The following is a 260893-nucleotide window of genomic DNA, read 5'->3' on the forward strand; positions in this document are numbered from 1 at the left end:
TTATTCAACAACTATATGTGGATGCCGACTCAGCGTCAGGCACTTACGACCACATATCTCAGTCTCATGGACGATAAGAAACACTGGCTGTTATTTGCCCATTACTGTACCAGGCCCTGTGCTTTACCTGCATAATATAATTCAGTTCCTACAGCTACTCTGAAGTAAGCTCACTTGTTACCTCCCTGTTACACAGAAGGAAGGTGGAGGAAGACCAAGGAGCTTGGCCAAGGTCCCACCACTGAGTAAGCAGCTAAGGAGTGTTGAAGGACAATCATTCACCCTCAGTTTTTCTCTCGAAAGCCTCTCATGTATTTCCTTCTCTACACTCTTTTATTATTGTGTTCCTCACTCTGGGCTGTCACTTGACTGCTTTCCCACTGGTTTTCCTACCCAGACAGTGAGCTCGATAAGGGCAAGAAGCAGATCTCTCTTGTTCATCGAGTTCTCCCCTCTTCCAGGAAGCCTTCACTCACCACCTCAGCCTATGCTGGGTACCTCCTCTGGGCCGTCAGAGCCTGTTGTGCTTCCCGCATCCCAGCCCCGACCCCCGTGCCTGTACTTCCCAGGCTAGCCCACTCTGGGCTGCCACTGTCTGGTCATTGGTCTGTCTCCCCCACTTCCCTAGGGACCCAGTGAGGGTAGAATCCGAGGCTCTCTCAGTCCCTGCTATGTCCCAGCATCACCCAGCCCCAGAGTTGGGCACAGAAAGATATCAGTGAATATTTGTTTGTTGCATAGATAAATGAATGGGTTCCAAAGTTGCTATCATAGTCCCATGTTACTGATGAGGATACAGAGTTCCAGGTAATTCAGGTGATTTATCTAAGTCATACAACTAGTGAGAAAATAAGCAGGTATTTGAATCTGGGCAGCTTGCATCCATAGCCTGTGTTCTTATCCAATATGCCAAATGCCTAGCGGTCTGAAAACCATCCTTCCACGAGGTTGTTATCTTCCTGCTCTTTCTCCCAGACTTGTTCTTTCCTTCTAGAAAGGTTTAGGAGCTTTGGGCATGGGAGAGGAGAGCAAGCAGGAGGATTGGGAGGGTAAGGGGAGTGCGAAGAAGGGATTTGAAGGAGACAGTGGGGAAGTCTTGAGGGGTTTCTCTAGACCCATAGGGGGCAGCCGGAGTCGGCTACCGGAGGTGCGGGGGCGGAGAAAGAATGGGGACCAGCCCCGCGGGGGGGCGATGCGGTAGCTGCAGCGGCGGCCGCAGGAGTTTCCCACAATGCAGCGCGGCGCGCTGTCCCCGGTGCTGATGCTCAGCGCTGCCCCGGAGCCTCCGCCGTGCCCGCCTCCCGCCCTTTCCCCGCCGGGCCCCAGCCCCCGCCATGGGTCGGCTCGGTCCAGTCCTGCCCCAGAGCCGTCGGGGGGCCTGGGTGCGGCTCTCGACAGCAGCCTGCGGGCCGCCGTGGCGTTTAAGGCGGAGGGTCAGCGCTGCTACCGAGAGAAGAAGTTCCGGGAAGCCATCGGCAAGTATCATCGGGCACTGCTGCAACTGAAGGCGGCGCAGGGGGCCCGCCCTGGAGGCCTGCCCGCTCCCGCCCCCGCCCCCGGGCCCGCCACCAGCCAAGGGCCAGCCCGCCTCAGCGAGGAGCAGCGGCGCCTGGTGGAGAACACGGAGGTGGAATGTTATGACTCTCTCACTGGTACGGGGCCGTCGGGGAGCGCAGAGGGTGCATATGTGAGAGGGGTGGGACGTGAGAGGCACTAGTCAAGCCTTGGGGGGGGGCGGCTGGAGGCTTCAAGGGGCTAGGGCTGGGGTCTGTGGCGGGAGACCTCAGAACTTGATCAGGAAGAGGGGTTGGGAGTCTAGGGGACCACAGGGAATGGAAGGAGCTGGGATGCAGGAAATGGGCTTTGGGCTGCGACCTGCGAACCTCAGGTGAGAAAAACCTACCTTGGATGAGCCATTCAAGGACCCGTCCCTCACCTCTGAGATCACCCTTAGTACTCTCCCCTACAGACACCTCCCAGCTAAGCACCTGTGAGCCCCTGTCTGTGTTTTTCGCGCCTTCTAGCGGCGGTGCAGATTGATTCTGTCTTGATTGGTCAGAAGCTTGGCGGCCCCCGGTGGCCTAAGCAATTCCTTAGGCCGGGTTCAGCCGTGGGAAAGGGAAGGGGTCCTCCGCAGCCTGAAGGCCAGGCTCCTCGCGGTCAGGTGAGGCCTGGGGTGTCGACAGGCTCTGCGAGTGTCGGTCGTGGTGCCCCTGCAGCCTGCCTGCTGCAGTCGGAGCTGGTGAACTACGAGCGGGTGCGCGAGTACTGTCTCAAGGTGCTGGAGAAGCAGCAGGGCAACTTCAAGGCGACCTACCGCGCCGGCATTGCCTTCTACCACCTGGGCGACTATGCACGTGCTTTGCGCTACCTGCAGGAGGCCCGCAGCCGCGAACCCACAGGTGAGGGGGCGGGGAGGGAGCAGGGAAAGGGGCTAGAGAGGAGGAAACAAGGGCAGGAGGATCAGGGCAGAGCTGCTTCAATGAATGCTGTACCCCTCACCCCACGTCCGGCCTCCACCCATCTACTCCTTGCACACCCACTCCTCCACTCACCTGCCATTCGTTCGCGCCCACTCACCCCTCGTTCCTCTGGCGTTCACCCAACCACCTCTCATCTGTTTCGTCCTGAGCCCGTCCTGCTGCTTCCCATTTACCTACTCAGCCACTTCCCTGGCCACTCACAACCCCCTCCCCCATCGCCATTTTCCCCTCCCCCTGAATTAATTCATCTGCTCACTAACCTGTTCACACACTCACCTATTCTTTCACCTGTTTCCCGGCAGTGCCAGGAGGTTGGCAGGGGGCGGGGTTGGCAGAGCTGGAGGCTTGTTCCTTGCCCTGTGGGAGGTCATAGGGTGTGTGTGCGGTGGGGTGGCGGCAGACACAATACTCAGTTCTGTCTTAGGAGCCACTGCAGAGGGAGCACAGCAGGTGCATGACACAGGGTGTGGGAGCAGGGGCAAGATGAGTTTTCCTGTTAGCAGTTTGGAGGGAACAGGCTTCTTACAGTTATCACTGGAGGGTAAGAAGTGTGACAGGAGTCTCTGAGAAGAGGCATTCCTGGCAGAGGGCACAGCAGATGCAGAAGTGTGGACGTGTGACACGCCCTGCTCTGCTTGCTCGGTTGGGGCTTTGGGAGAAGGGCTCTGGCTCTACCAGCCGTGGCGGGGTGGGCCGCCGAAGGCCGGGGACCATGAAGTGTGAGCCGAGGTGGTGCAGATGTCACCTGCTGCCCCGGGACATGCAGATAATGCCCTGCCCACCTCCCCTGCAGACACCAACGTCCTGCGCTACATCCAGCTGACTCAGCTGAAGATGAACCGTTGCAGCCTCCAGCGGGAAGACAGTGGGGCTGGGGCCGCGTCCCGGGGTGTCACTGGCTGAGGCCAACTTGGGGGGACCGTCCCTACCCCCACTGCCCCCCACCTCACCATGTAACTTCCCCTGACTCATGTGTTTGCTGGTAAAGCACTTGTCGCTGGTGACCATAACCTCTCCGTGTGGTGTTCTTGCGGGGTCCCGGGTGGGGACATGGGCCTGGACCTCGGAGATCCAGCGAGGCCTGGGAGCATGGGGGGGGCGGGTGTCCCACTGGGCACGATCTAGGATCAGGGCCCGGCACAGGGAAGGACACACAGCCAAGCGTGGTAGGGGGCAGGGGTTACCTTTAATGTTGCATTTTGTGCCGAATCCCCCATGATGCCCTGTCCCTGAGTATCCCTGCCCACCCTCCCCCCCACCGCAGGGCAGGCACAGGGCCCCCCCACCCCCGGGTACAAAGGAATAAATTAATTGCCCTCCCTCCCCCCCTTCCCCAATAAATAGAGTGAGTATCCTGCCCAGGGCCTCCCCTGCCTTGTGGCACGGTGGGCTGGGGCGGGGCCTGGGGCGCTACATTCATGGCTGCCCAGGCGGGCGGTGGCGGGCAGGCCTCAGAAGGAGCCGTGGGCCCCACACAGGGGCACTGTGCTGTCCTGGCTCTGCCCCTCCATGTCCATGTCAAGCAGCGTGGGCTGCATGCTGGGGGGCCCGGGGCTCTCCGGAGTGTCCGGCCTGCTGGGAGGAGAGATGCTGAGTGTCTGGCCAAAGGAGACCAGTTTCCAGGGGTCCAGGCGGGGACGGCTGGCAGCTGGCCGGGGTCGTGGGGCGAAGGTCAGGGTGGTGGGACGGCCAGGGAACTCGGGGGGCCGACGGCGGGTGGGGAACAGGCCCTGGGGGTCGGGCAGGCGGGGGAAGTCCAGAGGATCTCGAGGGCCTGGTAAGAGAGGATCAGATGAGGTGAGTGGCGTGGGCCACAGGGTGGTGTTTAAAAGCCAGGAGCGTTTGCATGAAATTGGAATTTGACTTCTCTTGAAAAATCTGCTGATTTTGTTGGGCCCACTTTCCAGCAGGGTTTGGACCTTTACCTAGCCACCCCCCCCGCAACTGCTCAATCATCTGGGTGCAACTCTGGGCACAGTCCTTTATCTTTCAGAGCCCATTTCCTTGCTGCTACTCTAGACAAAGCCCTCATCCCTTGCACCTCTCTGACACTGGGCCAGGTTCACAAAGACCCACAGACTCCTCAGGCATGTTGCTGTCTGTGAATGGGGATGACAGCACCTTGCTCCATATGTGAGGATTAAATAAAATGGTAACAGTAATTGTAGAACAACTAGCACAGTGCCTGATAGGAAGCCCTTAGCTCCTATCCGTTCTAATCATTGTGAGTTAGTAAACTATACAGAACAGGGCATAGCACATGGGTATTAGCTCTAGTAATTGTTGTTGCCATTAATGTCACCCGCCTGGCCCCTGTAGGCATTAAGAGTTTGCCAGCCCTACTGCACCCTGCGTCTCAATTACCCAGGGACTCACAATGCCTCACAAAGCAGTGGGGGCCATGGGGACACAGGCCCCCCCTCCCCTTGCTAAGCAGGGGAGGATGCCTTAGCATCCAGGGGGTCGTCGCTGGGCTGGGACACAGGGCTTTGGCGGGGGGCACGGGAGATGGGCCTTTTTCTGCGCCGTGGGCGCGTGGAGCCTCACTCACCAAGGCCAGGGCCGGTGGGCTCGGGCGCCCCCCGCTGCCCCAGCGCCCCGTCTGACGGCGTCCTCCGGTGCCCGCGGCTCACAGCGCGCGCGGCCGTGACGTGGGTGGGTGTGAGTGACTGGCGGGGGTCCTTCTTGAAGCTCTCCAGCTCCAGGTCCACCAGGGGGTTGGTGCTGGGCGCGGGTGCGGGTGGGGAGGGCGGCGGGGAGGGCGCGGCCGGCGCGGCCTCGTCGCTGTCGGAGCGCAGCAGCGAACGCGTGGAGTTGCAGTCGGACACCGACGACAGCGACACGAGGGTGGCCGAGGGCGCCAGGCCCGGGCCGGGGGCCGCGTCATCGCGGCGGCTCGGGGAGCGCCCGGGTGGGCTGAGGCCCCGCGGGAAGCGGCCGCCGCGGGGGAAGAAGAGGCCATCGAGCCAGCTCCGCGGCTCCTCGCCGTTGACCGAGCGCACCTCGGCCACGTCGGCGCCCAGGCCCACGGCGCCCAGCAGCGTGGCGCAGCCCAGCAGCGCGAGCTCGCAGCGCCGCCGGGAGCCGTGCCCGGGCCGGGCAGGCGGCGTTGGCTCCCACGGCGCCCGCGCCCCGGGGGAGGGCTGGCTGGGCAGCGGCACCGTGAGGTAGGACGGGGTGGTGTAGGGCGAGGGGGGCACGCTGCTGCCTCCGTCCGCCTCCGCGAACTCCTCTGCAACCGGGAGAGGGCCGTCACTGGACTCGACTCACTTAACTCTAGGCGCTTGGCCCCTCGGCCCACCCCCCTCGGATCTGGAGGCAAGGGGTTGCCCCAATGAAATGACCCCTCCAACAAGAGCACCAAGGCCCACTAAGCGGGGTTCTCGACTATTTCTCCCCTCAAACCCCCTCCTCCGGGGAACGATCCCCACACCCCAGGGACCGGCTGCTCCCATTCCAGGTATGTGTCCTACCCTCTGGCCCAGTGAAATCCGGCTCCCTCCTTGCAGCCCTGGGGAATGGTCACCCCTTGGTCTTGGGTTACGGTCCCCTTTGCCAGGGAATATTCCTTCCCCCTCCCTTTTAAAGGCACCCTCACCCTCTTACCCATCTCATTGAGGCTAGCAAAGCCTGGGGTGATGGGAGTGTGTTTGGGGGATTTGCCCAGGTTGGGGGCACTTGATGACCACTGTTTGCTTCCTTCTCCCAGGGCCTTCAGCCTGCAGGGGTCACCAAAGATGGGGGGTTATAGGCCTCCTGGCTGCCAAGGGCCTGGGGAAGAGGCACAGGGTGTGGGATGGGCTCCATGTAGCCAATACCTCTCCTCTCCTCCAGCCCGCTCCTTCTGCAGCGTGGAGCTGGGCCCCCAGGTCCGGCCCTTCTTCTTGCCCCCAACCAGTTCTTCCTTCTTTGGGGGTCCACTGTTGCGGCCCCATGTCCCACTGCCACCACTGCTGCTGCCACTGCTGCTACCTCCACCACCATCCACAGGAGTCACTGGGCCGAGAGAAGCCACTTGGTTAGTGGGTCTTAGTCTGTCCCCGCTGAGCTCCCAGCCTTACTCTTCTCCCCTTGGTCCTACCCTCCACCTGGAAGCCCAGGGGAGCTTGGACTCCAACTCCAATCGTGACCCTCCCCTGCTCTACATCCTTCCATAGCTCCCCACTGCTGTCAGGACGACGTCCAGCTTCCTCAGTTTCATCACCCGTCACTTCTCACAGCCTATACCTTTCAGCCATCCATTCATTCCCAAAGGTTTACTAGCACGTGCTATGTGCCAAGCCCGTGGCAGGTCCTGAGAAGACAGCAGTGGTCAAAGCAGACAAAAGTCCCTGCCCTGGGGACTTCCCTGGTAGTCCAGTGGCTAAGACTCTGCACTCCCACTGCAGGGGGCCCGGGTTCAATCCCTTGTCAGGGAACTAGAGCCCACATGCTGCAACTAAAGATCCCACACGGGGCAACGAAGATCCTGCAAACCACAACTAAGACCTGGTGCAGTCAAATAAATAAATAAATAGTAAAAAAAAAAAAAAAAGTCCCTGCCCTGAGGAGTTTGCGTTTTAGTGGGTGAAGACAGACGATCAACAAGAGTCACACTAGGTACATCACCTGGGTAGGGGGCTAGGAGGTGATAAGCGCTGTGGGAAATACAAAGCAGGTAAGGGGTTTGGGGAGTGAGGGAAGGTCTCATGTGTGAGGAGGAGAAATACGAGCAAAGACTTGAAGGAGGTGAGGGAGCGAGTCAGGCTGATACAAGGGAGAGGAGCCTTTCAGGCAGAGGGAACAGCAGAGGCTGAGGCCCTGTGGAGTGTTCTGGAGCAGACTTGTTCCCTGCAGCGTCAGTTGCTCTCTCTCCTCTGTTCCTATCACATGTTGAACGTACCCCGATGCTAGTCCTGACTCACTGTTTGGTCATTATTTGTCTTTGCCTCCCCCCAGGAGAATGACCTCTGGGGCCTGGTACAAAGCAGGTGCCCAAACAGAAGTGTGTGTAGGGGGTGGTGTGTGGGGCGAGGCCAGGGGTGAATGATGGGGCAGAACAGACTGGGGAGCCGGCCGGGTACCCTTCAACTCATCAGCAAACCCTGACAGCTGTACCTCTGCCATGTAGCTGACTCACCCTCTCCCCTCTTCAAGGCCCCCGCCCTGGCCCAGCCCCCTCGTCTCACCTGTCTCCCACCTTGACTCCTGCTGTCCTCCAATCCCTACTCCTCACGGTGGCCAGAGGGAAAAGGTTAACTTTACCACATCAGTGCCTTGCTCACAGCCCTCCAGAGACTCCCCCGTCTCATTTAAAATAAAATCCAGATTCCTTATCCCAGCTCTTAAGGCCCAGTGTGATCCTCCCCTGCTGAACCCTTGACCATAAGCCTAGTGCTGTCTCTCCCATTCATCCTACTCCAGCCAAGTTGGCCTTCCCAGCTGATAAACACACCATGCTTGTTCCTGCCTCTGGGCCTTCGTCTTTGCTGTTCCCTCTGCCAGAGATGCTGTTCCTTCAGATCTCTGCATGTGTCACTCCTCCTTACCATTGCAGGTCCCTGCTCAAACCTCAGCTTCTCTGACAGGCCTTCCTTGTGATTTCAACACAGCAACTCTTCTGTTTTATCCCCTTCCCTGATTTCCTTTATAGCGCTTATCACTACAGGAAATTATCCTGCTCACCAGCTTGTTTACTTGTTGTCTGTTTCCCCTCATGAGAATGAGGGAGGGGACCCTGCCCACCTGGTCCCCTGGTGTTGCTCTGGCCTGGTACAAGGTATGTGCTCAGAGAAGTCTGTTCACTGACTGACTGGTCAGGGCCTTGGGAGATACTCACGGCGAATGGCCCTCAGCCGGGGGATGATGCTGGGGCTTGCGGGTGGGCTGACCCCATCGGATCCTTTCCGTTTGTCCAGGGTTGGAGAGGCCTGGACTGTGATCTTATGTTCAAAGCCTGCGAAAAGAAAGACTTCCCTAAGCACACGGTTCCATGGGTAGCCAAAGAGCGGTTCCCTTTGTAGAAGGATAGAAGGAATGCTACCATTTTGTATTCCTTCATGCGGTGGTTCTCAAAGTGTGTTCCCAGACCAGCAGCATCAACGTCAAGTGGAAACCTCTTGGAAATGCAGATTCTTGGGCCCTCCCTTAATCAGGAACTGTGGGGGGGAGGTGCAGCAATCTAGCTGCGGTGTAAAGGCCCCCCCGTTACCTCTGATGCACACTCGGGTCTGAGAGCTGCTGCCCTGAGGATCTAGGCCTGAGTGTCCAATACGGTGGTCATTAGCCACACACGGCAAGTGAGCGCTTGAAATGTGCTTGTGCAGCTGAGGAACTGGAGAGTTCTACCTTTATGTCATTGTAAGTAATTCAAGTTTACCTTTCAAAACAGACCCTCAGTTCAGTCATCGGAAACATTTAGGCATGTTTGGAACAACTTTGGTATGTGGATCTGCCTTTTCAACTGTACATTTTATGAAATCTAAATACAGCTCAAGATTTTTTGATGAAAATTTAGAGCCCAGATTGAGATGCACTGTAAATATAAAATACACCCTGGATTTCAAAGATTTAGTGTGAAAAAAAGAAGCTAAAATATCTCATTAACAACTTTTCTCGTACTGACTACATGTGAAACTACAACATTTTGGGTATATTTGGCTAAACAAAATATACTAAAGTTAATTTCACCTGTTTTTTCCCCTTTTTCATATGGCTACTAGAAAACGTAAAATTACACATGTGGCTTGCATTGTACTTCTGTTGGCTGGTGCTATTCTAGGCACTGCTTTAGGGCTTGTAACATCTCTTGTAACAAAGAGAGAAAAATCAGTATGATGTGCCTTCTGATGTTACCTAGGAAGCAATGTTTAAAAAAAAAAAAATCAAACCTGAACTTGAAACTGATTAAGCCCTGAGATCCAACTATTAGGTTGAGCCATGTGAAACTTCTGTTTCCGTAGGTCAAGAATGGCTGAATGTCAGCAGTTTCACATGGTTTAACCTAATACCAGTTTATAGGAAATTCGGGGGACAGAGCGACATGTTAAAAGATACCAGGGAGATGCAAGCAGCAAAATCAGACTGTGGGAAATGCTACAGGATAAATGATGCAGTTCCTCAACCAATTATTGGCAAGGAGGAAAAAAAGGTATCAAACAAATATTAAAAGATATTAAACAAATTGCTGGGAGATAAAACTATAAGGAAAAGTAAGGAAGTGATTGCCCTAAAAGTCAAGACAGGGGTTACTCTTAGGGAGTGGCAGGGGGACGTGTTTGGACAGGGCGTGTGGAGGCATATGGGGTGGCTGTAGGTTCTCCCTGCTTTCATGGGAGAGATTCTACTAATGTGTGATATATTTAGCAATAAAAAAGTTTAAAAATAAATAAATAAAAGGAAGAGATAAGCCCCGGGTCAGGGATACTCTCAGAGGCCTCTCGGGGATGCTCAGGGGACGTGGGCGGGTACCGGAGGGCAGGCTGATGTGGCTGCTGCCTTCTCGCAGCTTGAGCAGGCGGCTGCGCTTGAAGTTGCCCCTGCGTCTGCGGACCCTGGGCTTCTCCTGGCTCAGCTGGCACATGAGCAGGTGCAGCTCCCGCTCCACGATGTCCATCTCGCGCTCGGCCAGCTCCTGCTCGCGCCGCCGCAGCTGCTCTTCCTGGAACCGCTGCTCCTGCGCCGCCCGCAGCAGCTCCTCCTCGCGGCTACGGAGCTCCTGGAGAGGAGATGAGGGGCTTGGGGCTAGGAGCTTAGCTACTCTGCCCCTGGGGATGGCTCCAGGGCTGCTGGGTCTGGTTGGTGTCCTGCTCAGGGCTGTCCTGCTGTGGGGCAAACGGGGGGCACAATCCAGCTTACACTTCACTAGCCAGGCTGGGTGCCAGGGCAGGGGACTGTCTTAGCTCAAAGAAAGGGGTGGCTTTTCTTTTTTCCTTCCTCTTTGATTTTTAATTTTTTAAGTCTTCAATTTGGAAAACATCCACAAAAGGAGAGAAAAGTGTGCCCCATGTACCCATTATCCAACTTCAATAATTTTCTATACTTTGCAAATCTTTTTCATGTATCACCTTCCTTCTCTCCTCTCTCCCCATTTTTGCTGTAGGATTTTAAAGCCAGTCCCAGACCTCATGCAGTGTCACTTGTAAGTACTTCAGTGCACGGTGCCTTTTTTTTTTTTTTTTTTTGCGGCATGCGGGCCTCTCACTGTTGTGGTCTCTCTCGTTGCGGAGCACAGGCTCCAGACACGCAGGCTCAGTGGCCATGGCTCACGGGCCCAGCCGCTCCGCGGCATGTGGGATCTTCCCAGACTGGGGCACGAACCTGTGTCCCCTGCGTCGGCAGGCGGACTCTCAACCACTGCGCCACCAGGGAAGCCCCTGAGGGTGCCTTTTTTTAATCAACCTTCCAACAGGAGGCTGTCTTTTCTTAATATGCAAGAAAGGCTCCCTTGGCCCTGCATGGACCCAAAGACCCCTGGGCTCAGGGGAAGGGACTCTGCCCCATCCAAGGCATCAGAACTCAGGGATCTTGCTCCATCCCTCCCACCTTGCCTCCTGCCTTCACCTTCTCCTTGGTCCGGAGGTCATCGAACATGTGTTGAATCTCCAGCTTCCAGTCTTCCTGCAGTGAGTGGAAAGACTCCAGCGGCATCTGGAACAGGGCTGACTGTTCGATGACTTCAAGTTGCTTCAAGATGCTGCCAAAATCTGGCCGCCCGTGGGGGTCTGGGTCCCAGCATTCTGGGGTGGCGGTGGAGAGGACAGCAGTGGGAGTGGAAATGTCAGTGGCCATGCTCTGGGGCATCGGCCTGCTCAGTGGAGGCAGGACTTTAAGGGGCTGTGGACAAACAGCTCCCATGGAGCCGAGGGGAAGGAATTCAAAGCCAAATTCCTGGCAGTGTTTCACTTGGTGAAACTCTGGGGACAGAAACTCAGGGACCTGTTCCCTGACTGGTGGTAGAATCGAGGATCAGGGAGGAATCCCAGGGCCAGTGAGTCCTAACAGGTTGCCCTCAAGAGCTGTGGGCCCAGCCAGAACACAGGTCTGGAGGCCACGGAGCCAACTGTGGGGGAGACTGTTCATGGTCCCATGGTTCCAGCCCCTTGTCCCTCACTCCTGGGCCCAAAGGTATGGATGGGTGTGAAAGAGTGAGGTCTGGGCCTGAGGGCCCCTGCCACCCCTAGCTGAGCCTACCCTCTCCACGGGGCCCTGGCTCACCCTCCAGTAGGCGGGCAAAGGGCTCGGGGCATGTGGAGGGAATGGGCAGAGTCAGCTTGTTCATAGCCACACCATATGCCACGGCCAAGGCGTCGATTTCACGGTAGGGGACCTCACCCGTCAGCAGCTCCCAGAGCAGTACTCCGAAGCTGCAGGTGGGGGAGAGGGAGGGGTGATGCCATAGCCCACCCTAATCCCCACCTACACCCCAGCCCTGCCTCCAGTCCCATGGTGGGCCTCCCTCCCCCCAGCAGCCAGCCCTGGCAATGAGGCTGCAAGAACCTGATTTGACCTCTATCGGCCTGATCTGGTGGGGTTGGTTCTCTGATGTCTCTCCTTTGCCCTGCCTCTCTTCTGCCTGAAAACCTTCAGTGGGTTCCCCATGCCCACTGAGCAAACCCACCCTTCTTAGCTCTGATCTTGATGACCCCTGCAGCCTCGCCTCTAAACACTCTCAGCCCCGTACCACCCCCAGCTTCATCTTGCAGCCATGCTAAACAGTTGAACAAACGCTGTTCTTCCTAACCTCTGGCCTTTGCACATGCTGTTCCCTTGGTCGAGAACACCCTTTCCTTTGCCTAACGGTCCTTTAAGTCACAACTCAGGTGCCCCCTCTACCTGGAAGCCTTCCTTGATTCCACAGCCTCCAAAGCAGGGTTGGAAGCCCCTTCACTATGTTTCCATAGAACCCTCTGCACTTACCTCTAAAAACAAGTTAACACTATTTAATATTTATAAAGCACTTACTCCAGGCCAGCACTGCTCGAGGCCTCACAACAGTCCTGTAAGGCAGAAGGCACTGGAATGACCCTCATTTTATCCAATGAGCAGGTGCAGGCAGAGAGAGGTTAAGCTGTTTGCTTAAAGTCACACTGCTCATAAGTGATGGAGCCACACTGAGACTTAGGTCTGTCTGACGCCCACGACAGCGTCCTTAATGGCTACGTAATTCCAGAGCATGCATCACTGTGCTACGATCACCTACGTGTCCATCTTCTCCAGTAAACTGTTCTCCTTCTGGATCCTGATCCCTGTTTCATGCAGTGCCCAACACGTAGTAGATCCCCGTGCTCCCCCGTTCCATGCATTCATTCAACATACACTTATTAAATGTCTGCTGTGTGCCAGGCATTGTTCCAGGTACTGGAATAAGTTAGACACCACCCCTGCCCTCATGCAGCTGACAGCGTCCCCTCCTCTCAGTGACAGCACTGGTAAATCTGAGCTGGGCAAATGCTGCCTGAAATAATTTTCCATCCTCCTTTGCATCTAAGTGTGCCCATATGGCAACGGTTCTGGCCAGTGGGATATAGAAGAGTGTGTAGTGTGCAACTAACTTCCAGGAAGTGTCCTTAAAGGGAAGGGGTCCCCTTTCCTCTTTTCTCCTTCCTCCTGGTTGGAATATAGACATAAAATCTGGAGCTCAAGCAGCCATTCTGGACCATGAAGTGGACTTGGGAATGGAGGCTACACAAGGTGGAGAAAAGTAACAGTGGCTTGTAACTGGAGGGGGCCAGACCCTCCCCTCACAGCCTCTCCCACGTCTCTGGAAACCTGTGGGGATGTTTTGATTGTCACAGTGACTGGGGAGTGCTACTGACATTTGGTGGCTGGGAATCATGGATACTTAACATCCTGAAAGGTACAGGACAGTACCACACAAGGAAGAATTATCCTGCCCAGTGTCAATGACACCACAGTAAAAAACCCTAATTTAGGACTCAATCCCTAATGCTGGGGGTACTAGATCGTGTAAAAGCCATGGGCTTTTACATGACAGCAAAAACATCAGTCTTGTTTTTATTTTGGGTTTTCTGTTCCTTGCCACTGAAATATGGCTCCTATAAATGTTTGGGACCATAAATGAATGCCTTATGTGAAGCAAGACTAAACTTCCCCCCAAAGGGCTGCGCTGCTCTAGTTGAGAATTCCTGTCCTATTTGTTTGCCCCAATACCATGACTTTGCAGCTTGGTCCACCTGGAGCCTCAGCCGGGGAATGATCTTGGTTTGGCTGCCCACCGCAAGGAGAAGGTTAAGTTTCTGCTGTCACCAGGTCTCGCAGGCAATGAACAGCCTCCTCATTGGCCTCCTGCCCCAACTCCTGTCCCCTACAATCCATCAGGCGAGGGAGCCTTTGCGATGTTAAATCAGATCGTGTCGTTCACAAAGGCCTCTAATGGCTTTCCAGTGCACTTAGAATCAACCTGGATCTACTCCCTCACCTGCAAGGCCCTCCGGCTCTCCCTCCCCCATCATTTCCTACTACTTTCCTCCTTGCCTGCTCTGCTCCAGCCACATGTTCCTTTCTGGAACACACCATGCTCGTTCTCACCTCAGTTCCTCCTTTGTGGAAGCTGTTTCCTCTTCCTGGAAAGCCTCTTCTCCTAAACTTTGCACGATCGGCTCCTTGTCATTCAGAACTCAGCTCAAGTACCACTTCTCAGAAAAGCCTTTCCCAAAGTCACCTCCAGCCCTCAGAGTGCCTTTCAATCAACCTCCTAGCTCGTAACACTGTCTAGTACTTTTCTGGTGGATTAACTTACTACCTTTTAAAAATTATTTTTATAATTTCAACTTAAAAACAGGCTTTTTTAGCTTCTGAGGTATGTATTATTCCCGTGGGCAGGAAATGGGTCTGTTTTTATATACTGCTGTATCCCTAGCTCCCAGTGCAGTTGGATGGATGAATGAATGAATGAATGGTTACCTTCAAAGGTCTCAATTTCCTGTTTGATGAGCGGGGGCAGAGTAATGGATGGTGTTTGAGGGGTCTTTGGTGCTGACCACCTATCTTTATACTCCTGGAATTTTCAAACGTAATCCAAGTCCTCCTCAGCTGCCACTTCTGCTGGCAGAGCAGCCGCCTGCTTTTGTGCTTGTCTGATGGTCTGACCTTGCTGGCGGGCCCCTTTGCCAGACTCGGATCCCCGCTGCAGTGGCAGACCGTCCCTCCCACTCTGCCGTTTCCCCCTTCCTCCCTCCTCCCTTCCCAGGAGGCCTCCCCTGTCCCACCGTCAGCACCTCCAGACGTCACTGCTTTTGGAGAACAGGGAGAGACGGATAACCTCCGGAGCCATCCAGGCGTAAGTCCCCGCAGCGCTCATTTTGGTGGTCTTGTGCCACTCACGGGCGAGGCCGAAGTCTGTGATTTTGAGCACCGTATCTGCGAGGTTGTGGTTCTCGATGGCCTCCAGAATAAGGACTGTGGGTAGGAAGAAAGGTGGGTCACCCCAGACCTGCTGGCTGCAGCCCCGTGTGTCCTGCCCCCGCCTCAACTGGAATCTCCTACTTGTTGTCTCCCTGTCACCTGGGGTCGCCCCCCTCTGCAGCAGCTCCTTTCCTGGCCTCGAAGACCATGAACGCTTTCCTGATGGTCTAATCCCTGCCTCAGGCTCCCATGAGGCGTTGGGGAGCTTCTCCTGAGTTCACTGGCCTCCTGACTCCAACTTGGGCTCAGGGGAGCTCAGTGAAATGTCGATCGCCGTGGCCTTGGTTCTCCTTGGTCCAGGCCTTGAATTCCCAACCACCGCAGAAGTGACAACTACAAACCATAAGCAGAAGGGGATGGTTTTCCTTTCTTTTTTATCACCTGCTGTGGGTAGCTGCATTCATGGCCCCAATTCTGCTCCTTTCTGTGTCACACTCTTTGTATCTCCACATCCTTTACTCTGGGTTGGCCGTATGACTTGCTTTGTCTGATAAAATGAGGCAGAAGGGACAGAATGCTAGTTCCAAGCCCAGGCCTCTCATGTCTGCTTGCCCTCTTGCCCTTCTGCCATCACTATGAGAACATGCCTCGGCTAGCCTGCTGGTCCAAGGAACATGAGAGGTACTCGGAGCAAAGCCTTTCCAGCTGAGCCCTGCCTAAATCAGTTTACCCTCCATCAGGCCTGCAAATGTATAAGCAGTAATAAAGGACACTGAGTTTTAAGACACCAAGTTCAGGGAGGGTGGGAGGGTTGTTACACAGCATTATTATGACAAAAATCTGACTGATATATCCCTCAAGCATACTGAATGGTTCCAACTTACTTGCTGTCTAGGGTTATTACTAACAACAATAACAACCATGGCTAGTGTTTATTAGGAGCCTATTATATGACAGGCACTGTGCTAAGCCCTTTATACAAATTAACTAGCAAGCAACCCACTTTATTGACTAGCAAACTGAGGCTCAGAGAGATGAAGTCACTTGGCCGAGATCACACAGCTAGAAAATGGTGGGGGGAGTTCGCGGGTGGCCTAGCGGTTAGGATTCCGGGCTTTCACTGTTGTGGGCCGGGTTCAATCCCGGGTTGGGGAACTGAGATCGCGCAAGGCGCACAGTGTGGCTAAAAAAAAGAGAAAATGGTGGGGCAAAGACCCAAACTAGATCTGTCATCAGAGTCCAATCTCTTAACTGCCGTGATATTCTGCTACCTTCTGTCACAGAAGGTAGTGTACAGTAGTATCCTGCCTGGGTTTGAATCCCAGCTCTGCCACTTATTCGTTGCATAATCTTATTTACTTTATTTTTAACACTATGATTTCTCCTCTGTTAAATGGAGATGATAATGGCATTGACCTTCTAGGGTTGTAGTAAAGAATTATTTCCTGAAGCAATAGTAGGCCCTCTAAAAGCATCAGCTCTCTTTATTAGTGTGTGATGTTGCCATAACTGTTCCTTATGTCTCCACCTTTATCTTTGGCCATTCCTGGCTACTTCTCCAATCATCATAACAATGAGGCAATTCTGCTGTCATACCTATTTGGCAGATGAAGAGACTAAGTTTTAGAGAGCTCAGACCACTGCCCAAGGTAACACTGTTGGTAATCTTGTCCCTGCTTTAAAACCCAACTCAAATGTCACCTCCTCCTGGAAGCCTCTCGAGACTCTCTAGCATGTGACTCTACCTCCCAGAAGTTCTCCCTTCTCGAGTCACCAACTTTCCTGTTTGTGGAGTGACCCTGTGACAGAGGGAACACCCCATGGTCTTACACTTTATTTCTGCATCTCCCAGGCTGGGCCTAAATCAATTCACTTTAAAAAGTATTTATCTGATTATGCTACCCCTGCTTAAGGCCCTCTAATGGCTTCTACTACATTGAATAAAATATCCAAAGCACTCACAGTGGCCCCCAAGGTTAATGGGATCTGGCCCATCTACTTTTATGACCTCACTTCCTTCCACCTCTGCCTCCCTCCTGCTCTTCCGACCTCTTCGGTCTCCTTGCTGTTTCTGCAACAAGGCAGCTTCATCCCCACCTCAGGACCTTTGCCATGCCTAGATCTTTGTAAAGCTGGGTCCTCTGGGTTCAGGTCTCTGCTCAAGTGTTGCCTTCCTGGAGCTCTGATCTAAAGAGCTCCCTCTGCCTCATCCTTAATCCGCTTTGTTTCCTTCAGAGTCCTTGAAACTCTCTGAAATTTTGTTATCTATTTAAATATCAACCATCTATTTTTGTTCACTAGACTATAACTTCTATGGGGGGGGTCTTGCCTCATTCACATCTGTCTTGTCTTGTTCACATCTGTAATCCCACAGCCCAGGATAGTGCCTAGTACACTTAATTCTGCTTCAGAATTATTAGTTGAATAAAACAATGAATGAATGGCATCAGATGAGGATCTCCTCAGGGGAGGCTGAATGGGGGAAGCTGTACTGTGGAGGCCCTGTTTCCTCTGTCTCAGGCATGGAGCAGTTCCATTGCCCAAGCAGGAAGCCCTGGCCTAAGAGCCCCACCGACCCTTTGTCCAAGTGGCATTGGCTACAGAAAAACTTGGGGGCGTGGGAGCATGTCCTGATACCCCACCTGCAGGCTGTGAATCAGCAGGGGTGAGGCAGGGCTGAGAAGGGACCCCAGCCTTCAAGAGGAGTGTGTTGGCAGTCCTGCCTCCATTTACCCAGCATTTCAGGAGTCAGAGCACCAGCATCAATGGAGATGGGGACCATCAGTCTGTCTTGCTCAATTCTCTGGGGCTGGTGCAGGGCTTGGCGCACCCCGGGCACTTGGTAGCTATCTATCTGTTGAGTGTATGAATGCCAGGCCTGTCAGGTAAGGAAGACTCTGTCCCTCTATTCTAGGGGCTTGCAGTTGGTGGTGGTGAGGCCTAGCAACGAACATGAAACAGGGGGATGGGGGACAAACAAACTTCAAGATGTAGAACTGACAGGAGTCAGAAATAGATGAGATGTGAGGGCTGAGGACAAAGAGAAAACCCTCACATATCACGTGAGGGCAGGGAACACGCTGGCGCCACTCACTACTGATCTCTCTTGCTTAGTATATGATTTGGCCCAGTAAATACCAAACGAAAGAATAAATTGAACAAATAAATGCAGAAATGAAAGGGAGTGACATGAGGCAGAGGAAGGACGGGACAGCCAGGAAGGTAGGATTTTTTTCCCTGCTGTATCGTAAGGGTCAGGACAGGGCCTAATACACAACAGGTGCTCGGGAAATATCCGGGAAATGAATGAATATCTGGGGAATGACTGTGAGTGCTGTAAGGGCAGAAACCACGGCTGTTTTGGTCCCTGCTGGGCTTCTACTTGATAGGTGCTCAATTAATATTTGACATCATGAGAAGCTCCTTGAACTAGATGTAGGTTCTGGGGAACCTTGCCTTCCATCTGGCCCCAGACCTCATTCAACCAACCAATCAACTTCTGAAAGTCTATGACAGGCCAGACAGCTTGGATGTTTTTACATAAGCCGCATCCCTTTTCCTCCTCCCTCATCCTTCCCAGTGTGTCTTGGCTAGCTGGGGCAGAGGCCTAGGAGGACACCAGGAAGTGGTTCTCAACTGAGGGCTAGTCTGCCCTCCAGAGGACATTCGGCAATGTCTGGAGACATTTTTGGTTGTCATGACTGGGGGATGGGGGGTGGAGAATGCTAATGGCATCTAGTGGGTAGAGGCCAAGGATGCTACTAAGTAACCTACATCACACAGGACAGCCCCCTGCAATCATCTGGCCCCAAATGTCAATGGCGCTGCGACTGAGCAACCCCGACTCCAGGCCAGGTTCCATCTGTCTCTGCCTGGTGGACTCTGGCAGCGTGGCTGGACAGTGCGTGCCATGAGGGCAGGCACTGTACCTGTCCTGTTTACAGCAGGGAGCACAGGGCCTGTCACACTGTTCATTTATACATGTTTATTGGGCTACTGTGACTGTAGCCTAGGAGGCAGGTATTCCTTCAACCTTTCTGGGCCTCCTTTTCCTCTCTTAATGGGGCAAGGACTGCCTCACCTGGCCCTGAAGGTATACTGCTGCCCCTTCTTGCCCCAGGCAGTGTCTTCTGGCGTCCCCATCCCGCCACCTAGGCTTGTCCTCACAAGGTTCTACGGAAGCAAGTTTTTTGGGGAGGACACCACTTACTGTTGATGGACTTGAGGTCCCGGTGGATGATGGGCACAGGGGCATCATTGTGTAGGTAGTTCATGCCCCGGGCCACCTGCACAGCCCAGTTGACCAGCACGTGAGGGGGCACCCTGCGCCCTGCCAGCACCCTGCTCAGTGCGCCCCCTCTGGCATACTCCATCACCAGGCAGAGGTGTGGGGGGCTGAGGCAGGCGCCCCTGAGGGCAATGATGTTGGGGTGCTGCAGGGCTCCGAAGAGCCGGGCCTCCTGGCGCACCTGCTCTGCTGTCACTGCTGGGTCCCGTTCAGGGTCCAGCCGGGCGGCCTTGACCGCCACCTCCTCGCCATGCCACAGGGCCCGATAGACCTTGCCAAAGCCCCCTACACCGATGATCTCCTCCAGCTGCAGCTCGTGGAAGGGGATCTCCTGGGGCAGCTGGAGGTCCGCGGGCGCGGCGGGGGTGCCAGGGGCCACGTAGTTGCTGGGGAAGACGCCCACACGGCCGCTGGGTAGCCGCCCGGTCCACCAGCCCTCGTCGCCCGACACGGCACAGTCCTGGGAAAGCACCTGGACGCGGTCACCCCTCCGCAGGGTCAGCTCCTCCTCGCCCGCCGCCTCGTAGTCGAACACTGCGGTCCAGACGGGCCCCGCGGGGGTCGTGCCCCACTCCTTGGCCGCCCCCAACTCCTCCTCCTCCATGGGGGTGGGGCCAGGGGCTGCGGGAGGCCGCTTCACACAGGCTGCCCGCGGGATGCAGAGGGCGGGCCCCGGCGGCCAGGATGGGGGGCAGTCCCTGCGGGTTCTAGGGGGCTCCTGGGGGCCATGGCTGGGGGGCCCTCCGCAGGAGCAAGAAAAAGCCTCTTTAAAAGGGCAGGGTTGTCCCCTCTGATTCAGCTGTCCAGGCAGGGTGGGGTGGGGGAAGGGCGGCGGGTTCACCTCTCCCCCCTAAACGTCAGGGCGCTAAGAAGGCCTGGCCGCGCGGCTGCCGAATTCCTGCCGGGGTCCGCCGGTGGGGGACGAGGGTGAGGGAAGCAGGCAGCCCCCTTCCCCGCGCCTCTCACCCCGCGCAGCTCCACCGGCGGCCCCCGGCTCCGCATCCCGGGCCACGATCGCCGGGCGGGCGGGGCTGGCGGAGCCCCCCCCCCCCAGGACGGGGTGGCGCGCCCCTCGGCCTCCTCACGCTCGGGTCGGCCGGGCGGCCCCCATCCTCAGCATCGGGCTCCCGGTCGGCCCCAGCCCCTGCCCCCGCCCGCGCCGCTTCCCGGGGCCGCAGGCAGTGCCTGAGTGACGTGCACGCTGCCGCCGCGCCGCGGTGCCGCCTGGGAGTTGTAGTCTCCGGCAGCGCGACTTCCTGGTCGGTTCCCAGTCCCCCAGCTTCCAGAGTCCGGCTGCGGGCCTCGGGCCGAAGTGAGGAGTGCGCGTGGGCGAAGGAATTCTCCCGGGGAGATAAGCCTGGCCTCAGGCCCTCCCTGGGACGCCGTGGGCCGGACGCCTGGAGGAGGAGAGGAGGAGAGGAGGAGAGAGCCGAGCGCTCCTCACAGGCCCTGCGGGGGCCGCGGCCCAAGGTGGGGTTGACGGTGACTGACGCTCTTCACAAAGCGAAAAGTAGCAGCTGCGTGAGTGGTGGTTACTGTCCGGAGCCACTAACGCAGGCCAGGACTAGGTCCCCTCAGTTGGACTGCCCCTCGGGGCCCCGACCCGAGGTGCACGCCGGGAAGTGTAGTCCGTTCGCGAACCGGCGCCGTGGGGCAGTCCCCCAACCGCGGGCAAGGGAGAGCTGCTTGGTGGCTCCAGGAAGCTGGCGGGGGGGCGGGGGTCAGGCTGATGGTGAGGCCTCTGGGGGAAGACAGGGCTGGGAGGATGTTTGTAGAGTCCCTGGGGAAATCACAACCACGTCTGCTTTCCCCTGGGTTCCTCTGCCTCTGCAGTCAGAACTCGAGAATCCCCGCCTTCCATAATGGGAATTTCAATTTTGTGGGGCTTAACGGTCATCTTATGCTGAGTGCTTTGCATACATGGTAGCGTTAAATCCTCGCAAAGCCCCTAGTTTACAGATGACGCATAGAGAAATAAAGTCACTTGTCCAAGGTCACAACTATAAATGGCAAAGCAACAATCAAAGGCATATATTTCTCTCTCTCTTTTTCTTTTTTCTTTGGCCGCACCGTGCGGCAGATCTTAGTTCCCCAACCAGGGATGGAACCGGTGTCCCCTGCAGTGGAAACTCGGAGTCTTAACCACTCGACCGCCAGGAAAGCCCCTCAAAAGCATATTTTAAAATTAAAAACAACTACCACCACGACAATCATGATTTTTAAAAACACTGCCTTCCCATTTAAAGAGTGAGGAAACTGAGTCCTGCAGAGGTTCGATGACTTGCTCAAGATCTGTAAGCTTGTAAGCAGCAAAATTCTGCGTCTTTTCACTTAGCCTCTCCTTAGTGGTCTGGGGGTCTGGCGGGAGGAGAGAAGAGGGGAACTTTGATGGGCTCTGGTGCCCAAATTCCAGAGAACTGCCCCACAGTATCCTGGGAAATTGTTCCACGCTCAGAGGGAAGTGGGTACCTGCTCTCCTGTGAGGGAAGCTCTGGACCTCTCAAGAATGCTTGTTGGAAGAGAGGCCCCGCTTCATTCTGAGTACAGGCGTTTCTGCTATAACCTGATACATGCTTTCCTGAAAAACCTGTAGTTCTGCAAAACAGTGCACTAAAAATGACAAGGCTTTATGGGAAAAATAGAATTAGGGACAGATTGCTCAAAACGTATGCAACTTAGTAATCAGAGTGCTACAAAACCAATAACGTTTACTTATTTATTTATTTTTTAATATTTGTTTAGTTGCACCCGGTCTTAGTTGCCACACGTGGGCTCCTTAGTTAAGGCATGCATGTGAGATCTAGTTCCCTGACCAGGAATGGAACCGAGGCCCCCAGCACTGGGAGCACAGAGTCTTATCCACAGCACCACCAAGGAAGTCCCAATAAGAATTCTAATAGAAATACTAGTACAGTTAAATATACACGGGGTATTTGTGCTTAGCAATCAATACTTTAAGTGCCTTCTTTGCAGTCTTAAAGGCTGGGGCTTGTACTTCCTTCACAGAGATGCCGGCTGGAGATACTAACTTCTAATGGAGACCATTTTCTTCAGAATTAAAAATCTGATCCAAGGTGTAGTCTTCCTCATTAATCTGTTATTTTAATGTGGGAAAATATCATTGCAGTTTCTTCATCTGCTTTCACAGCTTTGCCACATACCATACCATTCTAGCAAGCAATGGGTCTTTGAAATCACTAAACGATCCACGGTGGATCTAAAGGAAGACATTTCTATAGAGTTGCAGCTTTTCCCCTTAAGATCTTCTTTTATCACTAAGGCTTCCTCTTTGCCTGTGAGAAACCTTGCCCTTGATTGCTTCAAAACGTTAACTTCCTAGAGAAAATTGCATATTAACCAACATGGCTGTGGTATGCTGACATCCTTACTCTGTTTACCAATTGTTTATGGGGTGATTCAAGTCAAAGAAGGTGGGCAGCAGAACAGGTGGTCTCCAAGCAGATGCCTAGACTTAGGTGAGGAGAGGGTCCCGGCTTGGTTCTAAACCTGGTAGGCTCTATAATGGAAATGGAGAGTGGAATAGCATTTGTCAAATCCATAAAAAAGTCCTTCGGATTTTGATTGGGATTATAATGAATAAATTATTAATTTGGGGAGAATATGACTTTGTAATATTGAGTCTTCTATTCTTGGACAGGTATAATTTTTTTCCTGGGATATCTTATATGGCTTTCTTTGGTTCACTCACTGGATTTTACTGTTTTTACTTATTTACTTGTGGCCGGGATTTTGTTATTTTTTCCTAATCAGTTACTGCTGTTTTTAATGCTGAACTTGGATGTGGCTACCTTGTTGAGCTCACTCTTATTTGTTCTAGAATAGCTTGACAGATAATTCTCTATACTGTTCCAGTTAGATGACCCTGGTGTCCAGGGAAAAAAAGACAGTTTAGTTTTTCCAATCTTTATAACTCATTTCTCACCCCTCGCCCTTTGGCTGAGGGTTCCAATACAATGTTGAATGACAGTGGTGATAATGGACAATGCTTGTCTTGTTCTAGACATTTTAAAGGAATGCCCCTAAGGTTTCATCATTAAGTATGATGTTTTCAGTAGATTTCTAAATTTTATTCCTAATTTGCTGAGAAGTTTATTTTTTTTTAAAAGCAGGCATTGACTTTTATCAGATGCTTTCTATGCATTTGTTGATATGATCAGATGACTTTTCTGCCTTAATCTGTTAATGATGAACCATCCTCTGTTTCACTATTGCTGGATTTGATTTAATAACATGTTCTTTAGGGCTGTTGTGCATTTGTTTTCATGAATGGAATTGACTGACTCATGGTTTTCTTTCTCGCGCTGTCCTTGCCCAGTTATGACATAAGGGAAATGCTAGCTCTGTTCTACGATTTGGGGGAACCACCTACCTTTTCCTGCAGTCTGGAATGGTTTGTGATATATTGGAGTTATCTGTTCTTTGAACATTTGGTGGAATTTGACTGTAAGATCATCCATGCTTGGTGCCTTTTTGGTAGGTCTTTGGTTGTAATTTCAACCTCTTCTGTGGATATTGGTTTATTCAGATTTCTTACTTTCTCCTGAGATAAATTTTTGTAATTTATATTTGCCTAGAACAATATTTTATCTAGGATTTCAGATTCATTGGTACAACTTTATGCATTTTATTTCTTATGAATCCTATGGATCTGAAGTTATAGTTCTTTTGACTTTCCTGATACTTATTTGTTCCTTCTCTTATTTTTCTGGATCAAATTTGCCAAAAATTTAAATAGAAAAACATTTCTGTTTTTACATTTTTTGCTCAATATTGTTTTATTGGTGTTTAAAAAACTCCCAGCTTTTTGTTCTATTGATGATCTCTTCTACTTATTTGTTTTGAGGGGGGGTATTTTATTTCATTAATTTCTTCCTCAATTGTTGACTCATTTTTTTGCATTTTAGTATTTATTTTGTTGTTATGTATACCCAGGTTTTGATTTGTAGCGCTTTCATTGTCATTCAGTTCCAAAAAAAAGTGTAATTTCAATTCCCCTTAACCCCCAAATTATTTAGAAATGTGGTTTTTAATATCTAGGTATATGGATTTTTCCTTGATTATCTTTTGTAGTTGATTTCTAATTTTATTTAATGAATGTATTTCAAATGACATAAATTCTTAGGAATTTGTTGAGATTTCCTTTATGACCTAGTATGTGGCATTTTTTTGTTTTGTTTTGGAAGTGTCCTGTTTTTTTGTTTTTTTTTTTTTGCGGTACACGGGCCTCTCACTGTTGTGGCCTCTCCCGTTGTGGAGCACAGGCTCCGGACGCGCAGGCTCAGCGGCCATGGCTCACGGGCCCAGCCGCTCCGCGGCACGTGGGATCCTCCCGGACCGGGGCACGAACTCGTGTCCCCTGCATCGGCCCGCGGACTCTCAACCACTGCGCCACCAGGGAAGCCCGGAAGTGTCCTGTTTTTAAAGGATGTACATTCTAGTTGTTGGGATAAGAGGTCTGACTATACAAGTTTATTAATGATCTAATTCTTAACTATTATATCCTTACCTTTTTTTTAATCTTGTTTTTTTTTTTTTTTTTGCGGTCGCGGGCCTCTCACCGCTGTGGCCTCTCCCGTTGCGGAGCACAGGCTCCGGACGCGCAGGCTCAGCGGCCATGGCTCACGGGCCCAGCTGCTCCGCGGCATGTGGGATCCTCCCGGACGGGGGAACGAACCCGCGTCCCCTGCATCGGCAGGCAGATTCTCAACCACTGCGCCACCAGGGAAGCCCCTTTTTTTCCTGTTTGATCTGTTGGCTTCTGGAAGGTGTAATAAAGTCTCCCATTATGAGTGAGGATATGTTCATTTCTCATTTTAGCTCTATCAGTTTTTACTTTATATATTTTGAAGTTATGTTGTTAGGTGCATAAGGGTTTATGATATTAATATGACACAGTGAATTATTCCTTTTATCAATATGAAATATCCTTTGCTGTCCTTCGTAATGATTTTTGCTTTTAATGTGTCTTTTTTCGTAACATTTCCTTGGTACTTCTGTTCTCTTTCATTCATTCTTCTTTTTTTTTTCTTTTTCTGTGGGTTGATTTTATCATACTGCTTCATTTCTGACACACTATAGCAATAGTTTGTGTAAAGCTATCCTCTTATTTTTTCTCCATATCCCCATTCCCACTTTTATTTCTTCCTCCACCTCAAAGACACACTTTCTGATTTATGTTTAATTTATGGTTCTTGGATATGTCTATATTTCTAAAACATGTATAGTGCTTTCTATTTGTATATGTTTTTAATTTACAAAAATTATACTAAGTACATTTCTATTTTTACATTTTTTTGCTCAATATTGTTTTAAGAGCAGTCCGTGTTGTTTGTGTATCTAGTTAATTGTGTCTGTTTGCTGCACAGCACTCCAATTTATTAGTTCACCATCCTTAATTATTCACCTACTAATGAAGAAGACCTACATTGCCTTGAATTCTTTGCTACTACAAACAATACTTCAATCAACAATCTTGTACTTATATCCTTTGGGACTTGTGTGAGAGTTTCTCTGGATTATATACCAAGATTGGGATTGCTGGATCATAAGATATACATACTGCATTATGCTAACCAAAGGTGCATGATAGTTCCAAATTCTATATGTCTTTACTAATACTAGCTCCTCTCTGACCTTTTAATTTTGACCACTCTGATGAATTTAAAATATGTTGTAATTTTCTAACTGATTTTGAGGGAGGTTGAGCATCTCTTCAGACTTGTTAGCTAGATAGATTTCCTTTTATGTTAATTGCCTATTCATATCTTTTGCCCCGCCCCACACGGCATGTGGGATCTTCCCCAACCAGGGATCGAACCTGTGTCCCCTGCATTGGGAGCATGGAGTCTTAACCACTGGACTGTCAGGGAAGTCCCTCCATTTTTTTTTTTTTTTTTTTTGCGGTACGCGGGCCTCTCACTGTCGTGGCCTCTCCCGTTGCGGAGCACAGGCTCCGGGCACGCGGGCTCAGCGGCCATGGTTCACGGGCCCAGCCACTCCGCGGCACGTGGGATCCTCCCGGACCGGGGCACGAACCCGTGTCCCCTGCATCGGCAGGCGGACCCTCAAGCACTGCGCCACCAGGGAAGACCCGTCCCTCCATTTTTATATTGGGATTCCTACTCCTAAATATTTGCAGGATTTTATTGTATATTCTGGATATTAATCACATTTTTTTTTTGAAGCTGAAAATATCTTCTCCCGGTTTGTCACTTATTAGTTAACTTTTTCAATCATGTCTTTGGAAGAAATCTTTAATCTTAATATAGTCAAATTCATCTCATATAGTTTATATTTTCTTGGTTTAAACAACTTTATTCACTCCAAAGTCATAAAAATATTCTATATTTTTCTACTAGCTGTTCTGGGTTGAACTGTTTCTCTTAAAAACAGATATGTTGGGCTTCCCTGGTGGCGCAGTGGTGGACAGTCTGCCTGCCGATGCAGGGGACACGGGTTCGTGCCCCGGTCTGGGAAGATCCCGCATGTCGCGGAGCGGCTGGGCCCGTGAGCCATGGCCGCTGAGCCTGTGCGTCCGGAGCCTGTGCTCCGCAATGGGAGGCCGCAACGGTGAGAGGCCCGCGTACCACACACACACAAAAAAACCAAAAAACAGATATGTTGAAATCCTAACCGCCCCCCGCCCCCATACTCCAGAATGTGCTCTCATTTGGAAGCAGAGTAGTTGCAGATGTAATTAGTTAAATTAAGATGAGGTCATACTGTCATAGGATGGGCCCCTAATCCGATATGACTGACGTCCTTATAAGAAGACAGTCACTTGAAGACAAACACAGAGAGGGAGAATACCATGTGATGAGGAAGGCTGAGATTGGAGTTATGCAATGCAGCTGCAAGCTGAGGAACTCCAAAGATTACCAGTAAACCACCAAAAGCTGAGAAGAGGCAAGGAAGGATTCCCCTACAGCTTCCAGAGGGAGCATGGCCCCACTGACACCTTGATTTTGTACTGGTAGCCTCCAGAACTGTGAGACAATACGTTTCTGTCGTGTTAAGCCACGCAGTTTGTGGTACCTTGTTCTGGCAGCCCTATGAAGTGAATATACTAGCTTTATAGATTTATCTTTCATATTTAGGTCTCTAATCCATTTATTTGACCTTCATATTTTGGTGAGAGGTAGGGAACCAACTTTTCTCCTTATAAGGAACCAGTTTTCCCAATACCATCCTTTAACAATCCATCTTTTCCTTTCTGATTAGGATGCTTATTCTGAAATATCTCAAGGTTTTTTATGTACACGTGTCTCTTTCTTTCCTCTCTGTTCTGTTGCTTTGATCAGTTTGTCTGCTTATGTGCCATTCCACTTTTGTCTTTTTTTTTTTACTCTGGCTTTTGGGTATATCTTATCTGATACAGAAAATTCCTCTTTTTTGGGATCAAACTCTGGGCCTTAGCAGTGAAAGTTCGGAGTCTTAACCACTGGACCGCCAGGGAATTCCCTAAACTTTTTTTCTTCATAAACATCTTGTGGATTGACAGGTGAATTCCTAGATTACTTTTAAACTTTTGTTACTATTCTGAATGGAATCTTATTTTTTGTTAGAGTTTCTGGTTGTTTACTATTATGTAGAGGAATGTTATTCATTTTTCCAGTTTGATATTTTATTTGGCCAATTTGCTGACTTACAGTTTTAATGGTTTTGAGTTTCTGTATGGAATACCAAATCACATCCAAATAATGACAGTTTTGTCATTCTCCCTCCCATTCCGTATATACATATTTATAATGTCTTATTGCAATGGTCAGGACCCCTAGGAGTGAACAGTAGTAGTGATTGTGTTCTTCCTGATCTTAAAGGGAATGAGCTTAAGGTTCCGTCTTTTTTTAAAAAATTTATTTAATTTATTTATTTTTGGCTGCGTTGGGTCTTTGTTGCTGTGCATGGGCTTCTCTCTAGTTGCGGTGAGTGGGGGTTACTCTTCCTTGCCGTGCACGGGCTTCTCATTGTGGTGGCTTCTCTTGTTGTGGAGCACGGGCTCTAGGCGCACGGACTTCAGTAGTTGTGGCATGCGGGCTCAACAGTTGTGGCGCATGGGCTCAGTAGTTGTGGCTCGCGGACTCTAGAGCGCAGGCTCAGTAGTTGTGGCACATGGGCTTAGTTGCTCCGCGGCATGTGGGATCTTCCCGGACCAGGGCTCGAACCTGGGTCCCCTGCATTGGCAGGCGGATTCTTAACCATTGCGCCACCAGGGAAGCCCAAAATTCTGTCTTAATTGTGTGGTGTGTGGTAGATTTTTAGTAGATAGTCCTTATCAAATTATGGAAGTTCCTTTCTATCCCTAGTTTTCTGAGAGCTTTTATCATAAATAGATGTTGAAGTTTATTAAATGTTTTTTTCAATCCATGGAGGTGACCATATGACTTTCCTCCTTTATTCCATAATGTAGTGCATTACATTGTTAACTTTCTGATGTTTATTAAAACCTACTCAATTATGTTTTATTTTTCATACATTATTGTATTTGCTTATCTAATATTTTATTTAGGAATTGTATTTACACTTAGAAAGTAAAATGGGCCTCTAATATTCTTTTCCTAAATTGTTCCTATTCACTTTAGGAATCAAGGATATACCAGCTTTGTAAAATGAATTTCTCTTCTTCTCCCTGTAATAATTTGTATACAGCAGGTATTACTTGTTCCTTGAAAGCTTGGTAGAATTCCCCTGTTAAACCTTCTGGGACTTCTTTTAACTAAAATTTCAGGTTCTTTAATTGTTGTTGGTCTTTTCAAAGTTTACTGTTTCTTGTTTCAGTATTGGCATTTTCTATTCTTGTGGAAATTTGTCCATTTTGTCAGTTTTCAAGTGTATTGGTTTATGTAGTTCAAAAATTTACTTTATCATTTAAGAATATCTATATCTATAGTTTCCCCCCTTTTTAGTTATGCATTTTGTTTTTTATTTGTATGTTTCTTTTTTTCTATCAGTCTTGCCTGAAGCATTTCTATCTTATTAGAATTTCAAGTTGCCAAGTTTCGGTTTTTGTTGATCTTCTCTATTTTTCTACTTTGTCAATTTCTGCCTTTAAATTTTTTTCTTCTTGTTTTTTTTTTTTTTGGATTTTTCTCTGTTGTTTCATATTTAAGTTCCTAAAATGAGGCTTCCTTCATTTGTTTTCAATCTTTTGATAAGAAATATTCAAAGCAATAGATTACCGTTGAATCATTGCTTTGGTAGTGCTTTTGTTGCCATTCAGTTATAAGGATTTATTTCTTTTATGTTTTATTTTTTAACTCAATAGTTATTCATATTATATTATTTAAGTTTCCAGGCTTCTGTATTTTTGTTTTTTAGAGTCATCTACACTGATATGGATAACTATGGTATAATGAAGAGAGTCCAGAATGCAGTGCCTCAGAAGACATTTATTTATTTCACAAAACATCCCAGAGAAGGTAGGTGGCCTCGCCCCAAGAGGTCATCAGGTCCCACCTTTCTTATTGCCCTGCTTTGAGCATCATCCTGACTCATACGGTTGAAGCCATCTTAGGGTCACCAAATCTGTGTTCCCCTCTGTGAGAAGACAGAATGAAGACGTATGGAACAATTAGCTTCATTTTAAGGACATGACACAGAAGTTGCCCACCTTACTTCTGCTTATATCCCACTGGCCAAAAATTAGTCATATGGCTACAGGAGACAGAGTACTAAAAACAGAAAGTGAACCAGTTACGTTAGCAGAGAGAATTTAATAAAAGGAATTGGTTGAGTTAGTGAAATAGATGTTGAGATGACAAAATGGGGATATTGTATTAATCAGAGATAATAGATGCAGAAATTAGCTTTCACCCCCTAGGACTGGGGCAACAAAGGGAATAGGTTTCTAGTTGTTTACTATTATGTAAACATAATAGAGTTATTAAAATCATGGTAGGGTTATTAGAATCTAGAAGTTTGAAGGAATACTCCAGTAGAGCTGGAACCCAGGCCTCTGACAAGGGGACAGCTGGTCTTTGTATGTCAGAGAGAGAAAAATGAGACTAAGAGTATGGAAAAGACAGGAGTCAGCTGCTGCCATCAGGGGGAAGAACCACTGCCGGGGTGATGCTAACAGGAAAGGGAAGCAAAACACGAAGAAGCACGTACTTTCCCCTTCCAGCCTTTTGTCTTTCTTTCTTGTGCTTCCTCTGAAAAGAACCAAGTAGGGAGCTGGCGGCCTCAGAGCCGCAAAGCAGAGTGCAAAAGGGTGGGTTTGGGTTAAGAAACAATGGACTAGTCACCAACACAGTTCACCCACCCGACCACTCAGCATCCATACATATCTTTCTACACATATTTGAACTTCCATTTAAGAACCATAAAACATCATGTTTCACCTAATCTTGAACAAAGATGCTCTCATCTGCTCTCCAAACAGGGGAGATACAGAATTCCTCCAGTCATATTATCCATTCCTGTTTTGCTTTCTTCTGTTATTCTCCTTATGGCATTCATTTGGACTGAGTCTCCTCCCAACATTTCCATTTTCCCCTCTATGCTAGTTAGTTTTACACTTACTTGCTGTTCTTTTAGTGTTTACTCTAAAAATATCTTCATGTGTATTCAACAAAATCCTCTCCATTTATAAGTTTTTCAAGATGTTAGTTCTTTTTTAAACACCTAAATTTGACATTGTTACTGTACTTTTGATAGAGTTTTGATATGTTTACCTTTTTTTGTTTATTTTTCCTTTTCTTATCATTCCTTCTTGTATTTCAGACCTTCATTCTAGGATTAGTTTTATTCTTCCTGAAGTATATCTCTTAGAAGTTCTTTTGAAGAGGGTGTCCTGGGAATCAATTCCTAGTTTTTGGTTTGTCTAAACAATAATTTTATTTTTGTTCTTGAAAGATTCTGCTGGACAAACAATTCTAGTGTGACAGTTATTTTATTTTGGCACTTTGAGGGTCTCATTCCACTATCTTCTGGCTTCCATTATTGCTGTTGAAAAATAAAAAGTAATGCTTTGGCTTTGTCTAATGATTTTCTCTTTAGTGTGCTAAAGTTTACTATATATCTAGCATGGATGTTTTAAAATATGTTCTGCCTGGGATTCATTGGGTTTCCTGAATTTGAGGAAGAATCTTTCATCAATTCTGAAAAATTCCCAGATATGATCTTTTCATATATGCCTCTCTCCCTTCTATTATCTTTTTTGTTCTTAAACCATGAATTAGGGACTTCCCTGGTGGCACCGTTGTTAAGACTCTGTGCTCCCAATGCGGGGGCCTGGATTCGATCCCTGGTCAGGGAACTAGATCCCACATGTGTGCCGCAACTAAGAGTTCGCATGCCACAACTAAGGAGCCAGCGAGCTGCAACTTAGGAGCTGGCGAGCCGCAACTAAGACCCAGCGCAACCAAATAAATAAATAAATATTTAAAACCATGAATTAGATGTACGTTGGACCTTCCCACTCTGTCCCATATTTCTTAACCCATTGTTTATAATGTCCGTCTTTTTTCTCCCTGGGCTGTGCTCTGTGTAATTTCTTTCTTTTTTTAAATTAATTAATTAATTAATTTTTGGCTGCATTGGGTCTTCGTTGCTGCATGAGGGCTTTCTCTAGTTGTGGCAAGCAGGGGCTACTCTTCGTTGTGGTGCGCGGGCTTCTCATTGCGGTGGCTGTTCTTGTTGCGGAGCATGGGCTCTAGGTGCGTGGGCTTCAGTACCTGTGGCACGCGGGCTCAGTATTTATGGCGCATGGGCTTAGTTGCTCCGCGGCATGTGAGATCTTCCCGGACCAGGGCTTGAACCCATGTCCCTGCATTGGCAGGCGGATTCTTAACCACTGTGCCACCAGGGAAGTCCCTGTATAATTTCTTCAAGTACATATGTGTTCTAGTTTCTTCTCCTTTCAGCTGTGATATAATCTATTTAATATGTCCACTGGGTTTTAAATTTTTCATATATGTAATTTCTAGTTTTTCTTGTTCAAATCTTCCTTGCCAATCTTGATACTCTGTTTTTCCTTCAGTATTTTTTAAACGCCATCTTCAATCTCTTTAAACATTTATTTATTTTATATTCAGTACCTTATAATTTCAATATTTATACCAACTCTGAGTATGGTTCTGAGGTTTATTGCTTCTGCTTGTGTGGTTTGTGGAACTCACGTTCCTTGGGATTTTATCTGTGGAAATTCTTTAAAGCCTGGGTTTAAAACGCATTTCCCTGGATAGAGTTAGTGTTTGCTTATGCCGTGTACCTATGGGAATAGCCAACTTGGGACCACTCTAAAATTTTGTCTTTCAGGTTACACAGATAGTACAAATTTAGGCTTTAAACCCACAGGAATATGGACTTACTGTTAGGAACTCTCAGGGGAAATCTTTTTCTCTTGATTTACTCATCATAAAGGCGGAGACAAACATATATTCCCACCATCTTTTTCAGATGGAGAGCTTTTTAAAAAAGTACGAACTGAAGGTTTGCCCTCAGGTTCTAGAATTTTTTATATAGGTCTCTGATCTTTCCTCTCACTCTGCTTAAGTCCCAGGACTTCTCTCCTGTGAACATGGTTCATTAACACCCAGGCTTCATGCAGTTAACCCCAGGAAAAGTGCTGAGTCTAGAGCTCTCTTTACTTCTCTGGATCCATGTTTCTTGGTTTTGGTCTGCAAGGATATACTTAAGGCACACTGTCTCTCCTTCAAGAATGGCCCAACCAAGAGGAAGTGTCTGGGCCCCCAGGCCTCACCTGCTCTCATTGAATCAGAGAGCTAGTTTACATACAATTAACTGTACCTATTCATTTTTAAATTAATTATATCCTGCCGCTAGCTTTCATGGACAGCAAATTCAATTACTCATTAATCTGATAGTTCTCTTATTCAGAGAACACTGAAGAACTGTTAATATCCTAAAACTAAGGAATGTTTCTTACGGGCTGAATTGTGTCTCCCCCCACCCCACCCCCAAAGTCATATGTTGAAGGCCTCATCCTCAGTACCTCAAAATGACTGTATTTGGAGCTAGGGCCTCTAAAGAGGTTAAGTGGACAACAAAACAATGGTAATTGTGTGAGGTGATAGAGGTGCTAACGAACCTGATTGTGGTAATCATTTCGTACTATATGCATGTATCGAATCGTTCCATCATATACCTTAAACTTATACAATTGTTCTATGTCAATTATATGTCAATAAAGCTAGGAAAAATAAAAATAGATGCAATGTGGCATCCTGCTTGGGATCCCGGAAAGGAAAAAGAACATTGGTGGAAAAACTAGGGAAATCCAGATAAAGTCTGAAGTTTCACTTAAAAAACATAAAAATAAAGTAGGATAAGTGCCATTAAAAATTTCCAAAATACAGCAAGAGGGAAGAGATATGGGAACATCTGTATAACTGATTCACTTTGTTATAAAGCAGAAACTAACACACCATTGTAAAGCAATTATACCCCAATAAAGATGTTAAAAAAAATTTTAAAAATAAATTTCCAAAATACAATGAGAGGACACACCAGGAGCAACTAATCAGGACACAAAGATTTCAAAGCAGAGTAAAAATCTGGATGTAATTTTTTCAGTGAAAAACCCAAGGTACCTGCCTCTAGAAACAGGCAATTATTCTAAAGGTTAACTGACTTGTTTTATGGTTGCTGTTGTTATTATTATTATCATTTATCATTTTTGTCTCTCCCTTGCTACACACACATACACACACACACACACGGACACTAAGCTTCATGATAAAGAGGTCAAATCTATATTATTCACTTCCTTACCCCCAGTATCTAGAACAATGCCTGGCATACAGTAAAACAATGCCTGCCTCGAAAAATATATATGGTGAGTGAATGAATGAGCCATAGAATCGGAAATACCATAATTTAGTCAGTCATTTCCCTGTTAACAGACGTTCAGATGGTCTCCAATTCAGATTGGTTTTGTTGTGATTGCCTTCTAGTGCTGTTATATACAACATATCTTTAGCTACTGAAGCATATCCTTAGCTACTAATCCCTTCGTTCCTGTAGTATGGATTCCTCAAGATAACACTTCTGTCACAGCTTTATGCCCCCTTTTAAAAAACTTTTAACAGGAAATGCCTTTCCTAAAAGGTTGTGATGATTTACTGTCACGTCAGCAGTGTATAAAACTTTATTTCTTTCCCCACTCTAGATAATGTCAGTTGTTTTAATATTTTCCAATTTGTTGAATGAATAATTGTATTTCATTTCAAATTAAATTTAAAAATCTTAAAACACTGAAAAAAAAAGAGGTTAAGTGGAAACGAGGCCATTAGGGTGGGTCCTAATCTAATCGTGACTGGTGTCCTTATAAGAAGAAGAAAATTGAACACACAAAGAGACACCAGAGGGAGTTCCCTCGTGGTCCAGTGGCTAAGACTCTGTGCTTCCAATGCAGGGGGCCTGGGTTCAATCCCTGGTCAGGGAGCTAGATCCCATATGTTGCAACTAAGGGTTTGCATGCCACAACTAAAGACCCTAAATGCCGCAACTAAAGATTCTGCATGCAGCAACTAAAAGATCCCACGTGCCCCAACTAAGATCAGGCGCAGCCAAATAAATAAATAAAATATTTAACGAAATAAAACAAAAAAACCCCAAAGAGACACCAGGGATGTGTGTGCACAGGGGAAAGAAGGCAGTCATCTGCAAGCCAAGGAGAGAGACCTCAGAAGAAGCCAAATCTGCCCACACCTTGATCTTGGGCATCTAGTCTCCAGAACTGTGAGAAATAAATTTCTGTTGTTGTTTAAGCCACCCAATCTGTGGTACTTTGTTATGGCAGCCCCAGCAGACTAATACTGTCTCCAATGCTATAATTTCAGACACCATCTTAGTAGCATAGAAGGAGGAACTATGATTTGACACTGGGGCCTTTCCAAAGCTGTTCCCATCACACCCATTGCACAGCCTGGTTTGGCAGACAGACTCAACAAGCCCAGGCCTAGGATGTGTCTCACTCATGTATCATGTTTCTTTTTTCAGGGTCCTTCTGCTCAGGAATGAATCTGAGGCCAGGCAACATCTTGGTGATGCTCCAGCCTTTCCAGCTGACTTGGTGTAGAGGACCTGTGGGATGTGCTGAGGAGGACTGAGGGAGAGGTGAGGACAGCAGGAGTTAGGGAGGGGGAAGGGGGGCAGAAGCACTCTCTCAGGCCCGAAACCAGATGCTCTGAATAGGTGTGGGTGCGGAAGGCATTTTATGACGTCTAGAAACACAGGGGGAAATGCAGGAAGGGAATGATGTCCAGTGAGTTTAGGACTAAGTGATTCAGCGGTGGCGCAAGCATCCCAGCCCTCTTTTGCCTCTCTTGATTACCTCGGGAGGCTCATTCAATCATAAATAATTGCATCTATTCACCTTTATTAATTCCCTCCCCCAGACTTCAAGTATGACAAATTCATTCTCTCACTGGAAAAATATTTCCTGAGCACAGTCAATGTATTGGGCATATAGCAGCTGAGCAGGCACTCTCTGCCTTCACACAGCTCCAAATCTGGGCGAGCAAGCTCTCACAGGAGTGAATGTTTCACAAAATGGTTTAAAGACTTAAACATAAGACATGACACCATAAAACTCCCAGAAGAGAGCATAGGCAAAACATTCTCTGACATAAATGTAATGTCCATCAACAGATGAATGGATAAAGAAGATGTGGTACATATACACAATGGAATATTACTCAGCCATAAAAAAGAATGGAATAATGGCATTTGCAGCAACCTGGATGCAGCGCAACTAGAGATCATCATACTCAGTGAAGTATGTCAGAAAGAGAAAGACAAATACCATATGATATCACTTCTATGTGGAATCTAAAATGTGGCACAAATGAACCTATCTATTGATCCAGAACAGAAGCAGACTCATAGACATAGACAACAGACTTGTGGTTGCCAAGGGGGATGGGGGTAGGGAGAGGGAGGGACTGGGAGTTTGGGGTTGGCAGGTGCAAACTATTACCTTTAGAATGGTTAAACAACAAAGTCCTACTGTATAGCACAGGGAACTCGATTCACTATCCTGTGATAAACCATAATGGAAAAGAATATAAAAAAGAATATATATAAGTGTATAAATGAGTCACTTTGCTGTACAGCAGTTATTGGCCCACATTGTAAGTCAACTATACTGCAATAAGAAAAAATTGAAGAAAAAAACATTAAATACATCTACAATATCATTAAAAAAAAAAAAGAATGAGTGTTTCAGAAGGGGCAGTAGGGGTGCTGCGGGAGCACAGGCACAGAAAGAACCAACTAGACCTGAAGGCCTCAGTGAGGAAGCTGAGACCTGAAAGATGAGGAGGGGTGGGAAGGGAGAGAGTTTCAGATTCAAGAGAACTGGGTTGTGAAAGCCCTAAAGTAATTAAAGTATCAGTTCATGACACTGAGGAAGCCCCCCGTGGCGGGACTGTGGAGTGACGGGGATGGTGGCCCAGGCTGAGGCAGCAAGCAGAAGCCTGCTGGGAAGAGGGATCTGGGAATGGGAAAGGGTAAGGATTTTAGACTCTCCCTGAAGGACAATGGTCTGGTCTCTGTGTGGGGTTCCAGTGGGGGACCTGATCTGACCGTGGAGTCCTGGTGGGGCCCTTGTCTGTCCATGGGGTCCTGGTGAGGCCCTGGTCTGTCCGTGGGGTCCCGGTGAGGGCCCTGGTCTGTCCGTGGGGTCCCAGTGGGGGCCCTGGAAGGGCCCACAGAAGGATTAAGCAGGGAAGTGACTACTAGATCATGCATGGATTGTAGAGCAAGATTTGGAAGGTTGCTGTTGTAGTAGTACAGGAGAGAGATGGTGATGGCTTGGAGGAGGGTAGCTTCTGTGGGGACCGAGAGAAGTGACAGATTTTGAATCTCTGGCACATGGGAAAGGATCTGATATGGAGTGAGGGAGCAGGTGGAGGTAAGTGTGACTCTCAGATTTCTAGGGAGACAGAAGAGCCAGGAGAGAAGAGAGAGGAGAGAAGAGGTCTAGCTGTTACTCTAGGAGGTCTGTTAAGGGGAAGAAGGATCTTTTTTTTTAAGAGTATGGAGAAGGAATAATAATATCTGGACACAGCTTTGGGACGCCAAGGAATGGCAGGGTGTATTACTGTCCACAGTGTTTGCTGTCTCTCCCGAAATATCCCCACTTGATATCAAGCTTGGCCATATGACTCGCTTTAGCCAATGAAATGTGAACACCGTGATGTACATCTCTTCCAAGCTGAAGCTTCAAGAGCCAGCTCACGGCTGTCCATGTCTCTTTTCCCTCTGCCAGGAGGGTGGCAGTGTTTCAGAGGCTGCCCCATCAGCCCAGGTTAATGAAGGAAGAAGTGGAGCAGAGCCCAGCCCACCCATGTTGGACATGGCACAAGTGTGAGTCTCTACCTTTATGTGAGTCACTGGGACTTGGGTTCATTTGTTTCCGCAGCATATCCTGATTACTTCTCTCCTCCTCCAGACCTTGAGGTGTTTGGCAAGCGGGGGGGGATGAAGAGCCTTCAGTTAGGATTGTGGGATTATCTTTGGAGAATGGTCCTGTTTTAGTTAAGATAAGAGTTGGAGGGAACATCGAGGGAAAGGTTTACAGGGGTTGCAGTGGAAGAGTTTGGGAAGGATGGAGTGAGGCAGGAGCCGGTAGAGCAAAAGACAACACAGAGAATGATGGAGATGCGAGAACCTGAGATGACGAGATGAGCTTGTGTTTGGGGGGATTACCAAGGGAAACAAAAGAGAGGAAACATGATGAATTTGGTCATGACACCCCTTGGAGGGCAGTGGGCTCTCAAGTTCAGAACCACATATTGCTTCAGAAGGTAGCCTCCTAGTCCCATCTACTCCCTCTCACTTTACTCTCTTAATGTTCCTCGTCATTCTCATCACAATCAGCTCACTTCTGAGTTGTTGGTGTCCTTCTGATAGAATGTGACTTCCATGCTGTAAGAGTCCGGCCTGAGTTGTTTATCACTGTACCCTGAATTCTAAGCACAGGGGCCCAGCCAGCTGTGAGATGAATGAATGAATGAATAAAACTTACGGATCCATCCTGTTCGTCATGGTCTCTCCCATCAGTAAGAAGGGTGGTTCTCAGCAGTCTGTAAACCTAGGTTTGACTCTTGGCTCATAGTTTTCTGTCTTAGTCATTGTGGGCAAGTTACCTAACCTCTCTGACCTTGGTTTCCTTAGCTTTAAAATGGGATACTCATAGATATCTAAGTCATAGGGCTCTTCTCAGAATTAAATGAGATGATTTATCTCATTTAAAGGACTCAGCGTGTTGAACAACTAGCCAATTCTTTGGGACTTCTTCTGTCCTAATTTTAGAAAGGCGTCTATGCTGATACCCAGTGCAGACAAATATGCCAGTCCTCTCCACTAGAACTCCACACAGTTTTCCCAATCTCCTTGCTCCTCAACAGAGGAAAAGAGATTTGTCCAGAGACCCACAGGGTATACTGAAGACCCAGCCAGGGCTGTCCCCACTACGCCTTAGAAGGAAGTGGCTCTCTCAGCTAGTGAGGAGTGTGACTCAAAAGAAATATCCAGGAAAAAAAAAGAGGGGGAGAGAAAAAGAAAGAAAGAAAGAAAGGAAGGGAGGGAGGGAGGGAGGGAGGAAGGAAGGAAGGAAGAAAGGAAGGAAAAAGACAGAAAGAAAGAAAGAAAGAAAGAAAGAAAGAAAGAAAGAAAGAAAGAAAGAAGAAAGAAGAAAGAAAGAAAGAAGAAAGAAAGAAAAAGAAAGAAAGGAAAAAGAAAGAAAGATCCAGCAGGCAAGTGAGTGGATTCGTTTCCTATAGCTCCTATAACAAATTACCAAAAACTTAGTGGCTTACAAGAACACGAATTTACTGTCTTACAATTCTGGAGGTTAGAAGTGTAAAATCCCTCTCACTGGGCTAAAATCAAAGTGTCATAGGGCTGCATTCCTTATGGAGGCTTGAGGGGAGAACCCATTTCCTTGCCTTTTCCAGCTTCTAGAGACCACCTGCACTCCTTGGCTCGTGGCCCCTTCCTTCATCTTCAGAGGCAGCGTGACATCACTCTGAGCTCTGCTTCCATCCTCACATCTTCTCTGACTCTCCTGCCTCCCTCTTTCACTTATAAGGACGCTTGTGATTACATTGGGTCTACCTGGATAATCTGGAATCCTCTCCCCATCTCAAAATCCTTAGCTTAATCATATTTGCAGCGTCTCCCTTTTGCCATGTAAGATAACATATGGACAGGTTCCAGGCATTAGCACATGGACATCTTTGGAGGGTCATTTTTCTGCCTACTACAGAGGGCAAGTTGGAAATGTGCTCTCAGGCCTCAGAGCACTCTTTGTCCCTCTCTGGTCTCTCCAGCTGTTGCTGATCTCATTTCTTTCCCCCCTTTTCCCATTTTTTTCCCCCATCCTCACAGCTTACTTTAAAACAGCTATCATCAGCTAGAGGCATTTGCTCCAAATTGCCTAATCCTTAAGAATGGTGGTCCAAGTTAAGGTCCCCTCTGATTATGTCCATTAGAAAGAGCTTGATCAGAGTCTCCAGGTGGAGCTTCTAGAACAGCACAGTCCAAGAGAAATAGAGTGTGAGCCACAAATGTGAGTCACATATATCATGTCAAATTTCCAGGAATCCTGTTTAAAAAAAATACGTTAAAAAGAAATAGATGGAATTAACTTTAATAATACATATTGTATTTAATACAATGTATTGGACATACGATTTTAGCATGCATTTAATAGAAAAATTATTAATGAGATATTTTATATTGTCTTTGAAATCTGGTGTGTAGTTTATACTTCAGGACATCTCAGTCCAGACTAGCCACATTCCAAGTGCTTAATATTGATAATATTATACTGGACGGTGCAGGCCTAGAACCTAAACTCTGCGAGAGCCCCAGGGCCTAGAACAGTCCCTGGAGCAGTGGGCACTCAGATTTGTGGAATGCAGGAATTAATGGACTGCTCTGTTCAGGTTTAGGCTCTTTTTCAAAAGCCCTGGGCCACTGACTCAAAGAAGGAAGCCTGGTACTTCCCTGGTGGCACAGTGGTTAGGAATCCGCCTGCCAGTGCAGGGGACATGGGTTTGAGCCCTGGTCCGGGAAGATCCCACATGCCATGGAGCAACTAAGCCCGTGTGCCACAACTACCGAGCCTGCTCTCTAGAGCCTGCGAGCCACAACTACCGAGCCTGCGAGCCACAACTACCGAAGCCCGCTCGCCCTAGAGCCCATGCACTGCAACCACTGAAGCCCGCGTGCCTAGAGCCGGTGCTCTGCAGCAAGAGAAGCCACCGCAGTGAGAAGCCCACATACCACAACAAAGAGTAACCCCCTCTCGATGAAACTAGAGAAAGCCCACGTGCAGCAACGAAGACCCAACACAGCCAAAAAAAAAAGGAAGCCTAACTGCGGGTGGGGGGAGGGGGGAATCCTGTACATCTAATTTGCATAATCCCTCCCGGGTGTGCTTGCTCTCCAGGCAACTTCCCTCTAGTGATTTCCACTGGGTCCGCTCTTACCCAGGCAACCCTTTTTAATTTATTTTTTGGCTGTGCCATGCACTTTACAGTATCTCAGTTCCCTGACCAGGGACTGAACCCAGGCCACGGCATTGGAAGCCCAGAATCCTAACCACTAGGCCATCAGGGAACTCCCTAATCCCAGGCAACCTTGAAAAATGCACCGTTGAGCTGTGCTTAGTCCTGTCTGGAAGGTAAAGGACAGAAAGAGACTCTCCATGGAGCCAATTCCCAGGAGACCAGGGGTGGGTGCGTGAAGAAGAAAGCCCCCAAGCCAGCCCTTTGTGATCTGGTTCTGGTCCCTACTCATCTCCTGCCTTATCACATTGTTCTGGACTGAATAATGCCCTCCCCCCTCAAATCTGTACATTGAAGCCCTGACCCCCAAGTGTGGCTGAGTTTGGAGATAGGGTTTTTAGGGAGGTAATTAAGGTTAAATGAGGTTATAAGGCTGGGGCCCTAATCCAATAGGACTGGTGTCCTTATTGGAAGAGGAAGAGACATGAAAGGCATGTGCACGAAGAGAAAAGGCCACGTGAGGACACAGTGAGAAGGTGGCTGTCTGCAAGCCAAGGAGAGAGGCCTCAAGAGAAACCAACCCTTCTGGCACCTTGATACTGGACTTCCAACCTCCAGAACTGTGAGAAAATAAATTTCTGTTGTTAAGCCACCCAGTCTATGCTATTCTGTTATAGCAGCCCCAGCAAACTAACACCTGCCTCATCTCTCACCAGTCTTCAATGCTGCCCTTCAACTCCACTCCATTAGTTCTGGCGTAAACCAGTGTTCCTTCTTTCGGAGAAGAACTTTTTCTCCCCCTGGGTGATACACAAGAAGTAGCAGAGCTAGCCACTCAGCTGGGTGCATTCTGGGGAGACAGAACTGCCCCAGAATAAGTAAAGGAGACAAGCAGGAGTGCCTGCTATATGTCAGATCACTGTCAGTCACTGACCACGTCACTCCATTTAGTCCTTAAAACAAAACACTATGAAGTGAGTACCACTGACCGCGTTTCAAAGAAAATAACTCCAACAGTGAATATTTACACTCAAAAGTGTCAAGCACTGTGCTCTGGACCTAACATGCATCACCTCATTTAATCCTCACTGCGACGGAGGAGGAGGTGGGAACCATCATTACCACCACTATTCTATAGGAAAGGCAGGCAGGCCCTGGGCAGTTCAATCACTTGCCCAAGTGCACGGAACGGGCAACTGCCAAGTAGAGCAGTCTGACTCCAGAGCGCTCACTCCTGCCCCCTGCACTCCGCCTTCTGTCCACGAGTCACCGGAGAGTCAGGCAACCATTGCCCAAGTCAAGCTTACCCAGGGTTAAATAACGATCATCTGCATTGGGCTGCATGGGAACTCGGTTTCATCAAAAGTGCTGTTACATTCACTCACAGGTGTCCACCCTACGAAAGATATTGTGCTACCAGTGTGGAGTCTGAAGACCAAAACCCACAGTTACTGGCTAAAAGGAGGATCAGTGTAGGGGAAGGATGGTCATGCAAATAGTTATAATCCAACTCACTGGAGGAAGATATTGAATCCAGTGGGGTCCTATAAACAGCTCAGTGTTTGCCTTGGAAGTCGTTTTTCACGGGGGAATTTATGCTGGAGAAAAACCAAACAAGACTGGTCATAAATCACTTAATCAAAAAAAAAAGTATTGCAGTAGAAACAGAAAAAAAGCAAAATCTCTCTCTTAACCACATAACCACATAAGGATCTTAATAGACTTTGAATTTAAGAACAAGCTTTGTAAATTATTACTGAATCTTTTTTTATCATCTTTATACGACTTTATAACCGACTCTAATTTTTACGACTTTATAAACCGTCTCTAATTTTTAAAGCAACCATTGCTTTTCACTTATGGATTTCATCTAAAAATATTTCAAGCCTTAAAAAAAATTCAAGTATAAATATCTTTAACAGGACAAAAAAACTAACAAGTTTCATTAACACTGGAAGTGTTCTTATCTTTTTTCTCCTTGGGTGTTAAAAACTTGAGAACAGTAACTACTGTGGAATTCAAAAAACTCATTTGCTTTGAGATTGTCTTTGGCCTTCAAATCCAGCTAACATTTTATGGATTGAAAACTAACTTCCAATCTTAAAGGGGAAGCACATATTCTGATCTTCTGTTTTCCTCTGAAAAAGGAATTTATGTGCTTTTCGACAGATGAGGCAATAGTATATTCAAAGCATAGCGACTTGAGAACACGATTTGCTTTAGGAAACTCAAAAATTTCTGTATTTCTGGAACATAAAGTTCAGGAAAGGAGATGAGACTGCGCTGAAGATAACCTTGAAGAGCCTTTTATGCTACATTAAAAAGTTGGGGGACTTCCCTGGTAGCGCAGTGGTTAAGAATCCACCTGCCAATGCAGGGGACACGGGTTTGAGCCCTGGTCCGGGAAGATCCCACATGCTGCAGAGCAGCTAAGCCCATGCCCCACAACTACTGAGCCTGTGCTCTAGAGCCTTCATGCCACAACTAATGAAGCCTGCGTGCCACAACAGCTGAAGCCGGCACCTAGAGCCCATGCTCGGCAACAAGAGAAGCCTGTGCACGGCAATGAAGAGTAGCCCCCGCTCTCCACAACTAGAGAAAGCCGGCGCACAGCAACGGAGACCCAATGCAGCCAAAAATAATAAATAAGTAAATAATTACATTTAAAAATAAAGTTGGAATTTCACCCTGATTGGCTGGCAGGCAGTGAAAAGGAAAAACGCTGTTTCCTCCTCTAGTCACCACTCAGCTCTCAGTACCAGTCAGCAAACCTGTGGAGGTTTTTCCCACACCAAGAAATTCTCCAATTCTCTGGGGACACCAACTGCATGTCTTAGAATTCAATTCAATTCTGACACCACCTACCTGGAGTTAGCTTGAGATCCCACCCAGGTTAAGGGCTCAGTCCCGCAAGCCTAACCCCCAACTCAGATACCTATGGCAAGCAGTGGGTCTTCAGGTTACCTGCAACCTCTGTCCCACTTGGCTACAAATCGGGGGTTCCCATCACCCCCTCCTCGGGTTCGATCATTTGCTAGAACAGCTCACAGAACTCAGGAAAACAGTTTACTTACCTGTAAAAAGGATGCACCTCTGGAATGGTTGAATGGAAGAGATGCACAGGGCGAAGTGTGGGACACAGTGAAAGTTGGCAACAGCCACTACATTACCATAAACTCGGGTGTGGTTGAAAGGGGCTTGTGAAGAATAAGACACTCTTTTCACTTTTATCGCTCTTATCACTTAAGAAATCCAAGGGTTTTAGGGACTCTGTGTCAGGAAAGGGGACAAAAACCAAACGTATCTTTCTTAATATGAATCACAATATCACAGGCAGCTATTGAAAAAACTTTGGCAAGAGTCTGAAGTGATCAGTTATACCTATTTATAAAGTTTCTCTTGACGGCGCCCCTGAGGATGGATTGCAGAGGACCGGGAAGACCACGTGTAGTCAGCGTCGATTATGAAGTTATTGTCTCTGAGCTCCCAACCCACCCTCCTATGTTTTGCTTTGTGATGCTGAGCTGGGAAACCACATTTCTGCTTTACCAGGTGGTTCTGTTTTAGACCCTGGCAATGGGCTTTACTAGGAGGTTGCAGAAGTGGGGTGATTAACTCATCCTGGTTTTCCCAGGACTTCTCCAGTTTTAGCACTGAAAGTTCTGCTTCCTGGGAAACTCTTCCCAGGGTGTTTGGTCACCTTATGCAGAAGGGACTGACTTGCCTGCTGTTCTTGTGAGTGTTACCCAGCAACACTTCACTCTGATGGTGGTGGCAGTGGCAGCAGCAGCAGCAGCAGTACTGTCTTCCTGTAGCAGCTGCTGAATCCAATTTGTAGTTTTCTAACTCTGGCAAAACCAGTCTCATCAGAAACAGCAGCGCCAGCTGGCTAGTGCCCCTTCTTTTGCATCTGTGTTTCCCCAGCTCTAGGTGTGGTCCCTGCTTCCTGCAGTTGCTACTTCTCTCCTATCTTAGAGCTGTAGTTCTCAGAGTGTGGTCCCCAGACCAGCAGCATCAGTATCGGCTGGGAACTTGGTGAGAATTGCAAAACTCCAAGCCCCATCCCAGACCCATCAGAGACTCTGGTAGCTGTCCTCAACAGTCTGCCTTTTAACAGGTCCTCCAGGTGATTTGGCTAAGGTTTAAAAACAGCTAAGCTGCCTTAGAATTCTTTTTTTTACCCTTTCAGTTATCTAGATAACAACTTTATACCAAGTTGGTCCTTGCATTATAGTCCATATGTTAAATTCCCTCTGTTAGAGTACCTGGTGTGGTTTCTCTCTCCTTACTGGACCCTGACTGACTGATCCAGAGCCTGCTGCAGTAATACAAGTTAAAGATGAAGACTGTCCAAACTAGAGTATAGTGGGAGTGGGGTGGAGAAGAGGGACACACAGAAGATATTTAAAAGGTCTTGATTACTATTTGAGTAGAGGGAGGAGTCTAGGACAGCTCCCACTTTCCTGGCCTGGGTCGCAGATGGACTGTGGTGCCCGTTCACACAATACAGGCAATGTAGGAAGAGGGATGGGGTGATGGTGGTGGAGATGATTGATGTGCTTTTGGATTTGATCAGGTTCCAATAGAGATACTCAGGTGCAGGCATCCCATCAGCAGATGGCCATAGGGTCTTGGTGTGTGTCTTTGCGTTAGAATCCGTGGGATTGTGGGGACAAAGGGTAAATCGCTAGATATTGCCAAATTCTCCTCCATGGAGGCTTTACTTTTTTGCGTTCCACTAGCAAGGTGTGAGAACCCCTGTGTCCCCATGGCATTGCCAACAGAGTGTTGTCAAACGCTTGGAGTTTTGCTAATCTGATAAGCGAGAAAAAGAATCTCCGTGTGGTTTGAATTTGTGGTTTTTAAAAATTATGAGTGGGGCTGAGCATATTTTTGTATATGTCGAGGACATTGGCATTTCTTTTTATGTGAACTTCTTCATGTATCTTGCCCACTTTCGATAGGTTTCTTGGTCTTTTTTGCCTCAATTTTTAGATGCTCTTTATATTTTAGGGATACTAACCCTTTGTGATATAAGTTGTAAATTTTTTTCCTTCATTTTGTCATCTGTAGTTTTTAGTTTGCACCTAGTGGGTTTATGGTTTGAACCTGCAAAAGGTTTTCATTTTTGCTTGGTCATTTGACAAAATTCTCTTTCATTGCTTCTGGATTTTTTTTTGCGGTACGCGGGCCTCTCACTGCCATGGCGTCTCCCGTTGCGGAGCACAGGCTCCGGACGCACAGGCTCAGCGGCCATGGCTCACGGGCCCAGACGCTCCGCGGCATGTGGGATCTTCCCGGACCGGGGCACGAACCCGTGTCACCTGCATCGGCAGGCGGACCCTCAACCACTGCGCCACCAGGGAAGCCCCATTGCTTCTGGATTTTGATGACCAGTTTGGCAAATTTACCCTGTTCCCACATTCGCAGGTCATTAGGAGACTCACCAGTGTTTTATTATTTATGAGGTTGTATTTTTCCACTTAGTTCTTTGATATACTTCGAATTTAATCTGGTATCCAGTGTGAGGAACAGACTCAAACTTTTCTTTTTGTTTATCTAGTTGCTCTAATACCACTAAATTAAAAACTTCCCTAAAGTTCCTTCCTAAATTAAAAAGTATTATATGATCATGTTAATTTCCGTAAGCAATTGTTTCTATTTCTCGATTGATCTGTTTACTTATTGATGCACCAATAACACATTGTTTTATACGGTTTTTTTTTTTTTTTTTTTTCGGTACGCGGTCCTCTCACTGCCGTGACCTCTCCCGTTGCGGAGCACAGGCTCCGGACGCGCAGGCTCAGCGGCCATGGCTCACGGGCCCAGCCGCTGCGCGGCATGCGGGATCCTCCCGGAACCGGGCACGAACCTGCACCGGCAGGCGGACTCTCAACCACTGCGCCACCAGGGAAGCCCTATATGGTTTTTAATATCTGTTTTCTCCTCCTCCTTCTTATTTTTCAGTTTTCCCCCCCATATTTGCCTGTTTTACTTTCAAATGAACCTTATAATCAAGTTGTCTAGCTCTAGGAAAAAACCCCAATGACATTTTTATTAGGCTTGTGATACATTTACAAATGAACTCAGGGGCAATGACCTCCTTATAATGTTGACAGTCATTTTTGTTTCCATCCTTGGAATCCGGGCGCCATCTGGTGACCACTGTTCACAACAGCAATTATTTTCTCTAAAAAAGCTGCTCAAAGCAATAAACACTTGTCACCTCACACACACTTTCTGTGAGTCAGGTTTTGGAGGGAGGCTTATCTGAATGTTCCTGGCTCGAAGCCCTGGCTCATCCTCACTGCCAGGGCCTCACTCATCAGAAGGCTTGAATGGAGCTGGGGGAATTCCCTCCCAAGGCGGCTCAATTCCACATCTGGAAGACCAGGCTGGCTTGGTCATGTCCCTCTGCATTTCGTTGTCTTTCATGACCTTGACACTTTTAAGGAGTATTTATCAGCTCTTTTATTAAATGTCCCTAAATTTGGGTTTGTCTGATGTTTTTCATGGTTGAAATGAAGTTATACATTTTTGCCAGGAACACCACACAGATGATGCTGTGTCTGTCTCAGTGCATCATATCAGACATGTCAGTATGTCTTGTTATGGGCGATGTTGACCGTCACTAGGTTAAGGCACAGTCTGCTGCACTTCTCCACTGTAAAGTTACTGTCTTTCCCTTTGCAATTAATAAGTATCTTGGGGGAGATACTTCATGACTATACAAGTCTTGATTCTCCTCAAACTCGCACCTGCTAATTTTAGCATCTGTTGGTGGATCTGGTCTGCGACAGTTGTTACTGGGGCATTTGCCTAATAGTGATTTTTCATGTCCCTTTCTCCTCTACGTCTATTAGTTGGAATTCCATTGAAAGAAAGAGCTGTTCCTTCTCCCCGTTACTTATTTGATTATTTACTTAGATCAACATGGACTCATGGATATCTGTTTTATTCTGTGGGTTAAAACCTCATATTGAGAGTCTTTTAAAGTTTTGACAGCCGGCTGGATATGAAACGGTATGCTATTATGGTTTTAATTAGAATCTTTCTGAATACTGAATTCTAATGAGGTTGGGCATCTTTGGCTCTTTCCCTTTGTGGCCTCTAGGAAATGCTTATAGCAGCTATTTTTTTTACACTTCTTATTATTAAAAAAAAAATTTCTTTTGGCCGTGCCGTGTGGCTTGTGGGATCTTAGTTCCGCGACCAAGGATTGAACCCAGACCCTCAGCAGTGAGAGCATGGAGTCCTAACCACTGGACTGCTAGGGAATTCCATACGCTTTTTTAAAGTTAAAAAAAAAATTTATTGAAGTGTAGTTGATTTACAATGTTTCAGGTGTAAAGCAAAGTACAGGAAAAAAAATATATATATATTCTTTTTCAGATTCTTTTCCATTATAGGCTATTACAAGGTATTGAATATAGTTCCCTGAGCTATACAGGTCCTTATTGTTTATCTGTTTTATGTATAGTAATGTGTATCTTTTAATCCCAAATTCCTAATTTACCAACCCCACCTTTCTCCTTTGGTAACCATAAGTTTGTTTTCTATGTCAGTGAGTCTATTTCTGTTTTGTAAACAAGTTCATTTGTATCATTTTTTAGATTCCACATATAAGTGATATCATATGATATTTGTCTTTCTCTGTCTGACTTACTTCACTTAGTATGACAATCTCTAGGTCCATTCATGTTGCTGCAAATGCAATTATTTCATTCTTTTTTACAGCTGAATAATATTCCATTGTATATATGTACCACATCTTTATCCATTCATCTGTCGATGGACATTTAGTTTTCTTCCATGTCTTGGCTATTGTAAATAGTGCTTCTAGCAGCTATTTTTTATTCTTCTCTTGTCTTTCAGGTCAGGATGTCAGGCTCACAGTACAGATATGAGTCTGTACTGAAATACAGGCCTGAAATACACTAGGGCTTGTCTATATGTTAAGTCCAACTTCTAGGCTTCATAGTCCATCCATATGCCGATAAATCCTGTTGCAGTTTGACACTGAAATGCAGTTTGAAGTGCAAGACACGTGTGGAAGGGAGAGGGAGGCACGAGGGTTGCGTGGATGGAGAATTTGAACTGTGATGCAGGTACAACATTGACCTTGGTTGACCCCACAAGGGGCTCTGGAGTATAGATAGCCCATTAGAATTGTTCCCTATTTGGCACTAATTCCTGGACCTTATATTTTTTCCCCTTTCACTTTCACTCTCCCACGAGGACTTACACTCTCCCATAAGGACTTAGTGGAGTTTTCCAGAGGTTACATGTATGGTGGTGTCATTACTCTGCCAGCTAATGGAATGTGTGCATAGTTTTTTTTTTTTTTTGGTGTGTGTATTATTTTCAATAACAGCTTTATTGAGATATAATTCACATACCATATAATTTGCCTATTTAAAGTACACTATCCAAAAGAAAAAAGTATACCATCCAGTGGTTATTAGTATGTCCTCAAAGGTATGCAACTATCAGCACAATCAATTTTAGAAACTTTTCACCTCCCCCCAAAGAAACCCCACACTCATTAGCAGTTACTCCCTGTTCCCCCGACCCCTAGCCCCTGGCAGTTACTAATCTACTTTCTTCTCTATAGATTTGCTTATTCTGAACATTTCACATAAAGTGGAATCATTCAATATGTGGTCTTTTGTGACTGACTTCTTTTACTTAGCATAATATTTTCAAGGTTCATCCACATTGTAGTCTGTATCAATACTTCATTCTTTTTTATTGCCAGATAATATTCCATTGTACGGACAGACCACATTATATTTATCTATTCATCAGCTGAGGGGAATTTGGATTGCTTCTACCCCTGAGCTATTATGAATAATGCTGCTGTGATCATTTGTGTACAAGTTTTTATGTGGCCATATGTTTTCATTTCTCTTGAAAAAAAAATATATACGTCTGAGAGGAATTGTTGGGAATTCCTTGAGAGGAATTGTTAACTCTATGTTTAACCTTTTGAAGAACTTCTCAACTATTTTCCAAAGTGGCTGTATCATTTTACATTCCCGCTAGTGGTGTATGAGGATTCTGATTTCTCCACATCTTCGCCAATAACTATTTTCTGTCTGTTTGATTATAGCCATCCTAGTAGGTGTGAAGTGGTACCCACTGTGGGTTTTGTTTGTTTGGTTGGTTTTGGTTTTGGTGGGGTTTTTTTGGCTGCACTGCGCAGCATATGGGATCTTAGTTCCCTGACCAGGGATGGAACCTGTGCCCCCTGCAGTGGAAGTTCAGAGCCTTAACCACTGAACCACCAGGGAATTCCCCTCACTGTGGTTTTGATTTGTATTTCTTTCATGGCTAATATTGAGTACTGTTCTTGTATTTTAAATATTTATCAGTTTTAATTTCTAATATAGTAAATATTGACAGACAGAACTCACATAAATAAAAGTGCATTGGGGTCCTCAATAATTTTTAAGAGTGTAAAGATAGCTTAAAGATTAGGCTATCTAATGGCACAAAGTTTAAGAACGAGGAATTGGGGTTTGGATTTACAAAACCCATTTGGTTCCTGACGGTGGTATCAGATATTGACTCAACCCTGTTTAATAATCTACCCACAAACTTCAGCGGCTTCACCAAACACTTAGCTTCCTGATCACTGGACTGAGGTCAGCTGCAGTGTGTCTGATCTAGAGCGGGCTTCAGTGGGTGACTCTGCACCAGCCCCCATGTTAGCTGGGCTTGGCCCTGAGCTGTTGGTTGGATTCAGGTTTATTCTGTATGTGTTTACTCTGCAGCTCAGGCTGAAGGGGGCATAATTTCCTCAAGAGCTAGAGTGTTTAACATCACTAGAGTGTTTAAACCTTTGTGCGCCTAGGTGTCTGCTAACATTCCTCCCTTGGCCAAAGCTAGTCATGCGGCCATGCCCACCATCAACTGGGAGGGAAACTAAATTCTGCCCACTGCAGAAGTGGGAGGAGCCAATGTATGCTGGTGCCTAATCCCAACCTCAGAGATAGGGGCTCTGCACTCCAGTGTATGCACAGCTGGTTTCCTTTTCCAGTCAGAGAGCTGACTTGCATCCCTCGCAGAGTGTGTCACCGTGTAGGACACCTCCCTGTGCCTGGTCCCTGTCCCTATATACCACATTCCTAGAGCTGGCTGAACCCAAAAGGTCACCTGCTGCCAAAGTTGTAAACTGGGGACCTGCAGGCCCACATTCTGTTTTTAAAAGCCTCACTTACTTGCCACATATCCAAATGGGTTGTTTTCACATGAAATCCCTATTTCTGTCTTAACTTGAGAAATTCTGAAATCTGACCCACATTCTCCCATGGTGACAATCGATTGAGCTGAGTAGTGATCACCAGCCTGACCTTTTCAGGGGTTGCCCCCGTCCCCTTCCCTCCTTATTGCCCTACACTTGCCTTTCTTCATCCATTTACCCTTTCTCTGTGTCCTTTGTGAGCATATTAAAAAAAAAAAAGGTAAAATACACATTACATACAATTTTACCAGTTGCCAGCTTAACCACTGTAAAGTGTACAACTCTGTGGCATTAAGTACATTTATAATATGGTGCAAGCATCACCACTATCTAGTTCTAGAACTTACTCATCACTCCAAATGGAAACCTGGTACCGATTAAGCATCCCTTCCCAATCCTCCTTCCTCCCAGCCCCTGGCAACCACCACTCTGCTTTCTGTCTCTATGGATTATGAACTACTATGAATTTTTTTTTTTTCGGTACGCGGACCTCTCACTGTTGTGGCCTCACCCGTTGCGGAGCACAGGCTTCGGACGCGCAGGCTCAGCGGCCATGGCTCACAGGCCCAGCCGCTCCGCGGCATGTGGGATCTTCCCGGACTGGGGCACGAACCCGTGTCCCCTGAATCGGCAGGCGGACTCTCAACCACTGCGCCACCAGGGAAGCCCTCCATATATGTTTTACAATCAACGTAGCACCTTCTACAAAAATGCCTGTTGGGATTTTGATTACCTTCCATTGAATGTACAGGTAAATTTGAGGAGAATTGCCTTTCATACATTTTTGGGTCTTCTCACCCATGATTATCGCATATCTTAGCATTTATTTAGGTATTCTCTAGCTTCTCTCAGCAAAACTGTATAATTTTTAAGCAGTAGTCCTGCATGCATTTTGTTAAACTTATTGCTATGTATTTTATGTTCTCTAAAAATGGAACTTTTCTCTTTTACAATTCATTTTCACTAGTTTGGTATAATATAAAAATTCAATTTGGGGGCATATATTGTCGTTGAAACTATAAATCTTTTCCACAAAGAAAACTCCAGGCTCAGATGGTTTCAATGGCAGTTTGACCCAGAATTTAAGAAAGAAATAATATGAATCTTACAATATTGCTTTCAGAATATAAAGAACACTTTCCATCTCATTCTATGACATCAACTTAACTGATAATAAAACCTGAAAAAGAGATCATAAGGAAAAAAAATTACAGATCAATATCAATAATAATCATACACACAGAAATCTCCAAAAAACAATCAGAAAATGGAATTCAGCAATATATATATATAAAGGATAATACATCATGACAAAATGGGGCATAAGCTAGGAACACAAGGCTGGTATGACATTCTAAAATTAATCAAAGCGATTCACCACATTAAAGATGGAGGGAAACCAAAAGATCGTGTCAGTAGGTGCTTTTTATGTATTTGACAAAATTCAACACTGTTCACGATAAAGCTCTCAGTAAGTTAGTAATGGAAAAATCTTTCACAATCGGATAAGGATATCTATGAAATGAACAGCTAACATAACACTTTATGATAAAATACTGAATGCTTTTTCCCTAAGGTCAGAAACAAGGTCCATTCTGAGTGCTTCTTCAACACTGTCCTTGCCTGTGCAATAAGGCAATTGAAGGACATAAAAGGAAATGAAAATGAAAAAGGAATTATCTTTATATTGATATGTGTCTTGATTGTGTTTATAGAAAACTCTAATTTATTAAAAAAAATAAACCCTTCTAGAACTAAGTGAATTTATAGCAAGGATATCAAATACATAGTCAATATATAAAAAATTCAACAGGGACTTCCCTGGCAGTCCAGTGATTAAGATGCTGCATTCCACTGCAGGGAGTGCAGGTTTGATCCCTGGTCAGGGAACTAAGATCCCGCATGCCAATTGGCATGGCCAAAAAATAGAAAACAAAATTCAGCATATTTTAGAGACAAGTTTTTTCTAATTTTTAAAGAACAGTTAATTTGAATTCTAAAATCTTATCAAAGAAAAAGGAAACTATAATACTGCCTCACATATGATTATAGATGGAAAAATTCTAAGTAAGATATTACCAAATGTACTTCAGCAGTATGACAAAAATCACAGTATATGACCAGAATTGTTTAAAATTCAATTTTAAATAAAAACAAATCAGTGCATCAATAAATTTATATCAAGGAACTAATAAAAACAAATCAATACATCAATAAATTTAAGGTGAGAAAACATAAGATTATACCAATAAATAACAAAATGGCCTTGGACAAAATTCAGCAATCACTACCAAACAAAGTAGATATCTTCTGGTCCCCTACAAATATTGAAGGAAATTATTTAGAGGCAACAAAGAGAATTTATCTCCAAATAGAGTGAACATTACGGTAAATGATTAAATGTTGGGAAATTTCCATTAAATTCAGAGAAATTGATGACGGCTATCACCATAATATTCAATTTTGTTCTGAAGAGTCTATCTCAAAAGAAAAGTAAATAAAGTAATAGACATAAATATTAGAAAATAAATAAAACTTATTATTACACAATGTATAACCTAGAAATCTGTCTCATAAAAATAGAATGAGTGTTCAGTAGATACATAACTAATGCTATATTTAAGGTAGGAGAAAATAATTGCAAATGAATTATCCAGAATGCCATTCCAGTCAATTAGAAAACAAACAAACAACAGAACAATAATAATGGAGAAAGTCAAGAATTGGAAATTCAAAGTAAAGGAATAATGATTGGCCAAGAAACACGTTTGAAAAAATGTGCAACTGAAATTGAAATTTGTGAAAATATTTATTAAAACTTATACCTAACATAAGGCTGTAGGAATACTCAATTTGATAGGAGTTTAAGAGAACAATTTGGCAATATCTAATAGAATTGGAAGTGTATGTGACCTATGATCAATGTAGCAATATCTAACATAACTGAAAGAATATATAACGTATGAGCAGTTCTACTTCCACATGTGTAAAGAAATTCCAGCTCACAGAAACGAACAGTCACAGACAAGGATATTCACTGAAGTATATCTGAAATAGTAAAAAATTGTTAAACACTAAAAAAGAAGAGAAGGTTTAAATATGTCATGCTATGTTCATATAAAAAACTAAACCAAATGGGTTTTTAATTTTGTAGAAAGTATCAGCCCTACATTCAGAGGGCAAGCAACTGACTGCAGAGGAAGAGATGTGAGCAGCAGAGAAATACATCACACATTTCCTTTCTCAACATAGCTAAGCATCTGCTATGGTTATCTGGAGTGTCTATCTTTAGGGTCACTGTTTTTCAGTTATGGCAGCCTTGTCAGTGTGGGTTCACATCCCAAAGAAATTAGGTATTGTGAATGGGACTTCCTTAGTAAAGTTTAAGATACAGTAAGATAAACTAAGTTAAGCAAATTTTCTTTATTGTAGGCCTCTTAAGTCCTTTGCTAGCGTGATAATCAACATTTTTTTCTTGGAAGGGATTTAGTATTTAGAAGTTCATAAGTATCTCTGACCACAGAACATTTTTCAAGTACCATTAAATACTACTGTTCCCAGAAACATTCTTTTAGATATGTTGGGTTAAGGCACTGCTTATCTATCTGTAATATTACAGATATGGTACTGCTGTTACTCTCCTTCGGTGTGAAGTTATATAGTGATTAAGTAGGAGGCAGCCTTTATTCTTAGGAGTTACATGATATATATAGAGAGAGGTGAAATGTTATAATGTCTATATTTATACTTAAATAACACAGCAAAAAATGTCAAAAATTATACAGAAGCAAACCAAATATGACAACGTTTTAACAATCACTGAATCTAGAGAGGGCATACAAGTGTTCCCTGCACTATTATTTTTTTCCAAATGGACAGTGGCCTTTTCATTGTTAGTTTCTCATTTATCATGAATTTGGGGCAGAAAAAGAAGACTGTAACACGTCTGCTTTGTGGATTATAAAAGAAAAAGCTTTACAGATCTCCCTGATTCTTCAAAAGCTTTCTCTCATAATCTCCATATCCATCAACTCTAGAGATTCCTTTCTCACGTTAGTTTTCAGAAATGACTTCTGAATTTTAGAAGTGAAAGTTTATTTTACTAAACTTTATCCATAATTAATTATTAATTTAAGTAAACAAAATGAAAGGTAGTGGACAGTTTTTACAAATTCTTTATATTCACAGGGTCTTCCTCTCACATGAACTTACTAATATCACTAATAATAAAATAATATTTATTGAACAGTGCTCTTCTAAAGGTTTTGTTTTTTATTAACATTTCATCCTTACAAAAGTACTATTAGGTAGGTACTATAATCACCACTTTAAAACTGAGGCACAAAAGAAATTAAGTAAAATAGATTAAAATAAAGCACAGAGGGGAGTAGTGTCTTGCCAATACCACACAGGCAGGGGTGGAATTATGAGAACTATAGTAAAGATTTGCTATGGCTGAAGTCTTTTCCCACATCTGTTACATTAACAGAATTATTTTCTGTTACAATGCTACATAAAGTGTGGTCCATGTACTGATGCTGGTCCACAGGTTGTTTGCTTCTGGTCTGCAATGATTTAAGGTACAGACACCGAGAGCAAACATTTAGAGACATTTACAGAAAAATGACAGAGCTAATTTATGTCTGTTAAGTCCAATAATAAAAAATTGGGGGTTTTCATTTTGTATGTTTGTTTTTCTTTCAGTTTCATGTATCTGGTAATCCAGTTTCATTGTATCTTGTAAAAGTATTGGTCAACAACAATTTTGAGGGGGGAAGGGGTACCCTTTATCTTGGTTTGAGATGTACTGCAGCAGTATCATTCTCTAAAGTTAACCAAGGCTGGGTGATGCTGTAATTTTTCAACTCTTTAAATCAATATATATAGTATAAAACTACTGCTGTTAAGTTTTGAGCACGAAGCAAAAGGGATTCCTATATGTTCCCTAACAAGTAAAAACTTTCTTAAATCAATTATGAATTCTGTTGTTATAAAAGGCATTTTCTAAAGGCCACTGTATCTTTACATTATGAATGGGGGTTCCTCACTAATATGATTTCTCTGATGTAAAGTGAGTTGATCACTACGAATAAAGGCTTTCCCACATTCTTTACATTTATAGGGTTTCTCACCAGTATGAATTCTGTGATGTCGTGTAAGTTCTGACTTAACACTAAAGGCCTTCCCACATTCTTTACATTTATAGGGTTTCTCGCCAGTATGAATTGTGTGATGTCGAGTAAGTTCTGCTTGAAGACGAAAGGCATCCCCACATTCTTTACACCCATAAGGCTTCTCACCTGTATGAAGTCTAAAATGTTGAGTAAGATGATATCGGCGACTAAAGGTCTTTCCACATTCCTTACATTCATACGGAATCTCACCAGTGTGAATTCTTTGATGTAAGGTAAGTTGATAACTACAAATAAAAGCATCCCCACATTCATTACATATGTAGGGTTTCTCACCAGTGTGGATTCTGTGATGTTGAGTAAGATGATAGTGCCGACTAAAGGTCTTTCCACATTCTTTACATTTGTAGGGTTTCTCACCAGTATGAATTCTGTGATGTTGAGTAAGATGATTGCTACGAATAAAGGCTTTCCCACATTCCTTACATTTATAGGGTTTTTCACCAGTATGAATTCTGTGATGCTGAGTAAGTTCTGTCTGAAAGCGAAAGGCCTTTCCACATTCTTTACATACATAGGGTTTTTCACCAGTATGAATTTTATAATGTTGAGTAAGATTGTAGCGACGACTAAAAATCTTCCCACATTCCTTGCACTCATAGGTGTTCTCATTGGTGTGAATTCGCTGGTGTGAAATAAGTTGATTGCTACGAATAAAGGCCTTCCCACATTCCTTACATTCATAGGGCTTTTCACAAGTATGAATTCTGTGATGTTTGGTAAGTTCTGCTTGAAGACGAAAGGCCTTCCCACATTCTTTACATCCATAGGGTTTCTCACCAGTATGAATTCTGTAATGTTGAGTAAGATGATAGCGACTACTGAAGGTTTTCCCACATTCCTTACATTCATAGGGAATCTCACCAGTATGAACCCTCAGATGTAAAGTAAGTTGATAGCCGCAAATAAAGGCCTTCCCACATTCTTTACATTCATAGGGTTTCTCTCCAGTATGAATTCTACAATGCCTAGTAAGTTCTGTTTGGAGACGAAAGGCTTTTCTACATTCTTTACATTCATAGGGTTTCTCACCAGTATGAATTCTATGATGTCGAGTAAGTTCTGCATGAAAACTAAAGGACTTACCACATTCTTTACATACATAGGGTTTGTCACCAGTGTGAATTTTCTGATGTTGAACTAGGTATGAGCCATGACTGAAGGCCTTCCCACAGTCATTACATTTATAGGGTTTTACACCAGTATGAATTTTCTGATGTTGACTAATATGTCGTTGTACCCTAAAGGTCTTTCCACAAATCTTACATTCATAAGGCCTCTCACCAGTATGAATTCTTTGATGTTCAGTGAGCTGATAGTGAAGTCTAAAGGCCTTCCCACATTCTTTACATTCATAAGGTCTCTCCCCAGCATGAATTGTCTGATGTACTCTAAGGTCTCGAACACGACTAAAGGCCTTCCCACATTCATTACACTCATAGGGTTTCACACCAGAATGTATTCTCTGATGTTCAGTAAGATGATAATGAAGCCTAAAGGTCTTTCCACAATTGTTACATTCATAGGGTCTCTCCCCACCATGAATTGTCTGATGTACTCTAAGGTCCCCTACACGACAAAAGGCTTTCCCACATTCCTTACATTTATAGGGTCTCTCACCAGTATGAATTCTCAGATGTTGAATAAGGTATGACTGTTGTCTAAAAGCCTTCTTACATTCCTTACATTCGTATGATTTCTCTCTAGCATGAATTTTCTGATGCAGAAGAAGAGGTATATGTTTTTGGATTATCACTTGACTACCACATCTCATTTGATGTCCTTCTTGTCTCTCAAATTCATGTTTATACTGCAAATCATTTCTGAAAATGGTATCCTCACAGATGTAAGTTTTACTTTTGTCCACTCTCTGCAACTGAAACAGATATATTTCACAAATATCCTTTTCCGGAAATAACTTCTTGGTGACATACTTAGACTCCAAATCTGGAAAAAAAACAAAAAAAAAAAACAAGAAAAAACCAAGAAGGAAACAAATGCTGTGATGTGATTTTTCTATGTTGGGATAGAATAAGGGATTGCATCTCATAGGCGAAATAAAAGACAAACTAAAAACAATACACATTAGATGAAAAGGTTTAGAGCAGGGGTCTGCAAACTTTTTCTGTAAAGAGCCAGAGAGTAAAAATTTTAGGCTTTGTAGGGTATGTGGTCTTTGTTGCAATTATTCAGCTCTGCTCTTATAGCTCAAAGGCAGCCATAGATAGTATGTAATTGAATAAGTGTAGGTGTACTATATTACCACTTTATTTATGGATACTGAAATTTGAATTTCAAAAATTTTTATGTTTCACAAAATATCCTTCTTCTGATTTTTTTCAACCACTAAAAATGTAAAAACCAGTTTTAGCCTGTGAGCCACACAAAAGCAGATGGTGAACTGTTTGGCCCTTGGGCCTAAGTTTGCTGGATCCTGATTTAGAGAACTCTAAATTGTAATGCAATTTGAAAGAAGGCAAAAGACTTAATGATGTGACTCTAAAAGAGGGTAAAATAAGTGATTAGAGGAACAAGTTAAGTCAGTGGTCCTCCTACTTAGGATGGATGTAGGGGAGTTCCTTACATATACTGCTCTTCAGGCACCGACCCAGACAAGCGGAATCAAAATCTATAGAAACAAGTCCTATATATGGGAGCTCATGTTGAGAGGATTTGAATGTTTTCCCAGATTTCAGGCCTTTTCCCCACAGGCCTTGGGCCTTCGAAAGGAGCTTTCCAAACAACATCTTAGGGCCATGCCTCTCCCCGACCCAAAGGGCTATAACTTGTGACAGCATCCCCCTCGCTTGATTTGTCATCACTGACCTGTGTACCAGCTTCTTGTTCCTTCTCTCATTACCGTCCAGGGCTCTTTCTCTTGCTCCAACAAAGTAATCACGTCTGGCTTAGGAGAGGAACATCCTGCTCACGGAAAAGAAATGCCACATGATTTAGAACAAACAAACAATAAACCTTAAGTTCTAGATGACTTAATTTAGACTTGGTTACATTTATATTAAATTGTAGGTCAAAATAGTATTTGATAAAATGAAAAAAGGCCATTGAAGAATACTGACATTTACATGGACTCATGGTCACAGGACTAAAGAGGCCAGATAGGGGAGGGAAAAGGTTTGCTCTGCTTTTAAAGGCAGTATAGAGAGGGGTTGAGGACACAGACTCTGGAGCCCTGTGGTCTGAGTTCAGATCCTCTGTCACCCACCAGCTGTTAATCCTTCTGTGTATTATGCTTTTATCAATGTCAATGGGCCTAATATTACCTACTTCATAGGGCTCTTGTAAGAATTAAATGAATTAATATATATGTAAGGGCTTGCAAGGATGCCTAACATGTAGTATTATTTTTGTTGTTGTTCTTATTATTTTTTTACATAAAAGAAAAATACTGTTTCCTAAAACACTTCCAAGTTCTTCCTCAGAATTCTTTCAATAGAAAATGCAAAATTCACAGACTAGAATTTTCAAGCACAAAGTAGGTTGAAGAGAATATGTCTTTTCTCTGATGGGATATGTTTGCTTGAATTTTAAATGGATATTGTTAACCCAGTTCACCACTATATAAAATGTAGAGATTGATCTGATCACAAAAACACAAAACCCTGAGACTAGCTAATCTCTTTTCAAGTGAGTCAGACATGAACACAGAGCAGCTACAGGAATTCTGAGCATACCCATTATATGACACCTGGCTTCTCTGATAATGTCTTGGGATTCAAATCTAGGACTAATTTAGAAAAACAGGCAATTATAGGAAGGGCCAGAGGGAAGAGAGAAGGTCACTGCAGGATGGAGAAGATGATGCTTAACCAAGTGCCTATTTCCAACCCAATAATGCTCAAACCATTTCTTTCAAAATAGGGGGCAGACATTCAGCTGGTGTCTTAAAACAGAGCTCTGAAATTCAACAATGGAGAAAACTGATATTCCAGAAAACAGATTGTCAGTTATTTGCACAGATATCCTTACCCAATGAGACCAAGTTGCTGTAGTTCTCCAACATCACATCCCTGTACAAGGCCCTCTGAACAGCGTCCAGGCACTCCCATTCCTCCTGGGAGAGGTCTATGGCCACGTCCCTGAATGACAAGGACATCTGAAATGACAGATCCATGTATCATAAACAACGTTTAAAATGTATTTTCAAGATGGAAAACTGCTTTGCAAGAAAGAGGCAATGATATAGCAAGCAGCAAACTGAGGTTCAAGCCCGTGATATGTAGGGAAGAATAAGAAAATCTGTGATTTCTAAAGTGGAGTGCCTATACGCTTTTAAAGAATACAGTAGGTACAAACAGAATGTCCTGTATACCATGGGATGAATGAATGAATAAAATAATCAAAGGTTCCCAATGAAATGAAATCCTATAAATAAGCACACTGCCTATCACGTGCCTGCCGTTTAAGTTCTGAATAAATGTGAGTTCCATTCTCTTTTCCCTTCAAGGAATTTTTTTTTTAAGGAATTAAAAAAAAATGAAGTAATGAATTGTTTTTTCCCAAAAGTACTCTAAAATCTCTATCTTAGAAAATAGGACGCGATTGACATTTGATTTCCTTAAAACTCAGGTTCATCATTATGCAAGAAAATGTCATAAGCATTTTTCCTTGTTATAACAAATGACAAACTCTTCAGTTAATTTATTTACCGGCTGGCTAATCGTCCATCGTGTGAATATATCAGACTAATCCTTCTGTCATATTTAGGCATTTATTTTGGACAAGATGTCTAAGGTCTTCCCCAGTCCCATTAGCCTTTCTTCATTCCCCATAAGGGATCTGGAGGGTCTTCCTACCTGCTCCCACCATCCCTCAGGAGCACTTGTCTTGATCCTGAGCTGGAGGATGCTGATGTAGGATGATCCACAATGACACTGATGTCACTAGAGACCAGCACATCCTCCTCAACCACAAAATTGACTTTTGCCCTGTTATTCATCCCTCTGGGGACCCCCTGGATAGATCCCTGATATCCCCACGTGCAGGCCTCAGTCACACTCCAATCTTGCCCTATAAGTTTCTCAGGGTATGGGATCTCATCACATGCAGAACACCCAACACTAAATTCCATCTTATCAACCTGTAAAACTCAGGTCTGTGGAGTCTAATGGACCATCATGTCTGTGTCATAGAATCATGACTCTAACAAGGGAAGTTCAGATATCTCCCTCAAGCAACTTCATCCATCACTGCTCCATCAGTGCTCCTGAGAGAGACTGGGCACTTGGAGAGGTGATGAATAGGTGAACACAGGTGAGAAAGAAGAGGGGCAAAGAGAGAAGAGGGGCAAAGGAGGAGGCCACTAGGCTGTATGACACCATCCTTCACTGTGATCAGAGCAACTGGGCGCAGCTTCAGCAATCAGGTTGTCTTAGGAAGGAAGTCTCAGGATAATAAAAATGATCCCAGGAATTCAAAACCACGACATCTCAAGGAGGATAAACATGAACTTACATGGGCCATGGTTGTAGAACTGCAAGAACTTGTTCTCCTCTTTGGGCTTCCTCCGCTCGAAAAGCACAGAGTCCAGAGAAGCCAGGACTGGGGGAGGAACAGGAAGCTTTGAGACCAGGTGTGTCTCAAAGAAATCCCCAAATGACTTAAGTTAACATGATCCTGTTTTGCCTTCTTTCTACTTCTACCCCACAGTGCCCCACATACAAATCAGGAGAGATAAGAGGGAGCTTGGATGAAGCCAAGCCCTTCCTATACCACAGGGAACCAGCTGCACAAGTGTAGATACAGAGCAGAGGCCTCCTGCATGAAGCCAGACCAGGCACTCTAGCACTCTAGCAGAAGGGTCTCCCAATTTCTGATGACGTTATCTGTAGCTGTTCCATTAGTCTCACTTTGAATCTAACATCATTACAAAAAAAACTGTAAGTTATGAAGTTGTGAGATCCAACATGACAGCCACATATGGCTATTTAAATCAAATCAAAAATTTAAATTAAGTAAAATTAAATAAAATTAAAAGTTCAGTGTCTTCAGTTGCACCAGCCACATTTCATGTGCTCGATAGCTTCATGTGGCTAGTAGCTACCATTTGGAGAATGTAAATACAGAAGATATCCATCACCACAGAAAGTTCTACTGGACAGAGCTGGTATGAATCATACAGCCTAAATTCCATTTTTTACCGTAGAGTTCCTCTGAACTCAGAATAATTTGGTCAAAACCTGACAGAGGTTGCTAGAGATATAATATCTCCTTCCATGAATCCCCAAGGCATGTGACCTGAATTTCTCTAGTGGCTTTATTACCTCCTATCTCATGCTTATTCTGTCTGCTCTGATTTTATATTATTTGCTGTATAACAAGAAACTTAAGGGATAGTAACTATGTTTCAGTGCTTGTATTCCTCTAACTACTATGATGAGATTCAGCATACTGTGAGCCCTTATGTCTGTTATTTGACCAAAATTCCATTTTTGGCAGTTTTTCTTAGCACACTAAGATACATGCACAAGATGTTTATCACATAACAACTTAGAGTAACCAACTGTTAGAAAAATAAATAGCTACAGGAGGCAACAGGTTGCATAACTTTGGGTCAGTTATGATGGCAAACTAGGCCTTATTAATGTTGGAGAAAGACATTCATGACGAATTACTGACTGATACAGGCAAATTAAAGAATTATAGGGAATTCCCTGGCGGTCCAGTGGTTGGGACTCTGAGCTTTCACTGCCGAGGGCCCAGGTTCAATCCCTGGTCAGGGAACTAAGATTCCGCAAGCAGCACAACGCGGCCAAAAAACAAAACAAAACAAAAAAGTATGTAAAATGAAGGGAGGGATTATAATGTCATTCATAAATACAGGCTCTGTTGTCAGACTTCCAGAATGTGAGTCCTAGTCTGACAACTACCAACTTTTCAGTTAGTTTATTGATAAACCAGGGATAAGAATAGCACCTACCTCCTAAAGTTATCATGAAGGTTGGGATATTACATAGACACCACTTAATGACATATAATTACTAAATAAAAGTTAGATAGTATTGTTATTAGATAAAATTATTTTCTACTTTCTTTTTTTATAGTAATATTTGAGTCTCATGCCCACTCTTTTCCTGCCGCTACAAAAGAGACACCATTCTTCAACATAAAGCTAAAGTAAAGAACCTAATAAGGTATTAAATGGAGAACGTTAATAAGAGGTTCAATCTTACTCTCCTGTCCTATGTAAAGATTTACATGAATATTTATAATTATTACCATCTTATTCTGTTTTCTACTATTATAAATCTGTCTTCTAAAATGTTACTTGCATTAAAAGATACTTGGACTAGAGAGGGTATTGCTATGTCCTGTGAAAGCAACTTTAAAAATCTAAAAAAAGTGTAATCTGAAGCTTATCTTATTTGATAAATTGTGCCATAATGATTACTCTGAATTGATTTATATAACCCTAAAAGGCATAAATCTGGAGATGTAAATACTTGGAAGGTTTGTCAAACTAGAGGGCTTCATTGGCACTTTCCTCTTCTTTCTGTATTCATGGAGGTATAAGAAACCTATGGTAGAATTACTTTTTCTAAATAGGAGTTGGGGAGTCTGTGTCCTTTGAATGTTCAATTAGAATAATTTCTGTTCTGTGCGCACACACACACACACACACACACACAGCTGGAGAGAAAAAAATTTTGCTAAAATAAACCTCCCCAAAAAGAATTTGAAAAAGAATAGATACATGTATATATATAACTGAATCACTTTGCTGTAAACCTGAAACTAACACATTGTTAATCAACTATACTCCAGTGTAAAATAAAAAGTTTAAAAAAAGAAATTATGAGTTTGGGTTCAAAACTTCAATTCTACTAGCTGGGATCTAAATATTTTGGAACTCACTACAATTGGCTAAGGGAGAACTAAGAATGTCATTACCTAAGAAAAGACTTCTAGTAGAATTCTAATAAATCTGGCTCAACAAATCACTCCTCATGGAATTTTTGTTGTTTATTACTACAAGTTTTGTTGTCACTTTGATCTGAATGAGATGTTCCAAAATAAAATTCAAACAGCATAGTATAAAAAAAAAAAACTTCCCAAAGTATTAATAGTGGTGCTGGGGCTATTTAACTTTCTTTTTTATAAGTCCCCCATGTAATATAATTGAATAACTGATTCTTTTTGCAAAAAATGAGCATTAATTCCATAATCTTAAGTATACAATAAATCTATATCCAATTTTAAAATATTTGAAAATTCTTGGAAGCAAATCTGTTTGACATGTGTGGGAATAGTAAGGGAATCAGTGTGACCATTATAATAAAGCCTACCAATTCCTGAACATTCTTCTTCAATACAATGAGAACTTTTTACTGACAAAATTCTCCTCTGAATGGACATGTCAGGTGAGGGGCATCTGCAGACTAAATAAGAAAATTTGGGCGAAGCAGACAGAACAGTGTTTGGTTCTTTTTCTCTTTCTCCACTGAATAATCAACTGAAATATCGCTTTGGATATAACCTTGTAAAATGTCTCTGAATTCCAATAATAGTAAATGACATTCATATAAAATTTAAAATTTGAGTATTATTGTTCATCACAATGAATATTACTTTACTCATATGTACATTTTTTTCTTTTGACAAACTCTTTATAAACATAAATCTCAACCCATTGATTCCTTGGAAGAAATCCTTGACCATGATGATACAGACTTCCACGCTCAGACTTCCATTCACATTCCTGCTCCTAAACACCTTAAAAAACAGACGCCTCTGATCTTGCCTTACTTTTAAACTTAGGTTCTGCAGAAGATCAATGATGTGATTCCACTTAAATATTAATCTCAATAAAACAAAGTTTTAACTTTAGACTCCAGGATATATATTTCTTACTATTATAAAAAGTGAGTGAGAGAGGGCCACCTGCACGGCCCCTCATTCATTGGGAAGGAAGGCCTAGAATAGGCCACTGGACATTTCATGAAAAGAAAAGCAAATGCTTCCATGTACTAAAAACAAAGATTCATTTATGAACAAAGAGGAAGTAGAAACTCACCTGATCTGTACTTTTAGATGTGCAACAACAATTTTCCCCTCCTGCTCAGGATACTTCTTGGGGGAGAAAGGCAGGACTGGGGAAGAAGGAAATCATGAGACCTTCTTCAGGCCTTTCTTAGAGCACAGAGAGACGGAGAAGTTCCCTCCAGGGCCACATCAGCTCCGACCTCACACATATGACCAGATGAGACAGGGAGGCTGGAACCTGTCTCTGAAATCACAGCCGATTCCTAGAATCAGAGATATGGGAAAGCTGTGGTTCTGAAAAATGTAGCAGCACCCACAGCGCCTCCAAGTAGGAACCCCTCCCACCATTTCGAGCCAGGAGTTTGTCTTGGAGACACTTTTAGCTCTAAAAGCCCCATACCAAGCCCAGGACTGTGTCTTCTTGCTTTCTGAGAATCTTCATTCTAGGGTTCAATATTTGACTTCCTCTTGGGAAAGTCTGCACAGACACCCGGGCTGTGAGGGAAGGAAGGGGAAAGCAGCAGGGGCGTGGGTCAGCCACACACACCGCTGAGCCAAGCACCAGCATCAGAATGACAACCGTGCCCACCGACAGGAGGCCCAACTTGGTTCTGGAAAGCGCGCGGGAGCGCGCGCGCGCACACACCACACACACACACACACACACACACACACACACACACACACACACAGCCTGTCACAATTAGTCACACAATCCCCCCTCTCTTCTCCTCATTCCAATACAGGCCTGAGGCTGCGGGCACGATGCGCCCTGGGCTCCTCACTCTGGGCTACAGCTCCATCCCTTTCCCTACCCCAGACGAGTCCTGCTCCGCCTCACCTAGCACCAACTTCTCCCCAGGTTTCGACTAACTCACCCGCGGTAGCTGAAACACCCAGTACGCACGGCTAGAGGCCCTCCAGGTGGAAGTTTACACCACCCCCCTGGGGCTTCTGGGAAATGTAGTCCACAGCCGGAAGCCGGTGGGCTGGGCTCTGAGTGCGCAGGCGCAGGCACGCTCGGGACAGAGCGACTCAAGTCCCAGAGCCGGGGACCCGCGCCCTCGCGAGGTAAGCTGAGAGAACTCACAGCGGGGACCTGTCCAGGCTGTGCGAGCCTCGACGGACCTCCAGAGTCTTGACCGCCCAGTGCGTCCGTGGGTGCCGTCCTGAAGCCGAGCACGTGCGAGGCGGATTCTGTCAGATTCTTCCCTCCGGGTAGTCCCCTCGCGTGTTTCACAGGCGTGTGGCCCTTTGTACCCGGCCTCATGAGCGTGTGTCTGTGTGTGCGCACCTGTCTGCACGCGCGCGACGCCGTGAGGGTTGCGGGGCTTCCCCGCCTCTGGCCGAGGGTGAGTTGTGTTTCTGCGTGTGTGTAATTCTTTGGGTGCGAGACGGTGTGTGCCTGCAGCGGCACCTGACAGGAGGGAGGCCACAGAAAGCAGCCTGGAGTGTGATTCGTGACCGAGCAGTGAGGCGAGAGGCGCGGTGGGAGACTGGCTGTGCCGGACTGTGACTGGGGTGGTGTGTGTGTGATGGGGTGGGTGTGCGGGGCGCTGTGTGACCGGGGCGGTTGGCGAGTGCAGCATAGCTGTGTGAACCTGAGTATCTGCGTGTAGAACGTCACGGGTGCCAGTGGCCTCGCGACTGGGTGTGTGTGATCGCGTGCAGCCACAGGCCTATTACAAAAAGGATATGGTGCATCTTCTTGCAGCATCGGCTGTGTATTTCAAGATCTGGACCGAAGATCTGTAATTTATCTGTCAAACAATTTTGTATAGAATCAAATGAATTTTTTCCTAGAGAAAAATGTAAATCATATTAATTTTTTTTTTAAATATGAAGGAATTCTTTCCACTCTTCTGTGCTGTGAGGGGTCTCGTGGCAGATACATTTGAGAATCTTGGGCTGAGGGGATAGCTTTCTGCTTGGAAAGGCAGCGTGCCATAGTATAGCGAGCCCACAATTAGTCAGACGCTAACACATTTTGCTCTTCCTCTTCCCTTCCCTTTCTGAGCAATTCAGTCCTAAAGCCAAAAGATGGGCTTAGAGCAGGGTCTTTGAGCCTGAGCAGGATGAGGAGGGTGTTTGTGCAGCTGGTGGCTTGGTGTAGGGTGACAGGGAGCATTCCAAGTGGTGGAATGGCTCAGCATGGGAGTGTCAACCTGAGCAGGATAAGGAGGGCGTCCACACAGGAGGAATGGCCTGTACGGGATTTCAGAGCCTGAACAGGGTGAAAAGGGCATGTGGGTATGGGTACTGCCCAGCATTGGGTGTTGGAGCCCAAATTGGGGTGTTGGAGACATTCATGTCGGTTGGATATAGGAGGTAGTGAGTCTCAGAACCCAAGTAGGGTGAGGAGAGCATCTGTATGGGGAAGGGCGCAACAGGGTGATAGGAGTTTGTTACATGCAGTGGCAGGCGGGGGTGGAGGTGGGGTTCTGATCAAGTAAGTAAATATATTATTGGGTTGGCCAAAAATTTCATTCGGGGTTCTCTGGAAGCTATTACAAACGAACTCTTTGGCCAACCCAATAAGTGCATTGAGAGCAGCCAAGCTTCTCCCTGTCAGCGGGGAACCTCAGATATGGAAAAGGAGAGATCTAGAATGAACCTTGTGATGGCACGTTGAAACTAGATGCAGTGGTATGAACTCACAATTATGTATATGGATCGATATAAAAATAAGCAGGTGCTGGGCCACTGAGGCCACCAGGCTCACTTTTGGGGAGAACCCTGCTCTCCCTTGCAGGACTCTGGGTTCAGCGTCTGCCTGGCCTGACGTGTCCCTGCTTTAGCAGGAGGAATCACCATGCTGAGCGTTCCACTGGAGCCTCCTATCCTATGACATAAGACAGTAAATATACCTTAAGATCCTGAAGAAGAAGCAAAATGTCCAAGTAATATTTTGGGATAATTTGTGAGGACAAGTAAAAAAAAATTATGTAGTCATTAGGACGCTGAGCACTGTCTTCTTGTGGCTCCTTCATCCTCCTCCCCTCCCTTTGAGACTGACATGGAAGACCACGTTTGAGTCATCTAGGTTGGCTTTGGTGTGACCTGTGCCATCATGACATGGCTTCTGGTCTGTGCAGACAGTGGTGACGTTTGTCACATTGCTGCATTGGTACAGAGTCATTTTTGATCAACAGAGTCCTTTTTAACTACTTAGCAGTACATGCACTGTAGTCTCATCTGAGATATGCTTACTGATGCTGGTCGTACTCAAAGGAAATGTTACCAAAGAATAGATGAAACCTGGGGAAATGATTGACATTTGTCCAAACTGGCTGTATCAACCCAGGGTGCCCTCTCCATTGCAGTAATTACAGATGTGTTCACAAAATGGATCATCACTGCCTATGGGCAGCTGTGTAGGAATTTCTTTTTCAGTGGAAACCTACAGCCTGGTCCTTGGATGATGGTTACGCAAGTGTTTTATTTATAATAAGTTGTTACATTATACACTTATATTTTGGGCTCCTTTATGTGTATTATTTTTACAGTTAAAAACAAATAAACAAAAAGGTTTACATATATTTAAGGGTTTTTTTTTTCCCTCTTGTCTTTGCAGAGCAGAACAGAGAAAAGCGATATGCGTTTCGCTTGGCAGGAAAACACTTGCTTTCAAGACTACACTTCCAAAATGCATGAGTGTCTGGGCTGTTCAGCAAGCCGGCCTTAGTTTTTCCCTCTTAACGCGGTAGCACGTACTTGAGAACAAAAAAAAGCAGCCCCTGACATCCAGGAACTGGCCTGACACTTACAGGTATGCCTCAGTGGTATTGAAAGCTGGCCTGGTGCTCACAGCTGGGCCTGTTATCCTGTTGCACATGAACAGTCTCACAGAACATCAATATCAAGGTCACTCTGAGACCATAATAATGGTAGGCCATTTCATAATTTTGCCTAAGCACAGACAGCAAGATTGCTGGGCAACCCACAAAATATACCAAATATCCCTTCTCCCAGCTAATGTGAGTGGCTACCACCTCTTACCAGTTATAGCTTTAGCCTCACACTGGTCTGCTGTCATTTCTTAGGTACATGGCTTTGTTCTTTTCCCAATCTCTTTGCCCTTTATCACTGATGTTTAGGATGTTTGTCACTTCAGCAATTTCCTTCCTTTACCGTCCCTCCAAGAGGACTTGTAAAATCCTTTTTTTCACGTGGTTTTGTCACTGTCGTTTTTTAAGTACCTATTTTAAAAGGTCAAATATATATAAAGTATATTAGAAACAAAAAGCATTCCCATGTCACCCTCACCCTGTACTTCCCTGTCTACTTCCAAGAGGCAAGGACTTCCCATCCTCATTTGTTTCTTTTGAAATTTACTTCCATATATCTAAGTTACATGCTTTTGTAAACTCATCAGTTTTAGATATTAGCTGCTGCTGAATGTGAATGATGAGGACTTTAGGTGTCTTAACAACCCACTTTCCTGTTTCTCTCATGCTGCTTGGTTTCCTCAGAAGGAATCCTTCAATTGCCTGCCCAGGGATCTCACTTAATCTCAATCTCATCTTCTGCACGGCCCAGCTCTCATCCTTGCTCCAGGCACACCAGCCCAGAGACTGCTGGTCCAGCCTTTCCAGAGTAAATCTGAGGTCTTCAGCCAGGCTGGGGAAGGGTCACAGGGCCTGGAGTAACAACAGCTCATTTGTTTCCTGCATAATCAGTGTATCAGTTCTGGTTTTTATACAGCCTTTCAGGTAGTCCTCCTGTTTCCAGGCCTCACCTTCAGAACCTGGCACCTCTGGTTTCTGAAAGGGGAAAATGACTGTTTCTGGGCTTCCCTTGAGTTCAGGTTCAAGTTTCCTCAGGTCTGCTACATCAATCAGCAGGTATCTGCCCCTTTCCAAAATTGCGTTGCTGCCATCTCCTCTCTCTTCCTGTGTCCATGTGAATTTACACCTTACTTTTGTTTTCGTGAGGTGCCAGGAGAGAGGAAGAATTAACTTCTCCGCTCAACATGCCATGCTTATCTAGCAGAATCACCCCTGTCTCTTCAAGGACCTGTGATTCCTCAACTATTTTTCCTTATATCTTCTTCCCATCTCACTCCCAAATATATAGTGACATTCATACTTTTGTTCAAGGAACATGAACTGAATGTCTACCATGTGTGGGTGCTGGGACTTGAATTGCGATCAAGCTACAATCCCTGACTACTCTACAAGAGGTTCCTGTCTGAAGGAGGCAAGCACTTGGAGATGTAAGGAGTGCAGAGCACAGCATGTGCACGACGCCAGGGCAGTGTAGGGGAAGGGTTACTTCCCTTCGTGGGGCATCAGAAGACTCCCCAGAGGGAGAGGTGTTTAAACAGATTTCAAGAGAAAGTGGGAATTGATCCTACCAAACACATCTGTGCCCCAACAAGATGGCATGAAGAGCCAGAGACATTCACAGAACCCAGGCATCCAACCTCCCCCCTACCCCCTCATCCCTGCTCTGGGGGACCCTAATGGGTGGTCTCTCTGACCTTGATTCTCCCTCTGAGTGTGAAGAAGGCAGGAATTGCCCAAGACTCGAATGGTAAATGTGAGTGGGGAGATGGATAGAGACTTTATTTTCTGGTCAGGGGCTGCAGTCTGCTCATTTTCCATCCTTTTCCCCAAATTTCTGGTCATTTAGTTTGAATTCTTTTTTTTTTGCGGTACGCAGGCCTCTCACTGTTGTGGCCTCTCCCGTTGCGGAGCACAGGCTCCGGACGCGCAGGCTCAGCAGCCATGGCTCATGGGCCCAGCCGCTCTGCGGCATGTGGGATCCTCCCGGACTGGGGCACGAACCCGTGTCCCCTGCATCGGCAGGCGGACTCTCAAGCACTGCGCCACCAGGGAAGCCCTAGTTTGAATTCTTTACTTCTCTCTCAAGCTGTAACCCAGACCATGTACCTGCTCATCTGTCAGGAGAGCAGGAGGGGCACAGAGGATCCTATTCAAGGCCCAGGTTCTCCAAAGGAGTTAAACTTGTAAGAAGAAATTAAACAGATTTGATCTTGTTAGTTTATTGAATAAATCAATTCTGGGTAAAGAAAAAACAGAACTAGCTTTGGGGACAGAGGCTGGGGAAGTAAGCGAACCCCCGGCCCCTGTGGTGCGGGCAGAGGGGTCACTTGTAAAACTCATGCTCCTGTTCGTCCTTCTTGATGACTGTCTTGTATGCTTTCTCGAAGTCCTTGGCCAGAACAATGTAGCGGTTCTCTCGGACAGCCAACATCCCGCTCTGTTGAGGGATGACAGTTAAAATCTACTCCCTGCACTCCCCGCCCCTAACGATGGTGCAGGAAGAGACAGACGCAGCGTAAGACCCAGGGAGGCAATGATGGACAGGACTGCAGCAGAGTGGAGGGTCTTCACACACCCGCTGCCTAATCTAGAGAGAAACCAGCACTCACCTCCTGACAGATGGAGTTGATATCAGCTCCTGAAATCTTATCTGGTCGGGCCACATCTATGGCAGGTGAGTTAAGGAAACCACTCCATGCATGACTGGGTGAATGCTTGGAGCCAGAAGTCGTTCTTGGGCTGTCTTTGTCACCACCCCCCTCCCCAGACCCTGGTCTCCCACCTGCACAGTCTGGGTGGTGGTGATGGCAGAGGTGGAGATCTAATCCCCATTCTCAGCGGTGACCCTCCCCTCGCTTCTAGAGCAGGATACAATCTTCCAAGTCAACCTCCTCAGAGAGGTTCATCTTGCTGGTGATAGTGGAGAAAATCAATCTCTTCTGGCGGCGGTCAGGGAGTGGAAATTCAATTTTACGGTCAAGGCGTCCCGGCCGCAGCAGAGCAGGATCCAGGGTGTCTGCTCTGTTTGTGGCCATGATCACCTGGCATCGGGGACAGGCCAGCTCAGACCTCTGTCCCCACTATACTCCATCCTGTCGCAATACCTATCTCCTCACATGCCAGCCTCCATCCTTCCCTGATTCCCACACCACACCTCCCCTCGCCCATCCTGAACCCCAAACCTTGACGTTGACGTTCTGGTCGAATCCATCCATTTGATTCAGTAGCTCCAGCAGGATTCTCTGAACCTCCCTGTCAGCTGGATAGTATATAACACGGTCAGTCCAGGGCATCCCGCATGACAAGCCTGCCCAAGACCCCAGGCCCTGGGACTTCCCTGGTGGCACACTGGTTAATAATCCGCCTGCCAGTGCAGAGGACACGGGTTCAAGCCCCGGTCCAGGGAGATCTCACATGCCGCGGAGCAACTAAGCCCGTGCGCCACAACTGAGCCTGTGCTCTAGGGCCTGCGAGTCACAACTACTGAGCCCACACGCTGCAACTACTGAAGCCTGTGCGCCTAGAACCAGTGCTCTGCAATGCAGCAAGAGAAGCCTCTGCAATGAGAAGCCTGGGCACCACAACGAAGAGTAGCCCCTGCTCGCTGCAGCTAGAGAAAGCCCACACGTAGCAACGAAGACCCAACACAGCCAAAAAAATAAAATAAATAAATTCATTTAAAAAAAAGACCCCAGGCTCTGTTTGGGCATCACTCACCCCCTGTCTGGGCATCGAATCTCTTGGTTGCGATGGCATCAATCTCATCTATGAAGATGATGGCAGGTGCGTTCTCCTTGGCCAGGCGGAACACGTCCCGGACCATGCGAGGGCCCTCACCCAGGTACTTCTGTACAAACTCTGAGCCCACGACTCGGATGAATGCAGCTGATGGCAGGATGACAGGGGTTAGACGAGAATGGAACACCTGTAGGGCCCCATAATACTTTAACTGAAACTGAGAATTCCTTGAGGACATCCTTTTCTTTGGATACCCACTCCAAGTAGCCAGGTCATTCTCTCATGACCTGGGCTGGGTTCCAGATCCAGCTAGGCGGACCAGCTTGTACCCCACAGAGACCCAGCAGCACAAATCATGAATCCTGCCTATGGATGTGTCATTTTTTTGGCCCAACATTTAGAAATCAGGGTATTAAAAAAAAATGTGTCTGTGCTTCGACATACCAACAAAGAAGAGCTAGAGACATTCATGGAATCCAGCATACCAAAAAATGTGAATTTCCGGAGTGCTTGAAAGATCAGTAAGAAAACAGGTTTTCCATACACAGGCATCATGCTGCCTTACCAAGAGCTCAAAGGACCCCTTTTGAATATCATGCAAGAGTCAAGAACCAGGAACACATATTCTGACACAATCAACAAGTGGCAATGGGGTTAAAGACAGGTTCTGGGCTTGCCTCTCCTTTCCATCTTTTCTTAGAGTTTAACTTGTTTGTTAGTGACTGGATGTGGCTTTGTGTTGCACGGAGCAACCTCCAGGACACTCCTTCCAGCCACCACAGAGAAAGGAGACACAAAGTCCATTATGTAGATCTGGTCATAAACTAGGAGTTGTGCAAGTTGCAGGCTGCCCCTGCTGTCCCTCTCTAATGTGGTGGCCACTGGCGGCAAGGGGCTACTGAGCAACCGCAATGTGGCTGGTCCCAAATGAGATGTGCTGTAAATGTGAAATACACACCAGACTTCAAAAGACAGTACAAAAAAGGTAAAATATCTCAATACATGTCCATCAACAAATGACAAATGACAAATGAATAGATAAAGGGTGCTATATACATACAATAGAATATTATTTGGCTTTCAAAAGGAAATAAGTTCTGGCACATGTTTCAACATGGGTAAGCCCCAAAGACATCATGCTCAGGGAAATAAGCCAGCCACAAAAAGACAAATACTCTATGATTCATCCATGTATATGAGGTGCCCAGAACAAGCAAATTCATAGAGACTGAAAGTAGAACAGAGGTTATCAGGGGCTGCGGGGAGGGAGAAATAGGGAGTGATTGTCTAATGGGTATGGAGTTACAGTCTGGATGATGAACAAGTCCCAGAAGTGGACAGTGGTGATGGCTGTACAACACTGTGAATCCACTTGATGCCACTTATAAACTGTATATTTATAAAGTGGTTAAAATGGTAAATTTTACGCTATATATTTTACTACAATAAAAAATTATTGTATTATATATTTTACTACAATAAAAAATTATAGAAAAAACTCAAGTTTTGTATCTGCTGCGTGTTAAAATAATAATATTTTTGAGTATACTGGTTAAATAAAAAAACATATTTTAGGGCTTCCCTGGTGGCGCAGTGCTTGAGAGTCCGCCTGCCGATGCAGGGGACATGGGTTCGTGGCCCGGTCCGGGAAGATCCCACATGCCGCGGAGCGGCTGGGCCCGTGAGCCATGGCCGCTGAGCCTGCGCGTCCGGAGCCTGTGCTCCGCAACGGGAGAGGCCACAATAGTGAGAGGCCCGCATACCGCAAAAAAAACAAAAACAAAAACAAAACAAAACCAAAAAAAAAACATATTTTAGACGAAGTTCACCTAGTTCTTTTGTTTAAAAAATGAGTACTTAAAAATTTAAATTATATATGTAGCTTCATTATACAGTTGACCCTTGAACAACACAGGGTTTAGGGGTGCTGACCCTCTGTGCATAAAATCTGTGTATAACTTTATAGCTGGCCCTCCAGATCTGCAGTTCTGCCTCTGCGGATTCATCCAACCATGCATCATGTGAAAAAAATCTGGGTGTTAAGTGGACCCTCGAAGTTCAAGCCTCTGTTGTTCGAGGGGCAACTGTATTTCTATTGAACCCTGCCTGTCTAAAACCACCCTGATCTCAGGACAACAGTCGAAACCTCTTAGGTTAGAACTAAGACTATTCATATTCACGCCCATTCTGATCCCTGGACCTGCACAGCTCCTCCTTCAGCCAGCCATTCAACAGTTATTTTCTGAGCACCTACCACAATTCAGCTACTGGGCGGGCACTGGAAACACAAAAAAGGACAAACGCACAAGTTCCCTGCCCTCGTCGAGTTTAGTCATGGTCTACTCACCACTACTCACAACTCCCTAAATGAGTTCTTTCCCACCCCCTGGCCTTCGCAAATGCTATTCCTTCTCCCAACTGTGTGCCTGACAGACTCCTCACACCTCTCTCTGGGAACCCCTACCTAAGAGCCTACGCAGAATGGATTGACAACCCTCCTTTAGGGCTATCCCACTACCTTCCTTGCTTCTTTGGAGCACGTGCTACTCTTTAGGCCGTTCCCACCCAAGCTCACCTCCAAGCATAACCCCCTTGCTCACTTGGCTTCAACTACTGGGGCCTCCTCACTGTTCCTAGAACACTAAGCACACACCTGTCTCAAGGCCTTTGCACCCGAGTCCCTCAGCCTGACACACTCCCTCCCCTAGAGGTCCACATGACTCACTCCCTCAAGGCTTCTTCTAGGTCTTCATGTAAATGTCACCTCAGAAAAGTCTTCCCTGACCACCTCCAGTCCCGGCACATAAAGCTGCTGCCCCTGTTATTCCCTATCCCCTACCCCTTAGTTGTTTTCTTCAGGCATTAGCACCACATGACATATAATCTCTTCATTCATCTGTTAGTGCTTCCTCAACTAAGACATCACCTTTACGGGGGGGACTTTGTTCTGTTCACTGCCATGCCTTCCGCACCTAGAACACAGCTTGGTACATATTAGGTGCTCAATAAATGTTAACTGACTGAGTTCTAAGTGTTTATTTTCCTGTTTTTCAGCCACACTGGGAGATTCTCCAATGGAGGGGACAGGTCTGACTCATCCCTATATCCCAGCACCTGGGAGAGCAGAAGTTCAATGAATGATCATGACGATGGCTAACATTTACTGTCCACTTACTACGTGCCAGGTATGGTTTTAGAAGCTTTATATTGATTTAATCCTCTGAATAATCCAGAAAATTAAGAAATGGAGGCACAGAGAGGTTAACTTGCCAAGTAGTTACATAAACTAACTTACGTAAGTAGTACTAACTTATATAAGTAGGTGTAGGGGGGCCAGATTTCAGACACAGGCAGTCTGGCCCAGAAAACACACTGCTTACCCACTGCCCTCTACTGCTCCTTGGCTTAGATATATTAAGATTTTAAGATGAGCTGAGTCCTGTCCTTAGGCTTTACAAACAGTAATACAGTGACTTTCAGACATCTTTGTTTAGAACCTACAAGAAGAAATACATCTGTCAACAACCACAGCACACCTGTGTACAATGTTTGTGTGTGTTCACAAACAATACAAGTTCTTACTATGTGGGGTGGACTCCAACGTTTTCTGTTCTGTTTCATTTTTTTAAATTTTTTTAGCTGGTTGCAACCCATGAATTTGAATTCATAATTACTAATGGGTCATTAGTAATGACCCATTAGTAGGAAAAACGTGGTATTATTTCATTAATTCCCCACAATCATGCTGTGAAATGAGTGTTCTATTAGATGAGGAAGTTGAGGCACGAGAGTAAAGTCACTTCCCCAGGACGGCACAGCCACTCAGTAAGACGCACACTGGGTCTTTGACCCTAGAGCCCATGTTCTTAATCGCTGTGCCACACTACTTCCTGGGGAGGATGAGAGAACTGAGGGCAAGGTCGGAAGAGCCCAGAAAGTCAGAGCTCGGGGGAGGGGCCAAGCGGCTCACCTGTCGTGTGATGAGCCACAGCCTTTGCCAACATGGTCTTCCCGCAGCCGGGCGGGCCATACATGAGGACGCCTCGGGGAGGGTCGATGCCGATCTGAAGCACAGAGGTGGAGAAGAGCATGAGCCGGGGAGTCCATCACCAACTGGAGACATGGTGGGGACGGCCTCTCCCTTCCCTGCCAGCTCCAGCTCCTCACCTGCTTGTAGAGCTCAAAGTGCGTAAGGGGGAGCTCCACGGCCTCCCGCACCTCCTGCTTCTGGATGTCCATGCCCCCGATGTCCGCGTACATCACGTCTGGCTTCTGATCTGGTGGAAGAGCAGAGCTGGGGCTCCCAGCCTGGCCCGCAGGGTCCCCTCAGGCCTCCCTGGCCCTGGGCTCCCCCTCACCTGAGGTGAGCATCATGATGCTGCTGTCGGCCTCAGGAGGCAGCACGTCCACCAGGGCGTTGCTGTGCTTGTGGAGGGCCACCGAGGCGTTGGGCTTGAGCAGCTCCCGGTCGATGGTGCTCAGGATGCGCACATAGTAGTTGGAGCCTTTGGGAAGAGGACAAGAAGGGAGAGGGGAAAATGAGAAGTGCCAGAACCTCAAAACTGCCGACCTCACAGCTGTACCTCCAGGCCGACAGTATCTCTCACTCAGACCCCAAATGGCCCTCCTGGCTTCTAGTCTTGCCTCCTCCAGTCCACCCTGGCATCCATCCACACTAACAACTTCCCTGTCTATCCCTGACTCTTGAGCTCCAGCTCCAGGTGACCAGCAGCCTCCTGGAATGCCTGCCCGTGGACATCCCCACGGCATGTCTCACTCACCATGTCTCAGTGTGTTCTCAGTATCTTCCCCCCATTTATGCTGCTCCTCCTGGGTCTCTGTCTCAGGGAGGCCCATGGTGCCGAGTCACTAGTGAGAGCTCTAAGCCTCATTCTGGACTTTTCTCTGCTTCTCTCCACAGCCTGTCAGTCACCATGGCGGTCCACCAGCCTCCTAAAATGTCTCTCTGACTAATCCCTTCCCTCCTGCCCAGGGACCCTGCCCTGATTCAGCACCATCCTCTCCCATCTAGGTCTCTGCAGCAGAATCCTTCTTGCTTGCCCAGCCTCCAGTCTCACATCCCCAGTCCACCTTCTACATTTATGGTAGTGATACACACATCTCTTTCTGGCCTCAGTCTCTCTCCTGACCTTCAGACCTGGCTGTCCAGTGACCTCCCAGACACTTCCCTGTGATGTCCCAGACTGCCCTCACTGTCTCCCTGCAAACCTGCTTTTCTGCCCATGTCTCCATCTCAGGGATAGCCACTGTCCCCCTAAGTCCTAAAGATCAAAGACACAGGCCTCATTGTGGATATCTCCCTCCCTTCACTACCTCACTACCAGCCCATCAGTCCAATTCCAGGCCCAGTCACACACCTTTCCCCGCAAACTTGATAAGAATATGGCTTGGTCCAGAGGAGCAGAGGCCAGAAGCACGAAAAGACAGATAAGATGCAGAGACAACACCCATCACGAAGGCAGAGCCTAGACCCACGGTAATAACAGCAGCTCCCGTATACTGGGTCCTTACCAGAGCCCAATCTCTTAACACTTCACCTGTGCTTTCAAATTGTAGGTCCCAACCCAGTAATAGTTGTGAAATCATTTGAGAGTCATGACCAGAACGTTGTTTAAAACAAAACAGACTAGAACAAAATGGGAAACTAGTTAGAGTATGTCACACATAGTGTGGCTAACTATCGTTTGGTCAAACTTTTACTACATGAGTTATATACACACACATAAAGAAAGAGAGAGAGAACGTAAAATATATTTCCACTTTTGCATCAGACTCAAAAATACGCTGAAAAACACCATTACACTGTCTTGCCTCGTTTGCCATTGTAAGTTCCTGGCACGTGGCAGGAAACAGTTAACAGCTGTTGAATGAACAGATGAGTAAACAACCCCCCACGCACCTGTGGTGGAGCCCACGATGGCTGTATTCTGATCCACAGCCTCCAGAAACTGCCCAATAACCAGTGGGATGCTCTGGATTCGCTTCACCTCCTCCTGGGCATGGAGGAATTCCTTCTTCAGGTTCTTTTGCTCATCCTTGATGTACTCCTCCTGCACCTCCAGGAACTCCAGCTCTTGCTGCAGCTTCTGTGAGCAGAGAGGGAAGAGGTAGGGGATGGCTCCAGGCCTTGCTGAGCCAAGGAGCAGTGGAAGGTGGGGGAAGTATGGGATGCTGGGCCCTGTGCAGGGTCCGGACTGGGTTTGAATGTACCTTGTAGCGGCTGTACAGGTCCTCAAGGTCCTCAGGCTCAGGCCCCAGGAAGGACAGGCCAGTCTGGGGCCGTGACACAGACAGGGCTGGGATCTCATCCTAGACCATGGAGGGAAACTCAGGTTGGAAGAAGAAGGTCCCCTTATGAAAGTATCTAGAGCCCCCCTCCCAATTCACCATGAAGTCGCTTGGCCCCTAACAGGCTCCTGACATCATTCAGCTCCCTAAATAGATCCTGGAAACCTCTCAGTCCCCTAAACAGGTTTCTGAAGTCACCCAACTCCTCACAGGCCCCTCGGTCAAACAGCCTTCCAAACAGATCTTCTGGTATCATATGGCACGTGTCACATGTCTGCAATGTCACCCAACTCCCATCTAGGGCCTAAATGTCTGATCAACTCCTTACTAGACCCCAATGCCCTCCAGGCCCCCTCAACAGGTTCCTAATATCACATGGCTCTCTCAATTGACAAAGTCACCATGCCTTCATACAGTCCGGGCGTTACTCAATTACCTCCCGAAGACGCCTCATGTCACAGAACTCCAGCTCACACTAGACCCTTATGTCATCCAGCTCCCAGGTAGTCCCCAAACATCACTCGGCCAGACCACATACATTACTCGGCCCTCCAACACCAGCTAAGACCCGAATGTCAGTCAGCTCCCCAGCCCAGCCGCAGATATCATTCGGCCCCACGGCCGAATCCCATACATCACTCACTACCGACCCATCCCCAGTGCCGCCGGGTCACCGATGTCACAGCATTCCCAGCTAAACCTCGAAATCATTCAGTCCCAAAGAACCTCTGATGTCACTCGTTTCCCCAGCCCAGCTTTCCGAGCCCTACTGCCCTCCCAGCATCACTCAGCCACAGCCCAGGCCTCGGGACGGCACGAAGCTCTCCACTGAGACCTCCGAAAACACTCAGACCCAGGCCTGGATCCCGAAGTCGCTCAACATCCCATTCAGGTCGGCTTCGCCCTCTCGGACCTGAGCTTTCTCCACCAGGATGCCTATCTCCTCCATAGCGACCAAGCCGGCCTCTGTGCAGCCCGGCCTAAGCCAGTCACCGCTTCCGCTGATGCCACCGGAAAGCCAGGGCCTGGATGGATTCTGGAAAACGTAGTTTAAGACACCAAGGAGAGACGGCCGGATGGCCCGGATAGGCCGGATAGGTAAAGGGCAGGGCGACCTAGTCCTGAGCTCCTCCCCCAAGATATGCTCATGCGCACTCCGTACCGCGCGAGCGCGCGGGCGGGCCCGGGGCGGTGCGCGTGTGCAATAGCGCGCCTTGGCGCAGTCTCGCACGGCGTTCTCGCTCTCGGGTTTTCTCGCCGGCGCGCTGCCCTCGTTGCTCTTTGACCAGAAGAGTTTCCCAGAGATCTGTCAGAGTCTGATGGCAAAGTGCTCTTTTATCTTTAGTGGCGGGGCTGGAGCTGCCTTTGGCCGGGTTTCGCAGAGGGGCTCTTTTAGGGGGTTTCCAAGTAGGCTGCAGCCGAGGATTGCCCCCCGCGCGGGGGCGGGAAGACGGGGGCTGCCCCTGAGAATGACACTTCTTACCGGGCTCCATCCCGGGGGTGAGGAGCCCCAAGCCTGCCATTACCAGTTACTTCATTACCGTGAATCAAGTAGAACCCACGCATTAGGGCTGGAGAAGGTGAGGCAGCGGTGCCAGGAGTTGGGTCACGCAGGAGAACTGCAGGCCTATATAGACCAGGCCCTGTGCTTAAGTCTTACATGCTCACCTCATCGAATCTTGACAGACATTATGTTCCCTCTTTTACAGGGAAAGAAACCAGAGCGCGGGGCCCCAGATCTGTCGGTCCTCAAAGCCTCTTCTTCTGGCCGCTGTTCATCACACCAGCTACAGTTTTGTCAAGTAAACGTTTTATTCAAGTATAAGTACAGAGAAGTATACATATCATTAGTGTGCAGTTCAACGAATTTACACAAAGTAAACACACCCATATAACCAATACTCAGATCAAAAAACCAAACAGAGAAGCCCCCAGAAGCTCTGCACATGCTCTTTCTGCCACCCTCATCCCCTCTGAAAGTTATCATTTACCTGATTTCTAACAGCATGGATTACTTTGTCTGTTTCAAACTCTCTAGGGACCCATACAGTGTGTACTGTGTTTTTACCTTCTTTTACTTAACATGTTTGTGAGATTCATATTGTGTGTAGGGATAGTTCTTTCATTTTCATTTGTGTATGGTTTCCATTGTGTGAATATGCCTAAAACTAGATATTTTCCTGTTTGGGGCTATACTGATGCTATGAATATTCTAATACATTTCTTTGGTAAACATGGGAATATACTCCAGGGCAGGTATGTGTTTAGCTTTAGCAGACACTGTCAAACTATAGTACTAACTTACACTCCCACCAGTGGAGCATACATTTGATACAGTCTGTCATAAAAATTTTTTTTTTGTGCAACGTCACTAATTATTAGAGAAATGCAAATCAAAACTACAATGAGCTACCACCTCACACCGGTCAGAATGGTCATCATTAAAAAGTCTACAAATAACAAATGCTGGAGAGGGTGTGGAGAAAAGGGAACCCTCCTGCACTGTTGGTGGGAATGTAAGTTGATGCATCCACTGTGGAAAACAGTATGGAGGTTCCTCAGAAAACTAAAAATAGAATTACCATATGATCCAGCGATCCCACTCCTGGGCATATAACCAGACAAAACTATAATTGTAAAAGATACATGTACCCCTATGTCATAGCAGCACTATTCACAATAGCCTAAACAACATAATGTCTATCGACAGATGAATGGATAAAGAAGGTGTGGTACATATATACAATGGAATACTACTCAGCCATAAAAAGAACAAAATAATGCCATTTGCAGCAACATGGATACAACTACAGACTATCATACTAAGTGAAGTCAGAAAGAGAAAGACAAATACCATATGATATCACTTATGAGTGGGATCTAAAATATGGCACAAATGAACCTATCTACAAAAGAGAAACAGACTCACAGACATAGAGAACAGACTTGTGGTTGCCAAGGGGGATGGGGGAAGGGAGGGGGATGGACTGGGAGTTTGGGGTTGGTAGATGCAAACTATTACATTTAGAATGGATAAACGACAAGGTCCTAATGTATAGCACAGAGAACTATATTCAGTATCCTGTGATAAACCATAATGGAAAAGAATATTAAAAAAGAATGCAAAAAAAATTTTTTTCCGCCATTCTCAGCGGTGTGTGGTGGGTTGTCACACTAGACACCGTTTTGTGTGAGTACTTTTAGCCAGGCGATATCCAAACCGTGATCTCTGAATCCTTACAACACTTTCAGGGGTAGGTTTGCGTTTCCTCATTTTACAGATGAGGACACTGAGGCTCAGACAAGAGAAAGTCACTTCCACTAAGTCAAAGAAAGTCAGTGGTTCCTGCTCAGTGTCAGCCCTACACAGGGGGAACCCAGAGATTAATCAGATCTGGTCCCTGTCTTCCTAGTTTAAGGTCCCAGTGTTTTTATTTCCACAAAAAAGGGAAAACAATGGCAACAAGTCCTTCCTTTTTTCTCTGCATTGACAACCCTCAGTTCCATCTTTCATATCTCTGTCTAACACCCAGAAGGCATCCCAGATTTCTACTTGAGTCTTAGAGTCTATGAGTTATTCCCCCAAGCCCAGTCAAATTGTCTCCAAGTTCTCTTTGCTACCTTTGGCAATGATAAATCAATGTATCCCTTTGGAATCTTTATGGAGAATAATCATAAGTAGCCATTTCCTGAACACTGACCATGTACCTGGTTCTTTGCTAAGCATTTTACCTCATTATCTCATTTAATCTTCACAACAATCTTAGGGGGTAGTAAAAGTAACCACTTATACAGAGTCCTTACCTTGTGCCAGGGACTCATGCGTGTCTTATATATATCATGATTTAATCTCAGATTCAAGTGGGATTTGAAATGGGAGCTGTTGTCTTCTTTCTTTTTCAGGTCCTACATGAGAAACCAGGCTCAGAGAGGTGAAGTCACTTGCCCAAGATTACACAGCAAGTAAATGGTAGACCTGGCATTCAAATCCAGAGCCTATCATTTGGATTTGCAGATGATCTTTGACAGGTAAGCCAGTTGTTTTCAAAAAGGAGGACATCAAATCATTTAGGGAGATTTTTCAAGCTAGACCCACCTTTCCTAGCACCCTATCATTATGACTCTCCCCTCCATCTCGCAGTTAAGAACCACACTTCTAGGTCATTTCACAGTGGGCATATTAAAGCCAGGACCAGCCCAGCTGACTAAAATTTAACTCCCCTGGTTTAAGGCCAGGGCTTTCTTCCTCTCGACTATACTGCCTTCTAACAGAAGTCCTGAGCAGCTCTTGTTTTGAGTGAGGGGGTTCATGAATCTGTGTCTTTAGAGCCCTGGGTGAGGCTAAGTGCATACAGGAGCCAGCAGACAGGTCTGTAAAGATAGCTGGGCTGGCAGAGAACCTATTCCTCATCTACAGAGAGTGGTTGAAACTCAACTCCAGCCACAATAGCCATGCCAGAGTGTTGGCCTATTGTTGCCAGATCTGGTGTTTCAACAGAAGTCAAGAATCTAGAGTTTCAAGTGAAGTCCTTTTTTTTTTGGCCGCACTGTGCAGCATGTGGGATCTTAGTTCCCGGACCAGGGATTGAACCCGCACACCCTGCAGTGGAAGCGCGAAGTCTTAACCACTGGACCTCCAGGGAAGTCCCTGTCAAGTAAAGTCTTCTAATTTTTAAATGTTGACAACAAATTCAAACACAAAAACACCATGCAAGCCAAATAAAACACATCTGGGGGCTTCGTATAGTAGATAGATGACACCTGGTCTAGGTTTATATCCTGTCCCCAGTATTACTATCAAAGACCCAGGAAGGAAGAGATTTACTTAGTCCCAGGGTAGAAGTGGAGGGAGGGGTCTGAACTATTCAGAAGGCAGCAAAAATATGGAGTAAAGGTTAGGTAAGTATTAAACTCTGGGAAGGAGCAAATGTAAATGTCTAACAATAAATGATTGGTTAAATAACCTTTAAACCATCCATCCATTATAGGCTATCACAATTTTAAAAAGTGGTATAGAATATTTAATGATATGCCATATGTTCACAAAATATGTAACACCTAAAAAAAATAGACAACAAAGCAATACAGTATAAACCCTTCTCAAAAGTCTTTTTATTTTGAAATTTCAGTTACAGAAACTTCTCAGACTGGTAAATACTCTTTACCCAGATTCCCCAAATGTTAATATTTGAACACATTTGCTTTATCATTCTCTTTTTCTCTATATGTTCATTCTTATATATGTGTGTATGTGTACACATACATATTACACATATAGCTTATGTATATTATACATATGTCTATATAATTTGTTTATTTTAACTGCTACTAGGATTTTTATTTGGATTGCATTAAATCGATAGATCAATTTGGAGAGAACTGACACCTTAACAATATTGTCTTCCCATTCATAATAGTGGTATGTCTCTCCATTTATTTAGTTCTTCTTTGATTTCCTTCTTTAGTGTTTGTCCCTTTCAGTATACAGACACGGCACATATTTTGCTAGACTTATACCTAATACAATTTTTCAAGCTATTTAAAATAGTGCTTTTTAAAAAAACAGGTATAATTGATATACCATAAACCGCACATATTCAAAGTATACAATTTGATAAGTTTTGGCATACATGTGCACGCAATACCATCACCAGAGTCAAGATAATGAACATATCTATTACCCTCAAAATTTTCTTCACGTCCCTTTGTACTGTCTCCCTCCTGCCCTCTCCTTGCCTCCATGTCCAAAAACTCTCATTCATTTGCACATTTTAGAATTTTATGTAAATGGAATCATATGGTGTGCACTCTTTCACTCGCATTATTCTCACATCCATGTTATTGTGTGTATCAAGAGTTCATTCCTTTTTATTGCTGAGTGTTCCATTGTATTGATTGACAGTCTTTGGCTATTACAAGTAAAGTTGTTATGAACATTTATATACAAGTTGGACGTGTGCTTTTATTTCTCTTGGGTAAATACCTAGGGGTGGAATGGCTAGGTCATATGGTAGGTGTACGTTTAACTTTTTAAGGAGCTGCCAAACTGATTCCCAAAGTGGTTGTACCATTTTACATTCCCATTAGCAGTGTGAGAGTTCTCATTGCTCCACATCCTCACCAAATACTCCCTGACTTTTGAATCAGTCTTTTCAATTTTAGACATTCTAACAGGTATAGTTTACATCTGAATTTACCTAGTGACTAACAGTGTTGAGCCATTTTTTTTCTTACCATCCATACATCTTTGGTGGAGTGCTTCTTCAAATCATTTGCCCTTTTTTTTTTTTTTTTTTTTTGCGGTACGCGGGCCTCCTCTCACTGTTGTGGCCTCTCCCATTGCGGAGCACAGGCTCCGGACGCGCAGGCCCAGCGGCCATGGCTCATGGGCCCAGCCGCTCCGCGGCATGTGGGATCTTCCCAGACCGGGGCACGAACCCGTGTCCCCTGCATCGGCAGGCGGACTCTCAACCACTGCGCCACCAGGGAAGCCCGATGTTCTTGATTTTTAAATCCACTTTATCAAATTTTTAATGGATCATGCTCTCAGTTTGCCTAAAAAATCTTTGCCTAATGGAAATTCACAAAGATTTTTCCTCTATGTTTTCTTCTAAAAGTTTTGTAGTTTCATATTTTACATTTAGATCTGTGATTCATTTTGAGTTGTTTTTTGTATATGGTGCAAAGTGTTGATCAAAGTTTATGTTTTTGCATATAGATACTCAGTTGTTCCAGCACCATTTGTTGAAAAAACTCTTCCCAGTGAATTACCTTGAAACTTTGTCAAAATTCAATTGACTATGCATGTGTGGATCTCTCTGTGGACTGTTTTTACTCCTGATCTATTTTTCTATCTTGACACCAATACCACATTGTCTTAAGCTTTATACTATAGCTTTATAAATCTTAAAGTTCAGTAGTGGAAGTCTTCCAACTTAATTCTTATTTTTCAAAGTTATTTTGTTTATTCTACATACATAGCATTTCTATAAGAATTTTGGAATCTGCTCTTCAATTTTTGTAAAAAATTCTTACAGGATTGGATTTGGGAACGTATTGGATCTATGGACTAATTTGGAGAAAACTGACATCTTAGCATTGTATTTTCCAATCTATGAGCTCAATATATTTCTCCACTTATTTAGGTATACCTTAATTTCTCCCAGCACTGTTTTTTAGTTTTTAGTGTACAGATCTTATACATGTTTGGTCAGAATTATCCCTATGTATTTCATATACTTAATGATCTTACAAATGGTATTTAAAATTTTTTTTATTTTTAATTTTTGGTTCCTAGTACATGGAAATATGATTTACTTTTGCACATTATCCTGTGACCTTGTCAAAATCATCTACACATCATGGGATCATGATCATGGGATCATCTACACATCATGCCATCAATGAATAGAGATTGTTTTCTTTCCTTTTTTTTATAAATTTATTTTTATTTTAGTTTTATTTATTTTTGGCTGTGTTGGGTCTTCGTTGCTGTGCTCAGGCCTTCTCTAGTTGCAGTGAGCGGGGGGCTACTCTTCGTTGTGGTGCGTGGGCTTCTCATTACAGTGGCTTCTCTTGTGGAGCACAGGCTCTAGGTGTGCGGGCTTCAGTAGTTGTGGGACATGGGCTTAGTCGCTCCACGGCATGTGGGATCTTCCCGGACCAGGGCTGGAACCCCGTGTCCCCTGCATTGGCAGGCGGATTCTTTTTTTGTTTTTTAATCATTACAATCGCTTTATTTTTTATTATATTAAATACAACATTTGCAGTATTAAATGCATTTTTTCCTCCTCAGGCTTGCTTTTGGAAGATAACCCTTCAATTCGTGCCATCACTTTGGGACATGGACATATCCTGGTGGGAACGAAAAATGGAGAGATCCTGGAAATTGATAAGAATGGCCCAATGACACTGCTCATTCAGGTACTGTGTTTGCACACATCCTAAACCACAATTCACACCAGAGCTGGAACCAGGGTGAGGCAACGGGGGGCACTTAGGGCGCAAAATTTAAGGAGACACTCACTATCAGGGTCAGGCAAATGCTGTATTAATCATCTATTGCTGTATAACAAATTGTCACAAACTTAGCAGCTTAAAACAAAAACATTCCTCATCTTATGGTTTCTGCAGGTCAGGAGCCTGAACACAGTTTAACTGGGTCCTCTGTTTAAGGTTTTCTAAGGCTGCAATAAGGGCCAGGGCTGTGGTCTCATCTGAGGCTTAACTGTGGATCTGCTCCAAGGTCACTTGAGTTGTTGGCAGAGTTCAGTTCGTTGGGGATGCAGGACTGAGGGCTTCCGTTTCTTGCTGGCTATTGGCCAGAGGCCACCCTCAGCTCTCAGAGGCTGCCTATAGTTCCTCATCACATGGGGTTCCCCAACATGGCTGCTTGCTTCCTCAAAGAGAGCAAGAGAAAGAGGAAGAACAGGTACTACTGTGCCTTTAAGTAACTTTAAATAACATAATCATATCATCACATATGTGTAATCATGAACATCCATCCCCTTTGCCATATTTTATTGGTTGGTAACAAGCCACAGGCTATACCACACTCAAAGGGAGGTGGTTACACAAGAGTGTGAAAACCAAGAGCATCATGAGGGTCACCTGTCCAGCACAGTCTGCCCTCTGGCCACCAATTATCATGTCTCTACCACATGCAAAATACATCCCCCCCCCAAGGTCCCCAAGAGCCTTATCCCATCATAGTATCTGTTCAAAGTCCATAATCTCATTGTCTAAATCAGGCCCAGGTGTGGGTGGGGCTGCTTGGGTGTATTTCCTCTTGATCTGTCAAAATCTGCAGGCGGATTCTTAACTACTGCACCACCAGGGAAGTCCCGAGATTGTTTTATTTCTTCCTTTTCCTTTTTAAAATATATTTTTATTGTGGTAAAAGTCACATAATATAAAACACTATTTTAGCCATATTTAACTGTACAGTTCAGTGGCACCAAGTACATTCACATTGTTGTGCAACTCTCATCATCATCCATCTCCCGAATTTCTCACCTTCCTAAACTGAAACTTTGTCCCCATTAAACACTAATTCCCCTGGACTTCCCAGGTGGCCCAGTGGTTAAGACTTCGCCTTCCAATGCAGGGGGTGTGGGTTTGATCCCTGGTCAGGGAGCTAAGATCCCACATGCCTCAGGGCTAAAAAACCAGAACATAAAACAGAAGCAATATTGTAACAAATTCAATAAAGACAAAAAAAAGTGGTCCACATCAAAAAAAAAAAAAAAAGGAGCACTAACTCCCCATTCCCCCTCCCCCTCGAGGGGGGTCCCTGACATACCAATGTACTTTCTGACTCTATGAATTTGACTATTCTAGGTACCTCGTATATATAAGTGGAATCAAACAGTATTTGTCTGCACCTACTGTATATTGGAATGCATTTTTAAGGTTAACTTAATATATGTCCTTCAAACAGATTGTACCTTCTTTTTTTCCCACTCTGCTATACAGTAGGTTCTCATTAGTTATCTATTTTATACATATTAGTGTATATATGTCAATCCCAGTCTCCCAGTTTATCCCACCCCGCCTCTTTCCCTTCTCGGTGTCCATACATTTGTTCTCTATGTCTGTGTCTCTATTTCTGCTTTGCAAATAGGTTCATCTGTACTATTTTTCTAGATTCCACATATATGCGTTAATATATGATATTTAGTTTTCTCTTTCTGACTTACTTCACTCTGTATGACAGTCTCTAGGTCCATCCACGTCTCGGCAAATGGCACAATTTTGTTCCTTTTAATGGCTGAGTAATATTATTTCTTCCTTTTCAATGTGTATATATATATTTTTTCCTGCCTTCTTGCACCAGCCAGGACTCTCAATACAGTATTGAATAAGAATGGTAAAGCAAACATTCTTTTCTTGTTCCCAAAATTACATGGAAAGCATTCTGACTTTCTAACATTAAATATCTGTCTAGATGTCCTTTAGTAGGTTAAGGACGTTTCTATTCCGAGTTTGCTGAAGTTTTTTGTTTGTTTTTTACCATGAATGGATGTTCAATTTTGTCAAATGTTTTTTCTGTATCTATTGAGATGACCATGCAGTGTTTATTCTCTAGCCTGTTAATATGATGAATTTCATTGATTGCTTTTTTTTTGTTTCTGTTTTTTTTGCATTACGCGGGCCTCTCACTGTTGTGGCCTCTCCCGTGCAGAGCACAGGCTCCGGACGCACAGGCTCAGCGGCCATAGCTCACGGGCCTAGCCGCTCCACGGCATGTGGGATCTTCCCAGACCGGGGCACGAACCCGTGTCCCCTGCATCAGCAGGCAGACTCTCAACCACTGCGCCACCAGGGAAGCCCCATTGATTGCTTTTTGAATGTTGAACAATCTTTGTATTTCTAGAATAAACCCTACTTGGCCTTTTTATGTGATATCCTTTTAAATTTATTCTTTTTGTATATATTGTTGGATTCGATTCACTAATATTTTGTTAGGGATTTTTGTGTCTAAGTTCATGGGGGATATTGATTTGTAATTTTCTTTCTTTGTAATGTCTTTTTCCGGTTTCTGGTATCAAGGTAATGCTGGTCTCATAAAATGAGTTGGAAAGCGTTTCTTCCTCTTCTATTTTCTAGAAGAGATTTTTTAGAATTCACGTTATTTCTTCTTTAAATATTTGATAGAATTCTCCAGTAAAACCATGGGCCTGGAGATTTATTTTTGAAAGATATTTAACTATAAATTCAATTTCTTTAATATTGATACTTATAGGAGCTCTCAGGTTATCATTTTCATCTTTGATGAGTTTTGGTAGTTAGCGTATTTCAAGGAATTGGTCCATTTCATGTCAGTTGTCAAATTTATGAGCATTGAGTTTTTTGCAGTATTATCTAATTATCCTTTTAATGCCTGTAGGTTCTGTAGTAACATCTCCTCTTTCATTCTTTTTTTTTTTTTTTTTTGCGGTACACGGGCCTCTCACTGTTGTGGCCTCTCCCGTTGTGGAGCACAGGCTCCGGATGTGCAGGCTCAGCGGCCATGGCTCACGGGCCCAGCTGCTCAGCAGCATGTGGGATCTTCCCGGCCCGGGGCACGAACCCGTGTCCCCTGCATCGGCAGGCGGACTCTCAACCACTGCACCACCAGGGAAGCCCTCATTCTTTTTTTTTTAAACTAGTTTTCATTTAATGGTGGCATACGTGTTATTTATTTATTTATTTTTGGCTGCACTGGGTCTTAGTTGCGGCATGTGGAATCTTTGTTGATGCATGTGGGATCTTTCGTTGTGGCATGCGGGTTTTCTCTTCTCTAGTTGTGGTGTGAAGGCTCCAGAGTGTATGGGCTCTGTAGTCTGTGACACATAGGCTCTAGTTGAGGCGCGCGAGCTCAGTAGCTGTGGCCCGCGGGCTTAGTTGCCCTGCGGCTTGTGGGATCTCAGTTCCCTGACCAGGGATTTACCTGCAATCCCCTGCATTGTAAGGCGGATTCTTTACCACTGGACCACCAGGGAAGTCCCTCCTCTTTCATTCTTAATATAGGTAATTTTTGTCCTCTCTCTCTTTCTCTCTCTCTCTCTCTGGTCAGTTTAGGTAGAGGTTTATCAATTGTATTAACCTATCAAAGTGCCACTTTTTAGTTTTATTGATTTTTCTCTACTATTTTTCCCTCTTCAATTTCATTGATTTCTGCTCTATTATTTTTTCCTTCAGTGCTTTGGGTTTCATTTACTCTTCTTTTTCTAGGATCTTTTTTTTTTTTTTTTTTTTTTCCTAGGATCTTAATGTAGAGAGTTCGATTTGAGAACTTCTTTTATAATATATGTGTTTACTGCTATAAATTTACCTCTAAAAACTTCTTTAATTGCACCCACAAATTTTTATATGTTTTCCTTTCCATTCAGTTAAAAATATTTTCTATTTCCTCTTAAGTCTTCCTCTTTGACTCAGGGATTGTTTAGAAGTGTGTGATTAATTTCTAAATATTTGAGAATATCCTAGATACCTTTCTAATATTGATTTCTGTTTCAGTTACACTGTGGTCAGAGGATATACTTTGATGTGTATAATTTGTGTGTATGTGTGATGTGTATACTTTCATGTGTATATAATTTTGCATAATTTGAATTATTTTATATTTGTTAAGGTGTTTTTTTTAATGACCCAGGATATGGTCTATCTTGGTGTGAATATTTTAAGTGCACTTGAAAAGAATGTGTTTTCTGCTATTCTTGGGTGTAATGTTTTGGAATATCAATTAGGTCAAGTTGCGTGACAGTATTGTTCAAATCCTCTCTATTCTTGCTTATCTCCTGTCTACTTATACTATTGATTGTTGAGACAAAGGTGTTGAAATTTCCAACTATAATTGTGGATTTGTCTAGTTCTTCTTTCAGTTCTATCAGTTTTTTGCTTGATATTTTGAAGCTCAGTTGTTAGGTGCATGCACATTTAGGATTATTAAATCTTCTTGGTGAATTTATTTTTGTATCATTATATGATGTCCGTGGTCATTTTTCTTGTTCTGAAATCTACTTTGTCTGATATTAATAGGATGACTCTTGCTTTCTTTTGATTAGAGTTAGAGTGGCATATCTTTTTCCATACTTTTACTTGTAGACAGCTTATAGTTTTTTAATTTAAAAATTTTAATATAGTTTATTGGTTTATATCATAAGTTTCATGTATACAATATAATATTTCAACTTTTGTATACACTACAACATGTTCACCACCAAAAATTTAGTTTCCATCTGTCGCCATACAGTTGACCCCCTTTACCCATTTAGCCCTCCCACCACCCTCTTTCCCCTCGGGTAACCACTACTCTGTTCTCTGTATCAATGTGTTTGTTTTGTTTGATTTGGTTTGTTCATGTATTTTTGTTTTGTTTTTATATTCCACAAGTGAAATCATACAGTATTTGTCTTTCTCCATCTGACTTATTTCACTGAGCATAATAACATCAGGGCCCATCCATGTTCTCACAAATGGTAAGATTTCATTTTTTTATGGCTGAGTAGTATTCTATTGTATATATATACCACATCTTCTTTATCCATTAATCCATCAATGTGCAGTTAGGTTTTTTATATATCTTGGCTACTGTACATAATGCTTTGATAAACATGGGGCACATATATCTTTTTGAATTAGTGTTTTCCTTTTCTTCAGATAAATACCCAGAAGTGGAATAGCTGGATCATATGGTAGTTCTATTCTTAATCTCTTGAGGAATCTCCATGCTGTTTTCCATAGGGGCCACCCCGATTTACATTCCCACCAACAGTGTGTGAGGATTCTCTTTTTTCTACATCCTCCCCAACACTTGTTATTTCTTGTCTTTTTGATAATAGCCAATCTAATGGGCATGAGGTGATATCTCATTGTGGTTTTGACTTACATTTTCCTAATAATTAGTGATGTTGAACATATTTTCATGTGCCTGCTGGCCATCTGTATGTCTTCTTTGGGAAAGTGTCTATTCAGCTTCTCTGTCTTATTTCTTTTTTTAAAAAAAAATTATTTATTTTTTAAACAACAGGTTCTTATTAGTTATCTATTTTATACATATTAGTGTATATATGTCAATCCCAATCTCCCAATTCATCCCCCCACCCACCCACCCCGCTTTCCCCGCTTGGTTTCCATACGTTTGTTCTCTATATCTGTGTCTCTATTTTTGCCTTGAAAACCAGTTCACCTGTACCATTTTTCTAGATTCCACATATATGCGTTAATATACGATATTTGTTTTTCTCTTTCTGACTTACTTCACTCTATATGACAGTCTCTAGGTCCAACCATGTCTCTACAAATGACCCAATTTCGTTCCTTTTTATGGCTGAGTAATATTCCATTGTATATATGTACCGCATCTTCTTTATCCATTTGTCTGTTGATGGGCATTTAGGTTGCTTCCACAACCTGGCTATTTTAAATAGTGCTGCAATGAACATTGGGATGCATGTGTCTTTTTGAATTATGGTTTTCTCAGGGCATATGCCCAGTAGTGGGATCACTGGGTCATATGGTAGTTCTATTTTTAGTTTTTTAAGGAACCTACATACTGTTCTCCATAGTGGCTGTATCTATTTACATTCCCACCAACAGTGCAAGAGGGTTCCCTTTTCTCTACACCCTCTCCAGCATTTGTTGTTTGTAAATTTTCTGATGATGCCCATTATAACCAGTGTGAGGTGATACCTCATTGTAGTTTTGATTAGCATTTCTCTAATAATTAGTGATGTTGAGCAGCTTTTCATGTGCCTCTTGGCCATCTGTATGTCTTGTTTGGAGAAATGTCTATTTAGGTCTTCTGCCCATTTTTTGATTGGGTTGTTTGTTTCTTTAATATTCTATTTCTTCTTTTTTTTTTTTTTTTTTTGCAGTACGTGGGCCTCTCACTGTTGTGGCCTCTCCCGTTGCGGAGCACAGGCTCCGGACGCGCAGGCTCAGAGGCCATGGCTTACGGGCCCAGCCGCTCCGTGGCATGCGGGATCTTCCCGGACCGGGACACGAACCCGTGTCCCCTGCATCAGCAGGCGGACTCTCAACAACTGCGCCACCAGGGAAGCCCTGTTTCTCTAATATTGAGCTGCATGAACTGTTTATATATTTTGGAGATTAATCCTTTGTCCGTTGATTCATTTGCAAATATTTTCTACCATTCTGAGGGTTGTCTTTTTGTCTTGTTTATAGTTTCCTTTGCCGTGCAAAAGCTTTTAAGTTTCATTAGGTCCCATTTGTTTATTTTTGTTTTTATTTCCATTACTGTAGGAGGTGGGTCAAAAAAGATCTTGCTGTGATTTATGTCTAAGAGTGTTCTTCCTATATTTTCCTCTAAGAGTTTTATAGTGTCCTGTCTTATATGTAGGTCTTCAATCCATTTTGAGTTTATTTTTGTGTGTGGTGTTAAGGAGTGTTCTAATTTCATTCTTTTACATGTAGCTGTCCCGTTTTCCCAGCACCACTTATTGAAGAGACTGTCTTTTCTCCATTGTATATCCTTATTTCCTTTGTCATAGATTAATTGACCATAGGTGTATGGGTTTATCTCTGGGATTTCTATCCTGTTCCATTGATCTATATTTCTGATTTTGTGCCACTACCATATTGTCTTGATTCCTGTAGCTTGGTAGTATAGTCTGAAGTCAGGGAGTCTTGATTCTTCCAGCTCTGTTTTTTTCCCTCAAGATAGCTTTGGCTATTCGGGGTCTTTTGTGTACCCATACAAATTTTAAGATTTTTTGTTCTAGTTCTGTAAAAAATGCCATTGGTAATTTGATAGGGATTGCATTGAATCTGTAGATTGCTTTGGGTAGTATAGTCATTTTTACAATATTGCTTCTTCCAGTCCAAGAATATGGTATATCTCTCCATCTGTTTGTGTCATCTTTGATTTCTTTCATCAGTGTCTTATAGTTTTCTGAGTACGGGTTTTTACCTCCTAGGTTTATTCCTAGGTATTTTATTCTTTTTGTTGCAGTGGTGAATGGAATTGTTTCCTTAATTTCTCTTTCTGATCTTTTGCTGTTAGTGTTTAAGAATGCCATGTATTTCTGTGCATTAATTTTGTATCCTGCAACTTTACCAGATTCATTGATTAGCTCTAGCAGTTTTCTGATGGCATCTTTAGGATTATCTATGTGTAGTATCATGTCATCTGCAAACAGTGACAGTTTTACTTCTTATTTTCCAGTTTGTATTCCTTTTATTTCTTTTTCTTCTTTGATTGCCATGGCTAGAACTTCCAAAACTATGTTGAATTATAGTGGTGAGAGTGGACATCCTTGTCTTGTTCCTGATCTTAGAGGAAATGCTTTCAGTTATTCACCATTGAGAATGATGTTTGCTGTGGGTTTGTCATATATGGCCTTTACTATGTTGAGGTAGTTCCCTCTATGCCCACTTTCTAGAGAGTTTTTTATCATAAATGGGTGTTGAATTTTGTCAAAAGCTTTTTCTGAGTCTATTGAGATGATCATATGGTTTTTATTATTCAGTTTGTTAATATGGTGTCTCACATTGATTGATTTGCGTGTATTAAAGAATCCTTGCACCCCTGGAATAAATCCCACTTGATCATGGTGTAAGAGCCTTTTAATGTGTTGTTGGATTCTGTTTGCTAGTATTTTATTGAGGATTTTTGAATCTATATTCATCAGTGATATTGGTCTGTAATTTTCTTTTTTTGTAGTATCTGTGTCTGGTTTTGGTATCAGGGTGATGGTGGCCTCGTACAATGAGTTTGGGAGTGTTCCTTCCTATGCAATTTTTTGGATGGGTTTAAGAAGGATGGGTGTTAACTCTTCTCTAAATGTTTGATAGAATTCATCTGTGAAGCCATCTGGTCCTGGATGTTTGTTTGCTGGAAGATTTTTAATCACAGTTTCAATTTCATTACTTGTGATTGGTCTGTTCATATTTTCTATTTCTTCCTGGTTCATTCTTGGAAGTTACACCTTTCTAAGAATTTGTCCATTTCTTCCAGATTGTCCATTTTATTGGCATAGAGTTGCTTGTAGTAGTCTCTTATGATGCTTTGTATTTCTGTCATGTCCATTGTAACTTCTTCTTTTTCATTTCTAATTTTATTGATTTGAGTCCTCTCCCTCTTTTTCTTGATGAGTCTAGCTAAAGGTTTATCAATTTTGTTTATCTTCTCGAAGAACCAACTTTTAGTTTTATTGCTCTTTGCTATTGTTTTCTTTGTTTCTATTTCATTTATTTCTGCTCTGATCTTTATGATTTCTTTCCTTCTACTAACTTTGGGTTTTGTTTGTTCTTCTTTCTCTAGTTCCTTTAGGTGTAAGGTTAGATTGTTTAGTTGAGATTTTTCTTGGTTCTTGAGGTAGGATTGTATTGCTATAAACTTCCCTCTTAGAACTGCTTTTGCTGCATCCCCTAGATTTTGGATCATTGCATTTTCGTTGTCATTTGTCTCTAGGTATTTTTTGACTTCCTCTTTGATTTGTTCTTTCTTGGTTATTTAATAATGTATTGTTTAGCCTCCATGTGTTTGTGTTTTTTACTTTTTTTGCCCTTTAATTTATTTCTAATCTCATAATGTTGTGGTCAGAAAAGATGCTTGTTATGATTTCAGTTGTCTTAAATTTACTGAGGCTTGATTTGTGACCCAAGATGTGATCTATCCTGGAGAATATTCCATGTGCACTTGAGAAGAAAGTGTAATCTGCTGTTTTCAGACGGAATGTCCTATAAATATCAATTAAATCTATCTGGTCTGTTGTGTCATTTAAAACTTGTGTTTCCTTGTTAATTTTCTGTCTGGATGATCTGTCCATTGGTGTAAGTGAGGTGTTAAAGTCCCCCACTATTATTGTGTTACTGTCGATTTCCTCTTTTATAGCTGTTAGCATTTGCCTTATGTATTGAAGTGCTCCTAGGTTGGGTGCATATATATTTATAATTGTTATATCATCTTCTTGGGTTGATCCCTTGATCATTATGTAGTGTCCTTCCTTCTCTCTTGTAACGTTCTTTATTTTAAAGTCTATTTTGTCTGATATGAGCATTGCTACTCCAGCTTTCTTTTGATTTCCATTTGCATGGAATATCTTTTTCCATCCCCTCACTTTCAGTCTGTATGTATCCCTAGGTCTGAAGTGGGTCTCTTGTAAACAGCATATAGATGGGTCTTGTTTTTGTATCCATTCAGCGAACCTGTGTCTTTTTGTTGGAGCATTTAATCCATTCACATTTACGGTAATTATCGATATGTATGTTCCTATTAGCATTTTCTTAACTGTTCTGGGGTTTTTTTTGTAGGTCCTTTCCTTCTCTTGTGTTTCCCACTTAGAGAAGTTCCTTTAGCATTTGTCGTAGGGCTGGTTTGGTGGTGCTGAATTCTCTTAGCTTTTGCTTATCTGTAAAGCTTTTGATTTCTCCGTCGAATCTGAATGAGATCCTTGCCGGGTAGAGTAATCCTGGTTGTAGTTTCTTCCCTTTCATCACTTTAAATGTATCGTGTCACTCCCTTCTGGCTTGTAGAGTTTCTGCTGAGAAATCAGCTGTTAACCTTATGGGAGTTCCCTTGTATGTTTTTTGTCTTTTTTTTTCAGTTGTTGCTTTTAATAATTTTTCTTTGTCTTTAATTTTTGTCAATTTGATTACTATGTGTCTTGTCATGTTTCTCCTTGGGTTTATTCTGCCTGGGTCTCTCTGCAATTCCTGGAGTTGGATGGCTATTTCCTTTCCCATGTTAGGGAAGTTTTCAACCATAATCTCTTCAAATATGTTCTCGGGTCCTTTCTCTCTCTCTTCTCCTTCTGGGACCCCTATAATGCGAATGTTGGTGCGTTTAATGTTATCCCAGAGGTCTCTTAGGCTGTCTTCATTTCTTTTCATTCTTTTTTCTTTATTCTGTTCCGTGTCAGTGAATTCCACCATTCTATTTTCCAGGTCACTTATCCATTCTTCTGCATCAGTTATTCTGCTATTGACTCCTTCTAGTGTGTTTTTCATTTCAGTTATTGTATTGTTCATCTCTGTTTGTTTGTTCTTTAATTATTCTAGGTGTTTGTTCTTCTCAGTCTTTGTTAAACATTTCTTACATCTTCTCAATCTTTGCCTCCTTTTTTTTCTGAGGCCCTGGATCATCTTCACTATCTTTATTCTGAATTCTTTTTCTGGAAGGTTGCCTATCTCCACTTCATTTAATTGTTTTTGTGGGGTTTTGTCTTGTTCTTTGATCTGGTACATAGTCCTCTGCCTTTTCATTTTGTCTTATCTTTCTGTGAATGTGGTTTTCGTTCCACAGCCTGCAGGGTTGTAGTTCTTCTTGCTTCTGCTGTCTGCCCTCTGGTGGATGAGGCTATGTTAGAGGCTTGTGCAGGCTTCCTGATGGGAGGGACTGGTGATGGGTAGAGCTGGTTGTTCCTCTGGTGGACAAATCTCAGTAAAACTTTAATCTACTTTTCTGCTGATGGGTGGGGCTGAGTTCCCTCCCTGTTGGTTGTTTGGCCTGAGATGACCCAGCACTGGAGGCTGCAGGCTCCTTGGTGGGGCTAATAGTGGATTCCAGGAGGGCTCATGCCAAGAAGTACTTCCCAGAACTTCTGCTGCTTGTGTCCTTGTCCCCACTCCGAGCCACCACCTCTGCAGGAGACCCTCCAACACTAGCAGATAGGTCTGGTTTGGTCTCTTGTGGGGCACTGCACTTTCCCCTGGGTCCTGATGTGCACACTACTTTGTGTGTGCCCTCCAAGAGTGGAGTCTCTGGTTCGCCCAGTCCTGTCGAAGTCCTGCAATCAAATCCCGCTAACCTTCAAAGTCTGATTCTCTGGGAATTCCTCCTCCCAATGCCGGACCCTCAGGTTGGGAAGCCTGATGTGGGGCTCAGAACCTTCACTCCAGTGGGTGGACTTCTGTGGTATAATTGTTCTCCAGTTTGTAAATCACCCACCCAGCGGTTATGGGATTTGATTTTATTGTGATTGCGCCCCTCCTACCATCTCATTGCGGCTTCTCCTTTGCCTTTGGATGTGGGGTATCTTTTTTGGTGAGTTCCAGTGTCTTCCTGTTGATGATTGTTCAGCAGTTAGTTGTGATTCCAGTGCTCTTGCAAGAGGGAGTGAGCACACGTCCTTCTACTCCAGCATCTTGAACCAATCTGTGTCCATTTCTTAATTGATTGTTTTTTTGTTTTTTGAGTTGTATGAGTTCTTTATATATTTTAGATATTAGCTGTCTGCTAGCTCACTGTTAATGTATAGAAATTAAACAGGTTTTTTGTATATCGATTTTGTACCCTGCAAGTTTACTATATTTGTTTATTATTTCTAATAGTTTTTTTGGGTGTATTTATGGTTTTCCATATGTAAAATCATGTCTTCCATGAGTAGTGACAGTTTTACTTCTTTCTTACCAATTTGGGTGCCTTTTATTTCTTTTTCTTGCCTAATTGCGTTGGTTAGACTTCCAGTACTGTGTTGAATAAGAGTGATGAGAGTGGGCATCCTTGTCTTGTTCCTGATCTTAGGAGGCATAGTTTTCAGTTTTACACCCTTGAGTATGATATTAGTTGTGAATTTGTCATATATGGCCTTTATTCTGTTGAGGTATGCTTTCTCTATACCCATTTTATTGATAGTTTTTATCATAAGTGGGTGAATTTTGTCAAATTTTTTTCTGTATCTACTGAGATGATCATATGATATTTATCTTTCATTTTGTTAATATGGTATATCACAATGATTGATTTGCTGATGTTGAACCATCCTTGCCTCCCTAAAATAAATCTCACTTGATCATGTTGTATGATCCTTTTAATGTATAATGTTGTATTCAGTTTGATAATATTTTGTTGGGAATTGTTGCATCCATGTTAATCAGAGATATTGGCCTATGATTTTCTTTTTTTTGTATTGTCCTTGTCTGTATTTGGTATCAGGGTGATGTTGACTCATAAAATGAGTTAGGAGGCATTCCCTTATCTTTGATTTTTTTGGAAGAGTTTGAGAAGGATAGGTATTAAATCTTCTTTAAATATTTGGTTGAATTCACCAGTGAAACCATCTGGTCCTGGACTTTTGTTTTGGGGAGGTTTTTGATTACTGTTTCATCTCCTTGCTAGTGATCAATCTATTCGTGTTTTCTATTTCTTCATGATTCAGTCTTGGAAGGTTGTATGATTCTAAGAATTTATCCATTTCTTCTAAGTAGTCCAATCTGTTGGTGTATAACTGTTCATGATATTTTCTTATAATCCTTTGTATTTCTGTGGTTTCCATTGTTATTTCTCCTTTTTTTCCTGTTTTTAGTGATCAGTCTTCTCTCTTTTTTTCTTAGTGAGTCTAACTAAAGGTTTGCCAATTTCTAACATCTTTTCAAAGAACCAGCAATTTCATTGATCTTTTCTATTGTCTTTTTGTCCTTATTTCATTTATTTTGGTCTGATTTTTATTATTTCCTTCCTTCTACTGACTTTAGGCTTTGTTTCTTCTTTTTCTAGTTCCTTTAGGTATAGAGTTAGATTGTTTATTTGAGGTTTTTCTTATTTCTTGAGATGGGCCTGTATTGCTATAAACTTTTCTCTTAGTACTGCTTTGCTGCATCCTGTAGATTTTGGTATCTCATATTTTCATTTTCATTTGTCTTCAGGTATTTCTCCATTTCTCCTTTGATGTCTCCATTGACCCCTTGTTCAGTATCGTGTTGTTTAGTCTCCACCTATTTGTGATTTTTCCAGCTTTCTTCTTGTAGTTGACCTCTAGTTTCATACCATTGTGGTTGGGAAAGATGCTTGATATGATTTCAATCTTCTTAAATTTACTGAGGCTTGTTTTGTGGCCCAACGTATGATCTATCCTTAAGAGTGTTCCATGTACACTTGAGAAAAATTAGTATCCTGCTGCATTTGGATGGAATGGTCTCTACAAATCTGTCAAATCCATCTGGCCTAATGTTTCATTTAAGGCCACTGTTTCCTTTTTGACTTTCTGTCTGAATGATCTATCCACTGATGTAAGTGGGCTGTTAAGTCCCCTACTATTATCACGTTGCTGTCAATTTCTCCCTTTAGATCTGTTAATAATTGCTTTATATATTTTGGTGCTCTTATGTTAGGTGCATATATATTAATAACTGTTAAGTCTTCTTGATGCTTTTTCCCCTTTATCAATATATAATATCCATCTTTTCTCTTGTTACCTTTTCTGGCTTGAAGTCTATTTTGTCTGATGAGTGTGGCTGTATCTGCTTTCTTTTGGCTTCCATTTACTTGGAGCATCATTTTCCATCCCTTCACTTTGAGCCTGTTTGTCTTTAGAACTGATGTGGGTCTCCTGGAGGCAACATATAGTTGTTTTAATTTTTAATCCATCCACCTATTCTGTGTCTTTTGATTCGTGAATTAAATCCATTTACATTTCGGGTGATTATTGATAAATGAGGACCTAGCACTGCCATTTTATTTTTTGTTTTCTTTGCACTTAAGAAATTCTTTAACTATGGCCCTCAGTTTGGCCTTTGACCTGAAGAAGATCACCTACAGCCTCAGGTGGTCCCATTTCTAAAGGTAACCTTTTTTTTTAGTAGTTCTTTTAAAATTGAAGTATAGTTGATTTACAGTATTGTGCCAATCTCTGCTGCACAGCAAAGTGACTCAGTTTTATCCATGTATGCATTCTTTTAAAAAATATTATTTTCTATTATGGTTTATCCCAGGAGGTTGGATATAGTTCCCTGTGCTATACAGTAGGACCTTGTTTATCCATTCTAAATATAATCGTTTGCATCTACCAACCCCAAATTCCCAGTCCATCCCTCTCCCTTCTCCCCCACCTTGGCAACCACAAATTAAAGGTAACCTTTTTAATAGTCTCTTCAATTCAGTCAGAGGTTTACTAGAATTAGTAGTCAAATAAAGGAGGATAGAGGGGAGCTATGTCAGTCTTACAGTCCTTTGTTTTAGGTACTATTTATATCTTTAATCATTCATTAGCCTTCTACAGCAAATCCTTCCATCAAGCTATTTTGGAATTTTGAAGCCTTGGGGCTTCTGCATACCAATTAAAATAGGTACAATTGTTGAGGATAAGAACTCTCTAAAACTTTACCAGTTTCGAAAATTTTCCAATTCAAATGGCCATCATTTGGCCATTGACGAGTAGGATCTTAATAGTAACTCAAACCAATAAAACACAAGAGACAGCCCCACAAGAGAGTTCAAAGGATGCAGCCCTCACAAGATCCAGAAAGTTCACTCCCCAAAATAGTCTAAGAACTCAAAGACCTTCATTGTACAAGTGGAAACAACAAAGGTTGAGATGACAAAGGCCCCTTATGGACTGAGACCCTCATGACAAACTCCTCTGAGAGCTGACCCAGTTGAACAAACACTCCAAACACTCAGCTTGGAATCCCAGTCTATTCAACTGACTGCCAAATATGTGTTGGTACGTGCACTTTCCAGATGGAGGAGATCAGAAAGAATATTCTCACTGGTCAATGAGTGAGGTTCTCAGGACATATAACAAAAAGAAAGGAAAACCTAATCTGGCCAGTGGTTTTCCTCCTTATGACAGAGGACACAAAAGACAGACAAAGAAAAACAATGACCATCTTTGGGAGGAAAAGGATCCACAAACCAGGAATATTCTACCAAACTTCAAACCAAGAGTCACGGAGTCCAAGGAGCTAGATCTACAAATATTTTCTCCTGTGAATCTAGTTTTTAAAAAAGAGGAAAATCCTCAAAAAAAAAAAAAAAAAAGAGGAAAATTCTCACGACTCTTGGTTTCTACAGATGCTGCAGGCAGAGATCTGGGAGACTGACTGACATGGTAAGAATTCTTACCTTTTGCCTGCTTTTGTCAGGTGTCCCAGGATCTCTTAACTGTAGTAGCCTTAGGGTGAGTAGTGTCCAGCCAGTAAAGTTTCATTCCATCCTTGTCATCAACTACTGGGGAGGAATTAATGTCCCTCTATCCTTCTAGGTTCTTCTGGCTGCTCTAAGAATTAAATTGACATGGGATAGATTAACAGGAGAAAATCAAATTTTAATAACATGTATACATGAGAGAGACCCAGAAAAACTGAGTAATCCGTTAAATATCTTAACTATCTCTCCTCTTCTACCTGTATCATTTCTAGATTTCTATCTTCGAGCTCTCTTCCATGTGGTCTGCCCTATTTCCAATGCTTTCTAAAGGTTCTTCATCTCATTTATCGAGTTCTTCAGGTCTAGTCTGTTTGGTTATTTTTTTTAAGTTTCAATCTCTTTAGTAAAGTATTCCTTCTGTTCATTATTTTTATTCCTGAGTTCATTGAGCTGCCTTTTTGAGTTTTCTTGCAGCTCACTGAGTTTCTTCATGACAGGTATTTTAAATTCTCTGTCAATTAGATCACAATATTCTGTGACTTTAAGTTTGGTTTCTGGAGAATTGCCATTGTCTTTTTGTGATACCGTGTTACCATGGTTCTTCAAGGTGCCTGATAAGTTGTTCCTTAGCTGGAGCATTTGGAGTAGTGAACAACCTTCTTCCTCAGGTAAAGCTTTTTTTTCCCCCTTGAACTTGAGGCTAAGGATTCATTAGCAATAAGAGGCCTTTCTTGTGTTTTCCAGTAGGTGGCGCTATAGCAAAGCTTTTGGGTTCTCTTACCAGAGCTACCCCCGGTTATACATGTTTGAGAAGGAGTACTTTCCGCTCTCCACTGCCTCTGTCAGAGGGGTCCCTTGGTGCCCTCAGTGTAGCTGCTTGGTGCCTTGATGCCGCCAATGTGGCATCACCACCTGGGGCACTGGGATGGTGCACGCCTCCACCATATCTGGGGTGTCCTGGTTCTGTCAAAGCGGGGAGCCAATGGGGAGCCAGGGTGGCAGGCATCTCTGTCATGACCAGGCTTTCAGGTTGGTGGGCTCTGCTGCTGCAGACAGGGCAGGGCTGGAGTTGTGGGTCCCTTTGTAGCTGGACCCTGATGGACAGGGTCACAGGCCCTGCTGCTGCTGCTGTGTGGTTCCCTGTGGCCAGCAGCATTGCTGCAGCCGGGAGGCTGGTGTCATGTACACTGTCTCCCTGATGCTACTGGGTTCTCTGCAAGATCAGCCACCATGGCCAGGTTCCAGGGGTCAGGTCACAAACCACCTCTGCTGTTCCCCCTGTTCTGCCTCCTCTATGTGTTCCAATCCACCCACCTTTAGATGTACAGATGTGAGGAATTCTCTGGCATCCTGATGTGTTGGGATGAGGCACCTTTGTTGAGTTATGGATGTTTCACTGGTTGTAGATTGAAGGGGAGACACAAAGGAGTGTCACGCTGCCATGATGCTGAAGTCACTCTAAAGTCAGACAGCATACAGGGTTTTTTTTAAGATTATTCTTTTTTTTTAAAAAAAGAGGTGCATTTCTTTTTTAAAATAATTAATTAAGGCTGCATTGGGTCTTCATTGCTACGTGCGGGCTTTCTCTAGTTGTGGCAAGCGGGGGTTACTCTTCATTGCGGTGCTTGGGCTTCTCATTGTGGTGGCTTCTTTTGTTGTGGAGCACAGGCTCTAGGTGCACAGGCTTCAGTAGTTGCAGCACACGGGCTCAGTAGTTGCGACACGTGGGCCCTAGAGCACGCGGGCTTCAGTAGTTGCGGCGTGTGGGCTCAGTAGTTGTGGCTCATAGGCTGTAGAGCGCAGGCTCAGTAGTTGTGGTGCACGGGCTTAGTTGCTCTGCAGCATGTGGGATCTTCTCAGACCAGGGATAGAACCTGTGTCCCCTGCATTGGCAAGAGGCTTCTTAACCAATGTGACACCAGGGAAGTCCCAGCATATAGTTTTAACCTAACCTGACAATCTCTGCCTTTTAATTGGTATGCTTAGTTCATTTAAGTGTAATGTATTTATTGATAAATTGGACTTAGGTCTATCATTTTATTATTTGTTTTCTGTTTGTTCCCTCTGTGTTTTGTTCTTATCTTTCCCCCTTTTTGTCTTCTTCTCAGTTTGAATTTTTAAAATTTAATTTCTCTGTTGGCTTCTCCAACATCTCCCTGCCCCCCACACATACACTTTCTGCTTATAGGTGATCCTTTCCTGTCCTCTGACTGAAAAGAGAATTTCTTAAAATTTTTCTGCCTTCGTTTGCCTCCCAGATCTGGGATTTGGATCACCATCTGGTTAAAGTAGGGAGATGTAGGAGGGGGAAAAAACCCACAGAAACTTCACTACCATATCAGTAATTTTTTGAATTTTGACTTCCCTCCCCAATATGCCTGCCCTCAATTACTTTTCAGGGTCCTCAGGTAGTTGCTTTTTCTATTCTGGCCAGAGCTTTTAGTTGTAATCAGTGAGAAATTATGTATAGTAGGCTTAATCAATCTTAATGAGAGCCATAAGCAAACACACACAAGAGAGTCTGTTGAGAAGACTGACATTGTTTTGAGTTTTTCAAATGTCTTTAATGTCCCACTTAATAGAAAACAACTGGATTCTGATAACTGCTTCTGCATTCAATGTGTTGTGAAATGTTGTTTTGGTTGAAGTATATGAGGAAAGTCTGGAGCAGTTACAATATAGGGGTATATTTCATAGTCTCTCTAGATAAACGTGGATCTTCTTTATTTTTAACACTACAGCAAAACTTTACAAATGGTAGTTTCTTAAAGGTTAGTTGCGATGTACAGTCTGAAACCATATCAACAAGCTTTTAAAAATCTGTTGGTCTGTCTTGCATTTTGAATAGCTCTTTTACCTATCTTGAACAGATCTTTTACCTATTCACTTTTTAATAACATCACGCATCACATATCTGGAAAATACTGGTTTACTGAGTTATTCAGATTTCCAAAAATGTTGAAACATTTCCATTATATAATATCAAAAATCATAGTCATAAGTATCCACAATGATCTCATCAGAAAATCTATAAATATTTAGAAAATTGTTAAGCACATGGTGGCAGATATGTTTTTCCCCTTTAAGGTTCAGATTTTATCATTTGTCACAAATTCTGTCAGTTATTCTCCTTAAAGGGAAAGCTCACTTTGTTCTTTGTGAGAAAATATCTGCCAGATACTTAAGTCTATAGTTTTTAAATTGTTCTTTCAATGTAAAAAAAAAATTACACTATGACAAAAGCTGCTAGTACAGTTCATAACTCAAATAAACAAAAACTTTTTCTTGAGACAGTCATCATATATCATTATGCAGCTTTATACATACCTCGCATTTTGTCACATAGGATATTAAAGTGTACAAGGGTAGAGGTTTAGTGGAATTAATAATTTTTACTGCTTCGTGAAGGATTTTAAGTGAAACTGGTTTTCGTTGTTTGTTTTTTGCTATGAGTGGTTGTATAGAATACAACAACTTCTAGGATGTTCGGTGCCACTGCCTTGATGCGGGACAAGGGCCAGGAGTTTTACCCACCATTGTTTTTGCACCATCAGTGCACATTTCAACATAATAAAAAACCTGAATAGCAACTTACTTTTATTATGAAAATAATTTTGACCTCAGGGACCCTCTGAAAGGGTTGGGGAGATGCAGGGGTCTGCAGATCCACTTTGAAAATCACTCTAGTAAGAGAAAAGATAAGGGAAGCATTGGGGTTCTCCTACAGGAATAAAAGTAGATGGCACTTAACCCAGGCAGGAGGTTATAGCCAAACAGACATGAAGAATAAGTAGGATTTAGAGCCGTGAGGGAGAAGGGCATTCCAGACTAAAAGAAGAAACAGCGCAAGTGAGAGTGTCTGTGTAGGAGACATAGGGGGGACCAGGAGTGATGAGCTGAGATAGGAAAGGAGAGCTGGAGGCATAATTTGCAGAGTCTTGAATGCCATCCAAGGAGTTTAAAATCTCTCCTAAGTGTAAGGGACAACCACTGAAGGGTTTTAAGCTGGGGGATAACTTGACAAGATTTTGTTTGTTTAGGACAATCACTCTTACTACAGTGTAGATATGGATGCAAAGGGAATAAGACTTTGAGCAAAAAAAAAAAAAAAAAAAAAAAAACCCAGAAAGCTATTGCAATAATCCAGCTGAGAGATGGCTACCTGAATCCCTTGGAAAAATGGCAGTTGACTTGGAAATAAATAGATGAATTTGAGAGATGTAAAGGAAGTATAAGTAATAAGACTAAGTGACTCATTAGAAGTGGGGATGAAAGGAAGGGAGAAGAACCAAGCTTGGGCTACTGGATGAGGGCGTATTGTTCACTGAGAAGATACAGGGGGAGAAGCAGATTTGGAAGGAGGGTTATGATGTTGGGTTAAGGTACCCATGAAACATTTAGGTGGGAATGTCCCAGAGTCAAATGGATATATGGAACTGGAAGTTACTTAATGTCTCATTCCATTTATAAGACATTCTTGAAAAAGAACTGTAGGAACAGAGAACATATTCAGTGGTTGCCAGGGGTTATGGGGAGAGCACGGGTGGGACTACAAAAGGACAGCATGGGGCTTCCCTGGTGGCGCAGTGGTTAAGAATCCGCCTGCCAATGCAGGGGACACGGGTTCAAGCCCCAGTCCGGGAAGATCCCACATGCTGCAGAGCAGCTAAGCCCGTGCGCCACAACTACCGAACCTGTGCTCTAGAGCCCACGAGCCACAACTACTGAAACCCGTGCGCCTAGAGCCCGTGCTCTGCAACAAGAGAAGCCACCTCAGTGAGAAGCCTGTGCACCGCAACGCAGAGTAGCCCCCGATTGCTGCAACTAGAGAAAGCCCACACGTGCGCAGCAATGAAGACCCAATGCAGCCAAAAATAAATAAATAAAATTAAAAAGAAGAAAAAGGACAGCATGAGGGAGGTTTGGGGAATGGTGAAACTGTTCTGTATCTTGATTGTGGTAGTGGTAACAGACATCCATATATGTCAATTCTACTGTATATTAATTTAAAAAATTAAACAGGAAAATTACTCTTGGGTTTCTGGCTTGTAGAACTGGTGCCAGTGGTGGCATCGTTCACTGAGATTCAGAATAAGAAAAGGACCTGGGTAGGTGGAGGGAGACAATGAGGTTTGGGATATACTAAGTTTGAGGTGCCTTTGAGACATCCAACAGGTATCAACTAGACAATTAGACACACCATCTGGAACTCAAAGGAGAACTGTTCTTAAAATTTTCAAAATCCTCACTCGGTGTAGAATCATGGATTTTTCTCCTGAACTTGTACCCGTGTTATCAAGAACTACTGTGCCATGTTTCTTATCACTGTACTTATATTGGCCTAGCACCATCAACTTAGTTTTTACATCTCAGCCATTATATGGTGGTAAATAATGAATATTGATAACTTCTGTGTGGGATCTTATTTACAACAAGAAATATAACAAAAGCAGAAGGTCATTAAAACCATTATAGGGTATGAGTCACCTTATGGTGGTATCTGAAGCCAGGAAAGGAGAGAAGGCTCCTCGAGACGGCTTAGGAAGAGTATGGAATGTAAGAAGAGGCAGCAATGACAGAGGCTCGAAGATGAGAAGTGACAAAGGATTAGGAGCTTGAAAGTTCCAGCCTGAGCGGTTAGATGCAAACCAGGTGTGTGTGTGTGTGTGTGTGTGTGTGTGTGTGTGTGTGTGTGTGTGTGTGTACATAAGTATGTGCTGTCAGAGAAGCCAACAGAAGGAGAAAATTCATAAAAGAGGTGCTTGTGAGAAATCACACCAGAGCAGGAAAATATTCTCTGGATATAATTACAATGATTATTGGTAACCTAGGCTGGCATAAACTCAGTGCAGTGGTAGGGGTGGAAACTAGACTGTAGGGGCTGAAGAATGTAGAAAGAATGAATGTAGAAAGTGGAAGAATATAGAAAGTTGAGCCAGAGAGTATACATAGCTCTTTCAAGAAACTTGACTCTGATGGAAAGGGGAGTAAGAGGGCTGTTGTTAGGGCAGAACGAGTTGTTAGAAAGGTGTGTGTGTGTGTGTGTGTGTGTGTGTGTGTGTGTGCATGTGCATATGTATTTTAAAGAAGTTTGATCATCATTATAAGATGATGTGCATAAGCAGAGATTTAGAGAATGGGGTTAATTGATAGAGCCAGTCTCCTGTCACAGAGGGAGGGAGATAGTATTCTGTTTAGGGTGCACTCTATCTTCAGTCCCTTTAACTTTATGCTGGAGCCATTAGCCAACACTAATTAGAGGCATAAGAACTGGAAACTATCTCTATTTGATGATTATATGGTTATAAAAGAATCAGCAAAGAGCAACCACAAATAGGAAAATTTAGTTAAGTAACATACTTAACTAAATGACATACAATTAATGTACAGAAATCAACGGCCTTCAGCAGTATCCAGTTAGAAGAGGTAATAGAAGAGCACACCCTATTCACAAGAGCAAATAGTAATGATAATAAAATACCCAGGCAGAAACTTAAGAAATGTGTAAAACTTATATGAGGAAAACTATAAATACTCATGAAGGACACAAAAGTAAACATGAACAAATGGAAGGGCAGTGTGTTTGGATAGAAGTCTCACATAATAAATATAGTAATTCTTTTTTAAAATTTTATTTATTTATTTGTGGGTGCATTTATTTATTTTTGGCTGCATCGTTGCTGCGCACGGGCTTTCTCTAGTTGCGGCGAGCAGGGGCTACCCTTTGTTGCGGTGCATGGGCTTCTCATTGTGGTGGCTTCTCTTGTTGCACGGGCTCTAGGCGCACGGGCTTCAGTAGTTGCAGCATGTGGGCTCAGTAGTTGTGGTGCACGGGCTTGGTTGCTCTGCAGCATGTGGGATCTTCCAGGACCAGGGGTTGAATCCGTGTTCCCTGCATTGGCAGGCGGATTCTTAACCACTGCACCACCAGCAAAATCCCAAAGACAATAATTCTTTCAAAGTTAATTTATAAATAGAATGCAGCTCCCTTAAAAATACCATCAGGTTTTAATCTAGAATTAGAAAAGTTGACTATAAAAACTTATTTGAAAGAATAAATAAGAACAGCTAGGAAAACTCTGAGAAAGAGGACCATGATAGAGAGGCACTACCAGAGAGTTATACATACTATAAAAATTCTGTAATTACAACAATGAGGTATTAGCATATGAATGGATAGACCAAAAAAACAGCCTAGAAAATTCAGAAATGGACCCACGTGCATATAGAAATTTAGTAGATGATAAAGGTTGCATCTCAAACCATTGGAGGGAAGAAGGATTTTTAAAATAAGTGGTACTGAGGTAAGTGGAGAATCATATGGAAAAAGATCAGATTAAATCTGCTCCTCACACCATACACTGGATAAATTTTAAAAGGGTTAGAGGTCAAAAAAAAAAAAAGGGTCAGAGATCTGTATTTAAAAAGACGAAACTATAAAAATACTAAAAGAAAACATAATGGATTCCTTTATAATCTTGAAGTGGGCAAAATTTTGCTAACCATGATTCAGAATGTAGAAGCAGTAAAAGAAAAGATTGATTACATTTGACTATATAATAATAAAGTTTTGCATGGCAGAAAACACAACAAGAAAAGTAAAGACAGAAGAACGGAATTCACAGAAAACACAAGTCCTTAAACAAATGAGCAGGTGGTTGACCTCATTTATAATACTTGAAATGCAAACTAAAACTACATTGAGATATAATTTCTCACCTACCGGATTGACATCATACTCTGTTGTCACGTTGTGGGGAAACTGGTATTGCTGGTAGGAATGAAAACTAGTACAAGCCACAGGAAGGAGGATCTGGCAATTTCCAGCAAAGTCACATACATGTGGCTTTTTACCTATCAATCTCACTTCTAACCAAATTATATATTCCCTTTGATCCAGAAGTTCTCATTTTAATATCATTTCTAGGGTTCTATGACAAAGATACAGTGGCAAAAATACAAAATAATGAATGCATAAAGTTATTGGTGATATCAGTTTTTGTAACAGAAAAATACTTGAAACCAAAATATCCATCAGTAGCGAACTGATTGAATAAGCCTAAGGTATATTTATAGAGTAGAACACTATGCAACTCTAAAAAAGAATGGAGATGATCTTTACATGTTGTTATGGTGTGATCTCCATGATGAAGTGTTACGCAAAAAAGTAAAGTGAAGGATGGTGTATAGGATATGCTACCTTTTGTGTAAGAAAGAAGGAAATGAAAATACACACATATATATTTTCAAAAAGAAACAATGGAAAGATGAATAAAAATGGTTTCATATAGGGCAAAAGAGGAAATATGGTAGAGGGCACAGAGATGACAGTGAGACCTCTGTGAAGATACCTCATTATAAAGTTTTGGCTTTGGAATCATACAAATGTTCTATAAAATTTTTTAAAATTTAAACAAAAAGACAGTTCCCCTGCTAGTGCCCAGATTATGGTCTCTAAATACAACTTGGTAAATTCCTGATAGGAATCAAAGCTCTCTGAGAAATGGCTGATTCCAGATTTGGTCAAGAAATGTACAAAGATGAGCCTGGAACATCTTGCCATACCGTAAATTAAGGAGGCTCCTACTGGTCTAGGGTGGAAATTGAAAGAGCAAATATGTTCAAAACCTATATATTCATAATAATATTAAACACAGACACACACGCACACACACACACACACACAATGTTTGTTTACCTTCAGAGAGAACTGTCTAAATCTGAAAATTGAAGCATTTAAGTTGTTTTTTTCTGTATTCACTGCAACTCAGGATAACCAAAGAATTAATGAGAGATGTTTCTCTGTATAGTAGTATATTAATATACAGATGTTTCTCTTTTAGTAGCTAATAAATGAAGAAAGAATGATAAATTAGAAATCCCCATTTTGTAAACCCCTAAAGAAATAATGAATCTAGGTAGGTTGCCAGATTTAGCATACAAATTTCATGGGACATACTTACAAAGTTATAGTAGCGTTATATGGAACATGCTTATACTGAAAATTAATTTTGTTTATCTGAATTTCAAATTTAACTGAATGTCCTGTGTTTGACCTGGCAACCCTAGATCTAGGTAATACTCAACAATGGATGTTAACATCACTGAGATAGATGCAGAAGAATCATTTAATAAACTAAACATTCATTTATGATTTAAAAACTAAAAATAGAAGGAACTTTTAAAATATAATGATGTGTACCCACAAAAATACTATGCAAGCATTATACTCAGTAGCAAAATGTTGAAAGTTTTTGGTTTCTGTTCAGGAGCAAGACTAGGATACCCCCAATATGCCCTTTTTTCTACTGTGTAATAGAGAGCCTAAAGAAAAGATATAAAGATGAGAAAGAAAGTATAAACTCATTATTCGTAAACAATATGATAGTGTACATAGCAAATCCAAAAAAAAAAAAACCCTACAAATAAATTATTAGAATAATAAGTGGAGACTTCTGGTTCCAGACAAGATGGCAGAGGCTCATTTCTCCCTACCCCTTCCTGATAAGTGCAATGAAAAACTCTGGAAATAATACAGCAGACATTCATAAGAGGTCTTTGAAAGGTAGAAAGTAGAAGGCTAGCTGGCTGGGGACCTTAGGACTTGAGGAACAACACAGTGAACCAGCATTTCTCAACTTCTGACCCAGTGACAGGAGGTGGCCCAGGCTCAGTGGCTCTCTAGCCTCCTTCCAGCAACAGAAGGCACCCAAGTATGTGCTTTTCTCTCCCATGGGCAATATCAGTAGTGATCAAGCAGGAGCCCCACTGGCACTGGGCAGTACAGGAAAGTGCTCTCCACCCCTTTATGCTAGCGTCTCCTACCCCTAATCTAGCAGCACCATCTGGACGCTAGGAAATGCTTTCAGTTTCCATTGGTGGTAACAACATGAATTGGATGCAAGTGCAACCAGAACTGGGAAAAGGAAAAAGAACAGAGTAACACTACAAGTCCTCTGAAAATTAAAGTGTCACACAAAACTAGGCCAGGACCTACCTGCTAAACCTAAACATGGTAACTGCCTGCTAAAATGGAAGAGTTAAATAAGATCCAGAGTTTTCTATCATAATATTTAAAATGTTCAAGACATAATAAATAATCACATATCATAACAAAAACCAGGAAAATCACAACTTGAATGAGAAAAGACAATCAACAGATGCCAACACTGAGATGAATTAGATGTTAGAATTATCTGACAAAGATCTAAATTAGCCATCATAAAAATGCTTCATCAAGCAATTACAAATACTCTTGAGACAAATGAAAACAATAGAAAATTTCACCAAAGATATAGAAAATGTAAAAGAGAATTAAATGGAAATGATAAAACTGAAAACTACCATAACTGATATTAAAGACTCACTGGCAAGACTCAAGAGCAGGATGAATATGATAGAGGAGAGCATACGTGATTCTGCAGATAGAACAATAGAAATTACCCAATCAATAAGAAAAAATCAGAGAGAAAATTGACAGGAAAAAAAAACCCCACCAAATCCTTAGATAACCTGCAGAACAATTACAAAAAATCTAACATTTGTATCACAGAGTATCAGAAGGAGAGAAGAAAGAGCAGGGCCAAAAAAGTATTTGAAGAAATAATGACTAAACCTTACCAAATTTGGCAAAAGACATAAACCTACAGATTCAAGAAGCTAAACAGAATAAATCCAAAGAAATACACACCAAGACAGACCATAATTACCTTATGAAAACTAAGGCAAGAAGAATATTGAAAGCACTAGAGAAAAATGATACATTATCTACAGGGAAACGCTGATCAAATTACAATGGATTTCTCATCTAAAACCATTGAGAAGAAAGCATGGCATAATATGTTTCAAGTGCCAGTAGAAAAGAACTGTCAACTGTGGATCCTATATCCAGCAAAACTACCCTTCAGAGGTTAAGGGGAAATAATGTTTTCATTTATTTATTTTATTTTTATTATTTTTATTTTTAATTTTTTTTGGCTGTGTTGGGTCTTCGTTGCTGCTCATGGGCTTTTGCTAGTTGTGGTGAGCAGGGGCTACTATTTGTTGTGGTGCACGGCCTTCTCATTGCAGTGGCTTCTTTTGTTGCAGAGCACAGGCTGTAGGCACGCGGGCTTCAGTAGTTGCAGCATGCAGGCCCTAGAGCACATGGGCTTCAGTAGTTGTGGCTCATGGGCTCAGTAGTTGTGGCTTGCAGGCTCTAGAGCGCAGGCTCAGTAGTTGTGGCACACGGGCTTAGTTGCTCCATGGCATGTGGGATCTTCCCAGGCCAGGGATCAAACCTGTGTCCCCTGCATTGGCAGGTGGATTCTTAACCACTGTGCCACCAGGGAAGTCCATCTAAGTTTTTAGATGAAGAAAAACTAGAGGCTTTGTCATCAGAAGAACCACCCTTAAAGAATGGGTAAAGGAAGTCCTTCAAACTCCAAATAATAAGAGAAGTCTCAGAACTTCAGAAAGGAAGGAAGAATAGCAGAATGGGTAAAAACAGGGGTAAATATAATAGGCTACCTTTCTCATGAGTTTTAAAAATCATATATATAATTTAAAATCAATTATAACATTGTTTGATGTGGTGCTTACTGTAGATGGAGGAAACACTTGAAACAATTATATTTTGGAAAGTGAGGAAGGTAAAAGAACCTACATGGAAGTAAAGTTTCAGCACTTCAATCAGAGTGGTAAAATATTGATGTTAGACTTAAGTGATAAGTTACATATTAATTTGTAATACCTAAAGCAAGTGGTAAGAAATTTATCCAAAATAATGTATTCAAAAATAATATAAATCAAAATGGAATTCTAAGACATGCTCAGATAACCCACAGGAATATTAGAAAAATGAGAAACAGAGAGGACAAACGGAAAATGAATAATAAAATGGCAATCTTAAGCCCAAACACATCAATAATTACTTTAGATGTAAATTTCTATCTAAATACACAAAATAAAAGAGTGAATTTAAAAAACATGATTCAACTATAAAGCTGTCTTCAAAAAAACTCACTTCAAATATAATAACATACGTAGGTTAAAAATAAAAGGATGGGAAGAAATATGCCATGCAAATATTGACTTTAAAAAGCCACAAGTTATTATATTAATATCAAATAAAGTAGACTTCAGAGCAAAGAAAATTGCTAAGAATAAAGAGGGACATTACATAATGACAAAAAATCATTCCACCAAGAAGACATTGCAATTCTACATGTATACTTACAATAGAGATTCAAACTACATGAAACAAAAACCAGTAGAGCTGAAAGATGAAATAGACAAATCCATAATTATAGTTAGGGAATTCAAAACCTCACTCTCACCATTCATAGAACATAGAGCGGAAATAAGCAAAGATATAGAAGAACTGAATAACACCACTGATCAACAGGATCTAATTGACATTCATAGAATACTCTATCCAACGACACCAGTATGCACATTATATATATTTATATACATCAAAATATGTGGATGTGCTACAGCAGTGCTGGAAGGGAAATTTTTTATTTTTTTTATTTTTATTTTTTTTTGCTGTACGTGGGCCTCTCACTGCTGTGGCCTGTCCCGCTGTGGAGCACAGGCTCCGGACGTGCAGGCTCAGCGGCCATGGCTCACGGGCCCAGCCGCTCCGCGCATGTGGGATCTTCCCAGACTGGGGCACAAACCCGTGTCCCCTGCATCGGCAGGCGGACTCTCAACCACTGCGCCACCAGGGAAGCCCTGGAAGGGAAATTTATAGCACTAAATGCTTACATTAGAAAAAAGGCAAGTCTCAAACCAATAATCTAAGCTCCTACCCAAGAAACTAGTAAAAGAAGACCAAAATAAACACAAAGCAATCAAAAGGAAGGAAAAAATAAACAGCAAAAATTAATAAGATTGAATAGAGGAACTTAATAGAGAAAATCAATGAAACAAAAAGCTGGTTCTTTGAAAAGATCAATAAAATTAATTAACATAGAGCAGAACTGACAAGGGTAAAAAAAGAGAAAACCCAAATTACCAATATCAAGAATAAAAGATGATATATCACTACAGACCCTGTAGCCATTACAATGGTAATAAGGGGATACTATGAACAACTCTACACTCACAAATTTTACAGCTTAGATGAAATAGATAAATTCTTCAAAAATCATAAACTATAAAAACTCAACCAATATAAAATAGATAACCTGAATAGGCATTAAAGAAATTGAACTTGTAATTAAAAGGCTCTAAAGAAAGAAATATCCAGGTACAGATGGTTCCACTAGAGAATTCTATCAAACATTTGAAGAAGAATTAGCATCACTTTTATGCAATCTCTTCCAGAAAATAGAAGAGGGAACACTCTCCAACTCATTCAATGAGGCCAGAATTACCTTGACACCAAAACCAGGCAAAGACATTACAAAAAGAAGAAAGAGGAAGAGGAAGAGAGAGAAAGAAAATTAGTATCCCTCGTGAACTTAGATTCAAAAACCCTTAAAAATATTAGCAAATCAAAGCCTTCAAAGTGTAAAAAGAATTCTATACCATAACCAAGTGGGATTTATTCCAGGTATGCAAGGCTGCTTCAATATTAAAAAATAAATCAATGTAATCCACCATGTCAACCAGGTAAAGAAGAAAAATTATATGATCATATCAATTGACATGGGAAAATAATTTGTCAATAACCAACACCATTTATGATAAAACCCCAACAAACTAGGAATAAAGGGGAACTGCTTCAACCTGATAAAACAGCATTTACCAAAAAACTACAACTAACAGGGACTTCCCTGGTGGTCCAGTGATTAAGACTTTGTGCTTCCACTGCGGGGGGAGTGGGTTTGATCCCTGGTTGGGGAGCTAAGATCTGCGTGGCACGGCCACAAAAAAAAAGAAACAAGAATATAAACACCTACAGATAACATATTTAATGCTGAAAGACTGAACGTTTTTCCCCTTATTAGGAACAAAGTAAGGATGTTCACCTCTTATGTGACACAGTACTAGAAGTTCTAGCCAGCTAAACAGAGCAAAACAAAGATTAAAAAAATACTGATTGGAAAGGAATAAAATTGTCCTTATTTTCAGATGACACGATTACATAGAAAATCTCAAGGATTCTAAAAAAAAAAAAAAACCAAATAATAAACACACAAAAATCAGATGCATTTCTATACACTAACAATGAAAATGTAGAATCCAAAATTGAAAACACAATGCTATTTACAATAGATCCAAAGAAAAATAAAGTATTTAAGTATAAATCTAACAAAACATGTTCAGGATCTGTGTGTTGACACACTTTTTGGGCTTAGAATAGAAATGCATTGTCTCACAGTTCTAGAGGTCAGAAAGTCAAGACCAAGATGTCAGAAGGGTTTGGAGAAAGGTTAGTTCCTTTGTGAGGAAGAATATGTTCCATGCCTTTCTGCCAGCTTCTTATGGTTTTACTGGTAATTTTCAGCATTTCTTGGCTTGTAGATGATGCATCACCTCAATCTCTCCCTTTATCTTCACGTGGTGTTTTCCCTGTGTGCATGTTTAACTCTGTGTCCAAATTGCCCTTTTTATCAGGACACTAGTCATATCGGATTAGGGGCCCACCCTACTCCAGTATGAGCTCATCTTTACTAATTATATCTGCAGCAAGCTTATTTCCAAATAAGCTCACATTCTATGGTATTGGAGATTAGGGGTTCAACATATGAATTTTGCAGGGACACAATTGAACCTATAACTGATCTCATTTTTCCTTATTAGAAGAGCTATGTATGTGTATATATGCATGTGTATATATAAGTATATATGAATATATAAAGGACTGAATGGTATACATCAAACTGCTAACTGGAGTTATCCTCTGGGAAATGATGGGGAATGAGGAGGGTAGGTGGGCAATACTTATACTTTTTATCTCCACACTTTGAATTGGTTGAAAAATGTTCAACAAGTATGTATAACTATTGCAAATTTAAGCAAACAACTTAAGAGCCTTTAAGGCACCTTATAGATGACCTTCAAGGTAGATACTGGGCTTCCTTGGAGAGAAGTGGGAACTACAACAATTAAGTGATCCAGAATTGTTCGACTACTTTTTCATGTGCAAAACAGTAATATTTTATATGTCCCCACCAAAAGGACTTGTGAGTCAGTGGCAGAGTGGAAATAGCACTGCACCTGGAGCCCAGAGAGCCAGATGGAATTCCATTTCTGGCACTAGCCGGCCAAGTGACTTTAGGTTCTTAACCACCAGGGCATTTGCATTTTTCTCTTTAAATATTTCTGTAAATTTCAGATATGTAGTCCTATGGTCTATATTTATTCAGATCTGGCTAATACATATATGTTGTGTGTCACAGCAATATTTGACTAAGCTTAAAAATAGCCAACATCACTTTTCCTAGAAAAAAAAATGAACACAGAGACCATTGATCTGAGCTGTGTACTTGAAGTACAGCGTATCCATGTTATATGACCAGGCAGCCTGATTCTCCCACTCTGCCTCTGCAAAGTGTCTATACCACCCTCCATTATCGCTATGGGAAGGACAACTTCCACCGAAGGGCCATACAACAGACAGAGCTGAACCCCACAAACCTGTGTCACCCCTCCAGAGCTTCTCTTCATTTCTCCATTCAATCAGGAAATAATTATTAACTACCCACTATGAGCCAGGACTATACCAGGCCCTGGGGATCCACTGATCAGCAAAATAAACACATCCTTATTCAGATTAAGGAAGTCAAGAAAACAATTACAAGACAATGTGAAATGTGTTTTGGTAAAGGAATTACAGGGTGCTGGGGGTGGAGAAGCCAGCTCTCTGAGTTAGGGTCCCCTAACTCAGTCTTAAAGGTTTTCCAAAAGCTTCTCTTCATAGAATTGTATCAACTCAGCTCTGAAATCTTGAGCTAGATAATTTTGCCCACTACCTGCTGCTTTTCCTTTTTCCTTTCAGTTCCATCTGTGGTTGCTGGAGAAGGGCATGGCTCAGGCAGGAAGCTGTCAAACCCCTGTAGTTCACCTATTCAAGGAAGAGAAAAATGGCATCTCTGACTGGGAGGCATTCTTTCAACTTCCTGGATGGTGTCATGTTTTCACTCTAGGTAGGAGGATCCACTCTGCGGAGTCCAGGTGTAAAAGGGTTTGATCACAAGTCCTGAGAATGATGAGAAATACCTATTCATTCCTCATCAGAGTCAATATCTACCAGAGCCCACTCACTCTCACTAACCATTACATCAGCACAAAGTGTCCCTTTGAAAGTCTTCAGAGTGCATGTTTATTAGTTTCTTCAGACAGAGCACATGCCAAGGTGGCAGGGTTCACATCACTTTTCTATTTTCTCTAAGTCTCCTCAGAATTCTTACTTCCTGTCCCCATAATATTTCTGAAAAAAATTTAAATACTGGTGAAATAAATCCAAGAAAATCTACATAAATAGGAAAAATAGAATGTTTCTGAATTAGAAGAATTCAACACAGAAAAAAAAAGGCCAGCCATGAAATGTTACAGATTGATTAAATGAACTACATTAAAATTAAGAATTTTTTCATCATTAAAAAAGTGAAAAGGGGAACTTCCCTCGTGGTCCAGGGGGCCGGGGTTCAATCCCTGTTCAGGGAACTAAGAGCCCACATGCTGCAACTAAAGATCCCACACACAGCAACAAAGATCCCACACGCTGCAACTAATACCTGGTGCAGCCAAATCAATATATTTTTAAGTGAAAAAAGGGAATTTCCTGATGGTCCAGTGGTTAGGACTTGGTGCACTTTCATTGCTGTGGGCCCAGGTTCGATCCCTAGTTAGGGAACTAAAATCCCACAAGCTACACAATGTGGGTCAAAAAAAAAAGTGAAAAGATAAGTCACGGAGTGGGAGAAAAAAAATTGCAAAACATTTAACAAAAAATGACTTGTATCCAGAATATATAAAGAATTTGTACAGATCAATAAGAAAAAAAACCAGACAACCCAATTGAAAAAATGGGCAAGAGGGCTTCCCTGGTGGTGCAGTGGTTGAGAGTCCTCCTGCCGATGCAGGGGACACGGGTTCGTGCCCCGGTCCGGGAAGATCCCACATGCCGCGGAGCGGCTGGACCCGTGAGCCATGGCCGCTGAGCCTGCGCGTCCGGAGCCTGTGCTCCGCAACGGGAGAGGCCACAACAGTGAGAGGCCCACATACCGAAAAAAAAAAAAAAAAAAAATTGGGCAAGAGACTTCAACAAATAGATTACTAAAGTGAACAAGTACATTCTTGATTTTTTCACTAAAAAATCAAGGAAATGCACATGAAAACCACAACCCAATACCACTACACCTCTAAAATGGCTAAAATTACAAAGTCTAACAAGGCCAAATATTGGTGGGGCTGTGGAGCAACCAGATTGGTCATACACTGATCGTGGGAGTTCAAACTGAAACATGTTTGGTAGCATCTACTAAAGCTGAGCCAAATGACCCAGACATGACCATTAGGGACTCCACAGCACATCCCAACAGAAACTGTGCACATGTGCGTCAGAACATAGTATTCATTAGCCCAAAGTGGAAACAGTAGAATGGGTAAATATGTAGTGATTTTTTTTTTTTGGCCGCGGCATGAGGGATCTTCGTTCCCTGACCAGGGATCAGACCCGTGACCCCTGCAGTGGAAGTACGGGGTCTTAACCACTGGACCACCAGGGAAGTCCCTGTAGTGATTTTTAAACAAGCAAGTACCATATGGCAACGAAAATGAACTATAGTTATGTACACAGGATAACACTGAGTGAAAGAAGCCAGTCACAAAACAACATAGACATATGATTCCATTTGTGTACAGTTCAAAAACAAGCTAAATAATCTGTGGTGTTAGAAGCCAAAATAGTGGCTCCTTATGGGAGGTAGGGAGTGGATAGTGATTAAGAAGGAGAATGAAGAGGGCTGCTGGAATGCTGGAAACATTCTCTTTCTTGACCTGGGTGTAGGTTACAAGGATGTATTCATTTTGAGATCATTCAATGAGCTACATACATTTATGATTTGTGCACTTACTAACATGTGTATTTTATTTCAAGAAGACATTAAAAATATTCTCATGAATCACATTAGAATGGTTGCCTACAAGGGGGCCAGGAATGTAAAAATGGGTATAAAAGAGAATAAATAGGTTGGTAGGTGGGTGACAGACATATAAGCAGCTGACTAGGTAGATGAAATGGAGCCTGGGCTAGCAACAATTCTAGAGTTTTGTCTTGTCTAATATGGACACAAGTTACAGGTGGTTACTTTAATTTTAAATGGGTTAATGAAATTAAATTAAAAATTCAGTTCCTCCATTACATTAGTCACATTTCAAGAGCTCAGTAGACACGTGGAGCCATTGCCTTCCACAGTGGACAGCACAAAACACAGAAAATTTTCATCATCACAGAAAGTTCTATTAGACAGCATAAATGGACATGGATAAGATCTCCTGGAGAAAAGAGGTAGTTAGAGAAAGAAGCAGAGAAAGAGAATCTAGGACCACCAGTTTTTTAAAATTGCAGTATAGTTGATTTACACTGTTAGGCCAATCTCTGCTGTACAGCAAAGTGACTCAGTTATACATATATATACATTCTTTTTTTATATTCTTTTCCATTATGGTTTATCACAGGATATTGAGTTCCCTGTGTTATACAGTAGGACCTTGTTGTTTATCCATTCTAAATGTAATAGTTTGCATCTACCAACCCCAAACTCCCAGTGCATCACTCTCCCTCCCCACCTCCCTCCTGGCAACCACAAGTCTGTCCTCTATGTCTATGAGTCTGTTCTGTTTTGTAAATAGGTTCATTTGTGCCATATTTTAGATTCCACATATAAGTGATATCATATGGTATTTGTCTTTCTCTTTCTGACATACTTCACTGAGTATGATGATCTCTAGTTGTATCCATGTTGCTGCAAATGGCATTATTTCTGAGGACCACCAATGTTAAAGGGGTTATTATAGGAAACAGACCAAAGTAACACAAGATCCAGAAGAAAGTGACATCATGGAAACCAAGACATTAGAAATTTTTGAGGAGGAAGCATTCATGTCAAATGTTAAAGAGGAGTTAGAATCAAGTGGGAAGTAAGAGGTGACTGGAGGATTTAGCAGGACAGTTTCGATGCACATGGAAGTCAGATTGTGGTGGGTCAAAGAGAGATGGGTGGGGAGGTGAAGAACAGGAACATAGCTGTAGCAGGTCTGAAGTTTCAAGAAGGTAAAACAAAGGGAATTTCCATAAAGCAAGGGAGCAGATGGCCAGTGCCGTATAGGAGGAATAAAAGAGATTAGCCTCAGCTCGGGTTCTCAGGAAATGACACATGCAGGAAATGATGTCTGGATTCCAGGCATGGAGTTAGCAGGTAGAATATGAAGAAGAGTGTTCCAAGTGGAAGGAACTGCACAGGCAATGACAAGGTGGAAGGTGCAGGAAATGGAGCGTTAGGGCTTGAGATAGTCCTGCCAAGAGTGTGAACTTGCTTTCACAGGGACAGGGAAGCATGGAATTTCCTTGAGCAGGGGAGGAACAAGATCAAGTTTGAACCTCAGGGAGGTTAGTGGCAACTTGTGCAAGATGAAGGAGCTCCCCAAGGGGGTCCAGAGACCCTTGTGGGATCCAGAGCATGAAAGAACGAAGTTCAAAATTGCCAGAAAATCTGAATTGAGCTGCAGAGTAAATTGTCTCCACCTGTACCCTGGATCTCTAAAACCCAGACAAGCCAGAGGGTCCCAGTGGTCTCAAGTCATATGACCAGTACAGACCTGTCCCCTACAGATCTTGTCAGCAGGGAGAGGATAGAGGGCTTGGACACACAAACGCCCCTTGTTTGGGCTCAGAGCAGGGCTGCCAGTGGCAGGATGGATGTGATTTCGCTGACCACAAAGAAGTGTCCCCACAGGTTATCTCGGCGGGTTCTCAGTGGGGTTTCTGAGAATCGATATGATATGGAGTAGGGTACAGGGTGCGTCATACCATACCCACCCACCACATTCACACCCCCTGGGCTCTGAAAGGAGGGAGAAGGTCCCAGGGGTGTCAAATATTAAATTGTAAGGTTTCCCACCACCGCCGCCCCACTTCTGGGGACTCTGGCCGCAGAATGCAACAATGGGTTTTGAGGAGCGGGAAGGCATCTCTCTGGGGTCAACCAGGGGAGACCTCAAGGCTCAGAGATTGGGGGGCAGAATCACCTCTCAGTCTTACTCTAATTTTCTGCTCCCTCATCCCTTGTTTCTCTGAGTGTCTCAGGCTAAACAAGGTGTATCCGACAGAAGATTTTGACATCTTGGTTTGCAATAGCTGTTTCCTCCTTAGGAATCTCAGCAGCCCCTCGTCCCGGTCCTTTTCCTCAGGTACTCAGGCACCACTCCCCACAAAGCTCTCACTCCCCATTGGTCCCCTCACCCCTGCCTGTTTCTTAATATGTCTGGCTCTTATCCAATCTCTTGTTTACTCACCTCATTTTCCTGGTTGACCTTGGGGCCCATTCAGCTCTGAGCCTTTCTCTCTCCCTCTGGGGACCTGCCCTGGGTGGGGCTCTAACAGCCCCCATCCACCCCGACCATGCAGAGGCCCAAGCCTTGTGATAAGAGAGGAGAAGTCCTGGGGGCAGCAGCTGCTGGGGTGTTGTCCAAGAGGACACCCAGGCTTTGCAGCTGCTATTTCCAGGGGAGACTCCCCAGGCAATGAGTCCTGGGACTGGGCGGAGGAGAGCAGGGCATGGGTTGGGTCAGCCCCTCAGGAGGAATGGACTCCACCTCAGAATGCCCACACCACCTCTCAGCTATCTCTGCTTCTGTGACCTACACCCCCAACTCCCATCCCAGGCAGATTTTGGGGTGATGGGGGCACAGAATCACCCAAAACTTGTTCAGCGAGTCCCGTCTCAGGAAAAAAAAAACACGTCCCAGAAAACAAATTCTCCAGAAAGTGAAGCCCAGTGTCTGCGTGGAACCAGGAAACAGGGTCCTGCATCATTCTTTACACACAGCTCCAGCCCCCAGGTGCCACCTGCTCCCCACCTCGAACCACACCAGAAGAGCCTGCCTCCCACCTACACTCCTTGAGAGTTTACAGAGTGCCCTCTGGGAGACAAGTAAGCCCAGTGAAGCTAGTTTTGATGTTCCTATTTTGCAGATTAGGTACCCAGGAGGCCCTGTTGGTCTAGGGGTGGAGGTATTGTGTCCCACAACAAAGTCCTGAGTCAGGTGCTCAGGTTCCTGCACACCTCAGACACCTGCCCCCCACCCTGAGTGGTTGGAAAGAGGATATGTGTGGCTAGGGACCAGGGAACAGCTTGTGGGGGGTGGGGACCCGGATGTGGGTCCTTCACTGTTGTTCCTGGCAGGAGACAAAGGAAAAAAATGTAGCCATTGAACCAGCAAACAAGACCAAATGCCACCTTCGACTCCTGCTCCCCACCCCCTGGGGACCCAGCTCCAGGCCCTCAGCACCCTGCTCCCCAGCTGTTTCTCTCAGGGACACCACCCTTCCAGGACTGACGTTTCCAGTAGGCTCCCCAGGCACAGCCACAAGCTGTTCTCACACCCCTCTCAGGACTCAGGCATTCAAGCTTGCCCTCCACCCTTCTCAGGCCCTCAGGGGCCCCATTCCAGCTGGCCCTGGGATCAGCAGCCTCCTCCGAGAAGTTGGCATCATCTGCCTGGCAGGTGGCCCAGGGCGTGGCCTGAGGAGTCCAGAAACTCCACTATATAGCCCGGCCCAGGGAACCTGGGGCTAGTCCTGCAGCTCCGGGAACCTGCAGGTGAGAGAGGCTGCATCCCCTTTGGAAGTGGGACATCAGGTCCCCTACCCTTGCCCCTGGCTCTAGGCCTCCCCATCCCACACCCCGCAGACCCACTGGACATCCAACTCCCTATCCTACCTCTCTCCTGCCCTCCCTGCCCAGCCCCCAGGCCCACCAGATGTCCAATTCCCCTTACACACACACTGGCCCTTGGATTCAGCCCACCTCAGCCTTCCTGGTGCCCAGGCAGCCCTTGTCCTGAGACTGGGCCCTTTTGTCCTCTGGCAGGAGGGGCAGACCGCCTTCTATGACCCCCTCTCTTTCTCCACTGCAGACATGGGTTCTCTGCGGAGCTGGTGGCTGCTCTGGGCCGGAGCAACCCTCCTGTGGGGTAAGTCAGACCAAAATCCCATCTATGTCCTGGTTCCAGTCTGAAGAACTCTACCTGCCTGGGTCAGCACCCTCCATTTGAGCCCCCTCCACAAACACATCTCCCAGTGTCACCCCAGGCTAGCTGAGATGGGAGAGAGACCCTTTAAGTCCTGCAGAGAAATGTGGTGGAATTCACCCATTCTCTCTCTGTTCCAGAGGGAAACAGGTAAAAACTTTAGTCCCCAAATTCAAGTAGGTAAGAACTACTACTTTCTTGATTTTCTGCAGCTCAACTAAAGTTTTGACTTAGAGCCTCATTCTGCTGAGGCGATGGAAAATTTCACTAAAGTCTTTCTTGGCGGGGGGCTGGGGGGATTTGGTGCCCAATTATCTAGGGTTATGTCCAGAACTAGAGTCTTAGGTAAAGCCAAAGTTTGGGGGGAGGGATGGGACGTGCCGGCCCTCTTTACCAGTGAACATCTATTTCGGTTACTTTAGAAACATTCATTGCCCCTGATCCCCTGGCCCCATGGGACACTGGGATGTCCTTCAAGGCTCCCCTTATTCAGCAGACAGTCCTATAACCACCACAACTCTCTCCAAGATCCTGTAAAGTGATCTCTCTCCCTCCCCCTCTCTCTTCTCAGCCCTGGAGAATCTTTTCCTAGATTGAGGTGTTGAAAAGTCCCCGCTCCTCTCTATTTCTAGGAGACATTTTGTCCATACTCCCATAATCCCCTTTTCCCCTTCACATACACCCCTAATCCTATGAAGACAGAAATCACAAACTGGCACCTGAATCCAGCCAGTTTGGGCCCCATAGTGCTTACTTAAAACAGTTCTGGATTGGAGATTTCACATGGAAATTCAGATATCCAGTTTCTCTTGAAAAAATGGTAAGATCTGACATTTTTAAGAAAGAGCCCATAAGCCATCATCATAACAACAGATTAAAGCTAATAGCAACACCCCACTTTCCATGGCATGTGAATGCTCTAGCTGTACAGTTCTGTTTCACACATTTATATCACTTGCCTGGCCCCGTCAGTGTTTGAATTTGAGATCCCTGTCTGAAGTGTTCAGGCTTTTGGAAGGCAAAAGCCAGAAAGGCTGGTAGGTGAACACTGCATGAATAAGGGGAAAGGAGAGAGAAGAGAGAATAGAAACCCACGTTAGTATTTCAACATGTGACCCAGGCACGGGGTATGAGGTTACTTCTCTGATGGGGAGGATTGGATAAAGCAGACCCACAGCTGCATTTTCTCACCCCAGGTTTGACCCAGGAGGCCTCAGTGGACCCCAAGAACAGCGGGGGGGAGGAATTCCTCACGGCCTTCCTGCAGAACTATAATCGCGGGTACAGCAAAGCCTACCTCTACCTCCTCCTCTCCAGTCTGTCGGACAACCTCACCTCAGTCTCCATCCTCAGCCAGGTAGACGGCACCTCACAGAAGGTCACTGTGAGGCCCGGGCAGTCAGTCATGGTCAACATCACTGCCAAGGCTGAGATGGTCGGCAGCAGTACCTTCCAGCGTGCGGTGGTGGTCCACTCTGACCGCACCATCTCTGTGCAGGCAATAAACGCTAAGCCCAACACAGCAGATGCGACACAGCTGTGGCCTGTCCGCGCCCTAGGCACTGAGTACTTTGTGTTCACACCCTCCAGCGCTTCGTCCCAGAATCTCAAGGAGTTTGCTGTGGTGGCGGGTGCAGCCGGTGCCTCTGTCAGTATACAGCTGAAGGGGTCAGTGACATTCCAGGGCAAGTCCTACTCAGCGGGCAATGTCCTGAGTGTGACTCTGGACCCCTACCAGGTGGCCCAGGTGCAGAGCACAGCTAACCTCTCAGGGTCAAAGGTCACCGCCAGTACCCCCGTGGCTGTCCTCTCTGGCCACAGCTGTGCCCAGAAAAACACGAACTGCAACCATGTGGTGGAGCAGCTGCTACCCACATCTGCCTGGGGCACCTACTATGTGGTGCCCCCTCTGTCCTTGCAGACCCGCTCCGACCTGGTCTATGTCGTGGCCAGCCAGGCCACGAAACTGACCTACAACCTTGGGGGCACCAAAGGCTCCCGTGAGCTCCAGGCAGGTAACGTGGCAGAGTTTGAGATCCAGCAGTCCCAGCCACTCTACCTGTCTGCAGATGTGGGCATCCAAGTCCTGCTGTTTGGCACGGGTACCACCAAAGATGGAGTGACCTATGACCCCCACCTGGTCCTGATCCCAGATGTGGCAGCCTACTGCCCTGCCTATGTGGTGAAGTGCATGCCAAACTGTAAGTGCGTGGCCCTGGTAGTGGCACCGACAAAGGCTGCTGGTGAGCTGACCATAGATGGGCAGAGGCTGGGGGCCAATCTCACCTGGGCCGTTGTGCCAGGCAGTGAGTTCTCATATGCTGAAGTGGACCTCGGCACTAAGGACAGTATCCATGTGGCTGAGGCTGCTACCAGCTTTGGGCTGCTCACCTTTGGGCTGAACCAGGACGTGAGCTTTGGGACAGCAGCTGCGTGCGGCCGGAGTAAGTGATCAGAAATGACCTCTGGCCCTGTCCACCTGGGGACCCCTTTGCCAGCTCGCTTGCCTTTTCCCCTTTCCCACCCTCTCTGTGCTCATCTGTGGCTTCCTGGCTCAGCTGGGCTGTCTCCCACTCACCTGCATCCTCCCTGCCATCCTTCTTTTCCTTAAGGCTTCCCAAGCCCTCCCTGTCCCCCCACCCGCCTGCACGAACAATACTCTAAGTGTTTAGCAACTGGTATGATCCAGGGTCCCAACCAGTCTGAAGAGATGCCAGTCAGAGCACTGCAGCAGGGTCCTAGAAGCCCCCAGGGTGTCTGGCATCAGCCCTTTGTCTGTTGCTTTTGTGGGGGGTGGCATTGCGGAAAGGTTCCCGCGGAGAGCCAAGGTGCCAAGAGGGAGGGATCTTTGTGGGGGGTCGGGTCAGGTCAGCAGCTTCTCACCAACCAGGTTGGGAATATTTTGTTATTTTAGCTACTGACACACAACCATACCAGTTGCTAACTACCACTCCCCCAACACCTCATATAGGAATGCCAAACTCAGGAGGTCTAGAAGTATAATAATGATGGCTACCATGTGGGGGGAGTATTTCTCAACATACCAGGGTCCACTCTAGGTGTCTTGTATGTGTTAACATAGTTAATTTCTAGGACCTGGCCCTGTGTGTACTTTTGGGCCCAGCCTGTCGAGGAGTTGCCTCCAAGCAGTGCCGCGTTTGAGGGCACAGATGCTAAAGCCAGACTTCCCAGGTTCAAATCCCACCTTTGCTTGTGTGACCTTGGGCATGTGACTTCACCTCTGTGGACCTGTTTCCACATCTGTAAAATGGGGATCATAACTGCACCCCTCACAGGGTTGTTAAGTGACAGTGCAGTGAGTTAACATTTGTAGCTCATTTAGAGGGTATCGGGCAAGTGAGTACGGCTACATAAGGGTGAGCTATTATTATGAGCAGACAGAAGGCAAGAGCTTCTGAAGACTAGGAGGCAGGGGAGGAAGAGCTGTCTCTTCCTACGTGGATCCCCTTCCCGAAGCAAGTATCCTAGACAGTAGGGTTCCCAGCCCTGGCAAAAATGCCCCTCCCATCCATCCTCCAGGGCATGGAAGCTACCCAACTTCAAAGGGCCACTTCAGGCTTGAATAGTAATGTGGAAGAGGTGGGTGATTGATTGTAATAGGTAATAATTAACCTAATTAACACCTGGGATCGGTTCCAAACCCTGCTTATATTTTAGCTTATTTGAGCCGGGCCACTCCCCCCTCCCCAACTATCCCTGTGAAGAAGGTATTATTATCACCCCCATGTCACAAGTGAGGAAACGGAGACATACAGAATTATAAATTACTTTCCAGTGTCACACAGCTAATTGACTGTGCCAGGATTCTAACCTAGGCGGCCTGACGCCACCGTTTCCATTCTATTGAACAGTCTCTGTCTTCCATTTTCTATCTTTAAAAAAGATCCCTTGGGGAATTCCCTGGCGGTCCAGTGGTTAGGACTCCACGCCTCCACTGCAGGGGGCGTGGGTTCCATCCCTGGTCAGGGAACTAAGATCCTGCATGCTGTGTGGTGCAGCCAAAAATTAAAAATAAATAAAAAATAAAAACGATCCCTTAGCCTTTTAGCCTGATTGGGAAGGTAGGGGCAAGGGGGAAACAGGGAGAGAAAAGCCACACGTTAACCTTTCCATGACTGTTCCTGCCTGGTGGTTCTTCACCACCTTCCAGTTCTTCTGGGCTGAGCTGTGTTTTCTGGGGAACCAGAAAACCTAAGAGAAGTCAGGCCTGAGCAGCTCTCTCCCTCTGAGATTCCAGACCTCAGTCCCCCCACTTCTAGAATGGGTAGTTGTGAGCTAACTGCCCAAACTCCCCCGGGTGGGAGAGCTCCAGGATTCCTGGTAGGGTGGACACTCCTGACTCTTTCTTTGTGGCCACCCCTCTTCCCTCCCCAGCCCTGCAGACCCAGGAGCCCTCCTGCGAAGGCAAGCAGTGCGGTCCCAAGCAGCTCTGCAGGGTGCTGGATGGGCAGGCCAGGTGCTTGGCAGACTCCGCGGCCACCTGCCGCGCCCAGGGTGACCCCCATTACACCACCTTCGATGGCCGCCGCTATGACATGATGGGCACGTGCTTGTACTCGATGGCGGAGCTGTGCAGCGACGACCAGACCCTGCCTGCCTTCAGTGTGGAGACCAAGAACGAGCACCGGGGCAGCCGCAGCGTCTCTTACGTGGGCTTGGTTACCGTGCGCGCCTACAACCACGCGGTGTCGCTGGCCCGCGGGGAAGTTGGCTTCGCTCGGGTAAGGACCCAGGGGAGGCTTCCGGGTTAAAAAGAAACCCATGAGCCACCCAACAAGCAGAAGGAGGAGGCAGTTCCTGGGTGTCAGGCCCCAGACCCCAGCCCTTTGCCAAGGGGTGGAGGGTGCAGAGAAGTGGGCCGAGGGCGTGGGGGCTCGGGAGGGGGGATTTGAGAATCAGTGGCAGAACCTTAAACCCCTTTTGTCCAGCAGTTCGATTTCTAAAAATTTTTAGAATGCTCAGAGATATGGTTAGGGGAAAAAAGTTTATGCCGATGTGTTTATAATAGCAAGAAGAGGGGGCGGGCAGAGAGAGAAAGAAGACAAAATGTCCCGCAGTGGGTAATTTCTTAAGTGACCAAACGCTAAAAATGTAGTGAGCACCTCTTATGTGCCGGGTTTGTCTCTTAGCACTTTCCATGTGTTAACGCATTTAATGCTCACAGCAATCTACGGGGGTAGGCGTTATTATTATTAACACTTTTGATGAGGAAACTGAGGTCCAGAGAGATGAATGACTTCCCAAGGGCTTAGGGCTAGTAAGAGATGGAGCTGGGAACGCCCCCAGGCTGGCTCCTGAGTCTCTGTCTTAACCTCTAGGCTATTCTGCCTCTGGTGAACGGATTACTACTCAGCCAATATAAATTACAGAAATATAAGAACAGCAAAATAAATAGAAACAATAATTTCCCTTTTTCCTACCGTATTATTATGAACATGTTCAAACACCCAGAAAAGCTGTACAGTGAACATTGTACAGTGAACACCATTTGCCAATCACCTGGATTCTAAACATTTTACTCTGCTTAGTTCATCACACATCTATCATCTGTCCATCCCTCTGGCCACTCAACAATCCCTCTTACTTTTTTTTTGCGGTACGTGGGCCTCTCACCGTCGTGGCCTCTCCCGTTGCGGAGCACAGGCTCCTGACGCGCAGCCTCAGCGGCCATATGGCTCACAGGCCCAGCTGCTCAGCGGCATGTGGGATCCTCCTGGACCGGGGCACGAACCCGCGTCCCCTTCATCGGCAGGCGGACTCCCAACCACTGCGCCACCAGGGAAGCCCACCCTCTTACTTTTTATGCACTTTAAAATAAGTCCTAGACATCAATACACTTCACCCCTAAAGATTTTAGCAAGCATACCGTTAACTAGAATACAATATTTTCACACTTCTTTTTGCTTACTTTTGAAACAAAATTTAAATGTAATCAAATCCACAAATCATAAATAAATCCACAAATCAAAATTTAAACATAATAAAATCCACAAATCACTGTTCACTGAGTTTTGACAAATGTGCAAACCAAACCTCTGTTAAGATATAGAAGGTTTGCATCCCTCTAGGAAATTCCCTCATGCCCCTTCCCAAACAATGGCCCACACACTCCTAGAGGCAATCACAGTTCTGATTTTTTTCCACCATAGATTAGTTTTGCTGGTTCAAGAACTTCATAGTAAAGGAATCATCCAGTGCAAGAATCTTTTGTGTAAGGCTTCTTTTGCTCAGCATGATACTTTCGAGTTTCTTCCATGTTGCTGCGATTAATTTTTTTAAATAGGAAAAGAATTTACAGCTCAAAACAAAAAGGCATGTTATGAAAGATCCTGCTTTTACGCCTATCTTTACCTGCTTTCCCTGCTCGCCACAGGTAATGGCTTTTACTAGTTTCCTGAGTATTCATCTAGGGTTTCTTTATGCCAACACAAGCAAACAGTCTCCCCTCTCTTAGCAAACGTCTCCCCTCTCTTAGCAAACAGTACCGTGCTTGTGCTCTGTTCTGAACTTGACTTTTTGCACTGAACAGTGCATTCTGAAGCTGTCTCCTTGTCAGTAGGAAGGGGGCCTCCTCTTTCCTTTCTACAGCTGCACAGTTTGTCATCGGCTGGATGCATCATAGTTCATTTAGCTCAGGCCCCTGTGGTTGGATGCCTTGTTCATGCTGGCAAGCAGTACTGCCATGAATATTCTTGTATCTCCCTCGTTTTGTGAGTGTGCAGGTGGATCTGTGAGATTAATAACCAAGTGGATTAAAGTAGTGTTCTCGAAGGCTAGAGAGGTTGAACACAAGCTCAGGGGGACCTCAAATCCCTTGAACTTTTGTGCAGAATCTTGCATATGCTGTGTAGTTTTTCAGGGAGAGGGTCCATTACTTTGTCAGATCCTTACAGAGGTCAGTGACCTGACAAAGGTTTAGAGTTCCTGGTAGGATCATGGTAGGATGTCCACAAGAGCTTCTTAGGAGAAAAGAGTTCATGAAATGGTGACTTCAGCATGGTCTCATTATTTTTTTTTAAGTATAAATATATTTAAAGGTAGAAAAAAACCTGGCATGATTCATAAATGTGAGTATTTTTTTAACATCTTTATTGGAGTGTAATTGCTATACAATGTTGTGCTAGTCTGCTGCACAACAAAGTGAATCAGCTATACGTATACATATATCCCCATATCCCCTCCCTCTTGCGTCTCCCTCCCACCCTCCCTATCCCACCCCTCTAGGTGGTCACAAAGCACCGAGCTGACCTCCCTGTGCTATGTGGCTGCTTCCCACTAGCTATCTATTTTACATTTGGTAGGGTATATATGTCCATGCCACTCTCTCAGTTTGTCCCAGCTTACCCTTCCCCCTCCCCGTGTGTATGTGTACAGCAGTATGGGTGATTTTCTCTTTTCTCATTTTTGCTCGTGCATATTTTGTAAGTTTTCTGTACTGAACAGGCACTACTTGTGTCATTTAAAAATGAAGATCACTGGTCTTAGGGGAAAGACAGATTTGAACAGTGGTCCCTGGACTGAGAGCCTATGAATGTGGGCTGTCTCGGTCACTGCCTGGCAAAGACTTGGACACACAGGAAGGCTCATGGAGGCGTTGCTGACTGAATGAACGATCTATCTTACCTTTGACCTTGCTTATGCTGTCCCCTCTGCCTGTTACTCCTTTTTTCATATCCCATCCTCTCGGCTAAGACAAGACTTTGTGAAGAAAGTATAAGAAAGACATGCTTAGGAAGAGGAAAATGGGCCCAGGGGACAGAGAGAACACACTCCTTATCTCCTGGCTGGACTCTCTCTCCACTCAGGACATTTGCAGAGGAACACCACTCCCCCTCCTGGTTTTCGTGGCTATCTCTCACTGGTCCTTTATGGCTCAGCTCAGCTGTCTCTTCTTCCAGGAAGCCTTCCCTAACCTGAAAGTTTGGGTCTGGCTCTTTTTCTAGGCTCCTGCAGCCTCCTGTGCCTCCACTATCCCAGCCCTGATCACTCTGATCTGTCATTGTCTTGTGACAGGTCTGTCTCCCCTATTGGACTGGGAGCCCCATGACAGTAGGGTCTGGGGTTGTCTTTGTCATCAGTGTATCTCCAGGATCTCCCAGGCCAGGGCCAGGCACAGGGTCAGTGCCCAGTGGATGTTTATTTAATACAGCAGGGGCTTCATTCACTTCCTGAGCACCTGCTATTCTACCAGGTACAGTTCTAGGCACTGGAGATGAAGCAGCTGCCCTGTCTTCGTGGAGCTGACAGCGTAGTCAAGTTAGAGAGGTGATAAACATCAGATATTTGCAGATGACATTTTAGAAGGTTAGACACTATAGGGAAAAAAATAGAGCAGGGAAGGGGAATAGGGAGTAGGGAGGAGTTGCCATATAAAATAAGGTGGTCTGGGATGGCCTCCCTGAGACGGTGACATTTGAGCAAAGTTTGTGTAAGAGGTGAGGGAGTGAGCCAAGTGTATATCTAGGGAAAGAACATTTCAGGTCACGGGGAAGGCAGGAGCAAAGATCCTGAGGCTTGGTCAGTGGCACTAATGGGAGGAAGGAATCCTCACGCAGCTAGAGCAGGGGAAGCAAGTGGGAGGAGGTGAGGGGCTGAAGGCCAGACCACATGGGGATCTGACCCTCCTCTCCTGACTCCCTCTGCAGATCGACAGCCAGCGCTCACGCCTGCCTGCCTCCCTGGCTGAGGGCCGCCTGCGCGTGTACCAGAGTGGGACACGGGCCATGGTAGAGCTGGACTTCGGGCTGGTAGTCACCTATGACTGGGATGCCCAGCTGGCACTGAGCCTACCCGTGCACTTCCAAGGCCAGGTGTGCGGTCTGTGTGGCAACTATAATGGTGACCCCACTGATGACTTCCTTACACCTGACCGGGAGCAGGCTCCTGATGCTGTGGAGTTTGCCAGTAGCTGGAAGCTGGACGACGAGGACTACCTATGTGAGGACGGCTGCCAGAACAACTGTCCCTCCTGCACCCCAGACCAGGCCCTGCACTATGAGGGCAGCCGTCTCTGTGGCATGCTGACCCAGCTCGATGGCCCCTTTGCTGTCTGCCGTGATGCCCTGGACCCCCAGCCCTTCCTGAAGGAATGTGTATATGACCTATGTGTGGCCAGTGGGGACCGGGCCAGCCTGTGCCGTGCCCTTAACGCCTACGCCCAGGCCTGTCTGGAGTTTGGCATCTCTGTTGGGAACTGGAGGTTGCCAGCCAGCTGCCGTGAGTGATACCTTGGTGGGGGCTGGGAGCACATGGTGGGAGGCAGGGGACCCCTTGCATCTGCTCAATATCTGAGCATTTACTGTGGTCCAGCCTGGAGCTGGACCATGCCAGGGACGGAGCAATGGCCAAGATGGCCAGGCTGTGCCCACAGTGAGCCTAAGGTTGGGGCAGATGTATCACACTAGACAGTGACAGTCCAGAGTGGTCAGGGCTGGGATGGGGGAAGTTCAGAGGGGCTATGGGAGACCAGAGAAGCTTCCTGACTCAGTCTGGGGAATCAAGTGGGATCTCCTAGAGAAAGGGATGCCCAATCTGAAGCCTGTAGGAGGGATTGGAGCTAGATAGAAAAAAGGGGGGGCAGGAAGTGGGTTCCAAGCTGAGAGAAGGGCATGTGCAAAGACTTGGCATGAGATGTCCCAAAGCAGACATGCGAACATCTCTTCATTTGTAACTCTTCCACGATTCCCCGATGTCTTCTGGATAAAGTCCCAGCTCCATAGCCAGGTATCCATCCACTGAATCATTCATTCACTCATGTATTCATTCATCCAACATGCATTCCCTGAGTCCCTATCTGGCCCCACCCCTGTGCTGACGATGGGCACAGTGGGGACCAAAACACCTGTCTCTTGTGAGGCTCCCAGAGAAACGTTCAGGAGGCAGAAAGGCTAGCACAGGAAGGAGGAGGAGGCTTCCAGGCCCAGGCCCGTTGGCTTGGGACAGGAACTCCAGAGAGGGGTAAGTCGAGGGGAGACACTGAGGCCATTTGGGGATTGTCTTGGTCACTGCTGTGTCCTCACTGCCCAGTGAACACCACTCCCCACCACCGCCGAGTTCCCCAATGCCTGGTGCAAAAGAAGCACGAGTGCATTCGCTCATCTACCCATTCATTTTCGAGGTATTTACTGGGCATCTCCTGGGGGCCGGGCCCCGTCCATGGTGCTGCAGATTCAGCCATGTTGGAGACAGAATTCTCCCACAGAATTTGTCCCAAAGAATTTATGTCCCACTCCCACAGAATTTATAATCCTAGCAGGGGAGACAGAGAGTAAGCAGTAACCTGTGGAATAGCTTCAGAGAGCAAAAGAAACAGAGTTCATGGGATAAGAGCAAATGGGAGACTCATGAAGAGAGTGCTCAGGGAAGACCCTTGGGAGAAGCTGCCATTGGAACAGAGACCAGGATTAGGCAACAGTGTGAGCTCATAATGATGCTCTACATGGGGGTGTCTCTACATAGATGAGCCTCCTGTGATACTGGGACTATTATTATCCCATTCTACTGATGGGGAGACTGAGGCACAGAGAAATTGGAGTTGTTTGCTCACAATCACACAGCTAAGAAGGGGAGAGCTGGGATTTGAACCCAGGCCATCTACATTCCAGTAACCTTCTCTTAACCACATGCCATGTGAGGAAAGGCTAATACAGGCACAGGGAAAAGCCAGTGCAAAGGCCCAGAGGAGGGAGTGTGAGGACCAGAGAGGATGCCACTGTGGCTGGGGCGGAGTGAGCCAGAGGGAAAGTGAGAGGACATGAGGACAGGGAGGTGATGGGGGCAGATCGTGGATTATGGGAAGCCTCATGGACCAGTAGGAGGGCTCTGGCTTTTACCCTGAGCGAGACAGAGCTACAAGAGGCCTCTGAGCAGGAGACGGATGTCATCTAACTCAAGTGTTCACAGGATCCCTCTGGCTGCATGTGAGGAATAGAATGGGATGCAGGATGGGAGCAGGGGGGAGACCAGGCAGGAGGCTGCTGGGGTGAACAGGACAAGGGTGGGGACTGTGGTGAAAGGGAAAAGGGGCAGATTCTGGATAGATCTTGAACATGGAGCTCACAGGATTTACCGACATGTTGGTTGTCCAGTGAATAAAGGGGAAGGAATCAACTATATCTCTGAGGTTTGGGGCCTTCGCACCCAGAAGGGTGGAAGTGTCCTTAACTGAGATGGGGAGCTCTGAGGAAGGAGCTGGGTTGGGGAGGGAAGTCCTGGCACGTTCTGACTGTGCTGGCCTGACCCCACTCCCGTGTCCCCGCAGCCCTGTCCTGCCCCGCCAACAGCCGCTACGAGCTCTGCGGCCCCGCCTGCCCAGCCTCCTGCAACCCCGCCGCGGTGCCGTCCAACTGTTCCTCGCGCCCGTGCGTCGAGGGCTGCGTGTGCCTCCCGGGCTTCGTGGCCAGCGGCGGCGTCTGCGTTGCCACCTCGTCCTGCGGCTGCAACTTCGAGGGCCGCCCGCTCGCGCCCGGCCAGGAGGTGTGGGCCGATGAGTATTGCCGGCGGCGCTGCACCTGTGACGCCGCCACCCAGCAGGTGCGCTGCAGCGACACGCAGGGATGCCCAGCTGGAGAGCGCTGCCGCGTCCAGAACGGTCTCCTGGGTTGTTACCCCGACAGCTTCGGGAGCTGCCAGGCGTCTGGGGACCCGCACTACGTGAGCTTCGACGGCCGGCGATTCGACTTCATGGGCACCTGCACGTACCTGCTGGCCGGCTCGTGCGGCCAGGCCGCGGGGCTGCCTGCCTTCCGGGTGCTGGTGGAAAACGAGCATCGGGGCAGCCAGACGGTGAGCTACACGCGCGCCGTGCGCGTGGAGGCTCGTGGCGTGAAGGTGGCCGTGCGCCGGGAGTACCCTGGGCGAGTGCTGGTGAGTGATGGGTGCCCAAGGCCGGGTGGAGGGGCAGGGAATTCCCCTTAAAGAGTAGGGGTCTGGCCACTGGGGGAGGGTGGGGGTCTGCTAGAAGACCTTGTGGCCAGTGATTAGGCTTGGGGCCCCCCAGCCAGGCGGTGCTGCCTCTCCCTGGCTGTGTGACTTTGTCTCTCAGTGCCTCAGTTTTGTCCTCTGACAAATGGGGTAATAAGATTGTGCCTCGCCAATGCGAGCCGCTTCACAAGGTGGTTGTGGAGGTTTGACGAGTTACTATTTGTAGGATGTTTAAACTGTTTTTTTTAAATTAATTAATTTAGTTTTGGCTGTGTTGGGTCTTCGTTTCTGTGCGAGGGCTTTCTCTAGTCGTGGCAAGCAGGGGCCACTCTTCATCGCGGTGCGCGGGCCTCTCACTATCGCGGCCTCTCTTGTTGCGGAGCACAGGCTCCAGACGCGCAGGCTCAGTAGTTGTGGCTCACGGGCCTAGTTGCTCCGCGGCACGTGGGATCTTCCCAGACCAGGGCCTGAACCCGTGTCCCCTGCATTAGCAGGCAGATTCTCAACCACTGCGCCACCAGGGAAGCCCTGTAAGATGTTTAAAAGAGACATTGGTGCCCAACAAGTGTTCAGTAAATGTTGACTCAATGTTTTATTGTTATGAACCCTCCAAAGTTAAAGATTGGTGCATTTTCTGGAGGAAAATTGATATTCAGAGAGTAAGGTGACATGTGAAAAGTCGGGAACAAAAGGTGTTGGGGGGGTGTTACAGGGGTGTGGGGGTACTTACAGGTGGGCCCACAGGGTTCTGGACAGAGGGTTCTTACAGGGTCCACCACCCAGTAAATTTTATATATATATATATATATAATTTACTTCTATGTGTTAAATGCTTGACATACAGTAACTTGTATGTTAATCTTTGTAAAAACAACCCTGTGAAATAGGTAATCTTGTTAGAGGAGAAATCTGGGCACAGAGAAGTTAAGTCAACTATTCAAGGTCACCCAGCTAATGAGTGGCAGAGCCAATATTTGAAGCCAAGCTGTCTGGCTCCAGAGTCCATACTCTTAACCTTTGCATTCTATTGCCTTTCCTGAAGAAAGAGATGGAACAGGCAGGGATGGAAGTGGATGGAAGACTGTTCCAGGCAGAAGGAACAGCAACTGAAAGGCTCTGAGGCAGGAACAAACATGAGGGGTAGAGGAACAGCACGGAGACCAGTGGGCCTGGAATGGAGAGAGGGAAGGGAGAGCGAGGTAGGAGATGATGTAGGGGATGGCTATGATAGAGGCTTTTGATTTAATCTGAAACCTGAAGGATGAGGAAGAGACCACCAGGTGAAGAGTAGTGGTTGCTAGGCAGAGGGTACAACAGGTGCAAAGGCTGAGGCTGGACTGAACTTGAAGAGTTCAGGAGAACAGCACGGGGCCAAGGAGGCTGCACCTGAAAGAGTGAACCTGGGGAGATGGGATAGAGAGGTGGGTAGGGGATGAAGTCAGAAAAGAGGGGACACGCAGGGCCTAGTGGGTAGAGGATTTGATTTTAAGCTGAGATGTGAAGGGTGATGGGGAGGCAGCCAGACAAAGAATAAAGATGTGGAAGAGGGTAGGTATGTTGCAAGCATAGGGTACATAGGGTATAGCAAGTGCAAAGGCCCTGAGGCTGGGCTGAGCTTGGTGAGCTCAGGAGAATATCAAAATGCCTGCATGGCTGGAGTTCCAAGGGTGGGGAAGGAGGCAGTCCTGAAGAATTAAATTGGAGAGCAGTGAGGCTCAGATCATGTACGGTCTTTTAGGCCATCGTAAGGGGTTTGGATCAAAGCTGATGCCTAGGATACGAAGTAGAGGTGGCCAACTAAAGAGTGATGAGAGGTATCCCGGGAAGAGGTCACAACAAGTGCAAAGGCCCAGAGGTGGGAGTGCACTTAATATGTTCTGGGAGACAGCAAGGAGGCAGCAGGGAGCCTGAGTGAGTGATGTGGGAGGTGGTGCAGGCACAAAGGTGGACAAGAGCCAAGGTTAAGCAGGATGTTCTAGGGAAGGGGCTTAGACTTAAGCCAAGTCATAAAGAATGAAGGGGAAGCAGCCAGGAGAAAAGTGGTAGGCGGTGTTCTTGGCAAGGTGAAAAGGCCCTAAAGTTAGACTAAACTGGGAGAGTTGGGGGAATCTCAAGAAAGCCAGGGTGGCTACAGCAGAATGAGTGAGGGGGGGAGTGGGAGGAGGTTAGGTCAGGGAGGTAATAGGGAGACAGATCCTGTAGGCTTTGAAGGCCGTGGGTTAGGGATTTGGATTTAAGCAAATACTTGAAGGATGAAGAGAGGTGGATGATTTGCCAGGCAGTGGGAACAGCAAGTGCAAAGGCCCTGAGGTGGACCAAGCATAATGTGCTCAAGAGGATAGCAAGGAGCCCAGAGTAGCCAGAGCTGAGTGAGTGAGGGGTGAGTCACAGAGCCTTGAATACCCTGACCTCTTGGTCCTCCTGCATCTCTACCCAGGTGGACGGCATCCTTCAGTACCTGCCCTTCCAGGCGGCAGATGGGCAGGTGCAGGTGTTCCGCCAGGGCCAAGATGCTGTCGTGCGCACAGACTTTGGCCTGACTGTCACCTATAACTGGGATGCCCATGTGACTGCCAAGGTGCCCAGCAGCTATGCGGGGGCCCTGTGCGGGCTCTGTGGGAACTTCAATGGGGACCCAGCTGACGACCTGGCTCTGAGGGGTGGAGGCCAAGCTGCCAACGCACTGGCCTTCGGGAAGAGCTGGCAGGAGGAAACAAGGCCAGGCTGTGGAGCAGCTGAGCCAGGCGACTGTCCCAAGCTGGACAACCTGGTGGCCCAGCAGCTGCAGAGCAAGAAGGAGTGTGGGATCCTTGCCGACCCCAGTGGGCCCTTCCGGGAGTGCCACCACACACTGGACCCACAGGGTGCTGTGCGAGACTGCGTCTACGACCGCTGCCTGCTGCCAGGCCAGTCTGGACCACTGTGTGACGCATTGGCCTCCTACGCTGCTGCATGCCAGGCCGCTGGGGCCACTGTGCACCCCTGGAGGAGTGAGCAACTCTGCCGTGAGTACCGAGAGTGACGACTGGGGGACTCAGCCTTACGTATATTCATTAATGTATAAATATCATTAAGTCATTGAATTCTTATAACAGCCCCATGAGGTAGGGGCTATGGTTATACCCATTTAACAGATGAGGAGCCAGAGGCTCAGAAAGTTCGTTACATGCCTGGGATCACGACAGCTAGGAAGTCACAGATGCAGTAAATATTTGTAAGATGGCTGGATACAGCTGGTGGCCCCAGGTCTGATCCCCATTCGGCAGCTGTCATTCAGAGATGAGCTCCTAAGGATCCCTGCCTGCACATCTGGCAGTTGGTTTGGAGGATCTCGGTCAGGACTGCTTGTCTCTGCTCTGCTTGGTCTCATCTTCCAGCCGGCTAGCACAGGCTTCTTCACACAGTGGTCTCAAGGTTCCAAAGAGCAGCAAGGGTGGACAGCCCCCAGTGGGCAAGCACACTCCAGGCCTCTGCTTGACGTCACATTTGCTAATGTCCCATTGGCCAAAGTCAGTACCATGGCCAAACCCAGAGTAAGGGGTGGCCAGCGTCCGTCTGTCACAATCCCCATCGTACATCTCTGCCACAAACATATGCACGAGTGAGCAACATTTAATAAGTTTTAGAAATGCCTGAGACCATAGACCCTAAGTGTTAAAAAAAAAAAGGATAGAGAGTTATCATTGCAAGTCTCGTTAGTACACAACTGATAAAAAATATTAAACACGGGGCTTCCCTGGTGGCGCAGTGGTTGAGAGTCCGCCTGCCGATGCAGGGGACACGGGTTCGTGCCCCGGTCCGGGAAGATCCCACATGCCGCGGAGCGGCTGGGCCCGTGAGCCATGGCCGCTGGGCCTGTGCATCCAGAGCCTGTGCTCCACAACGGGAGAGGCCACAACAGTGAGAGGCCCATGTATCGCAAAATATATATATATATATATATATATATATATATATATATATATATATATATATATATATATATTAAACATGTATTGGAAAGACATCTCTTAATGAGATGGATGGGTTTTTCCCCCAGTAGTTCATGTCTGTTGTTGGAAGGAGACAGGGTGTAGCATCAATTCTATTTTTCATTTTGTAGATATGATATTACTAAGTGGATGGAAGTGGCAGGAGTTCTGCTAGAGCAACGTCACTCCGTTCTTTGAACCCCTTTTGAGTTGCAGGGAAGTTAGTCGCACTGAGAGATGCCATAAAACTTACTTTTTATGACTCCTAAGCAGCTGATTCTATGAGGCCCTCCTTCTGTTTTGTCGGGAGCAGAGCTGGAACTGGTTTGATACCAGTAATGATTTGTCACTAGTAATGATTTGTCATCCATTGTCTCCATGCTTATGGTAATATTTGAAATTGTCCCTTCGTGTCCCTGGAAGTTTTCACGTCCCCACGGTAGCACACTGTGTTAAGATTCGGGATTGTTCTCTTCTGTAAAGTGGGAGAAGCACACTTGCAAAAGGGACAGTGGGAAAGCAGATGCAACTCCATCAGAGGTGCATTCTCAGGCCGATCGTTTTTAGGAAGAACTCGCATAATTAGAGCCAGGACTTGTGTGGCACACTTCCCACTGGGCAGGTTCTGTTCTAAGGGCTTAACAGCTCTCATTTCATCCTCACCACCACCCTGTGAGGTGGGATCATCAAGGAAATGGAACCGCAGAGATATTAAGTAACTTGCCTGGGGTCACACAGCAGGGCAGCATGATTTGAGCCCAGGCCAGTTGACTCCTGAATTTGTACAGTTAATTGTTGCATTCTATGGCCTCTGTAGTAATTGAGAATCTCTTATTTCCTTAAAACTACTCTTTCCCTTGGACCCCTTGGAAGTTCTAGAAGACTGGGTTGTGAGGACTCAGACACCAGGCAGAGGGAGGCCTGGGGGGGTGCCTGAACCCATGTGCCCAGCACCAGCTTCAGCTCTTGTGGGTATTTTGCTATTCTCATTCATCTATCTCCTCCACCACCACCCCTTTCTTTTTTTATTTTGTGGAAATATTTTAAAGCAAATTCTAGACATGAATTTTGCCACAAATACTTTAGTAAACATCTCCAGCAGATAGGACTTTTAAGCAACATGACCACAGTGCTGTTATTACCAACAACAAAAATAACACTAATTCTTTAACATCCTCTAATACCCAACCTGGGTTCGAATTTCCCCAATTGTCTAAAAAATGTGTTTTTTTCGCTTTAATTGAATGAGGATCCAGACCAAATCCACACTGCACTGGGTTGATTTTTCTGTATTCATTTTTATCCTGTAATAGCCCCCTCCTTTTTTTCTCCATCATATTATTATGAAAATTTTCAAATATACAAAAGAGTTGAAAGAATTTTACAGTGAACACACGTATACGTACCATCTACATTCTACGATCTGTGTTTTACTATACTTGCTTTATCACATGTCTATCCCTCTATCCACCCCTTCCTTTGTTCATGGAAAAAACAGGTCATTTATTCTACAGAATTTCCTACTTTCTGGATTTGGCTCGTTGCTTCTTCACAGTGTATTTAATTTGTCCCTCTGTCCCCTGATTCTCTTGTAAACTGGATATTAGCTCTATAATGGTGCTGTCCAATGGAACTTTGGTGATGGTGGAAATGTTCTATACCTAAGCTGTCCCATCTGGTCACCACTAGTCACGTGTGGCTATTGGGCACTTGAAATCGAGCTAGTGTGACCAAGGAACTAAATCTTCAATTTTACTTAATTTTAATTAACTTACATTTAAATGGCCACATGTGGCTATCGTATTGGATGGTGCAGATAGAGGCTTGAGTGAGTTCCGTTTTAGGGGGGGTTTTTTGTTCTTTTTTTGTGAGGAAACCACCTGTTTTATAATCTGGGATGACTGGAGTTTGGAGAGAGAAACAGGGGTTCTTTTTCATTTTTTTCTTTAGCACCCTGGCCAAATATTTTAATTTACTATAGAATTACTACCACTACTACTGCATTACTGCTATAGAGTGAAGAAGCTAAAAATACTGCATTCACAAATACACTGCATAGATTACACACACGCACACACACACACACACGCATTTGCATGGTTAAAATATGTACCACGGATCCACAACTTGTTACCAACTTGAATAAGGTCATTAAAGACATTACAGATAAACCCAGACCACCGTTAAATTGGAATAGTATCTTAATTATCAGGAGTAGATTAACTGTGATATGTTTGCCAGGCCCCACTGAACAGAGGGTCTCCTTGCCGCTGTACCACTTATACGTGTGAGTGTGTGTGAGCATGTGTGTGTGCATGCGTGTGGGTGGGGGGAGGTCCACGGTGTCCCCAGGGAGCAGGGATTCTTGATCCTGATGGCTGCTCTCCCTGCAGCCCTGAGCTGCCCGCCCCACAGTCACTACGAGGCGTGTTCCTACGGCTGCCCGCTGTCCTGCGGAGACCTCCCGGTGCCTGGGGGCTGTGGCTTCGACTGCAAAGAGGGCTGCGTGTGTGATGAGGGCTTCGTTCTCAACGGTGAGTCCTGCGTGCCTCTGCCCTCCTGTGGCTGCGTGTACGAGGGCACCTACCACCCGCCCGGCCAGACCTTCCACCCGGGGTCGGGGTGCAATTCCCTGTGCCACTGTGAGGAGGGTGGCCTGGTGTCCTGTGAGCCCTCCAGCTGTGGCCCACACGAGGCCTGCCAGCCGTCCGGTGGCGTCCTGGGCTGTGTGGTTGTGGGTTCTGCCACCTGCCAGGCATCGGGAGACCCCCATTACACCACCTTCGACGGCCGCCGCTTCGACTTCATGGGCACCTGTGTGTATTCACTGGCTCGGACCTGCGGGACCCAGCCTGGCCTGGCCCAGTTTGCTGTCCTGCAGGAGAACGTGGCCTGGGGCAATGGGAAAGTCAGCGTGACCAGGGTGGTCACTGTCCAGGTGGCCAACTTCACCCTGCGGCTGGAGCAGAAGCAGTGGAAGGTCACGGTGAGAGCAGGGCTGGAACGTGAAGGGAAGGGGCCTGGGGTAGAGGGTGATCTGTGGGTGGAGCATGTGTAGCACTCAGGCCAGGGGCAGGGGGCACAGAGCTCTGAGTAGATGTGGGAGGCATGGGGTCTGCAAAGAGAGGGGGTGCCAGTCAGAGCCTACAGTGGGGGACCAAGACCTTCTCCCATGTAGCTCAGTCTCCACCTCCCTGCCCCTTGATTGTCCCCTCTGGACATCTACCCCTTCCACTCCATCTTCCCCTCCCTCCTGGTCCCTGCTTTCATAAGGGTGTTAGTACATTGAGACCTGTATTCATTTCCTGAGGCTGCTGTAACAAATTACCACCAACTTGGTGTCTTAAAACAACAGAAATTTATTTTCTCACAGTTGTGGAGGACAGAAGTCCGAAATCAAAGTGTTGGCAAGAGATGCACCGCCTCCAAAGGCTCTGGGGGAGAATCCTCCCTTTCCTCTTGCAGCTTCTGGTGGTTCCAGGTGTTCTTGGCTTGTGGCCACATCACTCCAGTCCCTGTCTTCATTTTCACATGGCCTTTTCCCCTGTGTGTCCCTGTATCTTCTCCTCTTCTGGCTCTTTTAAGGACACTTGTCATTAGATATAGGGCCCGCCCTAATCCAGGACGATCCCATCTCAAGATCTTTACCCTAATTACATCTGCAAAGACGCTTATTCCAAATAAGGTCATATTCTGAGGTTCTAGATGGACATATCTTTGGGGAACCACCATTCAACCCACTACAAGACCCTATTATTAGGCCCATTTTGCAAATATGGAAACCAAGACCCTGAGAGGTGAGGTCACACAGATCTTCAGTGTCAGGCAGGGGCTTGATCTAGGGTCTGACCTCTCAAAGTGTACCCTCTGAAGCACGGCATCTCCCACCTCCCAGGTGAATGGTGTGGACAAGAGGCTGCCTGTGGTGCTGGCCGAGGGCCAGGTCCGCGCCTCCCAGCATGGCTCAGACGTTGTGATAGAGACTGACTTTGGCCTGCGCGTGGCCTATGACCTCGCGTACAATGTGCGGGTCACCATCCCAGGCAACTACTACCAGCAGCTGTGTGGCCTGTGTGGGAACTACAACGGTGACCCCAAGGACGACTTCCAGAAGCCCGACGGCTCACAGGCAGGCAGCTCCAATGAGTTCGGCAACTCCTGGCAGGAGGCAGTGCCAGGCTCTCCCTGCCTGCCCACCTGCAAGCCCGGCGAAAGCTGTGACACGGAGCTGGAGTGTAAACCTGAGCTGCAGGAGAAATACGAGCAGCAGCAGTTCTGTGGGCTCCTCACCAGCCCCACGGGGCCGCTGGCTGCCTGCCACAAGCTGGTGGACCCCCAGGGTCCCTTGAAAGATTGTGTCTTTGATCTCTGTGTGGGTGGCGGGAACGAGAGCATTCTCTGCAGCAACGTTCATGCCTATGTGAGTGCTTGCCAGGCAGCTGGAGGCCACGTCGAACCCTGGAGGACCGAATCTTTCTGTCGTGAGTGAGGGGCAGAGAGAGGGGGAGGTAGAGGCACAGAAGGGGCAGACCCTGGGCCCTGCAGCCTCTCACTCCCAGGGGCTCTGACCTGCACCCCCTCTTTGCAGCGATGCAGTGCCCCCCTAACAGCCACTACGAGCTCTGTGCAGACACCTGCTCCCTGGGCTGCTGGGCACTCAGTGCCCCCCCGCAGTGCCCAGATAGCTGTGCCGAGGGCTGCCAGTGTGACTCCGGCTTCCTCAACGACGGCCAAGCCTGCGTGCCCATCCAGGAATGCGGCTGCTACCACAACGGTGTCTACTACGAGGTAGGGACCTGGTCATCCTGGGCAGAGCTGGGGACTGCAAGCTGGACCCCCCTCCCACTGCCCATTAGCCCCACGGCCTGTCCGCTTGGCCTCCTGAATGTCTCTCCCACCCACTCCTCTTCCCCTCGCCATGGCCCCACCGTGGTCCAGGTTTGTCCTCTCCCAGCTGTCTCCCTTCCAGCCCTCACTTTTGCTCCCTCTCGTCTACCATCCCCAAGGTAGCAGGTAAGACCCTTCCAAATATGACCATAGGTCCTGCAACTTGAAACCATCCCCTGGCTCCCCAGGTCAAGTTTCGGCTTTGTATCCAGGTCTAGATTTCGTCTCTGTGATACCAGAGGCTAACTCCCTCTGCTTCCCTCTGCCACTCTCTGAGAGTTACTCCTTTTCCTTTGATTTGAGTGTGTGTTTATCTAAAGTTTGTCTCCCTCAAAGGTCTGAGAGCTCTGTGAGGGCAGGAACCCTCTCTGTTTGCCTCCTCATACGAATAATAATCGTACTACAGCAAACAGGCGTATGGTGCTTACTGTGTGCCGGTTACTGCTTTAAGTGCTGTATGTACAATATATATGAATTTATTGATTTCTATATAATATATATACTTTTTATATAATGTTATATATAAACTTTTTATTATAAAAATTTTCACACAGGCAGAAGTCAAGAGAAGAGTATAGTAAATCTCAACGTACCCGTCACTCAGCCTTCAAAAATAATCAACATTTTCCCAATCTTATTTCATCGCTACCCATGCTTCCTCTCCATTCTGGGTCTTTAAAGGAAATCCTTTTTCATTTCATCTGTACTTTATATGGATTATTAACTCAGTTATACTTTCATAAGTTGGTGCCATTATTACCTGAAACTTACAGATGAGGAAACTGAGGCATAATGGGGCTAAGTAATTTGAGCAGAGTGGTGTAACTTGGAAATAGCAGAAACAGGCTTCAGACCCAGGCAATCTGCTCCAGAGCCTTTGCCCTTAATTCCTGTGTTTCTCCCATACAGCAGACATTTAGTAGCTATTTTGGAATAAATAAATGAGTGAGTAAATGAATGAAACTGAATGAATGAATAAATTGGGCCCCAAGGCCATGCTGTGCCTTAGACAAGGGGCCACCCTGCTGGAAGATGTCCCTTTTATGTCCTCCAGACCCCTTTATGCCCGGAACACCAAAGTTGCCAGAGTCAGCTCCCGCCCTGATAGCTGTGTCTTCTGTCCCCACAGCTGGGGCAGACTGTACTCATTGACAACTGCCAGCAGCAGTGCGTGTGCCACGCCGGAAAAGGCCTGCTGTGCCAGGACCACAGCTGCAATCCGGAGCAGGTGTGCCAGCCCTCGGGAGGCGTCCTGAGCTGCGTCACCAAAGGTGCTGGGCTGGGGCCAGGGCCGGTGTGGCTGGGGTAACAGAGGACGGGGACTCTGCAGCTGAGGGTGATATGACCCGGCTCTTCACGGTGGGAGGCACAGAGGACTAAGGATTGAAGTCTCAGACCTGGGGACCCCTATGCTGGGATTCCCAAGGCCAGGGGCAGTAGCCCTTCAGACTGGAAGGCAGGGACTCTTATGGTGGAAACCAGGCTGTGGGAACCCTCAGGGATAGGTTTCCCAGGGCAGATGGCAGAGACCGTCAGTGTAAGGCAGGGACCGGCAAACTTTTTCTCTAATTGGCCAGATGGTAAATATTTAAACTTGCAGGCCATATGGTCTTGGTCACAACTACTCACCTCTGCCTTTGCAGCATGAAATCAGCTGTGGACTTTGTAAGTGAATGGGGTGTGGCTCCAATGAAATTTTATTTACAGAAACCGGCAGCTGGAAGTGTATAGTTTGCTGGCCACTGGTATGCGGGTTTAGGCTTAGGGTTTCAGACACCATCCCCAAGGGGTAGAGGAGACTGGGACCCACAGAGTCCTGAGGTCTAAGGCAGAGACCCCACCAAAGCCAGGGTCTTGAATACAGGACCCACCTCAAGTGAAAGATCAGGATTTATAGGGACACACTCTCAGACAGGGGACACCTCTCAGGATTAAGTCTAAACCACAAAGCCACCCCACAGGACTGACTTCACGGGGTGGAGGGCAGAGAATTATTCCTGAGGATAAAGGGATATACCTCCAGAACTGACTGAGATCTCAGGGCTGATGGGCAGGATATCAGGGACTCCCAGGGACCAGAGTATCTTGGTCAGAGTCCAACAGGAGACAGAAGCCACACAGTAGCTTAAATAGGGAAAGTTTAATAGAATTCTTTGCTTGTAATAGGGATTGACTACTAAGGGATAAAAAGAACGCCGACGAACACAGGAAGAGCAGCTGTAGGGAGCAGCCCCTGCCCCCAAAGGTTACAGCAGAGCACCTAAGGAAGGGAGGAATTGGGAAGACGGCCCCCACTCCAAGGCTGAGAGGCAGATCTCATTGGAGGGTGGCAGAGAGGTTGTGCAGGCTGAGCTGGAAGGTGGGAAAACCCCCACTGGGGTGCTGGCAAAACTCACTGGGAAGCCACCTGCCGGGGTGCCTGAGTGACTCGCTGGGAAACCAGCTGGGGCCAGTGAACCTCACCGAGTGGGTGTCCACCAGGCTGCTGGCCCTGCTTGCCACCAGGAGCCTGGAGAGCAAAGCCCACTGGAAGCAGAGCAGCCCCTTCCTCCTGCCGTGACCCTCCAGCACCTTCTGCTGACAAAACCTAACTTTATTGGTGGATTTGGAGCTAAGGGGCAGTCAACTGAAAACTGGCACAGGGGGAGAGAGAAGGGAGTTTTAAGGCTGGGGTCTTGGGCACAGGGGTTCCAAAAGCTGGGTTCACAGATTCAGTGGCCCTAGGAACAGTCTTGGACAAAGAGACCCTCGGAGGTAAGGCCTGAGAAATGAGATCCCCAAGGCCAGGGTCTTAGGCACAGCAACCCCAAGGAGATAGAATCTTGCACAGAGGGATTGCCAGGCTATGAGACTCAGATACAAGGACCCCAGGGTCAGGGTCTCAAATGGTGGGACCTCTGGGGTTAGTTTCTCACCAGAAAGTTCCTGAAGTACCTTGGTCTTGGGCACAGAGACCTCCAGGACCTGGGTCTCAGGTGTGGTGGCCCTCAGGAGGCTGGGAGCTCAGGTGTGGGGGAACCCGGGCCCGAGGTCTTGGACACAGAGAACCCTGGGCTGTGGATGTCCTCATGGATGCCCACAGGGCTAGCATCACACACACAGGGACTCCTGTGTCTCTGGTCTCAGACCTCGGTCCTCTGGGGCTGAGATCTCAAGCAAGGGGACCCCAGAGCCTGGGTTTCAGATGTAGGGACCCTAGGACCTGTGTCTTGGCTGCAAGGACCTCGGGGCCTGGGTCTCAGACAACAAACAGCAGGGCCTGGGTCTCAGATGTGGGGACCTTTGACAGGGTCTTGGACACAGAGTTTCAGACGTGGAGGGGTACCCAGGGCCTGGTCTCAGAAATGGCAGACCGTAGGGCCTGCATCTCAGATGGGAGGAACCTGGAATCTGGTCTCACCCCCAGTTGCCCTTAGAGCCAGTATCCCTCGCACAGATTGGGGCAGATGCTGGGAAGTAGCTGGCCGTATGCTTGGCAGCCCCTCAAGGTCCTCTCTCCTCTGCCCCCAGACCCGTGCCATGGTGTGACGTGTCAGCCACAGGAGACATGCCAGGAGAAGAATGGCCAGGGTGTGTGCGTGCCCAACTACGAGGCCACGTGTTGGCTGTGGGGCGACCCACACTACCACTCTTTCGATGGCTGGAACTTTGACTTCCAGGGTACTTGTAGCTATGTGCTGGCATCAACCAGCTGCCCAGGGAGCAGCGCCCAGGGCCTGACATCCTTCACTGTCACCACCAAGAATGAGAACCGGGGCAACCCCTCTGTGTCCTACGTGAGGCTGGTCACCGTGACCATCCTCAACACCACCATCTCCATCCACAAAGGCGAGATCGGCAAAGTCCGGGTAAGGATGGCCCCTGAGCCCCCAGGTAGGTGGGAAGGGTCCTGCCAGCCACAGTTAGGAGCTCAGTGCTCTCTCTCTTCACTTAGGCCTGAAACAAAATGGCCGCAAGAGCAATAATAATTACAACAAAAACATCACCCCTCTATTGGGAATTAAATGAGTCTAGCCCTTTGTTAAGGGCTTTAATGTAGGACTTAAATTTTGCCTTTTTAGAATTTGCCTTTTTAGAGATCTGGGTTTGAATCCAGGCTCTCCTTATGAGCTGTGTGATGTTGGGCAAATGACTTGACTTGGTGGGCCTCAGTTTCCTCATCTGTGAAATGGGGATCATAGCAGGCCCTGCCCCACAGTGAGGTGATGCATGTAAAGTGCTCAGCTGTGGGTCTGACCCAGGTAAGCACCCTTGACTGTTTGTGAGGGAACAAATGAGAGGCCCAGAGCCTCCGACATGAAGAGAAATTGAGAGAGATGGAGAGAGAGAGAGATGGACTGCCCAGAATAATGGAGATGCAGATTAATGTCAGCTCACAGGGAGAGAATGAAGTACGGAACAGAGCAGGCCCTCAATAAACGATGGTGAGTGAGTGGAAGAAATGCCCAGACACACAGAGATGCACAGGAGATGATGAGAGGGGGAGGGACTAGGTGAATGAGACCCAGAGAGATGGACCTAGAGAGAGAATGTCTCACACACACACACACACACACACACAGATGCAGAGAGAGATAGTGCACAAGTGAGAGAGACACAGAGAAGGGAGGGGGCCCAGAGAGAGAGACAAATGAGAGAAACTCATAGAGAATCCGGAGAGAGAGAGAGAGGTCTAGATGTAGAAAGAGGGAGAGAAACAGAGAGAGAGAGAGAGAGAGAGAGAGAGATGAGGGAGGGAGACAAAGATCAAAAGAGAAACCCAGGGCTTCCCTGGTGGCGCAGTGGTTGAGAGTCCGCCTGCCGATGCAGGGGACATGGGTTCGTGCCCTGGTCCAGGAAGACCTCACATGCCGCGGAGTGGCTGGGCCCGTGAGCCATGGCTGCTGAGCCTGCGTGTCCGGAGCCTGTGCTCCACAATGGGAGAGGCCACAACAGTGAGAGGCCCACATACCGCAAAAAAAAAAAAGAGAAACCCAGAAAAAGCAACAGAGTGGGCTTTCATTCTCCAGGGCCTGGACTAGAGCAGATGTCCATAATGTTTGTCAAATGACTATATGACCAGCAGTCACGGGGAAGGCCTTGGCAGCTCCCAGCCACGGCAGGACGAGCAAGGGAGGCAGGGGGCCAGAGCCGGGTCTCGGCATCTCCAGTGACCTATGTTTGCCTCCCTTCCCCCTCTTCCCCCAGGTGAATGGCGTGCTGACGGCATTGCCTGTCTCTGTGGCCGGTGGGCAGCTTTCAGTCACCCAGGGCGTATCGAGAGCGGTGCTGGCCACCGACTTCGGGCTGCGGGTCAGCTATGACTGGGATTGGCGAGTGGAGGTGACGCTGCCCAGTAGCTATCACGGTGTGGTGTGTGGGCTCTGTGGGAACATGGACCATAACCCCAGCAACGACCAAGCCTTCCCTAACGGCACGCTGGCTCCCTCCATACCCGTCTGGGGTGGCAGCTGGCGGGTTCCAGGCTGGGACCCACTGTGCTGGGATGAATGTCAGGGGTCCTGCCCAACATGTGCCGAGGACCGACTGGAGGAGTACAGGGGCCCTGGCTTCTGTGGACCCCTAGCCCCTGGCTCCGGAGGCCCCTTCGCTGCCTGCCATGCCCACGTGGCCCCTGATAGCTTCTTCAAGGGCTGCGTTCTGGATGTCTGCCTGGGCGGTGGGGCCCAGGACATACTTTGCCAGGCTCTGGCTGCCTATGCCGCTGCCTGCCAGGCTGCTGGGATTGTCATTAAGGACTGGAGGACGCAGGCCGGCTGCGGTGAGTGCTGGGGGACAGAGCAGAAGCTGGGGGCAGGGGTCCTGTCTCTTTGGGGCTGGTTTGGTTTCACTCCAGTCCTTCTGGGTCTGTTTGTTTGGTTTTTTCTCTCTGTCTCTCTGTTTTTGTTATTGTCTCTCAGTCTCTTGGCGCTTGTCTCTGTGTCTCCCTTTGATTGTCTCTCATCCTCTCTCTCCCTGTCTCTGTGTCTTTCGTTGTCTCCTGCTCTGTCTCTCGTGGTCTCTGTCTGTCTCCTCCTACCCTATCCTCAGACCCCACCTCCTGACACCATTCTCTCCCTTTCTTTCCCTCCCACTCCTTCATCCATCCACAGAGCTCTCCTGCCCAGAAAACAGCCACTACGAGCTCTGTGGCCCCCCCTGCCCAGCTAGCTGCCCGTCTCCTGCACCCCCCACCGCCTCTGCCCCATGTGGGGGCCCCTGCACCGAGGGCTGCCAGTGTGACTCAGGCTTCGTGTTGAGCACCGACCGCTGCGTTCCCCTGGATGGTGGCTGCGGCTGCTGGGCCAACGGCACCTACCACGAGGCAGGCAGCGAGTTTTGGGCTGATGCCACCTGCTCCCAGCGGTGCCACTGCGGGCCTGGCGGTGGCTCACTGGTCTGCAAGCCTGCCAGCTGCGGGCTAGGTGAAGAGTGTGCCCTACTGCCCTCAGGCCAGCATGGCTGCCGCCCTATCAGCACAGCTGAGTGTCAGGCCTGGGGTGACCCCCATTACATCACCCTGGATCGGCACCACTTCAACTTCCAAGGCGCCTGCGAGTACCTGCTGAGTATGCCCTGCCACAGACTACCCCCGGGGGTAGAGAACTTCACGGTCACTGTAGACAATGAGCACCGGGGCAGCCAGGCCATCAGTTACACCCGCACTGTCACCCTGCACATCTACGGCCACAGCTTCACCCTCAGTGCCCGCCGGCCCCGACAGCTGCAGGTGAGGGGTCAGTGGGCCAGGCAAGAGCATGTACCAGCCCTGGAGTTGCCTGGGACAGTTAGGGGTCTGCCACTACTCTGATTGCCTTTCACAGGTTAACAGGGCAGATGGAGGGATCGAGAGAGAGTATAGGCCTTGGAGCTGGATGGCTTGGAGTAGTGGCTTCCCCATCTTGAGCCTTAGTTTATTCCTCTGTAAAATGGGTCTAAGAACAGTACCTGCTTCAGAGGGTAGTGTGAGGAGCCAGTGACATCGTGCCTATAGTCGCTTATTATTAGTACTACTATTATAATTACAAGGGGGGAGGTCACGTGCACAGGGACCCTACCCGCCACCCCTCCCCCACCCCCCACCCCACCCCCCGCCACTAGATAGTGGAGTCGGGATTCGAACCTGTGCCTGCGACATTCACCACCCCCACTCCCACCCCGACCCTGTAGGTGGACGGCACGCTGGTGGCGCTGCCCTTCCAGCTGGACTCGCGCCTGCGCGCACACCTGAGCGGCGCCGACGTGGTGGTGACCACGGCCACGGCGATCTCGCTGGCTTTCGACGGAGACAACAACGTGCGCCTGCGCGTGCCGGCGGCGTACGCGGGCACCCTTTGTGGCCTCTGCGGGAACTACAACCAGAACCCCAACGACGACCTGAATGCGGTGGGCGGGAACCCGGACGGCTGGCAAGTGGGCGGCGCCGAGGGCTGCGGGGAGTGCGTGCCCGGGCCGTGCCCGCAGCCCTGCACGCAGGAGCAGCAGGAGCCCTTCGGCGGTCCCGACGCCTGCGGCGTGATCTCCGCCCCCGACGGCCCGCTGGCTCCTTGCCACAGCCACGTACCGCCCACGCAGTACTTCCAGGCCTGCTTGCTGGACGCCTGCCAGGCTCAGGGCCATCCGGGAGGCCTCTGTCCTGCCGTGGCCACCTATGTGGTAGCCTGCCAGGCCGCTGGGGCCCAGCTTGGCGAGTGGAGGCAGCCGGACTTCTGTCGTGAGTACTGATCCATGCATGGGCCGTATAGCAGGGGGCTCCCCTCCTCCCCCCTTCCCGGGGCTCTAAGACAAGAGCCTTCTCGGTGGGGCTTAGGCACCACCCTGCCTCCCCTGAGCCCAGATATCTCCTGTGAAAGAAACACCTTGGCGTTCACACACTGAAATATACCAGGTCACATTCTGCAGTGGTAGAGACTCAGATACACGTGGTTGGAAGCCCTGCGTCCAGTACCCTCTCAGGATTCATGCGCTTAGATAGACTGGGGTGGCTGACCCTGTCCAAGCTCCACAGCTAGATGACACCTGGTCAGGTAGATTCTCTCAGCTACCCCTGGTCAGAGAGACCTAGAGAGTTACACCTGGTCAGATGCCCCTAGACGGTTTTACAGGGAAATACACAGGGTCGGATAGAACTGGTCCCCTAACCTCAGACAGAGACTCCTCTGGTTAGAGACGCTTGATCACATTTACACTGAGACACACTCAGGCAGATATACCCACGTAGAATCAGGACCCTGACATAGCCCCAGGCAGACACATACAGATTCAGCTCAGACGGTCCTGGGCAGTTCCCCTCAGACAGATCTCCTGGTCAGATTTATCCTGTCAGCTTCACCCAATCCACATACATGTGGTCAGAGTCACACACTGACAGACCCTGTCGTCGAGACCGTGAGAGGCTCCAGGTCAGACACTGACAGTCAAGCGTACTCGTGTGGATTCGTACCCCAAGGTACATCCGGCCAGATTCACACCCTGAGATACAGTTGGTTCCTGCATATCTTGGTCAGATATATGGGGTTGGATTCGCCCAGTCAGATCAACTTGATCTTTAGAAACACTTGATCCGGTTGACACACTACCTGGGCAGAGAGACCCCAGGTCCCCACACTGAATCCCCCCGTTAGATGTAGTGGATCAGACACCCCGCTCAGATCCCCGGACAGATTCATTCACGAAATGTACTCAGGCAGAACGTACAGATTCACCTGGGCAGGTTCTCCCGCTCTGTGCCTCCCCTGTGTTCCTCCCTCGTGCCTGCCTGGCTCATTCCCCTCTTGTCCCCACAGCCCTCCAGTGCCCGGCCCACAGTCACTACAAGCTCTGTGGTGACTCCTGCCCTGTGAGCTGCCCTAGCCTCTCAGCGCCCGAGGGCTGCGAATCCACCTGCCGGGAGGGCTGTTTCTGCGACGCTGGCTTTGTGCTTAGTGGAGACACCTGCGTGCCTGTGGGCCAGTGCGGCTGCCTCCACGAGGGCCGCTACTACCCGCTGGGCAAGGACTTCTACCCGGGTCCTGAGTGTGAGCGGCGCTGCGAGTGTGGGCCGGGCGGCCAGGTCAGCTGCCAGGAGGGCGCGGCCTGCGGGCCCTACGAGGAGTGCCGGTTACAGGATGGCGTCCAGGCCTGTCGCCCTACAGGCTGTGGCCGCTGCCTGGCCAGCGGGGGCGTCCACTACATTACCCTCGACGGCCGTGCCTATGACCTGCATGGCTCCTGCTCCTATATCTTGGCCCAGGTCTGCCACCCACAGCCTGGGGACGAGGACTTTACCATTGTGCTTGAGAATAATGCGGCTGGAGATCCCCAGCGTCTGGTGGTTACTGTGGCTGGCCAGGTTGTGGGCCTGGCTCGAGGGCCACAGGTAAGTGGACGTGGCCTTGCCCTGGGGATCTGAGGGCAACCTGGTCCCACCTTGGAGGCTCTGAGGGGGACAGGGCCCACCCTGGGGGTTTTGAGCGAGATATGACCCTGCCCCACGGGGGACTGAACAAGACACAGCCCTGCCCTGGGGTCTCTGAAGGGGACACGACCCTACCCTGGGAAGTCTGGGGGGGACATGGCCCCACCCCAGTGTGACTGAGAGAGAGACAGCTGCATCCTGGGAGTCTGAGGGAACTGCCTTACCTGTGCTTCTATGAGCCCTGACGCATCTGACCCTCCATCCAGGTCACTGTGGATGGCGAGGCTGTAGCCCTGCCTGTGGCTGTGGGCCACGTGCGGGTGACCGCCGAGGGCCGGAACATGATTCTGCAGACCACCAAGGAGCTGCGTCTTCTCTTTGACGGCGATGCCTACATCCTCATATCCATCCCTAGCCCCTTCCGTGACCGGCTTTGTGGCCTCTGTGGGAACTTCAACGGCAACTGGAATGATGACTTTGTCCTGCCCAGTGGCGCCATGGCCCCCAGCGTGGATGCCTTTGGAGCCGCATGGCGGGCACCCGGCTCCTCCCAGGGCTGTGGCGAGGGCTGTGGGCCCCAGGGCTGCCCCCTGTGCTCAGCAGAGGAGACGGCGCCCTATGAGAGCCTTGAGGCCTGCGGGCGGCTCCAGGATGCCAAGGGCCCCTTCTCGGCCTGCCATGCAGCTCTGAGCCCCTCTGAGTACTTCCGCCAGTGCGTGTATGACCTCTGTGCCCAGAAGGGCAACAGTGCCACCCTCTGCCGCAGCCTGTCAGCCTACACAGCGGCCTGCCAGGCAGCTGGCGTGGCCGTGAAGCCCTGGAGGACAGACAGCTTCTGCCGTGAGTGTCCATGGGCCCCTGGGAGGACTTCAGCCCAGGCTCGGGGGTACCCTCTGGCCTGCTCCCTGTCCTGTGTGCATCTCAGGAGCAGTCCCCAGCTCCTCCCACAGCACACCCTGCTGGCTTCCCTCCTGCCTGGCTGACCGGCCCTTCTCAGACTCCTTTCAGGGGCCTGCTCTCCTGAGACCTCAGATGCAGTTCTTCTCAAGGCCCATCCGGAACCTTTTTTGTGGTGACCTTGGAGGGTGGGTCGGGCAGGTCAGAAGCTCACACAATAAAGCCTGAGTCTGTGGCTCACCCAGTTCCTCCAGGATGGGACCGTAGCCCCTCAGATCCTTTAAGACAAGGCTGCAGCTCCCTCAGACGCCCAGCCCAAGACTGTACCTCTTAGATACCCACAGTTAGGGCTTATCTGTTTCCTTCAAACCCCCAGGACAGGGCCATGTCTCCTTGGACTCTCCTGGACAAGGCAGTGGCCACTCATGCCCCCAGGGCAGGGCTGTGTCTCCTTCATTCTCCTCAGGGTAGGACCTACATCCAGGCCCATACCTACCCTTATAGCCTTAGATTTGTCCTCGGTGCTGGCAGTAGACACTGCCTGTCTCCATGTCTGACCTCTCTCCTGACTGCCAGCCTCATGGGTCCAGTGACCTCCTGGACACTTTGCACTTGGTGTCCTCAGGGTCCCTCACACACCTCCTGTGTTCCTGTATGACATCAGCATTTCACCCCAAACCTGGTCCTCCTATTCCTGATCCTGGTCCTCATCGCGGGGCAGCCACACCACCCACCAGTTGCTTAGCCAGAGCCCAGGCCCTCACTCTGGTTGCTTCCCCTGGGTCCTCACAGCCCCCATCCTGGCCCTGACCCCTCTGCCTGTGCTTGCCGCATCCTGGCCCTGACCTTCTGTCTGTATTTCCCCAATGCAGCCCTGATCACACTGGGCCATCGCTATCTGTCCCACTGACAGATAGAGCAGGGCCTGGAGCTGTCTTCATTGCCGTGTCCCCAGCACCGGCAGCCCAGAGCTGGGTGTGCAGTAGGCCCCATTCATTATTCAGTGGCCGTGTGTAGGCATGACCCCACCCTGCCTTCTCTCTCCGCAGCGCTCCAGTGCCCTGCCCACAGCCACTACTCCATCTGCACGCGCTCCTGCCAGGGCTCCTGTGCGGCTCTCTCTGGCCTCACGGGCTGCACCACCCGCTGCTTTGAGGGCTGCGAGTGTGACGACCGCTTCCTGCTGTCCCAGGGTGTCTGCATCCCTGTCCAAGACTGCGGCTGCACCCATGACGGCCGATACTTGCCAGTAAGCAGGAGCTTGAGATGGGCAGGGAGGGTGGAGGGGCTTGAGGGGGACTCAGAGTTTCTGTGCTGACCCCCTCGAGGATGGGGACAGAGAGGCTGCCACCACTTCCCTGCTGTGTGACTCAATGTTAGTAACGTCCCTGTGTTAGTTTCCTGTGGCTGCTGTGACGAATGACCGCAACTCGGTGCCTTAAAACAAGAGAAATTTATTCTCTCACAGTTCTGGAGACCAGAAGACAGAAATCAGGATAACTGGGGCAAGATGTCGGCAGGGCGGCACTCCCTCCAGAGGCTATAGGGGAAGAGCTGTTCCTTGCCTCTCCCAGCGTTTGGTGGCTGCAGGCATTCCTTGGCTTATGGCCATGTCACTCCAATTTCTGCTTCCATGTCGCATTTCCCCTCCTCTTCTGTATGTGTCATAAAATTTCCCTCTGGCTCCTCCTTATAAGGATACACTTGATTGTGTTTAAGGCCCACCCAGGATAATTTCAGCATCTCAAAAATTCTTAATCACAACTGCAAACACCCTTTTTCCATGTGAGGTAACATTTACTGGGTCTAGGACCTGATGTCTTTGGGGTGGCCATTATCGGACCTACGACAGTCTCCTTCCTGAGCCTCATTTTCTCCATCTGTAAAATGGGGTTAGTCATCATCCTTGCACCATAGGTGTCTGAGGAATCGGGGGTGATTGTGCTTGAAAGGCACCCACTGAGCACTGGGCCTCACCCTCCATGTTCATCACACTCAGTAAAAATAATAGTAATTTATAGCAGAGCACAGCTACAGTCATTTAATAATGGAAGCGAAAGTTAATAGTTGATTTACTTTTGTGATTGATATTTTTTGAGTCCTTACTATGCACCAAGTTTGTTATAGACGTCATTTGATAGTAACAGCGATTCTACGAGTCACGTACTATTGTTATTTTCCCCATTTTATGGATGACAGAGAGAAGTCAGCCCAAGGCTACCTGTTAGCAAGTGGGGAGTCTGGGATGCACACCCCAGCAGCCTGGGCTCACCTTCTGAACTACTAGGCTGTCCTGCTTCTTCAAAAGCATATTTATCAAATAAAGGAAAGATGGATTACCACATCCCTTCCCTGTTCCTCCCAGTTTTATTAATGGCAGAAAGGTAGGCTAGAGTGTCTAGAAGTGCAGGACTTCTGCGGAAGAAGATGCCAAACTACTCCTACTCCTTCCTTCAGGCCTCACCGCCTACAGGAAGCCCTCTCTGATCCCCTAGGTGGGGTTAGGCTCCTCCTCTGGACCCCCACAGACCCCTGTGCTTCCCCGTGCCAGCCTTGACCACTCTGCCCGTGCTAGGTTTCTTGGATTTGTAGGTCTGATATTCAGGGGAGAGGTCTGGGCTGGAGACATAAATCTGGGAGTCATCAGTATAGAGATGGTAATTTTTTTTTAATTAAATGTATTCATTTTGTTTAAAGCTCTCAAACTTTTATTTTTAAATAATTCAAATTTAAGAAAAATTACAAGAATAGTACAAAGAACTCCTGCCTACCCTTTACTCAGGTACTTCGAATGTTGACCTTTTTTGCCACTTTATCATCCCCCCTCTCTCTCTCTCTCTCCATATATATATATATATATATATATATATATATATATATATATATATATATATATATGTTTGTATGCATACACACATACTGCTTTTTCTGCACCATTTGAGAGTATGATGCAGACATAGTACCCCTTTACCCCTAAATACTTTTGCAAGGATTTCTTAAGAATAAAAAAACTCATTTGATCTGACCACAATACAATTCAAAGTCAGAAAATTAATACTGACTTGATACTGTTATCTAACGTAAAGGTTTTATTTGAATTTCACCTGTTGTCTCAATAATGGTCTCTATAACAATTACCCACACCCGACCCACACCCTGGGCCAGGGTGCAGCTGAGGATCAGACACTGCTTTTAGTCTTCATGAGATTTGGTGAGATCACCAGGTAGTAAATGGTAGATAGAGAAAGAATAGATCTGAGGACTAAGCCCTGGACAGGATAGTGTTCAGGATTTGGGAGATGAGGAGGAACTTGAAAATGCAGTGAAGAAAGAACAGCCGGTCAGACAGGAGAAAACCAGGAGAAAGTCCATTTCCTGGAATTGGGTTTCCAGAGCCCTCTGTTCTAGGCTGGGGGTGCCAGGACTCTGGAATATCTCCAGTGCCCACTCCTACCTGTATCAGTTAGCTTTTGCTGGGTTGCAAACCACCCCCAAGACACAGTGGCTTAAAACAACGGTTTGTTTAGTTCACAATTCTGCAGCTCTGCAGTTTGGGCTGGGATCAGCAGGGCAGTTCTTCTGCCACCCCTGGGCTCACTCATACATCTGTGGTCCCCCAGTGGGTCAGCTGAGGGCTGGCTGTCTCTCTTCCACGGGGTCTCTCATACTCAGGCAGGCTAGCCTGTGGTGTCTGGGAAGGGTTCCGAGAAAGAGAGAAGAAATCTGTAAGGTCTCTTGAGGTCCAGGCTTGAACCTGGCACAGCGTTGCTTCTGCTGCATTGTAATAACCAAGGCATAGTCTTAAGGCCAGCCCAGATTCGTGAGGAAGAGGAAACTCCATTTCTTAATGAGAGCTACTGCAAAGTCACTCTGCATGGGCCCAGAGGGTTGACGGGTTGTGTCTGTTTTTTCAGTCCACCGCACCACTGTAACCTGGCCCCTTTCTGTGCACAGGCGAACTCCTCCCTGCTGACCTCAGACTGCAGCGAGCGCTGTTCCTGCTCCTCGAGCACCGGCCAGACGTGCCAAGCGGCCAGCTGTCCGCCAGGCCGCGTATGCGAGGTCCAGGCTGGGGTCCGGGACTGCTGGGTCTTCCGTGGCCTCTGTTCCCTCTCTGTGGATGCCAACCTCACCACCTTCGATGGGGCCCGCAGTGTCATCAGCTCCCCTGGCATCTATGAGCTCTCTTTCCGCTGCCCAGGACTACAGGAGACCGTCCCGTGGTACCGTGTGGTTGCTGATGTCTGGCCCTGCGATAGCAAAGCTGCAGTTCTGGGCCACGTTCACATCTTCTTCCAGGATGGACTGGTGACTGTGACCCGAAAGAAGGGCGTGTGGGTAAGCCTGGACACAGGGGGCATGTCTCCCCTGAGCTTTGTTCTTCCTGTTGCAGTGTCCCTACATTCCTGGCAGCCCATCTGCCTTGCTGTCTGTTTTCTTTACAGATCTCTGCAGTTTGTTTCTCTGGATTTCTATTTGTGTCAGTACTTCAAACTTAGTCCCTCTATTCTGGCTGAGCTCTTGAAGAGCAAAAGCACATTCAAGTAACTTACTAGTTTTGATTTTAGTGTTAACCAAGACTCTGTTGGTTGCAAGTGACAGAAAACCAAATTCAGAGTGCCTTGAGTAAAAATGAATTGACTGGCCCACATAACTAGAAAATCCAGGGGCAGAGCCTCAGGAGTGGCTGGATCCAGGTGCCTGGCAGTGTCATCGGAATTTGTACCTCTGTGTTTTAGACTTGCTGTCCCCCAAATCAGCTTCATTCTCTGTGACTCCCCACAACATACTCATGAGACAGGGACTATTATTATCCCCATTTTACACAGAGGGGAAACTAGGGCCCCGGAAGGTGACATCATTTACCCAAGTCACTCAGAGAGTACCCGGGAGATCCAGGCTTTGAACCCACCGGCACCCAGGCTCTGAACCACTTCGATGGGAATGGAGTGTGGTGGTGACTGTGTGGATATAAGGGACCAAGATGGACTCCAGGTGCAGTGCTCAGTGGGAACACCCTTTGGACTCTATCAATCCCAGGCCACTCGACCCTTCCCTCAGCCGTCTTTCAGCTTGCTCTTAGGGCCCCCTCAGGCCTGTCATTGTTTGCCTCATGAGTCCATTCCAGCCCCAGTGGGTTCTCCCTTCTGCCCCTTGACTTCTGTTGACTTACCACTGCCTTGCATTTACCAAACCCCACAGTTCTCACCACCCCAATTCCAAATTTCTAGAGAGAGAATCTGGCCAAACTGAGGGCTGTTGCTGACTCAGTCTAATCATCCGTGGCCCAAGTAATAGAGCCTAAGACCCAAACACAGATGTCAGGCTGCCCTAAAGTTCCCATGTCTGTTTCCATGACCTGTTCATTGATTGCAGAGACATCCACTGGTGTCCTCTGGGTCTAGGGGGGCGATAAAGCCAATGCTCCCCCAGTGAATGGTCTGTCTACATCCCTCCACCAAGGCATCGAGCTGGTCCAAGACTCAGCCCTGCTGAAAGCAGGGAAGCTTGAGTTCTCTTGTTAGTGTAATCCGGACCAGTCCCTCTTTTTCTCTGGCCTCTGCTTGATCCATAATTCAGGTGAACAGACCCCTGCTCTTGACCTTCCCTTGCTCCTCTATCAAGAAACGATTCTCTACACAGCAGATGTTCTAGAAATGTGAATCAGATCAGGGCATTCTGCGCTTAAAACTCTACAGTGACTTCCCAGAACAACATTCCAAACTCAAGCCACCTCCCTTCCATGGCCTTGTGTGATCGGACTGCTGCCAGCCTCACCAACCTCATCTCCTACAGCTCCTTCCCTCATTGGCTGTGCTGATAATAGGCCAAGCTGGCCTTTATCCTATTCATACAGCAGAGCAAGCTTGTTCCCACCTCGGGGCCTTTGCATTCGCTGTTCCCACTGCTGCAATGCAGATTTTCTAAGAGTTGGCTCCTTCTCATCCTTCAGACCTCAGTTCTGGCATTGCTTCTACCAAGAGGCCTTTCCCAGCTACCTATGGAAGCTCTGACTCCATCCCAGTCTCAGTGCTGTTACTCTGTTTTATTTCCTTCAAGTGCTTATCACTCTCTGAGGTTATCCATTATTTCTTTGTGTTTGTTGCCTTTCTCCATTACTAGAATACAATCCTCAGGTGGGCAGGGATCCTGTTCATCTTGATCATCACTTTGTCACCAGTACCCAGATCAGGGCCTGGCACCAAGAGGGTACCCAGGAAAAGTTTGGTTTTGTGAATACATTCATCCCTGTTCCCTCCGCACCAGGCCATGTGCTGGGTAACACAGATAACTCAGACCCAGTTCTTACATCGTCGAAGCTTGCAGCCAGGTGAAACTTTCCGTCCATCTCTCCAACTATCCTTCACTGCATCCATCCCTCCTTCTCTCCTCCTTCTACGTCTCTTTCCTTTTTCCCTCTCTTCCTCACCCCTCCCCTCCCTCCATTCCTTCCTTCCATCCAACCATTTATTCACCCACCCATCCATCCATCTTTTCAGACCTATCTACCTATCTTTCCAGTCTATCTACCCACCTCTCCAATCATCTGGCAGAGGAAGAGTCACATGAAAAAGCATTTAAAAAACACTTTTCTTTGAAACAAGGCTTGCTAGGGAATCTAACTTCAGAAGGGTTAACTCATCGAAGAAAACAGACAACAGGACTTCCCTGGTGGCACAGTGGTTGAGAATCTGCCTGCCGATGCAGGGGACACGGGTTCAAGCCCTGGTCCGGGAAGATCCCACATGCTGCAGAGCAACTAAGCCCGTGTGCCACAACTACTGAGCCTGCGCTCTAGAGCCCGCAAGCCACACCTAGTGAGCTTGTACGCCACAACTACTGAAGCCCATGCACCTAGAGCCTGTGCTCCGCAACAAGAGAAGCCACCGCGATGAGAAGCCCGTGCGCCACAATGAAGAGTAGCCCCCACTCGCCCCAACTAGAGAAAGCCCGTGTGCAGCAATGAAGACCCGATGCAGCCATAAGTAAATAAATAGATAGATAGATAGATAAATTAATTTTTTTAAAAAAACCAACAGACACAGTTATTTAAAGGGGAAAACTCACGAGGTTACCAAGGTTACTGAGTTCACAGCCAGTGATGGAGAAATATAGTCATTTTCTCACATGATCATTATACTTGCTAGGTCATTACTTGTCTTCAGACATCAGCATTGAAAAAATAAGGGATGAAGCTGCCTTGTTAGGGAACCAGTAACTTACAGGAAATGCCCAAGTGTTCTTTTCTTTTGTAAACTAGAATCAGACAGGATGATGCTGGGGTTTGACTGATTGTTTGTTTATCTATCTGGTACAAGTGCTTCCCCCCAACCCCGGCCGCCCTTGGAATGTTGTGTGCACACCCGCTTATGCATTGATCCATCTGTTCATCCATCCGCTCCCTGTCCTTCTATCCGTCCATCCACATCTCCAGCTACCTTAGGTCTCCATCTCTCCATTTGGTGCAATCATCCAGGTCTCCATCTCTTTCAGAATCCGCATCTCTGCTTCCACTCCTTGAACTTGTTGTCTTCCTTGGGCTCTCCATCCTAGTAACACCCCAGCTCTCCTGTGGTTCCAGCTCACCTCTGTGTTTCACCCACCCTCCCCCAACCACCAGGTGAATGGTCTCCAAGTGGATCTCCCAGCTGAGGTGTTAACGTCTGTGTCCGTGAGTCGGAATCCTGATGGCTCCGTGCTAGTCCAGCAGAAGGCAGGGGTTCGGGTGCAGCTTGGCACCGATGGGCAGCTAGCTGTGGTGGTCGGCGATGACCATGCTGGGATGCTGTGTGGGGCCTGCGGAAACTTTGACGCGGACCAGACCAATGATGGGCATGACCCCCAGAAGGAGACAACACTGGAAAACTGGAGAGCACAGGACTTCTCCCCATGGTGAGGAATGTAGCTTGGAAGCCAGGCTAATTGGAGCAGGGGCACTTGGGTCCTCATGGGAAAGGGGCAGTCGGGATGGGTGCTCAGTCTACAAAAAGTGCTAAGTGTCTGTCTCTTGCAGTCTGGACTGATCCGTCATCCACCGGGAATGAGGACTTCAGGACCTGAGCCCCCTGGAGGTTGCAATAATTGAGGGATGCACTCTGTCACTGTATGTCCCTCATCCACTCTACCCCTTTGCTGAGCCACTGAGGCCAACTGGGAAAGCATTGAATAAATATCTTAAGCTAAGCTGCATACCAGTGTGCCTGTCTTATGTCTTCTCATCCCTGACATTCCTTCCTGCACAGCAGGTGTCAGATGCCTGGGGAATCTGGCACGTGATGAATATTTGTTGGCAGGTGAGGGGATGGATGGATGGAGATAGATGGGTAGATTGGGAATAAGATGGGTGGGGAAATGGGAAAATGGAGAAATGGAGGATTAGAAAAATGGATGGATGAGAAGATGAATAATTGCAGGGAAGAAGTAGAAAATGAAAAGAAAGATCAATAGATTCTGACTTGATCGTTTATAACCCTGGCACGTTAATGTCTCTGTCATTCGGTTTCCTCATACGTTTTAGTCCACTCAGGTTGCTGTAACAAAATACCATAAAATGCGTGGCTTATAAACAACAGAAGTTTAAATTTCTCACAGTTCTGGAGGCTGGGAAGTCCGAGATCAAGGCATCAGTAAATTCGGTGTCTGGTAAGAGCCTGCTTTCTGGTTCATAGGTGGCTATCTCATGCGCCCTTGGTGGAAGGACAAGGGTATTCTCTGGGCCTCTTTTATAAAGACACTAATCTCATTCACGAAGGCTCCACCCTTACGACCTATCACTTCCCAAAGTCCCCACCTCCAAATATTATCACATTGGAGATAGGTTCCGACACATGAATTTTGAGGGGACACAAACATTCAGCCAAAAGCATCATATTTAAAGTAGAGCTAAGGATGGGACTTCCCTGGTCCAGTGGTTAAGACTCTGCACTCCCAAAGCAGCGGGCCCGGGTTCGATCCCTGGTCAGGGAACTAGATCCCCGCATGCCACAACTAAGAGCCTGCATGCTGCAATTAAAGATCCTGCATGCCACAACTAAAGATCCTGCATGCTGCAACTAAAGATCCTGCATGCCACAACTAAGACCCGGTGCAGCCAAATAAATAAATAAATGTTTAAAAAAATAATAAAGTAGAGTTAAGGATAGTACCTACCTCTCAGAGTTGGAACAAGGATTTAATTGTTCATCCAAACTACAAGTCAAAAAATTGAAGTCTCTCTTCCCTTTGAAACCTGTCTTGTGCCCTGCCTGTAGTGGTCTTCCCCACCTCAGTGAATAGCACTACCAGTCCTCAGTCTAGCAGCCAGAAAATGGGGAATTGTTCTTCTTCCCTCCCCTTTGCCATCTATTCAGTCCATCAACAAATCTTTCTGGATGGTATCAAAACACACCTGGAATCTGTCTTTCTTATTGTGCCCACTGTCACCACCATCCTCACTCATGTCAACAGTAGCGTACCATCTGCTCTTCCCTGCCTGTAATTCATCCTCACAGCCACTAGATGACTCTTCTTTACATATAAATAGGACCACGGGCTATAAATTTATCTTGTCATAAAATCAAATTCCTTCACCTTGTCCTACAAGGCCCCTGTTAATCTCTTCTGACTCATCTATCACTGTCCTTCCTGCTAACTACGATCTGGGAACCTGATCTTTCAGGGTATTGAACATGCCAAAATTTTTCACGTCATTCCTTTGCGAAAAGCTGTCATCACGTGACTAGATGCTTCTCATCCTTCAAATGTCCACTTACATGTTGCTACCTTAGAGAGGGCTTCCACAACCACCTCACTTAAAGTGATTTCCTCTGTTCCTTTCCGTCCTTAACCTGTGGGGTCTGAGGCAACTCTGGGTAGTTAGTGTCCAAACCGAATTAAAGTATAGGTCAGCAGGTGGAGTCTGCAGAGAACTGGAGAATTGCTTGGTGTGGAGATACATTTGGTGTCAGAAGTGAAGTGTATGAGCACAAAAACAGTTTTCTTTTACTGCATAGGAGGTAACAGGTGCCGTTGCCTGGTACATACGGGGATAGGAGGATACTGCAGTTCTCTTATGATTGCTTGTATGTTCTCATTCAAGTGGGAAGCAAGGTCATCAGCTAAGAGTAAGAAAGAAAGAGTAAGTTTTGAGGTCTGATGAGAAGAGAAAGCATAAAATAATCCTTCAGGAAAATGAGTCCAACTGCTTTGGGAAACAGTGTGTCAGTTTCTTAAAAAGGTAAACATACTCTGATCACGTGACTCAGCCGTTTGACTCCTGGGACTCTTCTCAAGAAAAATGAAAGCATTTGTCCACACCAGTACTTGTAAGTGAATGGTTGTAGCAGCATTAATAACCTGCACACTGGAAACATCTCGAAGGCTCGACAGGTGAACAGACAAACGAAATGTGGTATAGCCATACGATGAATCCTCAGCAATGAAAAGGAACCAACTACTGATACACGCAACCATTCGGAACATGATGCTAAGTGACAAGAGCCAGACGCAGAAGGCTACATATTGTATGGTTTTATTTGTATGAAATGGAATGATGGATCTGTTCTGAAACTGGATTGCGGTGATGGGCGCACAACTGTATACATTTACTAAAATGTGCGGGCCTATATACACTTAAAATAGGTGGATTTTATGGTATGTAAGTTATGCCTTAATCAGGCGTTTTAAAATGAGCACATTTCCCATACTATTAAGAGAAAAAAGGAAACGAGAGAATGAATTAATTAGGGACATGTGATAGGATGGCTGGGCCGCATTAGGGCCCACCTGGGTTTGTGGTCGTGAATCCGAAGTGAGACCCACTCTGGCAGTGGGTGTGGGTTTTTCTCCATCCATATTCAGCTTCCAGTGAGCAGGTGCGGAGGAGGTGGAGAGTGGACTCAATTGGGTGCAAAAGATAAAGTTAGAAGTTTGAGGGTGGGAGCAAAGGAGAGAACACTGGATGAGGACTCGGGCTGGGTGGTGAGAGTACTGTGGTCACAAGGGGGTGAGGGGCAGGGAAAAGGAGGTCAGCTTATGGGGGTGAAGGATCCTTGGAGCAATAGGTTTAGAGGGAGTGAGCGGGAAAGACAGGAGGTGATGGGCAGACAGTGAGATGCATGGAACTGAGACTGCAGGGGCTGTGGTTTTGTGGTTGCCACTGTATGGGGGTGGGCCTTTCTCCCCCACTGGCCTGGGATCTCGGGGCTGCCACAGTCACCATTGTGTCCCCAGCACAAAGTCTTAAGTGTGAGAGGGAAGTGTTGGGTGGAGGACGAGATCGCTAGAGAAGAGGAAGACAAGGCATCTCGAGAGGCCAGAACGGTCAAAGGTTCATCTACCTGAATTTGGAAATCACCAAGAATTATGAGAGGAACAGCTTGTGTGGCAGTGAGCCTGGAACTAAAAAGATGCAATGAGGTGCAGTGACTTGGGAGTTGATAAAGCTGGTTACAAGAATGGGAGCAGATGCTGTGTATAAACTTCAAAGGGGCTTAGAGAAGAGGCAGAAAATGGTTTAGAAGCAGCGACAAGGAGCAAGGAGGAGCTTATGCTATCTAGAGGCCCAGGGGGCATGAAGGCTGAGGAAGAGAAAACAGCCTCTGCTTAGAAGGGCTGCATGGAAAGACATGTCTTCATGGGAGAGCTAGGTTGTGGTCAGAGCAGCAAGGTAAAAGGAAAGTTCAGAGGACATGGGGGACATCTGATAAAGCCCTCAGTGCTTCCTCCATCCCAGCCCTGACCATTCTGCCTGTGCTTCCCCCATTCTGGCCCTGACCCCTCTGGGCTGCCACTGTCTGAGGACCAGGGGACTGGAAGCTCCAGGAAGCCTGGACTCTTTCAGTTACCATTGTGCCCCCAGCACAAAACCAGAAGGCACCCCCTAATTACTCACTGGTAGTGGCCATTTCAGGTTGCAAGTTGGCAGGTGAAATACCTCAGACCCAGGACACGGTGCCAGGATTCCAGAATACAGTCTGCACTGTACACCGAGGATTTTCATCCTTTAGAGAAAAAAACATTGTTAATTGGAAGGCAAACAATAAAATCCACCAGTAGTAGGTAACATCACCCTGAATTGGAGCCATTTGAATTATTACATAGCTCCTAGAAATCCAGCATAGACTCAGCAGATTTTCCATTTTAATATGTAAACAGGGCTTCCCTGGTGGCGCAGTGGTTGAGAGTCCGCCTGCCGATGCAGGGGACATGGGTTTGTGCCCCGGTCCGGGAAGATCCCACATGCCGCGGAGCGGCTGGGCCCATGAGCCATGGCCGCTGGGCCTGCGCATCCGGAGCCTGTGCTCCGCAACGGGAGAGGCCACAACAGCGAGAGGCCCGCGTACCACACACACACACACACACACACACACACACAAAATATATATGTAAACAAATTTTCAGGAATGTTTCTGAGACCCTTCACAGAGAACTCAAGATAGCATAGGTTCATTCGTTCCTTCGACAAACATTTACTGAGCACCCACTCCGTGCCAGGCCCTGTTCTGGGTACAAAGTGATACAACAATGAACAGAACAGACCAGTGGATTCTCCTGGAGGTTGTTAGTAACTTCTCTTAGTAGCACTTGTTTTGTTTTGTGGAATGAATATGAGGATGAATATTCAAATTATAAAATTACCAAAAAATTCTCAGTATTTACACAGAATCTTCTCCCTCCTCCCTCCTTCCTCTGCCTGCATCCTGATCTGGTCCATCCTGTCTCCTACCTGATCCACTGCAGCAGGCCCCTCCTTGGTCTTCTTGCTCCCACCCCGCTCCCTCACTCTGTTTCCCACATGCAGCCAGAGTGACCCAAGTCAGATCATATCCCTTCTCTGTTCAGGACCCTCCATCTCATTCAGAGTAAAAGTCAAAGTTCTCACCCCAAGGTCTCACATAATTTGCCTTGTTAACCTCCCTGCCCTCATCTCCTCCCACTCTCCCCTCCTCACTCTGTCTCGACCACATTCCTCAGTGTTTCTGCAACCCTCCTTACTTTTCCTGGCTCAGGGCCTTTGCACCTAAAATCCTAGCTGCCTGGAACTTTCTTCCTCCAGATAGGAGCATGCCTCACTCCTTACCGGATGGGGCTTCCCTGGTGGCACAGTGGTTGAGAATCTGCCTGCCAATGCAGGGGACTCGGGTTCAAGCCCTGGTCCGGGAAGATCCCACATGCCGCAGAGCAACTAAGCCTGTGTGCCACAACTACTGAGCCCATGAGCCACAACTACTGAGCCCACGTGCCACAACTCCTGAAGCCCGCACGCCTAGAGCCTGTGCTTCGCAGCAAGAGAGGCCACCGCAACGAGTAGACCCCACTCACCGCAACTAGAGAAAGCCTGCGCACGCAAGATCCAATGCAGCCAAAAATTAATTAATTAATTTTTAAGAAAAGTCACTGGATGCATTCCTTGACCACCTCGTAAGCAGTTTCACACACACACACACCCCACACACCCCCGTCCCAGCACCAGTCCCTGTCCCCCTTCCCTGCTTGTTATTTTCTCCGAAGCACTTATTGCCGTCTATCATTCAGCATGCTTTTAATAACTTGTCTGGTGTCTGTTTCCCCCACTGGAAGATGAGCTCCAGGATTTGTGTGTCTTGTTCCCTACTGTATCCCCAGTGCCTAGAACAGTGCCTGGTACATTCAGGCGCACAACAAATGCTTTTCCAATGTATGAATGGGAGTCCAGAGTCGGCCCTTGTTCTTGGGGATGGAAATGGATCAGGGAAGGCTTTTGAGTGTAGAGGGAATCTTAGGGAGCTAACTAGGAATAGAGAAGAGAAGAAGAGGGCATAGCCCGTGCGAAAGTTTGGGGATAAGCCCTGATTACTGGGGTGATCGCACCAGTAAAAGGGAAGTGGGGAGCGTATCTTGGGTAGCGAACGCTGCACAGGTCAAGGCAGCTCCAAGGACGGTCGAGGGGGCTGTGCCCTGAGAGGCTCAGAAATCTCCGCCCACAGCGCGCACACCAGGCTCCGGGCGGGGCTGAGGCTCCGAGGGGCGGGGCTGCGTGGTTGCATCACGCAGTGTACGTCGCCGCGCGCGTGCGCTCCTTTCCACGTGCGGAAGCCCCAGACGCGTGGACCCGGGGAAGCCGCAGATTACTGAGCCGTGCAGCTCCACGCTCGCTATGAAGCCAGGTGGAGCCCGGGGTTGGGGTCGGAGCTCAGGACTGGGATCCGGCGGGGATCGGGGTGCCGGGCCGGAACGGAGGGGCGGGGTCCTGGCCTGGGGGCAAGGATTCTGAGCCCTGGATCCGGTCTCTTGTGGGGAAGGGGTCTTGTTCCGGTCTCTTGTGGGGATGGGAGGGCTTGGTTCCGCCCTGTGATCGAACCTGAGCCTGGGGTTCGGGTTCCTGGTCTAGAGGTTTGTGATTGACTTCTCAGAGGTCACGGTCGTTAGTAGAGAGTCTTGGGCGTAGAATTGGGGGTGTCCTGAACTGGGATTCGTTTCATTGAGGCAGTCATTAGGGGTCTTGGATATTGGGCCGCGGGCGGCAGTCGAGGGTACTGAACCAGAATCTAGATCCAGGCATCCGGGGTCTTGGATCTCTGGGCGTGGGATTTGGGGATTTGTCCTGATTGGGAGGCGGAGAGCCCCCGGTCTTGGGTGCGGGGGCTGGGCCTTCTAGGACCCCATATGCTCCCCAGTCGCTGCCGCAACAGCAGTACCCTTGGCTTCAAACCTAGCTTCTCAGAGAGGGCCGGCATAGATGAGTATTCCCGGCTTGCCCTCCCTGGCCCACTTTCCCGCTCTCTACTCTCCGGAGGGGGGCGGGTCCCTGAGAATGGAGAGGAGCTCCTGGGCCTAGTGATTCTCAAGTCGCGGTGAGAGGTGAGGTGAAACTTCACACGCCCAGTATAGGATTATCCTGGGGTGGGCAAGGCAGGTAATCACAGGGCGTGAGTGGTTTTATTCATTCCGATTTTACTCGAGATTTTGATGAACCCTCCACACCTCCCTCCTAGTGGAACGATGAGAGTCCTGGCTTTGACAGCAGAAGGGCCTCAGTTCAAAGTTTCAATCCTTACTATGCTTAACTTACTGTGTGACGTTGGGCAAGTGGCTTTACCTCTCTGAGCCTCAGTTATCTCATCAATAAAATGGCACCCAGTTCTAATTTAGTGAGAGCATGTTAAGAAAAAATAGCACATGGTGGTAATCATTTTGCAATATATGTGTATCAGATCAACAGGTGGTACACTTTAAACTTACACAATGTTACAGTTTGCAGTTATGTCTCATATAGCACGGTGCTTGACATATAATAGTATTTTCTCTAATTGTTATCTTTATCTTTCTTCTCAAGGGGAGCAAAATTAGGGTCCTTCTCCCTGGTGTCTCAGCTCTTCCTGAATCAGGTCGAGCCCCTCTCCCCTCCCCGCAACTTGGTCCCCTGGAGTTGGGGAAATCTTCTGCCATGACTGAAAGGGTCTGTTTCCTAGTACAGGTTTCCTTTTTTCCTTCCTTCCCCCCACACTTCAGCCTGTGGAGAGATGGGGTCATCTGGGGGGGGCAGAATTTGTGGGTCCATGCCCCCTCTCAAGTTCCCTTTCTCTTCAGTGTTTACGGATCTACTGGTGGAATAGGCAGTGCCAGGCAGTGTGGCTCCCACTGAGACCCGGACAAGCCTGCAGGCATCCTGTGCTCTGATTGTGCCAGGAATGGAGGATACGCCTTCCCAACCCTTCCCTCACTGTGTTAGGGTAAGAAGTTGCAGAAGTTGTCCGGAGTCAGCTCTTTAGCGAGGATTTTCATCTGGTTGAGAGAGGAAGCCTTTGGGAGATTTTGAGCAGGGACCTGAGGTCAGTCAGACTGGACTGAGACCTTTAAAAGGATCCTTCTTGCTTCTGTGTGCAAAAGACTTTCGGAGAACAAGAGTGAAAGTAGACACATCAGTGGGAAGTTTGTTGCTGTCATCTACTAGGAGATGATGTGGCTTGGACCAGGGTGGTAGCAATGGACCTGGCTGACAGATTGTCAGGGAATATATTTTGAAGATAGAGCCAACAGCTTGTATGTGGGTGTGAGAGAGAGGGGTCAAGGACAGTGAAGGGTTTTGGCGTGTGTAACTGGAGGGGTAGAGTTTCCAGTTTTGAGATGGGGAAGGCTGTGGCAGGAGAGCAGTTTTACACTGGGGTCGGGGAGGGGGTCTGTGGACCCTCCAGCCAAAACTTATAGATAAAGGTACGTGAATGTGCATTTTTCTGAGGAGTGGGTACTTTCAGTACATTTTTCTAAGAATCCCAGGACCTGAAATGGATTAAGATATGTTTTGAGTATCATGCCCACTGTGCCCCATGCCGTGCCCACACTTTCTGGGTCTCTGTTCTATCAGGCCTGTGTTGAGGGTCTCTTAGGCCTAGTGGTTTCTCCCCTAAGTAGGAAGGAGGAGGGATTCATTCTCCTGAGTTTGAATAATATATTCAAACTGTGTGCGAGGTAGCATATTAAGTGCTCTGTGTGTATTGTCATTTAATCTTTACAACTCTGCGAGGTGGACACTGTGTTATTTCCATATCTCCTTCTTACAGGTGAACTTTTCAGGATACCCACAGACCTTCCCTACTCTCTAGGGTCGTGAATGGCATGGCCGTCTCCCTGTAGTCAGTGCATGAGCTGCTTGAGGGAGGGACTGGGGCTCTGGTCACCATCTGATCACCTGCTTCCTGAATGAACAGAGAGGGTGTTTTCTTCATGAGACAGAACCCAGGGGTTTAAGAGTTATCAGCCCATTTACTATCTGTTGAGCCCATACTTTGTGCCAGGTGTTGTGCAGGATGCAGTGATGACCAAAACAAACATCTCTGTCCATTTGGAGCTTGATTCTAGTGGGAGAGGCAGGCAGTAATAATCTTTAAGATGCCATGTATGATAACCGATAGGAAGAAAAAGCAAGCAGAGTAAAGGTCAGGTAGCCAGAGAAGGCCCTTCTGAGGAAGGAACATTCGGTCAGAGACCTGAGTGCAGTGGGGTGGGTGAGTCAAGCAATGTCCTCTGGACCCAGGCAGTGGGAACAGGAGATGCTCAAGGTTTAGAAGCTGGAAAGTGAGTTTGTTCTTGGGGAGGAAGAGCACGGGACCCAACATAGAGAAAGGTCAGAAAAGTCAGCAAAAGCCAAGCCCAATGGTGGTGATTCTGTTTGGGCTACACATTAGAGTCACCTGGGCAACTTTAAAAAGCCCCATGGGGCTTCCCTGGTGGTGCAGTGGTTGAGAGATCGCCTGCCGATGCAGGGGACGCGGGCTCGTGCCCCGGTCCGGGAAGATCCCACATGCCGTGGAGCGGCTGGGCCCGTGAGCCATGGCCGCTGAGCCTGCGCGTCCGGGGCCTGTGCTCCGCAATGGGAGAGGCCACAACAGTGAGAGGTCCGCGTACCGCAAAAAAAAAAAAAAAAAAAAAAAAAAAGCCCCATGCCCAGGCCTCCACCCCAGACAATTTACATGAGAATCTAAGCAACAGCCCTGGGCAAGGATGAGACCCACCGATTTCTAGCTTTGGAAGCCAATGTGACGGAAAACCTTTGAAGGGATTTGGGCAGGGGAATGATGAGAGCTGATTTGCTGTTTCGCAAAGGTCAGTCACCAGCTGCTGTGTGGGCAGTAGACTGCAGAGGGAGTGGGAGACCAGAGGTCAACAACTCTTGGTGTAGGAGTTTGAAAACCGTTCATTTTTAACAACTAAATTAGGACTAGCTATTCAGAGTTCTACATTTTCATCTCTAACACCATTAAAACGAATGAAGCCTTCATAGGGTGGGAATATAATGCACCTTTGCAAAAACTTTAGCAAAGTTCGTTATTGAATAGTTTACATCAAGTGACATCATTTTAAACCATCACTAATTTTCACACGAACGATTGTTTGATAATGCAGTTTTCTGAAAGTACTGCAGCTTTGAAGCCATCACAGAAAAGTCAAATACTGAATCTGTTAGCACCAGGAGAGTTCTGTCTGCTTCAGACACTGTTTTGTGCTCAGTGAACAATGTTTGCTCTCTCCTGAAGTGATGAAAATAAAGTCTCTCTGAATGTTTTCTTTTCCCTTCAACTTCCCATCTTGTTGACAGGCCCTAAACTGCTATGATCAGTCGCCCTTCCATAAAGGACAGTTTTGGGTTTTGCTCGTTTCTCCCCCCTGAGTTGGGAGAGACTTGTGCGTGCTTGGAGGCAGGGGGATCAGTTAGCAGGAAAGATGTGATGTCGAATGCCTCCCCTCTGTTTTGGGGTTGGCGCTTTTGTGCCACACACGAGGGCAGGAGTGGGAGGGCATGAAGAAGTTTCCAGGGCCCGGGGGGCCCTACTGCCACAGTGCACGTACACACACGGTGCACACTCTTCTTCAGACTAATTAATATTGACAATAGAACAGATCCTGTGCACTTACTAACCAACCGAGAAAAGCAGAATATTGACAGTAAATCTACCTCTATCTGTGTTTTCCTCCCCTATCCTAACCCCATAACTTCTCTCTCCCAAAGCCTAATATCGTGAGTTTCGCATTTATCATTCTCTTGCCTCTTTTGGGGGGCGGGTGGGGCGTGGATTACCACGTACATCCACACCGCATAGCACCTCTTAGTTGTTGCTGGCCTTTATAAAGAGGATATTGTGTTAGATGTGGTTTTCTAGGGCTTGCTTTTTCCCTTACCATGATTCCGAGATTTATGTCTCTGTTGTGTGGATCTGTTGATGCTTTTCGTTGTTGGTCAGGAATCGTCCCTCTTTCGTTTGTCCATTCTGCTCATGGACGGTCAGGTTAGTCCATGGTTCTGCTGCTGTGGACACGCGCGGGCACCTCTCCTGGCGCCCACATGCACACGTTTCTCTCCCGAGTGGAGGTCCTCGGCGTAGGAGTAACTTCTCAAGCTCCGTGGCCCCGTTGATGGTTCTTGTTTCTGTTTCCACCACAGGTTTCAGCCCCCGTGGGGGCGGCTTCAGTGGCCGAGGTGGCTTTGGTGACCGTGGCGGTCGCGGCGGAGGCCGTGGAGGCTTTGGCGGAGGCCGCGGAGGCTTTGGCGGAGGCCGTGGAGGCTTTGGCGAGGGCCGAGGCCGAGGCGGAGGCTTTAGGGGCCGTGGGCGAGGAGGGGGAGGAAGAGGTGATGGAGGGGGCTTTCCCTGGGCTTGGGGAGCGGGGAGGGAAGCATGGTGGGGTCTCCCTCTCACTGCATCTCTGCCTTGTAGGTGGCGGGTTCCAGTCTGGTGGCAGCCGGGGTCGTGGTCGGGGAGGAAGAAAAGGAAACCAGTCGGGGAAGAATGTGATGGTCGAGCCTCATCGGCATGAGGGTGAGTGAGGAAGGCAGGGAAGCCCCTGGGGTTAGGGGTGGGATGTGGCCCGCCGGGGTGTTCACCCCTGCTCTGATCCCCTCACCCAGGTGTCTTCATTTGTCGAGGAAAGGAAGATGCACTGGTCACCAAGAATCTGGTCCCTGGAGAATCGGTTTATGGAGAGAAGAGAGTCTCGATTTCGGTGAGACCTGGGCGCCTGGCTAAGCCACCAGAGCCCCAAGCTGACGGTGTAACCGGCTGCCTGGTCTCCCTGTTCCCACCGTCTGTCCTCCACGTGACAGCCAGGGGATCATCTTAATCCATAAGTCAGATCATGCACCCCCTCCTCAGATACCTTCCGTGACGTCCCGCTGGCTTCAGGTTAAAGTCCCGAGTCCTCGGTGTGGCCTGGAAGGCCCTGCACATTCTAGCCCCGCCTCCCCACTGTCTCCACCCACTGTCCCCCTAACCTAGTGTCTTCCAGCCACAACGACAACCTTGTTGTTCCCTCTGCCTGGAACACTCTCCTCCCAGCCCTGTGCATGGCTGGTTCCTTTTCATCACCAGCAGCTCTGGGCAGGTGTCACATTGTCTCTCTCACAAGGCCCCCTTGCACCACCCTGTCTATCAAAAGCTGCCCTCACCGCCTTTCTGCTGGCTTTCCTGCTGCCTGGAATGCACGTCCCCAGATAATTTGAGTGGCCCCTCAGCTTCAGGTCTGCTTCAGGTGTCTCCTCCTTGGCTCTTCCCTGGCCACCCTTTCTCATTTTCACCTGCCCTCGCCCTGCTCCCCATGCTTCAGATCTTCCTTCCTGGCTTGATCTTTTCTCCTTAGCCCCGTCACTAGCTATTATGCCATGTGTGTTAGTCAGTTCAGCGTATCCTCGCTCCTTGAGGGCGAGGCCTTTGTCCCCTTCACTGTGTTTCTCCAGTTCCTAAGCATAGGGGCACGGTCAGTGTCTATAGAATGAATGCATAGGTCTTGCCTTGCTGTTACCTGGGATGATCTTGTTTGTTTATTGTCCCCGTCGCTGCCCCTGAGTCAGGAACCTCCACGAGAGGGCAGGCCCTGCCTCTGCCGTGGCCACAGATGTGTACCCACGTTCGTTTCTTGTACGATGACTGGGCGCCCCGTCGCTTTTGAGGGCCCAGGAGTTAAGAGCAGTGCGCTCTTACAGAAGAGCCTGGCACTGACTTCTGTCCCCATCTCTCCCGGCCCAGGAGGGAGATGACAAAATCGAGTACCGCGCCTGGAACCCCTTCCGTTCCAAGCTGGCAGCAGCAATCCTGGGCGGCGTGGACCAGATCCACATCAAGCCAGGGGCCAAGGTGCTCTACCTGGGGGCTGCCTCGGGCACCACCGTCTCTCACGTCTCTGATATCGTAGGCCCAGTGAGTAGACAGATGGGGGCAGGAAGGGGTGGGAGGGAGGGAAAGGCCACCTCCTCTGCCAGCCTGGAGGTCAGAGGCCCTGGCCACTTCTCTGCACCGTGTGGCTTGGAGCCAGGCCCTTCCTGGTCACAGTGCCTGTGAGTGAAAGGAGCGGCTTGAACCACATCGTCTCCAAAGCCTCATTCAGCCTCACTCCTGAGTTCTCGGCCTGGAGGGAAGGGGCGTGGGTATTGGGGTGACCAGTGATAGAGGGGCCTAGAGCTGAGAGGACGTTTGATTTGATAGCCCTCTTTAAAAATTGATACCCCCCAAATCTGGTCTTCTGGTTTCTCTTGAAAGAACAGAAGGCGTCAGTTTCTGGGCCTGTGTTTCTGTGTGGCTGGACAGGCTCCCTGCTGAGAGGGCACCCATGCATCTCACTTCATGACCCCTCACTCAGCTACAAGACTGTAGGCTGTGTAATTTAGTGGTTAAAAACCCCAGGCTCTGGTGCGGGCTCTTAACAGTGAAGTGGCTTTTAGCAAGTTACTGTCCCTCTCTGAGCCTCAGTTTACCCGTCTGGAAAATAGGGTCATTGTGAAGATAAATGAGTTAAATCCTGTAGAGTGCCAGGAGCAGTGCCTGGCCCCTTGCAGATATTCTTAGCTGTGACGATGTCATCTCTGTGCCCTAGCTTCCTCATTTTAAGCCTGAACTGGGGGCCTGGGCTCTCAGATCAGGCAAAGCAGGATCGAATAACCCTTGGACCTCAGTTTATTCATCTAAAATGATAACAAGTCATTAAATGGTAGGGTTTGGATTTGGGGATTTAAAGAGATGCATGCAGTATATGGGCCAAAGTAGGCACTCCGTACATGAGAACTAGTATCGTTGTTTTTGTTTGATCTTGATTTATTTTAGGACGGTCTGGTCTATGCAGTTGAATTCTCCCACCGTTCTGGCCGTGACCTCATTAACTTGGCCAAGAAGAGGACCAACATTATTCCTGTCATTGAAGATGCTCGGCACCCACACAAATACCGCATGCTCATCGGTGAGGGGTCTGGGGTTGGCTCGGGTTGGGTAGGACAGGCCACTCCAGGTTTCCTGGAAGAGGCCTCCAGAGCCCTGATTTGGATGGAATTGGAGTGGATGAACAGGCCTCTTGAGTCTGCAGAAATGAAAAGGGTCGGGGGAGCCAGGTGAGGTTGTGGAGGTGGCAGTCCTGCTTCAGGGTCTGGGATGTCTGGAGGGCCAACCTCCTTTCCTCCGATCTCCTGCCCCTCCCCCTAATCTCCCCCACCCCAGTACTTCCTGCCTCCCTGCAAAGTGTGGTACCTTTTATACTACCCCTGACTTATGCATAAAAGCCTGCTTTGACAGTCCTCATCAGCACCGTCTGGGGAGATCATAACCCAGAAAGCACAAACGGAGTACGGCCTGGCCCAGAGGGGCCCATTGTGAATGTAAATAACTTTGTTTTAAAAACAAATTCAGAAGCGTAGTGTAAAAATGGAGTGCATTATAAACCACCCCCAGAGGTAACCAGTATGAACAATTTGATGTCTGCTTTTCCTGATTTTAAAAAAGTCAGTTTTCATTGCACCATCTTTTCATTTTTTTAAGTTTTTTATTTTATTTTATTTATTTTTTAAATTACTCTGCCTTAAAAATACTACTTTGCATTCCCCCGGGTTTTTCTTTTCGTGAGTTTTTTCCCCTGTGCATTCATACCTTACCCTTTGTCCTGCAACTTGTTTTCATTTGACAATCCTGCAGACGCTCTTGCCTGTAAGTGCTCACCTTTACTTGTCTTTTTGATGACGTGTCTGTCTCCCTCCCCCAGACCCGGGAGCGTCTCGAGGGCAGGGTCCGGGTCTGACTCGTCTCTCTGTCCCCCACACCCGGCCCAGGGCTGGCCACAGAGTAGGTGGCAACATGGTTTACAAGAGGAATGAATGAATGGTGTGACTGTGGGTTTTGGACCCATCTTGGGGGCACTCTGGAGGGAGGGGGATCAACAGGGGGAAGTGAGACTGGAGGCAGGGAAGACTCTGCCAGGAACCTGCTGGTGTTGGGGTGCAGGCCCCATGGGAGGAGCTGGGAAATCCAGTGGATCCAGCTTTTAACCGCTACTTGTTTCTCCCTAGCAATGGTGGATGTGATCTTTGCTGACGTGGCCCAGCCAGACCAGACGCGGATTGTAGCCCTGAATGCCCACACCTTCCTGCGTAATGGAGGACACTTTGTGATTTCCATTAAGGTGCGGGGCTTAGAGGAGTCCTAAGATGGGGTGGCAGTATCTTCTCTATCTGTAACTGCCAAGCAGCCAGTCAAAACAAGGGGGCCTCCATCCCCCAATCCAGTCAGTCTATTCCCAGCTCCCTATAAGCCACCCAATCAAATAGCACATAATGAAAAATGTCTACAAAAGTAAAAAGCTTAGAATTTAAAGAGGCCATAGACTGTAGCGATTAAGTGCATGATCGCTGAGTCTGAGTATCTTGAGTTTGAATTGCATCTTGCTGTGTGTCTTTGAGCAAGTTACCTAACCTATATGCCTGTTTCTTCACTTGCAAAATAGCAATGTTAGTCCTATCTCTTGTAATGTTGATGTAAGGACTAAATGTCTCAATATGTATGGAGTGTTGAGAACAGAACCTGGTGTAAACTAAATACCAGATAAATGCTGGATGCGTTTTAAAAAATGTTTCATTTTGAAGTACAGAGGCCTCTCCATTGTCTTCAACCAGATTCACCATTGTTTTCTGCAGCCTTTGCTGCATTTGTTTTAGCATTCTCAGCTGCATTATTGCTATTGTTAAAGAAGAGGAAGTAGAAAAAAGAAAAACCCGGAGTGTAAGATTTAAACACTGGCTTTTAGAAAAATAGGGCGCTGTTGAAGGCTTCCTGTTCCAATCCAAACCAAATTGAAAATTTATCTAACGAAGTCTTTCCCCACATTCCCAAAGCCTAGTCTCCAATGAAAACAAATTCTACTGGTTTAAAGAAGCACAAAAAAGGGAAAGCAGCCCAAAGCCTTGCTGTGGACTTCAAATCCTCTTTCTTCTGCAGGCCAACTGCATTGACTCCACAGCCTCTGCAGAGGCCGTGTTTGCCTCTGAAGTGAAAAAGATGCAGCAGGAGAACATGAAGCCCCAGGAGCAGTTGACTCTAGAGCCATACGAAAGAGACCACGCTGTGGTCGTGGGTGTGTACAGGTGAGCAGGGGGTCCAGTCAATACTTGTTAGGAGTGCCCCACAGTGGTGATGAGCTCTTGAGTCCCCTCATCTCTTTCCTCTCACAGGCCACCCCCCAAGGTGAAGAACTGAAGCCCAGCGCCATCAGGATCGCGAGAGACTGTGTTGCTACTGTTAAACACGTGTGTTTTTCTATTAAAAGACTCTTCAGTCTCTCCCTTTGCCCCTGATTGCTTGGCGACCTCTATCAACAGGGCGCATGCGCCCTCGGTCAACTTGCGTGGTGGTGGGAGCGGGCGTTTTCATCCGGTCATATAGCGCATGCTCCTACCTTAGCTGCCTCCTGCGCAGCCGTAACGTGGATTTCGGCGCTTGGGCGGGGTTGGTTGCTTTCTGCGTGTAGATCCCGGTAAGCTCTTCTGAGCGCAGGCGCGGAGTGTTTCCCTGGGTCACGTGAGGGGGAAACAGGTTGGGGGGGCGGGAGGCGGAGTCCGGGGCGGGGGGGGCCGGTTTGTTGTGGTCGCCATTTTGCTGGTTGCATTACTGGGTAATCGGGGCCCTGGTTCGCCGCGTCTGCCGGATATCTTCAGCCAGTGGGCAGGACTGAGCTCGGGCTTCCCGAGCAGTTTGAGTTCCCTTGCCCGCGCCCTCAGGTAACGACGCGGCTACGGGCGGGGCAGCACGCGCTCTCGGGAGGGGGGTAGTACGGGACCCGCCCTGCCCGCGTCGCCGCGAGATTTAGCATGAGGCCGAGGGAGAAGAGGAGGGGGGCGGTGGGCAGGTGCAGGCCTTGCCTGGCTATTCTTAGTCGGATTCCTGGAAGGGGCCGAGCCCCGAGGTAGCAGTCTCGGGAGGGAGACTGGGAGGGGGTAGCCGGGCCTCGCTCCCGCTCTTTGTTTGGTCTCGGCTCCGCCGGCCGCATCCTCGTCGCCTAGCAACAGCTGTCCTGGGCTGTAATTGGTTGAGCTCTTGGCAGCAGTGGCCAATGGCAAGGTTGTTGCCATCGTAGGTGTGGACTGCCAAGCTCTGTCCGGCCCCGCCCGCCAGGGCTCCGCTGGCCCCGGCGGGCCTCCAGGGTGGGAGGCGGGACGCTGGGGTCCCCTGGGGCGGGTGGCTGAGCGGGGCGGTGCTGGCGGGGCGAGGGTTAACCCGCCCCTCCCCCGTCCACCTGCTTTCCCCTTCCCCCGCGTGCCCTGGGCTGACCCTCGTCCCCTCCTCTCCCCGCCCTTGGCGGGGCGGCGGCTGCTGTTGTCACCCACCGAGCCGCCTGTCCCGCTTGTCCTCCCCGCCGCGGGGCTTGCCGGGCCGGCCGGGCCGGGACAGGCGGCCGATTTCTCACCACAGACACCGCCGCCATGCTGGCCGCTCGCCCACCCCACTGGGGGCCCCACCGCGCCCCAGCCCCCCGTGGGCGCGCCAGCCCCGACCCGGGTAGGGGGTGGGGGCTGGGAGAGAGGGTCCTGGTGTGGGAGGGCCCCGAGGAAGAGATTGTTTTGTGGGGGAGCTCCAAGAGAGAGGAGGGGTCGTGGAGTGGCAAGGCTTGGTGTAGGGGAAGAGGATTGACATGGGAGAAGGCCCGTGGGGAGAGGATTTTGGTGTGATAGATGCTCTGGAAGGGGAGAACTCTGTGATATTTGGGGAATTTACCTATGGGGGCCTTCTAGGAATGGGCACAGTTGTGGATTGACCCTGGTGTAGAGGAGTGACTGGAGAAAGGGCCCTGACAGGAAAAAACGATTAGGGAGGGTGGGGGTAGGAGCCAGGGTAGGGGAGACAAGGACCATCCACTAAACCGTGGGAAGGAATGCCTCCCCCTTGCTTCCATCAGAAGGAGTGGGCCTTGACTGGGGGTGGGCGGGGGCTTGGGGTAATGTGGGGAAGGGCCCTGATGTGGCATGGGGGAACTGGAATATGGTTTGGGAAATTACGGAGGGGTGGTCCCCAGTGGGAGGAAATGATAGGGAAGAGGTCTTAGCACCATATGGGGAGGGTCCCCTGGGAAGGGTGTACCCTGGTGGGTGAGAATGCCATAGGGTTAGGACCCTGTTATGAAGGGGTCCTCAGGTAACCTTGGTGTGATCAGGAGGTCCCTGAGGATCCTGCTGTGGTTTGGAGGGGGCCCAGGAGACCCTCATGTGGTTTAGGGGGCTCTTAGAGTTCTCTGGATTGGGGCACCAACTGGGAAGGGTAGATCTTGAAGTGGAGGGACCTTGCTGTGGTAATATGAGGTCATGACGTTAGGGAAGACTACAGGGTGGTGGGATCTTGTGTGGGGAGGGCCATGAGTAGAAATGGGGAGAGAAGAGTGAACCCTACTCCCTATACTGTCTGTGGTTTCTCTCTTCTTCTCTTCCTCCCCCGCAATTATTCGTGTCTTTCTGTCCTTTCCTGTCATGGCCCACATCCCTGCCTGGCTCCCAATCATTCCCTTTTCCACGTTCCTCTCTTTGTGCTGCCTACTTCATTTATTTGGTAATCATTTGTTGGGGACTCCGCTGTGCCCCACCTCTACCACTTCTCTCTGTCCCCTCTCTTCATTGCCACCTGCTGCTGTGTTGTACCCTTTTCTTCCTCACTCTGTGCCCTGCCTTCTCTGTGTTGTCCACCTCTTTCCCGCTTGGTACTGCCCAACACATCCCCTTGTTCCATGTTGTTCCCCCGCCTCCCGCCTGCTCTCAGGTCTCAGCGGCGGTGGCAGCCGAGGTGCAGGATGCGAGAAGGCGCCCCCCGGCCGGGCTCCCGCTCCAGGCCTCACTCCCCTGCGGCCCTCTGAGCCCACCATGGCCGTCCCACCGGGCCATGGTCCCTTCTCTGGCTTCCCGGGGCCCCAGGAGCACACGCAGGTACGCGTTCAGCTGGATCCTCACCTGCCTGGGGGTCGGGGGAGGCTGGGATAGAAGGATCTTGGGGCCGAAAAGATGGTGTGGTTGCCCAAGACAGTCTCCCAGGAGCATGAAGGGTGCCATGGGAGTGGAAGGTATAGAGGAGTTGCTGGTGGAGTCAGGGTTTGGAGAACCTGGGTTCAAATCCTGGCACCACTGTTATATTACTTAGGTTCTCCACGTTTCAGTTTCCTGTTCTGTCAAATGGGGCCTATAGTGATACCTACCTCACAGGGTTGTTGTGAGGATTAAACAAGTTAATGAAATGCAATTGGAAATGCTGAGGACAGTGTCTGGCACATAGTAAGCACTCAATAAATGTTCATTAAGGGGAAAAAAAGAAGTCCAGAGTGAAAGATCTGGAGGGGTTGAAAGGGAAGAAGGTTGAGCTGCAGGGTCCTGGAGCCAGCAAGGCCTGCGGGCGCAGGGTAAAGACCTTCAAGGGTAGACTGTTAAGGCTCTAAACTGTAGAGCTGGAAGCAGGATGGAGTAGGTGGTCTAGGGTGCTGGACCCAGTTCCAAGATCCTTAGGATGAGAAAACTGGTCAAAGATGCACAGAGTGGGGGGTGAGGGTTAGGAAGGCCGTAGGGATGAGGATGGAGCAAGATAGGGAGCTCCTCAACATGGGATACCCAAAATGGATGGTCTCAGGTGAAGGATTGGGAGGGTCAGAGCCCAGGTTTCCTGTCTGATCTCTCCCACTGAGGTTTAGAAAAGAGTAAAGGTATGTGATGAAAGAAAGGGGTAAATAGTTCACTTCATTCACTCAGCAGATTTCTAATGAACACCCACTATGTGCCAGGCCTGCTCCAGGCACAGGAGATAAAGCAAGAGCAAGATAAAGTTTCTGCCCTTGGGGAGTTTCTGTTTTAGTGGGGCTGTCAGACAGTGACCAGCTAAATAATGTGTGTGGAAATGATGCGCCAGCTGCCCACTGAGTTCTCCTCCTTGAGGTCAGAGGTGAAGGCCTGTCCTCAGTGCTCACCCGTCACCCCGCCTCCCCCAGGTATTGCCTGATGGGCGGCTACTGCCGCGGAGGCTGCCCCTGGCCTTCCGAGACGCGACCTCAGCCCCGCTGCGCAAGCTCTCCGTGGACCTCATCAAGACCTACAAGCACATCAATGAGGTGGGCAGGGGGTGAGGGACACCGGCTGGGTGCTGAGGGGTCCTGGCATCGGTCACTCATCAGTCCTCATCTCCCGGCCGGCCGGGCAGGTATACTATGCGAAGAAGAAGCGGCGGGCCCAGCAGGTGCCACCTCAGGACCCGAGCACCAAGAAGGAGAAAAAGGTCCTGAACCACGGTTATGACGATGACAACCATGACTACATCGTGCGCAGTGGCGAGCGCTGGCTGGAGCGCTATGAGATTGACTCACTCATTGGCAAAGGCTCCTTTGGCCAGGTGCGGGATGCCCCCCACCCGACCCTGATCCAGGGGTTAGGAGGTACGGGCACCCACTGATATTGACCCACACAGCCAGTGGTTCAGTGGCTTCAAGTTCTGTGCTGGGCCACTCACCCCAGTGCAATCACTTGGTTACCTGTGCCTCAGTTTCCTTTTCTGTAAAACAGTGCAAATAACAGGACTCTCCACATAAGGTTGTTGTGTTATCTCATATCCAGTGTTTACACTCGTGTCTGACTGTTGGTGAGCACTCAAATTGAGTTATTAGTGTTACTGATGGTGATATTGGTGGGTCTCCTTACTGGAGGGAGAAGAGTGGTGGTACCTGGCTCTGCCCTCCACGCCCCCGTTCCCTCACTTTGTGACATGCCTGTGGTCACAGGTGGTGAAAGCCTATGATCATCAGACCCAGGAGCTGGTGGCCATCAAGATCATCAAGAACAAAAAGGCCTTCCTGAACCAGGCCCAGATTGAGCTGCGGCTGCTGGAGCTGATGAACCAGCATGACACAGAGATGAAGTACTATATAGGTGAGGCCTGGGGCAGAGCTGCCTGGGGATGGGTCACCCTCGGTACAGGAAGGGGCTGGTGTCTTCAGGGCAGGGTTTGGTCTGTAATTCCCGGACATCAGTGATTTCTCCTGCCGCTTTCAGGATGTCTACCCTATTCACATGAGAATGCTGGTCAGAGTTTGTCCGGTGCTCACTGAGGGTCATGCTCTGTTGTGAGAACTTTACATAAAGTCACTTGTTTAACCCACACCGAAGCCCCATTATCATTGCCCACAGCTTGGAGATGAAAAAACAGAGGCACTTAGGTGCTGTCACTTGCAGAAGGTCACAGTGTTTGCACTCAGAAGAGCTATAATCTGACCAGGCAGTGGACTCCAGAACCTTTACTCTTAACATCTATGCCAGTCTTTTTCCTCTTTCCTGTACTGATTCCTCTTAGAAAAAGCAAGTGGATTTAAGGAATGCATTTCTTTTAAAAGGAAAATATACAACCTTACAGTAAATGGAAAGCAAGCATCCCTTGTCACAAAAATAAACAGAACTGAGACTAAAACAAGATTATAAAATTAAATGAGGAAGTGTAGGATAGTGTTAAAAACCCATCAGCACCAAATGGAAACTTTCTCTTTGGTTTAATCAGGAAGTTTGACAGAGACTTGAAAATTAACTTCCTGTGTGAATCAAGTTATAGACATATAAAAACATCCTGATTAGCAGCTGGTACCTGTGGGCGCACCACAGTTTGGCCTGTGCTCCAGAAGCAGAGACACAGATCTGGTTCCAGCCTCTCTCTTTATGAGCGTGGGCCCCAGGCTGCCGCTGGCCCTCCCTGAGCCTCAGTTTCTTCTCCCTCGGCCCATTTCCGTCCTCTTCCCGGCAGTGCACCTGAAGCGACACTTCATGTTCCGGAACCACCTGTGCCTGGTGTTCGAGCTGCTTTCCTACAACCTATACGACCTCCTGCGCAACACGCACTTCCGTGGCGTCTCGCTGAACCTGACGCGGAAGCTAGCGCAGCAGCTCTGCACGGCGCTGCTCTTCCTGGCCACGCCCGAGCTCAGCATCATTCACTGCGACCTCAAGCCCGAGAACATCCTGCTCTGCAACCCCAAGCGCAGCGCCATCAAAATCGTGGACTTCGGCAGCTCCTGCCAGCTTGGCCAGCGGGTGCGGCCCCGGGGTGGGGCCAGTGGTATGGGTGTGGCCAGGCTGTGGGCGGGGCCAACTGGTGGCCTGGGGCCAAGGGGCGAGGCTAGGAGGGGATGGGATCGTAATGTGCAGCGTGGAGTGGCTGATGCCTGAGGGATAGTGCTTGGGATGGGGGTGTGTGCGGGTACGGAGGGTGGGGCTAGTGGGTGAAGGAGAGGGCCACAGGTATACTGCCGGAAGGAAAGAGGAGTGGAGCCTGGGAGAACAAGCCAGTTTTGAGGCTGCCAGATTGTAGGGTTGGAGAGGAGGAGTTGGGTGGCCTTGAGCCTGGCGTGGCAGTTTACAAAGTTTTGTTTACTCTGTGCTCTTAAAGCTGGGGATGGAAGGGGGTGGGGCTCTTCAGCTTTGCAGCTTCCTGTGAGCTGGCATTTAAGATGATGCTGGTAGTGGTTTGAAAAGTGTCCAGTTTGGGAGGGTGGGAAGGGCCTAGGTTTACAGACTCCCAGCCTCTGGTGACCAAGAGGGGCTCAGGATCAGGCCAGCAGAAATGGAGATCAGGATCAGATTAGGCCAGCAGAGTGACTCCTGGAAAGCTGGTGTTGATAACATCAGGGTTTGGAGACCCCCGTCCCCAGTTTTGGGGGCAGGAGACCTGTCCTTAGTCAGTCCTCCTAGCTGTGGGGGTGTCACTGGTGCGAGCTGGGGAGGCGGGACCTCTGACTATTGCCCTCTCTCCTCCCCCAGATCTACCAGTACATCCAGAGCCGTTTCTACCGTTCGCCCGAGGTGCTCCTGGGCACACCCTACGACTTGGCCATTGACATGTGGTCCCTGGGCTGCATCCTGGTGGAGATGCACACTGGAGAGCCCCTCTTCAGTGGCTCCAATGAGGTGTGCTCCTGAGGAGGGGGTGTGCTGGAGGGGGTGGAGGCCTGGCCGGCCTGATGATCCTGACTGCCTGCCTGCTCTCAGGTGGACCAGATGAACCGGATTGTGGAGGTGCTGGGCATCCCACCAGCCCCCATGCTGGACCAGGCACCCAAGGCTCGAAAGTACTTTGAGCGGCTGCCTGGGGGTGGCTGGACCCTGCGAAGGACAAAGGAACTCAGGAAGGTGCGGCCCCTGCCCCATGCCGCTCCTCCTACCCCGGTGGCCCCTCACTCTCACACTTGGGGCTCCCTGCTCCCTCTCTCCCTGCTTCCCCTCCCTTGTGTCTTTCCCTTCCTTCCTCTTCCCTCCACCCCGTCTGTCCTTTCCTTCCTCCCCCACCCACCCCATCTCTCCTACTACCTACCCCACAACTCTTCTTAGCTGCTCTCTTTCCACTTTCTCTCCTGTGCCTCTGTTTCCCCGTGTGTGTCTCCCTGCCCCTCCTGCCCACTGACGGCCACTCTCTTGCCCCCCCTCCCACCTCCCCCTGCCAGGATTACCAGGGCCCCGGGACACGGCGGCTGCAGGAGGTGCTGGGCGTGCAGACGGGCGGGCCCGGGGGCCGGCGGGCGGGGGAGCCGGGCCACAGCCCCGCCGACTACCTCCGCTTCCAGGACCTGGTGCTGCGCATGCTGGAGTATGAGCCCGCCGCCCGCATCAGCCCACTGGGGGCTCTGCAGCACGGCTTCTTCCGCCGCACGGCTGATGAGGCCACCAACACGGGCCCGGCAGGCAGCAGTGCCTCCACCTCGCCCGCGCCCCTCGATACCTGCCCCTCTTCCAGCACCGCCAGCTCCATCTCCAGCTCTGGTGGGTGCTCAGTGCCAGATGGGGTAGAACAGGGGTCGGGGCAGCTCTGGTTTGGCCTGATCTGGGGGGGACCTTGTCACTGGGCCTTCACCTAGAGCTATGAAACTGCATGATTCTCAACTCCAGAATGGGTGGGGTAGGCGAGCTCAGACTGGCCCTGATTTGGTCTCTGACACTGAGCTTGGGTTCAGATCTCTAAAACTGGTTCTGACTCTTTGACACCCCAAACTGAACTCTGACCCCTGATCTCAAAATTGGGTCTGATCCTTCGACTGGGTGCTGGCCCCAAAGCCCAGACCTGGGCCTGGACCATGAACCAGACTCAGCCACCTGAAAACTCAGCCCTGCCTTTCCTCGCTTAAGGCCTCTCCTCTCTTCCCCTGGCACTTCCAGGAGGCTCCAGTGGCTCCTCCAGTGACAACCGGACCTACCGCTATAGCAACCGATATTGTGGGGGCCCTGGGCCCCCCGTCACTGACTGTGAGATGAACAGCCCCCAGGTAATGGGACCTTGGGGACTTTGGAAGTGGGTGGTGGAGTGTCTGGGGCTTCAGGACCTAGGTCTCCATCACCAACTGCTCCTTTGCTCCTTTAGGTCCTGCCCTCCCAGCCACTGCGCCCCTGGGCAGGGGGTGATGTGCCGCACAAGACACATCAGGCCCCTGCCTCTGCCTCATCACTGCCAGGGGCCGGGGCCCAGTTACCCCCTCAACCCCGATGCCTTGGCCGTCCCCCGTCACCAACCTCGCCACCACCCCCGGAGCTGATGGATGTGAGCCTGGTGGGCGGCCCTCCGGACTGCTCCCAGCCTCACCCAGCGCCTGCCCCCCAGCACCCGGCTGCCTCAGCCCTCCGGACTCGGATGACAGGAGGTCGTCCACCCCTCCCACCCCCTGATGACCCTGCCACTCTGGGGCCGCACTTGGGCCTCTGTGGTATACCCCAGAGCACGGCAGCCAGCTCATGACCCTGCCCCCTCCCTGGGGCCCCTCCTGAAGCCATACCCCCCCACCACCCAATCTGGGGGCCCTGGGCTCCCATCCTCATCTCTCCCCTTGACTGGAATTGCTGCTACCCAGCCGGGGTGGGTGAGGCCTGCACTGATTGGGGCCTGGGGCAGGGGTTCAAGGAGAGGGGTTTAGGCTCACCTCCCCACTAAGGACTGGACCCTTGGTCCCTTCTCTCCCCTTGTTTTCTATTTATTGTACCAAAGACAGTGGTGGTCCAGTGTGGGGAGGGGGAGATTCCCTCTCACCCCAGGGCCCTAGGAGGGGGTGGGGGCAGGTAGGGGGAGATGGCCTTGCTCCTCCTTGCTGTACCCCCCAGTAAAGAGCTTTCTCACATTCCCGCCTGAGCGTTTGCAGGCCCTCGGCTCCCCTCACCCAGCCCTCAGAGGCGTGGTGGGGAACGGTGTTTGGGGAAGGGGGGGGCGGTGCTGGAAGAGCTTTGTCGTGTGGGATGAGTCCCTGGTCCCTGGGGAGGTTACGGCTATTGATGCAGGCATGGGACTGCAGGAGGTCTGGGGCTGTGGAAATCTAGACACAAATCCTGGATAGGATGCTAGCCCACACGTGCTTTTTCTAGGGTAAACTGAGACCTTGAAAGGTAAAGGCCCAGCTCTGGCCTGTCTCTGGGAAACATCAGGTTCTGCCGCAATAAGCCAGGGCTTCCACAGAGTCTGCACAGGCATGGCTCATTTTGCCGGTCATCCGGTAGGTGCTGAGTGCATGTAGCAGGCCTTATTGGTGCCACCTGGGGAATGGCAGGCAGGCAGTGGGTACGGAATTTACCTCCCACACGTCTTGTCTCACTCTTCGGAACCATTGTGGAGCAAAGCATTTTAAGATTCTCAGGCAAAAAGAAAGTCCCGGGGTTCCAGGTAAGTGGGCCTGTTTCCATAGTAATTTGGAAACTTCTGTCTCTAACCGGCCAATCAAGAGCCGTCAGGTTCAAAGGGTATCGTCCCCCGCCACCGGGGCGCGGGGCTTCCTGGGAAATGGAGTTCTATTTGGTAATTTCTTCTCTTCGTTTTCGTTGCTGAACTACAAAGTCCAGAATTTTCGCTCACGTGTTTAGGGGCGGGTTCTCAGGTAGCCAATGGGCAGTCAGAAGCAGCCGGGGCCCGGATGCTTAAGGCGGGCTGTAGAGGAGGAGAAGGCCGTGATTGGGTGGCTTTGGCCAGACTCTGCGGGAGTATTGAGTTCTCTAAGGCTTGCGGAACAAGGGTGACTGCGCTGTGCCGGGAGAGCGTGCAGGTTAGGCGTTCATCGTTACCGAGCAGGAGGTAAGCGCGGAGGCCCGAAGCGGCCCCACCACGTGGGGCGTCACTAGCCTCTGTGTTGGGCCCGGCTCGCGGGAAGCCCCAGTCAGTAGGAGAGACGGGCAAAGGCCCCGTTACGGGCCTGCGTGTGTTCGCTAACGGAGGCAGCGTGAAACGCGGAGAGAACCCAGGCCCGGCGCCGGTAGGGAAACCTTGCCGGGGGGGAAGGTGCTGTCTGAGCTGAGACCTGAAGACGGAGGGACGTTTGGGGATGGCGGTGGTGTGGTGGAATGGCTTGCGCAAAGGCAACGATGAGAAATAGCCTGGTGTGTGAATGACCTGCAGGTGGTTGGTGTTGGTGGAAATCTTACTGAAAGTGCTGTGTGAATTAGATTGTGGAAGATTTTGTTGGCTCTTTAAGGAGTTTGGACTTTGTCCTGAGGGCAGTGAGGAGCCACGGAGGGTTTTCCAGAAGGGAAGGGGCCCAATTTGCTGCCAGCTGGGAATAGATTGACGGGGAAAAGACTAGGGTCTGGGAGCCCAGGATGGCAGCTGTGGTATCCTAGGCAAGAGATGTCGGGGATGGAGCAGGGCAGGGGCCTTGGATGGGAGGGGAGGATGAGTGTCGGTGGGGGAGACTTCCAGAAGGCTGAGTTCACAGGCTGTGTGGGAGAGGGAGGCAAAGACGGGCGCGAAAGGAATCTCTCCAGCACTGTGGGACGGTGCCTGACATATCAAAAATGATTATAAAACTTTTTTTGAATGAACGGTCATAGGAAGCAGGTACTACTATGATCTCTCTTTTGCAAATAAGATTACTAATGGTAGAGAAAATTAAGTAACTTGCCCAGGATCACATGGCTAGGAAGTGGAGGGCTCAGGATTTGTGTGTGACTATTGACTTAGCAAGGTGCAGGATGAACCTCAAGACATCAGCAGGAGTCAAATCATGTGGGTCCTGTGAGGAATTTGTGATGAGCATGGAAATATATATTCCCAATTTCTATTTCTAGCCCAGAACCCCTCTCCTGGCCTGTTGACTGACTGCCAACATGATAATCTCCTCCTGGATATCTAGAGATACTGAGAGTAATCTTTGCGAAATTGAACTCCTGGTTTTTTCCCAAAAACGTGTACCTCCCACATTCTCACTAAATGCCACCTCCATTCTTGTAGTTCTTCAGACCAAAAGCTTGGGAGTTGTCCTTAGTTCCCCTCTTTGTCTTTTATCCATGTCTGGTCCATCAGCAAATACCTTCAAAGTATATTCAGAATCGGACCATTTCTTCCCACCTCCACTCCTGTCACCCTGGCCCTGTCCACCCTTATCTCCTGCCTAGACCTCAGTGGTCTATTTGCTCCCCACTGTCTGTTTCTCACATGCAGCCAAAGGGACACTGTGGACACCTGGGTCTGGTCACATCCCTCCCCTGCTCGGTACCCTGTGGCTCCATCTCACAAAGTAAATGCCACGTTCCTCTCCATGGCCCGCAAGGCCCTGCATTATCTGTCCCTGTTGCCTGTCTGACATCATCTACTCCCTTCTTGTTCCCTCTGTTCCAGCCACACTGGCCTCAGGGCCTCTGCACTTGCTGTTCTCTTTATGTTGAACATTCTTCTCCCGAATAGTCAAGGCTCACCACCATCTCCTTTAGGTCTTTACTCAGATGTTACTTTCTCCTTGAGATCTTTCCTGACCACCCTTCTAGAATGGTGCCACAAATATTTGTATCTGGGCTTCCCTGGTGGCGCAGTGGTTAAGAATCCACCTGCCAATGCAGGGGACACGGGTTCGAGCCCTGGTCCGGGAAGATCCCACGTGCTGCGGAGCAGCTAAGCCCGTGCGCCACAACTAGAGGCCCGCGCGCCTAGAGCCTGTGCCCTGAAACAAGAAAAGCCAATGCAGTGAGAAGCCCGCGCACCACAAGAGCAGCCCCTGCTCGCTGCAACTAGAGAAAGCCCGCACACAGCAACAAAGATCCAACGCAGCCAAAAATAAACTTATTTAAAAAAAATTCATATCTGTCTTCCCTTTAACTTTTTCCTTAGCATTAATCATATCACTGCTTAACACGGTGCATAATTTATTTATCTTGTTTATTGTCTGTCTCCCCCCCCACCCCCGTAGTAGATCATGAGCTTCATGAGGGCAGGAGCTTTTGTCTACTCCATGCTTTATGTCTAACACCTAGAAGAGCTCTTGACATGTAGTACAGGCTCAATAACTATTTACTGAATGAATGGATGGATGATTTCAGTAGTACAGTTCCTGATCCTAGCATTCTAGGGACTCTGTTGATCCCCTATGCACAGAACCTTAAGGGGCTGCCTTAACGTTTTCTGAGGTCTCAGACATTCGACAAACATTTCATCTTGCCTCTGCTTTGTGCTCAGGATTGAGGATACAGCAGAGAACAAAGCAGTTTCCCTGTCCCCAGAGAGCTCACAGTCTCCGGGGTGGAGGTTCAGATTGTCAACTTCTCACGCAAATATGAAATTACAAAGAAAGGTAGAGTGTCATAAGAGCACTTGACAGAAAGTCTAATCTGGACGCTAGGAAGTGAGGTTTGAGGTGATGGGGTAGGCATTAACTCTGTTAAGAGGTAAGTGTGTGTGTGGTGCTGGGAACCTAGAGGCTGAGGGGGAGCAAGAGGCCAGACCATGTGGATCCTGTAAGGAGTTTGTGTCCTTACCCCCACGTGCAGTGGGAAGTTGTAGAAGAATTTTTTTTTTGTTTTTTTTTTTGGCCTCTCCACGCAGCTTCCTGGAATTCCCAGGGAAGTTGTAGAAGAATTTTAAACAGTGGAAGCAGGCATGGTCAGCTACGAGTGTTAAAAACTCCCTCAGGCTGTTGTGTGGGGAATTGGCTATTGTGTGGGGATTGAGGATTGAAGTAGACAGACCAGTGAGGAGGCTGTTACCATGAGATTAAAATGGCTGCTATTAAAGGCGGCCACGTGTTCTTTCCTGTTTCTCCCTTGAAGAGGTGGAGTCTCCTCCTCCCTTTTTATCTGGGCTGGTCTGTGAGTTGTTTTGACCCACAGAATGCAGTAGAAGTGATGCTCTGCTGGTTGGGAAGCCTGGGCCTTAAGAGGCCTGGCAGCTGTGCTTTTTTACTCTCTTGGAGCCCTGGGCTACCGCAGAAAGAAGTCCAGCTCCCCCAGTGGAGAGAGACGTGGAAAGAGAGAGGCCCAGTCATCCCCCAGCTCTTCCACCGTTTTAGCCGATGTGCTAAATCACACATGAGTGATGCCATCTCAGATAGTCTAGCCCAGCTCCCAGCTGACACCATGTGGCGTTGAGACGAGCCATCCTGAGTCAGAGCCTCGTCCAAACTACAGAATCAGAAGCAAATAAGTGGTTGCTATTTTAAGCCACTGTGTTTTGAGGATGCCTTGTTACCCAGCAATAGCTAACTGAAACAAACAAATATTTTTTGAGATCTTACCATCTTATGTATTAGCTCATTTAATCCTCATTAGTCATTCTATGTGGTAATATTATTATTGCCTTTATATGTATGAGGGAACCAGGGCACAGAGAAGTTAGTGGAGTGCTAGCAAGATACCTGACACATAGTAAGTGCTGAGCGTGTGACAGCTGTTAGGAGCAGCACGTTCATCAGCCTTAAAATTTCCATAATTGTTAAAGAAGTGATAGTAAAAGGAGTTAGAGCGTTATTAACCTAGTTACTAGTGGTGTGATTTTAAATAAGTGACTTCACCTTTCTGAGGTTCCATTTCTTCACTGTAAAATGGAAATTATAATACTCTTCATCTCAGAGGACTACTGTGAGGAGCACAGGGTCTGACGGGGGGCAAACATCTAATATACAGCAGGGATGCTAATTACTACAAAGCATGCATCCAAGTGTGTTGTGGCCACAAGGATGAAGCTATTTTCTTGGAAGGCCTAGTGGAGAAACAGAAAGGCATCAGGTCCTTGGTGATGTTGTCAAGTGCTGGATCAGGCTTCACCTGAAATGAGTTACTTCAGGACTTTCTTATTAGGGAATCCAATAAATCTTTTTTTTTTTTTTAATCATTTAAGCCCAGTTGAATTGGGCTTTCTGTTACTTGGAACCAACATCCTGATTCCTGGGTTCTGTTATTTGTTGATTCATCAGATATGGAATACTGTTTAAAGTACTGTTTTAGGTGCTGGTATTATAATGGTGAACAAGACCCTCAAAAGCCCTGTCCTTGTGGAACTTACGTTCTAGTGGGGAAGGTAGATGATTTTTTTTTTAAATAAATTTTTTTATTTTATTTAATTTATTTATTTATTTATTTGTACACGGGCCTCTCACTGTTGTGGCCTCTCCCATTGCGGAGCACAGGCTCCGGACGCACAGGCTCAGCGGCCATGGCTCACGGGCCCAGCCGCTCCGCGGCATGTGGGATCTTCCCGGACCGGGGCACGAACCCGTGTCCCCTGCATCGGCAGGCGGACTCTCAACCACTGCGCCACCAGGGAAGCCCTATTTTATTTTTGTATGCGTTGGGTCTTCGTTGCTGTGTGCGGGCTTTCTCTCGTTGCGGCGAGCGGGGGCTGCTCTTCATTGCGGTGCGCAGGCTTCTCATTGCAATGGCTTCTCTTGTTGTAGAGCACGGGCTCTAGGTGCTCAGGCTTCAGTAGTTGTGGCTCGTGGGCTCAGTAGTTGTGGCTCGTGGGCTCCAGGGTGCAGGCTCAGTAGTTGTGGCTTGCGGGCTTAGTTGCTCTGCGGCATGTGGGATCTTCCCAGACCAGGGCTCGAACCCGTGTCCCGTGCATTGGCAGGCAGATTCTTAACCACTGCGCCACCAGGGAAGCCCCAAAGGTAGATGATTTTTAAAGATTAATATTAGTGATATGAGCTATGAAGACTGAGGGCAGGGATAGAGAGTGACAAGAGCTGCTGTTTTAGGTGGAGGGGTTCAATAAGATATCCTTGAGGAAATGTTATTGGAGGAGGGACCTGACAAAAAAGGAGGAAGCCAGCTATGCACCTGTTTTGGGAAGAAGGACATTCCAGCTGGAAAAAACAGCAAGTTCAAAGGCCCTGAGGTGTGCTCGGTGTGTGGGAGGAGCAGAAAGGAGTGAACTGGACCAGACTGAGCCCGTTGAGCAGGAAGGAGATGAGGGCAAGGGGGCATGCAGGGCTGGATGGGCCTTGGGAAGGGCTTGAATTTGATTGGCAGTGAGATGGGAAGCAGTTGGAGCATCCTGAGCTGAAGAGTGATGTGATCTCACGTCCTAATGGGATTCCTCTGGCTGCCATGTGGGCACCAAGGTGGACGCAGGGCTCCAGCGAGGAGGCTGCTGCACTAGTGCAGCTGAGAGACGATGGTGGCTTGGCCGGCGTGGTATCAGTGGAAGTGGGCAGATGTGGTTGGTTTGGGGGTGTAATTTGAAGGAAGGAGTGGGCAGGACTTAGGTGTGGGGGGAGAAAGGGGAGTCAACGACTGTAAGATTTTTAGCCTGAGCTGTGGGGCGGGGGCTGAGGGAGCCTGTGGACATGGTAAGCATCCCAGCGGGATGAGCATCACCACGATACAGGAGTCTGGCATCCAGGGGCAAGTTCTGGGCTGGAGATATAAACTTGGGAGCCGTTGGCATTTTCATGGTAGTGAGGCCCAGGATGAGATCACTAAGGAAGGGAGCATGAATGGAACCGAGGTCTGGGCGTGGGAACAGCGAGCTCTGTGAGGAGGTTACTGCAGTCTTCTAGGCGAGAGATGACAGTGGCCCGGACCAGGGCATAGGCAGGCGTGAGCGGTCGTCTGGATGCATTTTGAAGGCAGAACCCACAATGGATTGGTTGCGGGTGATGACAGAGAAATGGACCAGGGCCTCCTGAGAACAGAATAGAGTCAGAACGTGGGGCAGCGACTCTGCTTCCCTCCTTCCCCAGGCCCTGTGGTCTCTGCTGCTGTTTGCATCTGCTGCTTCCTCTGTTTGCAGGCAGCTGCGGTGCCCCACAGCCCTTCTGTCCCCATTCCAAATTCCCCCAGACAGAACTTGGATTGCTGGCGTCCAGCATCCAATCTTGCTCAACCCACTGTAGCTGGAGGATTCCTACAGTGCTGTCTGTCTGCTGGGAAGGGCTGTGGACTGGGCGGTCACCTCACACATTCACACGGTATCCCTGATAGTTGGTGTATTATGGGCAGGCGTTGGGCGTGATTTGACCCTGTTTTGGTAGGTGGGTGGGACAGACCATTTACATAGCCTTAGACTCGTCCTGGGTTGGGTGATGGGGCAGGGGAAGCCAGGAAGGTGGGGTCCGGCAGGCTCTGGCTCAGAAGGGTTAGGGTCGGCTTGGGAAGGTGGTGGGGATCCAGCACAGCTGCCACCTGTGGGTGCTCCCACAGTAAGGGACACACAGCGATGACTGAAACAGCCTCCATGCTGCCCTCACAGAGCACACATCGTGGGGGGACAACCCCTTACCAGATGGGGTCAGGGCGGGAAGGGGGAGCCCAGAGGAAGCACCTGACCTAGTTGAAGGTATCAGGGAGGACTTCCTGGCGTAGAGACCCCATGAGATGAGACCTGAAGAGTCAGATGAAGGGAGTTAGGGACTCTGCTGGTGACTGCTTGTAGCCCAGTTAGTAGATACTTTAAAATTTTTTTTTATATAACTTTAGATTTACAGAAAAGTTGCAAAGATTGTACAGAGACCTCCCATATACCTGACACTCAGCGTCCTCTAATGTTAGCATCTTACTTAATTGCAGTACCTTTGTCAAAACTAAGAAATGGATGTTGATTAGTATCCTACTACTGAAACTCCCGACTTTGTTCATATTCCGCCCATTTTCCCACTAATGTTCTGTCTCCGTTCCAGGATGCAATCCAGGGTACCCTGTTGCGTTTACTCGTCCTGTCTCCTTGGTCTCCTCCAGTCTGTGACAGTTTCTCAGTCTTTGTTTTCCTTGACCTTGACAGTTTTGAGGAGCACCGGTCAGGTATTTTGTAGAATGTCCCTCAGTCTGGGATTGTCTAAATGTTTTTCTCATGGTTAGACCGGGATTGTACGTTTGGGGAAGAATATCACTCAGGTGATGGTAACCCGGATCACTTCGTTACAGCCGTGTCCGCCAGGTTTCTCAGCTGTAACCTGACAGGTTTTCCCTTCCCTTACGCTGTTTAGAAGCAGGTCACAGAATCCAGCCCGTAAGCTCCAGTTCCTGGAGGGAAAATATGAAAGAATTTGTGTTCATATTGTCAGAACCACTACAGTAACTGATAAACACGGGAAGATCCTTTGAGGCTGTGCAAATGTCCTATTTCTCCTCAAAGTTCCACCAATTTTGGCATTCATCTGTGGACCGTGCCTGCAGAAATCATTACTGTGGTGTGTTCTAATGACACTTTTCTATTTTCCTCATTTCTCCTACATTAATTACTGGGAATTCTTCTGTAGGAAGGTTTGTCCCTTCTACCCCATTTATTTTATTTCTACAATCATTAATTTATATCAGTATGGACTCATGGGTATTTATTTTATTCTTTGGGTATAACCCAATACTATCATAATTAACTTTTCCACTCAAATTGTTCAGTTTTGGCCCTAGGGACTCTTTGAGTTTGGCTCTGTATTCTTTATTCTTTTTTTTCCTTGAGCACTTCCTTACATTTTGGCACTGTGAGATGCTCCAGGCTTACGTTGCATTTTCCTTGCCCCAGCCCTAGAATCAGCCCCTTTCCAGGGAGCCCTGGTTCCTTTGATAGAGAATGGTATGAGACACCAAGGTCTGGACACTGAGTGTGGTCATTGCTGCTGAGGTTTCCTATTTCTAGTCCCTCTCAGCTGACAGAGCTGGGGAAAATGTATGTGTACAAACCCATGTATACACACGTCTATACTTCTGTGTGTGTGTGTGTATGTATAGATATAGCTATCTGTGCATAAAAATATACCTCAGTCCGTACTGCTATCTCTGACTAATCCAGCTCCAGAGGGTTCGTTCTCACCTTCCCCCCTCGTTTTCTTTGTTAACGTCTTTCTCTGGCAATGAGAAACGGGGCTCAGCGGGCACTTTTTGGTGTTCATCTTATGGGCCATCTTGGCAAGAACTGGCAGTGTTGGCCATGCCCACCTTCCGTAAGGATACTCTTTCCTGGGTTTCTGTGACAGTCCTGTCCCCTGGTTTTTCTCCTGTGTCTTGCTTCTTTGCAAGAAGTTCTGTTTTCGCTGACCTCTTAACTCTGGCGGGCTCTTCTCCCCTTCCACCCCGGGCCATCTTACCCTCTTCTGTGGTCTGTTTCCTGTCTCTGTGCTGATGATGTCCACTCTCTGCCCTTAGCCCCACCTCCTCCCTGGGCCCCAGACCTCAGGGTCCTGAGGCCTCAAGAAGCCCTCTCTCCCCATCCTGCCCTCAGGCCGGGTGACCCCTGAGCCCGTAATACTCACCGTGTCCCACATTGCAGACCTGCTCCTCCTCTTGGTCCCTATCTTAGGGGTGGTTCCTCCACACCCCAGGCTCCCAGAGAGAGCCCGGGGCTGCATCCTTGATGCCTCCCTCCCCATCCCCACCCTGCAGCCCAACCCATCATCCTCCAGAGCTTGACCACTAGGACTCCTGGACGCTTCTCCCACCTGCCCCTTCTCACCTTTCATGGCCCTGCCTCGGTCTAACCCTGTCCTCTCCCACCTTGTCTCTGCCTGGCCTCCCATCTCACTGTTTAACCCCCCTCCCACTTGACAGCTGAGGGATTTTTGTGAAAGAGAACTGATCATGCCCTCCTGCTTGAAGCCTTTCCATGTTTCTCCAGAGTCCTTAGGACCCAGTCCTAACTCCTTAGACTAATGCTGAAGACTTGGTGTGATCTGGTCTCTGACTGTCGCTCAGCCTGTCTCCCTGACCACCTGAGCTGCAGACACACTGAACTTCCTCTCTTCCCTTGGGCATGGCCGGTGTTCTCACCTGGGCCTCGGCACGGACCCTCTCTTGGCCCCAGCAACCTTCAGCCCAGCCATTGCTGCCCAATCCACATACCTCCCACTTTCTTCCCACTCATATTACCTTGAAACACTCCCAGACATCATCTGGAAAGATGATGAACAGGATGTAACCAGTGGTCATTTCTGAGTGTTGGAAGTAGGGGAGTTGCAAAATTTTTTTACAACAAACACGTTTTCGCTGACTACTAACATAACACAGCAAGAGCTGTTGTGGGAGAGAGAGTTAACTAAACAAGAAAAAGGTCACATGCTGTTTGAGCCTAAGAGGAAGAGACCTCTCAATCATTTGTGTTACCTACAGAATCCTGCCAGGCAGGAGGAGGACAGAGGTGTGTTTCTCAAGCACACTGTACAGTCACCCCAGACCGGACTTCGGAGGAGTGCCTGCAAGATTCCTTTTGAAATCACATCAACTTAGGGAACTTTCTACTGTCAATTTTCACAGTTATCATTATAGACAGGACTTATGTCATTTAGACGGTGTTTGACAAGCATTTGGAACAACTGACTTGTAGAAAAGGACTTTGTACGTCTAAAGGAAGGTTACTAAAGTACGTTGGTGTTGGGAGAATTCTTGTCTTATCCTCCGATATCAGTGAATTCTGTGTAAAGGAACTATGGGTGCATCTGCTTTGAGACCTTTTGCGGCTTCACATCTGGCTGGCACGTGCTGCCCACGCTGACATGGCGCTGCTTCATGCCAGGCACCAGTGTACACCCTTTGCATGTATGAACTCAGTAATAACCTCACATGGCCCTTAGGAGGCAGCTGCTGTCATTATCCCGGTTTTTCAGTGAGGCGTTTAGAGTTTAACTCAGTTGCTTCAGGTTCCAGAGCTAGTAAGTGGCAGGACTGGGATTTGAACCCAGGAATACCGTTGGTTCTGTTTGTGCCTTCAACCCCCTTCCTCCTGGACCTGGACTCCATTCTTAAAGGAGAAGCTCAGGTTCCTTCTTTTGTTGTTGTTTTTTGTTTTTTGGCCTCGCGGCATGGCTAACAAGATCTTAGTTCCCCGATCAGGGATTGAACCCCGGGCCCTCCGCCGTGAAAGCCCGCAGTCCTAACCACTAGACCTCCAGGGAGGTCCCTGATATGTTCACAGTTCTGAATACTGCAATTTCTTCTGTTCAGAAGAGGTTAAATGACTTTCTTTTCTGGTTGCCAAAAATCTGTTTTCAACATCCCCAATTACTTGCAAAGAGAAACACTTTTAACTTTTTCTTTTTAAGGGAAAATTTCAAACATGCACAAAAGCAGAGAGAAAAGTCTAATGAACACCCATCACCCAGCTTCAGCAGTTAACCAGCATGCGGCCATTCTTGTTCCATCCATATTCTGCACCTTTTCCTCCCCTGCTCAGTTAATTTTAAAGCAAATCCAGGTATGTTTTATTAAAAGACATTGCCTTGGGCTTCCCTGGTGGCGCAGTGATTGAGAGTCCGCCTGCCGATGCAGGGGACGCGGGTTCGTGCCGCGGTCCGGGAAGATCCCACATGCCGCGGAGTGGCTGGGCCTGTGAGCCATGGCTGCTGAGCCTGCGCGTCCGGAGCCTGTGCTCCGCAACGGGAGAGGCCACAGCAGTGAGAGGCCCGCGTACCGCAAAATAAATAAATAAAATAAAAGACCTTGCCTTTAAAGAAAAGGGGACCCACAGTTCCCTGCCCCAAGTCCTCCCCCTTCTGGCAAACTGTACACCTTCCTGATTCTCTCTTCCCTCTCCCCTCATTTTCCAAACGCAGACACACCTGTGCAGGATGTGATCCTATCACTGGCTCCGCCCCTGGCTCCGCCCCTGGCGCTCCCGTTTCCTGAAACCCTACCGCGCCGGGCATTTCTCCACGTGGCCCTGAAGCCTGAAAACGGCCCTAGTGACCGTGGATGGCTGGTGCTGCCTGGCAGGCCCACCCCTTCAGAGGGACATTTAATCTACGTGTGGCTTTCTGCCGTGATAGTGGCCTCTTCCTCATTTGGGTTATTTTCTGGATGCCCCCTCCACTCAAGCCAGGTCAGGCCTCCTGTAACACCCCTTGCACTCTGTAACTTCAAGCACATTATGTTTAACATAGTCGAAATGAAACAGGGATTTGGGTACTTATCTGTTAATTGCCTGGGAGCTCCACGACTCAGGTCTGTCTTGGAGACCTGAGCATCACCCAGCACAGGGCCTGGCACACAGTAGGCGCTCAGTAACAGGGATGAATGAATGATTGCCAAGGTCAATATCTGGGCGTTTATCAGGAGGGCAATAGGAAGCCACAGAAGTGTTTTAGGCAGAACTGGACCCATTTTTCTCAAACTAATGTACATATAAATCCCGTGAGATCTTGTTAAAATGCAGATTCTGAGTCAGTGGGTCTGGGGAGGGGCCTGAGGTTCTGCATTCCTAACAAGCTCCCAAATGATGCCAATGCTTTGAGTCACAAGGCTCTTGCTGTGCTGTTCAGTAAGGCAGCCACCAGCCACGTGTGGCTGTTGAGGATTTGAACTGTGGCTGGTGTGACCTGCTGTGTGTTCTAAGTGTAAAATACCAGCCAGATTTCAAAGACTTAGCACAAGAAAGAGACTGTAAAATATCTCGTTAATAGTTTTTATATTGATCTCATGTTAACATGGTAATATTTTGGATCTATCAGGTTAAATAAAATGTTATTAAAATTCATTTTACCTGGTTTTGGTTTTTAATGTGGCTACTAGAAAATTTTAAATTACATCTGTGGTTCTCATTATGTTTCTCCTCTTTCTCACCTCTAACATTTGTACATGCTTTTCCCTCGTTTTGAAGCACCCCCCCCTTCTCCCTACCTCCTCTTCACAACTAATCACACACATCTTTCAGGTCTCAAGATGTCTCCTCCTCCAGAAAGCCCCCTTGATCCCCCAGGGTGGGTCAGGTATCCGTTTTGGGCTTCTGCTCTCTGGGTTTCCCCCATCCCAGCCCTGACCATCTGTGATGTCAGCATCTAAACGTCTGTCTCCCGGAGATTGGAGACAGGATGGCGGAGGAGAAGGACTTGAGCTCACGAAAACATCAAATCACAACTAACTGCTGAACAACCATCAACAAAAAAAGACTGGAACCTACCAGCAAAGATATTCTACGTCCAAAGACAAAGAAGAAGCCACAAGGAGACAGTAGGAGGGACACTTTCACGATATAAATGTCTGTCTCCCTCTTTAGAAAGATAAATCCATGAGGATGGGGACAAAGTCTCTTCTGGTCACCACTTTTATCTCCAGAACCTGGCACAGAGTCAGTAATATCCATTAGCTGAATTAAGAAACGACAAGATGTGGGTCGTGCGCACCTGTAACTCTTGAACTGGACCATGAAGCCCGCTTTCGAGGTCTTGTTTAATGTGCCCTGACATCAGTGCAGCATTCTGAACTGCTTTAACTTTTACTGGGTGTACAGTAGACATGCTGTGAATCTCATCAGCACATGCACCAGGCAAGGTGTCCAAGAAAGTACGTAATAGCACTGACGGCAAAACATCGGAAACAAACCTGATGTCCACCAAAAGAAGAATGGATGAATTGTATCTTCACACAGTGGAACATTATGCAGCAATGAAAAGGAAGGAACTACAGGTGCGCAAGAAAAATAATGTGTGAAAGGAGCAAAATTCAGAAGATTTCATATAGGATGATACTATTTTATAAAGCTCAAAACCAAGCACACAGAAACATTGTTTAGGCATTTGAAAATATGTGATAAAACTGTATCTTAAAATAGCAAGGGGGAGAGGGAATCTTTTGGGATTGGTTGTACTGTGCAGTTAAAATGGGTATATTTTATTGTGCATAAATTATACCTCAGTAAAGCTGAGTTAAAAAGGAGAGTGGGCAGAACAGACTCCCTGTTGTGCCTCTGGATATACTGTGTAAGGAGGTGATGCTGGGGGCATATGCCACCATATGGTGACTCACCTACCTGTCATGCTGAGGAGGTCAGGCAGAAGAAAGGACCTGAGCCACTTAATCACTGAGCCAGGTAAGGGACATTGCTTTCTGTGCTATGTCTCCAGTTCCAGTTCCATGCCCGGTGATTATTTGGAGCTCAATAAATATAGGTACTTTTAAGTAAAATTCTTTTGGAAGTAAAATACAATTTTCTTAACTGTTTGAATTTAACAACCCCAAAACACCCTGCCTCTGGAGTGCTTGCTGTGTGAAGTAACGCATTTCCTTCTGATTCAGGCCCTTTTGACTTGGATCCTCTTATCTGTAGCCAAACACATCTTAACTGGTGACCGCGTGGTGAGTGAGTTAACTGCTAACATCTTAGGGGTGTTAAAAAACAAAATTTATGGGGTGTGGGGTGGAAGGGAGGCTCAAGAGGGAGGGGATGTGTGTATACATATAGCTGATCCACTTTGTTCTACAGCAGAAACTAACCCAACGTTGTAAAGCAGCTATGCTCCAATTAAAAAAAAAAAAAAAGACTTAAAAAAATATCCCTGGGTAAATTGAAATCTAATTGGCACTATTTAAAAATTCATGAATTGGGCAGCATTCTATACGGCAGACAGATATTCCTGGAAGTTACACAACATGGAAGGCTTTTATAGTAAGGAGGATGGGACAAGGAAACGAAGTTATCAGCAAGGAAAAAATGAAAGTTCATTGGTGGAAAACAAAAGTTCAGGTGACAGTGGCTTCTCACTGCCTGAACTGTGGTGTCTTCCATTGGCTGGGCTTGTTGCAAGACAAGAAGGAAGTCTTCCTTCCCCCTGCTAGGGTAGTAAAGTAGTTGTGCTTCCTGTTTGGGAGTGCAAGGTACCTCTCTTCCTGCTGGGGTCAGTAACTGGCATCTTCCCGTCTGGGTAATTGATACTCCTCCTGTTTGAGATAACTGACGACGAGTGCTAGGGCATGAGACCTCCCTCTACAGGCCTCTCTGACTCCAATTTTAGTTGGTTTCCTTTTATTAATTTTCACAGGGGATACCTACTGCGTGTCAGGCCGTATGTGAGGCCCTTACCTGCATGATTTCTTTGCATCTTCACAACACCCCTGTGAGGTGCTGTGGGCCCTCAAAGACACTACAGATTGTCAAGCTTGCTCTTGCCTCCCATTGGATGCCTCCTGGGTCTAGACACACTGCTGCGTCCGCCCATCACCTTCAAGGAATTCCAACACTGCAATCACATATTCACGAGCTCAGCCAACTTCCAGAAACATGAGTGATAATAGTAATCAGTTACCACTATTTTATGTCACTAAGTTTAGGGAGGTTGGTTAAGCAGCAGTAGCTAACTGATACACCCCCCTCTCCCCAAGGATAACCACTGTGCTGACTTGGCCTCTAATACCGTAGATTATTTTTTTCCCCCAATTCTTTACTGGGTATAAATGAAATAATAAAGTGTATCAGCCTCCGGGTTTCCTCTTTTATCATGATCTCTGTGCTTGGACCCATCTTACGAGTGTTTAAGGAGTGGGCACACACTTTGGCTTCCTGGTGCCCCTTCCTTTGAAGGCGGTGTAGTGGACATTGGTTATATTGGCCTGTCCAACATCCATTCATGTTGCAGCACCCCAGATTATCCCTCACTCTTTATCTGTGTGTTTGGGGGGCAGCAAAGTCCACCTGCTGCTTCTCTGGGTATGAGCCCATAACCTAGGCCTGGCTAAAGAGAATCTTCCATCTCCCTGACCACAATGACTGTTCAGAAATGGGCCTGTGATCTGAACCTGGCCAGCGAGAGCCAGGGTGGGCTTCTGCTGAACTAGTAGGGAAGGGGAACTCCTTTTATCATATGGTTTCCCAGCTGGTAGACTCTAAGGCCAGAGCTGCTAGGGGCCCATTGTGAAAGGAGAGCTTGCCTGGGAATGAAGACAACACAAGAAAGGAAGGCAGAGCTGGGAGACGGAAGGAGAAAGAGAATCCTAGCTACCTCCTTGGCCCTGGGTCCACCTGTACCTGAAGGCAAACTTAACCTGTTTCAAATTAGATCAGCCTATAAATATTTTTTCTGCTTAAGCCAGTTTGAATTTGGGTTTTCTGTTATTTGTAGCACAAAGAGTCCCTGCAGGGGGTTATGCACATGGAGTTGTTTAAAAAGACCCAGTCAACGTTTCCATTAGCTGGACCCAGTGCTCGTGTGGAAAAGGCAGTGTAACAGAAGTTCTCACACTGTGGAATCTGGACCAGGCCCATCAGCATCACCTGGGACCTTATGAGAAATGCAAATTCTTGGGTTCAACTTTAGCGAATCACAAACTCGGAATGGGTTCCGGCAAGAGTGTTTTGAGAAGCCCGCCAGGGGCTGTGCTAGTCAGAGCATCACCACAGGTGAGCATGGTGGGAGAGAAACAGCACAGGCTTGAGGTCCAAGTTGTGTCTTTGCCTCTCTCTGTCTGGCCCTCTGATTTCAGGTGAGTTACGTAAATCACCCTGCTTCACATTTCCTACCTGGAAAATGGTGCACTTCTATCTGATAGTACTGTTATGTAGGCCAGTAAGTTCATAGAGGTAAATCGTTCAGAATAGCGCCTGGCACATAGTCCACGCTCGTTAAAGTCAGATCCATGGTTTTCAGACTTTGTTGGACATTAGAATCGCCTTGGAGGGCTTGTTAAAACATTGATTGCTCGGCCCTCCCCTCCCCTCAGAATTTCTGATTCTCACTAAGGGAAGCCTGGAAATTTGCATTTTTAACTAGTTCCCAGGTCAAGTTGATGCTGCTGGTACAGGGGACCCTGCTTTGAAAACCACTGAGTTAGATGTTACTGCTAGTGGTCTCCAACTCCCTTTCTGGTGGTCCGGCAGTCACCTCAGGTGCTCTGGAATCGCTCTTTTCCACTGACTCAGGCTTCTTTCTCCTCCTCTCCCTCCCCTCTGGCATCAGTTTTGATAGCTGGATTCTCTGTGCTGGTAATTGGAGCTCTGAGCCCAGCTTTCCGCTGGGAGTAGCCCCAGCCTCCACCTGTTCAGGGAACCTGATTGATGGTTCCTTCAACCACAACTGCTCCTTTTTTGTCTGCCTTCAGAACTGTCTCCAGCTTGCTTATATAAGCAGATCCCTTTCCTTCTAACCTCTAGTAGGCTGCATTTGCTACATCATTCCTGACACTGGCTGTCCAACCCCCATCACAGGCATTTCTTTGCTTTGCTAATAAAAATGGCTTTAATTGCAGAGCCAGTTAAGCTCCCCTCCAGCAAGCTCCTCTATAACTTGACCTGTTAGCTAGAGCAAGAAGGTCAGTGTGGCTGGAGCTGAGAGTGAGGGAGAAGGATGGCAGGAGATTAGGTCAGACATATAGGCAGAATGTAGATTGTACAAGGCTTTATGTGTCATGAGAAGAACCTGGGCTCTAACTTAATAGTAGTAAAAAATTTAAATCATTAAAAAAACTTGTGACATATAGTATATCTGTGTGTATATACACAATTTATACATGTGTATACAGTTGAAAAAAATTATACACTGAACACATGTGTAGCCACCACATAGGTAAGAAATGGGACATTGCCAGTCAAAACCTTCCCTAATATTTGTGGATCCTGGACCAACAGTGCAAATGGAGGCTCCCTACCTATAGTTCTCACCCTGTCTTCCCATTCCTGTCTACATCCTGAACCCTTGTGGGGTCATCCATGCATGTGTGAGGGCACCCTAATCTGCATGGTGGAGCTTGGTCCATCTCAGATCACCTCTTGCCCACCCCTTGGATCTAGAGGTGTGCACACCAACATGACCTGCCCTGGGTTTGGGGGCGAGAAGGACCATGACAAGGTCCACCCAGGTGCTGGAAGCAGGTTCAGGAACACTTGGGTAGAGGATTCTAGAGAATTGGGTCCTCTGTGCATGGCCTGGAACTGCATTATCCAAGAAGGTAGCTGCTAGTCGCGTATGGCTATTTCATTAATAAAATGAAATAAAATTTAAAATTGAGTTCCTCAGTTACGCTAGCCACACTTTAAGTGCTCGTTAGCCACAGCTGGCTAGTGTCTGTTGCACTGGACAATGCAGATACAGAATGTCTATAACTGCAGAATGTTCTATTGGACAGTGCTGGTTGGGAAGGAGGAGTGGTTTGGGTTCCATAAGACAGGACAGTGTGACTCCCCCCACCCCCCGCAACTGGTAAAAAGGTCAGGCAGGAGAAACTGCCTGTGAGAGTAACCAGATGTTGGATTTAACAGACAAAGTCTTCAAAGTAGCCATTATATAAATATGTCCCAATAACTAAAGGGAATCATGACTTAAAAAGTAAAAGTAACGTATGATGATACTGACTTACCAAATTTAAGATATCAGTAGAGAGTTAGATATTATAAAATAGAACCAAACGGAAGTTTGGAGCTGAGAAGTGCATTAACTGAAATGAACAAATCAGTAGATCTGAGCTGACAGGAGAAATAATTAACAAACTTGAAGAGAGATATTATGTGTTCTAAAGAACAAAGAGAAAAAAGAATGAACAAAATAAACAGAACCCAGAGAAAAGTGGGACACCGTTCAGCAAAACAGTATACACTTAATGGAGTGCCAAAAGGAGAGGAGAGAGAGAGCAGAAGAAAAATTATTCTAAGAAATAATGGTGTATACACACACACAACACATGCGTACATACATACATGTACATATAGTATTGTTGGGCCTATAACATATAGAATGGTAATATAACTGCCAACAACAGCACAAAGGAAGTACATTAAAGCAAAGTTGTATTGGGCTAAGGAGAGGACTCCAGATGGTAATTTGAAATGAACAAGAACAAATGAAGAGAACAAGAAATGGTAAGAAGGTTAATATAACAAAAGCTATAAATATATGCTTGCTCTCCTCTCTTCTCTTATCCTCTTTAAAAGACATAACACTATATAAAGTAATAATTAAAACAACGCATTCTTGGTAACATTTATAGATGTAAAATGTATACCAATAATACAATACAAAGGGGGGAAAGGTAATAGAACTCTACAGGAGGGACTTCCCTGGTGGTGCAGTGGTTAAGAATCCACCTGCCAGTGCAGGGGATGTGGGTTCGAGCCCTGGTCCAACAAGATCCCACATGCCGCAGAGCAACTAAGCCTGTGCCCCACAACTACTGAGCCTGCTCTCTAGAGCCTGCGCGCCGCAACTACTGAAGCCCGCACACTCTAGGGCCCATGTGCTGCAACTACTGAGCCCGTGTGCTGCAACTACTGAAGCCCGAGTGCCTAGAGCCCATACTCCACAACAAGAGAAGCCACTGCAATAAGAACCCTGTGTACCACAACAAAGAGTAGCCCCCACTCACCTCAACTAGAGAAAGCCTGTGTGCAGCAATGAAGACCCAACGCAGCCAAAAGAAAAAAAAAAAACTCTATAGGAGCAATGTTGCTATAGCTCACTGGAATTAAGTTAGTATAAATCTGAAGCTCATTCTGATTAGTTAAGATGTATATGGTAAGCAACCACTAAGGAAATCACTCAAAAAAATTAATGAAAAGAAATTAGTAAAGAAATTTAAATGCTACATTAGAAGAGATTCACTTAATGTAAAAGAAACAGTAAAGGAAGAATAAAGGAGCAAAACAGGCATGAAACACATAGAAAATAAAAAGTGAAATGGCAGATATAAATCTATACCAATAATAACATTAAAATTTAATAGATTAAAACTATCCAATCAAAAGGCAGAGATTGTCAGGGAAAAAAAAAGAACCCACCAAGATCCAATGATATTGTGACCTATAGGAAACATACTTTAGATTCAAAGATACAAATAGACCAAAAGTGATAGAATGTAAAAGGTATATCATGTAAACAGCAACCATAAGAAAGCTGGAGTAGCTATACTAATATCAGATGAAATTGATTTTTTAAATGTTACTAAATAAAAGAGGGAAATCTTATAATCAGGTCAATTTATCATGAAGATATAACAATTATAAACACCTATGCACATAACAACAGAGCTCTGAATACAGAAATGAAAGGAGAAAATACAGAAATACAGAAATATAGGTCAATGGAACAGGATACAAAGCCCAGGGATAAACCCACACAGTTATGGTCAACTAATCTATGACAAAGGAGGCAAGGATATACAATGGAGAATAGACAGCCTCGTCAATAAGTGGTGCTGGGAAAACTGGACAGCTACATGTAAAAGAATGAAATTAGAACACTCCCTAACACCATACACAAAAATAAACTCAAAATGGATTAAAGACCTAAATGTAAAAGACTGGACACTATAAAACTCTTAGAGGAAAACCTAGGAAGAACACTCTTTGACATAAATCACAGCAAGATCTTTTTTGACCCACCTTCTAGAGTAATGGAAATAAAAACAAAAATAAACAAATGGGACCTAATGACACTTAAAAGCTTTTGCACAGCAAAGGAAACTATAAACAAGATGAAAAGACAACCCTCAGAATGGAAGAAAATATTTGCAAATGAATCAACAAAGGATTAATCTCCAAAATATATCAACAGCTCATGCAGCTCAATATCAAAAAAACAAACAACCCAATACAAAAATGGGCAGAAGACCTGAATAGACATTTCTCCAAAGAAGACATACGGATGGCCAAGAAACACATGAAAAGCTGCTCAACATCACTAATTAATAGAGAAATACAAATCAAAATTACAATGAGGTATCACCTCACACCAGTTAGAATGGGCACCATCAGAAAATCTACAAACAACAAATGCTGGAAAGGGTGTAGAGAAAAGAGAACCCTCTTGCACTGTTTGTGGGAATGTAAATTGATGCAGCCACTATGGAGAACAGTATGGAGGTTCCTTAAAAAACTAAAAATAGAACTACCATATAACCCAGCGATCCCACTACTGGGCATATACCCTGAGAAAACCATAATTCAAAAAGACACATGCACCTCAATGTTCATTGCAGCACTATTTACAATAGCCAGGTCATGGAAGCAACCTAAATGCCCATGGACAAATGAATGGATAAAGAAGATGTGGTACATATATATATACAATGGAATATTACTCAGTTATAAAAAAGAACGAAATTGGGTCATTTGTAGAGACGTGGATGGACCTAGAGACTGTCATATAGAGTGAAGTAAGTCAGAAAGAGAAAAACAAATATTGTATATTAACGCATATATGTGGAATCTAGAAAAATGGTACAGATGAACCGGTTTGCAAGGCAGAAATAGAGACAAAGATGTAGAGGGGAAAAAAATACACAATTCAACAATAATATTTGGAGACTTCAGTACACCACTTTCAATAATAAATAGAACAATTGGGCAAAAGATCAACAAGGAAATAGAAGATTTGAACAACACTATAAACCAGACCTAACAGACATCTATAGAAAACCAGAATATACATTCTTCTCAGGTGCATATGGAACATTCTCCAGGATAAACCATATGCTAGGCCATAAAACAAACCTTGATACATTTAAAGAGACAGAGATAATTCTCTGATGACAATGGAATGAAATTAGTTATCAATAACAAAAGAAATTTGGGAAACTCACAAGTATGTGGAAATTAAACAATATTCTCTTCAATAACCAAAAGAAATTAAAGGGAAATTAGAAAAGACTTTGAAATAAATGAAAATGAAGACATAATATACTAAAATTCATGGGATGCAGCAAAAGCAGTGCTTAAAGGGAAATTTATATTTGTAAATACTATACTAAAAAATAATCATTGCAAATAAATAACTTAAACTTGCACCTCAAGACACTGAAAAAGAACAAACTACACTTATAGCAGCAGAAGGAAGAAAGCAATAAAGATTAGAGCAGAAATATGTGAAATGGATAATAAAAAAATAATACTGAAAATCAGAAAAACCAAAAGTTGGTTCTTTTAAAGATCAAGATAGGAACACAACATTAGCTAGGTACACCAAGAAAAAAAAGCAAGTAGACTGAAATGATTAGAATTAGAAACAAAAGAGGGGACATTATACAAAGCTTACAGAAATAAAAAGGAATATTATGAACAACTGTATGCCAATATATTAGATAATTTAGATGAAAAACAAATTCCTAGAAAGATACAAACTACTGAAATTGAGTCAAGAAGAAATAGGGCATCTGAAGAGACCCAAAGCAAGTAAAAATATTTAATTCATAATCTAAAAACTCTCCACAAAGAAAACCTGGACTCAAATGGCTTCACCACTGAATTTTACCTAACATTAAAATAATAACTAATACCAGTTCTTCACAGATGTTTCCAATAAACAGGAGGGAATACTTCCCAACTCATTCTGTGAGTCCAGTATTACCCTGCTACCTAAGTTAGACAAAGATATCACAAGAAAACTACAGGCCAGTATCTCTTATGAATACAGATGCAGATGCAAAAATCTTCAAATACTAACAAACCAAATCCAGCAACATATAAAAATAACTACACATCAAGAACAAGTGGGATTTTCCTCTGCCTTCTAGCTCTGGCTGGAAAAGATGGCTCCATGTGGGTTTTCCATTATTGCTCCACAGAAGGAGAAGTTGATCATGTCTAACACTTTGCTGCTTTGGGGCCAGTATCTAGGCCAAGAGCAGAGGTGTGATCCACACCCAGGATTGACGGTTAGGAGCTTTCCTGGATAGACCTGGGTATTGTGTCTTAATGGCTGGCCTATAGCCAATTACAAATTTTCTGACATAAAACTGGAATCAGACAAGACTCAAGCCACTTTTCAGCATCTGTAGGAAGTAGGTCATGAACTCTGCTGTTTGCCACTGTGTATTACATCCATCAGCTTATAGGCAAACCCTAATTATTCTGAATAAAATTTGCATTTGGACACACACACAAAGAACAAGTGAGATTTATTCCAGGAAGTCAAGATTCGTTTCACATCCCCAAATCAATTAATGTAATACACCACATCAGTAGAATAAGAAGCAAAAACCACACGATTATCTCAATAGATATAAAGAAAATATCTGGCAAAATCTCATTCATGACAAAGACTCTCAGCAAGTTAGGAATATAAGGGGACTTCCTTAACATGATAAAGGCATCTATGAAACACTTAAGCGACATCATACTTAGTGGGGAAAGACTGGATGCTTTCCCCCTAAGATCAAGAGGAAGGCAAGGATGTCTGCTTTCACCACTTCTATTCAACATGGTACTGAAGTTCTAGTTGGAGCAATTAAGGAAGAAAAAAAAAAAGCATCAAGATTGAAAGGAAGAAGTAAACTGCAGATGACATGATCTTGTACAGGCATACTTTGGAGATATTGTAGACTCACAGTGTAGTGTGTGAACACACCTAGAGACAGAGCTGCGTCTATGGCTGACTGATTTCCCACAGGGTTACCAAGATCATTCAATGGGGAAAGAATTGTCCCATCAACAAATGGAGCTGGGACAACTGCATGGTCACAGAGAAAATAATAAAGTTGGGCCCTTACCTCATACCATATTAAAAAATTAACTCAAGATGGATCAAAGACCTAAATGTAAGAGGAAAAACTATGAAACTCAGATATGACACCAAAACCACAATCAACAAAAGAAAAAATTAGACATCATCAAAATAAAAAAATTTTGTGCTTCAATGGACACTATCAAGAAAGTGAAGACAACCCAAAAAATGGGAGAAAGTATTTGCAAATTATATATATAAAAAGGGGCTTGTATCTTGAATATATTATATAAAGAACTTAAACAACTCAATAATAAAAAAGACAAACCCAGTTAAAAATGGGAAAATGATCTGAATAGACATCTTTTCAAGGAAGACATACAGAAGACCAATAGGCCCATGAAAAGATGCTCAACATCATTAGTCATCAGGGAAAAGCAAACAAAAACTACAATAAAGTACCACTTCACATCCACTAGGGTAACCATAAATAAAAAGTCAGGGCTTCCCTGGTGGCGCAGTGGTTGAGAACATGCCTGCTAATGCAGGGGACACAGGTTTGAGCCCTGGTCTGGGAGGATCCCACATGCCGCGGAGCAACTAGGCCCGTGAGCCACAACTGCTGTGCCTACACGTCTGGAGCCTGTGCTCCGCAACAAGAGAGGCTGCGACAGTGAGAGGCCCGCGCACCGCGATGAAGAGTGGCCCCCACTTGCCACGACTAGAGAAAGCCCTCACACAGAAACGAAGACCCAACACAGCAAAAATAAATTAATAAACGCCTAAAAAAAAATGTCTGATAAGTGTTGGTGAGGACGTGAAGAAATCAGAACACTCATACCCTGCTGGAGGAAATGTAAAATGCTGCAGCCACTTTAGAAAACAGTCTGGGAGTTTGTCAGATGATTAAACATAGAGTTATTACATGACCCAATGATTCCACTCCTAGGGATATACCCAAGAGAAAAGCAAACTATGTCTACACAAACACCAAATGTTTATAGGAGCATTATCCATAGTAGCAAAAGCTGGAAACAACCCAAATGTCTATTAACTGATGAATGGACAAACTAAATGTGGTATATCCATACATGGAATATTATTAATAAAAAGGAATGAAGGGCTGACACATGAATGACCCTTGAAGACATTACATTAAGGTTAAAAAAAAAAGCCAGATGCAAAAGGCCACATGTTATAATGTTGTACAATTCCATTTATATGAAATGTACATAATAACCAAATTATATATACATACATATATATATATATATTTAGAGAGAGAGAGAGAGAATTGTGGTTGATTCGGACTGGGAAGGATGGGCTAGAGGGTGATAGCTAATGGTATGGGGTTTCTTCTTGAGGTGATGAAAATGTTCCAAAATTGACTATCATGAATGTTTCATATATCTATGAATATACTAAAAACTATTGAATTGCACACTTTAAATGGATGAATTTTATGGCCTGTGAACTCTATCTCAATGAAGCTGTTTTAAAAAATGAAACAAAATGTGATATCACTGCACACCTGTCAGAATGGTTATCATAAAAAAGACCACAAATAACAAATTAGGGGGAGGATGTGGAGAAAAGGGAACCCTGTACACTGTCAGTGGGAATGTAAATTGGTGCAGCCACTCTGAAAAACAGTAAGGAGGTTCCTCAACAAACTAAAAATAGAAATAACATGATCCAGCAATTCCACTCCTGGGTATACATCTAAGGAAAATGAAAACATTTACTCAAAAAGATACATGTACCCCAATGTTCACAGCAGCATTGTTTACAATAGCCAAGATATGGAAGCAACCTAAGTGTCCATCAACAGATGAATGGATAAAGAAGATGTGGTGGGAGGGGATCAAGATGGTGGAGTAGAAGGACATGGAGCTCAGTTCCCCCCACAAACACATCAAAAATACGTCTACGTGTGGAACAGTTCTCACAAAAAACCAACCGAAAACTAACAGAAGATCTCCTGTACAGCCAAAGCTGCAAGGAAGATCTCCAAGTAAGCAGGTACAATGGGGGGAAAAAGGCATCAGGACAGGACTGGTGACACTGGGAGGGATCTGTAAGGGAAAGAAGGTCAACATGGGCAGGCCCTCACCCTGGGGAGCCCCCTCGTGTGCTGGAAAATCTGCCCGGACAGATAGAGGGGCTGGAGAAGTCTAGATTTTATCCGTGAGGAGCGTGTGTGTGCTGACTTGCACACCAATCAGGGCAGAGAGAGATCTGCGCCTTGCCGAACTTCCCAACCCAAAAAGGGGCAAACGCCCTGGCCCCGCTCACTCCACGCTACCGTCTGGCACCATATCAGAGCAGAGATTTGGTCTAGTTGTGCAGAGACAGACTGGGCTACCTGGAGTGTGATCCAGGCTGAACCACAGACTCCACTGTCGGCACACGCATGGGCTGGTGGATCAAACCAGGCAGACATTGTCAAGGCAAGCACCAGGCAGAGCCACAGATAGGCACCGTGGCTAAAGAGCTGAATCGCAGGCATACAGGCCCTGGGAGAGGACTACATCTAGCTGCATGGAGACAGCCTGGAGGGCATGGGATGTGGTGATGGTGGGGAACTGTGGAGCCCACTGTCAGCACACACATGGTGGGAGTGGGTCTGGCCCTGGCAGTCATTATTGGCACACATGCTGGGCAGTGCCACAGAAATGCACAGCAGCTGGATGCTGAGTCTCGGGTGGACAGGCTCTGGGCAGGAGCATGCAGTGATTTCCAGGCAGGAACTCTCTGACTCTGCCCACTCCACATCACAGCTTGGAGCCAGATCTGGGGAAGACAGGTCCTGGAAGAGGTCTGCACAGATGCAGCCCAGATCCCAGGCAGCAGCACAGCCACCTTGATTCCTGCAGCAACAGTGCTCCAGCTCTGAGCCCCAGACTATTCCACACCATAGCCTAGCACTAGGTCTGGGATGAACACAATGGAGAAAGGTACATGAACCTAGGCTGATTCTGAGAAGAACCACAGGACACCTGCACAGGTGGTACACAGATTCACTGTGACCATACGGGACTCACTTGCTGCAGCGGTCACCTTCTTTGGGGCATGGCATGCACTCAAGAGCAATGGAGCCTGATAGAACCTAACCCTCAGGTCTTCTACTCCAACAACTGGGGAGTAGATCCTGTCCCCAGTAGTGGTGACAACCATGGAGCCAAGAGGAGGCCCCGTCCAACATACAGCACAGGCTCTGGACACCAAAACATCAATCACAACCCAATCAAAGGGATGGCATCCAGCACACTCTGAGGAAAAATGTGGCTGTCATTCAAACCAAAACCAGCCCTTGCACCAAAAATACTGGATTCATACAGTCTACACAGGGATGCTCCCACATAAAAACACCCCTTTGAGATGACAGCAGATAACTTTTTCTCCTAAATTCATAGAGACAGAAAAAGTTAAGTAAAATGAAAAAGAAGAGGAACTACTCATAATTAAGAGAACAAGAGAAATCCCCTGAAAGAATAATGAAAGAGACCTCACCAGTCTACAGACCCCGAGTTCAAAAAGAAGGTAATAAAAATACTAAAGGAGTTAAGACAGATTATTGAGAGAAATGCAGATCACTGTAACAAGGAAGTAAAAACTATAAAGATGAACCAATCAAAATTAGACAATTCAATTGCCAAGGTAAAAACCAATCTAGACGTAATGAATAGCAGACTAAATGATACAAAAGAACAAATAAGTGATGTGGAAGACAGAATAATGGAAATCACCAAATCACAAAGACAAATGGGAAAAAAATCTATGAGATAATATAAAGTTTGCAAATCTACACATAATAGGGGTTTCAGAAGGAGAGAGAGAAAGGGAGATAGAAAATGTATTTGAAGAAATTATGCCTGAAAACTTGCCAAACCTAAAAAACGAAACAGATATCCAGGTACAGGAAGCAAAAAGGGTCCCAAACAAGATGAACCCAAACAGATCTACATCAAGACATAGCATAATTAAAATGGAAAAGTTAAAGATAATGAGAGGATTCTAAAGGCAGCAAGAGAAAAACAAAGCCAGTTACAAGGGAACCCTCATAAGGCTATCAGATGATTTCTCTGCAGAAACTCTGTAGGCCAGAAGGGATTAGTATGATATATTCAAAGTCCTGCAACCTAGGATATTCTACCCAGCAAGATTATTATTTAGAATAGAAGGAGGGCTTCCCTGGTGGTGCAGTGGTTAAGAATCCACCTGCCAATGCAGGGGACACAGGTTTGAGCCCTGGTCCGGGAGGATCCCACATGCCACAGAGCAACTAAGACCGTGCACCACAACTACTGAAGCCCACGCACCTAGACCCCGTGCTCAGCAACAAAGAGAAGCCACCACAATGGGAAGCCCGCGCACTGCAACAAAGAGTAGCCCCTGCTCACCGCAACTAGAGAAAGCCCGCGCACAGCAACGAAGAGCCAACGCAGCCAATAGGAGGAGAGAATGAATTTCTCAGACAAGCAAAAACTAAAAGAATTTGGCAATACTAAACCCACCCTAAAAGAAATACTGAAAGTTCTTCTCTAAATAGAAAAGAAGCAAGGATCTATAGAAAAGGAAAAATCACAGTAGGAAAGGCAAATGTATAAAAGGATTGAAGATCACTTAAATAAGCCAGTATATGGATTTTAAGAAATAATAAAAAATTATAAAAGTGATTATACCTACAATTAACAGCAAAAGGATAAGCATGAGATGTAAAATAGGACATAAAAGTCACAAAATGTGGAGGAGGGGAGTATAAAAATGTAGATCTTTTAGAATGTGTTTGAACTTCTATGACATCAGTTTAAAGCAAGTAGATATAGTTACGGCTCAACATACTTGAAATCCAGGGTAACCACAAATTAGAAACATACAAAAGATTAACAAAAACCAAAAAAAAGGATCTCAAGCATACTACAAAAGAAAACCCTCAAACCACAAAAGGGAAAAAAGAAGAAGAAATGAACAAAGAAGAACTACAAAAACACTGGAAAATAAGGTTTAAAGTGGCAATAAGTACATACCTATCAGTAATTAAAAGTCAGTAGACCAAATGCTGTGATCAAAAGACAGAGTGGCAGAGTGGATTTTTTAAAAAGACCCTTCAATGTGCTGCCTACAAAAGACTCATACAGACTGAAAATGAGGGGATGGAAACAGGGATTCTATGCAAGTGAAAATGATAAAGCAAGGTAGCAAGACTCAAATTAGCCAAATTGGCTTTAAAACAAAAGCTATAATGAAAGCCAAAGAAGGACATTATATAATGATATAGGGATCAATACAACAAGAGGATATTACACTCATTAACATACATACAGGAGCACCTAAATATATAAAGCAGATACTTACAGATGTAAAGGGATAAACTGATGGGAATACATGAATATTAGGAGATTTTAGCCCCCCACTGACATCAATGGACAATTCATCCAGACAGAAAGTCAATAAGGCAACAGAGGTCCTAAGTGACACAACAGACCAGTTGCAATCAGCTGATATCTACAGGACACTACATCCAAAAAACCCAGAATACACATTCTTTTTTTTTTTAAACAAACTTTATTTTTTAGAACAGTTTTACATTTATACAAAAATCGCAAAGAGTTCCCATATACCCTAAGCCCAGAAGTAGTGTGAACACTATAATTAATATCTTACATTTGTAATGGTGACAGTTAAGGAACCAATACGTTATTCTCAACTAAAGTCCATACTTCATTCAAATTTCCTTAGTTCTTAATGTCCGTTCACTGTTCTGAACACCAGACTTTTTTAAAAACATCTTTATTGGAGTATAATTGCTTTACAATGTTGTGTTAGTTGCTGCTGTATAACATAGTGAATCAGCTATATGTACACATATATCCTCATATCTCTTCCCTCTTGCATCTCCCTCCCACCCTCCCTATCCCACCCCTCTAGGTGGACACAAAGCACCGAGCTGATCTCCCTGTGCTATGCAGCTGCTTCCCACTAGCTATCTATCTTACATTTGGTAGGGTATATATGTCCATGCCACTCTCTAACTTTGTCCCAGCTTACCTTTCCCCCTCCCTGTGTCCCCAAGTTCATTTCTACGTCTGTGTCTTTATTCCTGTCCTGCCACTGGGTTCTTCGAACCATTTTTTTTTTTTTTTTTTAGATTCCATATATATGTATTAGCATACGGTATTTGTTTTTCTCTTTCTGACTTACTTCACTCTGTATGACAGTCTCTAGGTCCATCCACCTCACTACAAATAACTCAGTTTCGTTTCTTCTTATGGCTGAGTAATATTCCATTGTATATATGTGCCACATCTTCTTTATCCATTCATCTGTCAGTGGACACTTAGTTTGCTTCCATGTCCTGGCTATTGTAAACAGTGCTGCAATGAACATTGGGGTACATGACTCTATTTGAATTCTGGTTTTCTCAGGATATCTGCCCAGTAGTGGGATTGCTAGGTCGTATGGTAGTTCTATTTTTTTTAAGGAACCTCCATACTGTTCTCCATAGTGGCTGTATCAATTTACATTCCCACCAACAGTGCAAGAGGGTTCCCTTTTCTCCACACCCTCTCCAGCATTTATTGTTTATAGATTTTTTGATGATGGCCATTCTGACCGGTGTGAGGTGATACCTCATTGTAGTTTTGATTTACATTTCGCTAATGATTAGTGATGCTGAGAATCCTTTCATGTGTTTGTTGGCAGTCTGTATATCTTCTTTGAAGAAATGTCTGCTTAGGTCTTCTGCCCATTTTTGGATTGGGTTGTTTGCTGTTTTGATATTGAGCTGCATGAGCTGCTTGTATATTTTGGAGATTAATCCTTTGTCAGTTGCTTTGTTTGCAAATATTTTCTCTCATTCTGAGGGTTGTCTTTTCATTTTGTTTATGGTTTCCTTTGCTGTGCAAAAGCTTTTAAGTTTCATCAGATCCCATTTTTTAATTTTTGTTTTTATTTCCATTTCTCTAGGAGGTGGGTCGAAAAGGATCTTGCTGTGATTTATGTCATAGAGTGTTCTTCCTATGTTTTCCTCTAAGAGTTTTATAGTGTCTGGCCTTACATTTAGCTCTTTAATCCATTTTGAGTTTATTTTTGTGTATGGTGTTAGAAAGTGTTCTAATTTCATTCTTTTACATGTAGCTGTCCAGTTTTCCCCACACCACTTATTGAAGAGGCTGTCTTTTCTCCACTGTATACTCTTGCCTCCTTCATCAAAGATAAGGTGACCAAAGGTGCATGGGGTTATCTCTGGGCTTTCTATCCTGTTCCATTGATCTATATTTCTGTTTTTGTGCCAGTACTATACTGTCTTGATTACTGTAGCTTGGTAGTATAGTCTGAAGTCAGAGAGTCTGATTCCTCCAGCTCCATTTTTCTTTCTCAAGATTGCTTTGGCTATTCGGGGTCTTTTGTGTTTCCATACAAATTGTGAATTTTTTTGTTCTAGTTCTGTGAAAAATGCCATTGGTAGTTTGATAGGAATTGCACTGAACCTGTAGATTGCTTTGGGTAGTATAGTCATTTTCACAGTGTTGATTCTTGCAATCCAAGAACATGGTATTTCTCTCCATCTGTTTGTATCATCTTTAATTCTTTCATCAGTGTCTTATCGTTTTCTGCATACAGGTCTTTTGTCTCCTTAGGCAGGCTTATTCCTAAGTATTTTCTTCTTTTTGTTGCAATGTAAGTGGGAGTGTTTCCTTAATTTCTCTTTCAGATTTTTCATCATTAGTGTATAGGAAAGCAAGAGATTTCTGTGCATTAATTTTGTATCCTGCTACTTTACCAAATTCATTGCTTAGTTCTAGTAGTTTTCTGGTAGCATCTTTAGGATTCTCTATGTATAGTATCATGTAATCTGCAAACAGTGACAGCTTTACTTCTTCTTTTCCGATTTGGATTCCTTTTATTTCCTTTTCTTCTCTGATTGCTGTGGCTAAAACTTCCAAAACTATGTTGAATAATAATGGTGAGAGTGGGCAACCTTGTCTTGTTCCTGATCTAAGAGGAAATGGTTTCAGTTTTTCACCATTGAGAACGATGTTGGCTGTGGGTTTGTCATATATGGGCTTTATTATGTTGAGGTAAGTTCTCTCTATGCCTACTTTCTGGAGGGCTTTTTATTATAGAATACACTTTCTTTTCAAGTGTGAATGAAGAAAAAATACGGGGAGGAGGATTCCCTGTCAGTACAATGGTTAGGATCCGGTACTTTCACTGCTTGGGCCTGGGTTCAATCCCTGGGTGGGGAACTAAGATCCCACAAGCCATATGGAACGTTCTCTAGGACAGATCACATACTAAGTCACAAATCAAACCTCAACAAATTTAAGAGGATAGAAATTATTTCAAGCATCTTTCCTGTTCAGAAAAGTAATAAACCAGAAATTAACCACAGAAATAAAAATGGGGGGAAAAAAACACATGGAGACTAAACAATATACTATTTAAAAAAAACAATGGGTCAACAATGAAATCAAAGAAGAAATCAGAAAATACCTCAAGACAAACAACAATGAAAACACAACCTTACAAAAATCTATGGGACCCAGCAAAAGCAGTTCTAAGAAAGTCCATAGAGATACAGGCCTTCCTCAAGAAACAAGAAAAATCTCAAATAAACCACCTAACCTGCCACCTAAAAGAATTTTAAAAAGAAGAACAAACAAAATCCAAAGTCAGCAGAAGGAAGGAAATAACAAAGATCAGAGGGGAAATAAATAAAATAGAGATAAAAAAACAATAGAAAGGATCAATAAAACCAAGAGCTGATTTTTTTAAAAGATAAACAAAAATCAACAAATCTCTAGCCAGGCTCTTTAAGAAGAAAAGAGAAACAACCCAGATAAGCAAAATAATAAGAAATAACCACCAATACTACAGAAATACAAAAAATAATAATAATGAAAGAATAGTATGAACAGTTATCTGCCAAAAAAATTGAAAATGGACAAGTTTCTAGAAACATACAGCCTGCCAAAACTGAGTCAAGAAGAAACATAATTTGAACAGACCAATCACTAGAAGTGAAATAGAATCTGTGAAAAAGCAAAACAAAACAAAACCAAAAACAAACAAAACAAAGAACTCCCTGCAAACAAAAGTCCAAGACCAGATGTCTTCACTGGGGAAATCTACCAAACATACAGAGAAGAACTTATACCTATCCTTCTCAAACTATTCCAAAAAATTAAAGAGGAGGGGACGCTCCCAAATTATTCTATGAAGCCACCATCACCCTGATACCAAAACTGGACAAAGACACTACAAAAAAATGGAAATTACAAGGCAATCTCTTTGATGAATACAGATGCAAATATCCGTAACAAAATATTAACAAGCCAAATCCAACAATACATAAGAAAGATCATACATCACAATCAAGTTGGATTCATTCCAGAGTTGCAAGAATGGTTCAACATATGCAAATCAATGTGATGCACCATATTAACAAAAGAAAAGACAAAACCCACATGATCATCTCAATAGATGCAGAAAAAGCATTTGATAACATTCAACTTCCAGGGCTTCCCTGGTGGCGCAGTGGTTGGGGGTCCGCCTGCCGATGCAGGGGGCATGGGTTCATGCCCCGGTCTGGGAGGATCCCACGTGCCGCGGAGCGGCTGGGCCCGTGGGCCATGGCCGCTGGGCCTGCACGTCTGGAGCCTGTGCTCTGCGGTGGGAGAGGCCGCAGCGGTGAGAGGCCCGCGTACCGCCAAAAAAAAAAAAATTCAACTTCCATTCATGATAAAAACTCTCACCAAAGTAGGTACAGAGGGAACATATCTCAACATAGTAAAAGCCATTTATGACAAACCCACAGCTAACATAATACTCCATGGTGAAAAACTGAAAGCCTTCCCACTAAATTCAGGAACAAGACAAGGATGCCCAACTCTCACTACTTCTATTTAACATAGAATTGGAAGCCCTAGCCACTGCAATCAGACAAGAAAAAGAAACAATAGCTTTCCAAATTAAAAGCGAAGAGGTAAAACTGTCATTATTTGTAGATGACATGATACTCTTTATAGAGAACCCTACAGACTCCACACAAAAACTACTAGAACTAATAAATTAATTCAGCAAGATTACAGGATACAAGATTAATATACAGAAACCTGTTGCATTTCTTGAACTGACAATGAAATATCAGAAAGAGAAAGTTAAAAAAAATCCCATTTAAAATCACATAAAATATATACCTAGGAATAAACTTAACCAAGGAGGTGAAAGATCTATACACTGAAAACTATAAAATATTGATAAAGGAAATTGAAGATGATTCAGTGAAATGCAAAGATATCCCATGCTCTTGGATTGGAAGAATTAGTATTGTTAAAATGGCCACATGACCCAAAGCAATCCACAGATTTAATGCAATCCCTATGCAAATACCCATGACATTTTTCACAGAACTAAAACAAATTATCCTAAGATTTAGATGGAAACACAAAAGACCCAGAGTTGCAAAAGCAATCCTGAGGAAAAAGAACAAAGCTTGAGGTATAACTCTTCCAGACTTCAGACCATACTACAGAGCTATAGTAATCAAAACTGTGGTATTGGCACATAGATCAATGGAACAGAACAGAGAGCCCAGAAATAAACCCACAAACCTACTGTCAATTAATTTTTGACAAAGGAGGCAGAATATACAATGGAGAAAATCCAGTCTCTTAAACTAGTGGTGTTGGGAAAGCTGGACAGCTACATGTAAATCAATGAAATTAGAGCACTTTTTCATACCATATACAAAAATAAACTCAAAATGGTTTAAAGACCTAAACATAAGACATGACATCATAAAATTCCTAGAAGAGAAGATAGGCGAAACATCCTTGGACACAGATTGTAGCAATATTTTCTTAGATCTAGTATGATATCACTTATATGTGGAATCTAAAAAATAAAACTAGGGGTAGGAAATTAAGAGATACAAACTACTACGTATAAAATAAATAAGCTACAAGGATCTATTACACATCTTTAAGGAATGATGAATTTGTGCTCCAACTTCCTATCCTTACAGCTTGAGGAAGCTGGAGGAAGGAGGGAGGTGATTGAATTTCAGCCTTTAATTTGCAACATTTCTACATCTTTTGAGATGGTCAAATGTTATTCCATCTTTAACCTATAAATGTGTTGGAATGCATTGGCAAATTTTCTAATGTTGAGATATTTCTACACTTCTGAAAGCAACCCTATCATTTATTGTGAATTACTGTCTTAAAACATTGCTGAGGGCTTCCCTGGTGGCACAGTGGTTGGGAGTCTGCCTGCCGATGCAGGGGACACGGGTTCGTACCCCGGTGTGGGAAGATCCCACATGCCGTGCAGCGGCTAGGCCCGTGAGCCATGGCCGCTGAGCCAGCGCATCTGGAGCCTGTGATCCGCAACAGGAGAAGCCACAACAGTGAGAGGCCCGCATACCGCAAAAAAAATAAAAATAAAAATAATGGTGGAGTAAGAGATTGTGGAGTTTAACCCCCTTCACAAACACATCAAAAATACATCTACATGAACAATTCACATGGAAAACTAACTGGAAACTGACAGAAGAACTCCTATACTACCAAGGCTGCAAGAAAGATTCCCACATAATTGGGTAGGATGGAAAGGAAGGTATCGAGTTGGGACCTGTGCCCCTGGGAGGGGATTAAGAGGAAAAGGGAGATCACACAGGCAGACACTCACCCTGGGGAGTGAGTTGGTCGAGCCACAGACTGGACCTCCCAGTCCTGGGGTCCTACGTGGAGAAGACACACCCCTTTGGCTGCTTGGAGAATCACTGGGATAGATCCAAAGGCTGGAGAAGCCCAGAATCCACTCATGAGGAGTGTGTGGGAGCTGGCTTGCCACTAGACAGGGCGGAGGGAGGTCTGCCCCAGTGGCTGCCACCTGGCCACATTCCCAAATCCAAACTAGGCGAAGCCCCTGGCCCCACTCACGTCATGCCACAGCTTGGCACTGGATCTAAGGCAGCCAGGTCCTGGGAAAAGACTGGAACTAGGGATGCAGAGGCAGCCTGGGGGCCCGGGGAGTAGTCCAGGTGAGGCAGCAGTAGTCACTGTTGGCACTTACTAAAACGGTGCCACAGATGCAGCCAGACCTCCCAGCTGCACAGCCACTGGAACCCCAGTGACCACCATGCCATGATCCCCACTCCCAGCTGGGCGAATGCTTGGGCTCCACACCAGAACCTTGAAACAGAGCTGGGGCAACCACAACAGGGGAAAGGATGCAAACTTGAACTGCACCCCAGTGGAGCCGCAGATGCCTACACAGGCAGCACTCTGGACCTCTAAGCGCACAATCTCCACTTACTTCAGCACTCCCCTCCTTTGGGGCAGAGGCCCCAGAGTGGGGGAGGACAAGAAACACACTTAAAGGGAACAGAGCCAGCTTGAGCCTGACCCTCAGGGCTTCCACTCCAGCGACTTGGGAGCAGACCCCAACTCTGAGAGGTCGGCCACAGCCATGGTGCAGAGAGGAAGTGTGGCCTCACACTTCGTGCAGCCTCTAGCTCCCCCAACACCACCCACACCCCTATCCAGGTGACAGTGCCCAGCACACCGTGAGGAAAGGCGTGGCCAGCACCCCCATCGTATCCAGCCCTTACAAAGACATTGGGCACACACAGTCTACGTAAGACACTCCCACATAAAAACACCAACTTTAAGACCACAATAGATAACTATTTCACCTAAACTCACAGAGCACGTTGAGTAAAATAAAAAGGCAGAGGAACTATCCTCAATTGCAAGAACAAGATAAAACCTCTGATAAAATAATGAAACAGAAATAATCAGTCTACCAGAAAATGAATTCAGAAAGTTGGTAATAAAAATGAATTAAGAGAATTCATCTAAGCACAGATCCTTTTAACAAGGAACTAGAAACTATAAAGAAAATCAAAAATAGGTCATTCAATTTCTGAGATAAAAAGCACTCTAGAAGCAGTGGATAGCAGACTAAATGACACAGAAGAATGCACAAGTGACCTGAAAGGTAGAATAATGGAAATTGCTCAATCAGAACAGCAGAAAACAAACGAAAAACCAATAGCAACACACGAGATCTATGGGACAATATAAAATGTGCCAACCTACCCATAATAGGAGTTCCAGAAGGAGAAGAGAGAGAAGAGATTGAAAACATATTTGACAAAATTATGGCTGAGGGCTTCCCTGGTGGCGCAGTGGTTGAGAGTCCGCCTGCCGTTGCAGGGGACACGGGTTCGTGCCCCAGTCCGGGAAGATCCCACATGCCGTGGAGCGGCTGGGCCCGTGAGCCATGGCCGCTGAGCCTGCGCGCCCGGAGCCTGTGCTCCGCTACAGGAGAGGCCACGGCAGTGAGAGGCCCGCGTACCGCAAAAAAAAAAAAAAAATTATGGCTGAAAATTTCCCAACCTAAAGAAGGAAACAGATACCCAGGTACAGGAAGAACAGAGGGTCCCAAACAAGATGAACCCAAACAGACACACACCAATGCATATCAAAATTAAAATGGCAAAAGTTAAAGATCAAGAGGATTCTAAAGTCAGCAAGAGAAACACAAAGTGTCATATAGAAGGGAATCCCCATAAGGCTATCAGCTTTCTCTGCAGAAACTTTGCAGGCCAGAAGAAAGTGGCATGATATATTCAAAGTGCTGAAAGGGAAGAACCTGCAACCTAGGATACTCTACCCAGCAAGATTATTATTTAGGATAGAAAGAGAGGGACTTCCCTGGTGGTGCAGTGGTTAAGAATCTGCCTGCCAATGCAGGGAACACAGGTTTAATCCCTGGTCCGGGAAGATCCCACATGCCGCAGAGCAACTAAGCCCGTTGCCACAACTACTGAGCCTGCGCTCTAGAGCCCGTGAGCCACAACTACTGAACCTGCACCCCTAGAGCCCATGCTCTGCAACAAGAGAAGCCCGTACACCACAACGAAGAGCAGCCCTGGCTCACCGCACTAGAGAAAGCCTGCACGCAGCAATAAAGACCCAACACAGGGCTTCCCTGGTGGCGCAGTGGTTGAGAGTCCGCCTGCCAGTGCAGGGGACATGGGTTTGTGCCCCGGTCCGGGAAGATCCCACATGCCATGGAGCGGCTAGACCCGTGAGCCATGGCCGCTGAGCCTGCGTGCCCGGAGCCTGTGCTCCGCAACGGGAGAGGCCACAACAGTGAGAGGCCCGCGTACCGCAAAAAAAAAAAAAAAAAAAAAAAAGACCCAACACAGCCAAAAATAAATTAATTAATTAATTTTAAAAAACAGAATTAGAAAGAGACAGAAAGAATTTCTCAGACGAGCAAAAACTAAAAGAATTCAGCAACACTAAACCTAACTAAACTAAAATTAAAAGAAATGTTGACGGGTCTTCTCTAAATGGAGGGAAATAAGTGTCAATAGGAAAGAGAAAAAATTCCAACAGGAAAGGTGAATATATAGTAAGGATTGAAGATCACTTAAACAAGCCAGTGTAGATGGAAAAAACCAAAAAATTGTAAAAGCAACTATAACTACAATAAACAGTAAAAGGATAAGCATGAAGATGTAAAATATGACATAAAAACACAAGATGTGAAGGAGGGGAGTACAAAATGTAGATCTTTTAGAATGCGCTTGAAATTAAACAGTTATCAGTTTAAAGCAAGTGGGTATAATTATGGGTCAATATATATGAACCCCATGGTAATCACAAATCAAAAACCTACAATAGATAGACAAAAGCCAGAAAGAAAGGAACTCAAGCATACTACAGAAGAAAACCATCAAACCACAATGCGAAAAACAAAAAGAAGAAGAAATGAGCAAAGAAGAACTAGAAAAACAACTGGAAATCGAGGCATGAAACGGCAGTAAGTACACACTGATCAATCATTACTTTAGCTCCGCCTGCGACCCTCAGGTGGGTTGACGTGAGGGTCCCTCTCAAGCCAAAAAGCCAGGACCTCTGCACAGCTCCGTTGACTCCAGCGGGTCCCCGCCCTCTGGGGAGCCCCACCTCCACCCCAGCCATGGGAGGGGCTCACTGGGCCGGTCCTTACCTACACAGATGGTGCAAACATTCTGAACGGTGTTGTTTTTGTATCAATATGTTTGTGCAGTGATGAATGTATATATTTCTCAGACTTGGGGTGAGTGAGCAGCAACCCGGCTCTGCCACCGCTCGCTCCCGCCAGACCAAGCCCACCACCGGGGCTCCTCCACGATTGCAAAAAAGGTAAAGAAGAAAAGATGAACCTTTAAGCAGATACGAATCTCAGAGACTTGCAGCATAGCCATACACCTCCACCTGTGAAACGAACAATCTGGACCCAGACGGACTTTCAGAACCTCACACAGCCGTGTGTGTTACCACCGTTGGTCGCCAGTTGGGGGCTCTGGGCTGTCCATGGCCTCCCCCCCAGCCCCACCCATCAGTATTCACTGGACTGGCCGTGTGTAGGAGTGCAATTGGGGCGGGATGGCTGGGCAGGCGGACCCCAGCCACCCTCCCCACGGCCGTCCTGAGTCGGGGTGAGGCCTGGGCAGGCGGGAGGGCAGGGTTCAGGGCAGAGGTGGCCGCATCCGTCCTGTCGCCTTGGCTTGGGGGGGGGGCGGCAAAAGCAGAGGTGCCAGGCCTCAGAACAGACCAGGGATCCCAGCCCTGCCAGCCCCCTGCAGGGACCAAGGCCCTCGCTCTTCCCCAGAGCCAGGGTGGGCATCATTGGACATGTGAGCCCGATGCCAGGAGGGGGTGGTGGAGCGGGGCCTGACCAGAGCCTCAGTTTGACATTCCAAATCAGGGGGTGGGTGTGCGCTGTGGGAATTGAGGCTGCCCGGGATCCTCTGCCTTGGACCACCCCCCCCGGCTTGTCACCCCACTTTAATCTTCTACCGGGGACCCCTACCCCTACCCCACCTTGCTATTTATTGCTGTAATTTATTGACCTCAAATATGCTGCACAACAGACCTCACTCAGGGCAGGGAGGATCCCCAGGGCTCCCCCCACCTCCACTTGGCAGGGCCCCATGGGGCCAGGTGCTGAGGAGAACCTCTCTATCCCCCCACCCATCACTTGCTTTCCCCCTCCCCCATTGGGGGACCAGGTTGGGCACTGGCCCATTCACAAATACCTCAAGGGGGAGGGGGAGGGATGGGGTTATAGTTGTTTTGTTTAATGGGAACTGGAAGAGGGATCATGTCCTGCTATGTGCCCTTCCCAGGAAGCGGGGGACCACCATCGCATTCCTGTACCGGCCACTGCCACTGTCAGTCATCACACTGAGTTCACTTCCCTCCAGAGTTTGGATAAATTCAGGTCAGAGCTGCAGGTATGTAGCCCTCAAGTGTCATAGTAAAGCAGTTCACCGATCTCTCCATTCAGAAGCGTGCAGTGTACAGTGATGAGAAACTGTTATTTTATGATCTTTTCATTAAAAGATTGATTGAAAAAAAAATAATTACTTTAAATGTCAATGGGCTACCTGCTCCTATCAAAAAATGTAGGGTGGCTGATTGGAATAAAAAAAAAAAAACTTGCTCCCTACAAGACTTGCTGCCTACAAGAGACCACTTCAGGGCAAAAGATACACACAGACTGAAAGTGAGAGGAAGGAAAAAAGATATTCCATGCAAATGGAAATGACAAGAAAGCAGGGGTGGCAATACTTATATCAGACAAAACAGACCTTAAGACAAAGGCTGCAATGAAAGACAAAGATATAATGATACAGGGATCAATACAGTAAGAGGATATTACACATGTTAACATATACATACCCAACACAGGAGCACCTAAATATGTAAAGCAAATACAAACAGATATAAAGGGAGAAATTGACAATAATACAATAATATAATAGTAGGAGACTTTTAACACCCCACTGACATCAATGGAAAGGTCATCCAGAAAGAAAATCAATAAGGCAACAGAGGTCTTAAATGATACGATATGCCAGTTGGACTTAATTGATATCTACAGGACACTACATCCAAAAAAGAACATTCTTTTCAAGTACATATGGAACATTCTCCAAGATAGACCACATACTAGATCACAAAACAAGCCTCAACAAATTTAGTAGGATAGGAATTATATCAAGCATTTTTTTCTGACCACGATAGTATGAAACTAGAAATCAACTACAGAAATCAAAACAGGAAAAGAACAAACATGTGGAGACTAAACACCATTGTACTAAAAAAACAATGGATCAACAGTGGAATCAAAGAGGAAGTGAGAAAATACCTCACGACAAATGAAAATGAAAACACAATTTTTCGAAATCTATGGGATGCAACAAAAGCAATTCTAAGAGGGAAGTTCAGAGTGATATAGGCCTTCCTCAAGAAACAAGAAAAAATCTCAAACAACATAACCTATGACCTAAAATAATTAGAAAAGAACAAACAAATCCCAAAGTCAGCAGAAGGAAATAATAAAGGTCAGAGAGGAAATAAAATAGAGATAAAAATAATAGAGAGATCATTGAAACCAAGGGTTGGTTTTTCTGAAAAGATAAAATTGATAGACCTTTAGCCAGGCTCACCAAGAATAAGAGAGGACCCAAATAAGAAATGAAAGAGGAGAAATAAGAACTGATACCACAGAGATACAAAAAGTCATAAGAGAATACTATGAAGTTATATGCCAACAAATTGGACAAATTAGAAGAAATGGACAAGTTTCTAGAAACATACAGCGTGCCAAGACTGACTCCAGAAGGAACAGATAATTTTTTTTTTTTTTTGGAACAGATAATTTGAACAGACCAATCACTAGAAGTGAAATAGAATCTAATTTTAAAAAAAAACAAAAAAACTCCCAGCAAACAAAAGTCCAGGACTAGATAGCCTCACTGGGGAATTCTACCAAACATAAAAACATAAACATATAACTATCCTTCTCATACTATTCCAAAAAATTGAAAAGGAGGGAACACCCCCAAATTCATTCTAAAAGCCACCATTACCCTGATACCAAAACCAGACAAAGACCCTACAACAAAAAGGAAATTACAGGGTAATATCTTTGATGAATATAGATGCAAAAATTCTCAACAATGTATTAGCAAACTGAATTAGACAGTACATAAAAAGGAACTACACCATGATCAAGCTGGATTCATTCCAGGGTCACAAGTATGGTTCAACAAATACAAGTCAATCACTGTGATACACCACGTTTTAAAGGAAAGAAAAATCACATGATTATCTCAATAGACTCAGAAAAAGCATTTAACAAAATACAACATCCATTTATAATAAAAAACTCTCATAAAAGTGGGTGTAGAGGGAACATATCTCAACATAATAAAAGCTATATAATGGGACTTCCCTGGTGGCACAGTGGTTAAGAATCCGCCTGCCAATGCAGGGGACACGGGTTGGAGCCCTGGTCCAGGAAAATCTCACATGATGAGGAGCAAGTAAGCCCATGCGCCACAACTACTGAGCCTGCGCTCTAGAGCCCGTGAGCCACAGCTACTGAAGACCGTGCACCTAGAGCCCTTGCTCTGTAACAAGAGAAGCCACCGCAAGGAGAAGCCTGTGCACTGTAATGAAGAGTAGCCCCCCCTCACCACAACTAGAGAAAGCCCGCATGCAGCAACAAAGACCCAACGCAGCCCAAAAATTAAAAAAAGAAAATTTTAAGTACAATTTTTTTTAAAAAAGCTATTTATGATAAACCCACAGCCAACATAATACTCAATGGTGAAAAGCCGAAAGCCTTTCCAGTAAATTCAGGAACAAGACAAGGATGCCCACTTTCATCACTTCTATTTAACATAGTATTGGAAGTCCTAGCCACAGCAAATCAGACAAGAAAAAGAAATAAAATGTATCCAGTTTGGAAGGAAAGAGATAAAACTGTCACTATTTGCAGATGACATGATACTTTATATAGAGAACCCCTGAAGTCTCCACCCAAAAACCACTGGAAGTAATAAATGAATTCAGCAAGATTGCAGGATACATGATTAATATACAGAAATCTGTTGCATTTCTTTACACTAATAATGAAATATGAGAAAATAAAGTTTTTAAAAGTCCCATTTAAAATTGCATCAAAAAATACCTGAGGAATGTGGTAGTTGCGGTGGGGGGAGGAGAAATATTCTATAGTCCTATGATTAGGTCTCAGTCTTTTAGTGACTCTATGATTCTGGACTATAAACTTCACAACTATTTCTCAGATTCCCCCCACCCTTAGGTTGGACAAGATGGCTAGAGTGGACTGGAGTAGGCGTTTCCCTTCTCCCATGCGGCTCCAGCCAGCTGAAGTTGGATATTTTCTTCCACCAGGTTAGTGAGGCTCTGATAATACCCTAGCAGGTAGGGCTCTGGCTAGTTAGGTTGCCCTGAGGGCAGGCCTTGTTAAGAACGAAGTGCTCTAGCATATTTCAAAATGGTTCCAGGAGTTCCCTGGTTGCCTAGTGGTTACTGCCATAGCCCAGGTTCAATCCTTGGCAATCCCTGGTCAGAGAACTGAGATCCCACAAGCTGTTCAGCACAGCTGAAAAAAAAAAAAAAAAAAAGGGAATTCCCTGGCAGTCCAGTGGTTAGGACTCAGCGCTTTCACTGCCAGGGCCAGGTCCGATCCCTGATCCCTGGTTGGGGAACTAAGATGTTGCATGGCACGGCCGAAAAAAAAAAAAAAAAGGTTCTTTTCTCTTCCCCATGCTAGAAGCACAAGGGGATTTTCCTCCACATTTAATGTGGGAACCTGGTCAAACTCCTCGAGGTAAATTCCACAATACTATAGCAGCCCCGTTATGACTGGGTCCCCCCTGGAGTCAACTCCCAGATTGTGCAACTTGTCCTCTAACAGGACAAGTTTTAATTATAAAAAGCTACAATTTAGGTTTTCCTACCCCAGCACTGGTTCCCATGTTAGTTTCCCCTAGTCTCTGTTCCAGCAAGCAAAGACTTCATGTATTTGCCTGTCTCTCCAATCTTGGGAGCAGCAGTATGCCCTGTGTCCTTCCCTCTCTTATTTTTTATTTTTACTTTTTAAATTATTTTTTAAAGGTATTTTTAATGTTTAATTAATTAATTTTATTTTTAAATTTATTTTTGGCTGCGTTGGGTCTTCGTTGCTGCACGTGGGCTTTCTCTAGTTGCGGCGAGCGGGGGCTACTCTACGTTGAGGTGCACGGGCTTCTCATTGCGGTGGCTTCTCCTGTGATGCGCGGGCTCTAGGCCCACGGGCTTCAGTAGTTGTGGCTCCTGGGCTCTAGAGCGCAGGCTCAGTAGCTGCAGTGCACAGATTTAGTTGCTCTGCGGCATGTGGGATCTTCCCAGACCAGGGCTCAAACCTGTGTCCCCTGCACTGGCAGGCAGATTCACTGCACCACCTGGGAAGTCCCTCCCCTCTCTCATATATTCAGGAAGAGTTGTTTGGTTTTTCAATATGTTCATCTTTTCTCTTTTTGTTAGGATTGATCGGCAACTTCCAAGCACCTCACATGCCAATTAGAAACTGAAATTCTGAGGTCTGCCTTTTTATAATTAACATATCACATTCTTTCCCCCTAGACCATACTCTGTGTCCTCCCCAGAACTATTTCCTTCCCCAGACAACCTGAGAGTTCTTAGATCGATTTAGCAATTTTCTTTGTCCATTTCCTGATTGAATTCATCAAATTCATCAATTATGACCAACTTTAGCAGAAAGCATTCAAATAACAGGTAATAAGATTTAATGAAAGAGGTAGCAGATCCACTTCAGGTGATCCTACCTGGACAAGGCTAGTGACCACCCACTGCCTCCCCCATAGGTGGGAGATACCCAGAACTGAAGAGGGGGTGCTGTGTGTCAGTTCATGAGGTGGGCCCAGGAACAAGACATTAATTATGAAACTGAGCAGGAACCTGCAGGATACCCCCAGGCACAGACCCCCCCCCCCCATTTTCCCTGCCTCCTGTTTGCAGAAAAGCTTTAGTCTCCTAGGTCTTCCCCCAGTCCAAAGAGCAAATTTCATCAGAGAAGTGAGAAAATGCAGAAACAAAAACAGGCAAGCAAGACAAAATAATAATAGTTAATACCCATAAAACAAAGTCAAGGACCTTTAGTTCTTCCTAAAGGGCTATAGATGATATCCTAAGCCATATGTATGAGTAGTTTTGCAGATACTAAAACCCTACCAGGTGGAAGACGTTAACTGCATGCTGACCACAAGCACATAGACCTCACACCAGCTGGAACGAGAAGGTTGATGATGTTAACTCCTGAAATACCACCCCGTTACCAATGAATCAGAAGAATGCCCGTGAGCTGATCAGGGAGGCTGCATCCCTCTCCCTCAAGCCATCTTTAAAAACTCTTCCCTAAAAGCCATCAGAGAATCCAGGCCTTTTAAGCATTCACCTTGCAACAAACACTGTACTTTGCTTCACCACAACCCAGTGTCAAGAGATTGGCTTTGCTGCACATTGGGCGAGTGGACCCAAGTTTGGTCCGGTAACAATTACAATGCATAAAGTTCTGTAACACAAGACTACGTATGCAATATAAATCATACATACAAAATTAAATCATATTTTTAAATGTAATCATTTGCAAGATTATGGAGTACCTGCCTCATATTGTTGCTTGGCCTCTGGGTTCAGCTTTAAAGAAAACACCGGCCTCAGGAAACTCAGAGCCTGAAAAAAAAAAAAAAAAAACCATTTGTAACTCACAGAAATACATGGAAAGTTTGATAACCACTATAAAAATGTACCACAGAGCCTAGCTGCTCAAAGTGTGGTCTGTCGACCAGCAGCATCTGCATTACCTCGGAACTTGTTATAAATGGAGAATCTCAGGCCAACGGAATCACCATACCCAAGAAATCAATATCTGCAGTTTAAACAGATTCCCAGGGAACTTAAAGGTACATTTGAGATTAAAAAGCACCATCAGGGGCTTCCCTGGTGGCGCAGTGGTTGGGAGTCTGCCTGCCGATGCAGGGGACACGGGTTCGTGCCCCGGTCCGGGAAGATCCTACATGCCACGGAGCGGCTAGGCCCGTGAGCCATGGCCGCTGAGCCTGCGCGTCTGGAGCCTGTGCTCCGCAACGGGAGAGGCCTCAGTGGTGAGGGGCCCGCATACCGCAAAAAACAACAAAAAAAGCACCATCAGAGAGAGATACACAAGTATAAAATCTGTCTTTACCCTGAAACAGCCCTGCCTCTTGCCCTTGAAACTTCCTCAAGTAGAATCTGTCCCTTTCTCACTCCCCTTACCTCTGAAATGGGAGCTGGGTTAAAAGTTCTCTCTCCACCCGTTGTGCATTCTAGGTTTCCTCCCCATCTTTATGCAAAATACCACATTCCCTATACCTTTACATGGCGCACTATTCCCCACCCCCCGCATCACAGGCTTTTTCCATACCACTAAGTGAGTTGAATTCAGGTGGGTGATGAGTTTCTCTCTAGCCACTCAACTCAAATAAATGACCTCCTTTCCCAGCCTGCCTTGCATACACACTCAGGACATTGTTGTCACCTGGAGCTGGTCCAGGTGTATTGTTTTCACTTCAAACATCCAAGTCTGAGTCAATGTTGACCCTTCCCACTGATATACTATCACTTCTCGATAAATCCAGCTGCTTCTAGTCTTTCTTTTATACCCTCCAGTCCTGCCACCCCTCATTACTGTCTTTCCCCCTTTCATTCATGTATTTCAGTCCCTCCTTCTACCCACCCCCCATTCTGATGGGGACCATATCTCCATTCTAATTCTCCCCTCTTTTCTTCTCTCCCTCTCTTCATCCACTCCTCTTATGCATAGACTTTTCAATGCACTTTTGCTCACTCTTGTCGTGGTCAAATTCAGTATGTCTCTCAAACTTTAGGTCGGGGGAGCCTAACTCAATTTATAGCTGATTTTGGAAGTGGAAGATGGGACACATTGTACAGGGAAGAACCAGGATTGTAACTCTCTCTCTTCCTCTGCAGTCTCCTTCAAAATTTCTCCTTATAACCCATAATTCCTGTTCTGCAATTCTCTGATTTGTCTGAACTTCTGTACTCTTTTCCAGGTACTTGGGCGCTCAAGTTGTGATACTGTTATTTATAATAAGAAATATATATTTTGTCTTAGTCTCTGCTCCTGACACAGAGCTCCTAAAACCCGTGGCATTTCCTGTGATGAGAGCCATAAAGGTGCTTTTCACTGTGTTCATGAGGTGACTTCTGGAGGGTATCACTTTGGGAAGTATAAACATTTTAACAATATTAATTCTTCCAACCCATGAATGCTGGTTATCTTTCCATTTAAATATGACTTCTCTAATTTTTACCAATTTTTTATAAACTTCAGTGTTCATGTGTTTTACCTGTTTGGTTAAGTTTATTCTTTTTTTTTTTTAATAAATAAATTTATTTATTTATTTTTGGCTGCATTGGGTCTTTGTTGCTGCATGCGGGCTTTCTTTCTTTTTTTTTTTTTTCGCGGTACACGAGCCTCTCACTGTTGTGGCCTCTCCCGTTGCGGAACACAGGCTCCGGATGCGCAGGCTCAGCGGCCATGGCTCACAGGCCTAGCTGCTCCACGGCATGTGGGATCTTCCCGGACCGGGGCACGAACCCGTGTCCCCTGCATTGGCAGGCGGACTCTCAACCACTGCACCACCAGGGAAGCCCAGGGCTTTCTTTTTAGTTGCAGCAAGCGGAGGCTACTCTTCGTTGTCGTGCGCAGGCCTCTCATTAAGATGGCTTCTCTTGTTGCGGAGCACGGGCTTTAGGCACACGGGCTTCAGTAGTTGTGGCACATGGGCTTAGTTGCTCCACGGTATGTGGGATCCTCCCGGACCAGGGCTCGAACCCATGTCCCCTGCATTGGAAGGTGGATTCTTAACCACTGCACCACCAGGGAAGTCCCAGTTTCCATTTTATTCATCCCATTTCTTGATAACCACCTGATGATTCATAAACTGGTCCCCATACTCACAGAGGGCAAGGATAGACTAGAGAAAGATGTAGATCACGCTAGGTTGGTGGGTGACAAGTCTAATGAGCAAAGAAACTTAGTTAAAAGGCTTCTCCTGGGTGGACACGAGACAAGTAGATCCCACACCCAGGCAACAAATCTTAACATGTTTATACAGAGGACTTAACTGGGTTCAGTCACATACTGACTTCGGATGGTCTCAGCAACACCTTACTCTCTCAAGGCTGTGTTCTTGCAGAAGCTTCCACTATGGGAAATGTGGGCAGAATGTACATTCCAAGGACAGAAGACGGGGTGAGGAGTCTCTCGTTGGCTGGGTCCATCTCACAGGTCACATCCTCTGGATTACTTCCTCCAACATCACCTAAGCATCAGCGACGTGCGTGTCCACGCTGTAGGTGAGGGCTGGTGTTTGATGAAGTTGCAGCATCAGTTCCTGCTCTTGAGGGCTCAGGCATGGACTCTGCACAGCTCCATCAGCTGGGATTAGCATATGGGAAGACTCAGGGAGTCCTCAGTGGCAAAACTGCGGGTATCACTGACAGCCACAAGGGCTGCTTGGTACTCCTTGGCGATAGTGGATAAGGTCTTCCTGCTCTTCTTTTCTCCTCCAGCGTGAGGTCACAGCCAAAGGGATCACTCTTGGCAGCAAGATATGTGGGATGGGAGGATGTGGCGACACAGGTGAAATGCTTCTATTTCCTATAGGGACCTTCTTGGTTTTTCTGTGCCCCACACAGACACTGCTGCTGCTGCTGCTTTTTTTAATATTGAAGTACAGTTGATGTATAATATTATACAAATTACAGTTGTACAATACAGTGATTCACAAATTTTAAAGGTTATACTTCATTTATAGTTATTATAAAACATTTGCTATATAACCCACGTTTAATGATGTTCCATAGTTTTTTCCACTGTGGATGTACATTTCCCACCAACACTGTATGAAGGTTCCCTTTTCTCCATGTCCTCGCCAACATTTGTTATTTGTGTTCTTTTAGATGATGGCCATTCTGACAGGTGTGGGATGGTATCTCATTGTGGTTCTGATTCGTATTTCTCTGATGATGAGCCATGTTGAGCATCTTTTCATGTGCCTGTTACCCTGCCACTTCTTAATTGAACTCCAGATCTCTCCCAGAGCTATTTTCATCAGTGGATAATTATTAAATCATTGTTTTTTGTCAGGTACAAATGCTGGGACCACCTAGTCCACTGTGTTGCTAATGTCACACTCCTAAATGCTTTTTTTTTCTTTAAGAGATTAAGATGGTCCATGGGAAATAGGTATTTTTACATGGTGTTAACGGAGCTAGCTCAACTGGAACAAGCTAGGAAAACTAGTTGGTTTCTGCTGTTTCTCCAAAGACACCTGATGACTGTCCTTTATACTGAAATTTGGTTAAGGAGGCACTTAGAGGACAGAAATTGCTGGTAATGATGAAAGATAGAAGGATTTATTCTTTCAGAAAAAAAATAAATTCCTGGGCTGTGACCTGTTTAGACCGAAGTGGACCCATTAAAGGTGTTTAGAAATGTATCTCAGTTGATCAAGATTTGGATCACAGAACTTTCTCAGGATCCATGGATGTGTTTGCCATCACTGTGGAGACCAGTGCCTGCCCTACTCCCTCAGCTGGAGCACTTTGGGAAGAGGTACTGATCGAGACTGCTGGAATCATCATCCTCAGGTAAGACATATAACTGTATAAGTTGATCCACGTCGTAAGGAGTGGAGGCCCAAGGAGGATCAGAGTCTCTGAAACTTATCTGCTGGAGATCATCAGGCAGAAAATCACAGGATGAATTGCGTGGAGTGGTGGCAGCCCCTTCATGTTGCTCGACACGAAAAGCCTTATGTAGTTCATGATAGGAAGCATCTGAGATGCCGCGACTCATGGGATGAGTGTTCCCTGAAGTGCCAGGTAAGGGCATCTCTTCCCCTTTCACTGAAATGACCTGTTGTGGGTCTGCTAGGGACAGATTTCGCTGAGATTGATCCTCCTTCCTCCTTTTGACACGCTGGTTTTTAAACCAAGTCTGGGAAGGGAAGAGATGAGCGGGTTAATAAGGGGGGGATGTGTCCAAAGGGGAATCCTCATGTACCTCAGAAATTAGGTTGCTTTGGTGTGTGAAAGTGACTCTCACATGTCTTCATACTTATCTGAATGAGGAAGGTTCTTTCTATCCTCTCTGTCCTGGGATCCAGGGGGCAAAGGGAGTGTAGGATTGTGCTAGCAATTGGTAGAACAGGACAGAACACTTTAAGCCCAGAACACGAGGTATCTTTAAGAAAGTGGATGTTGTCTTGGCGGATACTCTGGGTTCTCCGAGAGAGGATTCTGAAGCCTGAGAACATGCAGGGGGATTCTAGCTTGGGGTGCCTTCAGGATTCGTTCAGGGGTTCTTATGCCCTGAATATTCTGTGGGTACTTAGCTGCAAGGCATGTAGATAATTGTGAATGTCATGATTAAGGAGAACCTAGAATAAACAGGAACAGACCCAAATGGGAGTATCTGAGATCCATCACCAAAGGATATCATCTAGCATTGTGGGCCTGGAGTCAGAAAGGCCTGGGTTCAAATTCTAGCTCTTGTGTTTATAATTCTCGGAAGACAATTCCTTTCTGTGACCCTTAGTGTTCTTCAATAAAAGCGGTGGTCATTAGAACAAATATATAAAATGCTTAACGTCTGTTCTGGCGCACAGCAATTTTTCAAGCAATCAGAATTATACTGATGACTAAATGTGTGTGAAACTCTGAGTTAGGTGTGCTATCTGGCTATATAGAGACAGACTCAGGGACATACCTTTATTATTGACTCATCAAGATGAATATTTGAAGAAAGTTCTTTTATAATGAACCAATTTGGGTACATGGTCTTTTCAAATGTATCTTTTAGTGCTCCAAGCTGTTCCCGGCTGAATTGTGTGCGGAATCGGCGAGCTGAATTTGGATTTCCTGTGAAAAGAATAGACAAAAATCTTTCATAAAAGATATATCCAGGGCTTCCCTGGTGGCGCAGTGGTTGAGAGTCCGCCTGCCGATGCAGGGGACACAGGTTCGCGCCTCGGTCCAGGAAGGTCCCACGTGCCGTGGAGCAGCTGGGCCCGTGAGCCATGGCCGCTGAGCCTGTGCGTCCGGAGCCTGTGCTCCGCAACGGGAGAGGCCACAACAGCGAGAGGCCCGCGTACTGCACAAAAAAAAAAAAAAAAAAAAAAAGATATATCCAATAATAAAGGTAGTGGATAAATCACAAGTAGTAAAATTGATTCAAAATTAATTTTGAGTCCAGAGATACATAAAATAAAAAGATGTAAAATGTGTCATCAAAAATATAAAATGTGGGGCTTCCCTGGTGGCGCAGTGGTTGAGAGTCTGCCTGCCGATGGAGGGGATACGGGTTCGTGCCCCGGTCCGGGAAGATCCCACATGCCACGGAGCGGCTGGGCCCGTGAGCCATGGCCGCTGAGCCTGCGCGTCCGGAGCCTGTGCTCCGCAACCGGAGAGGCCACAACAGTGAGAGGCCCGCGTACCGCAAAAAAAAAAAAAAAGGTATATATATAGATAGATAGATAGATAGATAACATGGGAGGGGGATTTAAAAATATAAAGTTTGGGATATGTTCAAAATTAAGTTACTATCAACTTAAAAGAGACTATCAAATACATAGTATATTATATATGTGAACCTCATGGTAACTACAAAGCAAACACTTAAATACCTAAAGAAAATGACAAAAGATATAAAAACACTAAAGAAAACAATCAAACCACAAGGGAAGAGAGAAAGAGAAAAAGAAAGGAACAGAGAGGACTACAAAAATAGCCAGAAAATAATTTTTAAATGGCAATAATTACATACCTATCAATAATTACTTTAAAGGTAAATGGACTAAACTCTCCAATCAAAAAACATAGGTGGCTGAATGGATAAATAAAAATTTAAAAAAAAAGAAGCAAGACCCTTCTATATGCTACCTGTAAAAGACACACTTCAAAACTGAAAACACTCACAGAATGAAGTGAAGGGATCAAAAAAATATATACCATGCCGACGGGAAGGAAAAGAAAGCTAGGGTAGCAATACTTATATCAGAAAAAATAGACTTTAAAACAAAAGATTGTAACAAAAGACAAAAAAGGAATTATAGAATGATAAAGGGGTCAATCCAACAAGAAGATATAACATTTGTAAACATTTCTGCCCCCAACATAGGAGGACATAAATATAGAAAGTAAATATTAAAGAAATAAAGAGAGAAGTACACAGCAACAATAATAGTTAGGGACTTTAATATTACATTCTTAAGGAAACTACTTTCAAGCTAAAATTCTCTATGCAGCCAAATTTATCCTTCCATGTGACGACAGGATAAAGACACTTTCAGATGCTCATAGGTTCAACCAACTTATCTTCCGTGTACTACACGAAGATATAGTTCAACCCAGCAAAATAAAGAACGGTGGGTCAGGGAGGAGGAATGTCCCTGGCGGTCCAGTGGTTAAGAATCCGTGCTTCCAATGCAGGGGGCATGTGTTCGATCCCTGGTTGGGGAGCTAAGATCCTGTGTGTCACGCAGTATGGCAAAGAAAACAAAAACAAAAGCGGGGGGGGGGGGGGGATTTGTGTGGAAGAAAAGAGGATCCACACAAAAGGGTAACAAGGGGAATTCCCAGGTTGATTCCTATACACCAGGCCTGGAAAGCAAGCACCTGTGTAAAAGACACAATAGGCCCCAAACGTGCTAAGCCCCATGTCAGCAAACCAAAACTTAATACTTAACCTAACTCTAGTTTCAGCCCCTCTCAGGAATGTGACCTTTAATCAGTCAATCTAGAATTTCCTGGCCAGCACTAGTGAGCTAATCTTCCCTCAAAGGTGACCCCTGTCTTCCCCCAAAGGTGACTCTGCCTGAAATAATCCTTTCTTTTATTTATGACTTCCTTGTCTCACCCCTTTCTGCCTTTACAAACCTTCATTTTGGGACTTCCCTGGTGGCAGAGTGGTTAAGAATCCGCCTGCCAATGCAGGGGACACATGTTCGATCCCTGGTCCAGGAAGATCCCACATGCCTCGGAGCAACAAAGCCCGTGCACTGAGCCTGCTCTCTAGAGCCGGTATGCCACAACTACTGAGCCCGCGTGCTGCAACTACTGAAGCTTGCGTGCCTAGAGCCCATGCTCCGCAACAAGAGAAGCCACCACAATGAGAATCCCACGTATCGCAACGAAGAGTTGCCTCCACTCTCAGCAACTAGAGAAAGCCCGTGCGCAGCCAAAAAGCAAAACAAAAAAAACCCTTCGTTTTGTACAGCTCCTCAGAAGCTCCTTTCTTTTTCCTAGATGGGATGTTACCCAGTTCATGAATTGTTATAATAAATAACAATAATAAAAATAATAAAAATAAATAAATAATAGAACCAATTAGATCTTCAAGTTTACTCAGTTGAATTTTGTTATTTAACACACCATATAAGAGACAATCAGGAAAATGGGTTCAATTGATTACCTGATGGGTTTGGGTCATCGGGAAAAAATATTGAATATGCCACAGGCCAAACTGATAAATCACACAGTTGAAAATTAAGAAAGATGCACCTTAAGCATATGAGGAAAAACGAAGAATATTAACACCTCAAATTGTGAAGTTTATGTGACGTGAGTCATTCTGGTATAAATTAATTCTGCAGGGAACAATATTTACATAAGTCTGATTAAAATAAATTGATATTGACTTAATCAAAACATTTTTAAATTTATTTCTTGGCCGCACCATGCGGCATGTGGGATCTTAGTTCCCCGACCAGGGATCAAACCTGTGCCCCCTGCTTTGGAAGCATGGAGTCTTAACCACTGGACTGCCAGGGAAGCCCCCAAAATATTAATATTAAAATATTATTAAATTACTTTAACTAACCAATAATCAAGTGTTAAAGTATTATTAACCTCTATTAGTAAGGTGTATAGAGTGAAAATGAGGAGGGATGGGGCTATGGATCTAAAATCTTCATCTACCAAACTGAGAGGACAATATATAAAATTGATGAATGAACTACTATTTTCATTAGTTCAGTATCAAACAATAGTGATGGAACATGTATCAGAAGAACCAGTTACAAGTTTTGATGAGTGGGCCTGTTGAGGCACAATACTGCTTTCTTCTATTATTAAAAGAAAATTGTCTTAAAGAAACAATTTAAGGGCTTCCCTGGTGGCGCAGTGGTTGAGAGTCTGCCTGCCGATGCAGGGGACATGGGTTCGTGCCCCGGTGCGGGAAGATCCCACGTGCCGCGGAGCGGCTGGGCCCGTGAGCCATGGCCGCTGAGCCTGCGCGTCCGGAGCCTGTGCTCCGCAACGGGAGAGGCCACAACAGTGAGAGGCCCGCGTACCGCAAAAAAAAAAAAAAAAAAACAATTTAAGGGGACTTCCATGGGGGTCCAGTGGTTGAGACTTTGTCTTCCACTGCAGGGGGTGTGTGTTTGATCCCTGGTCAGGGAGCTAAGATCCCACATGCCTCCGGGCCAAAAAACCAAAACATAAAACAGAAGCGATATTGTAACAAATTCGATAAAGACTTTAAAAATGGTCTACATTTTAAAAAACTTTTTAAAAATCTTTAAAAATAAAGAGTTTAAAAAGAAAATATGTATACAATTATATTCACATCCCTGGACAAGAAGTAGACTTCTAAACTAGGCTTTCCAAATACAATAATAAAAGGGAAATGTTGGTAAATATTCCAACATCAACATTTAAAATATCTGGGCAATAGAACTCATGAGTAAATTTAAAAACACAAGCCACAGATTGGGAGAATATATTTGCAACAAATGTAAGAAATACATTATTGGTGTCTAGAATAAAACAAAAATGTTCTACTAAGCCTCAAGGTAAAAAAAAAAAAAAACCCACAACACTAGAAAAATGGCAAAGAAGAGAAGTGGAAAATCAGCATAAGAGAAAAGCAAAACTTAAAAATAGACTTTAAAATAGAGTGAAGAGTCTCAATTTCACTGGTTAATAAAGAAATGGAATTGGATCAAATTTCAAGTACCCACTATTAAAAACAAAACCCCCCAAATGGAGTCACTTATGCTAAGCTCCACATCATCAAACAGAGACTTAATTTAGTTTCAGCTCTCCCAGAAATGGAATCTTAAACAAATCAATCAGGAATTACTCAATCAGCACTAGTTAGGTAACTGCCTGATCGACTCCTGCCACCCCATAAAGGGAAGTAACCCTGCAATAATCAATCTGATTTTTTGCCTTGTATAACTTACTAGTTCCTGCTCCCTTCTGCACATAAAAATCATTCATTTTACACAGCTCCTCGGAGCTCCTTTTGATATGCTAGATTGGATGCTGCCTGATTCATGAATCGTTGAATAAAGCCAGTAAGATCTTTAAAAATTTACTCAGTTGTTTTTTGAACACCACCAAATGGTTGACATTTAAAAAGTATGCCCGTACCAGATGTTAAAAAAGGTGGAGAAACAAAAACTCACATTACTGGTGGTGTAAGTGGGGAAAACATTTGTATTCTACTACAAGTTAATCATTAAAGGGATGTTAAATTATACATAATAGCCCATCTCTGGGAACCCTGCCTCCCAGGTAATGATCATTAAGCTAAAATATCTTTGTTTAGCTCACAGGAAACATCCTGACCAGGTCAACCTGTGAATGACTGCAGGAATGACTGGCAATCTGACACATCTGCTCCTGAGGCGATGGAAACCAGGAAATGTTTGACTTTACTCCCTCGCCTCTTAGCATAAAAGAAGCCTGAACTCAGGTAAGGTGATTCTTTGGGACACGAGTCCACCGTGGTGAGTCCACCGTGGTAACTCCACCATCTTCTCGGTCTGCCGGCTTTCTGAATAAAGTCGCTATTCCTTGCCCCACCAAGTCATCTCTCGATTTATTGGCCTGTTATGCAGCGAGCATATGCAGCGAGCAGAATGAGCTTGGACTCCGTAACACTGGTAGTCCAGTTACGAATTGTTTTTCAGATGCTCCCTGTTGGTATAACCCAGTGGTTCCCCAAACTGACAACCTGGTGTTGGCAAAGCCCAGGGGCTACCACAAAGTCTCACCCCTCTCACCTTACTTTATCACAACCCAAACACTCAACCTCTAGCATCTTAAGCAGACATTGCCTTTGCCCCAGCTTACCTGCCATGATATTTTTTACAAGTGCAGTGATTCAACCAGGTGTTTCCTGACTCTGAATTGTCGTCTATGTGTCTGCTGGGCTTAGAAGCCTAATATTTAAGCAAAATTTTAACAAAATCAGGTCTCTGCCCTACCCCTCCCTAAGGCCACACCCTCCAATCATCCACTCAACACATGCTTATTGAGAACCTATTCTGTGTCTGGTGCTGGGCAGGGTCCTGGGAATAAAAGTGTGAGTCCAGATTTCATCTCTGACCTCACACAGTGGAGGAAAATAAATGAAAGTCAAGGAAGAAATGAATAAAATGTTCAAAATTGTCACTCAGGACAAAAGAGTAAGTAAACAGGGTGCTGGGAGAAAGAATAAGTTTTGTAAGACACCTGAAATCGGAAGGTGAAGAAGGGGTTCTGTGGGTGGGCAACTCTTGGCCTGACCTGGGGTGCAAGAATGAGGTGTCTAGGGGACAGCTTGTGGAGGAGATGGACTGTCAAAGCCCCTAATATCCAGTTCTGCCCAGCTTTCCCACACGAGACAGCAGCAAACTCGGGTGAAGAACTTGGCAGGGCTTAAATCATAGAGGAGGTCCTCATAACTTACATTAAGGAGTTTGGATTTTGGACAGTCGAAAGCCCATGAAGAATTCTAAGCAAGGGAACTTAACATACAAATTGAATTTTAAAAAGATCATGCCTCTCGGGACTTCCCTGGTGGCACAGTGGTTAAGACTCTGCCCTCCCAATGCAGGGGGCCCGGGTTTGATCCCTGGTCAGGGAACCAGATCCCGCATACATGCTGCAACTAAGAGTTCGCACACCACAGCTAAGGAGCCGGTGAGCCGCAACTAAGGAGCCCACCTGCTGTAACTAAGACCCAGCGCAACTAACTAAATAAATAAAAAAAAAAAATTAATAAATTTTTAAATAAATAAATAAATAAAAATAACCGTGCCTCTCTCTTGCCTCTTAGCTTCCCTTTCACTGGCTCTTTGTTCTTCATTTTTCTTCCACCTTCATTTATTTATTCTTCCTCAAGACATTTTTCTCTGTGATGGGTCTTACTCATGTATTTTGGTGAACATATGTAAGCATTTCTGTAATTTCTGAGGCAATTTTCCCAGGATCCAGACTTGGAGCTTACTCTTTCCCAAAGACCATATGTACCTTGTTGAACTTATTTTTTAATATGTACTCTGTTGAACTGGTCATTGGAGCCTCCTATAGTCTAGATATCCAGGTAGGGCTTGTAGTGGTTTTTTGTTTGTGTGAATAAATATTTTATTATGGAATAATTTTAGATTCATAGAAAAGTTGCAAAGATAATACAGAGAGTTTCCGTATACACTTCATCCAGCTGCCTCTAATGTTAAGATCTTACATACCCAAGTACACTTGCCAAAAGAAATTCACATTGGTATGTTATTACTAACTAAATTTCAGACTTTATTTTGATTTCACCAGTTTTTCCACTAATGTCTTTTTTCAGACGTTATTTTTTTAGAGCAGTTCTAAGTTACACACAAAATTGAAAGTAAGGTACGGAGACTTCCCATAAACCCTCCCCGTTATTCATGCCCCATTAGAGTGGTACATTTTTTATAATAGATGAACCTACACTGACACATCATAATCATCCAAAATCCATAGTTTGCCTTAGGGTTCACTCTTGGTGTTATACTTCCTATGGGTTTGGACACATGTGTAATAACATATCTTATATGTTATAAGATATTATAACATATTTTATATAACATAATAATAAAATATTATGCAGGGGATTTTCACTGCCCTAAAAATCCTCTGTGCTCAACCTACTCATCTCCCTCACCCTGGGGACCGCTGATAATTTTAGTGTCCCCATAGTTTCACCTTTTACTGAATGTCCTATAGTCAGAATCATACACTATGTAGCCTTTGCAGATTGGATTCTTTCACTTACTAATATGCCTTTAAGGTTCTTCCATGTCTTCTCATGGCTTCCTTCACTCACAGCACTGAACAATATCCCAATTGTCTGGATGTACCACAGTTTATTTATCCATTCACCTACTGAGAAACACCTTGATTTCTTCCAGCTTTTGGCAATTATGAATAAAGCTGCTATAAACATTTATGTGCAGGTTTTCTATGGACAGAAGTTTTCAACTCCTTTGGGTAGACATTTAGGAGCACATGGTGAATCACATGGTGAGAATACGTTTAGCTTTGGAAGAAAACATCAAACTGTCGTTCCAAAGCAGCTGTACCATTCTGCACTCCCACCAGCAATGAATGAAATTTCCTGTCTCTCCACAGCCTCACCAGTATTTGGTGTTGTCTGTGTTCTAAATTTTAGGCATACTAAAAGGCTGGTTGTGGTATCCTGTTGTTTTAATTTACAATTCCCTAATGATATTTGATGTTAAGCATCTTATTATAGATTTATCTGCCATCTGTGTATCTTCTTTGTTAAGGCATCTGTTCAGATCTTTGGCCCATTTTTTTTTTTTGCGGTACGTGGGCTTTTCACCGTTGTGGCCTCTCCCATTGCGGAGCACAGGCTCCGGACGCGCAGGCCCAGCGGCCATGGCTCACGGGCCCAGCCGCCCCGCGGCATGTGGGATCCTCCCGGACCGGGGCACGAGCCCGTGTCCCCTGCATCGGCAGGCGGACTCTCAACCCCTGCGCCACCAGGGAAGCCCTTTTGGCCCATTTTTAAATTGACTTGTTCTTCTTCTTATTGTTGACTTTTTTTTCAATGATGTGTTTATTTAATTAGCTCAATCACATCCCCTTTTTTTAACATCTTTATTGGAGTATAATTGCTTTACAATGGTATGTTAGTTTCTGCTTCATGACAAAGTGAATCAGCTATACATATACTTATATTCCCATATCTCTTCCCTCTTGCGTCTCCCTCCCACCCTCCCTATCTCACCCCTCTAGGTGGTCACAAAGCACCGAGCTGATCTTCCTGTGCTATGCGGCTGCTTCCCACTAGCTATCTACCTTACGTTTGGTAGTGTATATATGTCCATGCCACTCTCTCACTTTGTCCTAGCTTAGCCTTCCCCCTCCCCATGTCCTCAAGTCCATTCTCTAGTAGGTCTGCATCTTTATTCCCATCCTAGGTTCTTCATGACTTTTTTTTTAGATTCCATATATATGTGTTAGCATACGGTATTTGTTTTTCTCTTTCTGACTTACTTCACTCTGTATGACAGATTCTAGGTCCATCCACCTCACTACAAATAACTCAATTTCGTTTCTTTTTGTGGCTGAATAATATTCCATTGCATATATGTGCCACATCTTCTTTACCCATTCATCTGTCGATGGACACTTAGTTTGCTTCCATGTCCTGGCTATTGTAAATAGAGCTGCAGTGAACATTGTGGTACATGACTCTTTTTGAATTATGGTTTTCTCAGGGTATATGTCCAGTAGTGGGATTGCTGGGTCGTATGGTAGTTCTATTTTTAGTTTTTTAAGGAACCTCCATACTGTTCTCCATAGTGGCTGTATCAATTTACATTCCCACCAACAGTGCAAGAGGGTTCCTTTTTCTCCACACCCTCTCCAGCATTTATTGTTTCTAGATTTTTTCATGCTGGCCATTCTGACCGGTGTGAGATGATATCTCATTGTAGTTTTGATTTGTATTTCTCTAATGATTAATGATGTTGAGCATTCTTTCATGTGTTTGTTGGCAATCTGTATATCTTCTTTGGAGAAATGTCTATTTAGGTCTGTTTAGGTTTATTGTTGACTTTTAAGAATTCTTTTATTTTGGACAAGAGTCTTATCAAGATATGTGTTCTGCAATTACTTTCTCCCAACCTGTGGCTTGTCTTCTCTTTCTCTTGAGAGTTTGCAGGGGTTTTTTTGTTTTTATTTTGTTTTGTTGTTTTACCAGAAGAGACTTTTTTTGGCCAGTAGTTCTCAAACTTTAGGGTACATGAGAGCCACCTAGAGGGCTTATAAAAACACATAAGGCTGGGTCCCACCCTCAGAGTTCAGTATATATTGGGTTGGTCAAAAATTTCGTTAGATGTTGTGGAAAACCCAAACGAACTTTTTGGCCAACCCAATATATGTAGATATGGACTAAGACCCACAAATATACATTTTAAGAAGTTCCCAGGGCTTCCCTGGTGGTGCAGTGGTTGAGAGTCCGCCTGCCGATGCAAGGGACACGGGTTCGTGCCCCGGTCCGGGAAGATCCCACACGCCGCGGAGCGGCTGGGCCCGTGAGCCATGGCCGCTGAGCCTGCGCGTCTGGAGCCTGTGCTCCGCAACGGCAGAGGCCACAGCAGTGAGAGGCCCGCGTACCGCAAAAGAAAAAAAAAAAGAAGTTCCCAGATGGGCTGATTTATTGATCTGGGAAACACACTTTGATGACCATTGTTCCTAGCAATCCCAGGGCAGTCTTTACATATATGTGGAGACCTATCGGTGGCTTCCTGGATGTACTATAAAGCCTTAGGACAACTCTATGTCTGTTATAAATATTTGCAACATCGAAATTTGATGGCAGTGTTTTCTTTTAAAGAACCATTTTAATTTAGGTCATTGTAGAGTCTAGAAATTTTAGGAATACTCAATTACCTTCTACTATAATTTAATTTCAATGTTCTGTGAAATTGTGTGCTTTCCATAATTTGGAGGGAATTTCGTTTCGAAGGGGTCACTTGCAACCCTGTAGAATTCACAGGTGAGTCACACTGTGGGAGAGAGCAGCTACATATTCAGCAATCACATTTCCTCTTTCCGAGGCATGTAGAAAATACATATGAATGTTGATCTGTAATTTTCCCTTCTTGTGATATCTTTGTCTGCCTTTGTTATCAGAGTAACGTTGGCCTCATAGAAATTCAGCAGTGAAGCTGTCTCATCTAGGAGGGCTTTAGTTGGGAGGTTACTGATTCAATCTCTTGACTTTTATAGTTCTGTTTATACTTTATATTTTCTTCTTGAGTCAGTTGAGATATGTTAAAAAAAAAAAATTCTCTGAGTGGCCACGATGGCAGAGTAGGAAGACCCTGAGCTCACCTCCTCCCATGGGCACACCAAAACTACAACTATTTACAGAGCAACTATCTATGAGAACGACCCAAAGACTAGTTGAAAAGATCTACAAATAAAGATATAAAACAGAATCCACAACAAGGTAAGTAGGAGGGGCAGAGATGCAGTACAGTCAAGACCAACACCCTTAGTTAGGCAACCCACAAACACGAGGATAATTACAACTGCAGAGGGTCTCCCGAAGGAGTGAGGGGTCTGAGCTCCCCAACCCAGGGGTTCTACAGCAGGAAGACATACACCCGTAACGTTTGGCTTTGAAGGCCATTGGGACTTACTTTTGGGAGAGTCAGAGGGCTGTAGGAAACAGAGACTCCACTCTCTCATGCTCTGAGACCCAGGGCAGGAGCAGTAATTTGAAAGGACCCTGTGTCAGACACACTTGCTGACCTTAGAGAGCCTCTTAGAGGGGCAGGAGGAAACTGGGACTCACCCTGGGGAAACAGACCCTGCCAGCAGCCTTTTTGGGGTACTTATTCTACTATGAGGACACTGCTACTGGCAAGTGTCATTTTGGAATCCTCCCTCTAGCTTATTAGCACCAGGACTTAGACCCACCCAGCAGTCAGTTGGCACCAGTCCTGGGATACCCAATACCAAGCAGGTAGATGCCCTGGGACCTGGCCCCACCAACCAGAAGGTCCAGGACCCAGCCACACCCACCAGTGGGCTGGTACTAGCCCTGGGACCCATGGGGCCCCACAGCTAGCCTTCAGGACACGGCCCTGCCCACCAGTGGGTGACACCAACTCCGGGACCCACAGAACCCTGGAACAAAGACCCTGGGGCACAGCTCCACCCACCAGTGGGCTGACACCAGCTCTGGGGACCCCAAGCCCTGCAGCCAGAAATCCCAAGACCTGGCTCCACCCACCGGTGGTTCAGCAATAGCCCCAGGACACAGCCTCACTCACCAGTGTGTAGGCAGCAGCCCCAGGACCACCACAACCCTGCAGCCAGCCAGGTCGGGACCTGGTTCACCCACCACCGGGCTGGCACCAGCCTCGAGAAACCTTGGGCTCCTGAGCCACCTGCCCCAGAATCTAGCCCCAAACAACAGCAGGACACCAGCTCTGGGACTCTGGCCCCTCAGCCATTCATACCAGAACCTGGCTCTGCCCACCAGTGGGCCAGTACTAGCCCCAGGACCCTTGGGGCTCCACAGCCAGCAGCCGCGTGTCCCAGTCCCCACCCACCAGCAGGTTGGCACAAGGACACGGACTGAATGGGCCATGCAATCTCGGCTTCTTTGTTCTTCCCCTTGAAAAACAAAAAAACAAAAAAACCCTAATTCAAAGACCAGGTCAGAATGGATCTGAGATTTGCCTCATACTCCCTTGCTTGGCACCCTTCAATAAACCTTTGCTTTGCTGCAAACACACTCTGTCAGAATTTGTCTTTCTGTGCCTCAGGCAAAAGAGTCCTTGCTGGTTACAATTTGGCAACCATGAGCGAGCTCTCAGTTTCCTCTGAGGTTAGTGTCCATGGTCTGCTGGCCCTCTGCAGGTGCGGGGATTTCCATTTGCAGATCCAGCAGACGCCCAGGCCCCTTTGGCCCGGGGATCCAGCTGGGGAATTCCCTTTGCAACAGAGCATCAGCGACCCCAGGCAATGTTTGTTTTTTGTTGTTTTTTTTTCTTTTTGCGGTAAGCGGGCCTCTCACCGTTGTGGCCTCTCCCGTTGCGGAGCACAGGCTCCGGACGCGCAGGCTCAGCGGCCATGGCTCACGGGCCCAGCCGCTCCGCGGCATGTGGGATCTTCCCGGACCAGGGCACGAACCCGTGTCCCCTGCATCAGCAGGCGGACTCTCAACCACTGCGCCACCAGGGAAGCCCGTAGGCAATGTTGTAGGCATGCAGTAAAGGAACAGTTTTTGGATTGAAATACATCTTTCAGTAAGCAGCCAGCATGACAGTTCAGGCCAAAACCATTTATCCTTGTATTATGGTGACCTCCTAGGCCCATTGCCTGGTATTGGGGGAAAAATTCGGTTTGGTAAAAGTAATAGCCTAAGGTTGCTTTTGGAATTGCTTTAAATGGCTTTAAACTTTTTGAAATTGGTTTAACTTTAAATCTTTTGGAAGTGGTTTAACTTTTCTCTTGTATATTTGTCTTAAAGTAGGTGCACTATTTTAATTGGCAGACATGGGAAAGTTCAGTTCCTAAAAATAGTCCTTTAAAATGAGTCCTAAAAAATTTGATCACCTTTAGTTATGGTTCCATGACTAAGGCCAAAATGATATTTTTTGTGTAACACTGCATGGCCACAATATTCTTCAGACTCCAGAGAAAAATGTCCAAGATAAGGCTCATCTGACAATCCCAAACTGGTTTTGCCAACTCCATAAACATCTTTTCAGAATTCTGACCCTAAGGGAATAAGTCTCTGTAGGAGGGACTTGCTTTTCTCTCCCTGTGCCTTGAGATGTAAATGTTTGACCAGGGCCCTCAGGAACTCCTGTCTTATCTCATCTAGACCATCTCCAATTCCTGAGACTGAAGGAAAAAAAGGTAAAAGGGGTCTTTTTACACCTAAATTATTTCAGTAGATAACTAATGAGAGCCTACTGTATAAACAGGGAACTCTACTCAGTGCTCTGTGGTGACCTAAATGGGAAGGAAATCTAAAAAAAGAGTGGATATATGTATAACTGATTCACTTTTCTGTACAGCAGAAACTAACACAACATTGTAATGCATCTATACTCCAACAAAAATTAATAAAAAATAATAATAAACCTAAATTATTTCAACTGTTATTTATAAATGAGTGACTTTTATATAGTAATACCTGATTCGTGACTAACTTTTAAAATGAACTTATGAGATCTCTGGTTCTATGTATCTATGTGTGCATTATGAATATGATATGTCTTTACCTTGAGATAGCATTATCAAAACTAACTTATAGGGCTTCCCTGGTGGCACAGTGGTTGGGAGTCCGCCTGCCAATTCAGGGGATGTGGGTTCGTGCCCCGGTCCGGGAAGATCCCACATGCCACGGAGCGGCTGGGCCCATGAGCCATGGCCGCTGAGCCTGCGCGTCCGGAGCCTGTGCTCTGCAACGGGAGAGGCCATGACAGTGAGAGGCCCGCGTACCAAAAAAAGAAAAAAAAAAAAAACTAACTTATAAATGAGTTCTATTTAATTGGCTTAAAAGAAATTAAGTGCTGGCCTTCCAGAATCCGCCTGCCAATGCAGGGGACATGGGTTCGAGCCCTGGTCTGGGAAGATCCCACGTGCTGCGAAGCAACTAAGCCCGTGCGCCACAACTACTGAGCCCATGTGCCACAACTACTGAAGCCCGTGCACTTAGAGCCCGTGCTCCGCAACAAGAGAAGCCACTGCAATGAGAAGCCCATGCACCACAACAAAGAGTAGCCCCTGCTCGCCACAACTAGAGAAAAGTCTGTGTGCAACAACGAAGACTCAATGCGGCCAAAATAAATAAATAAATTTATTTTTTTAAAAAAGGTAAGGGCTTCCCTGGTGGCACAGTGGTTGAGAGTCCGCCTGCCAATGCAGGAGACACGGGTTCGTGCCCCGGTCCGGGAAGATACCACACGCTGTGGAGTGGCTGGGACTGTGAGCCATGGCCACTGAGCCTGCGCGTCCGGAGCCTGTGCTCCGCAACGGGAGAGGCCACAACAGTAAGAGGCCCGAGTACAGCAAAAAAAAAAATAAAAAATAAAAAAAGGTAAGAAATTAAGTGCTTATATCAATTCTTAGAAATATAAAAGAGACTAAGCTGAAGAATTTCAGGATCACATGACCTGGAAAATACTCAGTATTAAATTACTATCTGATATTAAAGTTAACTGATGCTAGTTTAGCTTAATTAATTTAGACATGTCTCTAGAGTCATCACCATTAAGTATAATACTTTGAATGTACCTAGGTTTACTAGAAGTCAAATAAGATGCTATTTTATTTGCTGCAAATTTGTCAGCAAGAAAAATAACTTGATATGATGGGAAGTTAAATGTAAATAAAAGTTTTGGGGTGAACTCTTTAGGAATAATTATGTTTTACGACTGTCTACTTAAATAGTCTCTCCAGATTTTGGGAACTTGAAACTTTGGAGTTTTGCTAACTTAAGTTAAATGGTGGAAGTTTATTAAATATCTAGATCATACCCAAATAAAATAAGATAATGGAACACTGATTACTGAACATAGGCTTCCTTTTACAGAAAAACTAAAGATATTTGGGACTATTAACACATATATTTGGTGCTACACTGCACATTTTCTATAAAAAGCACATGGTTTTAGAAATTATGAAGAGCATTTATAAGTTACAGAGTGCTGTAACTTATAAATAATCTTACAGAGTGCTAATGTAAGGAAGTTTATAATTGCTTACTTCTTAGTGTTCACTAGAAATTAAGGTTTTTCAGAGTTGAGAATTCAAATGTATAAGAAACACATCTTTGTATACAAGGAAAAAGAAGGTATAAGGCATGGAAATCCATTTTGTTAAGGAAAAGAAAGTAATTTGGTCCAAAACTGGTTATTTCTAAATGGGAAAGAAAGTAATATGGATATAGAAAATTGTAGATTTGTGAGGGGAAAAAAAAAACTTTAAAAAGGAATTCTATGTGTGGTCAGGACTAACTAAGATTAGAATTAATTTTATTGAATAAGGGAATTCTAATAGTAAAGGTAAAGTAGTACAAACCTTGAATTAGGTTTTCTCCCTCTGTCAGAGGAACAAAGTATTCTTGGAATATTCATCCGCCCTTGATAACAGATTGTAAAATTTCTTTATCTTTTATTATCACTTTGGTTAAGGGACCAAGTATGTTTCAGAGTGACCTGTGATCCTATTTGACCCAGTGTTTTGAAGTTTTTTGATATTTTTTACGAATTCCCAAATATCAAATTCTAGTTGAATTCTTTTTTTTTTTTGCGTTACGCGGGCCTCTCACTGTTGTGGCCTCTCCCGTTGTGGAGCACAGGCTCCGGACACGCAGGCTCAGCAGCCATGGCTCACGGGCCCAGCCGCTCCGCGGCATGTGGAATCCTCCCGGACCGGGGCACGAACCCGCGTCCCCTGCATCGGCAGGCAGACTCCCAACCACTGCGCCACCAGGGAAGCCCCTCTAGTTGAATTCTTTTGACCTCCAGCTACCTTAGAGACGCTTCACAGCGGGAATTTCCTGGCGGTCCAGTGGTTAGGACTCCAAGCTTCCACTGTAGGGGGCATGGGTTCAGTCCCTGGTCTGGGAACTAAGATCCCACATGCCACAGCACGGTTGAGAGACAGAGAGATGCTTCAGAGGAACCCTGAGGCATCTCAGAGAGATATATCAAACTAATTAGGATTATTCGGTATGTTAAATTACTTGGGAAACGTTGTCAAGTGATTGGAGATAAACATTCTTAGGTTTTACTAAATGTCATTAGTATAGATATTCTGGAAATTATATGAAATTTCTAAAACTTGGATATGTCCTGGCATAATATTATCAGTCATATTTCAAGTTATTACCTTAAAGTGTTGTATGTCACAAGAGTAACCATTTTTCTTTGTTAATTGCATTGTAATCAGATCTTTAACCATACATTTTTAAGTCTTTTGTCCTTCATAGACAGTTATTGTTCTACTCATGCTTTTGCAAAAATACTTCAAGAATAATCATAGAAAGGATTTTTTCACAAGTTCAGGTTTCTGATAACTTTTGGATCATACCACTGAACTGGGTAAGAAATTAAATAATTCTAATGTAAACCCTAATGGTTTCATAAAACCGTTAACAAAAGGGAATTCGTTATACAGGACGGAGAGAACTGGTGAACATCGGCAAAAATTTTATGTCGTATCTGAAATATTACTGGCTTTTAATCTGTGTTTTCTAGATATAAGGAAACATTTCCCCTCAAGCTAATTATGAATGACAGCAACTTTATAAATTATAACTTTGTAAGCAGAACTGAAACATTTATCTTTTCTCTCTACTGATCCCTCCAGAATTGGAAACTCTTAAGTTCCAAGCAGGTTTATCAACTGAATAAGGAAGGTCACCTCCTAACACGTGCAGAATTCTCAAGATACCCTGGGGACTTCAAGAAGACAGAAATTCACCTAAGTCTATAGATAGCATAGTCCAAATCTATGGCCAGCTCTTGGCGTGGCATTGTGGCCTTGAGAGGCCTTTTAAAAGTTATTAAGATTCCTTATAAAAAGTTCCAGCACAGCTAATTTAAAAGAGCCTATGTAATCGATTACACTTATGTAAAAATCAGAACAAGTTTACTGAAACCAAGCTTATTTTGCAAACAAATTAGTCTCAATTTGGCTATATTTGGTAGAAATTAGGGTAATTTTACAGAGAAAAAGATTATGCTTCAGTGGATATTAAATTCTAATTTTGTTGATTGAGGTCTGTATTTACTGTCTAAGACTCACCTCTAAGATAGCTCCTTCCTGTTATGTTACATTATTGTAAAGTTTAACTGAATTATTGAAGGACATTTTAAGTTTACTTCTGAAGCTGATCACAGCAAGCTGTCTTTGGATGAAGATCAGATGCCCCAAGAACTGCAACCAGGAGATCTGTGCATACTGGAAAAGGCATCATTTAAAGGACTGCCTCCCACCTAGATAAAAGGGCCTTCATCAGGTACTCTTAAATAGCTCATATGCAATAAAACTGAAGCGAATTGACTCTTGAATATGTATTTCCCACTTAAGAAAGGCCTTTGCATTGGACTGGTCTATAGAAAGGCCTGCTGACCCCCAATGACACCCACATCAGGATGAGAAGAAAACCACAGCAGTGGTCGGCAGCTGATCCAAGAATCTGGACCAGGCTTGTAAGACCCATTCAACTAATTTAATTGAACTGTTCACCAGATGTTTATCTTCCTAGAACATGGAAAATTATTGTTTTACTTCTAACCATACTGTTAGCCCCAATATTTAAGATGGAAAGAAAATTCTCTAGTGAAGTTGTCACAGAGTATAGCTATTCATGACATGTCTCTGCTTGCTTTAAGTCTATGCTAAAAGCATGTATACAGTGTTTGTATGACAAATTGGTATAATGGATAAATAAAATGTATACCCTAGGGGCTTCCCTGGTGGCACAGGGATTGAGAGTCCGCCTGCCAATGCAGGGGACACGGGTTCGTGCCCCGGTCCGGGAAGATCCCACATGCTGTGGAGTGGCTGGGTCCCTGAGCTATGGCCGCTGAGCCTGCGTGTCCGGAGCCTGTGCTCTGCAACGGGAGAGGCCACAACAGTGAGAGGCCCACGTACCGCAAAAAAAAAAAAAAAATGTATACCCTATAAAATGCTTCCCCATTAGAATACCTCTGAGCTTGTTCACCATGTATGATTAGTTTTCTTCCAATGTGGATAACTAGGCAAAATATATATAAACAAAAAGTAGGCTTAGCACCAAAGGACATCATGGTCCCAGGGCAGGCAGCAACCAACCACCCTGGCATCAAAGGACAAATATTTTGATCTAGCTAAAGATCTGCAATCAAAAGATGACAGAAGAAAATTTCACATATTGGGGACGTCATTCTGGCTTACACATTATTTAACTTAAACTGTATGCTGACCAGAGTGGTCTGTTTTTTGGACTATCAAACATGATTGTACACTTGCTTTAACCATTAAGGAAAGAATACATTTAGAAATCAAAATAGAGCTGGATGGCCACTGTGGACATGGTTTTAGACACATGCCTGTATTACTGTGAACCTGAATTTTCTGAACTGTATCAGAATCAAGGACACCACCATCCGTTCTCAAGACAGTATCTGCCAACTACAACATTAGAGTCTCAAGGTAACGGTGAAATCTTTCTCTTACTTAAGAATAGTAGTAACAAATGAAAGAGCTCAAGCTACAGCCTCTCAGAATAAAACACTAGATTCTTTATCCTGAATAGTACTCGACAATGAAATTGCTTTAGATTAGATTTTAGCAGAAAAAGGAGACAGATGCGTAGTGTGGCCAATAGCTCTTGTTTTGTATATGTTAATACCACATTACAAAATAAAACCTACTTAGATAAAATTAGGCAACTGGCTACAAGGCTAAAACAAGTCTCCCCAGAAGTGCCAGGTCCAGACTGTTTCTCAGGATTATTCTCCTGAATTCCTCAGGGAACAAGATCTGTTTGCCAAGGGTTATTAAATTTCTCGTTGTCGCTCCTCCACTTACTTTTAATTGGGTCTGTTGCACCAAAAGGGAGGACCAAGGGACTAAGTTCTTAATCATGAAAGACTCAGATCCAATACTTGGAACTCGGAAGATTTCCAACTCAGTGCAGATTCCCCAAATTGAGGCAGGACTATGCCCTGTTTCAGCAGGAATTAGCTAGAGCAATCATTGCCTTGTCGCCTCAAAAATTTAGGGAAAGTTAAAACAGGAGTGGGGATTGAAACTGAATCCCCCTAAAACCAAGTCTCTTTACCAAGTTTTTGATTAATCTCTCTATCCAAAATTTCTTTCTTGTCCCTTCAGACCTCAATCCTGTGCTAACTGAACACTACTCAAGCAGAATCAGATGACTAAAACTGTTTTCGATAACATCATTAATGTACTAAAATTGCTATTACAGACATCATCATTAATGTACAAACTCAGGTTGTTTCTCCAGGGCAAAAAGGAGCTAAGAAACTCCAGAGCCATGGACCACATGGCCAGAGAATCATATCCAGAGACATCCTGACTCCCGAAACTACATTAAGAAATGTCACAGAAACATCACAAGATGATGATTAACCCCAGCTTCTTTGTTCTTCCCCTTTATTTAAAAACAAAACAAAACAAAACAAAACCCAAACTCAAAGACCAGGTTGGAGTGAATTGGAGGGCTTGCCTCCCACTCCTTTCCTGGATGCCCTGCATAAACCCTTACTTTGCTGCACACACTCACTGAGAGTTTGTTTTTCTTGGCCACGGGCACACGAATCCTTGCTGGTTATACAACTGTCCTGGAAACTTACAAAAATGGCATAACAAGGCAGAAGAATGTTCTAGATTAAAAAGAGACTAAAGAGACATAACAACCCAATGGAATGCATGGAACGTGATTAGATTCTGGACTTAAAATCTGCTATACAGGACATGTTTTTGGACAATTGGGGAAATTTAAATATGGACTATTATTTAGTTAGTTAGCTGGTTTCCAATTCTTAAGCAGTAGCAGAGCAGAACATACATCAGTCTTGTGGAAGGTACAAAAATGGGAGCTTAGTGCTTGCCAAGGGGGGAGGGGATCTGATAAGCACCTTAGGCTAAAGTTAAAGCTCTGAGAGGAATGCACCCTAGGGGAACAAGTGTATCAATCATCCCTCAAAGCAAGTGAGACTGAATCTAATCAGCTCTGTTTTTATTTGGATGAAAGAATGTGTCCCCACTCTCACTGCCTGAAAAGTTAATCCACTTAGAGGAAGATAGCACAATTTAAATGTTTAAGAATGCCTGCATCAGGCTTCTCTGGTGGCGCAGTGGTTGAGAGTCCGCCTGCCGATGCAGGGGACGCGGCTTCGTGCCCCGGTCCGGGAAGATCCCACATGCCGCGGAGCGGCTGGGCCCGTGAGCCATGGCCGCTGAGCCTGTGCGTCCGGAGCCTGTGCTCCGCGACGGGAGAGGCCACAACAGTGAGAGGCCCGCGTACCGCGGAAAAAAAAAAAAAAAAAAGAATGCCTGCATCCAAAAAAGTACACAAACACTCCCTTCATTAAAAATTTAGCAGGCAAAAAAAAAAAAAAATTTAGCAAGCATACCAGGAGATCTATTTGTACAAGTCTACTTCACACATTAGATTTGTGGAATCTAATTGCACTGAATGATTCAAAGCTCTGAAACCAGCATCCTATGATTATTTTATCTACTTGAGAAGACAGCACGCTCATAGTTTTATAAGAGTTAACATCTATTGGGTATTTTCTTTGTGCCACACAACGTTCTAACGTGTTTTCATATATTTCCTTTAATCTTCACAGAAACCACGTGATGCAGGTCTATTGTTGATTAGGCTTTACAAACGAGGACTTTAAAGGACAGAGAACTTAACTAACTTGTTACAATTCATGGGATAACAAATGGCAAAATCAGGTTTGTACCCAGCTAGTCTGAATCCAAAGTTTGCTGTCCTAATTGCAATGGCATTAATTGTTATCAGCCTCTCCTCTGAGCTTGGGACTTGTATATATTTACTGGTGAGCTCATCGTGAATGTCTTAAAGGATCTCTATACCTCCTAAATCAAACTGCTGATTTTATTCTCCCAAACTAACTTGCTGCAGTGTCACCCATCTTAGTAACTGGGAGCAACATCCATCCATGTTTAACAAGTCAGAAACTCAATCTCCTCCCATCGGTCCAAGTCAAGTTCTCCTCCTAAACATCTCTCATGTATGTCCTCGTTCCCATCTCTATCATCATCTCTCAGTTGGACAACTAGTAATTGATTCAATTCCCTGCCCCTTGCACTCCATTCTCCAGGATGGAGGAAGACGTATATTTTCAAATGCATATCTAATCATGTCACACTCCCTTATCACACATCAATGGTTTCCTGCTTCCAGGTGAAAACCAAACCCCTCACAATAGCACTCGGCTTGTCAGGAAACCCTGGCATACTTGTATTTCCTCATTTTTTCCTCTCACACTTTCTACGCCTACCATGCTGTGTTCTTTAGGTCTGTCATGCCAATTACACCTTTGCACAAACTGTTTTTCCACCTGGAAATTCTTCTCTCCTCTTTTATCCTAGTTAACTCTTACTCCTTTTCTCAGATTCTAGATATTCTTCTTCAGGAAAATCTTTCCTGACCTCGCTGGCCAGGTCAATTCGTCCTAGAATTAGCCCTCAAAGCCTTGTACCTTCCCTTTGTAAAAATCATCGTATTTGAATTTTTTTTGAGGGATTGTTGGGCAAATATTTCCATCTCTAGAACAGGAGAGCAGTGATCCAACCTGCTTTCCCCCACTTTTTAATGAAAAATTTCAAACATGCACCAAAGAAGAAGATTGTTAACCTAAAAACAATAAAACAGCTAGTTATTTTACCTGCAAAACAGATTTATTCAGGAGCACCAAAGAAGTGCAGTCCAGGACATGCAACTATGGTGAACCACATGCAAGTCCAGTAAAGAAAAGGAGAGGAAACTCTTTTATAGAGGAGAAGGGAAAGCTGGGAGAGGCTGTTATAAACAAGAAGTCCACTGGAGGGAACAGAGTTTAAAGTGTAGTGGATTTTCACTGGCTGAGCTGTTTCCAAGCAAAGAGAAAATCTTTCTTCCTCCTGTTGGCGTCATAAAATAAGGTCACTTTTTGCCAGAGATGCAAGGTACATCTCTTCCTGTTGGGATCTATGAAAACAGCCAGTGGTACATGCATGAGAGCTCCCTCTTCTGGCCCTCCAACTTCATTTTCGTGAGGTTTCCCTTTATTAATTTTCACGAGAAAGAATAATATAAAGAACCCCTATGTACCTACTATCCCACTTTAATTATGAATATTCTAACATTCTTGCTTCATTTTTCCTCCTACTTATTTTTCTGGAGGATTTTAAATGAAAACTCAGGCATATTGTCATTTTTCTTATAAATATTCCAGAATGTATCTCTAACAGATAAGGACTTTAAAAACATAATCACAGGGCTTCCCTGGTGGCGCAGTGGTTGAGTGGTTGAGAGTCCGCCTGCCGATGCAGGGGACACGGGTTCTAATTAGTACAGACTCAATTAGTACCGAGAGTAATGCTGCCGTGTTCTCCTTGATGCTACAAAAATTGTAAAACAAAAAGGGGGAAATGTAGTGGGATAACTGAGGACATGGAAAGGAGATGTGACCCATGAGCCCCCCCCCCCAGCAAACTGGGGGCTGGCGAATAAGCCAGAACTGCAAACAGCCCTGATTGCTTTGAGCCCCCCCGGCAAACCGGGGGCATGCGAATAAGCCAGAACTGTGAACAGTCCTGAATGCTTTGAGCTCCCCCCCCCGCCCCGGCAAACCGGGGGCCTGCAAAAGAAGCACTGAGAGCTTTGGGCACTGATCCATGAGCTGTCCTCAGTCTAATCAGAGTGGTGGGAACGCAAGGAAATGTCCTTGCGCGACTTCAGTATAATCAGAATAATGGTGGGAACTTTGTGCTGTTCATGCGCTCAAGGACGAAGCACGGCAGGTGCTCACGAAAGCCAATTATTGCTTGTATAACTAATAAAAACATAGGCTGCTGCTTTGG

The 260893-nt window shown here is 46.0% G+C and overlaps 7 protein-coding genes and 1 long non-coding RNA gene across 30 annotated transcripts; 4 read left to right on the top strand and 4 right to left on the bottom strand.

Annotated features, from left to right (window-relative positions):
• The first annotated feature begins 1212 nt into the window (after positions 1 to 1212).
• On the top strand, positions 1213 to 3487 carry TTC9B (tetratricopeptide repeat domain 9B). The gene is made up of 3 exons (XM_067718719.1): positions 1213 to 1652; positions 2220 to 2402; positions 3277 to 3487. Exons 1-3 carry the CDS (start codon positions 1232 to 1234, stop codon positions 3384 to 3386), a joined length of 714 nt encoding a protein of 237 aa, XP_067574820.1. The 5' UTR covers positions 1213 to 1231; the 3' UTR covers positions 3387 to 3487.
• Positions 3488 to 3782: 295 nt separating this feature from the next.
• MAP3K10 (mitogen-activated protein kinase kinase kinase 10) lies at positions 3783 to 20158 on the bottom strand. Its single transcript, XM_067718057.1, has 10 exons — positions 19039 to 20158; positions 14702 to 14882; positions 11679 to 11827; positions 11025 to 11200; positions 9933 to 10179; positions 8302 to 8418; positions 6302 to 6479; positions 6090 to 6202; positions 5035 to 5715; positions 3783 to 4257 (listed from the first exon to the last, which is right to left on the bottom strand). Exons 1-10 carry the CDS (start codon positions 19718 to 19720, stop codon positions 3935 to 3937), a joined length of 2847 nt encoding a protein of 948 aa, XP_067574158.1. The 5' UTR covers positions 19721 to 20158; the 3' UTR covers positions 3783 to 3934.
• Positions 20159 to 20358: 200 nt separating this feature from the next.
• Positions 20359 to 163652, top strand: FCGBP (Fc gamma binding protein). Of its 12 annotated transcripts, none has more exons than XM_067718052.1 (27): positions 56132 to 56272; positions 68632 to 68826; positions 75638 to 75768; positions 80602 to 80694; positions 82796 to 82921; positions 86688 to 86815; positions 118138 to 118285; positions 124281 to 124337; positions 125591 to 126838; positions 128790 to 129136; positions 133061 to 133631; positions 135676 to 136280; positions 138775 to 139342; positions 142702 to 143294; positions 144204 to 144789; positions 144897 to 145096; positions 146325 to 146466; positions 148706 to 149043; positions 150383 to 150956; positions 151288 to 151904; positions 152345 to 152888; positions 153961 to 154532; positions 154838 to 155411; positions 156518 to 156717; positions 159423 to 159806; positions 163090 to 163361; positions 163483 to 163652. In XM_067718052.1, the coding sequence occupies exons 6-27, from the start codon at positions 86798 to 86800 to the stop codon at positions 163490 to 163492; spliced, it is 9168 nt and encodes a 3055-aa protein (XP_067574153.1). In that variant the 5' UTR covers positions 56132 to 56272; positions 68632 to 68826; positions 75638 to 75768; positions 80602 to 80694; positions 82796 to 82921; positions 86688 to 86797; the 3' UTR covers positions 163493 to 163652. The 12 variants fall into 12 exon arrangements, 5 of the variants coding, with proteins under 5 accessions (XP_067574153.1, XP_067574157.1, XP_067574154.1 ...); XM_067718053.1 differs by lacking the exon at positions 56132 to 56272 and adding an exon at positions 65671 to 66128; XM_067718054.1 differs by lacking the exon at positions 56132 to 56272 and adding an exon at positions 66138 to 66409.
• ZNF546 (zinc finger protein 546) lies at positions 53656 to 66008 on the bottom strand. 7 transcript variants are annotated; one of them, XM_067718061.1, is made up of 7 exons: positions 65936 to 66008; positions 65458 to 65552; positions 65089 to 65320; positions 61530 to 61616; positions 60045 to 60171; positions 58884 to 58979; positions 53656 to 58004 (listed from the first exon to the last, which is right to left on the bottom strand). In XM_067718061.1, exons 4-7 carry the CDS (start codon positions 61536 to 61538, stop codon positions 55888 to 55890), a joined length of 2349 nt encoding a protein of 782 aa, XP_067574162.1. In that variant the 5' UTR covers positions 61539 to 61616; positions 65089 to 65320; positions 65458 to 65552; positions 65936 to 66008; the 3' UTR covers positions 53656 to 55887. The 7 variants fall into 7 exon arrangements, with proteins under 7 accessions (XP_067574162.1, XP_067574163.1, XP_067574160.1 ...); XM_067718062.1 differs by having other exon boundaries at positions 65899 to 65994; XM_067718059.1 differs by lacking the exon at positions 65458 to 65552.
• Positions 71049 to 80003, bottom strand: PSMC4 (proteasome 26S subunit, ATPase 4). Of its 2 annotated transcripts, none has more exons than XM_067718066.1 (11): positions 79746 to 80003; positions 78815 to 78913; positions 78504 to 78690; positions 76942 to 77088; positions 76751 to 76860; positions 76554 to 76647; positions 72563 to 72730; positions 72028 to 72104; positions 71718 to 71886; positions 71455 to 71510; positions 71049 to 71282 (listed from the first exon to the last, which is right to left on the bottom strand). In XM_067718066.1, exons 1-11 carry the CDS (start codon positions 79839 to 79841, stop codon positions 71169 to 71171), a joined length of 1317 nt encoding a protein of 438 aa, XP_067574167.1. In that variant the 5' UTR covers positions 79842 to 80003; the 3' UTR covers positions 71049 to 71168. The 2 variants fall into 2 exon arrangements, with proteins under 2 accessions (XP_067574167.1, XP_067574168.1); XM_067718067.1 differs by having other exon boundaries at positions 79806 to 80001.
• Positions 163653 to 169480: 5828 nt separating the features above from the next.
• On the top strand, positions 169481 to 179508 carry FBL (fibrillarin). The gene is made up of 9 exons (XM_067718781.1): positions 169481 to 169594; positions 174367 to 174552; positions 174638 to 174739; positions 174829 to 174923; positions 175943 to 176113; positions 177014 to 177146; positions 178243 to 178355; positions 179168 to 179313; positions 179401 to 179508. Exons 1-9 carry the CDS (start codon positions 169585 to 169587, stop codon positions 179423 to 179425), a joined length of 981 nt encoding a protein of 326 aa, XP_067574882.1. The 5' UTR covers positions 169481 to 169584; the 3' UTR covers positions 179426 to 179508.
• A 283-nt stretch (positions 179509 to 179791) lies between these two features.
• On the top strand, positions 179792 to 188327 carry DYRK1B (dual specificity tyrosine phosphorylation regulated kinase 1B). 5 transcript variants are annotated; one of them, XM_067718778.1, is made up of 12 exons: positions 180338 to 180724; positions 181973 to 182136; positions 183183 to 183302; positions 183392 to 183580; positions 183966 to 184113; positions 184976 to 185262; positions 185989 to 186135; positions 186217 to 186357; positions 186669 to 186704; positions 186789 to 186984; positions 187378 to 187484; positions 187580 to 188327. In XM_067718778.1, the coding sequence occupies exons 1-12, from the start codon at positions 180649 to 180651 to the stop codon at positions 187949 to 187951; spliced, it is 1983 nt and encodes a 660-aa protein (XP_067574879.1). In that variant the 5' UTR covers positions 180338 to 180648; the 3' UTR covers positions 187952 to 188327. The 5 variants fall into 5 exon arrangements, with proteins under 5 accessions (XP_067574881.1, XP_067574878.1, XP_067574879.1 ...); XM_067718780.1 differs by lacking the exon at positions 180338 to 180724 and adding an exon at positions 179792 to 179946 and having other exon boundaries at positions 186669 to 186984; XM_067718777.1 differs by having other exon boundaries at positions 180337 to 180724; positions 186669 to 186984.
• A 7375-nt stretch (positions 188328 to 195702) lies between these two features.
• Positions 195703 to 237069, bottom strand: LOC137214690 (uncharacterized). Its single transcript, XR_010939003.1, has 3 exons — positions 235598 to 237069; positions 233075 to 233140; positions 195703 to 196416 (listed from the first exon to the last, which is right to left on the bottom strand). It is a non-coding gene; the product is annotated as an uncharacterized lncRNA (long non-coding RNA).
• Positions 237070 to 260893: the final 23824 nt, after the last annotated feature.

The sequence above is a fragment of the Pseudorca crassidens genome, chromosome 20 (assembly GCF_039906515.1).
Source record: "Pseudorca crassidens isolate mPseCra1 chromosome 20, mPseCra1.hap1, whole genome shotgun sequence".
In the NCBI taxonomy this organism is placed as follows: domain Eukaryota; kingdom Metazoa; phylum Chordata; class Mammalia; order Artiodactyla; family Delphinidae; genus Pseudorca; species Pseudorca crassidens.

Excerpts from the sequence above, each read along its gene's own strand:
- PSMC4 (XM_067718066.1), bottom strand. The coding sequence starts at position 79,841 with ATGGAGGAGATAGGCATCCTGGTGGAGAAAGCTCAGGTCCGAGAGGGC. Across the intron at positions 76,648-76,750 it reads ACTTTGAGCTCTACAAGCAG|ATCGGCATCGACCCTCCCCG; the intron begins GTGAGGAGCTGG and ends TCTGTGCTTCAG. Across the intron at positions 71,511-71,717 it reads GGAGGTTGACTTGGAAGATT|ATGTGGCCCGACCAGATAAG; the intron begins GTATCCTGCTCT and ends CACCTGCCATAG.
- TTC9B (XM_067718719.1), top strand. The coding sequence starts at position 1,232 with ATGCAGCGCGGCGCGCTGTCCCCGGTGCTGATGCTCAGCGCTGCCCCG. Across the intron at positions 1,653-2,219 it reads ATGTTATGACTCTCTCACTG|CCTGCCTGCTGCAGTCGGAG; the intron begins GTACGGGGCCGT and ends GTGCCCCTGCAG. Across the intron at positions 2,403-3,276 it reads CCGCAGCCGCGAACCCACAG|ACACCAACGTCCTGCGCTAC; the intron begins GTGAGGGGGCGG and ends CCTCCCCTGCAG.
- DYRK1B (XM_067718776.1), top strand. The coding sequence starts at position 181,687 with ATGGCCCACATCCCTGCCTGGCTCCCAATCATTCCCTTTTCCACGTTC. Across the intron at positions 183,581-183,965 it reads GCAAAGGCTCCTTTGGCCAG|GTGGTGAAAGCCTATGATCA; the intron begins GTGCGGGATGCC and ends CTGTGGTCACAG. Across the intron at positions 186,985-187,377 it reads CAGCTCCATCTCCAGCTCTG|GAGGCTCCAGTGGCTCCTCC; the intron begins GTGGGTGCTCAG and ends TGGCACTTCCAG.
- ZNF546 (XM_067718058.1), bottom strand. The coding sequence starts at position 60,189 with ATGGATCTGTCATTTCAGATGTCCTTGTCATTCAGGGACGTGGCCATA. Across the intron at positions 58,980-60,044 it reads CAGCAACTTGGTCTCATTGG|GATGTTCCTCTCCTAAGCCA; the intron begins GTAAGGATATCT and ends TTCCGTGAGCAG. Across the intron at positions 58,005-58,883 it reads AACAAGAAGCTGGTACACAG|ATTTGGAGTCTAAGTATGTC; the intron begins GTCAGTGATGAC and ends TTTTTTTTCCAG.
- FBL (XM_067718781.1), top strand. Across the intron at positions 178,356-179,167 it reads ACTTTGTGATTTCCATTAAG|GCCAACTGCATTGACTCCAC; the intron begins GTGCGGGGCTTA and ends TTTCTTCTGCAG. Across the intron at positions 179,314-179,400 it reads GTGGTCGTGGGTGTGTACAG|GCCACCCCCCAAGGTGAAGA; the intron begins GTGAGCAGGGGG and ends TTCCTCTCACAG.
- FCGBP (XM_067718052.1), top strand. Across the intron at positions 139,343-142,701 it reads GAGGAGTGAGCAACTCTGCC|CCCTGAGCTGCCCGCCCCAC; the intron begins GTGAGTACCGAG and ends CTCTCCCTGCAG. Across the intron at positions 149,044-150,382 it reads GCGAGATCGGCAAAGTCCGG|GTGAATGGCGTGCTGACGGC; the intron begins GTAAGGATGGCC and ends CTCTTCCCCCAG.
- MAP3K10 (XM_067718057.1), bottom strand. The coding sequence starts at position 19,720 with ATGGAGGAGGAGGAGTTGGGGGCGGCCAAGGAGTGGGGCACGACCCCC. Across the intron at positions 10,180-11,024 it reads ACCTCCGGACCAAGGAGAAG|GAGCTCCGTAGCCGCGAGGA; the intron begins GTGAAGGCAGGA and ends TCTCCTCTCCAG. Across the intron at positions 5,716-6,089 it reads TGCTAGCCTCAATGAGATGG|AGGAGTTCGCGGAGGCGGAC; the intron begins GTAAGAGGGTGA and ends TCCCGGTTGCAG.